Source organism: Furipterus horrens, unplaced genomic scaffold (assembly GCF_987537825.1).
Source record: "Furipterus horrens unplaced genomic scaffold, mFurHor1.1.pri manual_scaffold_5, whole genome shotgun sequence".
NCBI lineage: Eukaryota > Metazoa > Chordata > Mammalia > Chiroptera > Furipteridae > Furipterus > Furipterus horrens.
In genome coordinates, this window is record NW_028327175.1 from 188,308,045 (window position 1) to 188,533,624 (window position 225,580).

General features: G+C 44.4%; 2 protein-coding genes and 1 long non-coding RNA gene across 3 annotated transcripts; all 3 read left to right on the forward strand.

The window, feature by feature from the left end:
• The first annotated feature begins 8,867 nt into the window (after positions 1–8,867).
• RBM20 (RNA binding motif protein 20) lies at positions 8,868–189,122 on the forward strand. The gene is made up of 14 exons (XM_090278575.1): positions 8,868–9,437; positions 135,643–136,729; positions 138,158–138,219; positions 140,071–140,162; positions 141,084–141,181; positions 152,096–152,239; positions 154,310–154,441; positions 165,184–165,263; positions 167,008–167,674; positions 173,874–173,969; positions 175,287–175,947; positions 177,521–177,655; positions 184,789–184,910; positions 188,575–189,122. Exons 1-14 carry the CDS (start codon positions 9,280–9,282, stop codon positions 188,683–188,685), a joined length of 3,645 nt encoding a protein of 1,214 aa, XP_090134701.1. The 5' UTR covers positions 8,868–9,279; the 3' UTR covers positions 188,686–189,122.
• Positions 52,824–60,429, forward strand: LOC150010633 (uncharacterized). Its single transcript, XR_016511411.1, has 3 exons — positions 52,824–52,940; positions 59,277–59,391; positions 59,477–60,429. It is a non-coding gene; the product is annotated as an uncharacterized LOC150010633 (long non-coding RNA).
• LOC150010634 (dnaJ homolog subfamily C member 7) lies at positions 162,294–164,020 on the forward strand. The gene has a single exon (XM_090279552.1). It carries the CDS (start codon positions 162,320–162,322, stop codon positions 163,802–163,804), a length of 1,485 nt encoding a protein of 494 aa, XP_090135678.1. The 5' UTR covers positions 162,294–162,319; the 3' UTR covers positions 163,805–164,020.
• Positions 189,123–225,580: the final 36,458 nt, after the last annotated feature.

Here is a 225,580-nt window from a genome sequence, read left to right on the forward strand (position 1 = left end):
ATATATACATTCTATTGTGGCCAGATCTCCGAGTTTGATGATGAAAGGGCTTCTAAGAAAGCCATGATGTCCCGTCTCTGCAGTCCAGGCATTCCTGACACAGTCAGGAGAAAAAGGCATGACACGTGAAAAATTAAATCACAAGACAGTACAAAGAGATCACGTTATCACATTTAAAAAATGCGTGTGATTTACCAACAAGTACATGATTAGCTGTCAGGTGGGTTGTGCTGACCAGCAGTGTGCTAATGGGATGGAAATGGGCTCAGACAGGTAGGGTATAGAGGAAGAGGGACACTCCACAGAGGGGCATAAGAGAAGACACCGAGGGGCAAATGCAGAAGGCAGTTTTCCAGGGGAAGGATGAGACCAGCCTGGCCAGTTTTAATGTGAAAGGAGGCGCTCCTGGAGGCTGCACTGAGGGAGGCTGTGGAGGTTTATGGATGTCAGAGTCCTTCCTGCTTGAACCATGGATCCTTGTCTCTGGCTCCTCCCGTGCTTCCTCTTCTCACTTGGTCCAAACATTCTATCCCAGCCTTCCTTGGTGGCCCTGGAATTGGAACTGAGCCCAAGCCCTCATGGGTGAGAGGCAGGGTGAGGAGCCCCCGAGCCCCTTCCGGCTGTGCATTCCCGACCTGGCTTCCTGGGTTCTCAGATCCAGGAACAAAATCCCAGCGCTCCATTCCCTTTCCTCTCTGTATTACCATCCTGGGGCTGCCAGTAAGGAAGTATTGTGGACTAGGGAGCTTAAAACAACAGAAAGTTGCCCTGGCCAGTATGGCTCAGTTGGTTGGAGCACAAACCCCTGCCCTGCCCCCGCCCTAGTCAGGGTTGTGGGTTTGGTTGCAGGTTACAGGTTTGGTCCCTGGTCCAGGCACCTATGATTCCCAGTTGGGCTCATATGGGAGACAACCAACTGATGCTTCTCCTGCACATGCATGCCTCTCTTTCTCCCTTCCTCTGTTTCTAAAAGCAATGGGGCCAGAAGTCAGGAACGCAGGTATTGGCAGAGCCCTCTGACCTCGGGGTTTAATCTTCCCTTGGCTCTGCTCCTTGACTGGCACCTACCTCGACCATGCCAATCTCCACCTCTGTGTTATCTGTGTCTAAAACTCCCTTTTCCAGTAAGACACTGATCCTATTGGATTAGGGGCCCACTCCAGTGACTGCATCTTAACTTGATTACATTTGCGAAGACCCTATTTCCTAACGAGGTCTCATTTACAGGTGCCTGGGATTAGGACTTCAACAGATCTTTTTGGGGAACACAGGTCAACCTATAACATTCCCTTAGAAGTTTTAGACTTGCGGATTTACTCTTCCTGGGGAGAGGGGAGGAGAGTGAAGCAGGCATATGTTAAAAACCCTTATCCCTCCCCAATTCTACCAGGCCTTCTTTGGGATTCTTTAAATCTTCAGAAGTCAAGATCCTCAGGGAAACATTCCGAGGAGTGCGGACAACCCCCCAGCAACGCCTGATCCCCAAGGAATGCCCCAGATCCAGAGACCAAACCAAACCACACCTTTCACCTTTCACCTCTCACCCTCTACCCTCTCTTGGGCTTCCTGCTCTCACCAGATTTTCGGAGTGGCCTGGTGTTGTGTGACCCAGGAGATCATCGCTACAGCCACTTGTACTGAGAGGTGACTCGGGGCCAACCCTGTGCTCAGCCTCGCCACCCAGGAAGGAAAGATTTGTTTTCCTCATCTCACAGACAAGGAAACTGAAGGCAGAGAGTTTAAAAAGCAAGTCCAAGGTCACTGGACTGGTAAAGGGCAGAACCGGGGCAGAAACCTAGGTCTGTGAGTCTCTTATCCACAGTGTGTTCTTCTGCCGATACTCCTTTTTCCCTGTTTACCTTACAGATGGTTTTTACAATTATTTGCTTCCACCCTGGGACCTTTATTATACATGCAGAAGGGGGCTGACATCCTGCCTCAGACTGCCCATCTGATTCTCCTGTGGGAAGTCCAGTATTCATAATATTAAGGCAGCTTATGACAGCTTGCTGAGCCCCAGTCATATGCCAGGTGACACTGGTCTGAGTGGTTTACATAAAAAAAAAAGTCAGCTTATTGACATATAATTGACATATAAAATTATAAGATATTTAAAGTGTAAATGGTAGTGATTCCATATCATATATATTGGGAAAGGATTCCTCCCAGCTAGTTAATGAACACATTCATCACCACACCTACTTATGTTTTTTTTTTTGTGTGTGTGTGTGTGAGATAAAGGAACCAGATGATTTCCCTTTTGGGATATTGTTTTTAAGCTGTTTATTAAGAAACAAAGGACTCAGAAAGAACCTTTGATTCTCCCTCCTTTCCTGTCCAAGAGACTCAGAAAAAACTGGTTCAGGAAGATGTTAGGATGCTGTTTAACTTAATCTGAATGGAGTATGATAAATACAGGGCTTCAGTCCTGGCTGGCATAGCTCAGTGGACTGAATGCTGGCCTGGGAATCAAAAGGTCACCGGTTCGATTTTCAGTCAGGGTACAGGTCTGGGTGGTGGGCCAGGTCCCCATTTGGGGGCATGCAAGAGGCAACCGATCAATGTTTCTCTTTCTTCCTGCCTTACCCTCTCTCTAAAAATAAATAAATAAAAAATAGAGGGCTTCAGGCAGAGGCCTGCTAGCTAGGTATCCCCTGTGTCCCCCCTCCTCTGAGTTGCCTGGCAAGAATTTTCCTACCATGTGTGCTCCCCTCTTCCTGAACTACCTGTAAATCACCCATTCTCACCTCCGAAATCTAACATCCCATTCCCCTCCTTTCTCCTTTGTCCAAAAATGTCTTCTATACCCGATGTTACCTCACTGTCCTTGGAATTTTCATGCCTATGTGAATTCCCCAAGCACATGTATTTGATTTTCCCTGTTAATCTGTCTCTGTTAATTTGATTGTTAGCCCAGCTAAAGGAATTTAGAAGATGGGAGGAAAAGTATTCACGCTTTTTTTTAGCCCTATAGTGAGAACATTTAAGTTCTACTTTCTTAGCAAATTTCAGTGACACAATACAGTATCATCAACTCTAATCTTTGCATTAGATCCCCAGTCCTGTTTATCTTACAGCTGAAAGTTTGCACCTTGACCAACCTCCTCAGTGCTTTATATGTAACCTGCATAATAACCTCATGATGTGGTCACTAATATTCCCATTTCCTCAGATGGGAACACTGAGGCTCAGAGAGGTCAAGTAACGTGCCTAAAGTCATGCAGCTCAAAAATCATAGGGCTGGGTTTTCTAAAGCAGCTCCTTGGACTCCAATGACTATGCTGAAAGGGGACTAGGCAGGGTGTCCTGCTTGGGGTGGCCCTGGGTCTCTGAAGGTGCTGCCTCAGGAAGTGGAACCAGTCTATCCGCTCCAGGTCCGGGCCAGCTGCATGGGTGCCCACGCAGTGAGGTCAGCACACCACAGGCTGACTGTCCCTGGTGTCACATTGGCATGCAAAAGCCTCCGGTGTTGCCTTCCATAATGGTCACCTGATCCCCAAGCTGGTGGGCAAATAGCCTGAGATGTTTATTCCCTGACAACCAACTAGCCTGACAGACAGGCAGCCCCAGTGATAAAAGAACAGGGGAGATGACTGGGGGAGGGGCTGGATAAAGGAATCCTCTGCCTAGGAGAAGTGCTGTTTTGCTTGGCTGGGTCCCGGAGTCACGCTACCAGCCTCTGAATGACGGTGACATTCCCCAGGGATTAAGCCTGCAGTGTAGAAACTGGGTCTCCACGGGGGTGCCGAGCCCCTTGGAACTTAAATCATGCCATTAGCCACCAGCTAATGTTTCTCCCTCATTCATTTCATGCCCCCATGACTTCCCATCCCCCCCCCCAAAATTCCGCTGCAACTTATTTTATAAAAAACCCCTCTCTTACCCTGCTCCTTTGCTTTCTCAAGGAAATACCAAAGGAGATAAAGCCATTCTCTGAATCCTTCAAGACACAGCTCAAAAGTCTTCTTTTCGAGGTGGCCATGGCAGGTAAGCCTGCCTGTCACTGCTCTGAGACCCTGGGATTCTGAATCTATTCTGAACTCAATCCACAGTTGGTTTGTCGCCATGTACTGAACAAACGGTGGAAGGACAGAACTGAAGTCACCTGCGCTTGGGGCAGCGGTGTTTTTAAGGCAGGCAAAGATGCTGATGTCAGTTCTGGTTTGGGATAGCAGCTTTCATGTTCAGGGATATTAGATACACGTAGTGATCCAGAGCCCACACTTTCTTACTCCCAGTCAGCTGCTACTTTGATTATAACACAGTACCTGTGCTGCTGAGTAGAGGACAGGGGGCCTGGCTGATAAATGTGCTACCAGAGAGATGGAGGCTAAGCCTGTCCCTGCAGCCAATGAGGGACGAGTTGTTAGGCAGAAAAGAGCCTCCTGGGTCATGTCCTCAGTTTTCCTCAGCTAAAGTTCCCTGACTGTCTCCTTCAAATTCAAATGTGTATCCAGTGCCATGAGTAACCACATTATTTTTAAACAGCATCCTTCAGCCACTCTCTCTCCTGGGTTTTCAGAGAGGCGATCTTTTGTGAATCCAACACAGGACTTTATTTTGTGATTGTTTTAAAACATCTACAGGGGTTTCATGGTGTTTAAGGAAAAGATAGCGCTGCAGCTCAGAGAGAGCGGAGGGAAGAGAGAAGCCAGGTCGTGTGGAGACATGGGACACCAAGGGCTGAGAGACTGGAAACAGCAGAGAGAGGAGTAAGCGGAGAAGCTTCTGATCTCCACACCCCATGACAGCAAGAAACACCATGTCCAGTAGTTATAAAACTCCACCCTAATTTTAATCAAGACTGGGGTCATATCTGCAGCTCTTCACTTAGTAGCTGTTTGGGTGGCTGTACTTCTTTGAGCCTTAGTTTTTTAATCTGTAAAATGGGTATAAAATAACCACCTAATTAGGTGGTTGTGAGGATTAAATAAGAAACATTGTGACCCTGGCTGATGTGGCTCAGCAGATTGAGCACCTGCCTGCAAACCAAAAGGCTGCTAGTTTGATTCCCAGTCAGGGCACATGCCCGGGTTGTGGGCCAGTTCCCCAGTTGGGAACATGTGAAAGGCAACCGCACACTGATGTTTATCTCCTTCTCTTTCTCTCCCCCTTACTCTCGCTCTTAAAATAGATAAATAAAATCTTAAAGAAAAAGAAATATTATGTACTCAAATAATATAAAAGGTCATAAAAGGAAATGGTTCCTCCTGCCCCATCCTAATTTCCAGAGGTAATTAATGTTAATAATTACTTGTATAATTTTCCAGTAATGTTTTATGCTGTTTGATTTAATCATACTGCAATACTGTTGGCAAACATGCATTTTCTCCTTAAGAATACATCTTGGAAATCTATTCCTAGCAGTGTACATAGATAGCCCCCTTCTTTTTAAGAGCTGCGTGCATTCCTTTGTAGGTAGGGACCTCTTTTTCTGTAAGCATTTGTTCCTAGTATTTGCTACCAATTAACCCATAGTATACATTTCTAGAAGGATAACTGCTGAGTCAGTTTTATTTGTTGTAGTTCTAATAGACAGTGCCAACTCACTTCCCAAGAGGCTGCAGCAACTGACATGTTCACCCACAGTGCATGAGAATGTCTGTGTCCCACAGCTTCACCAGCTCTGGGTGTATCAAACTTTACAATTTATTCAGTGAACTATTATCTAAAAGAACAATAGTAATAACATACATATGTGAAATAGCAATATGCAGTGAGTTGCAGGGAGTCAGACCAGGGTCTGAACCTGGGCACCAGTTTGTTATCCTTGTGACCTTGGACAGGTTCCTCAAGCTTCTGTCGGCAGAATGGTGGTATTAAATGAAATAAGGCATGACAAAACTTCTAGAACCCGTGCCTCAAGCCCATTAACATTTATTAATCTTACAAAACTCATCAGGGTGCTGGAGACTTAAAAGTTTGAGCGACCCTAGTAGTAATGGAGACCTGGGTTCCATTTCCTGTTCCTTCCTACCACCTTCTGCAAGGCTGCTTAATTTCTTTTGAATTTTCTTGTTTGTAGGATATCAATTTGGATCCTTCTTGCAAAGGTACTATCAAGATAGAAATGAGTGGCAGAGTCACAATGCAGGTGGCATTTTACATCCACTGGAAGGTTCAGGCAGCATCACAGGAAAAGAAGACAGATGGGGTCAGCTCCATGTCTGTCACTAAGGCAGTGAATGAAACTAATTGAGGTCCTGCTTCTGTTCCTTAAGGGGGGGTGACCTGGGCCAATTTCTGATAGCTATCTGAGCTTCGGATTCTACCTCATGGGGTTATTGTCAGCATGAAGTAAGTAATAATTGATGCAAACACTTAACAGCTGACTCCCATTAAACATTCAATATATTCATAGACAGCAAAGACAGCAAAGCCTCACTGCCTGACCATAGTTTTATTGGTGGGTCAGAAAGGATGAGATTTGTCTGCAGACTGAAACAAAGAGAGTTGTTACCAGCTTTCACCACCTCGTCCCGCTCCATGTTTGTCAAGGCCAGTGACTCACACAGCTTTCCTCTCACTTCAGTAACTGTGAAGTCACCCTGGGGTGATGGGGGTGGTGAGGCCCAGGGCAGACAAAAGCAAGACAGTTTTTTACATGGCTGCAACGTCAGCTAGGCATGTTTTGCATTCTTCCTGGAAGGAAGTAAGGAAACAGAAATTAAAAATTTCTTTTCTATTGGACTGTTTAATGTACCTAATGTTTGACTTGCAGAGTGGAAGTGCTTATTCAATATTTTCATTTTGTAGGGACATGAGGTATGGCGTGAACTAGCTGGTTTTTGCTACAGCTACCCTCACCTTTTGTATCTGCTTCAATGCAAATTTGAGTTATTACATACACATCAATTGTGACGATTAAGCTATACTCATGAAAATGGGATTTCTGAAAAACACCTTGTGAATGATAAATTTTTCCATTATTTTACTTTGAAAAATTCAAATTTACAGAAAGAATGCAAGAAAATCCCAGGGAATACCTAGATTTACCCATTGTTAACTATTTTGTCACATAGGCTAATCCACTATTTTTGAGATGGAGAGAGCCGCATTTATATAACATGGGCTGAGTTTTTTGTTTTTGTTTTTGGTCAGTAAAAATGTTATGGGGATAGATTTAATTATATCGACATTGTGACTTTCAGGCACTCAGCTTCCTGGAGTTTTAGATTTGTTGCTCTATTTGGCTACAAGGTTGGAATATAAGGAATCATGTTTGCAGTAATTGTCAGATTGAATACCTCCTGCACCAAATATACAAGATACATTGTCTCTGACTTCAACAGCAACCGTGTAAACCACTACTCCCCATTTACCTATCTGTGGTCACTGGTACTTGAAGAAGTTGAGTCACTCAGCTGGTAAAAACAGATCTGTCTTCTTGAAAACAAAGCTCTTTCACAAAGGTCTTGGAGGATTCTCAGAGAGAGATTTTAATGCCAGCACAAGGAAGGTTTTAGTTTTAGTATCTAGGAGAGTTGCAATGTTAATTTCAGGTCATTTCTCTCAACCAAGGAGGTGCCCGTGGTAGAAGGTAGACTTTTATTGAAACCATAGCCAGGAGTTTAGTGACAGAAACTAAAGATGCTGAACTAAACATTCAGAGAGCCTGAGAAGACTCATTCTGGGGCAGCCTCCTAAGAGCTGTGTTTGGTGGGATAAATCACCCTGATACCCTCTCGTCTGTGAAATGGGGACAACAATATCTCTTTACCTGGGTTTTTGGTGAAACTCAGTTTTGCCAGTTGTGATGATCCTCATGAATTCAAGGAACTGATGCATCATTTTACCTGTAGGAAGGGGGTGTGGGGAGAAATGGAAGGAGGGACTGAGCGGAAAGACCAAGGTAAGATGATACAAATCAAGGGAGGCTTAGTTTCCTAAGGCTGGCAGGGAAGTTGACAGGGAACTCAGTCTAGAAAGAGAAGAAATCATCTTTAATCAGGTCCCAGAGAAGCCATATCCAGAACTTTCCTCCATGTGGCTGCAGGAGAAGGACGGTGGGTTTGAGACCCTCAGCAAACTTTTTTCCAGGCTGCGGAGCACCCTGGCACGGGCTCTGGTTTCCAAAGCACTCAAGGACACGTTTCCTTGCCCCTTGAGGCTGCAGGGGGTCAGGATTTAGACAACTCATGAGCGCGAAGGAGACTAAGGACCTCCTGGGTGACTTCCGTGGTTTTAGAAGTTTCTTCGGCACCAGGTGCCTCCCCAACCACGCCAGGACATTAAGCTGCTCCTTGCCGGGATGTCTCCTCAGGGCAGAATGCCCGAGTCCATGACTGTGAACCGGTGTGTCTAGGTGAACTGGCGCACACGGGTGCCTGGGCAACCAACAGAGCTTCACAGAGGCGGGGATGGTGGTGGCGCGAAGTCGAAGAACTCTATCCTTTTCTTTCTTCACATTTCCACTGAGATTTCGCCGGCAAATGACAAGAATTTAAAAAGTATGCTTGGTTTTTTCTCTGCGCTCGCGGGATTGTGGCAGGTCTTTTAGAGAGGGGATGGGGGTGGGGAGACAAACCACTGCGATCCCACCAGCTGCTTCTGGGGACCCCTGAAATCAGCAGCTGGAACTGACAGTTTGGAGAGCTTTCGGGCCTGGTCATTTAAGAATCGGGGATACAAGTCCCACCAACCTGGGGCAGGGGATGTCCGGGCTTTCTTCTAGCGGAGTGGGACCCCTCAGCCAGGACTGGCGCTGGCTGGGCGCCAGCCGCTGAAAGGTGCCAAGCCGGGCGCACTTTGCACTGCCGTTGCATGCGGACGCCCCGGGCGCGCTCTGTCCGCTTCGGTTGGCAGGATCGCGCGAGGCGGCGCGCGCCGTCTCCGGGACAGCCCGGAGCAGCGGGCTCCAGGGAGAAGCGAGAGCTCAGCGGCCAGGCGCAGGCTGGCGTGTGTCCGGTCGCATCACGCGGTTGTGCTGCGCTGTGCTGCGGAGCGCGCGCACTGGGACCCTGCGGGCAGAGCTTCCCAGACCACCTGGACTCCAAGCAACCCCGGGCCCTAGCGGTTCCTGCCGGCTGGGAGACGCCCCTGGCCCCCACCCCAGCGTGGCCCTGTCGGACAAGCAGAGGCTGGAGGAAGAGGAGGCGGCGCCGCCGGGACTGCCTCTTCCCCGCCCCTCGCGTCTCCTCCCCGCGCCACCGGGAAGGACAAGGGGACTGGGCACTCGGACCCCGGCCAGTGAGCGCCCGTGCCCCGGGGCCGCCCCTCGCACGCGCTCTCTCGCCACAAGCCGGGAAGCTCTCGCTTCACCCGGTGCTGGCCGTAGCCATGAGCCAGGACGCGGACCCCAGCGGCTCTGAGCAACCAGACAGAGATGCCCGCAGCGTGCCTGGTGCCCCGGCGCCCACAGCCCCAGGCCCGCGAGGGATGCAGCCACCTCCACCTCCGCCCCCGCCCCCCGCTGGCTTACCCCAGATCATCCAAAAGTAAGTGGAGGCAGCGGGGTGCGGGGGTGCTCAGGGGGGACACGCCCCGGACTCCCCCTGCTGTGGCTTCATCTCTCCAGTCCTTGCTAAACTGCACCCGGCCGCCTTGCGTTTGAAGTTTTCCTGCCCACTCTCCCGGCAGAGTTAGCGTCATTCCGGCTGTTTGTGAGGTTGCGGACAGGGGAGCCAAGTTGTTCGGGGAAAGTAATTTTGGTTTTCCTTATCCCATTTTTCTCTTCTTCAGGGACGGACCTGGATATTTTGGACTAAAATGGTTCAAGTTAGGGGACGTGGACCAGAGACTGTATTTCATCTTTCTGGTCCTAAGTGGCCACTGGAATGTATGGAGAGCCGTGCGTGAGTGTGTGTGCGTGCGTGAGTGAGGGTGTGTAAGTGAAATGCCGCCACCAAGAAATCGCTCTTAAGGTACCCCTGAAGTCAACCAATAACACAGGGTGAAGGGGGTGGTGAGTGTTTGTAAACACCATGTTTTGCTTCGCCCTGTAAGACGTGTTTATACTTTTCAAGGAGGCCCTTGGGAGGAGTTCGCCGCTGCGCCACCGTTTTCCATTAAAGTTAGCATCTCGCCATTCCAGTGCGACTTGCGTGATGAGTTTTCCGGCCGGCCTTCCCAACGCCTGAGTAGGTTAGGGGTGGTCCCCTGCCCCTCGAAACTCTTCCAGCGCACCCGAGGACGCAAAAGTAAATCCGTGGCGTTGTGTTCCTTCTTCCGAGATTTTGGTTGACAGCGTGAGGCCTAGAATATGTTGGTTTGTTTCAAGGATATTTGCTCTCCTAAGGGTTTCCCTCAGCTCGTAGTGAAGTTCTCAAAACTAGTTTCAGAAGTAGAGCCACGTCTGAATGGTGAGTGCTTCGGCAAAACTGAGGAAACTAGAGAAATAGACGCAAGTACAGCAAAATCAGCCTTATGGAACAGAGCAGACGTTTCTTTCAGCGCTGCTGCGTGGATGCTTTGAGTTATATAAACTTATGAAAATATAGTAAGAGAAATAACCAGTAATGGGATATAAATGGTATTTAAATAAATATTGTTATTAAGACTGATTTATGTAATAGAAAGAATAGTGAAAATTCAAGTTTGACATCAAAGAACGCTGGTATATTTCAGAACAAAATGGTTCCCTTTTTTTGACTGGCAGAGTGCAAAGCTCCGTTTATGACAACTTTTTGCTTTAATTTATTTTTATGTAGCTTTCAACTGCTAGCAACTTTCCAACTATATGAAAATTAAAGTATTTTATATTGTCATTCTGTTCCTAATTTTTTGCAGATTATTTCAGCTAAGACTTACTAAATATGATTGACAGTTTATGTACATTATTTTACAATTCTCTTTAGTTTTTAATATAAATATGAACCAATAGAGAAAAAAAATGTTTAACACCTGAAGTTCATTTACTAAAAAATATACCTAATTGACCAATTACTAATTGGGAAACATCTAATGTGCTTCTTGCTCGGCCAGTGTTTTGTGATTTAAGATTAAGCCGCACATTGTTTACTGAATTTGCTTTAGTGTTGTAAAATCGCCCTGCATTTTTCTATCGTTTACTTTTAATTAGGAAAAAACTAGGAGTTTTATGGTCACAGAAAAATCTTTGTAGATGGGTGTCTGATTATGAAATGTTGCCATGCTGAAAATAAATGCTATTTTATAGAAAACTGATAATTTAAAGTGTATGTCCCATTACCTCATATAATACATAATTTACCCTGTAAATTCATCCTCATTCTGAAAATTCAATATCAGGAATATCTTACTTTTAAAGGATGAGACTGAGCTTTTCAAAGATGGTCCCTTCTGCCAGTAGTACAGGATGGAGACCTCAAGAAGCACCTGATAGCTCTGCCTTGTTTTGCATTAGTGACAGATTAGTGTAGGAGCCAGATCCAAAGCCAATGAATATGCCCATGGGATTTGATATTTGTGCGCGTATCTTTCAAGGTATTTCTATATAAGGATGACTTGGGGGTTGTGCTCCCCCGTAGTCAGTGCCCACTGGAATTCTACTGGGACCAGGGATAACATGGCAAATGCTTTGCAGGTCCACCTTTAATGCGCTGAAACTTGAGCATGTTATTTTGAAACTGTGTTTGCATAATTTAATCTGAGCAACCATTTTTCTGTAGTTGTGAGGTGCTGTTTGCATCAGCCATCTTTGAGAAAATGTAGTGTGGAGATCGCCTTCAGCCGCAAAATGAGCTGTCGGCCTCTTGATTTGGAATTTTGTGAACTAGACCTTGGATGAAATTCCCCGCCAGTGGATTGAATAGGAAATAAATTTTATTGTGGAACCTGTATTTTTTTCTAGTGAGGTTATTATGTAATTTATAAGAGGAGAAGCTTTGATTTCCTTCACAATGGTTAAGATATTGGTCTTCATATTGCATAGCGTTTAAGAATTACAAGAATTTTTTCACGTCTTAATGTCTAGGTTTACTGATTTTCATTAATAACGGCTTTCATTTGGGGTAAAGTCAATGACTTGGTAAAATAATTGTCACGATCATAATAAAAACTATTTCCTATTCACATATATTTGGTCTTAAGAAAACTGCTGTATATTATATTTATGTCGATAAACACATGAGGTCTGATGATGAATAACGAAGCTGATTTTGGTGTTTGTTTTATGGAAGCCAGTCTCGGCACTTACGAAGATTGCATCGAAAGTTAATTTCTGTGGAGAGCTTTTGTTCTACTTAGGGATATTTAGTTTTTGTTTTTTTTTTTTAAATTGTGTTCTTGGCTTTAGTCAAGAATTGTTCATGACCTTTCCGCTCTTGTTAACTCCTGACTCCTGGCCAGTATTGGCATTATCTATAACGACTATCAGCAATGTTCAGACACACATAACTCATACCTTGTAAGATATTTGTTTTAAATGTACGTTCTCTAATTTGGCTGCTGTGGAAGTATTATCGGATTAAATGTAAAGTATCATGTAAGCCATTTGCGCAACACTTCTAGAGGAGATTTGGGATGAATTTAGGAAATCAAAATAATTTCAGGACTTAAAATGTATTCTCCATATTAGTAGAAATAAGACAACATCGACTGGTGTGTTTTGGTGAATTTTTTTTTTTAAGGTGTTATCTTCATAAACACTCACAATATTTTGTTTCCATGTTTTAATTTTGTTCTTTGAAATAAACCTAATTCTTAATTTATAAGAAGTTATTAACCCTAATGAACATTAGAAATTGAAATTTTAGGTTGTAGGTTTTAAAACTCTCTCTAGAATGAAAACAGAGCCACTCAGTTGTGTGTGAAATGTTGAAGACAGTTGTCAAACGCAACTATTAAGTGTACCACTAATCATAGTGAAAATTAACCAAATAAGCACACACACCATCTATGAGGTGAACAAACACATAGGTGATTTTCCAAGATTATGTGATTTGCAGCAAAATATTCCTGGCTAATGCATGATATTAGGTTGCATATTTAATTTGAGAATAGATGACTTAGTTATTTCTTTCCAGATTATTTTGATAAGCAATGAATAAAAATGAATAATAAAAATTGAAAAAATTGTGGGTTAGTATGTGATAGCTACTGTTACCTGCATGTGTTTGTGACTTGTGGGATATAAATCCAACTTTAAATTCTCAAGTTTATAATCTGCATGGCGTTAGTTACCCTCGCTGACTGTGTTCTCGCTGAGTGTGTTTTCAGAGCAAAGTACTCCCCTTGATTCAGAATAGAAAATATTACAAGTAGTCACTCTGATTGCAGATAATTTTTACAGACATTCTGCATTTGGGAAGATCTCCACTCAACTCTCAGGGAGGGATATGCAGGCAAGTTGTATGATGTCCATTCACTTTGATGGACATGCTGAAAATTACACCCACAATTGGGGGTGAAATAAGAATTTGCCAGAAGGGACATTATCTAACTCACACTCGGTCCCTTTCTGAAAAAAGGATGGAATTTCTAACATCTGTGCCAGTTTCTAACATCAGTTTGAGCCCATTTTTAGGGGAAACAGGGATACAATTGTAGAAAGAATTTTGACAATTTTAAATACCATCTTAAACTGCACGTAAGACAAGCATTCAGCAGGAGAAAACATCTGAGAGGATTAAGTGGTTACCCAAAACAGGGAAGGAGAAAGGGCGGGCTCTTTTTTTTTTTTTTTTTAGCATTCTGCAAAGTTTCTTTGCTTCTCTAGAAAGTCTCTTAAAAATTTTTTTAAAGAATATTTTGTTTGATGGTTTGTTGTGATAAGTACTTTTAGATAGTAAGTGTAGCTATCAAGTTATGAGTTTTTCTGATATGTCCAAAGAGATCAGTATTATGAAATGTAGTACATTATTCCCATTAGTCATGCTAAATGACTATACATATGGTGCACACAGGGCTGTTCTAATGCCAGGGGCGTAGGGAAAGAAAAGAAGAAAAATTTTATCACCCATTTTATTCTTCTGTACACTTATTCTTTTGCTACCTCCTGAGCAGTTAATCAAATTAATAATTTTAAAAGTCCAGATCTGTCAGTTGGAATGTTTTAGGATCTCTTTGTCTTTCTTTATAGTTACCAGGGGGAAAAGAAACCCCACCAGGATTGACTCACAGTGAAATGATCCCACATTATCCAGTTTCTTTCTCTCTCTCTCTCTGATTTATTTTTCTTGCGACTGTAGGATTTTTTTTTTTAACTCCAGTTAAAGTTATGTTTCTTTCCTGCCCACAGCAGCTAATCCTCAAGTAGACAAATCAATATAGCTCAATTCACATCTTTGATAAATAACAATCCACAGAATGTTGGAAACCAGGGTCTTATCAAGGGATAGGATTAAAATGGACTGAACTAAACGTGGAAAGCAAGAATGGAAGAAGCTTGAGATAGAGGAATTAGAACTCTAAAGAGAAATCCAGAGGCAGGGCTCCCTTCTCCTTTCATCACCTGGTGCCCCCTGTCAGACAAAAAACCGAGAGGATTCTCCTGTGCCTCAAAATCCCACTTAATCTGACTTTTATTTCCTGCCACAGTAATTATCTTGTTTCGGATGGCCTAACTGATAAGATTTTGTGTATTTTAACAGGGAAAGTTGCTGTGGAGCCGCAGCTGGTGTGAGTGACTGGTAGCTGTGTTTAGAATACCGTGCTGAAAAGTTTTGCAGAAAGTAAAGTGATCCGTATTCCGGAGTCAGAGCAAAGACCGTAATTAGTGGGTTGTAGAAAGGAGTTCATGGCATTTCACTCTCTGGTTAATGAACCTGGTTGGATCTTGGTGATATGTGTGTTATCCTGGAAACCTGATACTGCTTGTTCCCACCAGTGAGAAGACTGGGAAATCCTGACTTTAATTAAATAGGCACATTTTTGAATCAGGAATGTGAATTTGGTTTCCAACACCGCCAAGGGGGTGTTAGCGGTGGGGCTGATATTTTGCCTGGCTTGGTGGGTGGTCACTGTTTAAATTCCACCCAACTAAGGTTTCAGTCTTTGACATTTACAGACAGCAAGTTTGGGGACAAGTCATCACTGCCAGCTGTTTGAGAAAGAGGTGGAAGGGAAGGACTCCCCCCACCCCAATATTTTGTTTGTGTGTTTTGGTTATGATGCATATTTCTACAAATATGATGCATATTCTAGTATGATACAGTCTTTACAGAAGCAGAAGCTACAGCCAAGTTAATCAATCTTTTCTATATTCCTGCTGGCTTTTATAAGATAAATAAGTCCCTTTGATGGCAACTTTTCTAACTCACTGACAGCACATCCATCAGGGAGATGGTACATATTGCTTTGAATGCATTTTATGAACAAAAAGGGAGCCATTGAGCAACTTGCATGAGGAGGTGTTAATAACTTGTAGCTCAGTTTGCTGAATAAATCTTTCCATGTGTTCAGAAACAAAAGGCTGAGGCTCATGCATGGACAGGGGAGTGGTTGTCACTCCATAAAGATAGTTTTCACGCCACTTTGCCCTTCTTTTAATGTGGGTATTTGCTTTAAGGATGCACACATGAGGCCATTTGCTGCTGCCCTTTCTGTGCACCTGCTTTTTCTCGATCACAGTAAAGACCCATCAGTTATCAGTTGCCACTTCCCACATCTAGCCCAAACATGGAAACCACCTCTCACTGCTGTCTGGACACCTTAAATACTTTTCACTTTTGCAACTTATCTGAAGACTCTCTCCCAAATTTGTTTTTGGCTCTTATTCATTAGATCTGCCCTTAAACTTGACCCCCAGTGTCATGACACTGAAGGAGTAGACAGGGTAGTATGTATTTTAAAGTTACTTCATTTGATTTATTTAAAATGCATTATTGACTAGAGTGATTTAGGATCTGTCTGGTGTTGTCAAGTGTAAAATGAGCATCTTTTTTTCTAAATTAATTATTGGGTTTCTGACAAAAAGGGTCAGAGAGGAAAAGAAAACCCTGGATTGGGAGTGCGTGACCTGGACAAGCCAATTAACCTTCCTAATCCAGCCTCTCCAGGGATTGGAAATGATCGATGGCACTCCGGGAATATTGCTGAGTGATCATTCGTGTATTGTAGAATGCGTCCCCTCTCCTGCTATACACCTGATGAAATGTATTCCATCGCAGTTACATTTTAGTCGTGGGTACAGGTACATGTCTGTGAGATTGAGCACTCATGAAAACAGCAATAACCACAAAAAGTGAATTGAATGCTTTCTCCAGTAAGGTATGTTTGAATCAGTGACATAATTTTAAGTCAGAAGAGTAGATACCACTGTTGGTGAGAAAGAGGATGTTTTACATTGTTTCCTAGTCACTAGAAAATTTTAAAAGTGAAAATAATTATTTTTGGAATGTTAATTATTTTTGAATGTTAAAATGAATACTTGAGTTTGCAGAAAGAGCTCTGTTTTCAATTCAGGAGACCCAATAATTTTCATGTGTCTAAACTGGATTGTGTTAAACACAAGCAGATGGGAGTGTGTTTGGTGATGTCATTGCTTTTAAAGGCAAAAAACCTAAATACAAGACTTAGAGGCTCTTCTAGGAGCCTGGCTGCCACGCAGTCTGGACTCTGTAAACCGTGACGCGCAGTCAGACTGCCGCGTGGGCTGCAGAGACAGCCGCCCAGGGCTCGTGGCCTGAAAAACACTTTGTGAAGAGGTCGTGGTTGTCCAAAAGCTGGCCCTCAGGTTTCTCTGTGGGATCCTTGAGTGGAAGAGGCCGAGTGTTTCCAGAGCCTCCAAAGGACAGGTCTCCTTGCGCCCTGCGTCCTTCTGGGCTAACACGGTCACTGATTGTCTGGGTTATGGAGTGCCTTTATTTGAGTTTTTAAAGATTTTTTTTAACCTTCTGCATAAAAAGGGGAGATGAGCTGTGTGATCAAATTTTGACTTATAGGCTTTATGTTATATACATAGGAATATTTATTGCAGCATTGTCTAAAAGAACAAAAATTAGAAACCACCTAAGTGTTTCTTAGTTGAGAAAATAAAATCATTTGAATGTATTACAGTGTGTACCATTCAGCCATTTGAACAATACTGTTATATTTATTAATATGGAATATAAACCATATAATAATGTTAACTAAAAATAAGTCACATACAGCATGTCCACAGGGGTCTCATGTTTTCTAAAAAATGAGTATGGCTCTGGCTGGTGTGGCTCAGTTGGTTGGAACATGGTCCGCATACACTGAAAGGTCACCAATTTGATCCCTGTCTGGGCACATGCCTGGGCTGCAGGTTCGCTCCCCTGTTGGAGCCTCTCCTGGTGACAGCCAATTGATGTTTCTCTTTCTCTCTTCTTCTCTCTCTGAAATCAATAAAGATCAAAAAAATTATGACTTATACAGGTGCCTGCAAACCTGGAAAAACATCTAAACAACAAGTATAAAGATGTTAACAGTGGTTCTGACACGAGGTGATGCATTTATAGTGGTTTGTGCGTGTGTGCGGGAGCGCGCGTGCGCGCGTTTTATATACTATTTGTTTTCGTTAGCATATATTACTTTTATAATCAAAGAAAACTTTCCATTTTTTAGAACAAAGCTAGGAATAGACATTTCATATTGGTATTGGACTGTCTTTAAGACTCAGCTCCCATGAACGTTTTAGATGTTAGACCTGGAAGGCATCTGAGACCTGCTTTAGTACCAGCCCTCCTGTTTTTCTTGGAAAGGCAGATGAGCATTATAGAAGCCAAGTGAATTGTTCAAGGTCACACAGCAAGGTAGTAGTCAGGCCTGGATGGGAATCCTCATCTTTCTGTCTATTGCATTTTCTGCTAGGCTCCCCTTTTATCTGCCTGGAAATAGAGGAAAGTGAAATGGAGAACATTCTTAAACTGACTCTTTATCCACTGGCTCTAGTCTGTTCACATCCCCCAGGAGGATTACAAAAAGCATCCTCGGGTAAGCTGTGTCCTCCCATCCCCTCAGCCCCCATAGGTTACTGTGCAGGTGGCAGCAGACTGGGTCTCCCCACGGCATCTCAGGCGCTGCTCCATCCTGTCAAACAAGCTGAGCATCACATTGTCACCCCTCCCTCAACTATTTGATATTAACTTGCATAACCGTAATTCTGTTATCATATCTAAGGAAATTAATCTTACTCAAATAATTATTTCGAATAAATATCAGATTTCTCACTTTTTCAAATTGTCATAAAACGTCTCATATAGCTATTTAAAAAAATACAAGACTCCTCTGGTTTTGTATTTGTTTATGATGTCTCTTGTAATTTAGCAAGTATACCCGCCTTTTTCTGTCCTTCATGACTGAAGAGTCTAGGCCAGTTGCCTTGTAGAAGAAACCATGGTCTGGATGCGTGTGTTGTTTCTTCATGACCAGATTCAGGTTAAGCATTTTGGCAAGGGCAAGCAACAGGTGATGTGTGGTCCACTAAGTTTGATGCTTTGGTTAATGTGGTCACTGCCAGCTCTCTCCATTATAACAGGACATTTTGTGTGTGTGTGATTAGTAAGTTGTCTGTGGGAGAGTTACTGTGAGACCCTCTGAATATCCTGTTTTCCAACAAACTTTCATCTAGTGGTTTTGTATTTTAATTTGACCACATTTTATAAAAGCCCCTTGGGTGAAATATGTGGAACTGAAATGATAACTAAATATCCCTTTAGAATGGAAATATAGTTTAAATCTGAACGTCCTGAACATATGTTTGTATTGTACCAGCCGTACATATATCTGAAGCCTCTGGATTTTTGTAGTTCTGACTTGAAAGGAACTTACCTGATGGGCCAGCCACTTCCTACTTAACCTCTACAGCAGGTATTTAATGTCCATACAAAGTGAATATAAATCCTTTTTAATGCTAGTGGCAGTGAGTGGATGCTAACGTCATTTTTGCTAGCTTACACGATTTTTTTGGCATCCTCTTGAAGCTATGTTGACTCTTTGCAAAAACCTTTTGCCTTCCTTTTCAAAATCACTATATGAAGCTGACTTTAAAAATGACTGATGACTTGCCCTGGGTGAGCCTGAACTGGGTGAGTCCTGGAGCCAGTCTGTGACTACCAGTTTGTTCATGCTTTTTAGATTTAAGTTACACAGCTATTTTTGCCTCTTCCAGATTGGTACTTTTATTTTCATGCAGAAAATATGTGTGGGTGGGGAAGGTGGCGTGGAGTTGTGTGAAGAATCAGGAGCAGCCATGCTCTGTGTTCTAGATTCAGCTTTGCCACCACTATGCCGAGCCTCAGTGTTCTCATCTGTAAAAGGGAACGATAATAGCTCTAGCTGGTGTGGCTCAGTTGGTTGGGCATCATCCCGCAAAGCAAAGGGTCACTCGTTCGATTTCCGGTTGGGGCATGTGCTTGGGTTGTGGGTTACGTCCATGGCTGGGATGCATGAGAGAGGCAACCGATGGGTTTCTTTCTCCCTTCCCCTCTCTCTAAAAATAAATAAAGTTAAAAAAAGGGAACAATAATATAAAGTGAATAACAATTGGCATTCATTGAGTGCTTTCTATGCCTTCTACTATTCTAAGCACTTTGTGTGTTTAATTCATTTAATCCAACAATAATTCTGAGGCAAGTGCTGTTATTTCTCCCATTTTACAGATGAGTAAGTCATGTCACAAACTTATAAAGAACCAGCAAAGCTAAGAAACAGTGTTTATGAAAGAAGTGGTGGGGGGGAGCTGGGATGGGAGAATGTTAGGTAAATTCAGGTGATTATATCATCTCTATGTAAATATCTGTGTCCTCAAATTAATTTCTAGAAAGCCCATTGTTTACAAAAAATTGTAGAAAAAATTGCTGAAGTAAATTTGAAAGTAGGTAAAATTTATTTTGAGGCAAACTAAGCCATCCAAGTAAAACCATTTTTTGTCTCCCACCTTTTTTTCTTGTAATTTAAGTATGCCTTTTGGTTTAAAGTGAAATCCATATCTCAATTTAAATTCCATGAGCAAATCTGACTCTGGCATTGATTCACTGTCTTACTCTGCTTGTTATGCATGTTAGGCAAGATCTGAATTTGATGCTCACTGAGAGTATATAAACACTTATAATCCTCTCAGCATGTGCTAAAATAATAACAGATATGATAGTTTGATTTGCAAAGTGAGTGTCTGCCAAGTTCTACCAGATCATTTCTGAACCAATTCAGAAAACCAGGAATCAACAATGATTTAAAGTGTCCTAGGTTCCTATTAATAGCAAAAGAATTCCTGACTTGAAACAGGGCCACATCAAGCTTGTTCAGTCTCCACCAGACGTACTTCTTGAACAGCCTTACGAGACATTGTTTCAGGTGTTCTTTTGCTTTAAGAAACCACAGTATTTAAAAACCAGACTTAATAGAATCAATACATCAGAAAAAGGTTGTTTGCTTTTGACCTGTGGAAGGGTTTACAGTAAAGTTTCTCAGTTATTTCAAATAGAACTTTTAAAAAATCTAAGAATTTAGAGGTTCCGTAATAATTTTTTAGATTTTTTGTCTTTTTACAGAGGCATAGTTGAAATATACTAAGCTGCACATGTTTAAAGCATCCATCGAACAATCAAGCTAATAAATATTTTTATCACCCCTGCAAGTTTCTTAATGCCTTTTATAATTTATCCTTCTCTCTTTTCCTTAACCGCCAATCCCCACCCACCCCCGACCCCCCGGGGAATCCACTGATCTTCTTTCTATCACTATAGATGTGTTAGCATTTTTCTGGAACTTTTTACAAATGAAATCACAGTGTGTCCTTCCCCACCCCCAACCCACCGGCTTCTGTCAGCATAGTGATTTTTGGGGAAGTAATGTTTTTAAAAATTGTGATAAAATACACATAACATAACATTTACCATTTTAAATATTTTAAAGTAGAATTCAGCAGTATTAAGTACACTCACAATGTTGTACAACCATTACCACTATCTAGTTCCAGAACATTTGCATCACCCCAAAAGGAAACCCTATCCCCATTAAGCAGTGTTCCCCATCCCCTCCTCCCTCCAGGCTCCTGGCAACCACTAATCTGGTTTCTGTCTCTAAGGATTTGCTTGGACATTTCATATGCATGGACTCATACAATACATGGTCTTTTGTAGCAGGCTTTCTATCACTTAGCATAATGTTTTCAAGATTCATTCATGTCCTAGCATATGTCAGTACTTCCTTCCTTTTTAATGCTGAGTAATATTCCATTGTACGCATAAACCACATTTTGTTTGTCCACTCCTCAGGAGATGGATTTGGGTTATTTCTACCTTTTGACTACTGTGAATAGTGCTGCTCTGACCATTTGTGTACAAGTTTTTGCTTGCACATCTGTTTTCTATTCTTTTGAGTATAGATTATCTTAAAGTAAAATTGCTGAGTCATGTGGTAACTCTGTTTAATTTATTGAGGAAACTCCAAACTGTTTTCCGAAGTGGCTGCACCATTTTACGTTGCTACTAGCAATGAATGAGGATTCCGATTGCTCCATAGCTTGCCAACACTTGTTATTTTCCTTTGTTTTTAATTATGGCCATCCTAGCTGATATAAAGTGGTATCTCATTGTGGTTTTGATTTGTATATTGCTAATGGCTTAATGCTGTTGAGCATCTTTTTGTGTATTTGTTGGCTCTTCGTAATCTTCTTTGGAAAATATCTATTCAGATTCTTTGTCCATTTTTTAACTGAATTGTTTGTCTTTTTTGTTTTTTTTGAAATAGTAAGAATTCTTTATAAATTCTGAATACTAGACCCATTTCAGATATATGATTTCCAAATATTTTCTCCCATTCTCTGGGGTTTCTTTCAGCATAATGATTTTAAAGTTCATTTATTTTTTGTTTTTTGCTTTTGTTTTGTATATATCAAATGTTTGGTCCTTTTTACTGTAAAGTGGTATTCCATCTTATGGATATATCATAAATTATTTATCCATTTACCTATTGTTTTAGGTTGTTTCCATTTTTTGGCTATTACAAATAAAGCTGACATAAACCACCCATCATATGTTTTTATATGGGCAATATCTTTTAGTTTTCATGGATAAATGTCTAGGCCTATGATAATTTAAACTTTTAGGAGCACAGATGTTACATACTTGAGAATCATTTTTTGGGTGAAAATACCTTTGAATTTGTATTATTGTGTCTTTGAATGGAGACTGTTAATATGACTCTTCAAGGCATTTAAGGACCACACACTTTTTTTTTTTTTATGTTACGTTTTAGGGTTAGCCACTGATTAGCTTTAGTTTGTTTTTTCTTCTATGGATGAATCTTCAAGTTTCCATGTGACAGGTAATATTTATGGTGAAAGCTGGACATAAGGCAAATAAGACGACATAACTGCAGAACCTGAAGCTGGAAGAAACCCTAGAGATCATCTAATTCAATTCTCTTGTTTTATAGAAAAGAAAGCCAGGTCTGGAAGGAAGAGCAGATATCCCCAAAGCCACTCAGCTTTAGCAAAGTTAAGTGAGCAGAGAAAACTTACGTGCCTGTGGGTGTCATTTTAAGTCTCCTCGTGATGAGGCATCCACAGAGGCAACAGCGCAGGGATGAGTGTACAGCGCTGTAGCCCTGCTGTTCAGGCAGTGCTGTGGAGTTCATAGGGCACTTCTCCCCTCCCGGGTTATCCCATTTAATCCTCCAACAACCCTGTGAAGTAGGTAGGGATTAAGTAACTACTAGTAGGTCAGGATCCCCTAGCCAATGACTGAAGAGCCCAGGCTCAGAACCAGGCCCTGTGACCCGTTCCAGCTCCTGCTCCTCCCTTCAGTACCCACTGCCACTGCCTTCGTTCAGGCCTCCTGGCTTCTCCCCCTGCCTCCGGCAGGGCCTGTCCTCACATCTCTCTTTTCTCCACACCGGCACAGCCTTAATCTTGTCATCGCTTGCTTAAAGGCTTGCTGTAGCTTCTTGTGGCCTGTAGGTTGAGATTGAGACTGTTTCGAAGCCTTCTGGATCTGCCCCATGTAGCTGTCCAGCCCTGCCTCCTGCTCTCGCTACTGCACCACGGTCTCTCTCCCCAGGTAGAATACTTCTTTCATCTTTATGGAGCCCGCTTAGACTTCACTCCACGCAGAAAGGGGGGTTGGGTGCTCCTTTCCTCTAATGCCTTATGGCCCCCACGTAGCATTTATCCCATATTTATCTCTTATTGGTCTCCCCCAAAGACCCCACGACGTCCTAACGGGCAGGGCCAGTGTCTTTCATCTTGGCGTTCTCAGCATCTGGCAGGGTCCCTGGTGCGTAGTTTGTTGAACATGTGAGAGAATGAGCGCTTTAACTGCAACATGACTTGACCTGACTTTGTGATGACATAACCACTCAGGATGGTCTCGTGGAGGAGAATTGATGTGAGACCAGAGGTTGGCTTTCTCCAACTTAGGTTCTATTCTGCCTGCCTGTCTGAAAGGGTGAGAGAGACGCAGATACCCTGCCTTGATGTTTGGGGAGGTAGTACGAGTGGGGCCACAGACACAGGAAGGAAGGAACCCGAGCTCTGGTCTGGGTTGCACCTAGAGACTACTGTGGGAACAGAGGTCAGGCACTTTGTTTTTTCAGGTCCCACGTTTGTTAAACTGAGTCAAGGTATGGGCTTGTTATAGAATGTGGGGTTTGTTATAACAGTCAATGAGAACACACGTGCACAAACATTGATAGGAATCAAGTGCTGCATACTTATGTGTCATAATGTAACCTGACTTTCGTCTCAGTCATCTCCAGCCAGGAACCTGAGTGTGCAAATTCTGGGCAAATTCAGCCAACTCTCCTGTGAGATTCACTCCAAGTAGGAAAAAGGGGTGGAAATGACTACTCGGAGCACCCCTTAAGTCTCGTTGCTTCAAAACACTCAACAACAGAAATTTCTGGATCACAAAAAACATTTTTTAAGTTCTAACTAAGCAAACACTCTGCTTGTTTCAAACAATTTCTAAAAGAACACAACTCAAGGCAACTGGGATATGTTATTATTACCTTGACATTTGCAACAATGACAGCTTCATTGTGGCAATGATAATGAGAGTTGCAAGAAGAGGTTTCCTAGAAAATAAGATAATGGCCATGATTTCTCAATGAGACCTACTCTGACCACCTTATTTATTTTAAAATTTATTTATTTATTTATTTATTTTTAGAGTGAGGAGAAGGAAGAGAGAAAAAGAGGGAGAGAAACATTAATGCGTGGTTACCTCTCACACGCTCCCAACTGGGGACCTGGCCCACAACCCAGGCATGTGCCCTGACTGGGAATCAAACCAGTGACCCCTTGGTTCGTAGGCCAGCGCTCAATCCACTGAGCCACACCATCCAGGGCTAACTACTTTATTTAAATTGTATCCTGTGCCTTCCTGTCCAATCTTCCTTACCTTGTTTTGTTTTTCCCATAGCGCTTGTCATCTTCTAACAGTTTATATAATTTTCTTATTTTATTACTGTATTTTTATTGTTTGTTCTAGCTTCTCCCACCCTGTCTATGCTGTGTAAACTCGCCAGGAGCAGGGAGTTTTATTCAGCTGTTTACCCCCAGTGCCTAAGAATAATACCTGGTACCTAGAAGCAGCTCACTAAATATTTGTGGAAAGACTAGATGAACAGTTAATAAAAATGCCTATTAATAAAGAGCTTAGGCATTGTTACATGGTGGCATTTATTTCTTCTCTGAGCCCACCTAGGTTGTGAACTCTATGTGATCTGACCTTTGTGTGATTGAGGAAACTGGCATGACTGTGCAAGATGTTAGCTCATAGCCCTTGTCCCTGTGTGATTCTTACAAGGAAAAGAAGGTGCAGGCCTGGACTCCTCCCACCGGCCTCAGGCATCGATGACTATGTGCTCTTATTGTGGCCTAGTTCTGGCAGTGGTGGCCAATCTGGTTGGACTCTATTTGGAAGACATCAGAGCTGTGCATTTGGTGGGGTCTTGATGTTGGATGAAGAGCAGGAAGGGCTAGGTCTCATGCAGTCCCTTGAAATTGAGACCCAAAAGACTGGAACAACCATATGTCCAGCAACAGGAGATTAGTGAATAAATTCAGCTATATCCTCCCATGCTATGACTACCTCTGTGTGCTGTTATGGAGAAATCCCAAGGATATGGAGGAAAAAGCAGGGTGCAACAAGAATGCATATACTGGGTTAGCCAAAAAATTTGTTGGTTTTTTTCCATAAGATGGCTTTAGTAGCACTTAGTTGTCCTTGACTTCATTTGAAACAATTTTGTTAGATTGTATTGTGACAGCTGTCATATCAGTGTGCATTTAAAAAAACAAAATTGGTGAATTTTTGTGTAGCCATTTACAATTGAAGATGGAAGAAAATAAGCAACATGTTTGGTGTAGTATGCTTTATTATTTCAGGAAAGGTAAAAATGCAACGGAAACACAAAAAAGTTTTGTGCAGTGTGTGGAGAAGGTGCTGTGACTGATCAAATGTGTCAAAAGTGGTTTGTGAAGTTTTGTCCTGGAGATTTCTTGCTGGATGATGCCCATGGTCGGGTAGACCAGTTGAAGTAGATAGCAATCGAATGGAGACATTAATAGAGAATAATCAATGTTATACCATGTGAGAGAGAGCCAATATACTCAATATATCCAAATCAATAAAGTAATTGGTGAAAATGAGAAATGTATCTTTTATTTTATGGAAATAAGTAAATGAATTTTTTGGCCAACCCAATAGTTGCTACCCTTTCTGTAAGAAAGGGGGAATTATAGGAATATATATTTGCCTTAGTTGCATAAAAATGCTGGAAGAATAAACTAAAAGAAAACCTAATAAAATGATTACCTTTGAGTGAGGCGGAGAATAGGGCTGAGCAGTAGAGGGGTGCAGGTGAAGACCCATGCTATAGGAGGTGATGGAGGGGTGGTGGAGGGTGGAGGAGGAGGCTCCAGGAAGGCAGGGTCCAGCTGTCTGAGGAGGTCATTCTGAGTTGCTTAGCAATCTATGCCCAGGACCTTGTCAGACGGACGTGGGAGAAGAGAATAGCACTCTAGGTAGAAATGCATTTTCAGAGATGAGAGGGACCATAGTGAACTGGGACCCTCCAAGTAATTCTTGACTGGAGGCCAGAGTGTTTTGTTTTGTTTTTTCAGAGTGTGTTTTTGTTAGAAAGGCGCTGCCATGGGATGGGGTAGCTGGGGAATGGCGAGAGCTGAGGATGTAAAATAAGGCAAGATGCTGGCGACATAGAACCATGTCTCTGAAGGTTAGGGGTTTGGATGTTATCTTTTGAGTAGCTGTTTGTAAGTAGGGTCTGATGTAATGAGATTAGTGTTTTGCAAGATTACATGGGTGTTGAAGAAGAGAGGATAATGGGCAGAAGTGCGTGTGTGTGTGTGTAGTTGTACATCTAGAGGTGGCGATGTCAGTTTGGAGGCCCCTGAATGCAAGTGATGAGCATCAGTGAGGAGGCACCATAGCCTGACAGTTAAAGGTTGGAATGCCTGCATTTTGCATTCCAGTGTCCTACTTGCTCACTAGCTGTGTAGCCTTGGACAAGTCACTCAACTTCAGTGTGTATCCTTTTCTTTGGGTGTAAAATAGGGCATCCACCTTTATAGTGTAATTGTGAGGAGTAAATGAGATCATGTATGTACAATCCCTTAAATGTTAGCTACTTGTATTAAGGCGGTGGCAGTGGTGCTGGAAGAGAGGTGCCAGGTCTGAGAGATGTTAGAAGTAGGGATGCCCAGGAAGTCTACATGCCACCTAAGCTCAGATGCTGGGACCATACCACGGGGGACGGGAAGCTCAGGTGATGCTCTTCAGTGGTATGGGTGTGGGTAGGAGCCAGCACTCCATCCACATCAGATCTGTGATTTGTTAAAAGGATGAAAAGGGGATTAGGAGAGGAGAAAGCACAAAGAAGCCTCCCCCTCTTTGATTTCCAAACCAGGAAACCACTTGTAGTTCACAAAGACCCGGAGGAACCTATGATATTTTTCATCTGAATAGTTAATACTGTGCCTAACTTTCTGACATAGTGGGGTAGGTTGGGTATAAAGGCATTTTCTGGTGCACATCACTGCTCATTCTGCCTGCACCCCAATTTCCTTTGTCAAAATGTAGAGATTTGAATTAGTTTTAATTAAAATCCCTTTCATGGATTTTTAATGAAGGGATTAAAAAAAATGAAGTCAACATGTAAAACATATCACCTCATGGTAGGAATGTAAAAATGGTACCATGTCTATGGAGGAGAATTTGGAAATATCTAGCAAAATTACATGTGCATTAATTTTTGACCAAACAATCTTTTTTTATGAGCTCTACCTCAAAGATAAACAAGGCAAAAGGGAAAAGACATGTACAAGGCTTCCTGTGGTGGTGTTATTTGTAATAACAAATGACTGGAAACAACCAAAATGTCCTTCAGTAGTTGGGACATTCATACAATGCGACTCTATGTAGCTATAAAAATGAAGGCGATGATATCCACAGTATATTGTTATGTGAAAAAAGCAGGATACAAAAAAAAAATAAATAACATGTTTTTTTTTTTTTTTATCTGAGAAATACATGTGCATTTGCTTATAGCTAAAAGAAATGGAAGAGCAAACCAATAAAAATGTTTACCTGTACAGGGAAATGGATGGTTGCGTTGGGATAGAAGCTAGATTTTTCTGAATGTATTTTGTTGTGTAGACTTGACTTTGGAACCCTGTGGATGTTTTTCTTACCTATAAATAACATTTAATTAAAATAGAAAAAAATCCCTCCAAATCAAGAACAAAATGAAGTAAATTTATGTATCAAGTTGGTAGTTTAACCGCACAGAAAATTATTTCAGATAACTTTAAAACACAATAATTTGATTATACATCTATAGTGGAATTTATCTTAAGGTCAAAACTAATTCCAAATAAGTCTTAAGCTGTTTTCAGCAATATTGTTAGTAATAATATTGGTATTACTATTCTGAATTGATTAGATATAAGTATACATAAATAAGTAATTATGTTTAAACCGTCAGAAACCAATATTTTTAGTACATAAAAAAGCAATTTTATAACCAAAGATGTTAAGTAAAAATCCTGTAATCCTAAATTTGAATTAGAAATGTCAGCATAAACTCCTGATGTATTTTCTCTGAGAAAGTATTTCCTAACTTTGTCCCCTAATGATGACTAGCAGTAGCTGTAAGTGCCTGCAATGTCCAGATTGTGGCATCTAAATACAATTTCTCACTAAAAGGAAGTAAGATTCCTCTGGGAAATGGCTGATTCCAGGTCTGGAACAGAAAATGTACAAAACAAGTTGGAATATTTTGTATAGAAAGTAAAGAAGCTATCAAGGCTACTTGTCAAAAGGACTCAGGAGCCAAGTTGAAGCCCCGTCCCCCATGTCCAAATATGGAAAAATTTGAGCTTTTAAAAGGATAACTATAGTAGATTGACATACATTCCAATGTATAAAAACCACGAGTTAAAAATTCAGTGGTTCCTTCCTCATAGATACTGGGGAACCAACTCATTCTGAAAACTGGTCAAGAGAAGGAAAGGTTTATGAGACATTTAGTTTGTCTTTTCTTAGTGGTTATTTTAGAGTAATTGTTGATGAGGGAAAGTTCTTTTTTATAGAAGAATTCCATCTAATAAATACAGAGGGAATTATAGAATTGCAATATCACCATTTAGCATTCCCTAGTGTAATAATGAATTTAGACAACATGGTTATTAAATGGCTGCTAAAGCATTAGCTGGAGCTGATGGGAGACTTTATAACGAGTGGATCAGACTGATGACTTTCAAAGTCACTAATCAATCTTAATGTCACAGAAAAGAAAGGCTCTAGGCATCATGTGCCTATTGAGGTGATGTAGTGAGAAGTACATAGCACTATCAGAAATAGAACCGGAATCTTTGCCAGGCTCACTCAAGTACTAACTACCAGTTTATAGAAAATACAGGGGAAAGAGGAACATGTCAAAACAGCACCATGGAGATAAAAGTCAACCAGCTGGAGGACCAGAAGACCTGGTTTCTTCAACAAATAAATTGTAAGAATAAGAACAGCAAGAGGAATAATCTGTAGATTAAAAGAGACTAAAAATACTTAACAGCATGCAGTCCATAATCCTTGTTTGGATCTTAGCTCAAACAAACAAAATAATAAAAAAAAATGAGGTTAGTTAAAACACATGAACACAATGGATATTGAGGCTAAAGAATTATAGAATTAGCTCTGATTGATGTGGCTGAGTGGGTTGGGCGTCACCAGCAAACTGAAGGGCCACTTATTCGATTCCCGGTCAGGCCACATGCCTGGATTGTGGGCCAGGTTCCCAGTTAGGGGCGTGAGGGAGGCAACTGATCGATATATCTTTTGCACATTGATGTTTCTCTCCCTCTCTTTCTCCCTCCCTTTCCCTCTCTCTAAAAATAAGTAAATAAAATCTTAAAGAGAAATTATAGAATTAGCCCTGATTGATGTGGCTCAGTTGGTTGAGCATCATCCTGCAAAGGAAAAGGTCACTGGTTGGGTTCCTGGTCAGGGCACATGTCTAGGTTGTGGCTCTGTCCCCATTTGGGGCACCTATGAGAGGCAGCTGATCGATGTTTCTCTCTCACATTGATGTTTCTTTTCCTCTCTTTTTCCCTCCCATCCCCTCTCTCTAAAAATAAGTAAGTAAAACCTTTGAAAAAGAATTACAGAATTATTTATTTGTGTATTTATTTTTGTGACAATGATATTATGATTATATTAAAATTTAAAATGTTATTCTATTTTAGAGATATATACTGAAGTATAGATAAAATGATATATCTGGAATTAGGCTTGAAAATAATAGTGTGGAAGATGAGAACAGGCATCGGGTACGGAGTAAATAAGACTGACCAAAAGTTAGTAGTTGTTGAAGTTGGGTGATGGGTACAGGGGCTTCATTATATCGTTCTCTCTACTTCTGTATAGTTAGAAAATGTCCATAATGAAAGTAAAATAAGTAAAACCCACCAGCTCAGTCAGTGGCCAGTCCTGATTTTGTCTGTCCCTGAATTTAATTTTGGGCTATAGAGTATACTCTTAAAATCACTTGGGTAGCAATTAGAAAGGCTAGGATGCTAACTCACATGTGTCTGGCTCCAAAGCTCATGGTCTTTCCACCTTACTCTGTAGACTTTATGTCCCTCAGTGACTCAGACTATTGTGGGGTTGTCTAGATTGAAGGTTTATAGGGTTTCACAAGCAGCCGTCATATAAACATGGGAAAATGGGGACAAAAGCAAAACAAGAACCCCAAATCAGAACCAAACATCAGAGGTTGTGTTCCTTTGAGGGAGGGAAATTTGCCCAAGTGAAAGGCAAGAAGGTGGAAAGGCTGTCCACCTCCCACCTTGACCTGGTTGGGCCTTGCGTGTTGCACCACCTTGGGCTTTGGATTGAGAGAGATCTGGGTTAAAGCAGTACGACCTGCCGCTTACTAATTACATGACCTTATGTTCTGTACCTTGGTTTCTTCAATCAACCTCATCTGGTTGTTGGGAGGATTTCATGAGCTTGTAAGGCCTCAGATGTGTATTTAGAAGAGAAAGTAGAATCACAGTCCACCAAGTTCCTGAGAACGCAGAGCTGGGCTGGGGATTGTGTGTTTGGAAGTGCTTTTAGGACCTGGGCACCCCGTTCTCCTGCCAGCCTTAGCACATTCTCCAGCACTTTCTCTAGGACGTGGAGCGAAGTCTTGCCTAAGTTTGGAATTACTATTGCCTGGGCGACAAGGCTCAGCACTCTGAGGGCAATCATTTTTCTACCTGGCCACATTTTATTTTGTTATGTGGCTTGATAACTAAGGGCAGCCAGAGAAGATCCTTAGATGGACCCATAGGAAAGCCCAGCTGGAGAGCTGGAGGCCAGCTTGGACTTCACCATCTCTGAAACTGGGAGGAAAGGTGAAATTACTTGTCCTTTCTGAAGGAAGCAACACATTTTCTCTCCCTTCTACCCTGTTTACCCCTTATGGCCATAATCTGCCTCCTTTTCCTCGCTAAACATCACAACACGCAGAATTCCACCCTGCAATATGGATCTTTCTTTTCATGAGCCCTTTAAGAGTTCCTAGTCAATGTCCTTGGTTGAGTCACTTGGTCACCTGGGAAGTGTCCAGGAGCCATACCTTGGGGCCTTTGATCTCTGGGTGTCTGGCTCACTTTCCCCCAGTTGGCATGTGACCTGCCCACTTGCTAGGGCTTGGGTGTGAGGAAGCCTCTGGCCTGGGGCAGCTCAGCCAGAGGAGTCCTGATTTACAGACTGTCCATAATTAACTGAGGCTACAGCACTTTTATTAATAGAACATGCTGCATTTCCTTTTTATAAAAATATGAAGATCACTGCACTCAGGAAAATGCCTGGTGACTTTCTGTCTTTAGTGCCTGTTCATCACCAGGCTAAAATTAAAAGTGAAGTCAGACCCTTCTTGAGTCTATTTTTAACCGAGTTTAGCATATGAATGTGAACGTGAAGTCTTTCTTTAGATCTCCCTTAACTCAATTACTTACTTATGCCAATCATCCCGCCTGGAATTCTGAGCTGTGGCTGAGTCTACCTAGAGTAGGTGGCCCACAAAAAAAAGTTAGGGACAACTAGCCACATCCCCTGCTATATGCGTTTGTGTGTCTCTACTCATCCCAGCTTCCCTTTTTCTGGAAGGTTAAGGTGGAGCTAGTCTTTAAACTCAGTAAACAAAATGAGAAAAACCAACCAACCAACCAACCAACCAACCAACTAACCAACCCACCAGGAAACCTGTGGCCATTCTGTGACACTTAGGTATCAAGTAGCCTCTAATTGGTACATAGTTTTCCAGGGGCTCCAATTTAGAAGCAGCCACTTGGGTGGAAGGGGAGAGCTGGGGAGACTTTGTCATTCCAGCAGAAAGTGCAAATGGCCCTGGCATACCACTGAGGCCTGGGCAACAGGTGGACGGAGGGAGAGGGAAAACACATAGTGAGTGTCATTCCCGTCCAGAGAGTTCATGATGAGTGATGAGAGTGTTAGGGAAAACTTTCAGAAACCCTCTTAAATTCCCTCTTTGAAATCTTTTTAATGTCTCTGCTCTTTGAGGCCTGTGAAGGGAGAGGAGGGCAGAGGGCAGAGTTGATCCTAAATCTTAAGATTCTTGGGCCTAAAGTTTCACTTGACAGCAGGGACTGACAAAGGTTCTTTTTCGAACAACTTCTAAAGGCGTGTTCCCTGTGGATACTTTTACAGTAAAACAGTTTTTTCTTAAAGCCTGTTTATCACAGTAAGTCCTGGCCCTTGTTTTTATGTTTTTGAAAAGTGATTTTCAAAAATGTCATTTTATGTGATTGTATATTCAGCTCATGTTGTCATTTTTAAGCAGAGGAAAACCCTCTTTCCTTTTTCTCTTTGCTTCTTTCTTTCTTTTTTTGGTATGGCAGCAAAGCCATCATTGAGGATAATGCAAGATTAATTTAAAGTGCCAATTACTTTTCCTAATCCGCTGATGGTGAAGTTGTTTATGGCTGGAGAACTTTGAAAATGTTTCTAGATGGAGTCTGAGAGGGGAGCATGGGGAACGTGTGTGTGTGTGTGTGTGTGTGTGTGTCAAGGCGGTCATTTGATTTTTGGGGACTAGCAATGATATTTAAACAAGCTCCTTCCATATACATATTATTTGCAGGGTTTTTTTTTTTAAATGTCTTGTAGGTTTTTGCCTGCAGTTCAACAAACCACTTACGTGCTTTAATGATTTTTTTCAATAAAAGTTTGGATTTGATTACTTTGCTTTTCAGTTCAGAGCATTGTTTTCAATTCTGAAAACATTGCACCCTCACTTGATTGCAGAAATTTTAAGGAACTGCCTCTTCCAGCCAGACTGATATTTTTGGCTGTGTCTAATTAGTTAAACAAGGTAGAGGACAGTGCCACTGTCCTTAAGCACTGTTACTGAAATATGCTTAGGGCTTTGTGAATGGACAAACCCCTGATAATCAGAGTTGTGAATTCAAAATAGTATGCCATTTCATCCTATGTAATTGTTCAGATATTTTGTCTTGTTTTTACCTTGACTCAACTTTATTCCTTAGTGAGTCTAAGGATTCATCACTTTGAAACCTTTTAGTTTCACCTTGTTGGGTGGTTCCTGCTAAAGAACATTTTTGTCTTGTTTTTTTTTTCTTACCTCAACTTGACCCCTTATGGGAGTCTTAAGGATTTCACATCTTGGAGGTTCAGGGCGAATCCGAGAAACAGATGTCTCTTTCTCAGGGACTGTGGGGTGGCACCTGGCACAGACAGACAGGTAAGGGAGCGAAGAATAAGGCACATCCTTAAATTGTCTTTTCAGGTGAGATCTGAGCCCAAATTTCTCATGACTGGACTGTGTGAAAAGCTCCACGCGTTTGTCTTTGCTTCTTTCATTACAACTTGATTTGTAGGATTGAGGTTAGGCCTGGAATCCCCAGTGTTACTCTCAGGTGGAGTTCCCGGCTGCTGGTGCTAATTCCAGCTGCCAGCAGGATCCTCCTCCTTCCCTGGCAAGTGGGAGCCTGGCTCAGAAAACATTTAGCTACACAAGAACCATTCCTGTTTTAGGTTTTCTTCTCCTGAAAATACGGCTTATTCTCCTAAATCCTTTAAGACATACTTTCCTTTCTCCAGGTTTTATTTATAACAGCTCCACTGTAAAACATAAAGGGACATTTTTGAAAGAAAAAGATAATTACTAATATTCTCTTTAAACTTTTTTTTTTAATCCTCACCCGAGGATATGTTTATTGATTTTAGAGAGAGAGGAAGGGAGAGAGAGAGAAACATCAATCAGCCACTTCCTGCACATGCCTAGACCTGGGATCGAGCCCGCAAAGTAGGTATGTGCCCTGATTAGGGATCGAACTCACAACTTTTTGGTGTATGGGATGGTCACCTGGCCAGGGCCAATAATCTCTGTCAGACTCAATAATTTGCCTATTTCTTCTTCATTCCTTTTATGTTTGGTCATGCACATACATTTTGAAATAGCACATGCAACTTTATATTGTTTTTTTTTCTACTTAATATAGTGTAATTTTTTCAGCTGCATTATTTTTATAAGTTAATCTACCATGACTGCTTAATATTTCACTGAGCTGATCTACCAAAATTTATCTAATTATCTATCAACTGATGAACAATTATGATTTCAGTTTTTCCTCTTATCAATGCTAAAATAATGTAGCTTTGGAATTTCTTCCAGGAATGGGATTACTAGGTTAAAGGGTATGACTATTTTTTATTGTTCTTGATATATTTGCCATATTGCTTTACAATAAAGTTGTATCAATTTTCAGAGTCAGCAGGAATTTATGAGGAAAGGAGTTTCACTATGAAAATTATGAGAGTTTCATGAGATGATGTGAAAACCGCTTTCCCCGAGTGAATCCCCGCTTTGCCACTTTCCACTTATCTGCTGTGTAACCGTGGGGAAGTTATTTAGCCTCTCTGTGCCTCAGTTACTCTCGGCAGCCGTCCGTCTCGAGAGACGATGGTGTAGCTTCTTAAGAGTCTATCTGCACCGCCGAGAATGGCTGTGCAGTCCGACTCGGGAGTGACACGGTATCTGTCTCCTCCCGTGTTGAATCGACATCTTGCGATGACGCTGGAGTGTCCTCTCCAGTGAAGCTGAAGCTACAGAGCCTGGGCAGGGTGATATGGAGGGTCTGCTGTTGCCCATGCAGCAGACCCCCCCCTCTCTTCGCGGCTGAAGGGTCCAAGGGAAAGACGGAGTCAATACAGCTTGGGTTCAGGTGCGCCGCAGGAGTTGCCGGTGTTGACTACAACGTCAAACCGCCTTAGGGACTCCGGCTCCGGATTTTCTGTCGGGGTTTACTCCCTTAGCCTTTCCTCTGAAGAGGTATGCCGCAAGGCAGCGGAGGTTTTTTGGAGTCAGAGTTTTCCTTCTCTGATGTGCCCTGACTGGAAGATCGAACCAGCGACACTTAGCTCGCAGGCCGACGCTCAATCCACTGAGCCAAACCAGCCAGGGTGGCCTCAGTTACTACCTCTGTGAAATGGGGGTAGCCATAGTACCTACCTTAGGAATGAGTTAGTTCATACTTATATAGTGCCTAGGACAATGTCTAAGCAAACGTATTTCTCTAGGTCATGATTTTAAAAAGTAATAGATATAGCGGCTTTCAAAAATCTTCTTACGTGTTTATTGACAGTTATTTCTAAGACACTCCTTTTAAATCTTTTCTAAAGAGATGAATTCTAAATATTAATTTACAGAATATCCATTTTGGTGGACTTATTCATATTATTTAGGACCACTTCCTTAAACTATTAAAACAGAGATCCTTATTCCTTTAGGGTCTGGTATGAGGGTCAGTGTCAGCTGACACTGTGCAGAGGCTGTCAGCTATTCATCTCTGCTTCCCCCTCTGGCTGAGGCGTGGCAAACATATGGTATTTTAGGGCCTATTTCAAGTGCTCTTTTTCCTCTCTGGTTAGATGTCTGTTATTGTAGAATCCCAGTTGGATGTCTGAGATTGCTCTTACCTGGGGGATTCCAGGGGACCTCCTTGGCTGCTTCTCCGTGCACGTGAAGCAGATTCTCCCGTGCGCGCGCAAGCGCGCGCGTACGTTCGGTGGCGATGCCCTGGACCCTGCGGGTGGGGGCAGTGGTGAGGCTTCAGTGGGACCTAGCGGCCGGCCGGAGGGTGGGGGAGTGGCATCCCTTGTCCCGTTATGGCTCCATCAGCTTACCTCTCCTTAATCTTGGTTGTTTCTGCTGAGCTCTCCCAATAACTCAATCCTTGTGTGAGTTTAAAACTCTAGAAATCTGAGACATCTCTGCGAGCATGTCGCAGGGGAGCCTCCCCTCCCCTGGCGCTGTGGGTCACCGGCGCCAGGACCCTGCGCCTCCGCCCCTGAGACTGCCTCTCCTGTCCTGGCTGTCGCCCTCTCGGACCCTCCAAACTCTCGGGGTCATCGGCCGAAAGCACCCAGGCCAGTGCGCTGAGCCTGGGCGATCTTTCCGGAGGGCGCTGGAAGGTGTACGCGCCCGCCCGCTGGGCACTCCCGCGCCCCCAGTGCTCTGTTGGCAGCTTCTGTCCCCTAAGTAGAGACTTTTTCAGGCCTGGACGGTCACAGCGGTCCCCAGAGAGATGTTCGTTTCTCCTGCAATGGGAAAGCGGGCTACTTTCTCTCGGAGAGACAATGACTCCAACATGCTGCGATGTGCCATGGACCTGAACTTTCTGGGTTTTTCAAATAACGCTTAGTACGTGTCTCTTATAGGAAGCAGAAAAGTAGGAAAAACCCCTCATGGGTCCACTGTAGAGAGTTAGCTGCTGTTTGGGATAGCCCCTTTGCCTTCTTTTTCTAAACATACATTAGTCCCCCACCCCCCAAGTTTTAATTGTACCATAATGTTCAATTTTTATGTCACTTAACATTATTTTATAAACATGCATACTGACTGCATAATATTTTATTAAGTATATACAGCTATTCCCCTGTTGTATATTTAGATGGTTGGGTTTTTCTTCTTTTAAAAAAGATAATTGTGTGGTAAACACCTTTTTGCATAAAGCTTTTTCCACATAAGGTTATAGTCTCGTTATTATAATTATTTGGGACAACATGTGGGGATATTTTAAATTGCTCTCTCTCTCAGGTCAAGATCACAGGTGAGGAGAATAACCCATTTATTTTCAACTCTCAGCTTTTTGAGGAAGATGGCCTATATTGAAACTGGAACAATGAGATTTAGTTATGTTTCAGGGACCAAGGTGGTTTTAGAGGTTTTCTTGGGTCAATGTGTTTAAAGTAGAGCGCTATCTGAAATTGTCATGGCATCGTAACTCATGAGTTTGTGTCACGCATAAAGGAATACCATTTTCTATGTGTGTCACACGTTTTGGGGGTTGGCTTCATTTTTAAGGAGAAGGAGTCTACATGGAGAGGAGTTCCATTGGCAGTTTGAGGATGTATCCTTCTGGGCAGGGACTGGACCTCACTTTGTTTTTTAGACAATCCAGCCCCTGTTATTTTTATACTGCAGTTATATGTTAGGGTTGTTGCCTGGAGAGACAATCTTTCTTTATGGGTACATTTTAGTCCCTTTGTGTGTAAGGTAGAAGGGAAGGCATACAAAAGTCACTTATTAGTTATTATTATTATTAGTCTGCAGATGTATTGGAAAGACTGGGTTTTAATAACAAGTGAACTGTGTAGGATAGTGTTCATGTTTGAGGTGTTCATGGTCAGTTCTTATGTTCCATAAAATCCATTCGAGAACCTGTAACTGTCACCAGATCATTATTCTGTGCCTATCTCTTTTTCCTGGGGCTTTGTTTCCAACAGTGAGCTCTTCAGTCCAAGGCTGCTGCTGTCTTTGTTCTTCAGCTTTTGAGTAAGAGCAGGATTTCAATGTCCTGCAGTATCAACAAGTTCTAAATTTATCCTTAGAATTATTCTCAATTCCCAGCCCATTTCCAAATTATGGGCAGACTTGGATTATGTAACCTGTAGCTGGACATTTGTGTCAAGACCCCACTAGTTCTATAATGTCTTCCTAGTCTTTGAGGATCACATAGAAGCTTACTGGATTAATAGTGCTGAAACTTTTTAATCCAAATAATTTTAATTGCATTAGTAACCCTGCATTTTAACAAGCTGGTAGTAGGTGCAGACATTCAGATTGATACTGCTTAAGTCTTTGAGATAAAATACATGGTCTGTTATTTTCAACTTTTTCTTGAGTTTATTCTCTCCTCTTGGAGGTAATTTAACTACCTCAAGTAATTATTTTAAGTATCTTAAAATAATAGAAGTGATAAATTTAGGATTCTCCCACCGGAGGATATGCCCTTTTTTACATGGCTCTGTGTGTGTGTGTGTGTGTGTGTGTGTGTGTGTGTGTGCATGTGCATGCTACCTCTGTGTCATTGCCTGTAGAGGATATAGAAATATCTCACATACTGCCCTCAAGGAATTGCAACCAAGTTGTTTGTGGGGATAAGACAAAGTTGAAATATCTAACAAATGTTTCAAGTCAGGGTATAATTCTATATCACAGTGTATTGCTGAATGATGATAATGTTCTAAGTGCCAACTTTAGGCAAATGATCTGGAAGGAGAAGACCAATGGGGCCTCAGTGTTTGGGGAAGACTTCATGGAGAGGGTGGGACCTTGGAGGGGCCTTGGAGGGGCCTTGAAGGAATGAGTAAGTTTTGGACCAACAGAAGTGAAGTTATTGAAGTTATTGAAGTTATACCCAGAGAAGGTTGGTGGAATAAAAAAGAGAGCCTGGTTGGTTAGCAGAATAAAGTTTTTGTTGAAGAACTGTGATGGGTTAGAGGTTACGTAGGATCATGGGTCTAGGTTTGGGAGGAGCCCAAAGTCAAGGAGAGAGGCTGATCTTTGAAACCTGCACCGTAACCGTCATCATCATCACAGCCTATTATTAGCAGCTAACCTTTATTGTGGGCTTACAACATGGTTGTAAGGGTTTCTTTTCACCCTCCAACAACCTTATGAAACAGTTAGCAATTATTATGTCCTCTCTATAGCAAAGGAACTGAGACATGAAGAAGTTAAGTGACTTCCAGCTGGTATGTGGCAAAGTTGGGCATTCAGATGGACTGAATCAGGTTGTATATTACTAGCTCTTAGTATTAATTGAGAGCTTCTTATGAGATTTACATGATCCCCATTGGGTTCTGGAAGAACCAGACAAATCTGGGCTCATATTCTGGCTCTTCCACTTATTAACTATGACCTTGGAAGTTATTTCTCAGAACCCTGATTTCATCATTTGTGAAAATGGATAATAATAATACTTCAGGGTGTTGGAGGGGGGTTAAATGAAATAATATGCATAAGTCACTTAGTGGAATGCCCAGCAGGCAGGAAAGTGGGGCTTTTATTTCTCGAATATACTCAGGGCTATAAAGGGGTCCCTGAGAAAAAGATGGAATGAGGGTAAGATATAATTCAGGTAGCATTTATTTGGTGTCACTTGCAATAATAATTAGCCAACACAGATAGATATCAGATGCTGGATTCCCCCTTGTGGAGCACTCCAGGAATGGACTACAAACCCCAGATGTGATTCCTCGCTGCTCCAAGAACTGACTGCATTTCTCCTTGTTCTCCAAAGCGCGGAGGGTAAAACCAGGACATTGCCATTGCTATGAACTTCGGCGCAGGGTCGGGTGCCAATTGTGCATTCCAGGGGCTGAAATTGGGATTGCTGAAGTGTTCAGGGTCCTTGCTCTGCTGCTTCCTGCTTCCCACTGGTGCTGACCACAGACAATTTCCCTGCATCTCAGAGAGAAAAATGGATATTGGAAAGGAGCTTATTTAGTTGTGTATAAAGTTAAACAATGCATGGAGTAATTATAACCAAGACAGAGATGTTTAAACAAATGAAAAAATCAATGGAAGAAAAACTGCTCTAAGATGAAATGCTAATTAGAAATATCACTATCAGAATTTATGGCGATAGACCACTTAGTGTGCGTCTCATACTTGAGTTCCTGCACATTTCAAGCTGTTGCCATGGTCATTTTTCTCTGCGTGACATTCTGTAGTTGTAAAGTTTCTAGTCCTTTTCTGATTTTCAACCTGCTTGGTTATGATAGACCTATTTGTTCTTGTCCCTGTATCTGTGGTATAATTTAATTTGGCTTCCTTGTAACCCCAAGTAAGCATTCTCCAATGCTCTTAATCCAATAGTGTTTCTAGGTCCCAATTTTATTTCAGAAGGAATGGGCAGTCGGAGAATGTTTGGGGTAGGATCACTTCATACAATACTTACTAACGAACAAAATAAACTAACAAACAAAATGGAGACTCATAGACATACGGATCAGAGTGACAGCTGTCAGAGGGGAGGGGGTTGGGGGCTGGGTGAAAAGGGTGAAGGGATTAAGCAAAACAACAACAACAACAAAATGGTGCTTACCAGGGGGAAAGGGGAGTGGGGGGAGGTAGGAGAGAATAAAGGGGGAATAAATGGTGATGGTGACTTGGGGCGGCCAACACACAATACAATATACTGATCATTATTATAGAGTTGTACAGCTGAAGCCTACATAATTTTATTAACGAATGTCACCCCAATAGATTCAATAATAAATAAATAAACAACAACAAAGACGTGACGTTTTCATAGTACAGTAGAGGGCACACTGGACTTGGTCTGAAGGTTGCAGGCTCAGCAGCGCCACTGACTCCTGGGATCACTCGATTTTGCTCATCAAGGCCCAGAGCACAGATGAGTTCCTGCTTGGCTGCCACCGTGGGTCACAGATAAGGAGCTTTCATAATGGGTAAGCATGCGGGTCTGGGTTCAACCCCAGAACACTCCACCAAGTAGCTATGGGCCCTTAGGCAGGAAACTTGGCCTTCTTGAGTCTCAGTTTTCTCATCTGCAAAATGGTGCCTCTGTTTCTCATCTATAAATACTCCTCTCTTCTTCCCAGGGCTGGAGCAAGGATGGAAGCTGTGTAAGGCGGTTAGCACAGTACCTGGCACATAGTACATGCCCATTAAGTGTTCAGTGTCACTGTCCTTGTTAACTTATTATGGCTTCTGATATTGTAGTTATTCAGCTGGGCACACCATGTGTAACCAACCCCCTATGGCTTGGTGCCCTACCTGTGGTTTAGAAAGTCAAATGTGATTACAGGTGTCCTCCACATAACACAGCACTTCTGTAACACGGTTTCGTTCTAACACAGTTTGCGAATTGGGGAACCCCCCCCATATAACACGGCACTTCTATAACATGGTTTTGCTTGAACACGGTTAGAGAATTGGGGAAAGCCCTCGTACAACACGATATTTCTATAACACGGTTTCGCTCTAACACGACATGACTGTAGAAGACATCCAAGAATTGCTGGTAGAAGAAACTGATGAAGCAGTTTTGGTGGAAATGACATCTGGAATGTGCCAAGATAACTTAGGGGACTATAGCATTGATGAAACCGAAGAAGTTAAACAATTTACTCTAGAAAGCGTAAAGAAAGGCCTAGACTTAGCCGAACAGTTAGAGTCCTATTTCTTAAATGCAGATCCCTGCCCTGAAAGGAGCACACAGTTTAAGAGAGAACTTCAGAAGTACTAGCACCGTATAATGAAATTTATAACGATCCCTCAGCTAAAAGCAAGCAATCTAAAACAACAGGTTTTTTTGCAAAAAAACAGAGCATAGAAATCAAGATAATGCTGAAGACAGTTCAGAGGATGAGGATATCTTGTCAAAAAGGAAATGCATTTGGTTAATGGAGCTTAGTAGTGATGATGAGAAAACATTACCTAATTCATATTAATATGTAATACGTTGATGAAAATTGCTTTAATAAAGATATTTCTCTTAATTATAAAAATATAATAGTATGTTTTTTTTAATTTTTGGAACCTAACCCCCCTTTTTGTACTAGTTCTTTGTTTCCTATAACACGGATTCGCATAACACGGCATTTTTAGGAACCTAACAACCACGTTATATGGGGGTTACCTGTACTTAAAAGGGTGTTGTGACTCTGAGGGTGTGGTGGTGCTACTGAGGAGGTGAAAGCAGAGGCTGGAGATCTGTCTGTCTTGGCTGGTACATAGGTCTGTCTTCCTACAGCTCTGACAGACTGAGGTGCGTGCACGACACTTCCCATCCAGGCAGACAGGAGCAGCCCGCAGATGGCCGCAGAGTCAGTCATTTGCTGTCATTCACAGCTCATGCCATCTCGTGCCAGAGGCAGCTGAAGGGCGCCTCCATCTCCATTTCATCTCTATACCCGTCCTGCCCCCTTTTAGCCTCCTCAGCCGAAGTTTGCCAAAAGTAGGACAGCACTGTTCTCAATGTCTTTAAAAACAATTAAAATCCAGAAATTGTGAGTGGTGGCTTTAGAGGCGGGCACCTGTTGTCATTCAGGCTTTGCCGAGGGAGAGCATTTAGTTTGGCAAAACCACTGGAATGTTCTCAGTGGGGGCAGAAGCCTGGGAGTAGGTGGTGGGTTTGCTCACTGGGTGTTGCCGCCTTCCCAGCAGATGGGGCTGAAAGAATTTCTAGAGGGAGGAGGGACGGCTCAGCCTGGGGAAGGCCCAGGGGCTGTTTCCTGTCCAGATGGCCCATTCATAAAATGCCTCCTCCTCCTCTTCCACATGGCACTGGCCTCGGCCTGGTGCCCGCCCCCCCCGCCCCCAGGGGTACATTTCTCACAGAGGGAGGAGGTGAGCAATGTCAGCTAAAAAGGTGGTAGGAGCCTCCTTGTCCTTCTTGGAGCTCCGTCCGTTTTACTGCTCACCTGGCTCCTGTGATGGATGGCCTCGGCCTCGCTGGGTCGCGTGTTCAGCTGTGAGCCAGGACCTGCCAAGGCGGTTTGGCCAGCTCTGGGACTCACGGACAGGGTGAACTAGCCCGGGCTCTGGTTCACAGCAACAGCTCACCTGGGGACCGGCAGCAGTGGGTGCTTGGGGGAGGCTGACCCACCTTCTGTGGCTCAGCTTAGTGGGATCTTCCTCTTCTCCCCAGCTTGGTCCACTTAGGCTAAGGTGCTCAGGAAGGCTGGGGGGAGGGGAGACCGGTGCTTCTTGAGGGTCAGTCTGCTCAGCAGCTCCTTGCAGGGGAGCACTGCCCTCACTCTTCAACTCCCTGCTCCTTCTGTGTGCTCCTCATGCCTGGTCCAGTCCCCTTGCTCCTCTTCTTTCTACTTCTTTCTCGCAGCCTCTTTCTCTGGTCCTCTTTCTCTCTGTTCTGGCATAATCGTAGGTGTGATTTGCTAAAATTCATGGAAACTCTTGACTCTGTGTGGTATGCTTCTGTCTAGGACAGTTGCTGATGGGAGGGAGGCAAGGGTAGCTGCTCTCACGGTCAGCTCTGTGACCGTGCAGGGACAGCCGCGAGTTAATGAAGAAGGGGCACCTCTGCAGAAGGCATGTCTCTGCTTTATCAGGGCTGCTCTAGGAACCGATGACAGAGCTGGTCCTGCCTCCTAGGAACGCACTATCTCCCTCTGCTGTCAGACCTGTCTCCTGTGCTGTGGGTTCGGCACCAAAGCTCCCCACACGTACTTCCAAGAAAGTCCTCCCTCCACCTATCTCCCAGGAGCTGATTTAGGTTTTGAGAGACCACAGGGGAGAGATTTAGATGTCCAAGTTCATCCTTCTATGTAGTACTGTAAGTACAGGGATCTTCAAGCTGTAATACAGTTGTTGTGTTTTTTTAATCCTCACCTGAGGACATTTTTTCATTGCTTTTTTAGAGAGAGGAAAAGGGAGAGGGGAAGGGAGAGAGACAAATATCGATGAGAGAGAGAAGCATCAATTGGTTGCTTCCAGTATGCACCGGACTGGGGATCGAACCTGCAACCCAGGTATGTGCCCTGACCAGGAATCGAACCCGGCAACCTTTCGGTTACAGGACGACACTCCAACCAACTGAGCCACGCCTACCAGGGCTATAATATAGTTTTAACGGCAGTGTTGGTTAAAGCAAGGAATCCTGTCTGCTAATCCTGCCTGCCAATCCTGTCTGCCTTAAGGTCCCTGGCATGGAGTGTCAGCGACGTTGGAATTCTTTTCACAGTTGCCTGTAAGCCCCATAAAGACAAACTTTGAAAGGTGATGCTGCCCTAGATGTGCCTGCTGCCACTCCTTCTGCCTCAGACCGCACTGGGGAGTTCCATCATAGTTCTTTTTTACTTTTTATTTTGAAATAATTTTAGAATTACAGAAAAATTGCAGAAATAGCACAGAGAGCTCCTGTGTATGTACTTCTCACTCAGCCTCCCCTAGTGTTAACATCTGGCATAACCTCAATATGTGTATCAAAACCAAGAAAGAAGTATTGGTATAAGCTAGTACCCAAATACAGACTTAAAAAAATTTAGCAGTTGTCCATAAATGCTTTTTGTCTATTCCAGGATGCAATCCAGGATCCCACATGGCATTTAGTTGTCATGTTTCCACGGTCTTCTCCAGTGTATGGCAGTTTTTCAGTCTTTACTTATCTTTCATGACCTTGACGCTTCTGAAGAGTACTGGCCAATTATTTTTTAAAACAGGGATCACTCCACTTTTTTTCTGTCAAGGGCCAGATAATAAATATTTTCGGCTTTGCAGGCCATTTGGTCTCTGTTGCAGTCACTCAGCTTTATGCTGAAGCATGAAAGTAGCCTTGGCCAATATGTGAATGATGGGCGTGGCTGTGTTCCAGTGTAACTTCATTTAGGAAAGTAGGCAGAGGTCCAGTTTTGGCCCTTGAGCTGTAGTTTTCCAGCCCCTGTTGTAAAAAGACCCCAGGTTTAGTGCGTTTGATGTGTTCTCCTACCCAGATTGAGTTATACATTTTAAAATAAGAATCCCACAGAAAGGACCTGTTCGTGTCAGTGCGTTACTTAATCACTTGGTTGAGTGGTATTAACTGTAATGTTAAAGGTTGGTGTTCTCCCCCTGTGTAAGTAAGCACATCTTTTAAGATTATGCAAATATCTTTTTTCTCCTGAAACTTCCACCTGCTAATTTTAACACCCATTGGTGGAGCCTGCCTGCCACAGTTCTGATGCTGAATTTCTATTTCACTGATTTCTTCTACATTTATTAATTGGAATTCTCTTGTAAGGAAGAGCTATTCTTTCTTCCCCCAAAATGTATTTATATTAATAAATACTCATAGGTATTTCTTCCAGTTTTTGGATTAGGGTGTCCACCACTGTAGAAGTGGCTGCCAAGTATCACCTCTTTTGGACTTCTTTGGTCTCATGTAATACTTGACCACCTTCTTGATTTCATCGTTGGCTTTAGACTACTTTGTGGGCATCCGGTGGCCTCAGACCTGATAGGTCTGCACTTCATTAACTTATTAATGGCAGAGGCAGTGCTATTTTTCAGCCTAAGAACCGGCCAAGTTTAAATGTGCAGTCTACCACACAGGTGGTTGAGTTGCGGTGGGAGGTCAGCCTTCGGGCAATAGGAGACGGTTGGATGCTGGGTAATTGGTTTTCATTAATCATGTTTGGTGGAGGAGGAGTTTGTAACATTTTCTGGTATATGCTAGGTCAGGTCTGAATTGTGAGTGTGGTCCAAATTGCTACTTTGCTACTTCTTCTTTCCTCCCTCTTGCTCTTTAAGAGTTTTTTTTTTCTTTTAATTCTATTTGTTGGGAAGCATTATGGGCAAACACCTGGCTTAGGAGCAGCATTTAAAGTAAATAGAATTTCATTGCTTTTGTATGCACATTTCCAGATTAAACTAAAATGTCACTAAATGGCTGAATTAGAAAGCCAAACAGGCTTCCGAAATAAAAGCCATCTGATCTGCTTTTGAACACAAAATGAATATATTGAGTCAGCTTTAAAAAACAAGAAACTTCCATTCCTCCCCATAAGTAAAATGATTCCTTTAGTAACCACATGAAATATTAGAGGAACAGCCAATGGGTGTGACTCTTACATTTCCGTTAGCCCTTTAAATGGTTTCAGAAAATGTTCTTTCCATAGGGTGTTTTGATGATGCTGGAGGAGAAAAATCAAGGCATGTTCTGTGAGTAAGAACAGGGCTGTATCCCTCGCTTTGAAAGATTTTTATTTTTTTAATGAATTCATTTTTGAGGAAAGGGTGAGTAAATTTACTCAGTTTTAAAAGAAAGCCGTAGAAAGAATTCTCCCAGAGTATCAGTTAAGCAAAAAAAATAGAAAGAGTAGAATTCTCATTTGCCCAAGATGTTGTAAAAGTCTGAAAAAAAAGGGGAGTTCTGATCTTGTTCTGGTTACAGAAGTCACTGACAGAGCCTCCTAAATGGCAGCTTAATTTCTACCTGCTTGAGGGTACAGATGTGTATGCTACAGAGTCCTGTGACAGTTCAGGCAGGTTCCCACGAGTAACTGAGAAATTGCATCCAAAACTCTGCCATTCTTTTTCTACATAACTTGTTCATCTCTCCTGAGGTTAGAATTGGATAAAAAGCCGAGCTACTAATACTTAAAAAAAAAAAATCTATAAAAAGGTACCATAGACTTTCACCATGTGTTGATTTCACTTATCTGTGAGGCAGCCTAATAAAGTCACATGTTGAGGCGCTGGTTGGGTAGCTTGCTTGGTTAGAGCATTGTTCAGATACACCACAGTTATGGGTTCAGTCCCTGGTCAGGGCACATACAGGAAGCAACCAATGAATGCATAAATAAGTGGAACAACAAATCGATGTTTCTCTCCCCCTCTCTCCCTTCACTCTCTCTCCCTTCCTCTCTCTCTAAAGTCTATAAATTAAAAAAAAAATTCACATGCTTGAGCCAGCCATAGGTCCCTTGAAGCTGTAGGTCTCTTGAAGCTTAGGGCCACCAAAACCATGACTCCGCCCAAATAATGTGAAGGACCCAGGTAAAGAGAACGGTTAGTATCGTATCTGGATGATTGTGGCAGACCCTGACATCTTGAGACGTGAATTTGTTCCCAAAGATCTAGTTTTAACACAGGTTCCTGGATCTGCCTTTCAGAGAGAGCCACATGCTGGAAATGAGGCCGTTGGACTAGCTGTTGGCTTGGGGAAAAAACATTGTGTGGGCCCTTCCTGTCCTTTCCAGGGTTTGTGATCACTGTGGAAGCTCAGCACTTTTTCATGTAACCTTACAGAGTCATTGTCATCATGTCCTTGGCGAGCATTTCATTCCATCAAGTGCTCAGCGCATTCCGCATTTCATGCAACCACTCAAGACCTCTGAGATAAGAGTGGAAAAGAGCTCTGTGCCCTTCGGAGAGGTGGGTGATCTATTTTCGACTTGGAGACTGGTGACAATTTGTCTTCTGTCAGGTCAAACACGCAGGGACTTTCTTGTTTTCTGTTCTTCTGCTGACAGCTGTGTCCGTGTTCAGAATGGTCATAGGGTAGCTGGAAGATAGCTCTGGCATTTACCTAGATAGGAGGGGTGATGGAATGTTTTTTTTTTTTTCTTCGCTATTTTGGGTAGCAAGTCCCTAGTAGTCCATAGCGAGAGGTGAAGAAGTGAGAGATCTCTGGGAGTGTGAGCAGGAAAAAATGCCCAACTTCTGGTTTGGAAGGCACAGAGGGAGAGATTTTTACCACTGGTGCGTTTTAGTTCCCAAAAAGGGAATGGCTGGAGGGAAGATGGAAAATAAAGGCTGGATGTGAGGTAGCCATGGGTGGAGGAAGGGCATGGAGGTGGAGTGGAGAAGGGGAGGGTGGAGTTTTAAAAATCTGTTTGTTTGTTTGTTTATGCTGTATAAAACAAATTAAAACCCATGCACTGAAAATTGCATTTCTATCATACTTTTGCATAATGTAAGTCTTTGTTTTAAAAACACAATAGTGCAGGCTGACCTGATGGGAGAACTTTCATGAGACCTCGGTTTTTAAAAAAAAATTTTATTTACTTATTTTAGTGAGAGGGGAAGGGAGGGAGAAAGAGAGGGAGAGAAAATCTATCGGTCGCCTGTTACACATCCCCAACAGGGGATTTGACCCACCGCCCAGGCATGTACCCTGACTGGGAATTGAACTGGCAACCCTTTCAATTTGCAGGATGACACCCAACCCACTGAGCCACACCAGTCAGGGCAAGGGACCCTGTTAATCCTCAGCAGTACTTGACATAAATGTGTATGTAGCTTGGTTTAAATGTCAGTTCCTAGCGTCTTGCTTCCATATTTATTAGCCATTGAACTTTGACAAGTTGCTTATTGTCCTCACCTGCAAAATGAAGGCAGGGTTACCTGTGTGCCTCACAGGGCTGTTCCGAGTGTCCAAGATGCAGTTCTGTGCAATGTTGTCAGGGTTGCTTAGATGTTTTGTAAAACCTGTAATGGGAACTAGAGATGTCACTTCCTTCTGTTTATTTCTAGTGGCCGGTGATTCTTCCCCTCATCCCTCCTTTATTCAAGGTCATGGCTCCCTCTGAGATTCTGATGAAACTAAGGGCCTCCTTTACACACACACACACATGCACAATTTAGGGGTTCACAGTCTCAAACCCAGTTGAGAACTTCTGATTTCTTTTGTGGACATTACAATTTGATCTGGCATTTGGAACTTTCTGCTTGTATGCTTCCTTCTCCATCATTTATGTTTCCAGTGGAGGAAACCATTAAATTGTGTTCTTAGTATAAACTCAGTGCTTTTCTAGTGCTTTCTGCCCCACTTCAGCTATAAACAGCAAGATTATAAACTGACAAAAGCAAGATTGTAAATTCAATAAAAGGAAAAGCTGCATCATATATCTGAACAACTGGGGAAGTGGTAAGATATTAAAAGTGGAGAAATCAAAAGCACCCAAATCATATTTCCCTTCCCATTCTTAAAATGTCACAGCTAACCAGAAAGTTAACATTTTTTTTTTTTTAGCAGTGAACCCAATCAATATGATTTAAATCATTCATGATATATTCATAGCTGAATGATTAAGCTGGATGACATGACAGGATTCTCAGATTGTATTTATGGTCATTGATGGTTTTATGCATTATTAGAGAGAAGCATAGTTACACCAAATTAAATGGAGACATCTGATCCAGACATCAGTTCAGTAATTTCATGGGAAAAATAAATCTATATTAGCAAAAAATGTTGTGGTATTAACTCCAATGTGATGGTATTACAAGTTTCCCCAGTTAATTAGTAACACATTGTAGAACAAATGTTTGAAACAGAAATCTCATGTTTTAGCATAACAAAAAGAACTCTGCATCAGAAGTCAGTAGGAGTCTCAGCTCTCCCACCACAGTGCTGTGTGACCTTGGGCAAATCACTCCACCACTCTGGATCTGGAACACAGGAAATGGGACTGTGTATCTTAAATGACAGAAGATTTCTTGCAGTGTCAACGTGTTGTGACTTTAAATTTTAATTTAATTCTGTTATTGCTACTTTTGAAAAAAAAGTCCTGTCTACATTTATAATAAAGAATAATGGCCAAATTGCATGTATATAGCTCATCGTATTTTCACCCTTCTAACCAGCCCTGGATTCAGAAATGAAATGTTATCAATATTTTAGAAGCCCCTCCTTGTTGTCTCTGGATCGAGTGCTATTCCTAAATGTATCACTCTGTGTGTGTGTGTGTGTGTGTGTGTGTGTGAGAGAGAGAGAGAGAGAGAGAGAGAGAGAGAGAAATTGAGATGATAATAATTTTTAAAAACTTGGAAGTCTAACATTAAAAATAACAAATTTTATTCATTTGTAATCCTGTTAATCCAGCCCACAATCCCCTATCCACAGTTTTTGAAATCTGAATAATTCTGAAAACAGAAAGATTTTAGCAAAATTATTTGGTTACAAAGTCTTACCTATAAGGGTAAGGCTATTTGTAGTCTTAATTTATCCTACATGGTATGACTGTTCATATTCTCGTTAAAGAAATGTTCACATGTTTGATGATCAAGTGCTGCCTCTGGACCCCGACTGGAGTTTAATGCATAGCACGTGTCATGTTTCTTCTTTGAAATCAAAGAGACTCTAAATTCCAAAACAAATCTGGCCCCAAGGATTTGGGCTGAGGGATTGTGGATTCAAACCACAGAAAATTGTTTAGATGGGATACCCCAACTTTTTTATTGCTTAGATTTACATGATCTTTATCTGAAAAGATAAGCAGGTATTGTTCTAGTTAACTACCTGGTGCATTACTACATGCTTCTCTTCCAACCATTCATTTTTTCAAAAAATAAACTTTAATTTTTGACTAGTTTCAGACTTAATACAAAGTTTCAAAGAGTTTACAGAGAGTTACCCAGCTTTGCATAACCAAGGTTCATTTGTCAAAACTGAGAAATTGTCATCGGGTGCAATACTATCAACTAAATTATAGATATTATTCAGATTTCCTCAGTTTTTTGACTGATGCCCTTTTTCTGTTCCAGGATCCCATCCAGGATCCTACATGGCATTTAGTCATCCTGTCTCTTTGGTCTCCTCCAGTCTGTGACAATGTCTCAGTCTTTCCTTATTTTTCAGGTTGTGACAACATGGATGGACCTTTAAAGACATTATGCTAAGTGAAATGAGTCAGACCGAGAAAGACAAATACTGTATCTTCTCACTTAGATGTGAAGCAGGGGGAATGGGAGGAAGGTGATCAAAAGGTACAAACTTCCAGTAATTAGACCAACAAGTGCAAGGGGTGCCATGTCTATGGTTAACTCTGCTGTATGATACGTAGGAAAGTTGTTAAGAGAGTAGATCCTAAGAGTTCTCATCACTAAGTGAAACTATTTTTGTCTTTTCTTTGTATTGTATATATATGAAATGACGAACGTTAAGTAAACCTATTGTGGTAATCATGTCACAATATATGAGGTCTTTCCAGAAGGTATCCAGCCATGTACTATGAAAAATAGAGACATTTATTGAAGAAGATACAAGATAAAAGAAACCTTGAACATAGGGCAATGACACCTCAGTCCCTTTCAAAGTAGGCACCCTGGGACCTCGCACAGTTCTCCCAGTCGCCATCAGCTGTCCTGTCGTATTTTCCTGAATCTCTTTGATGGTCTGAAATCTCTTCTCTTTCAAAGGGGATTTTAGTTTGGAGAAAAGTTGAAGTTGCAGGGTGCCAAATCTGGGCTGTGGGGGGCTGAGTCACCTGGGTCATTTACTGTTTCTCCAACAAGCTCTGCACGGGACATGATTCATGAGCGGGTGCACTGTTATGATGAAGCCAGTCACCAATTGTTCATAGCTGCAGCCTTCTGAATAATTTGAATAGATTCTATGGAGGAATGTTCAAGCTTAACACAAAATTTGATGCAGATTCATTGCTTTACTTGCTCAGTCATTTTGAATACAATGTCCACACAGTACACATGCTCACTCAATGGCATCTACTACCCCAACTGACTAGTACAGTGAAGTCATTACTGTTCATGCATGTGCATTCCAGTCCACTCTCCTTGGCTGCCAGATTACATTAATGCCATGCAAACTGTTCTCGTTATATTAACAAAGTCTGGACTTTTCCTGGACAGACCTCGTATATAAATCAAACCATCATGCTATGTACCTTAAACTTATACATTGATATATGTCAATTTTTTTCTCAATAAAAGTGGAAATAAAAAGAATACTGGCCAGGTATTTTGTAGAATATCTCTTAGACATTTATTTGCTTGCTTAAATTTTTGTCCGTAAGGTTTTTAAAATTAAACTTTTAATTTTGAAATCATTATTGGTTAACATGCAGTTGTATAAAATAATAGAGATACTGTGTATCCTTTACCCAATTTTCCCCAAGAGTAACATCTTGAAATCTATAGTTCATTATCACAACCAGGATATCACCATTGATACAGCAAGATGCAGAACATTCCCATCTCCACAAGGGTCTGTCATCCAGCCCGACCCTCTTGGTTCAGCACATGTTGATTGAAGTCTGCTCAAGCCCTGGGGAGACAGAGATGAACATGGAGCCCTCATGGAGCTTAGCTTCTGGGAGACAGACATGAACAGAAAGGCACATGCACAGATAATAGAATGTCAGCTAGTAAGTGCTACTGAGGACTCAGGGAGAAGGAAATCCAGAATTCTAGCTCCTCTTGAAAATCAAGAACCTGGTCATGTTAGGCCAGACTTCCCTCTCATCGTAGTGTTTTTTCCCCTCTGTATTCTGTTATTGCAGTGTATTACATTGATTGACTTGTATGGGGAATCATTCTTGCATTCTAGGAATAAATGCCACTTGGTCACGGTGTATAATTATTTAAATATACTACTGAATTCAGTGTGCCAGTACTTCTTGATGATTTTGTATCAGTATTCATAGGGTATATTGACCTGTAGTTTTCTTGTTGCGTTTTTGGTGTCAGAGTTATGCTGGCCTCATGGAATGAGTTAGGGAGGGTTCCCTCCTCATTAACTTTTTTGGGAGAGTTTGAGAATGATGGGTGTTAATTCCTTAAGTCTTTGGTAGAATTCACCAATGAAGTCATCTGAATTTTCTTTGTTGGGAGATTTTTTATTAGTGGTTCAATCTCCTTATTTGTTGTAGGTTTTCTCAGCTTTTCTGTTTCTTCATGGATCAGTTTTGGCAAAATGTGTGTCAGAGGCATTTGACCATGTCAACCATGGCCATCTTAAAACTCATCTGTTGGCAAAATACTTCTGTCTGTTTAACTTTATTACTTTCTTGTCTAAGAGTGAAACTCATTTTAAATGGCATGGTATTTCTTTACAAGTAAAGTATCAAACAGGGTTTTATTTGTATATATTATGTTGATATGTATTCTATTTTGTCAAACATTTAGTAAAATATTTTACTGTGTGTCTTCTGACCCATTAAAAGTGGGAAAGTATATATAAGATTATCAGGCTGTGGTTGCCAAATGGGAGGGGGATTGGGGGGACAGGTGAGAAAAAGGAAGGGATTAAGAGTACAAATTGCTACTTATAAAAACAGTCACGGGGATATAGAGTATAGCATAGGAAATATAGGCAATAACATTATAATAACCATGTATGTGTCAGGTGGGTACTAGACTTTTCAGGGTGATCCCTTCCTAAATTATATAAATGTCTAGTCACTGTGTTGTACACCTGAAACTAATATATTGTATGTCAACTGGAATTAAAATATTAGAAGATCGTGAGGCTATATAGAAAAAGTTTTTAACATACTAGTTACTTATAGTTTAGATACAGGGCTTCTATGAAATTTTATCAACTGACAATTATTCTTACTCTTGTAAACTGACTTTGTTTTTATATGGTCTTTAGCCCATTTAATTACTACAACAGAATGAACCAGTGATATATTTGGCTCAAGTTTAAATTTCTCAGGTTTCTTTTCAGCAACTGGTTCAGAGTCAACAGAAGCAACCCCCATCTGTGTACACGAGCTTTGTGACTTTCCCCTGATCCGCAGGGTGGGTGTTTTCTGGTAGAGAGTCATTCATTCAACAGTTATTTATTGAGCACCCGCCTTGTGCCGGACACTGTTGTAACAATAGATACCCAATGACGCAAAATGCAGAAGCGCACAAAGCAGACAACTTCCTGTGCGTTGGGAGAACCTAGGCATGGCATCCAAACCAGAAGGCAGCTGGTCTGCAAAAAGAAGATGATTCTACTACTCAAAATGTCGGACCTTTTCGTCTTGTCCCTATTAATGGAGTGACTCCGGTCCCAGGTACTGTCATCTTCTTTGGGGCTGGGTTGGCCCTTATATCGGCAGCTTGAGCAGCTCTCTTTTAGGGGAAGGGGGCTGTGATGAAGCAGTAGGTACACTGGTGCCGGGCCTTGGAAGCCTTCCAGAATTGTATGTGGAAGGTGATACTCTCTCTACAGAGGAAATTGTGACAAAATGGAATCTGATCATTTCATTGCAGCAGGAGATTGGACTCAAGCTCCTAATGCCGGGGGAGACGGACAAGAGAAGAGTTGAAGTTTGAATTCTAAGTAGCTCTGCTTGAAACAAAGAGCTGGTGATGGTTTGGGTTAAAATAGTAACTTCCAAGCCATAGGATTTTCAACAACAGCAAACTGGCTCTTAACACAGACGGGGAACTCGTTCTTGTTAGAATGTACCTTAGCATTGCATTTTAATCAGGCACCACGACAAGCTGACTGGTGTTTAATGTGAATGTTCCTACAATGTTGAAAAACACTACCCAAGGAATTGGAGTAAGGCTGGCCGGTGGCCTCCTAACAAGTCAGACATGTGTTGGGGGAGTTATTCTAACAGAGCATCATGTCCATGGTTCAAAGGTTGTGCCTTTACCTCTTGAGTTACATTTTCATTGAGAGAACAGAATTGAATTGTGCAGGTGTTGTCGCTTCAAAGGGTTTCCACTGCTCTCCACACATGATTGAATTTCTTAGGACATCCTTAGTAGAGAGTGAGATAATATCCCAGGGCACTGAAATTGCTCACTTTTCCGGCCCCTGCTGAGTTGTGACCGAAAGTCCCTCGCAGTTTAACTGAGGTGCTTTATTCATCTGCAGACTGGAAGCCCAGGATTGGAAATTTAACACGATATAAATAATTAAACCTCAGCTTCCACAGGTGCAGAGGGCATAAATAATCCGACTGCATGCCTCCTGAGCATTCCATATCGTGGGCCATTTAGATTTAATGCCCAGGCACTCACTCGTAACTGAATATGTCAGAAGGCAGTTCCTGCCTGGGACAGGGACAGGGTGCTATTTCAGAGCCATGTGCTTGCCTGTCTGCTGGAAAGCTGCCTCTGCTTTCTGACTTTTCTGAAGACCCTTTTTGCTGGCTTGATCTCCAGGGAAATTCATCCGTCTTCTTGCCCAGCCCCGAGAACAGAAATCTACAACCCACCCTTGTTGTGGTTAAATGAAGGAGGTGATATGTTGAAGGGCAACTCAAGAAAACCACTCTTTCAGTTGGAGACATTTGGGGAAACAGACAAGTTTGCTGATGGGAGTGGACCTTGAAAACTTTATTCTCTGAGTCAGGAATTTGAACCTGAGCCCATTTGAGCACTTGGGAGTGGCTGAAAGGTGGTGTCCTTTTCTGCTTCAACAGCAAATCCTGTGAAGGACACTGCGGAGTAGCAATCCATTTTCTGGTGACCAAAGGAGAAAGAACACAGCTCCTCATTCTCATTATGTCTGCATCACCGACCTGGCTTTGCACATGGTAGAGATTTCATAAAACGTTGTTAAATGAGCCACTGAAAGAACACTGATGCATCATGATGCTTTGTCCAGCTTCCTAGCTGTGGGCTTGTCTGGTCTGGTCCCATTCATGAGGAGGTCCCTGGACCAGCAGCATCCGCTGGGAGTTGGTTAGGAATGAAGATTCTCAGGCCCTGCTCCTGACCTGCTGGTCCGTATATCTGGGGCGGGCCCAGGAATCTGTTTTTAACAAACCCTCCGGTGATTCTGATGCCCACTAAAGTCTGGCACCACTGGCTTCAAGCAGGGTTGGGATTTAAGAATCCTACACCCACTTCCTGTCTCTCAGGAAAAAGTCACCAGAGCTGGTTGTAAAGGGAACCAGATTTCAAATCCTTCATGCGCGTTTATTTCTCCACCGCTCTCTGCCCCTGGCCCCAAGCTTCTCACTCAGGATGCAGCTAGTGCCCTAGCGTTTTCCTTCAGATCTCATGTTTCCAGACTTTCTGCCCAGTCTCTTCTAGGAAAATAGAGTTGGGGTGGGGCAGAAGGCTGATTGCCAGGAGGGGGATGAGCCGTGGGGTCAGACACTTACTGGATGCCCACCGTGTGCTACAATCTCTGTCCCCAGGACCCCGGGCACTCTGAGGGAGGCAGACAAGGAAGTGATGAGTGCTAGGCCAGCTGAAAGTCTCACTCACTGGGCTGTGGGCCCAGCTCAGACGTGCATTGGGGTGGGTAGAAGGGGCTTCCTGGAGGAGGTGCTGCCCAGGTCACCTCTCATAGGGTAATCAGGGTGGCAGCAGGGTGCGAAGAGGAAGGTGCAGAAGAGACTTTCAGGCAGAAGGGGTGGTGTTACTGAAAGGACACTCTAGAGAGTCCTTTATTCAGCTTTTGGGGACGCCAAACTTGTCATTTTACTTTTTAAATTGAGTTACTGCCTGCATATAGTAAAGTGGATAACTTTTAGGTTTGCAGCTGAGTGAAGTTGTAGATTTGCCCTCATTCTTATAACCATCACCCAAATCAAAATATGGGACGTTTCCGACTTCTTGAAAGGCTCCCTGTATGTATCCCTTCTAGTCCACAGGCCCCTGCCAGCAAAGGAAACCCCGTTCTTACCTCTGTCATCATAGTTTAGTTCTTCTTGGGGACTTTTTTTTAGACTATAAACCTCTTGAACAAAAATTTTATTCTGGTAGCTAAAGGTCACTAGCAGGCTGAGTATGGCTCCAAATGATGTGTTTTGGTTTGAATTTATTGCTATTATTTAAAAATTGGGGGATTTCACATAAAAATCAAAAGGTCTGGCAACACTGGGTGCATGTACCTTGCTTGGTGAGCTGCAGTTGGGTAGGACTGTCCCCTCCTGAAGACGGGGCATCTGCCCTTTAGGAGTCCCCTCTGCTCATCGCTGACTCCTGGCCAGCTGTACTTCTGTTAACCTGCTTGTCTCTGTGGGCATTCAAGTGTGCAATCCCTGCTTTTAAGTGTTGTTTTGTGTTTCAGTTTGTGGCCCATAGCATGGCTGAGGGTGCTGAATCATTGTATTTGTTCACGCATCGGTGTTTAATGAGTGTTGACCATGAACAAGGCACTCACCAGATGTTGGGAACACAGGTGTTCAGGAGCAGAGAGACAGCGAGTTGTTAGCTTGCCATGCATTAACCCCACCCACATGTGGCCCTGCCTGTCTGTGGATTCACTTCTCACTACCCCTCGGATGCCACCGAGCTGGCTGCTTCCTGGTCTCTGATCCCCCCTTGTTTCTTATAACAGTCACACTTCTGCCCTCACCTTCCCCCTCTCTCTTTCCCCACATCTGTCTGGTCCTCAGCCCTCCCTTCAACTTTCGTTCAAGTCTCACCTCTTCTGAAAAGTCTTCACTGAGCATGACTTTCCCTGGTGACCTCCCTCCTCTGCGCACCTAGCGGTGGAGTCCCCACACCACCAGCAATCCACTCTGTCCTTGGTTCCCCAACACGGCACGTCCTAAGGGCTGAGGCTTTGCCTGTTCTCTCCTGACATCACTCCGTTACTGCCCTGCCTGGTGCTGAGCATACAGCAGGCGCCTAGTACATACCGAAGAGGCTGCAGATGGCTGTGCCCGGGGGCGGGGGGTGGAGAGGGAAGTGCTTGACAGAAGTGCCAGCCTCCTTACCGGGAGCTGCCCTCACTGGCAGTTGTCTAGCAGGGATCCTGCCTGTCTGCGAGGACCTAGCGTCCTTGTGAAAACGTTGACACCCTTCAAGGAGGGCACAGACACTCCAGCCACCCGGTCACAGGCATTCTGGGCAGTGTCATGTGAGGTGGCGTTTGAGGTTCTCCGCTTACAGCCTGACAGATGTCCCTTGGGGTGGCAGGAGAAGGCTCACTGAAGATGGCATGTGGCTGGAACAGGAAAGTGTCATTTTGATGGCCATTCTCTCAGCCTCTGCCATGGTCCAGCCAGCCTGTGCTGCCTGCTCTGTCTCACTTTTCTTCCTGACTCAGTGATGCACACAGCTAAAGGTAGCCCAACTGCAAACAGCCCCACACCTTGTAACATTCCTCTTTGAAAAGTACCTCAGATGTTGGCAAAGGACGGTGACCTTTCCTTAGTGGACTTCTGCCCCTAGCCCAGCTGACCAGAGCATTGCAGTGGAGGTGGGAGAGGTAAGAAGAGTCTTTAACTTAAGGGTATTTGGCAAAGAGCTCTCCTCTTTGCTAGGGTTCTGTTATATGCCACTTGGTGTGCAGGGTTCCAGCAACTACTTGGCCTCTTGACAGGGAACATGATAGAATGTCAGGACCTAAGCTAATATAAAATATGTTTTGCTTCGCCAAGTCATGCATAGCCAGTGCAAGAAGCCCATCGGTCATCCACATGTCTACACCATGTGGCCAAAGGACTCCGCTGATGGGACTTAGCCTTTCCAGAGCCACGTGATGACGGCATCAGGCACAAAGTGGCTTCTTACTCAGAGCGTGCTGATTTTGAAAAGCATGAGGACGTCTCTTAAAAAAAATAACTCATTCTTAAAGGGCAGGTGTTTTCTATTTCTTTTGTTCCCTTTTATACATCCCCTTCTCCCGACCCTGCTCCCCCCACACTCTTTCTGTGTCTTTGTGTTCATCTATTGCACCTTTGGCACTGACCTCAGATTTCCAGGTGACAAGGCAGGCTGGGTTTGTAGGTGTTATATTCTGTTATTTTGGGGGCTTCGGATTTGGATACCAGGACAAAGAGACCTTCATGTTTCATCCAAGCTTCAGCCTTGGGTCAGATAGGAAAGGCAACACTGGCAACTATCATACAACTGTAGAGCAAAATCATTATGGGGATTATGGGGATGGGGTTGTACCAACAAAGAAATGTTTGGCTGCCAACAGAAAACCGAACAAACATGGCTGAAACCAGCAGGACGCTTATCATCTACTCAACGAGAGGTCTGGAGGCAGGTGGCCCAGGGCTGGTTCAATGGGTCAGCGGGGTCCTAAGGCACCAGGGTCTTTCCATGCCTCCGCCTCGCCACGCCCGGTGATGCTCTCCTCTGCACAGCGTGGCTCACACAGGCGCCAGGTCTCATGCGTTTTCACGCCGGCCGCCAGAATGAGAAGTGCAGGTGGAGGGCAGGCAATGTCAGTCTCTTTGTTTACCTCTCATCTGGGATCAGAATTTTTCAGGTCCTTTTTGCAAAGGAAATCCTGTTTCAGTGTGAAAACTGACGCACAGACCTGAGTCATTTGGGGTTATCTGTGACAGAGTGAGCTGGGACTCCCATTTTCCTTTTGACCATTCCCAACGGCATTCCCTCACCATGGTTCTTTCTTAAAATTACAGAATGTGAAGAAGTTTATTGATACCGAGTTTCTTCCAGTCCAGAGTCCATGATTGGGCTTAATTTTTATCAACTGATGTGCCAAGGCTTGACAGAGAGTCTCTACGAGCTCCTGCCTTGAAACTACAGACATATCTCATGTTGTTGTACTCCACAGATGTTGCGCTGTTTTGTTTTGTTTTACAAATTGAAGGTGAGACCCTCCACCATCATAAAGATTATGACTCGCTTTAATGCGGTAGCCTGGAACCAAACCTGCAATATCTCTGGGGTCTGCGTGTCATAAAGTCTGGCCCCTACTCCCTGGTACCCATTTCCTTTTTCCCCCGAATGGTGCAGCGTATCAGCCTGGACCATGCGTAACATGCTGTTCCCATCAGTTAGCCAGTGGAAATGGAGCCCGAGCTCTGATGATTAGTATTAAGTTGCAGCGCCCTCTGGTTGGGAGTTTGTCTTGTGAAAGCTTTGGGTCTAGCACTCTTTTGGACCTTTCTAGCATTAAGCCTTGGGAAATTATTTCTCTGCTAAAATAACTTTGGTCTGTACACATGCAGATGCACATACATGCAAGCATCCCAGCTCTACCCCACTCCAATGGGAAAGGCAGACTGTGGCTTCATGGTACTTGTCTTTTTGATGAATGTCCCATGTCCACCCACAGGGCCGTGACATTCCTGCCTCCCCACTTGATTATCTGAAAATCTTCTAAGCCAGATTGCCTTGCTATAGGCCTACAACTCTGGAATGCCACATAGGTTCTGGGTTTCAATCCCCAGGGCCAGCATTGGCCAGCATTTGTAAGAGGCTGTGGGGATAAGAGGCAGATAAGACGAGAAGCTAATGGGAGCCATTCCGAGAGTGCCAGAGAAGATACGGTGCTCCGGCGGTAGAGCAGCCGAGCTGGGGCAGGGGCGTGTGAAGCGTGACGCAATTACACGGTCTGGTCTCAGTTTTCCCCTTTCATCTGCTCCCAGATGCATTGTGCTTTTTAGGGCTCCACACCCTTCCTCTCTGAAATGTGCTCCCAAATGTGCCCAACTCTTTTCTCCGTTTTCCAGCCTCTGCTAGCAATGGTGACAAAAGGGAGGGCCCACTTTACTCCGTGGCAAGTTGCTCTTAAGTGTTGGAAGTGTTCGCCGTCCCATCCAGGGGGAGGGTTTTCGTCAGAATCCAGTAAGTCTGTTTGCTTCCTTTAAAGTTGACGGCATGTGAAGTTTATGATTGGCTTTATGATCTGAAGCGTGTGTTGTACCTTCAGCTGGCTCTCTGGCAATCTTCGAGAAGATCCACTGTGTGGATTCAGGATCCGGTCTGCTTGAACAGCCCTCAGCCATCAAGAGTGAAATGCAGAGATTTCAAAGGGGAGACTTCTGGATCTAGATGGCCTTTCTTAGAATCAGACTCCATCTGTTAATTTACTTGCTGTGTGTCTCTTGGACAAGTTATTTGAAATCTGTACTTCAGTTTCTTCTTCTGTAAAATGGGAATAATAGTACTACATGCCACATATTGTTATTCAGAGGATTCAGTGAGTTAACATTTAATTGCTTAAAATGTGACCTGGCAATTGGTAAGCACTATATAAGAGTTTGTTAAGTAAATAAATCTTACTGGTTGGAGATATTTTTGTTGGCGTACTACTCTTCTAACTGAAATTTTTGTTGACATCATTATAGATTCAAATGCAGTTGTAAGAAATAATACAGAGTTCCCACGTCATCTTCCATTTATCTAGTTTCCCCCATTGATAACATTTTGCAAAAGTGTAGTACAATATGGCAGCCAGGGTATTAACATTGATACAATCCACCCAGTGTTAGGTGTACTCGTTTGTCTGTGTGTATGCAGTTTAATTACAGGTGTAGGTTCATGTTTCCACCACTACAGTCAAGACAGTAAACAGTTTCAGCCTCCCAAGGGTCCCTCCTGTTGCCCTTTTATAACTATATCCATACCCCTCCTTTCTGGGCAACCCCTGGCGATGACTAATCTGTTCTCCATTTCTAAAATTTTATCATTTAAAAGTGTCATATAAATGGAATCATACAGTTTGCAACCTTTTTGGGATTGGTCTTACTCACTCAGCATAACTTCCTGGAGACCTACCCAAGTTGTTGAGTGTATTAGTAGTTCATTCCTTTTTCTTGCCGAATAGTATTCCATGGTATGTATGCACCATTGTTTGTTTAACCATTTACCTGATGGAGGACATGCAGGCTTTTCCCAGTTTTTGGTATTACAAATAAAGCTGCTATGAACATTGGTGTACAGGTACCTGAGTGAACATAAGTTTTCTTTCTCTGAGATAAATGCCCAAGAGTGCGATTGTTGGGTTGTGTGGTAATTGCATGTTTAGGTTTACTACTGTAACAGGTATTACACTTTGTTATTTAAATTTGTACCTCTCAACAATAAGCTTATATTCAATTCTTTGACTTATAGTAAGTATTGTTTTAGTACTTGTTAAATAAATTTAAGGGGGCCACTGGCTTTCATGATGTATCCAGGACTATGTTAAGAGGTTAGTGAAGAAAGGAGATTCAGATGGTGTGGTGATGGTTCATGTCTTAGAGAAATGTTGCATCCTGGGTCTGGAAATTGAGTAGTTGCCAATAAGATCTGACATAGATGGTGTGCTGCCAGATTATAGAAGGCCTGAAAAAGCCCAGAGACAGTTGGGTGGGAGGGGTGGCAGGGGGAGAGAGTGGAGGTTTGAGAAAGGGTCATCAATATTGGTGCCACCAGTGCCTGAGATTGGGAATTTGATCGTCTTTTGTATTGGAGAAGAATTTGGAATTATTTGAATTTGAAGAAAAGCATCAATTTTGCATGGAGTATGTGCCTTGGGTCAAAGGTAAGGACCATTGTAGAACCCTAAATTCCTTCGTAAGGGTGTTCTTAACTTGCAAGAAAAGAACTGAAGCATGGCTTGGCTGGGAAGCCAGATGGATTGAACGTTTCACTCTTGTGGATGAAGAGCTGGTCTGCTGGCCTGGTCACATGCTGGTTTTCCCAGGTCCTCATAGGGTGCTGGTTCTTTCTGCGCATTGGGGTCAGTTTACTGGGGTGCAGTGAAAACTCACGTAGTATGTTTGACACCTGGAGCAGATAATTTTTCACATTCCTATCCTCTGAATGACAAAACTATTTTTGGTAAAAACCGTGTAATGAAGCAGTCATTATTTTCTTGATTTTTCTTTTTAGTTTGTAAACAATGAAGAATTGAAAAAGAATACACTTGTTTTAAAGATACTTATTAAATTTAGTAAAATATCTCACCTCTGAATTAAAAGTCATGCTTACCAAGCAAAATTATATCTTGCAGCTTGTTGTTTGCTGTTTTACTGTTTTAAATTTGACACACAAATAAAATGTCCAAGTAGTCACAGGGTGACTGAATAGAAGTAACTTGAGTTCTGTGGTTTTGGTTTTACAATCACTGCTATCACTGTTTATTTTAAATCTGTTTAAACAGTGGAGTATATAGTACTGCAGGGACTGGAGACAGGAACTGTGTCTGAAGTGGAATGAAAATATTCTGAGCTGTTATGAATTTCTTTTTGAAATCAGTAGAAGTCTGAGGTTGCATGTGTCAAAGCCAGGAGTGCTTCAAATTACCTTTCATGTAAATATAATATTTATCAAAGGATAGGTAATGCAAAATGCTAATTTGAAGCTTACATATATATTATTATTCAACCACAACAGTAACCACAGGAATTCTTTAGGACTTAAGCCAACAAAATAGTTGTTTTTGAGGAGGAATTACTTCTCACTGACATTGTTTAGAAATTGCTGATGCTTGGTGATAAGGAAAAGCAGATAACTTTGAGTGGATTTAATTAATTAATTAATTGATTTTATTTTATTGAAGTTATTGGGGTGATATTGGTTAATAAAAATAGATAGGTTTCTGGTGTACAGTTCTATAACACATCATCTATAGACTGTGTGTTCACCACCCCACGTCTCCTTCCATCACCTTTTATCCCCCCTTCACCCTCTCCTGCCTGACCCCCTACTCCCCTTTCCCTCTGGTAATCACCATTCTGTTGTCTGTTTCTATGAGTTTTTTGCTTGTTTGTTTGTTTGTTTTTTGCTTAGTCCCTTCACCTTTTCCACCCAGCCCTGAGATTCTTGGGAGACAAAGCCCTGCCTTCTGGCCTGCCCTGAGTGTTGCCACTGATGAAAAGCAGGGGGTTGGGGAGGTCGGTTGACTTGAATTTGAAGCCCAGCCTTGCCTGTTGGTGGTCCTGTGACTGAGCAAGTGACCTCCCTAGCGTAGTGGGCTTCCTTATCTGCAAAATGGTAAGCTTTTGTTAGTTCATAACACAATCTGCACAGAGGGCCTGGAGGAAATGCGAGTAGTGTTCCTCTCTCCATCAGAAGGAGCCACCAGCCCTGGGCCCTGAGAAATGCTCAGCCCGACCAGTTAAAGTTGCCACCCTTGGCATCCTCTCTGACCTCAGGCAAAGCAGCAGTTCTGTTTAAGCAGCATGCATTGAGGGACGACCCTGAACCCCCAAAGGAAGCTTGAACAAATTCCCCAGGTTCTGAGATGCGTCCATTGGAATGCCGGCTGAGGTAAGGAGAGCTATCCTGGCCTCTCCTGAATTCGAATTTCTTAAACAAGCAGGAATTATTTTTGTAATTGGCTGGCTGAGAGGGTGGGGAATTTCAGGCCAGTGTGGTCAGCTTGTCTATCAGAAGGACAACCCTCAAGAACAAAATGATTGTCCTTTGCTTCGGACAGAAGAGGTTCTGCAGCTGTTTCTCCTAATGGAAGAGGCTTGGTTATCGTCTCAGCCTTTTGCAAAACAATTTTCCCTCTTTTTTTACCTCCTCCTCATACTGATAATTGCCCAGGAATGTGGTTCAGACCTTTTGCTGGCTTTTGCTGGCCTTTTATAGTAGCTTAGTAGGAATCCTTGGTATTCTTCTCATGTATTAAAGATCAGACTATTCTTATACATTAACCAGCTCATGTTAAACATAGAAACATGTTTAAATGACCCAGGGAGGCACTAGGAAGACTACTTTATGTTGCAGGGTTTTTTTTTTTTTGTTGTTGTTGTAAAATGAGCCTTTTGTACTTTAAAGGCGCTAAAGAGAATTCTTAATTTTATACAGTTTGATCTGCCAAGTGATAGGTTTTCTTTGCCTTTACTTTTAAGGGAAGTCTATTTAGTGATGGCTTATTGGAGGACAGGAAAGAAAGCACATAGTTTGTTATTAAAAAAAAAAAAGAAATAAACTGTATTACAAAATTTATCCTAGGAAACTATCTTACGTTGTAAATAATCTCAGATGTAGATTTTTGGATGTGAAATGGAGCTTAAGTTTTTATTCTTGAATGTTCTGTATTCCTACAACACTATCTGCATAGCTAATTCATTTCAACTGGAAAGTACATCAGAAAACATACAACTTAATCAAGATGAAGTAAAAAATATACTGTTTTTAACATTTCTCCTGGCCTTCTTATCATCCTGCCAATGTATTGCTTAGAGAAAGCTATACATTTTTAGAAAATGTAATGCATGGTCTCAAGGCAAACATGGTAGATTTGAAGCCTTAAAAATGCACAGCAAACACTTGGTAATCATACGGTTAAATGGATGTATACAGGCAGGGCCAGCTTCCGGGGCGTGTGACCTGTGCAGTCACACAGGGCCCCGTGCCTAGAAGGACCCATGTTAGTTTAATGCTCTGTTGTCACCATTTTGAAATTCTTAAAACTTTCTGAACAAAGGGCTTCACGTTTTCATTTTGCACTGAGCTCCCCAAGTTATGTAGTTGGTTCTGCATATTGGCGACCTGGTAATTCAGTTCCAACTGGTTTAGGGCTTTTGAATTTCCAGATTAACAAACTAGACATTTGTTGGCCTTTTTTTCTCTCTACCTGAATTTGTGAGGACTGTCATATGACCTTTTATTTAGGCAAGCACTATATTGAGTAAGTCAGTGTTTTAATTTTGTTAGAAACGATATAAAACTAAAATCCCGTTTATTCAGTGATATCTATTCAAATACATAGGTCTCATAGATTTTTGCTAGATAATAACTCATTAATAGTGGCTACTGCAAGAGACTGAGTTTCAGAAGATTTTCACTTTTTCAGTTTTATAGCTCTGAATTCGAGTTTCTGCAGCAAGCAAGAATTATTTTTGTAATTGGCAGGAGGTGGGCAGGGGGCAGGGAACAATGCAGGTTTAAGATAAGCTCCCTTTATTTGTTGTTAACAAGAATAGATAGGGGAAAGTTAAAAATAATATAGGCAAGGGTGAAGCTAAAGAACTTATATGCACGACCCATGGACATGAACTAAGGGGGGAGGGATTGCTGGGCAGAGGGGAGCAAAGTGGAAAAATTGGGACAACTGTAACAGCATAATCAATAAAATATACTATAAAAAAAAGAAAATGAGGATCAGCTTCCCTGGCTGGTGTGGGCCTGTGAACCAAAAGGTCACTGGTTAGATTCCCAGTCAGGGCACGTGCCTGCGTTGTGGGCCAGGTCCCCAGCTGGGGGCATGCAAGTGGCAACACACATTGATGTTTCTCTCCCTCCCGTCCCCTCCCTCTAAAAAATATAAATAAATAAAATCTTTAAAATTAATAAAATAAAAGAGGAGCAGCTCATTCTGATTCTGACAAGGTATTCTGATTTGGACAGGTAGCTTTGAGGAGTTTGGGCTCTGGGGTTCCCATTCCTGGGGTCGGTCAGAGAATGGTTAGCTCAGATCGAGAAATGGCCAGGAATGAGTGTGGCTGAGAGTAGGTGGTACTATTTGTGGCAAAAAACATTCAGTGTTTGTAAAGTTGGGGGTTATCCAGGTTATCCGGGCCTGGCATCCAGTTTTACATGAGGCATTAATGGAGTCTGATGTCATTTTAAATATTTGGCTATCAATTGTTGTGTTTCTTGTTTTAAATGCTCCTCTCACTCTTCCACAGTAGGTCAGACATGTGTTGCTTTTGGGCAAAGCTGCAGCTTGCCTTCGAACCAGGACAGGGCTGTCCTTCTGATGCGGGGTCAAGTTCAGTGTGAGATAAACAGCTTCAGCCTCTAAACCCTTGTTGACATCTCACCCTGCTGTGCACTGTGGCACCACTAAGCCCTCCTGCTACTCGTGAAATGGCCAGGGTGTAAATGCTGGGTCCAGAGTGAAAGAACCAGGGGGTAACCCTGGCAATCTGCTGGACACCTGCCTCTGAAAGGGCAACCCCACTGGGTTGAGGACTGGACAACCTGGGACTAGCCCTGATCCAGCCAGCTTTTGCCAGTGCCCCTGCTAAGGGAGCATCAAAATTTTCCAAGGTTCCTCCAGAGGAGTGGCTTGGGAGGGAGTCTCTTATCAGTGTCATGGAGCACAAAGACCACAGATGAGGATGCGCGCACATGTGTGTATGTGTAGTATAGTAGTAGTAAGTAGTAGTAGTAAGTAGTAGTAGTAGTAGTAGTAGTAGGGGTAGTAGTAGTAGGGGTAGTAGTAGTAGGTGTAGTAATCATGTACAGAGATGAGTCCTTTTAAATGAAAGGCCACAGCAGTTTAATAGCTACTATAATAGTCTAAGCATGGCATGAGAAGACTTTCTAGAATTTTCCAGTCTTTATTGATTGAGGCTAATAAAAATTGTTCTAGAGACCCTGATAATTACTCTTCTCTTATATCATAAGACTCAAATATATGTTTTTGTTTGGCAGGAACATTTTTTTTTCTGTAAGTCCCCAGCACATCTATTAGTACACCTACTATACTCTCTAAATGGCTGTCAGTCATTTCAAGTCATCCTCACGTTGGCCTCTGTATTCTGAATGTTTTTCTTCCTTTGCTGTTCCTCTGTGCCTCAGTTCCCCCAGGCTGCCTCCTGTGATGTTCTTTTGTTCTGCCCACTATCTCAATTTTTTGTTCCTCTTTTCTCACTGCTCTTTAGGACTCTCAATGTGAGAATCAAAAAAGATAAGTGGTTAACATAGACGCTGGACTAACAGGGCAGATGCAGAGAAATGGATTTAAATATACAGCAGTCCCTCTCTATATCGCGGTTCACTTATCGCGGCCTCACTGTATCGCGGGATTTTAAAAAATATTATATTTAATTACTTATCGTGGATTTTTCGCTATATCGTGGGATTTTGCAGTACCGTACAGTAAATACTAAAATAAATGTAAGTTTCCTACTTCGCGGATTTTCACCTATCGCGGGGGGGTCTAGAACGTAATACCCGTGATAAGTGAGGGATCACTGTACGCCCCTGGGAAGATGTCTGCACTCTCAGATCCCAGGCCTGGCTGGGCCCCAGTCCTGCTGTGTGGTCCTCAGCCAGTCTCCGAAAGAGGAACACACCACAAATGTTAGCTAGCAGGATAACTGTTGTTGGTTATTAGTTACCTTTCTGGACCTCAGTTTCCCTCCTTATTCGTGTGCGACATGACTTGGATGACATCCTAAGTCCTATCCCTCTCACGTTAGGTAGAGCAAAATTAAATTGGATAATAAACCTGATTAGGGTAAATCACTAGGGAACAAGGACTAGGCTTTAAATCACTCTGTGTCCCTGCGGCAGTTTGCACACTAAAGGGGCAGAGTAGGTATTTAAAATTTAGTACTGCCATCTGATCATCTATGACATCAATAAGGAATTTTTTATTAATTAAACATTTGTGTTTCTTGCAACTTTAGGAATACATGAACACCACTACTCAGCATTCTATTGTGGTTTGAAAGAGACTTTACATTCATTAATTTAATGTCAGTCTCACAATCATTCCCTAAAGCAGGTAGAGCAGATCTAACACCAGTTCACAGGTGGAGAAACCAAGGCTTCATTAGGGAGGAGGTTATTTTTTCGGGTTTCCCAGCTACTGAGTGGCAAGTCAGGAAGCAGAACTCGGGGTTCCTTCTTCCTGTGCCAGGGTATTTTCCAGCCCACTGAAAGCTGTCTCATTAGGCAGGGTAGGAACAGTAAGAAATACTTGCTTGTGAAGACTGGTGATATTTAGGTGAATGAATCCCTAGAAGATGCCTGTCCCACAGGATCGTAACCCAGGAATATATGGAAGCCAAAGTGAGAACGAAGCATTCTACCTACTGTGAGGACCTGGCTTAGGCAGATCTGTGTCTGAGGTTAGAGGCATTGAAGTGCTTCTGATCCTGCAGGTGGGATGCGGAAAGAGGAGTATGAGATTTCTGCCAAGTCCTCTGAGTAGGCACTTGGGCCTTGGCACACTTAAGATTGAAGAATAGTAGGAGACCCTCTTAAGGGAGATAGAATGTTCTCTGATTCAAGAGGCTCGTGACCTTGGGTCTTGTCCATGCCAGGCAGCTAGAAATGTAACTATATCTGCAGTCCTTGGAGGGCAATGGAAAAGATTTGTAAAGGAGGAGTTCATTGGCAGATGTCTCCAGTACCAAGGCCACAACCAAGAAGGCTGGCCTAGCACGGTCCCTCTGGAGTGGTACTTAACAGTGCTTGTAGGCCTGCTGGCTTAGCCATCTGGCCATCCTGGCTCCTAGGAGCAAGACACAAAGGACCCAATAGCTGCCAACCTGAGGTACCCATGGATGATCACATTACTTGATTAGTTTACCCAGTTTTGTTGAGTGACTTGCTGATAAGAACAGCTTCTGGCCACTGTCAGAAGGAATTGATGCTCCCAAAGAGCAGGAGGAGCCCCTGGGAGCTGTGGTTGGCCTGTGGCCAATGGGGGCCACCAGTGGGAAGAGCAGAGAGAGTCCCAGGCTGGGGAGTCCCTCCAGTGGTCCACAACCCCATGGAATTCAATAAGAGGGACAACATGGCCCATCTGCCAAAATACTTCTTAGTGAGGAGAAGAACCATTTTCTACTAGGTGACCTGGTGAAGACTCAGCAGTTCAGGGTGGGAGTTCCATCTGGGTTGACTTGTCACCTGGTCTTCAGATTCTTGGAGGAAGAATGGCTCAGGGAAAAAGGGTTATCTTTGTTGTAGTGACCTTCCCAGATGAACTTGAAAAAAATATCAGTAATCCAGCAGTTTTTAAAATATTTATGTTATTAATATTCATACTTTTTTTGTTCCATCACCTTTTATGGATTAACTCCTAAATGGAAGTAATGTTTCCTAGTCTTAGCCTCCCATTAGCATACTGTCTACACCACTTATGTTATTCATCCACTCCTTCACCAGACATGGTCAAGTACCTTTGACAGGCCAGGCCAGGCCAGGGTCAGCCTTGCTTTATTGTATTTTATTTATTTGTGTATGTATCTTAGGTTTCACTTGACTAAAAGCTTTTTTATTAAGTCACAAAATCCCATTGGCTTAATACAGTGACAATTTATTTCTCGCTTCTTCACTTGCCCTACATGGATTGGTGGAGCTGCTTCATGAAGTCCCTTAGGGACCCAGGATGACAGAGGTTCTGTCACCTTATTGCCACACTAACTGGAACACATGCTTCTTGTCACTGAGATAGGAAGAGTTCTGAAGGGTCTCACACCCGCAATTAAGTGCTTCAGCTTGGGGAGTGGCATCACAGCTACTGGCAGCCCCTGGGCCGAAAATAATCACATAGGTGCACCCAACTGCAAGAGGGCTCAGAAGTGTCATTCTCCTGTGCACCAGAAGAAAAAGAACTGGATAAGGGTGAGCACTAGAAGGCTCTACACAAGCTCTTTATTATGTCCTTGGTTCTCTCATTGATTTGAAGCAAAGCTGTCTCTGGAAGGCTCACAGTCTTTATTTTTAAAAAGGATGGGATATAAGTGATGAAGAATGGAGTATATATTGCTAATTTCCCAGCTTGGAAAAGACTAGTAGTGAGTAGTTTAGGCATCCTCGTGCGAAGGTGTCTGTCTTTTCCCTTTCCTAGTAATGGAGAGGTGGGTGGTTAGGAATGGAAACAGCCTTCTGACCAGGCCTCAGATTCCTTGACCCAAGGCAAAACTCATCCTCATTTCCTACTGTGACAAAGCTAGGACTGATTGTCCCACCTTGGCTACCACTCCATGCCTGAGCACCAGAGGGCCTGGCTTCTCTTGCACTATGGGGCTTCCGTGAAGACAATGGTAACTGAGCTGCAATCAACATAATTAAAGAATGCATTGTTTATCTTGATGCATTGAACCACCATTAAAAGAAAGGGTTTGAGCCATGGCCAGGTAGCTAAGTTGCTTAGAGCATCACCCCCATATGCCAAGATTGTGGGTTTGATCCAAGTTCAGGGCAGATACATGAGGCAACCAATGAATGCATAAATAATTGGAACAACGAATGGATGTTTCTCTCTCTCTTTCTTTTCCTCTCTAAAATCAATCAATTAGTAAATAAATAAAGAAGGGGTTTGGGATGGGGCAATCTTATTGATTCAATAATCCTAGATGTAGATTATGTCTTAACTTAGAGCACAAGAGCGGTCAAGATTTCAGAAGGCAAGGGTCTTTTGAGTATCCAAGTATTTGTTGAAAAAAATGGCTGAAGTATGGAGAAAAAGAATGAAATAATATGGGAAATTTGAATTTACAACTGTGCCTATTATCCTTCTTACAATTGTGTTTTTAAACATACGTTGACTGAGTTTTCTTCCTTATGGGCTTGGATTCAGTAGAAAGAAAAGTTGGTTGACTACTGATGTCATGTTTATCATGTCTGTATATCTTGTGATGGTCACTTGCCCCAGTGTGTCCATCTTTAATTGCATACTTCTGAGGTCAGAGCTGTGGGATGCCTGCTCCCTTCCCTTTACACAGCTCCCTGCACAATGCAAAACAGGGCTATTATTAGTGATGAAGTCACTGAGGTAGGCTACAGGAACATTCTTCATATTTAGTTCATGACACCTTTATACTTTCCTATTCTTTTAAAGTACTCTTGGGCCCTGGCTGGTGTAGCTCAGTGGATTGAGTGCTGGCCTGTGAACCAAAAGGCCTCTGGTTTGATTCCAAGTCAGGACATGTGCCTGGGTTGTGGGCCAAGGGGCCAAAAGATGTTTCATCAGTGTTTCTCTCCCTCTCTTTCTCCCTCCCTTCCCCTCTCTATAAAAATAAATAAGTAAAATCTTAAAAAAAGAGTTTGAATACCAGTATCACCATCATATTCTAGTTTTAAAACACTTTCAATTTTATAAGCAGTGTATGAATTCATAATTGTAAACATCAAACACCTTAGTGTTTCCTTAGAAATACTGAATGATAAGCGGAGGGCTTCATTCCTCCTGCCTCCCCACTCAATTTGAATTCTGCCTCCAAAAGTCTAACTGCTAACAGTTTGGGGTATATGCTTCCAGCCCTTTTTCTTTGCATTTACATCCATATATATGCATACACACGTATTATAATTTGTGTTTTATTTTTTAACATATAGAGTAATGTATTATGCATGTGTATGGTTCTCTAACTTTTTAATCAGTGTGTTTTTGGAGATTTTTGATGCTAGTACCTATAGTTAACTTCAGTCTTACTAAGGACCTCAGAGAATTTGACAGCATGGATAATGTGTTTAAATCACCTCACACCAACAGACATTTAGTTGTCATTGTCATGTCTTTTTCTTTCTGTTCCAACACTGCTGCAGTGACTAAGCTCAATGTGTTTTCTTGCATACGTGTGGAGACATAGCCATATGTGGAAGCTTCTAGTAGAATGACAGAGTCAAGGACATACACATGAAACATTTTCATAGGTTCTGCCAAATAGTGCACCCAAAAGGCCGGACTGACTTACACTCCCGCCCCTAGAATAGAGTTCTCCCACCCTCCCACCAACACCAAAGGTGAGTGCCCTTCAGGTGTCCTAATCCCCCGTGTGGAGAACAGGAGGTTCTCATTCAAGTGCATTCCTCTGCACACTGGTGAGGTGAGCCATCCTTCCACAGGGGTCTTGGATTTTTCCTTTTGTTAGTTGATACTCATAGTCCTTCCTTTTTAAAAATGTGGTTGTTTGTCTTTTTCTGATCGACGTGAATAAGTTCTTTGCGTGGTATAGATCTCAATCACATGTTACTGATGTAAGTGTTTTCTCCTGGGCATCAACTTTAGTTTTGTTTATGAATGGATTTGTTTTTGTTTTTATTTTTTGGGCATGTGTGTGTAGTTTTAAGTTTAGTCTTTGTTCATCTTTGATCAAGCAGATGTTTTACATTTTTTATGAATTCAAATTTGTCAAGTCTTTTTCTTTATGGCTTCTGACTTCCTTCCTTCCTTCCTTCCTTCCTTCCTTCCTTCCTTCCTTCCTTCCTTCTTTTTTTTCTTGTAATCCTCACTCAACGACATTTTTTTCACTGCTTTAGAGAGAGAGAGAGAGAGAGGAGGACAAAGAGGAAGGGAGAAAGAGAAGCATCAATGTGAGACAGAAACATCGACCGGTTGCCTCCCGTATACACCCAGACCAGGGATCATACCCACCTGGACTGGGGATCAAACCTGCCACCTAGGTCTGTTCCCTGACTGGTAATTGAACCCACAACCCTTTGGTTATGGGATGATTCTCCAACCAACTGAACCATGCCAGCCAGGGCAGCTGCTGAGTTTTGTGTCTTGTTTGGGAAGGCTTTTCCCATCCCAGGGTATGAAGAGTTTCTCCTATGTGTAGTTTCTTTCAGAGTTAGAGATGTCATCCGGTATTGTCATCTTTATCTCAGTTTCGTTACCTGCAAACGAAGAGGCTCTGTACCTCCTCAGGACTCAATGAGATAATGTGTTAAGGTTCCTGCCTCCATTTCCAACCTCCCCCTTTCCAATCACTGCATTGGCAAGCCTATATTTTTATAGTGGAGGCATCAGGTCTGTTTCTTTGATGCCAAAGAGTTTGGACACAATATTTGGGAACCCTGTGTTCACCCTACTATATGCAGGGGACAAGCTGCTTCCAGGAAGATCCCAGGACGTCACACTACTGCCTCTCTTTTGGAAAAGTGAAACTTTTTTCATATTGACCGTCGTAGTCCACAGTTTGCAGTACCACCTTTAGACTCAAGCATATTCTGAGACCCAAAACCTTAGAGTTGCCCTAGACTCTCACCTTTCTCTCTCCCCGCATCAGGTCCATCACAGATCCTACCAGCCTTACCTGGAAACACATTCAGAACCTACCACTTCTCACCACCTCCTCTGCCACCCCTGGGGCCAGACCACCATGGCCTCCCACCCAGACACTGTGGCATCCTACCCACCCTCACCTGCTGTGGTCTGTTCTCCCACAGCAGCCAGAGTGAGCTTTTAAAATGCAAGTCCTGTAATTTTCCTCCTCTGCTTGAAACCCTGAGCCCTCTGCATCAGATGCCTGCAGCGTTCACTCCTTGGCTTCCTGTAGGCACCTGCTCAGTTGCCACCTTGTCCAGAGGATTTTCCTGGCCCCTGGCTCCAGCAGCAGCCCTCAGCCCCCCATCACTCTCCATCTCTTTCTCCTTTGTCAGTTTTTCTCTTAGCGCTTGTCATTGCCTGACACCTTATACATTTATCTGTCTGCATTGCTGTCTTCCTGTCCTGGAATGTTATTTCCCTGAAAAGAGAGACTTGGCTTTGTTCCCTGCTGAATGAATCTCTGGCACCCAGACCAGTGTCCAGCGTATATAGGTCCCTCACCTGTTGGTTGAGGGAATGTAGAAATGTCCAACCTGGACTCTTTCTGATGAGGGATGAGCCTGCTGTTAGAACTGTGGGTGCCTTCCACGGTCAGCGTGGCGTGGGCAGTGGGAGTGCTTGCTCTTATGAAGGCCATTTGTTGTGGGCTCCCGTGAACTCCCCCAGGATAGTCAGGAGAGGTGGGTGTGTGCATGTCTCCACGGTTGGATCCATCCAAGTGGAGTCCTTCCAGCAGTAAATCATGGCTGCGCAGACCGTGCCTTTTCGCCTGACCAAGGAGCAAATCAGTGAGCTCTGTCGCAGCCTCTCTGATTTGGTGTCATCTTTAAAAGCAACCCGTGGCTTCCAGCTCTGGTTTTGCTTGAGTAAGCGTCTTCCTGCTTCTCACGAAACGTCTTAATGTAGCCGAGTATTTGGATCTCCCTGCACCTGCTCATTTCACCAAGCTATAAAACGAAGGCCTAAAAATAGGTGTGATATGCAGATTAAGGCAATTTATTGCAGAGTTCCCTGCCCCACTTCATCTGCAGCCCAAGTGCGAGACAAGACTCAGGAGCTCAGAGCAGTCTCGGGGTCTCAGCCTTGGAGAAATGCATCCCTGCGACCTCAGACGCTGGAATGAGACATATGTCAGGGGGCAGTTCTGTCTCTTCTTTCATTGTGGCGGGGATGCTACCTGCTGGGCATCTGTCCCCGCACCAACTCTGACTGCTGCCTTTTCTCTGCCTTTGGTTAGTTGTTTTTGGGGTGGGGGACGGGTACTGTAGTTTGGCTACAAATTTAATTGCATTAGAAATGACTGGTCCTTGCTGGTGTGGCTCAGTGGATTGAGTGCTGGCCTTCGAACAAGTTCGCCATTTTGATTTCCTATCAGGGCACATGCCTGGGTTGTGGACCAGGTCCCCAGCTTGGGGGCGTGTGAGAGGCAACTGATCAATGTTTCTCCTGCACATCGATGTTTCTCTCCCTCTCTTTCTTCCTCTCTTCCCCTCTATAATAAATAAATAAGCAAGTAAATAAATAAAATAAACGACTGTTTCTTTTGATGACTGACATCCTGGCTTTTAGCTGCTATCAGTGCTTTGTTACAGTCATTAAGCCAGAAGATTTGAAATGATGACTAGAAAGATGTATTTCCAACATAATAGCAGGCATTTTAAAAGTTAAATTTTTGAGAGGGAGGTGTGACTACAGAAGAATGATCAAAGAGATGCAGCATTGCTGGCTTTAAAGGTGGATGCAGGATGCCAGTTTCCTCGGATGCATGCAGCGCGTTCATTTTTACACAAACAATATGTCGGTGGCAAACGCAAGTGGAAACGTGACCTCTAAACACCGCAGGTGCGGGACAGGAGCTGCAAATGGACTTGCCGTGAAAAGGGGGAATGAGAAAATAGGTCCTCAGGACGTCCCACTCTAAGATGAAATGAACTTTCAAAATATAAAGAGGCCACAAGAGGGAAAGGTAAAATCCCAATACCTGTTTTGGGACGGGAAGAACAGCAAGTGTTCTTGCTTCAACACAAACATGGCCGGCTGACTCCAACGTCTGGCTGACCCTAACGTAGCTGGCTGACCCAGGTTTTGCCCATCCCATGAACCAACCTTGAACTTCATGTAAAATTTAAGTCATTTGGAGATCATTTGAAAATATTTTCCTCTCTTTGTCTTCTCATTTGGACTGAGGGTGGTCTGTGAAGAGCCATGTGGAATCATGGGGGAGAGAGCTCATTTTTTCTTTTGTTTGGGTTTTTATGACCACTGACCTTAATTTGTGCAGGGTGGTGTGAGCTAATGCGGTTTCCCACTGAGGCCATATGGTAGGAGAGGAAGCATTGGAATCACATTTAGAAGCCAGAGGTCTAGTGTCCTGCTCTAAGAAGCCATTCAAAACATGCTGTGGAATAAGTGATGGCGTGGACAGGTGAAGGAATGCCAGCTAGGCCTGATGAAGACATTTCAGCAAACCTGAGTCTGAACTATAGCAACCACAGAAACCAAAGATCGGGAGGTGACCACTTCCCAGAAGCAGGGCAGGAAGTGGAGACTTAAGATGTAGCCCCTGCTGCTGGGTGTTCACAATCTGAGAACCACTGTGCAATAAACACGGGACTCCCCAGGCGAGTCACAGAAGGGGAGGTCTCATGTTGGATCCCACACAAAGGAGGCGTCAGGACTCTGACTGAGCCTTTAAGGGTGAGGAGGGTTTGGCCAGACAGAAGAGAGGGAAACAATGCATCTTAAGTAACGGGATGAAAAAGCACAGAAGTGGTTTAAATCATGATGAGAACATCTGTGAGACACTAAGGTGACTGAGGGGACTGAGGGAGGTCCTGGAGACTGCTAGAGAGCACTCTGAAGTGGGCAAGGGAACAGGGCCTGGCAGTAGGAGCACGAGGAGGAACATGGCTCTATTGCTCTTGAGTCGAAGAGAGATGTCCTGGGTGACTGATCTGGCGGGGCGGGCCCCTCCTCACCTACCTCCTGGCTGACTCTTGCTTCCTGCACAGCAGCTGAGGTTGAATGGAAATCCAGCAAACATTTCTTTTGTACTACTCCCAGGTGATCAGATTGTCAGGCGTGTGGGGCAAGCTCCCTTGCACACCTGCTTGTCCAAAAATTAACCAACATGACCAAGACGAGATCACATACCTTCCAAACAAACGGAGTGCCTCTTCCCTCTCATGTGATTTACCAGATGACAGATGATCCCAATCCCTGTAGCTGCTTAGAGACTTGAATTGAGTTTCAGTGGCAGTAATAAGTGACTGGAGTTCAGGCTTGTAGAATTTCCTTCCTAACTGTCGCCGTCAAACTACTCATGATAGGGACAAATAGCACACCACCTTATTTAAACCGTCTCCTCCATCCATGGAGCCTGTGCAAGGTCCAGGGGAAGGGCCCCAGCACGTGCGGGTTCCCAGGAGAGCTGCTGGGGGAGGGGCGCGGGGCTGTACCATTAAAAGAGCTTCTCAAAAAAAAAAAAAAATCATGCAAGTACTATATAATAAGTACATTCTGCTTTAAAATATTAAAACATCATATATAAAGTTAAAATCTCTTTTTTCCCATCACTGTCAATCTCAGAGTCTGTCCCGGAATCGACCACTGTTATCGGTTTGTATTCTTTCCTTGTGTTGAGTAATATTGACAAAGGAGCTGTAGGGCCAGCCGTGTACCAGGGGCTACGCAGCAACCCTGTGAGGTTAGGAGGTGGTACCCTGTGGCTGGTAACAACTTTATTGAGAGCTATGTCACATACCATAAAGTTCACCTTTTAAAGTGCACAGTTCGGTGGTTTCCTGTACCTCCACAGAGCTGAGCGCTTGTCACCACTTTCTGATCCCAGAACAGTTTCATACCCTGCTAAGTAAACTGCGGGTGCATTAGCAGTCACTCCCCATTTCTGTGTGTACAACACCTGCTCCCACAGGTTGCCAGCTGCTCAGGTGAAAACTGCTCAAAGCTGGAACTGGCGCCACAGCCAACTGTCACTTCTTTGTGGAAGGACAGAGTCTAAACGTGTCCCACGAGGCCCCATCTTTTTTAAGTGCTGCTGTGAAAAGGGATGAATCATGATTTTCTTAGTTCTGTTTCAGGGGTGGGGGTGAGCACTGAGACACATCCTTTCTTGAATCTTGGCCTCTCCGCCCACATAGTGCCTTATAACTTGCAATGCCCAATAGTTTCCCTGCCGCCACCGGTGTGCTGGGTCATATTGTTGCCTGTGGGCACTTCATTCAGCAGGGTACATACACAGAGGGGGTACATTCTTTCTTTGTAGCCAAGGCAGGTATTTTTGCTGCATGCGCATCATCCGAGGAGTGAGAACAGTGGGCAAGGAAGACATGCTCATCATTTCACCGAAAAACAATTTATCAAGCACCTACTGTGTGTGTGCCCAGTTTACTATGGCGGTGCCCTGCGCCCCCGCCCCCACCAGGAACCTGAGCTCTTAGTGCCCAATTACACACCTAGAGTGAACCCAGTCTCTGTCTTCAAGAAATGTTAAGTCTTTGGGTTGGAGAAACGCCTGTGAACCATCAAGGGGGACTGTGATGAGCAATGACTGAGCTGCTAATAAAGTGACAGGCACACCCTGTAAACTTGGGCAGTCCCTGCCCTTTGCCTTCCGCCCAGCGGGGGACCATTCCTCCCCTGTTTAATTCACAAGGATAGCTTGAGAATAAATGAGACCGAGAATGTGCCAGCTCTGAATGTGCTAGCAGCTCTAACATTTTGGGGTCAGAGAGCCCTTTAAGGAGCTGATGAAAGCTTCGGACTTTCACCTCAGAAAAATTACTCCGGAGTGCATACCACATGATTTTGCAAACAATTTCAATTTCATGGTTTTTATGGACATCCTGAAACTCATCCGTGAACCCCTGTGGGGCTGTAGGTTAGTAACACCTATTTCAGAGTTTATCCCCTGAAGGGTGTTTTAAAGTTTCCAGATGGTAATTCACATTACTGTTGTTAAGAATACTGTTTTTCAGTTATTTCTGTGTTAAAAACCTTTCTTTATTAAAAGAAGTTATTTGCTAAGAGACCCTTGTGAGAAGGTATTATTTGGATCCTTGAATGACAAGCAGAAAACAAAAGCAAGGTACTCTGATTGGCCAGATCTTTCTTCTGTTCCTGTATATATGTATAAAATAAAATAGAAAACAACGGAATAGGAGCAGACTTAAAAAAAAATACAAACAAAGCTCATAAGTCTGGATTTTAAGTGTGACATTTTGCTAGGCTGTGTATTTTGGGGACAGCAGAGCCCACAGAGCTGTTTGGGGGGCAGTGTTAAATCTATTGCTCTTGTAAAAATAATTTTATGGCACAGAGCTGGGGCGGCGTGTGCGTAGGAGGCCGAGGACATTGCCACCCCAGGTTTCCCGAGATGTGGGACGCAGGGACAGGATTGACAGGCACAGCTTGGTCTCCACACTGGGTGGGGCGGGGAGGGGGAATCTGCTGCGTGTGCAGCCTCCTTCCTGCCCCTCCCCATTCTGGCAGGCAGTGGGGTGTGGCTGACACCATCCCTGATGGGGGGCAGATGTGCCATTGGCCGCCCCAGCTGTCCCTGCTCCCTGCACTCCCCCCTTCTGCTCGCCTGACGCAGCCCTTCGGCTGGCCTCTCGGTGGAATGTCCTGTCCTAGGAGGCATTACATCACTGCTCTCCAGGCTTCTGCCCCTGAAGGCTGGTGTGACTGACCATGAAAGGGCCGAGGTTTGGGTTTCAGGGCTGCTGGGGTGTCTGTGTCGTAGGTGGCCCGTCTCAGAGTGGAATGGTAAGGTCACAATACCACCCAGCATCTAGACAGCACAGTATTTTTTTTCTCCTGCTAAAGTACTCCCCGAGATCTCCCCTCATCCCAATAGCATAGGCTGCTGTTCGATGCACAGCATTGAGCAGGGCCCTCTCGTCCCCTGTCTGCAGCTCTCGGGGTGGCCTGAGATGTGGTCTAGCCGCTGGTGGCACGGCCACCGTGTGCCCAGGTGAGAATGTCACTGATGCTGCAGCCTGGTGATTAACTGCAGGCCCGCATCCGCTGGATATGGGACCACCGGCAAGCAGTGCGCTCCGTGAGCTACTCAGTCTCCTTGTCTGTAAGTGTGAAGATTAAATGACAATGCAGAGGGACTGCAAAGTTTGGGGCTCCCTGAGACCACACTTGTGATACAATGTTAGAAAGGCTTACAGACCTTACTGGAAACTGTCATAATCACAGTTACTTTGAAAGTTTAAGATTAAAATAAGCCAAGTGAAGAGGTGCACAGGGCAGAGTTCGAGAGAGTTCTGTGCATGGAGCTTCCCATGGTCCTCTCCCAGTGGCACCAGGCAAAGCATGCACTTTTCTTGGCAACAACAGATGATGGTACACATGGAGTATCACCAGCCAGGGAAGCTCACCAGATCCTTGGTGTCCAGAGTTTTTACTGGGGCTCAGGCATGTAGATGTGATTGACCACCCATGTGGCCGGCCTCAGACTCAAGTCTCTCAGGAGGTCAAGTCGATACATGTGGCCCAGAGACCCCACTAAGAGCCACATTGCTAGGCTGTCTGGTGTCACCCAAGGCCTCCAGGCAAACAGACACTGACCAGGCAGGACAATCCAAGGGCTTGGAGGTCGCCTTCCAGAGCCAAGGGCAAGGCAAAAGCCAGACCTCTGCCTATGTGAATTCCATTCTTTTTGACATAGGGATAGTGTCTGGATGTGGCAGACAGATTTCAGGGATTTGCTGTGAGCTCATGTTTATGCCCCAGAGTCAAGGTGAGGGGAGTGGTTTTGATTTTTTTCTTTCTTTCTTTTTTATGTCTATTGTCTTGGGAGGGTGTCACTCACCTGGCCTATTTGAAGTTAATATCAGGGTTTGTTTTGCCAAATAATAACGCTTCTTGTTCATGCGGTGCTCTAAACCCGTCAGACTCACCTGTGCTTGTCTGGACCTTACAACAACCTGATGAGGTATGTAGACAGGTGTCATTATCCCAGTTTTACAGGCGTGACAGTGACGTCATAGGAGGCTCACTGAGTTGCTGGGTCTGAGGACTGACCAAGGCAGCAGCCCCTGGGTATCTTATACCTCCTTTGGCGGAGCCCCTGAGACCTGCTGCTCTGGTTTATATGCACGGCTTTGAACCAGATGGGCCTGGGTTCAGATGTGGCCTCCACCCTCCCCAGGCTGCGCTATCTCAGGCAGATCCCATCTCTGCTCCCCTGTCCGACAGGATTGTTCTCCGAATCACAGGAGGTCGACCATGCGAAGCAGAGGCTCGTAAAGCTGGTGGCTGATGTGGAATATTAGCGCTGACGGTGACCCTTGATCATTTCACTATTTTACTACGGCAGCAATAACTTTTTAAGCATTTTGCTAGGTGTGTAAGGAATTTCAAATAAGATACCTTGAACACGGAGAAGGCAATCTGTGGCGTAATCATTCCTTCTTTTTAGATAATTGCCAGACAATTATCTATACAGTCTACAAAACAATATTCTTCCCTCCCAAACCTCCCTCCAGCTACAGGGTGTTTCTACCGTCAGTTCCCAGCACCTGGCCTTTCTCCCCTGCCCATTCTGTCTCTCTTGCCTAGGAAAGCCCTGCACCTTTTTCACGGCCCGTCTCCTCCCTGACCCCAGTGGAGGCTCATGCCCCCCTTGCGCTCCTACCTTTGAAGCAATTTCACTTTTCTTTGAGAATTTGATTGCTGTCTCTCTCGTCTGCTGGGCCCTGAGCTCCATGAGGGCAAAATCGAGTTGTCATCTCTCAGATGCAGCACAACTGCCAGGTGGGATCTGTCCAGGCTCCAGGTGTTGGTTCTCACTTTGGAGAATACTGGCCCTTGTGCCCTGGCTGTAAGGCCCACAGCCCGAGTGAGAGGACTGCTCCGGAGATGCCGGGGTGACCGCCCCTCTCTGGGGAATGTTAACAATGCAATTTCCTTGCCTTTTCAAGCCTAGTCCCAGATCTGTGCTGGCCCTCAGCTCTGCATGCTGCCCTCCCTGCCTGGGAGGAGCAGATTCCCGGGTGGAAGACAGCAGCTTTGTCTCCCTTCCTTCCTATCTCCATCTTAAAAACACAGCAACACCTTCGCCATTGAGAGTGCCCTTTTGGGACATAGAATTCTTGCTTACTTGCTCGCTTTCCACCCTTCTAGCCCCAAAGCTGGTTTACGGTGTCTTAATTCTGTTCATATCTGCCCCAACCAGACATTTTTTTTTTAGGGCTGAATCAGTGACACCCTCCCATCCTTCAGCCCTAGCTGGGGAAGCTTCTTGTGTAGGGAGGGGCAGAAGTATGAGGTGAAACTAGGAAGCACAGAGGCAGGTATATGACTGAGACAATTGTCGATGGGCCTTTCCCAGGGGGGTGACTCTTGGAGGAGGCTCCTTCTGGATAAATGATCCTGATACACAGAGGAGGCAAACAACATGATTTATGGTTACTATGAAGAGAGTTGCCCAGGCAGGGCTAGCTCCTTGGTGTGTGTGTCTTGATTAAGGTCCTGGCCAATCAAGGGTGCAACCTCTTTTATCATCCCCAGGGATATTGTCTGTGGTTTCTATTTAGCCTGAGAAACACTGGCTTTGCTCTGGCCACCCATTTCCCACACTTGCATGACTCAGCACTTTCTGGCTGCCTTTGGCAGGCCTGTGACTTTGCAGAATGCCCAAGAACTGCTCTCTTGGCTACTTTTCACCCGCACTTTAAAGATTATCGCCTCTAAAGCAAGGTAATGGACATACTATATCCGCAGCTCTCTGGTTTGCTCTTGGGGAGCACTTTCTCAAAAGAATAGTCTCACATATTGGTGACCTCAGCTAATCAGCTTGTGTAGGTGTTTATCCATGCTTGTCTGTTTCTTGACTTTTTCAGTTTCCCTGGGAATGTCTGTTAAGCCACATTCGCTAGATTCATTCCTTCCCTTTTTTCTTAAAAATAATATCAATCCCTCCCTCCATTAATTGAGGAAATAATTTTCATCATTCACTGAAGATCTCCATTTTGTATTGAATCATTGATCGTTGGGCAAAAACTTGAAAGAAGCATGCTAATGCAAAAGTATTTTCTTGATTGATTTGATTCTTATAATATCATAGATTGTGATAAGAGAGTCTCGTTTGTGCCCTCTGTGAATGACTCCAACAGGAAGTCAGGGAAATTGATTTGTACATCCTTTAATGTGGATCCACTCTTGGAATGTTGAGTGAAAGGGTGTTAACATTGTGGGAGAGAAGGAGGAATGGAGAAGACCTGGACGAGGAAAACTGGGTTCAGAGTTTTGGATTGTCAGCATAGAAATGAACTCATGAGTTGGCAACAGGCCATGCTTATTTGTAACTTTTAAATCTTTTAGTTTTAGATATTATTTTGAGTATTCTTTCAACTACAGATATTATTGGAAATGAATTCCTCTGGATTTGCATCTGCTTCTAATTTCATGTATTGGCTTACCTTATTAATTCCTGAGGGTGAACTCATTGTATCCTATAAGCCAAGATGGTAACATTTTGGCATAGATCATAGATAAAAATTCCCTCATAGTCTCATTTCAAGAGGGTCCTTAATATACCTAGACCACACTCCAATCCACTGAGAGAGATGAGTAATATTAATGATAATGGTGGATATTTTCTTATTTGTAAAATGGGGTTGCTGAGAGGTTGGGGTAAATTTATGTATATACCTGGCACACCTCTCAGGTAGCTCTATCATCATCATCATCACCGCAGTGACACTGGGCTGAGCAAGTTTACATACAGGACCCCATTTAATCTTCACAGTGGATCCCACAAGGAAGTGTTTCTCACTGCACTTGGCTGATGAGGAAACAGAGAGGGCCATTTGCCCAGCGACACATGGTGAGTAAATGGCTGAGCTAGGATTTTAACCTCAGCCCATCTGTTTTAAAAGGTGTGATTTTAACTAGTCCCTAGAGAAATGTATATTTAATGAATGTAGTAATAATATAAAGATACCCGAGGCCAGCAGGGAAAGTGGCTGGGTTGTTTCACAGGCTGACCAAACATATAAAACATTTCATTGATTAATTGTATTTCTTTAGGGTGGGGGTGGGAGTGGTCTCATTGTGTCCTATCCTTCTAGCCCCAGCTTGTAGCTGACACGCCCTTGGAGTTACTCCCAAACAACCCAGACAGGGGCACTAGGCTGAAGCCTTCGTTTTGATGCCTTTGCACAAGCTATATACTACGCTTATTTGACTCATATTGATTTTGGCAAAAATTATTGTATGTTTCTGTTTTCTATATGTATATTTTTCTAGTGTATATAACTACACTAAATTTATTATTTGAAAAAAAATTGCATGCATTTGATAAAAATGCAAATGATACAAAGGTGTATATAATAAATAAATATTTTTTCTTCCTGAGACATTCCTCTCTTTACTTACTTCCTCTCATCAGTTTCTTGGGTCTCTTTCCAGAGATATTCTCTACTTATATAAACATATGTCTGTACATATATCTTTTTATGCAAAGGAATACACACACACACACACACACAATTGAGCCACACTTAATATTTTTAACAATGTATCTCAGGAAAGATTGTTGCCAGGCACACAAAACCACTGTGTGCTTTTGGTTTGGTTGAATAGAATTCCACTGTATGAATTACTATAATTTATTTGCCCAGTCCTGATTGATCAAGATTGAATCTAATAATTGGCTGTTACTGACAATGCTACAGTGACCATTCTTTCACGTGCAGATTTGCATGCATGTGAGAGTCCGTCGGAAAGATACATTTCTGTAAGTAGGAGCGCTGGGTCGAAGGTGTGTATGTCTTTTTTCTCCTTTTTAATACAGATACCATCCAGTGTATGAGGAGTGCCTGTCTGCCCCACCAGTTGCCCATCAACTCTAGGTTTTATGCCTTCTAGTTAAACACCTGCTACCCCTTAGAATTCAGGACACTGTCCTACATACAAAAGGCATATTTGCAAAGTTGCTAATAAACACATGTCTTAGTAGGAGTTTGGGCTTTGGCCCAGGATTGCTGGCTTCATGGCTTGAGCACTCAGCCCAAGGAGTGAAAGGCTGAGGAATTTAACCACAGTTTAGGCTGTGAAGAAATACTGTTCCCCACCCTTTGTCCTGACAGCATGTTAACTGGGCAAAGCTGACCCGTCCCTGTGCCAGCCGGTCTTCCCCAGAGAGCACAAATACATCTGCACAAAACATTCACACTTTCAGAACCAGAGAGGGTGAAACTCAATCTTTTGGCAGTAAATCCGAAATAACATGCACTTGGGATTGTAAAGTCACAACATCTTTGCAACCAGAGAGCTTGGGAAGAAGTTGCCTAAAGCAAGAAAAAGCATAAGGCAGTATTTACAAAAATTAAAGAGATTGATGTCCACCTCCCCAAATTATGTTCTCTGTTATATGCTTATTTCTCTACAATGCTATTTGCATGAAATAGACCCAGTTTGCACTGAAGTCCATTATTTGCTCCCTTGCCCCAACCACACACTATCTATGTTTGTCAACACATTTACAACTCTACCCAACAAGATGTTCTGTTTTATTTTTTGCTTTAAATTTCATATTTTTTTATTGGGTCATGCAACAATAATCCCATTTATATTGGGTATTTCTTTGGAGAGCAAGTTTAAACATTTACCTCCATCTAAAAAAAAAAGAAGGAAGGAAGGAAAGAAGGAAGGGCAGGCCACCCAGATGACAGAATCAGAGACGGAAGGGACATGGCGGCTGTACGCGCCCATGTATGCTAGGAGCACAGAAATGCACCAGCAGCATTGAAACTGTGCTCTGAAATTGCTAAAACACCCTCTTGGCCTGCTGAGGTCCAGCACCATTTAGTGGGGGAATTCTTTCCCTTTTGCAGTAAGGTTTTTACTAAAGTATGACACACAGAAACAATAAATGAACAGCTCAATGAATTTTCATGCTGTGAGTACATCTCTAAAAACTTGTGCCCAGATCAAGAAACAGAATATTCCCAACATCCCAGTAGCCCCTTTGCCCCTTTGATTCGCTCAAATCACTACCTTCCACCTCCAAAGGTCGTTAGAAGTTTTACCATTTTGACCATGGCTTCGTTTGCTTGATTTTGAATTTCACATAAATGGAATTACACAGTATGTTCTCTTTTGTGACTTTCTTTTGCTCAATGTTATGTTTGTGCAATTCATCCATGTTATAGCAAACATTGGTACTGTGTTAATCTTCACTGCTATGCAGTATTCCATTAAATGAAAAACATATCACAACCTACTTACCTATTTTACTGTTCATGGATATTTAAGTTATTTGAATTTCTGGCTATTACAAATAATGCTCTCATGAACATTTTTGTGCATACACATTTCTGCCAGGTATACACCTTGGGATAGAATTGCTGGGTCATTGGATTGTCTTGCCAGTGGCCATATCCCACTTACCATTAAGTCTCTGTGATCATTCATTCATTCATGTGCCAGCACTGTGCAAGACATAGGCATATGGTATGAGTAGAAACAGATGTCATATCTGCTCTTGTGCAGACATTAATCAAGCAAACAGCAAGAGGAGGTGGTGCTTTTGCAGCCGAGCTAAGTGTTTAAAAGGAACAAAGCAAGGTCTCAGGAGAACATGTGACATGGAAAATGGATCTGGACTTGAGAAGGAGTGGTGTAAGGGAACACCTTCCTGAAGAAGAGACACAAGCTGAGGTCTGAAGGATGAAGAGGAGTAAGCCAGGGGATGGAGAGGGAAAGGCAGTTAGAAGAGCCTGTGGGACACATTCCTAGGACCGAGGGAAGGGGACCGTCATGAGGCTGAGATTGGGGATGGGTTGCAGGTCTCTACATTTTCCCTGAAGCATGGAGAAGCCACTGAGGTGTTTGAGAATGTGATCACATGATCCTGTAGGAATCTGAGGACATCTCCCTTTATTTGTCTGTTTGTTTATTCTCCTTTGAAACAAAGGCGAGGACGGGCTGGCAACACAAGTGGAAGAGTGGAAGCTCTCAGGAGGGATGGCCAGTCAGCTGGACAACCCCTCTTGGGCCCGTCTCATCTGGACTGGGCTTTGGTTAGTGGCCCTTTGAGGTCTGTGCTGGTTTTGTGTGTAACCCGGTGGATGAAATCAAGACACCCTTTGTTGTTCTCACCTGTCCCACTAGCTTTTGTTTATTTTTGTGTGTTGTTTTGCCAACTCTCCCATAAAAAAGGCAACTGACTCCCCACCGGAAACTCTCACTGCACCTGTGACATGAAAAGCTATTTATAGGTCTCCCATTAGTAAATTTCTTCAACCTTACTGGGTCCACAACCAGCACCGACAGCACTCCTGCCGAAGGTGGGACTCTTCTTGTCCCCAGTGTTCTTGGAGTTGACCTTTTGCCAGCCTTCATGATGTTCCTCCTGTGTAGAAGAAACCCCCATTTATCCATTTAACCCATTCTTCAAGTCCCAGGTTAGCACACCTCCACAGGAAGCCTTCCCTGATTATCCCCACTTATGTTTATTTGCCTCTTTCCTATCTGTTAACAACTACTAATATTCCTGGAGACAGAAACAGTATGGGAACATTTCTTTGTATGGGTGGGTCACTGAATTTCCTAGAGGAGGTTTTGAAAAAAAAAACTACTTAATATTTTCACATACATTGATTTTTGATTAATGAAACAAACTTTTGTAATAGAGTCTGTAGGAATTAAAGCCAGGCACATGTTCTTGTCTGGTGATTCTCAGCGGGGTGGATGGGTTCCATGTGTGGGGGACATCAGGAGATGGAGGTGGAGCGTGTAAGATATGAAAAGGTGCTCACAGGAAAATGCAAATTACAACCATATATGAGATGCTACTACCTACCCACCATAATTACTAAAAATTTTAAAGACTGAAAATACCAAGCGTTGGTGAGGATGTGGAGAAAATGGAACCATCATTCATCGCCAGTGGGAATGTAAAATGGTGCAGCCACTTGGGAACACAGTTTGGAAGTTCCTCAAAAAATTTCACACAGAGTTACCATATGGCCCAGCCATTCCACTCCTAGGTATATCCCAAGAGGCATGAAAACGTGTCTCTGCACAAAGACTCGTACATGAATGTTCATAGCAGCATTATTCATACTAGCCCCACAGTGGGAACAGCTGATGACTACATAAATGCAACGCAGTCTATCTATGCAGTGGGCTAGTACTTGGCTGTAAAAAGGAATGACTAGAACCTTCATACCCCGCTCGTGGGAAGCTAAAATTGTAGAAGTGTTTTGGGACACAGGTAGTGTCTACTAAAGTTAAGTATGTGCCTGCCCTACAACCATAGCCATCTACTGCTAGTTTATATCAAGATCAGTGAGTGCATGCATGCTCAAAAGGACATGTGTGAAAATGTTCATAGCAGCTTTATTCATATTGTTATAACCTGGAAGCAACTCAATTGTTTTCATCAACTGGCAAATGGATAAAGAAGTTGTCACATATTTATACAATGGAATGCCACTCAGAAACTTAATAGAGGTGCTGGTACATACTTGATATGAGTGAATGTCACAGATTTGTAGAGTGAAAGAAGCCAGACATCAAAGAATATGTATGATATAATTCCATAATATAAAGTTCAATATCAGGCAGAGGTAATACTGGATAGTAGACAGATGGTTACCTTTTGAAGGTGCCAGGTCTATGAGAGAGCCTTTTGAGGTACTGGAAATATTCTATATATCCTGACTGGGGTGGTGGTAAGATGTGTGTGTGTGTGTATTAACAAGACTACTGCCCTTTATTGTACATTTCTTATTTCACAATAAAAAACGAACTTAAATTTTTAAAAAAATATGTATTTGTAAAATTTAAGTAAATTGAAAACATTTTAAAACCATTCTTAAACTTGTCTTGGTTCTCAAACGAGTTGCAGACAACTTGAGTGAGAGACCTTGGTTTATTCCTCTCTGGGGCTAACTTCCAAGCCGATGGAAGGCCCAGTTCCTTAGCTGGGCTTTTCCTTTGGTCAGCAGGAATAATATGGGGGCCAGGGAGCTTGCCCAGTTTCAGCAGGACCACAGGAATCAGTCTCTTCTTCTCCTAAAGGAAATTCAGTAAATGGTGCCACAGGTTCTTCAGACACAGCGTCCCCTAAAGGGAATCTGGCTGAGGAGTTTTGTGAGGTGTGGGGAGCCTCATGTGTCTGTCATTCCTCAGTGGAACACAAGGGACCTGTGATGGGAGCCCAGACCAGGAGCCCATAATGGGAAGGGCCCATTATGCTGCAGAATTAGTAGGAAGTGCTTGAGATGTTCCATAATATCCCATAAGCCCTCAGGGAGCTGAATAAGGTGTGGGAGGTGTCAGTGTCTTCTCAGGAGGTAACCGCCACAGGTGGCATTTCTGGCTGGGCAACGGGATCAGGTAGATGTCTTTCTGGTTGTTGAGTGTAGCCTGGTCTTGTGAAGACAGAGAGGAGCCTGCATGTTTGCATTCTGCTGTGTCTACCTGGCTGTTTTAGCCCAGCTGAGGGCTCCTGGCATCTTGCCTTGTTTGTAGAAAGAGTTTTGACCATGAAAATAGCAAGAATCTGCACTCTGGGAGGGTGTTTATTCAACAAACATTTATTGGGTGCCTTCTCTGTGTTGGCACATGCCAGGCACTGCCCTGGACATGGACATTCCTCAGTGAACAGAGCTGACAAAATCCCTGTCTTCATGATGCTGCGTTCATCGTAGCCTCCTCTCAAAGCAGGATTGTTTTGTTGAGCTGCCTGATCTGTTGACATCTCAGACAGTTTTACAGGAGGGAGAAGTGCTTATGTGTAGGTACAAGGAATAAAGAAAGTAGGGAAGAAAGGACGCCTTCTAGATAGAACTGGATTTGCGGGCTCGTCCAGTGGGCGACTTGGGGTATAGCTTTGGGCAACTTGATCTCTAAAACTTTGATCTGTAAAACGTAAAATAATTGCCACCAGCAGGGTTGGTGCAAAGATGAACTGAGGTGGGCAGGTCCAGTCCCCGGCCTGAGTAAAGCGAATGTCTTGGCCGTGGGGTTACGAGGCTCCCCAAACACAGCCCGTGCGGCAGTGAGAAAGCCTTACCCAGCAGCCCCGCCCGCCTGTATTCCCAGCCCCAGCTGTGCCGTCCCCCTCTTGCTCCCTGCCCCAGAGCCCAGACCTGCTTCAGCCTCCCTGATCCTCAGCAATGCAGACTTGTCTGGGAACTCAGGCGCTCAGGCAGCTTGGCATTTCAGACCAACTGCTGAGCTGAGACAGGTTCCCTGTCAAGGCCAGGGCCAAGGAAGGAAGTTTGGTCAGAGGCCCCGGGCTGCTCACCCCAGAGCTCTAGAAAGAAGGCTGTTTAGGATCTTGTGAACATCTGTGGCTTGGGTGTGTGTTTGGTGGCCTTGACTGTGGGCTGGGATGGAGAGATGTTGAGTTTGGAAAGTAAAGATGTTATTTCTGATGGGATCATGTGGGTTGCTAGGCTTGTGTGGTAGAGAGAAAGCTAACTTTTTTTTTTTTTTTTTTTGACGTTGGGTGTTTTTGATCCAGCTAAACCTGAATGGGCTGGGCAGACCCGGGCCCCTGAGGTAGTAGCAGCTGGATGTGAGTGTTTGTTTTATGGGTGAGGGTGGGGTCTGGAAAGAGAAGGTTGACCAAGGTCCAGATAGAAAGGGAGACTGTAGGGGAGCTAATGGGGCCCAGTGTGGGGAGCTGCCTCTCTGCAGAGCTGGGTTAAGGATCTGCCCTGCCATGGCTTTCTCCTCGACGGGGCTCCATGGGGAATGTGCATGTGGGACAGTTTGTGGCCACCTTGACCTACACTGGGCATGAACTGGGGACTCCTCACCTTCATCACTCTCCTTCCTCAGGAGGACAGCAGCAGATGTAACATGTGTGTGAAAACCAATAAACACACTCGCTGCAGGGGCCAGTGCGCAGATGCAGAGGACAGCCCCGTTAGCTCTACTGAGTTCAGGGACAGGGTGCAGAAGCCAGCTGGCTCCAGCTTGGGAGAAGCATCCTCAGTGCCCCCGGTGTCGGGAGCATCTGTCCAGGGTGATGTGGCTTTCATCTTCCGGGGCTCAGGTCCTTCTCTACATTTGTCTTTTCCTTCTGATTCTGTGGTATTCAGCTGGGCTTCCCTTACCTTCCAGGCCAAGATGGCAGCCCTCACCACTGCTTCCATCGGCAGCTGGCAACGCATCCTCCGGCTTGCCTTGCTTCCCCAGTCTCCCATCCCCATCAGCACATTCTCTACCCTTGCCTCTTATATCAGTTTTTATCTGAGACCTCTTCTAGCCCTCCTCAGAGTCCTGTGAATAAGCTGAAAAGCACATATTTTAAAAAATATTCTTAAATTAAAAATATTTCACATATGACATTGTGGAAATTTAAGGTGTGCATGTTAATTTGATGTATTTATATATTGTAATATGGTTGCCATTGTGGTGATAATTAGCACCTCTAACACGTCACATAAGTATCTTCTCTTTTTAGCGGTTGGAATCATGTAGTTCTGGTCTCAGCGCATTTGATGACTGTAGTACATTAGTGTTGTCTGTATTCACTGTACTGTGCATTGCGTTTTTAGAGCTTATTTACTACGTATTGTAAGTTCGTACTGTTAAGCAACATCTGTCCTGTTCCCCCAGGCCCATTCCCCGGTAACCGCCATTTTACTCTCTGTTTTTACAAGTTTGGCTGTTTTAGATCCCACATATAAGCGATAGCATGCGGTACTTGTCTTTCTCTGTCTGACTTATGTGACTTAGCATAATGTGCTCAAGGTCCACCCCTGTTGTCACAAGTGGCAAGATGCCCCTCTTTCTCATGGCTAAATAGTATTCCATTGTGTATACGTTTCACATCTTCCTTATCCACTCATCTTTTGACAGGCCCGTTGGCTGTTTCCGTACCTTGGCTATTGTGAATAATGCTGCAGTAAACATGAACTTGTGTATATCTTTTTGCTATTCTGTTTTCATTTCCTCTGAGTATATATCCAGAATTGGGATTGTTGGATCACACAGCGCACATATTTAAGATACAGTACCTTAGGGTAGGTGCAGATAAGAGAAACTGTCTACAGAGCTACCACAGAAAACACAAATAACAAGGAAATAGCAGTCTCTGGCTCTGTCATCTTCCCAAGCTTCAGATGTGGGAATCCGGGGGCCTGTAGTTGTTTCTACTTTATGTTCCCTGGCACCAACAACTTCAGGTGTCTGAATTTGAACTCATCATCTTCTACTTTCTTCTTCTGTTCCACATGACTCTGCTATCAACTTAGAAAGCCAGAGACCCACCAGTCATCCTAGATCCCCTCCTTTCCCTCACCTCTACCTCTACCTGCTCTACGTCCAGTTACCACCAAGTTCTGCCAGCTTTCAGCATCTACCTCCCCAACAGGATGGCCCTGTCCAGCTTTCTGTTGTTCACTAACTCTATGGCAAGCTGAAATTGTTTTCAGTCCCCTATAGCTTTATAGGTGCTGTTCTCTATGCCTCCAGCCCCCTCACCCTCAAACTCCACTTCTTGCCTAGCTTTGTCCTGCTCTTTTACCAAGCCTCAGCTCAGACTGCACCTACTCCAAGGAGCCCTCCTGGACTTAAGGTGCGTGTTCCTCCTTCCGTCTCCAGGATCGTCTGGCAGTGCCTTCTTCCAGGTTCCTGTTCCTCTAGAATGAATGCCTACGTCCCACCTGCCGTGGAAATCGTCAGTTTACATACCTGCCTCCCTAGGTCCAGCTGTACAGACCTGCTCAGGGTTGTTGCTCATCCTGCCTGCTCAAGATGAGGTGTTCTTTCCACATCCCAGTGGAATCTAGGAATATCTCCAATGGGGTGAGGGGAAGAGACAGAGAGATCTTCTGAGAGAGGGAGAAGGTACAAAAGAAAGGAAGAAATAAATGTTTAATCCTAAAAAAGTAGAAGCAAAAATCTGAGTAGAGAAAAATCTTTGCCAAGAGATTTGGGGTTAAGAACATTGAGAAGAAGAAGAAGAAAACAAGAATGGGTAGCCTAAGGGATTCATGATGCTCCAAGGAAACACAGAAGGGGGCAGAAGCAGAAACAACATACCAGGAGTGAAAGTAAATATCGTTCCATTCTTCCATTGCCCCTTTCTGGCTGCTGTGGTGTTAGGAGGGTCTTAATCTTCTGTGAGAGGCTTGAGATATTTGTCACAGCTCTGAGGTTATCTAGATAGTCATCTGTGGAGTGTCTGGACCAATCGCCAAATCACTCATAACTGTTGTGGGGCTTAAAGCCTTGGGTACCTTCAAATTCAGCTCATTCCAAATCAGTCTAGAAGCTGGTTATAAGTGAAAATTTCCCTTTTCCAAATTCATTCCTTCAAGCTGTAAAAAGAGCAGTAACAGCTACTGTTTATTGAAGGTCTGTTATGGTCTCGCTAGGTCATTGGTTCTCAGACTTCAGCAGGCATCAGAATCTCTAGAGGGCGTATTTGAACACAGACTGCTGGGCTCACCCTAGAGTTTCTGAATCAGTAAGACTGGATGAAACCCCAGAAGTTTCAGTTCTAGCAAGTTCCCAGATGACGCTGATGCTCCTGTCCAGGGGCCTGCTCAGAAGGCCACTGCCAACAGGTGCTTAGGGATGAACTTCCTCCCCATCACAACCCCGTGATTTAGGGATTATTCTCCCACTTTACAGACAAGGCAACAGAGGCATGAGAGACAGCAACTTGCTTTAGGTCACATATAGCAAAAGCAGAACTAGGATTGGAACCCAAAGCCCTTGTAACCACTATCTACCACCCAGCCACAGTGTCTGTATCTCCCAGATCTCAGAGGTGGAGGGGCTGAGTGGGTGCTCTGGGTTCTCTTACAGGCTTGTCTAAGAATGTGAGAGCTGGAAGAGCCCTGAGCCCCACTTCTCACTGTTCAGGGGAGGGCCCCCTGGTTTTGCCCCCAGCTGAGAGCTTGACGCCCAGTCAAGTGCTTTGCGTCCTTTCCCCATAGTTTAATGTTTCTCATTCATATGTTTGTGGAGATTCTCCTTTGAGAAGGGCCCATGTTGGCCCCAAAAGGAATGGTATCTTCTCTGTTGAGATGGTCTTGACCATCTTTCATGGCAGAGCTAGAATTGCACCAGGGGGAAAGATCTTCAGAGACCTTGGGGAGGGGGTGGTGCTGTGCGAGAGAAATGTTTCTGTGGCATAAAGTAATCTATTCATCTTCTCAGTGGTAAAGCCCTTCTAGCCCACAACACCCCACGGCAAACCCTAAACCTGTTTGCTGTCGTTCCTTCCTTGCTCTTCCCATGCTATGCTCCGAGGCCCAGGGTGCTGGTCCCTGCAGGCTGCATCTCCTCGGCTTCTGCTCAGTTTGTCCAGTGCAAGGCATGGCTGGGAGACTGGAGGGTCGGGGAAGGGGGATGCCAGGGTATTCTGCCCCTCCTCTGTGGCTGATGGCATGTTTGTGACTATGGCTGACTATCTTCCTGGGCTCTACCCGCCCCCCATCCTGTCCCCACCACATTTTGTTGGCCTTCTTGCCTATATAACAAATTCCCTGGGTTTAAATTATCTTTATTCTAAATACTTGGAGTGGTTTCTCTTTTCTTAATTGTGTCCTGATTAATATAGCTACCTCCCCCTCCCCCCTCTAGGTAGTCACTCCTCTGTTCTAACCTAACCTACCACTCTGTTGTTATAATACATTGGCATGTGTCTTATCCAATAGCCATGGCCTTCTCAGGGGTAGGCATCATACCTAATTCAATGTCAAGTCCTTAGTGCGTCCTGTAACTCATACTTGTGACATGCTCAGTTAATATTTCCTGAATTAATAAAGAATACCATGTGGCAGGGTCTGAAAATGCATAAGAAAATCAGAGTATGCAACATTCACAATGTGTCAAGATTCACCATGTGAAAATATTCGTGCTCCTCCCCCATTACACATAGTAGCAATACACTAAGCTCATAGTCCAGAATACAGATTTTTAAAACAGCTTTGAAGATGTGTCAGTTATTTACTGCTATAGTGCAAGGCACCTCAGAATTTAGTGCCATAAAACGTGATTCTGTGGGTCAGTACTTGAGTTAGCTTCAGCCAGTTTTGCCTGGGCTCCATCAGCACTATGTTTGGTAGTAATTTACCCCGACGGCCTGGTTTTGCATGACCTCACTCTCATGTCTGGGGCCTCAGAAGAAATGGCTAAGACATCCAGTGTGTTCTCTCTCTCCACCTGGAGTCCCAGCCTCATGCAGGCGAATCTGAGCTTGTTCAAGGGGTGGCAGTGTTTCCAGAGGGTGAGGTGCGATGATGAACCACTCCCAGATTCAAGGGATGGAGAAATTAGACTCCCCCTCTTAATCCGAGGGGCTTCAAAGAATCTGTGGCCATATTTAACTTACCATGCAGTAGTTATTCTCATTACAAAACGTTCTTTCTTGGCATATTCAGTACTGTCGTGCCTGAAGTAGAGCTTTCTGGAGCAGATTTAAAAAGTGGCTCAGCTCAAGGTCCCCAAACAAGTTACCCATTATCACTGATTTTCTCAGTTCTTTGTCTAACCACCAGAGGGCGGCATTGGTCAGTCGACCTGGAGTATTTCAAGGGCAGCGCCAAATTCCACCTGAAGATGTCCTTAAAGCTGAAGGACTTCTGTTATTTTGCCTGGGTGGATCTGAGCTGGCAGTGCTGACTACAGAGTGGGGCTGGGATAAAGACTGTCACTCCTCCTGAAAAGGAAGCACAACTCTTTTTGCCTGATTCTTAGAGTACTTTTGTGGGAACAAGGATCATCCATCTCCCAGAATGGGAGATTGTGCAAATATCTCCAAATAAGGTGCTGCAAATATCATCTAATTACAATAGACACAATCACAAAAAATTATTTTTTGTAATAAAGTAATGTTTGCAAACTCACTCATGAGCTGCCTATCAAAATTGCATTGTATTGATTTTATTACAGTATTGTAAATAATTCTGTATTGGTGTTTTCTCTACTCTCTGCACCATTATAGTTGTTCATAAACTTAAAAACAACGGTGTACGCAAAACTGATATCATCTGTAGTCTATCTATTTCATCATATTGTGACAATGTCAGGTCCTGGTTTTGATGACATAGTGTGGTGTTATATAAGATATTACCATTGGGGGAAGCTGAGTAATAGGGACAGAGACCTCCCTGTACTATTTTTGCAACTTCCTGTGAGTCTATAATTATTTCAGAACAGAAAGTTTAAAAAAAAAAAAAGCTCTTTATAAATAACCCCCACCTGGTTGTGTGTTACTGGTATGTGCATTGTTGTTTGGGAGAAGAAGGTGGAGCATAGACTAAAAAATATTTTTGTTTTGGTGTTCTGCCAGAGTGGCACCCTCTCCTCCCATCTCAGATCTGCTGGCCACTTCCGCAGAGCCCATGCAGACTCTCGGAGCACCTGCTAGACCAGCTGATCATCTGTGCAGAGAGGACTTGGAGCCGAGGACGTGGAGATGCATTCACCTCCTTTCCTCCCCTCTGCCCTTAACGCACTTTCCCATGTGATGTCTTAACAGTGTCTTACAACACTCCTCTCAGGCTCCTAGGAAGGCACTTTTATTTCCATTTTGTGGAAAGGAAAACTCACTCTGAGGGTCTGAGGGACTTGCCTGAGGTCATAAGGAAGTGGTGGATGCAAGGCGAGCATACAGTCCTGTTAACCATAGGTTTCCCTTGCTAATTCCTCAATAGACTAAAAAGAGGAAAAGCTTTTTAAAACGAAGTAATAAAACTTCTTTTGAAGTGTACATGTTGAAACCCTAAGCTGCTATTTCATGTGTTTTTATTTATTGGCTTGCTCTATTAAATGCAACCTAGAATGTTCATGCAGTGTTTCAAGCAGAGCAATGAAACGTCCTCTTATAAATAAGTGAAGAAAGTGGTGTTACCCCCCACCCCCACCCCACCCCGATCAATGAGAAAACATAGGTAACAGTTGGTTAGTTCTGCTAGGTCTGGTGAAAAGGCATTTCCTGTGATTGAATCAAGGGCAAAAGGAAACTGTTGCTATGTTTTTCTGACCAAAAGAACAGTGGGAACTTTTCAGATAAAAAAACAAATTAAAACTGTGTAAAATGCTTTTCAGTTTCCACCTCTCTAGAGAAGTCGGTAAGCCCTGTGGGCAGACTCTGTCCCAGGTCCTGTCCACAGTCTAGCTGTGGGGACCGAGACCAGCACACGTGGACACAGAATGACACAGGGCGCTGATGCTTTTGTGCCAGGCTGTTTCTGGAAGCGTGGGCCACTGAGGCCCGGATCATGCAGAAGAGGCATCGGTTAGGGAGGATGCACTGGGCTTGCACTTGGTGTCGAGACGTCAGGAGAGAGAGAGCTCTCTGCTGACTCAAAATTGCAATAAAATAACAAGCTTTTAAAATCAACTCATAATCACACTTGCTAGCTGTGTGCTCCTGAATAATTATTTCCCTCTTCTCAGCCTCACTTCCCACCCCCAGCCCCTTTTTGGTGGTATAATACCCATGACATAATATTTACTATTTAAACCATGATAAGGTATATAATTCAGTGTCATTAAGTGCGTTTATAATGGTGTGCAGCCATCAATCTTATCTACTTCCAGAACTTTTTCATCGCCCCCCAAAGGAGACCCTGCACTCATTGAACAGTCAGTCACTCCCCGCGTCCCTGGCCCTTGGTAACCACTAATTTGTTTTCTGTCCCTGTGGATTTGCCTGTTGTGCATATTTCATATAAATGGACTCACACAGTGTGTGGCCTTTTGTACCTGGTTTCTGTTACTCTGCAGTGTTTTTAAGGGGTCATCATGTCATTTATTTCAGCCTCAGTTTTACATTCTGAAGAATTATTATGTAAAAGACACCATGAGTATGACTAGAAGAAGAAAGCAGATCGTGCCCTTAATGGTGCTTGTGTGTTGGAGAAGAGAGGCATGTATCTGGTTCATTCGGATACAAGGTGATGACACTAGTCATACAAGAAAGCGCACCAATGTGACCCCAAGTTCAGGGGTAAAAAGGTGCCTGGTGTGTTTGAACTGATGCAGGTGGTCTGGGGTGACTGACCTATAAGGCCTAGAGGGAGACGGGGTGGGAGGTGGACCCAGCTCAGAGCTCAGTGCCTTTCCGGGAAGTCTGGACTTCCTCGGTAACAAGTAGGAGCCGCTGAAGGTATTGAGCAGAGGAGAGAAGTGTTCCACCCTGCTCTTCAGGAAGCCGGCTTCTGTGGCATCATTTGGGGCTGGGAGTGATGGGAAGGGGTATTAGCATAATCCAGGCAAGAATGTTGACCAGGGCATTGGCAGTGGGAATAGCCAGGAGCACATGAATTTGCTATTCATAGTGCAGACTGACTCAAAAGAATTTGGCCTCTGAGTGGATGTGGGGGCTGGGGAGATGAGGAGCTGAAGATGGCTCTTAAAGGATCCGGCAGGAGGCCCTCCAGGCCAGCGTCCTGCTCAGCCTCTCCTTTCAGCATTGTCCTGCATTGGGCTGACTGAGACAGAGTGCTAAGTAATAAAGGAGTTATAATTTGATACCATAAGGGAAGGCTTTATAGGTCTTCCTGGCAAAGTTCAGCTGTCAGCTTATCCTGTCTTCTCAGCTTGCCTGGTCCTTCAAGCCAACCATTCAGGGATTTTCATTCTCTGGCTTTCGTACAAACTTCCTTTAGGGGCTTTGGACTTTTCAGGGACTAAGCAGACTATCCCTTATCCCTGGCCTATGCTGCAATAGTACTTGGGACCATAGTATTTGTCCCCATTTAACAGATGACGTACTTAGAGGTTGAAAGGTTGCCTATGGTGACATGGCAAGTAAGTGGTGGGGCTGAGACTTGAACCCAGGACTTATGCTTCAAGAGGAGCATGGCCTTCTCTCCACCCACTGTGTCTACTTCCACGTTTGCACTCCCTGCTGCTGAGGAGTGGGTCAGTGCCTTCAGTCCCTCTGGTTTTACCCCAGATGTGAAGCTTTACTTATTTTCCCTCTTTACAGCTGTTTGCTTGAACAAGGTTGGGAATAGTTTGGGGGCAGGGGAACAACAGTGATCTCCTCTCTTGCCATTCATGTTCCTCCATGTACCTTAGGCAATGAGTGAGCTAAGAGCTGGGGACAGTGACTTGAGGGGAGTAGCCAATGGCTTAGACAGTGGCAAAGGGAGCAGGGGCCTGTGCATAAGACGGAAACACATTTTTTCCTCAAACTGGTTGGAGGTCCTACTGGTTTTTTGTGTACGACCTCAGGGGCACTGGGCTGGCCCCGTGCCCGGGAATTGCATTTTTTCGAGAAGCCAGGAGGTGTGTGGCATGACTCCAACTGAACCATGTGAGCAGCCCCTCCTGCCTCTGGAGTTGCTGTTCCGCACAAAAAATAGGTCCTTGTGCATCCAAAAAAAATCAGCAATCCATGCAGGGTCCAGTTAAATCTCTTCAATTCATTCTTATTCATGTGGGATGAACAAGGAGAGGATAAATAGTCTCCAGATGGTAGTCAAATCCCAAATTATTGAAATAAATCACTTAAAAAAACTCTGAAATCCTTCTTTTTTCTTCATGAACACCCCGAGCCTCACTTCATGAGCTACCATAAAGTTAAGTGTGTGGGGACTTCCGGCCAAGATGGAGGCGTAGACAGATAAGCTGCCTCTCCCTCCACAACTAAGAAGGAATACAACTACCTCAAAACTAGAAACAACCAGAAGTTCCAGAAAATCAAACTGCATGGAAGTCTAGCAAACAAAGATATAAAGAAGAAACACTCATCCGGACAGGTAGGAGGGGCAGAGCCAGGGCAGAGAGGACACGGTGTGGTGGTAGCAGCAGTGGTGGCAGCAATGGCAGCTGCGGCAGGCCAGCAGAAAGCGCAGTCACACGTTTTAAAAAGTCAGGAGGGACACCTGGGGAGCGTTCCCAGCTCCTCACCGGACCTCGCAGCTCATTGTCCTGACTGTGCAGACCAATGAGGGTTGGGGTGGAGGCAGAAACTGCCGGTCTCAGCAGAGTCCGCTTGTTTAAAAGGCCCTCATGGTCCTAGAATGTCCACAGACCCACCCACTCTGGGAACAAAGGCCAGAGCAGCAGCTAGAGGGGTGCCAGTCCGGTGCAGAAGTGGGAGAGGTGCCTAGAAAAGGGGCGAGTGCTGGGGAGGTGGCATTGTTCCCTCTCGGACCCCTCCCCCACCTACAGCGCCACAGCGTGGTGGGACAGGTCGCCCTGTACTGACGAATCCCTAAGGCTCCACCCCTTACAACATAACAGGGGTGACAGCTCTACCTGGGACTCAGAGGCAAACAAACACAGGAGCCTGTCAGAATGAGGAGATAGAGAAGTATGGCCCAAAAGGGGAAATGGATCAAGGTTCCAGTGGGAGAACTAAGCGATGAGGAGATAGCCAATCTAACAGATGAAGAATTCAAAACACTGGTGTTAAAGATGCTCACAGGCTTGACAGATATGCTTGAGATTGGCAAACGCATAAGAGAAGAAGTGAAGGCCATGCTAAATGAAACGAAGGAAAATCCACACTAAACCAATGGTGAAGGGAAGGAAACCGGAGTTCAAGTCAATGATTTGAAACATAAGGAAGAAAAAAATAGTCAACCAGTGCAGAATGAGGAAGCAAGAATTGAAAAAAATGAGGAAAACTTCCCAAATTTTGCAAAGGAGATGGACATACAGGTCTGGGAAGCACGGAGGGTCCCAGGTGAGCTGGACTCAGAGGGACCATACCAGGATGCATCATGACTGAGATGCCAAAGTTGAAAGATAAAGACACAGTCCTGGGGGCAGCAAGAGAGAGGCAGAGAGTTGCTTACAGGGGTGTGCCTATAGGACTATCAGGTGATTTCTCAGAGGACACTTTGCAGGCAGGAAGGGACTGGCAAGCAGTATTCAATGTGATGAAAGGCAACCTGCAACCAGGATTACTCTATCCAGCAAAACTATCATTTGGAATGCAAGGGCAGATGAAGTGCTTCCCAGACAAGGTGAGGCTAAAGGAGTTCATCATCACCAAGCCATTATTATATGAAATGTCACAGGGATTTACTTAAGAGAAAGATCAAAACTATGAACACTAAAATGACAACAAACTCACAACTATCAACAACTGAATCTAAAACATAAAAACAAAATCCAACTAAGCAAACTGAAATAGGAACAGAATCAGAGGTATGGGGATCATTTGGAGGGCTATCAGCTAGGAGGGGGGAGGGGGAGAAATGGGGAAATGGTGCAGGGACTAAGAAACATAATTGGTTGGTACAAAATAGATAGGGGGATGTTAAGAATAATATAGGAAAGGGTGAAGCCAAAGAACTTATATGCACGACCCATGGACATGAACTAAGGGGGGTGGGATTACTGGAGGGAAGGGATTACTGGGCAGAGAGGAGCAAAGGGGAAAAAAAACTGAAACTACTGTAACAACATAATCAATAAAATATACTTAAAAAGTTAAGTGTGTGTACACACTTAAAGAACATTTGTCTTAAAACCATCTGGCCCAATGTTGCCCTGGCATTCACTGCATTTGCTAAAGTCAGAGAAGCAGGAAGTGTCAAAATAAATACCCAGCAGTAAAGTTTAGAAGTATATAAGTAATCAGCAGACATTTACTGTGTACAAGCACTGTAATATAGTGGATGGAAAGATGTTGGGCCTTGTTCTGAAGGAGCTTTCTATTTGGGAACATACCATCTGAGAATATAAAAAAGGCAACTGCTATCCTATCATCAACATTATGCTTGGTAGGGAAACCTTGGAAGCATTCCCAATTATAGTTAGAAATAAGATAATGACACTAAATACTACAACTGCTGTTTAACATTATGCTGGAGGACTTAGACAATGCAACAAGACAAGAAAAATAAAAAGTTATAAAGATGGAAAATAAGAGACAAAGTTCTTGTTACGTGAAGATTATATGATTGTATACCTTCAAAATCCAAGAATTTTCTGAAGTATTATATATAATAAAAGAGGTGAGCAGAGTTGTAGTATGGTATCAACATACAAAGGCAATAACATTTCTGAACAACAATAACCTATTAGAAATGCTATAGGAAAAAAATGTTGCTCATCATAACAACTAAACTATGTGCTACCTAGGAATGAATGAAATAAAACATGTATAGCATAAATCATTAGCAGAGTATAAAATAAATGGACAATGATATATTCACAGATGAGACAACTTATTAGCATAAAAGCATCTCATTTAGGACAATTCTAATAAAAATCCCAACAGGAATTTTAATAAAAATTTCAACAGGATTTTTCTTCAAACTATCCAAACCAATTCTAAAATTCATTTGGAAGAGTAAAGTAAATAAATATATTTGATGCTTCTGAAAAAAAAAAAGAAGAACAAAGACATCAATAAAAATCTAAGAATCCCTGTGACCTTGGCATGGGGTAGCCATAGGTTAAGAACCATTGGGAAAGGCTAAGCTCTGTCGTGACTCATGCTGAGACAATGTTCTAGAAAAAAATGTTAGATCTGATCTCACAGCATACAGAAAGATTAATTTCAACTAGCCCTAAACATTAAAATAAAAATTTTAACACTGTTAGAAAATAACTCCTGGAGAGTATATTTGCGACTTCAGAGGTTTAAAAGAGTTTCTTAGAAAAGGCTGAAAAAACACAACACAGAAGTGAAAAAGTTGGTAAACTTGACTATGTTAGAATATTATTATTTATGGGTGTATATTATTGTATAGGAATATGTCTTAGAAGTATACACATAGATGTTGCCTCTGGACAGAGGGAAGGGAGAGGATGAGACAGGGAACTCAACTTTATTCATAATGTTAAAAGCAAGGAAATGTCAACACTGGTTAATTCTGGATTGTCAGAGTATGAGAGCTTGCTATATTTATAAATATTTTTGTATTAAATTTTTTTTTCAAGAAAACAGAGTACTCACTTCATCAGCATATATCCCCCAAAAAGAAAATGCAAGGCAACTGCTAACCCAGATCAGCACGTAGTGTGGAAACTACAGTTGTATTAAGGACCTTGTCGGCCCCCCGAAAGTCTGATTCTGGTCCTGGCGCTGCCATCAGCACACTGTGCCCGTGGGTGAGAATTTTCGCTCTGGAAAACAAAGGGATTAGATAGGACTGACTGCCTGCTTAGAGCCTCTACCTAGCCAGCTCCCACATTTTCTCTTTTCTTCATGGGAGAGGTGACAATTGCTAGAGGACCAGAGAAGGAAGGATATGCAGGGAAGAGCGCTGTCACAGCATAAGCTCTGTATGAGTGCTCAGAAGTGATCATCACTGTGTTCAGTTCTGCCTGGCTCGACCACTCCATTCATGGGCCCTGCCTGATTACTGTTAAGCCCTAGACCTTGCTGTTCCTTTGATAGGATGGGTCTGGGTTCCCTGTAGTGAGTGATGTATGCTGCCTACCAGGTGGCAGGGATTCTTAATTAGCTGGGGCTGAGTAGGAGCAGCGGCTTGTTGCTGACATTGATGTACCAGCTTAATTGGTCTCCATTACTGCTTTGGAGTCATAGCCTGAAAAGGAGCCAAGAAATACATCTGGGTATGGTGAGGTGGAGGGAGGAAGGATGTCAGGGATCTTTAATGAGGCAGCAGTATTTTGATCAAGGTGGTCTTCTGTGGGCTGGTAATCTAGAAACAGGAGTGTTGGAATCTGGCCTCAGCTATGGACCTGTTGGCCTGTCCCGCCTCAGTTTTCTCATTGTGAAATGGGGCTGACTGGACGAGACCAGAGTGATCTATGAGATCATTTCCTCTTTGCCAAGAGGAGGCTTTGAAAACAAAAAGGGGGGAGCGGTAGAGTCTTCCACTGGGTCGCGGGGTGTTTGTAACTACAGTTATTACTGCTCTCAGTCCAAATAGGGAGTGTAATCAGATCTCAGTCATTTGAAGTAATTTGTGTGTGTGGACAGATTCTTCGAACTTTACATGATGTCTCTGTAAAACCAGTTTGGGTGCTGGGTGATAAGCAAATCAGAGTTGAAAGGCAGGGTGTCCTCTCATAGGGTGTAGACACCACCCCACCCCACCCCCCTTCATCTTGGTCTTTCCATTGCAGGCACTAAAGAAGTTCATGTTCTTTCTCTTACAGCCTAATTTGCCTTTTCCCCTCTCTCCCCAGTTTCTCCCACTTCTCACTTCACTTAGCCATCTCCTCTTCGCATCTTCTGGGTTCTTTCCCTGCGAAGTGGTTTGAGAAATAAGGAGCCTCAGAAGCTCCATTCAGTTGTCACAGTGGTGTTTTGTCTAGACTTGCCCTAAAGTGAACCCACTGTGGCTGCTGTGACCTGAACAATTTGAATCAAAGCGGCCACACTTTTTGAAACCCATGGTTCCCAAAGTTCTGGCTGTGGCTGAACTTAGCCAATGTTTAAAGTTTATCCCTTGCTTGTTGACATGCGCGAAGAGAGTGTTCTCATTTAAGAGGGAAAAATTAAGAGTGACACATGAGATACCCTGTTTTTCAGTGACCAGTGTTAGAAATTATGTGGTTTATGCTGGTTGTTTTAATCTGTTAGGAGACTATATAGAAAATTAGCAATAAATAAAGTCTCTCTTTAAATGTTTATTTGTATTAAGCTAAAAGTGGTTTCTTAAAAACTCTGTGCAGATTTATTTCTAAAGCCACTGCCACTGTGTGTGCTTCTCCATCCCTGCTCCCCTACCCCCACATCCCCACCCAACCCTCCAAACTGTGCGATTGTTCCTCCTTATCCCTGAGGAGTTCCCGGGTCTAGGGCAATGACTGCCCCCCGCCCCCACCACCATATGGTGCTGTTTCCCTATAGTATGATGCATGGCTCTTTGAGGTTTTAGCAGCATTATTTTTGGCAAGCATCTCATGGAGAAGCCACTCTCAAGCCCAGGCTTGATTGTGTGTCCTGTTTTTTTAATCCCTCCTCTTGCACCATTTGAATGGCATCTTTGCATCAGTACTAAAGAATAGTCTTGCAAAAGCACTGTTAATTATAGGCATTTACACACTCCTGGCCACTAGTATGTCTTTCTTAAATATGCAGAATAATTAGAGACACGGGGAGGCAGACTCAGGTCTGTGACCATCTACTCAGTGCAACAGATTGAACACTGGGAAGTCTTTCTGATGAGTTCGTGACACGTGGAATGTGTATACAGAAAGGCAAAAAAATATATATCTTGCCTTTTTGGAAAAGAAAAACAGACATAAAAGTTATTCTCAGTTAACTGTTTAGACGAAGTCACTATGGCCTTGGATAAATCATTCTACTTCATCAGACTTTGGCTGCCTCATCTATACACTGAATATAATAAGAATTTGCTTGGCTGTAGACAGAGGGCTGGATGAGGTGATTTCTGGAGAACTCACCTACGGGTTTTTGATTTGCTAAACACTGAGCGGAGACTGGACATGGAGCTGAGATTGAAGAATCTGGACGTACCAGTTGAAAGGGATAAGTATGGGATGTTTTTCCCAATCATTTTCCATTGTAGAATATTGCATTCGCACCAGAAGTCCTTAAAGCATATCTGCAGAGTTCAAAAAATTAAGGCAAACACCTGTGTAATAATGATCACCAGGTCAAGGAATGGGATGCTGCAGGCTCCCAGAAGCCTCTGGGTACCCCTGATCCATCCCAGCTTCCTTCCTCACTTCCACTTCTCTGGTAACTTCCTTGCTCTTCTCTATAGTTTTACCACCTAAATGCATGCCCTCTACTACTTCGAAAATCATACATTCCTTCTGTTTTGAAAATTATGATATTTGTACTTATGAAGTTTATCTAAACTTTCATTTCCCATTAGGTAATACCGGGTTTTGGAAACACTAAAAACATTTAACTGTCTCCTTGATTGTTTTCTCTCATCATTGTGTGTTTTAATCCAATATATTTAAAAAGAACACCACAAAATGTATTATTCTACACAACCGGTGTACATTTAGATCTAGTCAGCATTTGCCACTGTCTTTGCTCTTTATTCTTTTGTGTTTCCAGTCTTCCATCTGGGATCATTTCCCTCTGCCTGACACAACCTTCAGAATTTCCTTTGCGGTAATGAACTCTCTCTGGTTCTATGTGCCTGAAAACTCCTGGATTCAACCTTCATTGTGGAAGGATAGTTTGAGCAGTTGTATTAGTTTCCAATAGCTGCTGTGACAAAGTTGGTGACTTAAAACAACAGAGACTTATTTTTTTAACAGTTCTGGAGGCCAGAAGCCCACTGTCAGTTTCACTGGGCCAATGTCAGGGTGTCAGCAGAGCTATGCTTGCTCCCTCTAGAGCACTGTGGGAGAATCTCAGCCGTTGGTTCCTGGCTTCCAGAGCTGCATTCCTTGCATACCTTGGTTCATGGCTTCTTCCTCCATTTACACAGCCAGCATCGCAACATCTTCAAATCTCTTGTCTCCTTTTGTCACATCAGATCTCTTCTGTGTCACATCTCCCTCTGGCTCTCTCTTGTTACAACACTTGTGGTTGCATTTAGGGCCCACCCAGGAAATCCAGGATAGTATACCCATCTGGAGACCCTTAACTTAATCACACCAGCAGAGTCTTTTGCCATATAAGGCAATATTCGCAGGTTCCAGGGACTCTGACTTGAACATCTTTGGGGGTCATTATTCCTTGCACCGGAGAATTATAGGTTGGTCATTATTCTTTTTGAGCGTACAGTGGACTCTTGAGTATCATGGGTTTGAATTGCATGGATCCACTTATATGAAGAATTTTTTTTCAATAAATATGTAGTTGGCCCTCTATATCCTGGGTTTCACATCCACAGATTCAACCAACTTCCAATTGAAAACTATTTTCCATCTGTGGCTGAGAATCTGCAGATGCAAAGGGCTGACTATGTGCCACTTTATATAAGGGATTGAACATCCATGGACTTTGGTATTTGTGGGGTGGGGTCCTGAAACCAGTCCTCTGTGGATATTGAGGGACAACTGATGTTTTGGGGGAGTCAGAAGTTTTACATGGATTTTGAACTTCATGGGGTGGTTCAGTGCCTCTAACCCATGAATTGTTCAAGGGTCAGCTGTGTTAAAGACATTATACAACTGTCTCCTGGCTTCCATTTTTGAGGTTGAGACATTATTTCTCAGTGTAATCATCATTTCCCTTAAGGTAATTATATATTTTTTAAAGAGTTTACTCTTGGTTTTGATTGTTATGCTATGTCTAGATGCATTTCTTTATATTTATTTTGCTTGAGATTCTGTGGGTCTTTTGAATCCATGGTGTCCTTCAGCAGTTCTTAAAAATCCTCAGCTGTTATCTCCTCAATATTATCTCTACCCTCATTCTCCTCCTCTCTGGGACTCCAGTGAAATGTATGTTGGACCTTTTTACTGTATTCTCCATGTTGTAAATACACTCTTCTGTGTTTTCTACATTTTTGCTTTTCTATGTCATATTATGGACAGTTTCTCTGATCTAACCTCTGGTTTCTAATTCTGTCTTCTATTGTTTTTAATCTGCTGTGAAACATTTCTGTTGAGATTTTAATGTTGCTGAGTTTTCCCTTTCTAGAGGTTCTGATTGATTCTCTTCCAGATCTGTTAGTTCATTTTTTTAAGTTTTTTCTTCCCTGCAGATGTTGAAAACTTGTTGTTTACCTTTTTTCATGTGGTAAGCATATATAAACTTAAAAAGCCTCTCTAAAGTCTGTCCAGGTCTGTTATTGCTCTCAGTTGTCTATACTGGTTTTCACTCGTTTTGCCTCATTTCCCTATGTGTATGATTATCTTTAACTATTTTGCTGGTTGTTGCCCTTAAAAAAATAATTTGTGGAGATGACCCAAGTTTAGAATAAGTGTATTTTTCTTGTCTGGCTGTTTTAGGGGCATGACAAGTTGGGGACTACTTTAAACCAAGTTCATTGCACATCTGTGCTGCACACTTCTGAGGTGAAACATATATGATGAGAAATAGCTATTACATTTTTATTGTCTAAAATTATGCATTTGTGTTTAGCCACCATTGCCTTTAGGAACTTTACAAGCAAAGAGACCAAGGGAATGTAGGCCCACAAATTTTTATTGGTTTTCACAGAGTAGTAGTAACAATATGGAAAACTGATCTGGTGTAGACTTTTGGGGGGAAAAAAGATATGAGAGTTTTGATGGATTGTCCCATTAACATGAACTTGAAGAGTCTGTCTTGCTTGATGCCACTTGTTCTTTCCTCAAAAGGTAACTTCAATTGGTTAGCTAATAAGTATCATCATTGCCTTGAAAAAATAACCACCAAAGGAAAGGCTCTCTTGGCTGTTTCCCAGTGACCTTGGTCTGGTCCTGAGCTGCCTGAAGCAGCCAAGGTCCAGCCTTTTCAAGTTAGGGGCAGCTGTTGAGGGCAGTCGGTCTTGATTTAGATTGTAGAGACAGCATTAGTTAGCAGCCTCCTCTCATGCCCTGATGCCTTAGCACTCCGACGTGTGTCTGTGACAGTGAAGGCAGATTCCTGACTCCAGCCATGGATAAGTAGATACACTTGGGCCAGGTTTCCGAGTCCAGTCTTTGGATCACCTTCAGCATCACGCTTTGACCAGTTGGTCTTGGATCAAGGCTTCAAATCTTTAAAATCCCAAATGTCAAGAATGAATTTTTGATCCCTTGGTCCTCCTATCCCAAATTTGGATGGAGATCTCTGAAATTATAATCAACACGAGGAAAAGCCTGTAAATCATTTGTTGATTCAGAGAACATTTAATGGACTTCCACTGTCTGGAAAGCACCCAGTCCTTGCCCCCAGAGTGCTTATACTCTGATTTCATGCAGAGAACTCAAGGATAGTCACCTAAGAAGAAAACAGAGTTATAGGAGCACCTGAGGCTGGTTGTGAGCGTGGTCTGTGATCGTTACCCCGTTACTTATAAAGTCTGATTTGGCTGGGCTGGCTGACTGCTGTTCTCTTCCTTCTCCATACCTCAGTGACTGTCCCTTTCAAATCTGAGCTCACATCAGGGAGTATGATTGTCCCACCTGGAGGAGGACCATCCTTTAGCCAAGGTGTAAAGGTGGCTGTGCTTCCCTGTTTAAGACTCAGCAACAGACAAAGTGGATAGAAAGCCTGAAGGTGAGGCGGGAACCAATTTTGTGGCCTATCACTAGGCTTCATACAATCATGGCCAAAGGAACGAAAATTAATTTGTGACTTATGCAGCACAATAGACTTAATTTCCTGGAAGTCATTTCAGAATGGCTGTTGGAATTTGATGACTAAGATGTGGCCGGAGTGATAGATGTGTTCTCCCTTCCAATTCTCTCAAAATTCCTTGCTCTGTAATGCTCCTACAAAAGTGAGATTGGTGCATTTATTAATTAATGCCATCAAGAGAGCAGTCAGAGCTTCAGCAGACAATTACCAAGTACTTCTTTAAGAGGAGACCGGCTTAAAATCTGATTTGTTTCCTCAGCAAGAATCCGAGGCCATGCTGCAGAGGCTTCTCCAAGCTGCCTCTCTCTTTCCCAGCAAGCTGTCGGGCCATTTAGCTTCCAGCCCCACGACTTCAGTGACTACGGGGATTCCTTCCCAGTTTGATTCCGAGCACTGATTCTGCGTGTTCTTATTGTTGCTTTCTGTTTGTTTATTATTCTCCAGTCATTCTGTGTGCTGTTTTTCCAGGTCCTGCCCCCCCTGATTGTATTGCTGAGTTGTTTGATCCCAAACAAGGGTGACTTTTGTATTCAGTTTGCTATGAAAGTTCAGTAAAATGTGACACATGGTATGTTTTCCTGTTGTTAAATCTTTCTACTTCTCTGGTGATTGGCCAGGGGGATCATGTTTTCCTGAATATAATACTCTTGTCATTCAAATTTTAATTGAAGTAAATAATAAAACCAAGTTGTATGCCCTGACTAGTTGGTTCAGTTGGTTAGAGCATCATTCTCATACACCAAATTTGTGGGTTCCATCCCTAGTCAGGGCACATGCAAGAATCAGCCAATGAATGCATAAATAAGTAGCAGTGGAACAATAAACTGATGTTTCTCTCTCCCCCCCCACCCCAAAATCAATAAATAAAAATTAAAAAAATAATAAAATCAAGTTGTAGTAGATTGATTCCTCCTCCACCACTTCCTCCTCCTCCTCTTACAGATGGGGCATCAGAAAGCACTCATAGAGTATACAGAGTATTAAAATACCAACTTCTTAAACTTTGGTTAGATCCCATCTTATTACTTGCTTTTGTATATGCAGGTGGAGGAAAAGCGATTCCATGGTGGAGGGGGTCTAATACTATATGAGAGGGTATTTTGACCTTTTGCAAAAGAAGAGAAAGAGGACAGTGTAAGTGCTGGGCAAAGCACTGTTGGCTGACTGTTAAAGGCAGCTGGAGTTCTTAGAGGAGAAAGAGGACAGAATTGAGTGTCGGCCACTCCGCTCCTATCTGGGCACTCCCACAACACTCAGTCTCCCTCTGTGCTCTTGATGGGGCCCGTGCTTTGACGTTATCTTGGTCCATGGGAAGATAAGCTGCAGCTGTGTTGGGTGGCTCCTGAGCTTTGATCTCAGAGTGACGGGGTAGACCCTGTGAGGCACTTATTCAACAATATTTACTGAGGTTTGCCTTATGCCTGCTACTGTTCTAGGCACTGGGCATGCAGCGAGAGAGGAAGCAGACAAGACCTTGTTCTCACAGAGTTTATGTTCCAGGGGAGGGACAGGCAATAGAGCACGAAATAAACAAGGTAATTCCAGACAGCAGTAAAGTCAGGCCAAGGGAACCAAGAGGGTGACTTTTGTCCTGCTTTAGATTCCTGGTCTGAGGTGGCCTCTCAGAGAAGGAGCCAGTCACGTGAAGATCTGAAGCAATGCTGTCTGGTAGACCTTTCCGAATGCTGGAGGCATCACCCGCAGTGCTGTCCCGCATGGAAACCATTAGTCACAGGTGGTGACTGAATACTTGAAATATGACTAGTACACTTGAAGGAGTGAGTTTCAAACTTTATTTAATATTAACTTCAACTTAAATAGTTACATGTGGTTAATCGCTACCCTATTTATTGGGCAGTGCAGTGCTAAAGGAAAGACTTTTAGGCAGAGGAAACAGATTAACAAAGGTCTTGAGAACATGGTCACCCTGAGAACCTAGTGTGAGATCTGTGTCTGGAAGCTCTGTTCAGTCTTTAAAGAGCAAATCTGAAAATCTTAAAAATGCTTCCTGCCTCTGTTTTGTGAGCCCCTGGAGAACCCGCAGAGGAACAACAGTTAAGCAGATGGGAATTAAAAACCCCTGCCCAACAAAGAACCCGTTTCCTTTCCTGGGAAGGGCTCATTCTCACATCGTGTGACTCACAACTCTTGACTGGCTTCCTCTGCTCATGGGCCGTGCCTGGCCCTTCTGCAGGACGTAGCCGTTACATGGGCTAAGCGCGTTCATTCTGGGCACGAATCCTGTCTTTGTTCTTCCTGTAACAAGATGCCAGAACCTTTGCCATTGCTTTTACAAGGGTCTCAAGGCAAATAGTCCTTATTGCCTTCTGTTTATCCCAGGGGTTAACTTTTCCTTCTCCCCCCATGCTAATGATGGCATAGCCCGCGCTAGTTATAAAGAAAAACTGGGGTTTAGAGATAGTTTCATCGTGAGTTGCCACTTACGTTGGAAGAGTTAGGAAAGAAAAGAGAAGCGAGGAGAGGGGAGAAGAAAGTTTCCAGGGATGTTTCCAGTGGTTTTCTCACATGCCACACATGCACGGGGATCACTGAGGCTGTGGAAGGCTTTGTACCTCTTGGCAAGAAGTGGGCTATTCCAAGCAGCCAGTGGTTTATCCCAGCACAGCAGGGGAGGGAGTGGCCATGGCAGGGACCAGCTCTGTCCTTCCAGCAAGATTCCCAGCCGAAAACAGACATGAAGTGGCCTCTCCTGGCTCAGTGTGCTGAAGACTAGATAGAGGAGACCCAGCCACACAGCCTAATCCCGGGCTAGCCCGGATTAGTCATTGGTTGCCGATCTCTTGGCACTTGCACACTCAGAAGAAACAATTACCCAGCGCCACCCTGAAAAATACATAAAACTGAGCCAAGGGGATCACGCTGCTAAAATTGGAGACCACAGGCCCGAGTCCACTCCGGGGGGCTGAGCCCCTTGGTCCCGCCTGTCTGTCTGCAGTGAACTTGGAACTCCTCCTCCCCTCCCCCAGAGCAGCAGTGGTTTGGGGCGGGGCAGGCAAGGGGAAAGCGTAGAGGCTGCCGATTTTGAACTGTGCCATGTACAAAGAAGCTGTCTTGATGTGGATGATTTGATCTTTCTGGTGAGAAGGCTGAGGTCATAAAATGAACTTTTGTTCACTCCTGATCAATATGCTGGCGTGTTTCGCCTGCTTTGAGCCAGATGCCTTCCTAGAATACAAGTAGAAAACTCCTGAATCGTGAGAAGACGACCTTGCCCACGCCTGCTGTAGGTGCCTAAGTTCTCAGTGGGCCTCGTGCTTAGTTTTTGGCGTGTGAGTCTTCACGAGAGAAGTGCCTGCTGTGGGCAAGGGGCTCTGTTAGGCAGCTTCACTGAAAGGTCCTTTATAAATTAGATGGGGTAGTATTAGCCCAATTGAATTCATTTGTCTCTAAAAAAATATTATTTTGTCACTGAAAAATAAGCATGTTTCTTAAAGGAAAGTTGGAACATTTACAAAAGGAGAAAGGAGGGGAAAAAATGACCTAAGATTCTAGTATCTAACATCCCTGTTAACATTTTGATGTGTTCTCTGATAGTATTCTTTTTTTTCTACTTACAGGTTATTTTGCCTTTTACATGTCTATAAGTATATATATGATATATGATTTTTGTGTACTGGTTAATTATTTAACATTAAGTAGTAAGTGGATGGTAACCATCGCTTTTGGTGGCCATGTGGTAATGCCCTTGAGTTCCTGTGTACTTGGCACTTGGGTATTTTGAGCCACAAGGACTTGGTAACTGGCTGGAGGTCACACAGGGAGTTGGTGATAAAGCCAGGCACAGCTGGGTATTCCTAACACTCCCCAGTTCCCAACTTTTCACTGCCTTCATCCCTCACACACGGGCTGTATACTCCCGGCCAGTATGATTGCTGTTACGTTATTGTGTATTACCCCCTCCCCCACCTTCTCCTGAGGATCACTGCCTCACCAGCTTTGAGATGTCCCCCAGGAATCGAGGCCATATTATCCCCTTCTGTCGAGTGCCCTCAAGATACTCAGTATCATAGTAAATCGGCATATTCGTTTGGGCCAGATTTGCCTCCCGCTTCTCCCAAATCAAGTTGCACCCCAGAGTTCCCATCGCCTTGTGTGCATGCACAGGAGAAAGGATTAGCCAGAGGAAACAGGGGCAGGCTGGGATGTCCAGCAGGTGGCCTTGGGCTGTGGTGCTCTGGGAACTGCTAGCTCTCAGGGTGGATGAATGACGCACCTCCCACTCCTTCCCCTCTCCCCCGAGGGTTCTTCCCTCCCATTTGGGACTGGCTCCATAGGCATGTGTTCACACAGGGCCTTTGCTTAGAAGGGTTCTGTGCTTGGTTTAATGCTCTGCTATTGCCATCTTGAATTTCCTAATAATTTTTGAAATATAACCCTGCCCTTTCCTTTTGCACTGTGCCCCACAAATTATGTAGCCTGATCACACTTGGAACATACCTTACATGCAGCACTCCTCTTGTCACGCTGTTACTTATACTTAGGGCTCACCTTGCACACTGGGAGGGGTTTTAGTAGAAGGACAAGGTCGTCGGAATCAGACTCTTTCAAATGATCACGTATTGACTTTAGGACTTTGGGTGAATTGTCCAGTCACTTAGAGCCTCAGCGTTCTCATCTGTGAAGTTGGGATAGTAATTTTAATTTTTTGAGACTTGTGAAGATCTAGAGAATGTACAAAGGGGTAGCATAATGCCTTGTGTATCCACACTCAATATTACCTTGTGTTCCTCCTTCCCTCCTTGTCTGGCACCATATAGAGTAGGTGCCCAACGTGTGCTTGTTATGGTTCAGTTTGTGACGGTCAGTGTGTGCTTCTTCATTTCTGAATGGGGCCAGTGTGTGTGTCCTAATCACTGGGTAAAGAGCTAGGACCTCACAAGCGAGGGTCTCATCCTAGTGCTGACTTTTCTTCTCCTGGAACTCACACTCCAGGCCATGGATTAGGGCACTTATTTTCTTAAGAACTAAGTTTCCTATCCATGTATCATGCTACGGAGTTCACAACAGCAGATCCCCAGCCAGGGCTGACTGCACCAGGCACTAGGCTGTTGGACACATGCCTTCTACCGTAATTCTAAAGGTAGGCATGGCCTTTACCCCATTTCCCGTGGCTGATTGCAGCTGTCTGGCTCCACAGCCTGTGCTCTTAACCACTACATACCACTGCCTCTCCTTTGGGGGCAAGCGAGGGCGGAGCCTTAGATATGAGTTTGGGAAGATGAATGCGGGGGAGCGCTTTTTAGTAAACTATTATTTTTAAAATTAAAACAATTTTATTTTCCCCCTTTCTTTTCACCCCCTTCCTTTTGACAAACATCAGCTTTTTCTGTGTTACCTATGGGTCTGTTTCTGTTTTATTTTATTTTATTTTTTTAGGTACCACATATAAGTTAAATCATACAGTATTTGTCTTTTTCTTTCTGACTTATTTCACTTAACAGAATACCCTCTTGGTCCATCCATGTTGTTGGAAATGGCAATATTTCGTTTATTTTATGGCTGTAAAAATATACCACATCTTCATTATTCGTTCATCCTATCAATAAACACCTAAATTGCTTCCATATCTTGGCTATTGTAACGAATGCTGCAATGAACATAGGGGAACATATGGTTTTTTGAATTAGTGTTTTTGTTTTCTTCAGATAAATACCCAGAAGTGGTATTGCTGGGTCATATGGCAGCTCTATTTTTAATTATTTGAGGAATCTCCATACTGTTTTCCATAGTGACTGCACCAATTTACAATCCCACCAACAGTGTACAGGGGTTCCTTTTTCTCCACAGACTCTCCAGTACTTTTTATTTGTTTATTTTTTTGATGGTAGCCATTCTGACAGGTGTGAGGTAGTAGTTCATTGTGGTTTTGATTTGCATTTCCCCAATAATTAGTGATGCTGAGCATCTTTTTATGTCTGTTGGTTGTCTGTATGTCCTCTTTGGAGAAATGCCTATTCAGGTTCTCTGCCCATTTTAAAATTGGATTATTATTATTATTTATTGTTTTTCAATTACAGTTATCCCATTTTCCCCCCATTGCTCCACCCCCACCCAGCTGGACTATTATTTTTTTGGTGTTAAGTTATATGAGTTTCTTATATATTTTGGATATTAACCCCTTATTAGATATTTAATTTGTGAATACCTTCTCCCATTCAGTAGATTGTCTTTTCATTTTGTTGATGGTACCCTTTGCTGTGCAAAAACTTTTTATAATAGTTTGATGTAGTCCCATTTATTTATTTTTTATTTTGTACCCTTGCCCGAGGAGACATATTTTAAAAAGATATTGTTAAGGTTGATATCAAAGAGTTTACTGCCTATGTTTTCTTCCAGAAGTTTTTATTTTTTTATTTTTTTTTATTTTGGTTTTTCAATTACAGTTGTCCCCTTTTCCCCTAATTTCTCTCCCCCACCCAACCCACCCCCTCTCCCGCAATCATATCCCTCCCCGTTGTCCATGTCCATGAGTCATTTATACAGGTTCTTTAATTAAACCCTTCCCTTATCTTCCAGAAGTTTTATGGCTTCAAGTCTTACATTTAAGTCTTTACTTTATTTTGAGTTTATTTTTGTATATGGTGTAAGAAAGTGATCTCATTTTATTTTTATTTTTTGTATGTATCTGTCCAGTTTTCCCAACACCACTTATTAAAGAAATTGTCTTTACCCCATTGTATATTCTTGCCTCCTTTGTCATGGATTAATTAACCATATACGTGAGGATGTATTTCTGGGCTCTCTATTTTATTCCATTGATCTGTATTTCTGTTTTTATGCCAATATCATACTGTTTTGATTATTTGTAATTTTGTAATATAGCTTGAAATCAGGGAGTGTGATACCTCCCCCTTTGTTCTTTCTTAAGATTTCTTTGGCTATTAGGGGTCTTTTGTGGTTCCTTAAACACTTTAGGATTAAATCTAGTTCTGAGAAGTATGCCATTGATATTTTAGTAGGGATTGCACTGAATGTGTATATTGCTTTATATAGTGAAGACATTTTAACCTTATTAATCCTTCTAATTCATGAATACATTATAGCCTTACATTTATTTGTATCTTCTTCAGTTTCTTTTTTCAATGCCTCAAGAGTTTTCAGAGTATAGGTCTAGTACCTCTTTACTTAAATTTATTCCTAGGTATTTTACATTGAATTTTTTAAATTGTATTTTTCCCTTAACGTTTAGTCCTCTTATACCCCCTGCCCCCACAGTCACCACACTGTTGTCCATGTTCATGAGTCCTTTTTCCTTTTTGCTCATTCAGCTCTCTCTGAGTCTGTTTCTATTTTGCTTGTTAGTTCAGTTTGCTCATTAGATTCCCCATATATATGAAATCATATGATATCTGTCTTTCTCTGACTGGCTTATTTTGTACTTTTTAATGCAATTGTAAATGAGATTGTTTTCTTGATTTCTCTATTTTATTGTTCCTTACTGGTATGTATATATGCTACAGATTTCTGGATACAGTAGTCCCTCTCTATATTGCGGTTCACTTATTGTGGCCTCACTGTATCGTGGGATTTTAAAAAATATTGTATTTAATTATTTATCATGAATTTTTTGCTATATTGCTGGATTTTGCGGTACCATATCCGTATGTTGTTAAAGTTACATAGGTTTAAGAGTGTAGAATATGTTTAAGAACATAAGAAGTGTTTAAAAAAGTGTGGAAAAGGTTAATAAGGGACTGGGAACAATTTATAAGTATGTGGGAAGGGTTTATAAAGCCTTAAAATATATAAATACTAAAATAAATGTAAGGTTCCTACTTTGCGGATTTTCACATATCGCGGGGGAGTCTAGAACGTATTACCCATGATAAGTGAGGGAATACTGTATTGCCTTTGTATCCTGCAACTTTACTAAATTCATTTATTAGTTCTAATAGTTTTTTATGGCATTTTTAATATTTTCTATATGTAGTATCATGTCATCTGCAAATAGTGAGAATTTTACCTTTTCCCTTCCCAATTTGAATGCATTTTACTTTTTTTTTTTTTTTTTTTTTGTCTTGTCTGATTGCTGTAGCTAGGACTTCCAATATTATGTTGAATAGAAGTGTGATAGTGGGCATCCTTGTCTTGTTCTTGATGTTAGAGGAAAAAGATTTTAGCTTTTCAACAATGAGTATGATATAGATGTGGGTTTGTCATATGTAGTTTTATTTTGTTGAGGTATGTTCCCTCTATGCCCACTTTGTTGAGAGTTTTTATCATAAAGGGACATTGAATTTTGTCAAATGCTTTTTTTTTGCATTTATTGATATGATGATAGGATTTTTATCCTTCATTTTATTGGTGTAATGTATCACATTACTTAATTTGCGGAGGTTGTATCATCATTGCATAGCTGGAGTAAATCCCACTTGGTCATGGTATATAATCCCTTTAATGTCTTTTTAAATCTGGTTTGACAATATTTTGTTGAGCATTTTTGCATCTCTGATCACCAAGGATATTGGCTTGTAATTTTCTTTTTTTGTAATGTCTGTCTTGTTTTGGTATCAGGGTAATGCTGGCTTCATAGAATGAGTTTGGAAGCATTCCTTCCTCTTCAGTTTTTTTTTTTTTTTTTTAAATAGTTTAAGAAGGATAGGTGTTCTTCTTCTTAAAATGTTTGCTAGAATCCACCTGTGAAGCTGTCTGATCCCGGACTTTTTGTTTTATGAAGAATTTTTTTTTTAAATTACTGCTTCAATATCATTGCTAGTAATCAGTCCATTTGGATTTTCTTTTTCTTCTTGATTGAGTTTGGAAGGTTGTATGCTTTTAGAAATTTACTTATTTTTTCTAGGTTTTCCAGTTTGTTAGAATATAATTGTTCATGGTATTTTAAAATAATTCTTTGTATTTCTGTGGTATTGGTTGTAACTTCTCTTTCATTTATGATTTTATTTATTAGGTTCTCTCTTTTTTTCTTAATGAGTCTGGCTAAAGGTTTATCAATTTTGTTTATCTTTTTAAAGAACCAGCTCTTAGTTTCATTGATCTTTTCTATTTTTAAATTTCTATTTTGTCTATTTCTGTTCTGGTCTTTATTATTTCCTTCCTTTTGTTTACTTTGGGTACTGTCATTTTTGTAGTTTATTTAGGGGTAAAGTTAGATTACTTATTTGAAATTTTTCTTGTTTGTTGAGGGTAGGCCTGTATAACTATGAACTTCCCTCTTGGGATGCTTTTGCTGCATTCTATATATTTTAGAAAACTGTCTTTTTATTTTCATTTGTCTCAAGGCAGTTTTTTTACTTCCTGTTTGAGTTCCTCTTTGATCCATTAGTTGTTATGTAGCATGTTGTTTAGTTTCCATGTATTTGTGTTTTTTTCCCAGTTCTTTTTCCTATAATTGAGCTCTGGGTTCACACCACTGTAATTCTAAAAGATGCTTAATGCCCTGGTTGGGTGGCTCAGTTGGTTGGAGGATTGTCCTGTACACCAAAGGCTGCAAGTTCGATCCCCAGTCAGGGCACTTACCTCAGTTGCGGGTTTGATCCCTGGTTGGTGTGTGTACAAGAGGCAACCGATTGATGTTCCTCTCTCACACTGATGTTTCTCTCTCTCTCTCTTTCTCTCTCTCTCTCTCTCTCCCTCTTCCTCTCCCTTGCCCCTCTCCCTCTCCCTCTCTCTAAAAATCAGTAAACATATCCTTGGATTAGGAGTAAAAATAAAATTTTAAAAAAGTAAAATAAAATAAAATAAGCTTAATATATTTCAACATTTCTTGAATTTATTTAGTCTTGTTTTTCGGCCTCATATGTAATCTATCCTGGAGAATGTTCCATGTACATGTGAGAGTGAGGAAGGGCAAAATGTACCATCCATGACTGGAGCTCCATCTTGTACCTTGGGGAAACCTAGTAGATCACGGGAAGGACCCAAGGCCTGAATAGAAATGCAGCTGTGGCCAGGTTGGCTGGTTCCCATAGGTCAGGATCTGGGACTGGCGCCTTTAGGTGTCTGTGACTGCGTCAGGGGCAGAGAGCCAGGTGAGCCTGGGGCAGCCTGTGGGCTGTGACTAAATTAGGAAGAAAGAGTCCTTGGGCTCTCTGGGGAGCTAACTGGGCAAGTGGGCCTCTGGTGGAAAGCTGGAAGCAGGCTATTTAGACGGACATGATTGGCTCACACTTGGACTTTGCAGCGGTCTGCAGGAACATCACACACTGAGCCCTAGCAGGAGCGAAGCCTCCCTGATACCAGCAACCGTACCCTGCCCCACCTCCAAGGGTGTATGTAAAATAGGAGAACCCAGTGAGCTTTAATTGTTAGTCCTTTATAAACTATTTTGGGGAGGGTGTACCTTGTAAAAAATGTAACCTCTTGGATAATTTTGAGAGGGGATTGTATTGGCCACTGGGCATCACAGATGAGCATCAGACCTTCCAGACAGGACAAACTGAATAATGGCTGCTTTACATAACCTGGCAATGAGGTGCCTTTGGACAACAGATTTTGATATAGAAAACCGCATGAAGATTTAGTTTGGTTTGATTGTATTGTAAGTATTGTAGTGAGAGATTTAGGAAGAAGAATAGGGACACAAAGTGGCAAGAGAATGGTGGCTCCTTGGGAGAAGAGTAATCAGGTTTCTAAGTAATTGAACCACAAGTAAGGCCAAGCTCACCCCTGGATCCCAGGGATTTAGTAATTCCTCATAGAGACGGCCGCTTGGCTTCCTTTTCTTTTCTTCTTTTTTTGTGGGGTATCATGTTTTCTGTGAGACTTGTGGAAGGGCTTAGCTTTAGAGCAGTTTCTCAACTGTGGTACTCTTAGTACTTTGGGCTGGGTAATCTTTGTTTGTGGATTCTGTCCTGGGTATCGTAGGATTTTAGCAGCACCCCTGACCTCTGCCCAGTAAATGCCAGTAGCAACCTCCAGTTCTGACAAACAAAACATCTCCAGCATTCCCTGAGGGGAAATCTCTGCCAGTTAAGAGCCACTGCTTAGAGCAGAAGACAGTCTGTTTTTCCTGCCAAAAACTATTGTAGTTACCACTGGGCAGGTGACATTTTGTGTTACCTAACTTCACCTCCTGCTTCATACACACAGAACAAAGAAAAGGTCACCTGTTCAGGAGGTCTGCTGGTGGTGAGTCAGTTTATTGGTGCTGTGTGATGTGACTGCATCACTCTAGGTCCTCTGGGGACCTTCAGGATCAGATTATCACCCAGACTAAAAAATCCAGAGTAAAAACAAGCAAGTAAACAAACAAACAAGCCACCATCACTGTCACCACCAACAACAAAAAGTAATAAAATAAACCAGAATAGGAGGCTTTGGAATTTTATTAAAAATGTCCACATAAGACCCTGACCAGATAGCTCAATTGGTTGGAGCGTCATTCCTATATTCCAAGGTTGTGGGTTCAATTCCTGGTCAGGGCATATACAAGAATCAGCCAATGAATGCATAACTAAGTGGAACAACAAACTGATTTTTTTTCTCTCTCTACCCTTTTTCTCTCTAAAATCAATAAATGAAAAAGAATGGCCACATGATTAGCCCAAGTTCCCCCCTTTCAGAAGCGCACTCAAAGCTGGCCCGAGTGTTGATATGTGAAGAGGCTGAGAACATGTGGCGTAAACATCGACTGATATTGTTTGCCACTTACACTCAGCCTGTGTAATGCGGCAGGAATGGCTCCCGGTGGCATGTGACTCCCCTTCCAGATGGGTATGCAGGGCACTGGGGCCGCTCTCTTCTTTCACTCTCTCCCTCGCTTCATTCCCCCTCCTGTGCCCCTTTCCAGACTCCTGAGAGTTTAAGCGGAAGCCTGTCATGATTGGCATGCAGAAAGCTGGTAGAATGTCATTGGAATTTACTAGGGAGGCACATGCCCGACACCCAAAATGACTCCCGGCTTCGGTGGCCTCAGGTCCACGCTCAGTGCCAGGCTTTCTGGTCTTTTTCAGAAAGGTAAGGTTGCATGATGTCATCCTACCTTTCCCTAGCACAGGGGGAAACCAAGGGTTTGTTTGTTTTTTTAAATTTAAATTCGCTAGTCCAGGCAGCACTTCTGACCATATCCTTGGCGTTACAGCATTTGTGCATGAGTGTGCGATTTGTCTGTATCCCCACCCCCTCTCGCGTGAAAAAAAAAAAAAAAGAGGGTAATAAATGATTCACAGGGTAACATGTGACCTAAAACAGCTCCCCATGACCCCAGGGAAATCAGCGATCCCAATTCCGGGATGTCTAGATGTTCTTTTTACGCCAGTTATTAAACTCTTTGATAAAGAAAAAGTCGGTGGCCGCGGGAAAACAGATTGCATTATCCCCAGATCTGAGGGAACAGAAGAGGACATTTTCGGAATCCTGAAGCCTTATGAACGATGGGGGTCTCTCAAGATTGAGACGTTTTGTGTTAATTGCTGAAATTTACCAATGACGAAAAATGAATGTAAAGTCATTTGCAATGTTTCCCGTCTCGAGTGAGAGTCAGACTCATGAACGGGGCAGGGAGTGCCGTGTTAGAATTCACAAGCCGGGGGTATTTTGCTAAGAAAGAATGCTTGAAAGTTGCTTCTAAGCACCTCTGAAAGAGCCATGGCACGCATTTCAGCAACTATTAAGTGTCTTTAAATAAAGTTACATTTCAAAGCAAAACTATTTTAAAGTCCCCACGCATGCAAGAAAGTATGTGTACGAACTTCTGTCGCGAGGTTCAGGGGACGTATTTGGACGTGGATGTGATCATCCGTTAGCGGGCTCAAGCGCACCCGAACGTGACGCACCTCGCTGCTTTATCTGGGGCAATTACAAGTAGCTTCGGCACCTTTGGGAGAGGAGCTAGTGTATAAAAGCAAACCCACGCTCTTACAGTTGTAAAATGACGGGGATGATGTATTTTACATCCTGTAGATTTTTTTTAACTTTTAAAAAATCCATTACGTAGTCGTGCCATTGTTTTCTGCCTTATATGCATTAAAATCTTTTTTCTTTTTTTCAGTCTCAGAAAACTGAAAGGGAGAGGGTTAATATTTTCACACACTCGTTCCCTGCCCCACATGCATACCCTAACAGCTGCCACATATGATTTTGTGGAATTTGATATTTCGAATGAAATGACTTCCTTATTTTTCATAGTAATATAATAATCAATTTTACCATAGAGAACTGTGTACATGTCAGGTCTTGGCTGCTGTTAATTAGCAATGGATGGCATAGCCAAGGAGAGTGCTGGGGAGCAGGTTTGAGTGAAAAGCCAGCCATTGAGTTTTAATCATTCTTTCTGGCCTCTGCCTGCTTGGGTCTTAACCGCAAGCTTAGTTTATGGTTGATATGACAGAAATATCAAGAAAGGCACATGCATGCAACTGTAACCGATGGGCCTGCTCCTCTTTCTGTTGCTGCTTTGTCTTTTATCTTCTCTCTGCAGTAACTTTCATACAGCCATGGCTTTGTAAAATTGAGGCAAAAGCCAGAAATAACCTGCATATAATATTTTCTCCCTTGTGGGGCACCTGTGTTCTGTTGGCTGTAGTCAGAAAGGTACATTTCTTTAGGCACCAGAAACTTCCACTTTGGGAAAATGGAAGCTTTCTGAAATAAATAATTATATGGTCTATTTATGAAGTTCCAACCTCAAGGTTCTTATTTACTCTAAGGAATTTGAAAGAATTAAACAGTGCCCATCCCCAACACAAACACAGAAACATAATATACCTCATATTTCCACAATGAAACACTTAGCGTATCCTGCTAAGGTTTGCATTTCATGTGCTTAGAGACAGTCATAAATTCAAGTGAGTTGAACGAGTATTTGTTCAGTGCGTCTAATTTGCCTGGCCCTGAGCCAGATGGACACTCAGGAATTTGAAAGTTTTTAGGATCTGGATGATATCTTCAAGGTGCTTATAATTTAGCCCCCAGCAAACCTCAGTTGGCTCTCTGCAGTAGAAATAAGCTCTCTGCAGTATGCATACTCTAGGAGAAGTCTTGCCACAAAAAGTATGTATTGAAATGTGTGAAAGATGCTTCAGCATCGCTAAGCTATACTGGTTGATCATCCAGTGCGTTTCTGACCCTTTGTGGGCTGATATGGTTTTATTCTTTTATATAGATTGGTGAGTCTCAGACTTCACAACAGTCCTGGGAACTATTAAAAATCCCAGTGCCTCAGGTCAATCAGACTCTCTAGAAATGGGGCCCAAGCATCACTATTAAAAAAAACAAACAAACAAACAAAAAAAACCCAAGTAGTTGCAGCACCATCAAGTTGGAAATCTAGTGATGTAGATGATTTTATTAAAAAATTTTTTTCATCTACAGTGAATTTGGAAGGTGGATTTTTTCATAGTCATGATGTTGCTTGACTAAAGAATTTTTGGCGTTCCAGAATCTGACCCTTTTGTTCTCTGTATTAGTGAATTCAATGTGAATGGTATTATGCTTTCTTCCTGCTCAACAAACCTGATAACATGATGCTGAGCTAATCAGTCAACTAACTTAAATGAGGTTTTGTGAACTTGATTGTTTTAGTTTCAGGAAGCCAAATGTTGAACATGGTGATTAAATCTTTTAAAGAGAGGCAGGTATAAGAGCGATTACGTGTGCCCCCTGGAATTACTTTTGTAGTGTTTAAAACCCCCGTAGAAAAGGAGGCCCCTTCTTGGTGTACTGGGAAGCTTATTAAAGGCAGGGGTGCTCATTAATTATATAGTAGTTAATACATTTCCTCTAGATTTTTAGAGTTGGAAGGTAGGGTCAGTGGTTCTCAAAGGGCAGTATCATACTAGACATGAAAATTCTGAGGCCTCAACCCAGACCTCCTGAGGAAGAAACTGGGGTGGGGGAGGAGCCCAGCATCTGTGTTTTTAGATGCTCTCCTGGTGTCCACCAAAGTTTAAAGGTCACAGCTCTGGTTTCACCCTGTCCTTTTACACACAGGTCTATTAATTGGAAGTTAAGTGCCTCTCTCCGATGTCAGCCGGGACTCGAAGAGCAGTATAGACTAGAACTCGGATCTCTCAGTGTAAACTCTATCTCTGCACCATGGGCAGATCATGCTAACCTTCCATGTGTCATAAATAACAGCTTTAGGAAAACACCCAGCAACCTAAAATCATAAGACATAAAGGAACCTTCAGTGTTATCTCATCTGACCCTCGCATTTTACAGATGAGAAAACTAAGTTTTGCAGAGTGAAGAGAGTGCAATAAGATGTATAGTTACTGATGGCAGAGCCTGTCTAAGAAGCGGGTCTACTCAGAACCCAAACAGTGGCATCCCTGCCTCCCACTTCCCCCACTGCCTCTTTACTTTCATATGGGCTCCATTTGCCTTAAAGCATCTTGGTTAAAATGTCCAGGTTAACAATCAGGCAACTCTAGGAAGAAACCAGCTATTTTGATTGAGAATTTTAATTCTTTAAATTAATCTGAAACTTTATTTTGGTTTAAATTGGCTTGAATTTTATAACATTTACCAGACAAATCTTAGTGATATAAACTACTAAAAAGAACGTTTAGAGAACATAGGGACCATTCATTCCTTGAGCATATGTTTCATCTCAGAATCATGCAGATTAGACACTTATATCTCCTCAGATCGCACACTGAAATTACATTGTCTTCAGATTTAGTTGAAAGGAAAAATGTAGCAACAAGTCTGTTTGTTGAATATTTTAAGATTTTATCCTTGATGTGATTGGTGGTATTTACATAATTTCAACAGTGTTCAAAGACTGAATCTAATCCACATTCTCTACAGAACTTCATCTTCAAAGCCTTGAGACACGCACATGGAACATTTGCCCTGGAAAACAAATTGAGAATGGGATATACAACTATTGTCTCACACATTAAACACACAGATCATGTGTGTACATGTATAGAAATGCTTGTTGGTTCCCCACACCTGCATATTCCAGGCACTGTGACATGAAACAGGACACACAATTCCTGCCTTCAGAATGACAAGGGGGCGGTGAGGAAGTCAGTTGAGTAACTGGGTAGACAATTATGAGAGATGGTCTAGGAGTTAGAAGAAAGCATTATGGGGAATCATAGAAGGGACACCAGCACATACTGGGTGGGGGCAGGAGTCAGAGAAGTCTGCCTGGAGGACGTGACTCTAGCTGCATGTTGAAGGATGGTAGTTACCTAGGTGAGGGGGAGTAGGGGGGAGATTGTCCAAGAAGAAGGAACAGTATGTGCAAAGGTGTTCATGTTTGCATATACTGTCCTTCACATGGGAAGTATTGACCTATAAACTCATAAATATTTTATTTGTGTGAGTAAACATGAACATTTGGCTTCGTGGAAGACTTTGTGCAGCAGTTTTAAAATATATATTTCAGATAGCTTGCTTTTCCCTCTCAGAAGACTCCCATGTTCCCTGGAAAAGTGTGTTGGTTGAGAGGCCACCATATCTTATGTGACTGAGACACAGAAAACATCTTTTCCCAACCTCAGAAGTCAACCCAACTCCCTGTATAAAACCAGTGAAATTCTGCCCAACATGAATTTCCTGAAGAATTGTGTGTCAGACAAACCAACTCCACCCCCGAATGGATTTGAGCTGGTTTTTATTGTGAAAGCCTGGGTCTGTCTGTGGAATGTCTTTGTAGAGGAGAGATTCCTATAATGAGGCACTTTTGGTATTTCCTTCCCTAAATCTTCATGGATAGAGTTAAGAGAGCCTCTCCTTGTGCTGAACGGCCTGCCCAAGAATCATGGGTAGAAGAAATTAAATTAGTTCATGCTGGCTGTCCAGCAACACATACATCTGAATCAAAACACACACACACACACACCAATGGTTTCTTTAGAAGCATTCCTGGGAGCTTAAAAATAGCTTATTGTGTGAGTAATAATAATAATTATTCAATATTACTCAATAATAATAATTATTATTATCAACTATCAGCATGCTTTGCGGAGCATCTGCACACCATATTAGATCTTTACAACAGCTAACAGGGCAGGTGTTATTATCTCCATTTGACAGATGAGGAAATTAAATCTCTAAGTCATCAGATTTCAAAGGTGGATGAGACCTTGGAGATCCTTTCATATCCAGCTTTCTCATTTTACAAAAAGAAAGGGAAGCTGGCTGACCTACAGCCTCACAGGGAGTAAATAGTGGCTGTAAGACCAGCAGGGTCTTCTGATTTCTAGCTTGCTCACTTTTTGCTCCATCACTGCCTTCAATATGCAGTGTAGTAAAAGAAACTTGGGAGAATATGCATTTGTTTCTTTAGAAGAAATATTGTTGAAACAAGTCCTACATGCTATTATGAACATATGCATGTATAAAAAAGTCTGTTATTTGTACACTTTTTCTGTATATAGGTATAAATAGATATATAGATAAATAGACAAACATGCCACATGTAGATGTCACTGGGAGATGCAGATGGAATTGGACCAGACAGGCACTCAAAGGGGACTTCAACTTTATCAGTATAATTTCATTTTATCTTTTTGATAAAAAAATATATGAGGCAAACATGACCCTAAGTGTAGCATTTGTTAATTTAGGGTGATGGGCAATGAATTCATAGTAATTCTTATAGTCTTCATATTTTTGTGGTTTTAAAATGCAGTTTTAACAATTACCATTTATAATACCATTGTCTTGTAAAATAAAGGATATTTTAAAGAAAGAACAATGGTACAGAAGAAAAGAAGAGAAAAAAACTAATTTATGGTTCTTGGTGGTAGGTTGACATTCATTCTGTCTTTGCTTTAAGTTTTTCCTATATGACACTGGCAGAATGTATATTATTTTCTTTGCATTTTTTGCATTACCCATTCTGTTTTGCACATTTTGAGCCCTTCTAATATCTTCATCAGGAAAAACAAGCCCTCTCTTGTCAGTAATAAAACTGCTAGTGGCCCCTTTGTGCCTGCATGTCCCCTGGTTCCGAGACTCTTACTCTTTATGCTGAAAGTGGTACAGAGTATAATGGACTAAAAGGCTGGTGATTTTATACCAAGTGTGTTATTTAAAGTCATGCCCTGAATGTGCTAACTAAACTTACTGTGGTAATCGTTTCACAATATGTACATAAATCATTATGTTGTACATCTTAATTGTTATACAATATTATATGTCAATTATATCTCAATAAACTGGAAAAAATTTAAAAACCACTATGACAAGTTGGGAGGAAAAAAAACACAGAATAAAGGAAAAAAGTTTATAATTTAGTACCTTTCAACAAACCAAAAAAGAGAAAAAAATCACATCCAAGGAAGTAGGGCCATGAATGTGGTTTTAGAAGCTCTTTTAATAAACCTGTAACAGAGGAAAGAATATTGGCCTTAGAGTAAAAAGACCATCCTTCAGGGTTATTCACTGAATGCCCTCAGGGGGTTCATCTGACCTTTCTCGGTCTTATTCTTCTTAAGATAAACAGGAAATGGTCATATTTGACTTACCTGCCCATAAGGTTGTCCTGGAGATCAGATAGCTAATGAGGTGAAAACACTTATTAATACTCCAGAAAAACATGAAACAGAAGAGAGATGATAGGATTATCATTGCTGTTAGGAACCACTCCAAGAGGTGTCATGGTGATGTGAATCATCATATGGTAATCATGGCTGAAGCCCCAACGTAGGATAACGACAACATTGACCCAGTAATCTTGAAATTAGTCATAGGGGCCTAGCTAGTGATAATCCATTGCGCTGTTGTTACCAAGAAGACGGCAGTAACAAAAAAGTGTGTGATCTTACTCTGCTCCTCGAAAAGGGGACAACTTGCTGGTGAACATCGATGGGGCCGTGTCCCATTGTAGTGGCTCCATTAGCTCTGAGGGATGAGGAAAACGGGTTCCTGGTTGCCCTTTCCTCTGTTTAGAGGTGTGACTTGGGTTGATTCACACAGTATGTCAACTTCATTGGGGTTCACATTTTTCTCTGTAAACTGAGTGGGTTAAACTAAATGGTCTCTGAGGCCTCTTCTTGCTCTTAATATTTTTGATAATTAGCTAGAGTTTGAACCTGAGTCCCAATATTAATGTAGTATCATCATTGTCATCTTGTAACCTGGCATTTAGGGACTGTTCCCTGTGGTTCGCATCCTGACCTAGCTTCTAAGAGCATTAGAGTTGAGAATTTATAATTTGAAGTTCAGCTCATAGGGTGCCACGGAAGGGCAGGACCCAGCAAAGACTTGACCCAGATTGTACTTTATTTAATTTGGCCACGTTATAAAGATGTGACCAAACCTGGAAAACATTCTCTTGCCTGGTCATGAGCCTTCTCACCTGGATTATATTCTATACCTTAACACATAAGAAAAAAAAGGCATGTCCATTGCTTGTCCTGGACAGGGAAATGAACTGAACTGGAAGGGCATTTAAATTCCTGATTGGTTATCTTGGAAGGTCTTGTGCTTACTGAGAATGTGACCAGTTGGGTCTGTTTAAGCACTACTGCGCTGGGCTGTGGTTCTTGGCTTCTGCTTCTGGCTGGCTGAACATCACCAGCAAAAGCTTGCTATGAGTCCACTCATTCGCCCCACTGAGCTTCAGCCACATCCTCGTTATTCCACAGCCCTTTAAGTCTATGGCTGACTGCTTATCCGGTTCACTGAGCAACTGTTATAATTCTGTCCGTTCCCCCCAAGTCCCAGCCCCCACCCTGCTCCCTCCTCTCTCAGCAGATGGTCATCCTTACTTTATACTTCCCTTCTCTCCATATTTACATCTTGTGTTTTCTGTCATCATTCCCATGTTCACGTCACTTGAGAGCCCACTGCACGTCCTGGGCTTCACCATGTCCTGGCCCATTCGGATCTCATGACAGCCCTGGGAGATACAAACAACCCCCTCCCCACCTTTAACAATAAGAAAAGTGTCCCAGAATGCACTTTGGTGGGGGTTGCATATATATTTGGGGGAATGTGGGGAGAGTTAGGGTGAGCTTGGTAGGGTGGGATGAATATGGTGGTATAGTAGCCTACCACCCCTGGCTGGTTTGGCTCAGTGGATTGAGCGTCGGCCTGCGAGCTAAGTGTCGCTGGTTCGATCTTCCAGTCAGGGCACATCAGAGAAGGAAAACTCTGACTCCAAAAAACCTCCGCTGCCTTGCGGCATACCTCTTCAGGGGAAAGGCTAAGGGAGTAAACCCCGACAGAAAATCCGGAGCCGGAGTCCCTAAGGCGGTTTGACGTTGTAGTCAACACCGGCAACTCCTGCGGCGCACCTGAAGCCAAGCTGTATTGACTCCGTCTTTCCCTTGGACCCTTCAACTGCGAAGAGAGGGGGGGGGTCTGCTGCATGGGCAACAGCAGACCCTCCATATCACCCTGCCCATGCTCTGTAGCTTCAGCTTCACTGGAGAGGACACTCCAGCGTCATCACAAGATGTCGATTCAACACGGGAGGAGACAGATACCGTGTCACTCCCGAGTCGGACTGCACAGCCATTCTTGGCGGTGCAGATAGAGTCTTAAGAAGCTACACCATTATCTCTCGAGACGGACGGCTGCTGACGAGTAGCCTACCATCCATCCTTCTGTCATCTATCTCTGTCTCTAAGGAAGATTTGTCGCTGCCTTGGCAGAGCTTACTTGCCATCTGCACTGATGATGACAATGACGATGACAATGATGATAGTGATAGTGATAACAATGGTAATGATAATGATAAGGCTAGTTGTAGTAATGGTTGCTGCTGTGTTTGTTTAGTCAATGTTTATGTTTGTTTATGTTTGCTAGGAGCTCTGCAGAACAATTTATGTACACCCTATCATTTAACTCAGAACAGTCTGTACCTTAGATAGATCCACCCTGGCTTTAAAGCTGAAGCCCCCAGGGCTCAGAGAGGATACATATTTGCCCACAGATCCCAGCTTATAAGTGGCAAACTGGAATTCATACCCAGGTGGATACTAAGTCTGAAACCTGAGTTCCTTCCTATCCCCTCCCCCCATCTGCATGCAGAGCACAGTCATGTTGGTTTGGCTGCTACTTCATAAATGTGGCTGATTTTAACCCGTTCTGCCCTGTATCCTTATCTCCAAGGACGTGAGTGACAAATATCACTTCCTCTGTAGAGGGCTGTTTTCTGAAAGGGAAGGGTGTGTTGTGATCACACAGAAAATGTCCTCTTTCCAATACACTTCCGGACAATGCCACACCCTGACCTCTGTAGAGCACCTAACAATTTAGACAATTTGCAGAGCATTCTGACAACTCTTTACTTACCTGACCCACATAAAGTAGAAGATAAAAGGTTGTGACTTCTCTTGTTATAAACGAGGACACTGAGGCTGTTTCCCATTGTGACACAGATGTCAAACATTGAGTTAGGACTAGAACCCAGAGTGCCTCACTCCAACCCTTGTTCATATGGGGAACCTTGCATCCCAATAGTCACTCACTGTATATTCTTGTCTCCTCTAAGTGAAAGACGCTAAAGAGCCCCTGTATCTTTAATAAAGACCCTTTCTCCTGGGGGTGGGGGTGGTCACTGATACCTTGCATAAAGCCAGTTCTTAGTGCCACAAAAATAGGTTGCTGTTAAAAAATGAAAGGTGTCTCAGTAGGTGAGAAACTGCCCCCTTGTGAAGGTCAAGGCATTATGTTCCCAGCTCACAAGAGCACCTGCGTGGCCAGGGCTGGACCTCTGAACCTGCCCACACTTCATCCATACCCTGGTCTCATGGCCACCATGTGGGGATCTCACTCTACCCAGGATTGAGGAGCACTCTGCTCCCCAAACCTCCAGGAAATAGATCTCTTTGGTTAATAGACACTCACACCAAAGTGAGAGCCAGAGTTTCCCCTGCGGTTACCACTTAGCTGCTAGGTCCTTACAGTTGGTCTCCCCACAGAGGAAGCTGGGGAATGATAGACGACTCTTTGAGTCAGTGTGGGGCCCTAAAGGGAAAATGTTTGAATTAAATGCTGATAGTTCAAGTAGGTTGGCTTTCTTTTTACATTATTATTTTTTATTAAGCAAATAACGGAAATGCATTAGTTTGTATATAAAAAGCCCTAGCAGATCCAGGGGAAGTTGGCTCAAGGTTTCCCTGGACAGTCACCTAGGAGCTGCCTGTGCCCATCTTCAGGCCAGTGTCCTTGGGTTGGCTTTATTTTCAAGCAGGTTCTCCTTATGGAGTAGCTCAAATTCAACCAGTTTAGCAACCAAGGCACAACAAAAGGGTGTCTACTGATAATGCCAATAAAATGTCAGGGAGTGTCCGTCCCTGAGTCAGTCACTGTGGCCAAGGGGCTGTGTCAGGTCTGTGTCACATTGGGTGGGGATTACTATTCCCATTTTACAGATGAGAAAAATTAAGCAACTTTCTCCCATCACGTAAGCAGTAACTGGCAGGTGGAAGCCCAGGTCTCAGACCACAGTTCACCCTACAGCTGCCTTTTATTAATGGTTGAATCATCTTTGCATCTGCAGATGGATTAATAAGCCCAGAAGGTTTGCATATCTTTGTTCAGAGTTCTCTCCTGAGAACTCTGTCCTTTTGTTTCCTTTGTTACATTTCTCTAAAACGTCTGAGGCTTGAACCACTTCCTCCCGTGCCTTGCTGTTTTGTGCTTACTCCTGAGAGTAGTCTTCGCTCTCTGTGGTATCTGTCTCCTTTCGGGAAGGTATCTCTGTTTCCATGTCTGTGTCCCCACCACCCAGCAACTTTGCCTGGCACTTAAAAGATGCTCAGTCCATGGGGGGCTGAATGGAAAAATTCATGAACACCCATTGGCCCCCTGATGGAGACTTCTCAGGGCAGAGGCCCTATGGCCCCTGCCTGTGTCTTGGGCACTCTTACTTCCTTTCAGAACAGGATGGAGCACATCACAAAATTCTTGCTGAATTCCCAGCACCTCGACTCAAACTGAGGAAGGACATTGCCTCATTCCTTAGGCCCTATATTAATCCATCCTTGCATCCTGCTTGGGACTCTGAATAAAATGTGAAAAAGCTTCGGGACAAGTAATAAACATTGTCAGGTGGGAACAGCTGTTGCATTCTCCTGGTGGATACAATATGTTGCACATCCTTTTGGCACTATGGAATTAAGCCATTAGAAACAGTTTTCATCTGGATCGCCTAAGTCTCCTGGCATCATAAAGGCAACTATTTCTTTACATTATATTTTATTTTTAAAACTATTGAGAGAAATGCTGTTTTAATTTTGGGGGGGTGGGGAAGGGAGAGAGAAAGAAAGGGAGAGAAATATCGATCTGAGAAACATCAATTGGTTGCCTCTTGTACACATCCAGACCATGGACTGAACCTGCATCCTGACTGGGAATCGAACTGGTGACCCCTCGTTTTGCAGGACAATGCCCAACCAACTGAGCCACACCGGTTGGGGCTGTTTCAATTAAAAAAAAAAAAAAAAAACCTTTCCAAGTGAGCAGGGAACCAAATTTTTAATGTAATTATTCACCGTGAGTTCTTTGTAAGGAAACATCAGCCTTGGGGGCAGTGAGCCTTGTGTAGGCCTGGATGGATCCGAATGGCTGTGCTGTGTTTTCTTCTGTGAGTGTGGACCAGCCCTCCCCGTGGCTGTGTGGCAGCTTTTCTAGCTCTGTCCCCGTTACCCAGCTGAAGTAACTCACTGTGCTGCTCCTCCTCCTTGGAGGTTTGACTATACGACAGCACCCTGAGCCACTGTGCAGATTTAGAAGAGAGGACATAGCAGGTGCATAGAACTTGGTCCCACACCTGCTCCTCAGACACGGGGATATCCTTACTGTCACCTCTGGAGCTGACAGAGATCCACAGGGGCTGAATCTTTGCATCTCCCCTGTGCTTAGTGAGTGCTTTGCAGATTGAAGGTAGTTGCTATTTCTCTGAACAGAGGGGAGGACCGCAGATTGGTGGAGACGATAAGTCGATGATGAAACAGATAGTTCTGGGGCTTAGTTAGGGCTGCTCTGTCAGATACTAAAAGCTGGTTTGAATGATCTGAGTTCTCATTAAGGTTTTACTGCCCCCCCCCCGCCCCCCGCACCAGCTATATGGTTTTGGGAAAGTCACTTACTCTCTTTGTTAATGAGAGGGCTGGATGAGTTGATCTCTAAGGATTTACAATTCCAAGCTTTCCCAGGTTGCCATTGCTCCAGCTGGATGAGAAAAATGGACTGTGAAAAGGAAGAGACCTCTGGGTTTTTCTGGCTTCTGGCTGAGTTCCCAGAGGGTCTCAGACACCTGGTCTGAAGACCTGTACTCTCTAGGACCTCTGGGAGCTCAAGTTCATACCAGCAAGATCCAGCCAGTGTCTCCCCTCTGAGTGGATGCCTCTTTTACATGTAATTTTCTTGGTGGATTGTATTAGTTCCCTCTTTGCTTCTGTAACATATTACCACAAATGGAGTCTCTTACAACAATACGAATTTCTTATCTTACAGTTCTGGAGCTCAGAAGTACAAAATCCATTTCACTGGGCCAAAGTCAAGGTGTTACTGGGGCTGGTTTCTTCTGGAGACCCTAGAGGGAAATTTATTTCCTTACCTTTTTCAATTTCTAAAGGTTTCCTGCATTTCATTGGCTCATGGCTCCTTCCTCCATCTTCAAAGCCAACATAACTAATCTCTCCTCTCTGACCTCTGCTTCCATCCTAATATCTCTCTCTGACTCTGATCCTCCTGCCCGCACTTTATAAGGACTCTTGTGATTCCATCAGGCCCACCCAGATAATCCAGGATAATCTCGTGCACCTTAACTTAATCATATCTGCGAAGTCCCCTCTACCATGTAAAGTGACATTTTACAGGTTCTGGGGATTAGGGTGTGAATATCTTTGGGGGCCAATATTCAGCCTACCACAGGGATTATCCATCAATTTCAAAACCTAGACTTGGGCAGGGAGAAGAGTGTATTGGAACTCCTGCTTTGGAATGCAGAATTGTAGATAGCCCCCTGGGTGGGTGACTGTAGCTGATTGCAGTTTAAGCTGTTATACAACAGCAGAACCTATTTGCACTCTGGGTATATTTAGATTCTCCTTTTTGAATTGTATCAGGGCCTTTATCTGCAGAAATGTATGTATACTCTCAAAAGAGGTGTCCATATCTCCTTAAAACCACCAGGTTCTGATGAGCCACATCCATTATCTTCTTTCTTCATTCTGTTCATGGTAGGTACGGAGCCAGGAAAATCAGCAATCTCTCCAGGACATGCTCCTTTCCTTCCTGGAGCTCATGCCTAGTGGAGGGAGGAAGGCACATAAACAATTATTTTTAATGCCAGGCAGGATATGCTAAGTGATGTAACAGTGAGGAGCCAAGGTAGTGGGAGGACAGGAGGGCTACGTCACTTCTAGTCCCCAGAGTGTCAGCTCATATGCCCTAATTTTGGGTTCAAAAAGATGATTGCAATACCACCTGAATTTTAGGTTTTTAACTGTTGTGGGCTAAAAATTTTTAGGACTTTTAAAAGATAGAATGATGGGTCTTTCCCTTGATCTAAGGGTCTTCATTTCAAAAGAGGTTTCTAGCTGTGATGATGCATGTGAAATCACTTCTACTCAAGGTCGATTCAAGTTGGGGACAAGAACTTGCTAGACAAAGCAGAAGCTGAGAAGACAAGGGTCTTCTATCATGCTGGATCTGAATGGGTAACCTTCTGGAACTGGGGCCGTGCTCAGACCAACACTTGCTTGCTGTGGCCGACCTTACAGACACCCAGCGAGGCTGGCTTTCCTTGTTGGAAAGGCAGTTCTTTCTCACATGTCTTTGCAGAGGTGAAGGAGAATCTCCAGCAAGAGCACCCTCCAGCCCAGGACACAATTTTAGAAAATACAGCTGACTTCTCCATGAGAAACAAAACCGACCTCTTCTTACTCTGGTCATGGAAACCAAGTTGGCACCTCATTATCGCCTCGTTAGCAAGGGACAGGCTGCGTGGAGGACAAACCTGGTAGGAAGGGCTGGCTCTGTGTGGGCAGGGTTTTGCGGTGAGCTTAATTGCTTTTCTAAAGCTCAGCTACTTAATACTACACAGGCAGAAATCTATCATCAGACTCTTGACCATCCTCCTCTTCCTTTCCTACTCTCGCCTACGTAGACAATTAGCGCCTCCCCAACTCTGCTGACGCCACCACGTTGGGCTGTGCCTGGACCCCCTGGGGCCCCACACAACTAAGAGGAGAAAAGGTCTGTAACCGCCTTCAACCTAGAACCCCCAGGCCCCCAATACCTTAAAATGCAGCCAGCTTGTTCTGCCTTTGGAGCCTAGCAGGGCTGCTGACTGAGTGAAGGTAGTATGTCTTTTATGACTCAGAACAAATTCTTATTTCTCACAGAATGGGAAATAGTAACCCGGAGTTATTTTTCTCTGGCTCTGAAATGTGTTTTGTACTTGCATTTGGACGTGGGTGTGCCTGATGTTCTGAGAACTCACTTCAAACACAACAGCGAGGCAGCGCATGAGCCTTCCTCAAAGGCGGTGGGAAAGCTGCAGACTTGCCCACGTTTCTCTTCTTTTCAAAGCCTTCCTGGCGTTTGAACCCCACGTCTGTTTTCACTCACTGTGTTTTTGCAAGTAGGTTACTGGATTTCTCTGAGCTTTAGGTTCTTGCCCTGCAAAATTGGGGTGAAGGTTTTCTACCCCATAGGATTAATGGAGAGATCAAATGAAATCGTGTATGCTAGCTGAGCACTGGGCACACAGCGGCATCACAGTCTGTGTGATATTCTCCCATTCACCTTCTTCCCCACGACCTCCACACTTCCCCCGAGCCTTCCACCATTTTCTTAGACCAATGCAAACGCCACCCCAAACAGAAGCTTGCTTTCCTCAAAGCGACTGTCTCTAGTGTGGCAGAGATGTGACATGCCACGCACACTTCCCATGTCTCCCCTTTTTTTCTGAACCTTGTCCACTGCCCAGACTCTCTCCTTTGTTTCATCATCATAAGACTTTTATTGTGAAGAGCCTGTGACAGAACCTTGTCTGAAGTACCCCAGCCTTGTAGTTTCTACTTCACGCTTCCATAGGCACATTACATATACAGTCTGGGTTGTCCTTGCTAATCCCAATTTCAAATGCACACTCCCATTCTCCCTATTTGAATGTCCTGAAATTCCAGTTCATCAACATCCCAAATAACATTTCCTGATTACACCCACTCCCCAAAAGGGTTGGGTAAGACCCAAGAAATACAGACTTACAGAAGAGCCCTGGCTATGATAACCACATATCCCAGGCTTTCTGAGAAAGTCTGTTGTCTTCTGGGTCCTGGTTCTTAGTTGAGAAAACACCATAACCAACCAGCAGAGGTCACATGGAAGGCACAAGTTCAGACAGACCACCCCTGTAGTAAGATTCTGTGTGTGCCCATGATGGTCTTCGACCTCAGATTCAGATTCTTCTCTTGTGAATTTTTGGTTATTCTTTATGCTTCTTGGGTTTGAGAATGGACAGAACAGAGCATGATTCTTGTCACTTGTGGATGTGAAATAAGGACGGGATGAAAATGTCTTTGGCACAAACACACACAATTTATTCTGTGTGTAATTTTGAAGCCTGCTTTTTCATTTAACATTAGAGTATATGGATTTTCTCGTGTCACGGATTTTTGGAGGGGGAGGTAAATAATGACCTTACCAATTCAAGGTAGTATCTATTATTGGCATTGATGGGGGTCAGGGGCGGGGCGGATGGGGAGAGTGCATACCCAAGGAACATTTCGTGTGTGGAATGTTTTCTGCCTTAAGGTTGGTGCCAGGTACACTTTTCTGAATGTCTTAAAGATTACATAGTGAAGTAGAAATTTAAACACCAGTAGTAAATGCCTGCTTAATGTTTCATTCTGTAGCTATATATCACAATTTACTCAGTTTAAAACTCCCTTCTCAGGTATTAGATATTTGTAATTTTCAACTCTGGGCTCTTAAATATTGAAGTACTATTAAACGTCTTTGGGCGTCATGTTTTGTCTGAATTTTAGCTCACTTTCTTAGGACAGATGCAAAGAGCTGAGTTACTAGGTTAAAGTACGTGGTTATAGGGAGTGCCTGTCGTGTGGCTACCTTTCAACGAGTTGTGTGTTTGTTTCTAGTGGTTTTAGTTTCTATCTCTTTGATTACCAGTGAGATTGAACATTCTTTGTATAATAATTTCTGTTGGAGTTTTATTTTTAATTGACATGTGTGTGTGAGCACAGGTTTTTGTAGACTCATGTATATGTAGGGCCCTGTGGGAGGGTCCTGCTTACATGGGAGGGGGGACCACAGGTAAGCACAGAAAGGGCCCCCTGGCCTCCTCAGGGAAAGCCAGCTTTGCGTCTCGACCTCTGTCTTCCTGCAGTGCCGCCAAGCTCCTGGACAAGAACCCATTCTCGGTCAGTAACACGACCCCTCTGCTTCCTTCGCCTGCCAGTCTCCAACTGGCTCAACTGCAAGCCCAGCTCACCCTCCACCGGCTGAAGTTGGCACAGACAGCTGTCACCAACAACACTGCAGCCGCCACGGTCCTGAACCAAGTCCTCTCCAAAGTGGCCATGTCCCAACCACTCTTCAACCAGCTGAGGCATCCGTCTGTGATCAGTGCCCCCCACAGCCATGCCGGGGTGCCCCAGCATGCTGCGAGTGTGCCCAGTGCCCGGTTTCCCTCTAATACAATTGCCTTCTCACCCCCTGGCCAGACTCGAGGTCCAGGGCCCTCTGTGAGCCTTCCCAGTCAGCCTCCCAATGCCATGGTGATGCATCCCTTCAGCGGTGTCATGCCTCAGACCTCTGCCCAGCCTGCAGTCCTCTTGGGCATTGGCAAGACCGGGACAGGTCCCTCTGCAGCAGGATTCTACGAGTATGGCAAAGCCACCTCTGGCCAGGCATATGGCTCTGAAACAGATGGTCAGCCCATTTTCCTGCCAGCCTCAGCCTCTACCTCGGGCAGTGTGACCTATGAAGGGCATTATAGCCAATCAGGACAAGATGCCCAGGCTGCCTTTCCCAAAGACTTCTACGGAGCCAACTCCCAAGGGTCACACGTGGCAAGCGGGTTTTCAGCTGAGCCAGCTGGGGGCCTGAAAGGTGAGGTAGGTCCACTGCTGCAGGGTCCAAACAGCCAATGGGAGAGCCCCCACGGATTCTCTGGCCAGAGCAAGCCTGATCTCGCAGCTGGCCCCAACCTGTGGCCTCCACCCCCCAGCCAGCCCTACGAGCTGTATGATCCTGAGGAGCCCACCTCAGACAGGACCCCTCCTTCCTTTGGGGGTCGGCTGAACAACAGCAAACAGGGTTTCGGCGGCGCACGGCGGCGGGCCAAGGAGGAGCAGGCAATGCTGTCTGTGCGGCCCCTGCAGGCCCATGAGCTGAACGACTTCCATGGGGTGGCCCCCCTCCACCTGCCACACATCTGTAGCATCTGTGACAAGAAGGTATTTGATTTAAAGGTGAGTTATTCAAGACCATGTAAGAGCCACTCCAGGAGCCTGGATGGGCTCACCACCTCCACCCAACTCTCACTGATCATGGGCGAGAAACTGGTACATTTGGGGACTAGGTCACAAAACGCTGCCCTCTCTGCCCTTGATTAAAATCATAGGTATTAGAACCAAATGGCATTTCAGAAATGGACTAAGGCCAGTCCCTTGCTTTAGGGCAAGTAAGAAATTCTTAGCCACGTCTATAGCTGAGAAAGCTGTGGCTGAGTTGGGGGGGGTGGGGGGGGGATCAAGTGACCTTGCCTGGGTTACAGAGAAGGGACTTGGGAACTCGAATCTCCCGCCTCCTTGATGAAGGCTTTTCCTCTGTGGTACACTTAGAAGTTACTGTTCCTGGAGCACGTATATTTTACTGAGTTTGAAAGGGGAAAAAATGTGAGCAGAATTTTAGATCAGAGGCGAGAGAGAAATTTTCAGGTAGGATCTAGATAAATTACCATAGAGGGTCTCAGCGTACCCATCTGCGAAATGGAGAGAGAACCTCATGACACATCCTAGTGGTTGTAAAATGCTTCAGCCCCAGCAAACAAAAGTCTATGATAGTATAACTTCCGCCCCCAAAATGTGTGGGTGATACAGTGAAATATTTCAAAAGCAATTAGAACAGCTAACATATATTAAAACCTTTTCTGGATGTCAGCAGTAACTCTCCAAAGCTGATATTATGACTGTTATTCTCACTACACAGATGGGAAAACTGAGGCCTAGAGAGATGAAATGGTTTGTCTGGGACCCCATAGCTAGAAAGTGGCAGAGTGGGGATTTGAATGTGGGTCTGGCCCTCCTGGAGTCTGTGCCTCTTAAGCTATACATACTGCCTTCTGTCTCTTCTCATCTGCATTTCATAACGATCCCTACTTAGTGGGAGTCACACTACACTGTCATTCCCCTCTGCTTGGGTCCTATAGTACAAGTGCATCTTGTTGCTCAGGTGGGACACACCTTCTTACCTCCTGTCTTGAAGGGGCTGGCTGACATGAGAGGTGATAGAGGACTTTGTCTCTCCTAAGCCTTTTCTAAGGCTTTGCAACTCCCTGTGAATGCACCTGCCAGATTCTCCCACCTGGGTATGGGAATAGTTTGGAGGTGCCGGGGGACTGAGGGTCCACTGGGAGGGGAAGAAGGAATTAGGGCTCCTGTCCAAGATGGGCATGGGCTGTGCAGTTAAAGCCAATGGCACGAGGGCTGTATGGAGAGCAGGAGTGGGTCAGGAACCTGGAAGGGAGAGGAGTTGGGGAGGAGATGCTTCTGCAGGGTTGGTCCAGCCTCTGGGAGCGCTGAGCTCCCAGCCTGGCCAGGAAGCCTGCACTCATCCCCTGCTTCCTGTGGATGTGGACTCAGTTCTGCTTCTGTTATTTTTCTTTCCTTCTGGCTTAGGACTGGGAGCTACATGTGAAAGGGAAACTCCATGCTCAGAAGTGCCTGCTCTTCTCTGAAAAGTAAGTGCTGTCCAGGAGAACAGGTTCATGCATACACCCAACAACTATTCATTGAGCACCTACTGTAAGCCACGCTTTGTTGTCGGTGCTGGGGAAACAACAGAGAACAACACAGGCAAAGTCCCTGTCCTCAAGGAGCTTACACTTAATGGGGGGATCAGATATTAACAAAATAAGCAATAAATTATATAGTGTCCCAGGTGGTAAATACTAAGCAGAAAACAATGGCAGGGCAGGGACAGGACGTGGGTGTGTGTGTGTGTGTGTGTGTGTGTGTGTGTGTGTGCGCGCCTTGCCTTTTAAATGGGGAGGGGGCCTTTCTGAGGACAGACATGTCCCTCAGGAGAGGATGGAAGGAGCTTAGCCCTGTCTGGGGAACACGCACTTTCAACAGAGGGAACATTAAGTCCCAAGGTCCTGGTGTGGCCCTGGGATGCTCCTGCAGCATTGGTGTGGCCAGAGCAGAGTGCCAGGTAGGAAGCCAGGGAAGTGCCAGAGCCCGGATCCTGAGCCCCTGGGCCTGGTGTAAGGACTTCCACTTTGGCTCTTTGTGTGACTAGACTGTTGGTGGACTAAGCAAAGGAGTGATGCATGTGCCCTGGCTCTACTTAACACGCCTCTGGCTGCTGCACGGAGGATAGATAGTGGGGGCAAAGGCAGACACCCGAAGACCAGTGAGGAGGGGCTATAGGTTTCTACAGAGAAGAGGATGCCTGGCCCAAGGATGCAGGGCAGAGGCTGGGGTTAAGTGTTTTGAATTGAGCACACTCAAAAGGCCTCTCTTTCTTATTTATAATAGCCCCCCAAAGTAGAAGTAACCCATATGACCCCACCAAATGACTAGGCAAACCAAATGTGGCACATAATTGCAGAGGAATATTATTCAGCATTAAAAAGGAAAGAATTTCTGACACCTGCTTCAGCATGGGCGGACCTTGAGGACGTTATGCTCAATGGAATAAGCCAGACACCAAAGGACAAAAACTGGATGATTCCACTTGCAGGAAGTCCCTGGGGTAGTCAGATGCAGAGACAGAAAGTAGAATGGTGGTAGCCAGGGATGGGGGAGAGGGACTGGGGAGTTTTGTTCAATGGGTTGAGTGTTTCAGTTTTGCAAGATGAAAGAGTTCTGGAGCTGGGTGGTGGTTATGGTTGCCCGATAACGTAAATATGTTCAATGCCACTGAATTGTACACTTTAAAATGGTTAAGCGGGTACATTTAATGTTATATGTATTTTAACACAATGATTTTATAAAGGTCTTCTCTGGCCCCTCCCCCCTTTTTTACTGTGATAAAATTCATGTAAAGTATACAGTTCAGTGGTATTTAGTACATTTCATAGGTTGTGCAAATATTACCATCTAGTTCCAGAACCTTCTCATTGCCCTCACACCCATGAAGCAATCATTCTTCATTTGCCTTCCCCCCCAAACCTCTGACAAGCACTCATCTGCTTTCTATCTCTGCAGGTTTGCTTCTCCTGGACGTGCCACATACATGGAATTATATACTATGTGGCCTTTTGTGACTGGCTTTTTTCAGTTAGCATAATATTTCAGGTTCCACATTACAGCATATACCACTTTCTATGGCTGAATAATATTCGTGTGTGTGTGTGTGTGTATCACATTTTATTTATCCAAAATAAATTTTGGATCTATATTTGGAGTCTTTCTACCTTTGGGTTATTGTGAATAGTGCTGCTGTGAACATCCATGTACGAGTTTTTGTTTGAATTCCTATTTTAAATTATTTTGAGTCTCTTCCTTGGAGTGGAATTTCTGGGTAACATGGTAATTCTTTTTTGAATTTATTGAGTAACTGGATCCCCCTTTTCACCCCTCTCCAGCGCGGGTATTCGGTGTATACTCAGTTCTGCAGAGAGTACTCTGTGCGCCTCTCCCAACAGCCCAGCCGTTTATAACCCTGCTGGGAGCGAAGGTGAGTAAGGGCCCACAGGCCAATGGCTAGAACCATAAATCAGCTTTTCAAAGGCTTATTATGTCATATCTTTAATAACCAAACTTCCCTTCTAGACCCTTCTTATGCATCTATAAATCAAACAGATCCCAGGATACTGAAATGCATTGGAACTGCTGTCTGGGCTCTTGGACATTTTCTGATATAGTTTAGACATAAAGCTTTGCTAGTTATCAACATGCCTAGAGGAATGTGAGGGGGGAACCCCAAAACCCCAGAATTTATTTATAAAAATTTGTGTATTTTATTCATGCATGTTTAAACTTCAGTCACCTTCAAAGCACTTTCCATATGATGCACTACACCCATCGAGACACCTTTCTCCACTGCTCAGAACAGTTTTTGAACTTGTCGATTTTGATGCCTTTGAGTGCTTCTGACATTTTTGTTTCACCTCTGCTATTTCAGCAAAATGTTTCCTCTGGGGAAATAAACAAAAGTTTCTCAGGGCAAGATCAGGTGAATAGGGAGGGTGAGGCATGCAGGGGTCATGCTATTTTGGGTCAAAAACTGAATATTCAGTGTGGTGTAGACAGATGTGCTTGTAAATTACCTATCATAAAATGGGCAAACACATTGAAAGTCTTAAAAAAAAAAATTCACTGAAGCCAGATGCAGCCTGTCACACAACGCCAGCTGGTATACTGATACAGATGGGTTCCTAGAACCCACCTAGAGGGGCAGCCTGTCCTACAAGGGCCCTGCACTCCAGAAGTCAATTTTGGTTTTTCTGAGGTCCTGTCTCACAATCATGACAATTACAAATCAATATATTAAGAGGGAATTTTCATTTTTCTCTTCCCATTTATGTCCTAATCATGACTTCTGCCAGTAAAGTAAATAACTAGGTTTTCATCCAGTGTTGTGTGATTTATCATTTAGATTATGCCTCAAATCTTGGAACATCTTATGCAGCCATTCCAGCAAGGTCATTTACTCAGTCAAATCCTGCCTTTCCGTCAGCTTCCCCAGGGACAAACGTAAGTACAGAAGCATTTTTCTCCATGTCATCATCATCAAGGCATTTGTATCACCTGCCCTGCCTGGGTGGGGGTTACAGAGGAGCTGGGGACAAGCTGGTGTTGCTGTGGCTTGTGCAGTGCAGGCAACCATGTCCTTGGACAGAGGTCAAGACTTTCGTACTTTAGTCCAGCAAGTACTGAAACACACAGATAAAAATGCTGACATACATTTCTAAAATTGAAGGCATTCCTAGATTTTCTAGCATTCAGCGCTGGTTTAGAAAAAAGTAAGTTTGAGTTTGTACGTGAGTGTTTTTTAAGATGTTGATACTTTACTGAAGTGGACCATCTCCTGTGAGCATGAGCAGGTAATTCTGAAACTTGAAACAGTAATGTGTCTGAAAGTAATGACCTTGCATTAATGGTATTTGTTGGCCTCTTGGGGCAATGACTGCTTCTGTATAATACTTTGTTTTCAGTTGTGTTTGTAGTCCTCTCTCTACAACATGCTCTTCAGTCCCCCAAAGCTCTAAAGTTCATCCTTCCTTTTCCACCGATTATGACAACCCTTTTTCCTCCCTTTGTTTTCCTGCTGCGTGTAGCCCTGTCCCCACCAGGAGCTATCTGACTTTCTGTTCCCTGAGAACCCGGGGGAAACAGGTGGGAGAGGCAGAACTGACTGTAAAACAGAAAGCATTTGCTAGAGGGCGTGTGTCTGTGTGTTTTGTCTGTGCCTCTATTTTTTTTTTTTGCAATTCAGGGTAAGAGCAGATGGCAGCCTCTTTTCTTCATCTCAGGCAATGAGTGAGCACAGGCAGGCCCATGACAGCAGGTCTCCACGTGCTGTCCCCTGCATGTGTCCTCCCCTCCAGCGCCTCCCCAGGTATTCCTGCAAACCTTTCAAAAGGCAAGCTGAGCAGTGTAGGTTTTAGGGCCTGGGGGATGAATGAGGGGGGAGGTAAGGAAATTCATGACAAGAAGTGAGGCCTGCCTGGGCGAGATTCCTATTTGTCTGTTTGCTTGTGAAGTTTAATGGGAGAAGTGCTTCAAGAGAGAGTCCCTGGCTGTAAGCCCAGGCTTTTGGAGAAAGAGAAATTTTGGGTTTCCTGCTTTGCACTCTGCATGCTCGGAGCCACGCCTGGTCAGTGACAACCTTGGGTTAGTCCCAGGAGAGTATGATGGCTGGGTTCCGTGAGCCCTGTCATTTGTCTTTCATGACATGACCTTGTGTCCCAGTGGGGGTGCTGGCAGCTGTTTGGACCATGGAGGCATCTGGGTGCCCACAACCTGCTCTGGCCCCAGCACTGAGGGGAAGGGGGCTGTGACCCAGATGAAGGAGGTCAGATTGAGAGGCAGGTGAGCCAGACATCTGGGCACAGGAAAGAGCTGGTGTCAACGGAGCCTCTTATGAAGGGGAAGGGCTGAGGAGCAGCAAGGGCAGGACAACTCTTTGTGTGTCCCGTGCCTCGGTGCCATGACTGACCAGTGAACCAGAGGCCCTTTCCTGTGGATATGGAGCTAGGAGCCCAAGTTCAAGTTCCAGGTCTGGAGCCCACTGCTGTGTGGCCTCAGGCAAATCTCTTTACTTTCCTGAGGCTCTGTTTCCTTAAACAGGGATAATACTCCCGTAGTAATGACTTCTGAAGGTAAAATAAAGGGCTGGTCTATATTTGATTGTTTTGACTATGCCTTTGAGCACAGTCTCCTGATTCAGTGGTCAGAGCTGGAAGTGGGAGCAAGGCTCAGGGTAGACCAGAGTTGTCCTGCCCTTGTGAAGATCAAATGAGACCACATATGTGACAATGAGTTGTAAACCATGCAGTGAGTAAGAAGTCACAGTGGCCATGGTAATGAGTTCTTTTAACCTGCCGTGGGGAAACCTGTCCTCAGACTGGCTCTGTCCGCTTGCTGCGTGACTTTGGGCACGTCTCAGTGTTCCTTGTGCTCCAATCTGTCCAGTAATCTCTGTAGCCACATCTGCTCCCCTGAGAGATGTTGGGAGGCTCCCTTTACTTACGTGCAGGGCAGGCACGAGCGATCTGCTGACCCATGATAATTCATGAGTACAATTTCCTCCAAATGCCTGGAGACTGGGAGGTCATGTGGCGTGAGCCTGAGAAGAAGCAGCACACAAGAAACATTTTGCTTTCCCCACTGGAGGCCAGCAGGAAGGACATGGAGAGCCACCTGACACTGTAGGGTGATGATGATTACAATAGCAGACATTCATGTAGTGCTTAATGCATTCTTAGCATTTTTGTATGTATTAACTCACTTAATCCTCCAGACAACCATGTGAGGTGGGGAAATGTGAGGTGGGGAAATGGAGGTGTGAAGATACTAGGTGCCTCACCTCTGGTCACACAGCTGGTAAATGGAGACATTGGGATTTGAACCCAGGCAGCCTGGCTCTAGATGCCTCATTTGTAACCACTAAACCCTGCTGCTGCTCTCTGAAAGTTTCTGCGTTCTCTTCCTTGCTGTGATTATCTCTTTAGTAAGCTCCCTCCGCTCCCCTGCTCCCACCCCACAAGCTGCTTCGCAGGATCTGGGCCTCGCAGCCATCCGCCATGGAGCCATGTGCAGAGGCCCATCTGACCCAGCACCTCCCAGGATGAACTCAGATGTTTGAAGGCATTTTTCGCAGACCCAGTAGAGGGAGAGAGGCGTTCTTTGACTGGTTTTATTGTTATATGTTTTTGTGAGGTCTTCTTGGTCACATGAACCTTCCCAAGGATATCTGAGGGACAAGGACCAAGCTTGCCCAGCCACGTGTCATCAGTGTCTGGACAGCCACATCCTTCTGTAGGCTTCTGGTGCTGTTGTTTGCCATTTCTGGCAAATGGAATTGAATGTAGATGTGTCTCTCCTTAGGAAAACCTGGAATACAAAAATATTGGCATTTGAAGATAGCCTGAGCGATGAAGGGCCAATGAATCTGCTACAGAAAGATAATTTACAAAGCTCCTTTAAGTAGCAGGGGCCTCTCTCCGAGAAATTGTTAATTTTTTTAACTAAAAAAAAATTCTTTTTTGCCTACAAATACTGACCTCCAAAGATAAGCAGATACATCAGGGGCAATTACTCTGCTAGCAAAGGGTACTTTGCCGAGTGAGCTCCTTGTGCACATTTGTTTCTGCTGCTTTCTTCTGCTTTTACAAAATGTATGCTTTTTGTGAAAATTCAGTCAGAAAGGACATATTTAATGAGCAATTGAAATTCCCTCATCATCCTCCTGCCGCCCCTGTGAGAGCCCATGAAAACTTTCTTGGGCTTTCCTCCAGAAATGTTTCCCGGTCCTGCGCCAGGGCTTTCTCTGTCTGATTCCACTTACGTGCATCTTTTCAGAAACACATTGTATTGAAGACCAGCCAGGACTCTACTGTTGCAGAATCACTGTTGTTTGTGGAGCAAAGAGAGGTCCCTGCTTCTAAAGCTTCCTGTTTTTAAGCAGAACACAGTGACATGGGCCCTGGGAATGAGCCCTCAGAAGGTCTCTGAAGTGCCACACAGTGTAAAATGATCGCAAATCCCATTGACTACCTCCACCAAGCCCAGGCTTGGCTGCTAAATTTACACTTGTCTGACCTCTGCGAGAGTGCCAGCCTTTCGTGTCCATGTATATTGTTGATGGAGATGGGGAGGCAGTGATTTGTGTCTGTCCCCAGCCCCTACCGCCCACCCCCAACTCCAGGGTCCCAGAGGAGTGTGTTGACTTTCACTGAAGCTCCTGCCACTTGACAGAGCAGTGGCACTTTGTCTTTGGCTGACAGTTGTCATAAATAGTAATCAGGTTTCTTGAACAGGCCTTCAGGGCCTTCTCAGGCTGTAAATAGTTTTCTTGCACCTGCCCAAGATGGACTTGGCCTGCTGGCTGTCCCCATAAAACCGCCTGGAAGTTTTCACAGCCACCTTGGGGATTATTTAGTGCCAACACTACAGATGGGCCTCCCTGGCCTGGAATGATACGCATTGTTTTTATGGTTTCTTTCTCACCAGGACCCCACACACCAGAAAACATGTATAAATAAGGAAATTGAGGCAAAGGGAAACATAATGCTTGTGGAAGGCCAGAGGTTTAAATCATAAGTGGCTGTTTTCTAGAACGTCTGTTTGTCCACTCTGGCTTTCTGGGTCCGTGGTTTCAAGCACTGTGGTTCCTAACTTTCAGAGAGGTTGAAGAGTAGTAATTGATGTGATAAATGACACCCACCCTCTCTCACCAGTCAGCTCTGTCATTGGTGGGGGCCACCTTGTGCATTTTCAAAGAATGCAAAGAGCCAGGAAACAGGAGACCTAGGTTGGTTTTGTTTTCTGGATTTTTTTTGTTTTTCTTTCTACAAATCTTAATTATGTTTTCATGTTGCAAAAGTAGTACAAAGATAGTGCAAAAAATCCAAAGAGTAATAGAAATGTAAAAAATAAGAAATCCAACCCTGCAGATAAAACTGAAGGTAGATGTCTTTTACTCTAATGACGTGTTTCTAGCTGGTGGACATGCACGTATAATTACTCAAAGTATATATTTTTGTAAAAATCAGATAACACCATATAATCTATGGTACAACTTACAACTTGGGGTTTCTTCTTTTTCCACTTAAGCTCACAATACATATTTAATTGATTTCTAGACATCTTTGTGCGTCTGAACATAAATCCCTGTCTTACATATGCCATTGTCTATTGTATGCACCTACCATAATTTATCAAGTCTGCGACTGAGTTTTTCACTGAGACCTGAGTTGTAATCATAAACCTACCACTACTTCATTGTCCACGGATTAAGCCCCTTAACTCCTTCCAGGCATCAGTGTCCATGTACACAGTGATGGGTGTGGACCAGATGACCTCCTGGCTTTAAGATTCTGTGACTTAAGTTTATATGTTGAACCACCCCAAGACCCGTAGGCAAGTCTGGCACCAGTGAAAGATTTTCTCTAAGTCAAAGCTAATATGCTTAATAAAATATTTGAAAGTGTCAATAAAGACATCTGTGTCTATCCTACAAGAGCCATAGCTATGGAACCCATGCCTATTTGCTCTCTGTACAATAGGTTCAAAATAAATACCATGAGGAATAAACATTTATGTTGTGTCTGTCCTCAGCTGTCTTTAGCACAAAACCAACAGAGGCCCGCAGACCAAGTGCCAGGTGAAATTAGGCCACACCTAAAGGAGATCAGTCTGGATCGCGGGCATTGTTTATTGAAGATCAAACTCATATTTATAGCTCTAGCAAGTACTTGGAGAGACTTCTCTCGTCCCAGTCCTATTGCCTTAGCCACAGGTTTATTACAAGTTTGTGAGTTATTTGAACTGGGCCTGTTCTATGAACTCATCTACAAAGGCTGTTCTCACCTATATTGAAAGGCATTGGAAGGTCTCAGAAACTTCCTATACAAGTCTGTTTGCTCTTTTTATCGTTCCACCCACCTGTAAAGAATTGTGGGTTAGTTGAGTGGTCTGGGAACTAGTCACATGAATCACTGGAAGCAGCATCTGTTTAAACGAGGGACCCCAGCGTGTGAAAATAGACAACCCAGACCCCTGATCGCATGCAAGGGGGGGCATTCCAGGTCAGTGCTGACCTGCAGGCCTACTGAAGCAAGCTGGGAAAGGATGACTGTCCCTTTAGGTTAGTAATTAGGCTCTTGGATACAACCCTCGACACCTTAGCTCTCTTAGAGATTTGACCTTGGATGAGAACGTTTCAGATGCACCTGTCACATGTGTACCTCCTGGAAGCTCAGCAGGCAGAGCTGCAGGTGGGAGGTTAATGGAGCCCATCAACACCTCACACCAAAAATTCCAGTTGGCTAGGTCTTACGATTCTCTCTAAGCCCATCTACTCTTGCCCCAGAGCACAGTTTTTTAAAATGTATTTTTGGTAACTTTTAATTTAACATTATTTAGAATTACAGAAAAGTTGCAAGAAAGGTTTAAGGACCATAAGTATACCTTTTACGCAGATTCACTGCTCATTCACCTTTGGCTCTTATCATTCTCTCTCTCTGTCTTTCTGTCTCTCTGTGTGCCTCTATCCTCAGTCTGTCTATACATAATCACAATACAGTTACTTTTGTCCCCCAAGTTGAGATTCACCACAGCACATCCCTTAAATGTTGGAGAAAAGGAGACCAATATTTATTTACAGAAGCCTGCTGCATGCCAGGCATTGCACCAATGCGCTTTACATACATTGTGGCATTTTTGTCTTCTATACAGTCATGCGGAATCAATTTTTATTCTCCCTGTTTTATAGACAAGCAAACTTAGGCTCGGAGAAATTCAGTAATTTGCCCAAGGTTAGACATTGGGGAGCGAATTCAGATCCAAGTCTATCTTCCCCTTCTATTGTCTTGGTACTGGTGCCTGGAGACTATAAGGCACACACTTGTTGTGTGCCTGTCCTTGAAGAGGTACCAGGCCCGTGTTCCCTTAGATCAGTGGTTCTCAACCTTCCTAATGCTGCGACCCTTTAATACAGTTCCTCATGTTGTGGTGACCCCCAACCATATAATTATTTTCATTGCTACTTCATAACTGTAATTTTGCTACTGTTATGAATCGTAATGTAAATATCTGATATGCAGGATGTATTTTCATTGTTACAAATTGAACATAATTAAAGCATAGTGATTAATCACAAAAACAATATGTAATTATATATGTGTTTTCTGATGGTCTTAGGCGACCCCTGTGAAAGGGTTATTCGACCCCCAAGGGGGTTGCGACCCACAGGTTGAGAACCGCTGCCTTAGATCATCTCAGTGTATCACTGCAGCTGTTCTAGGCACTATGGCCGCAGAGTCATTCAGTGAATGGCAGAGCTCATCGGCATGGTGCTCGCTGCTTAGAGCTTATCTTCCGCCCTCTAGAGATGAGACAGCCATCAATACATACAGGCATGTCTGAAAGATGAATATGCTTGTGAATGTATTTATGCTGAAACAGATGATCACACATGAAGGGAGGACAGACATTACACTTATTGGGACAGAGAGTGGGAAAGCCACAGGTTTCCTGTTTATGCCCAGCACAGTTGGGGAAAGTTATCATTATCCTGGATCTTAGGGTTTAGCTTGGCAAGGCTTCTAGGAGGAGTGGAATTTTAGAACTTAGAGCCACATAAACATGGATATTTTACATCTGGAAAGGACTTTAGACATATAAGCTACCTCCCTCATTCCAGACACTGGAAAACTAAGGTCCAGAAAGGAAAATGAGTTTGCCCTGTCATGTACCTACCTAATCAGTGGCACAGCTGGGACTTGGATCCAGGTCCTCTGTCTTCCGGGATTAGGTTCTTTCCATTACATCAACAAGCCCAAACTTTTCCCAGCAAAACCCCTTTTAATCACTGGCTCCTACCTCAGGCAGCCGCTGTCCTTCATTTCCTGTTTGGAAAAGTACTGTCGCTGCCAAAGGACTTATATTATTAAGTAATTAACTAGTTATCCACTTTTATTAATCACACAGACACACCAATCATACTCTCTAATTAGCCTAAGATATCATCAGGGTTACCATATTGATAGAGTCAAAAAACTCGAAGTATGACCTCAACTCAGGTTTTTTTACATGTCAGAAATAAGGATCCTCCCTTGAGAGATTATTACCTAAAGACCCCGAAGGACTTATTAGAGACCCGGGCTGGGGATCCGTGTGCAGCTCAATGCTGCCTGCTCAAAGGCACTGCAGGTTGTCTGTGACCCGAGTGAACAAACTGTACTCTAGGTGTACTCCCTGAAGATGGCTTTCTTCCGTCCTCTTACCTGTCCACTTTCCTCCCTCCTCATTTTCTCACTCATCATTCAGATCTGCCATAGGGCCTCCGGCAGATAATGGCCACGTTTATATAGAGTGTTCAAGATTAAAGTGACTATATATACTTATGACTACAGCTATTACAAATCAAATGTGATTTTGAACCTAATCAAGTTTAAAACAAAAAGGTATTTTTGATTGATGACAGAAAAGAATGCAGACTGAACTATCCTAAATCAAATATTTGCCCAAGAATGTACAGGCATACCTTGGAGATTTTGTGCATTCAGTTCCAGAACACCACAATAAAGTGAGTCACTGGATTTTTTTGTTTCCCAGGCATATGTTTACTCTATCCTGTATTCTATGAAGTGAGCAATAGCATTTTATCTAAAATCACAATGTACATATCTTAATTTAAAAATACTTTATTGCTAAAAAATGCTAACAACTCTTATCTGAGCCTTCAAAGAGTCATGATCTTTTTGTTGGTGAAGGGTCTTGCCTTCAACTTGTGGAAAAAATGTAGAACCTGCAGAATGCAATGAATCAAGGTATGCCTGTAACGTGAAAAACATTTTTTTTCTAATTGGATGGGGTTTTTCGCATGCTCTGAAACCAGACACAATACAAAACAAACCCTTCATACAGAGATTCTGAAGATTTTCATTTCATGGCTTGCTTAAAAACGATGAATTGAAGTACACCAATTACACTAAAGAAGCTGCTCATGGTCACTGGAGGTACTTGGCCGCCACCCTGAGGGGTCAATATCTTGGCATACCTAGAACCCCTTTGCAGGTCACCAGTTGGCTGAATATTGGAAGAATACTAAAGAGATTGTGATTACCTTAAATGGCAACAACAGACTCAATAAAATCCAACTTCTATTTCTGATTTAAAATCTTGGGAGGAAATCGTGCTCATGGACTGCATTTTTAAAATTTGAATGAAAACCGTAATTGAGACCCATTCCTTTGAGGGCCTCTCTGACAAGGTCTGCAGCATCAATTCATCTTGGTCTTTGGTGGCTGGCAGCCTCGAGTGTGTTTATTCTTCTGAGGCCTGTTCCACCGCCCCGCAGCGGCTTTTGTTGCTCTCATGCTTGAATGAAAAGTCCCTTACGTTGCTTTTTCAGTCTGGAGGAGACAATGAGAGGCACCGGCCCTGGTGCCCGGGTCACTAGGCAACCGGAGAGGGGATCGGGCCCAGAACCACCCTGCGTGTCTGCTCTGCTGTCCAAGCACACATTAGCCCAGGCCAGCCACAGTGAAGTCACACGGGGCAGGAACATGTCCTGCTAGGAGACGGAGGGTCGGATTGCCCAGCCTCGGCCCTCCTGTTGAGCAACTCAGAGGACCAGCCACTTTGCCTTGCCTGAGAGCTCAGCTGGTCCTCGTCTTTATGTGGACCGCCCCGATCCTGCCTCTTGACTTCCCTGCTCCCGTCATCCCTGGAGAGCCCCAGGAGCCACCTGGGCCACACACTGAGTCCTGGTCCCCTTTGGGAGAGTGTTTGACTTCTGGGTATTGCAGATGGGGAGATCTAAAAGGGGCAGTTCAGTTTCTCCACTTCAGGGCTGAACCATAAAAGGAAGTTATTACAGATTCTAATTGTGTTCAGCCCAGATGGGACAAGTAAGGGCTTTTTGTGGTAGAATTACCCAAGTATTAGCCCCTGTTAGGGATGGGACCTCAGACTTGCCCGCTGTTACCTTAGCTAGCCAGCCCTGCATTAATGTAATTAGATGCTGAAGTTCGCTTTATCATAACACATGGGGCTTATATAAATATAGGCTGTGCTATGAGAACGTGACTTGGGTTTGGAAGAACCGCCTGCTTCTCATCCACGTTGGGTTGGCTTATGGTTACTAATTCTCGAACCTCCCGGAGACTCAGGCCGGTTAAGGTTTGCACAGACCAAGCAGACACACCTCCTTCCTCCAGGAGCTTTGATTAGGCCTAGATCTTGGCTTCCAAACTGTGTTCCTTCGAAGTGCCTTTGTGACCGCCGGCTAGAGTGTGGCAGCAAGGTACCGGACCCCAAAGTCTGTCTAGAGCAGCTCCCCTTATGTGTCACATATATTGGACTGGTGAGCAAGCTTTTGTTTGGAGAAAGGATTTCAAAGGCCAATGAAGTTTTGAAAGCCACTCCCCTAAACTGCTGTTGCTGTGCATGTCTATGCCTCTGTATGAGGGTCCCACAGTTCCTTTCTAGGCTCTTTGTTTCTTCATTGGAATTTTAAAAATGTATAAGTGAGACAATATGAGGCATATAAGAAAAAGGTTAAATATCTCTTCCCTTCTTCCCTTCCCGTTCTGCTCTTTAAAGATAATCAGTGTTGACAAGTTGATATGCGTCATCCCATCCCTTTTGCTTCTGCTGGTATCCTTTAACATTTTTGTCACTGGGGAAAAATTCAGACAGAAAGAATACCCAACACTAGTATAAGTAACTCCATATCCCCACCCCCGATTTCAATAATTATCAAAATTTTATAACACTTGCTTCATCTATCTCTTTCTCATACACTTTTGATTTTTTTGTTTTGTTTTACAAAAATGGCTTGCTACTCAGCAATCTTTTTTTTACATAAATTACCTTAACCATTATTTCCTGCCAGCTCATCTACCTCCTCCTTTTAATGATTATGTAGTTTTCCATTGTATGCTTGAGCTACCATTTACTCAACTATTCCCCTATTTTGGACATCCAGGCTGTTTCCCATTTTTTTTGTCACCTTATAAATTACTGCAACAAATTATCCGTGTACCTAAGTATTTACATATTGATGCATTTATTCTGTAGGATGAATTTCCAAAAGTGGGATGGCAGGATCATGAGCTATGAATATTTTAAGTTTTATGAACTATAGCTCATGTATATTCTCAAAAGGTTGTAGATAAACTCCCACCAGCAACGTCTTCCCATTTCCTCAAAGCCCTGAATGTGATTGTTCATTAAAAATGTTGAGAATCATTTGTGTAAAAAGATGACATAAATTGATATGTTATATGTGTGAATGAATTTTTTTCTGCATTAATTTTGTATATTATAGTTTTGCAATTATAATTTGGGAGGAAGAGAGCCATTAGGAACACATAGAATAGAGGGCAAGAAGGAAATGTCTTTTGAAGACCAGCCACTGCTCTTTGTTTGTACTAGTTTGTACAGCGGAAAACAGGTGCTGGCCGCGTGGTGCATATCTGCAATCTTCCTGAAGGAAGCTGCACTGAGAATGACGTCATTAACTTGGGGCTGCCCTTTGGAAAGGTCACCAATTACATCCTCATGAAGTCTACTAATCAGGTATGTCTGGGCGCTTTCGCACTGGTGTGTACTAGCTAGCTCATACATTGATGGTGATGTATCCAGTACAAAAATATATGTGTAATTTTTTTTAAAGAAGCTATTCTTAACATAAAGAGGTAATACACAGGTGGACTCCTGTTGGTAAGCACAGAGGATTTTGTTGATGGTGGTGCTTTGTTTCCCCTCGTTTCACCTTGCCCTTCCTGTGGCAGTTACAAGCCTCTGTGAGTTGCCTAGAGGTGAGGATGTGCTTTGGAATGAGGTGCTCAGTAACATGGAAGAGCTAACTGGCCCCCAAAATAGATATCCATAGACTTGAGTACTGGCCCCCAAAATAGGTATCCATGGACTAGGGTCTTTTTACTGTGTTATCAATCCCCTGAGCTAATGATACAGTCTTAGGTTCTAAGCTTCTCATAGCTTAGGGCCTGGATTTGGAGACAGTCAGCAACTGGGAACAGGTATTTTCACTGATTGTTGGTGTTGGCATCTGAGGCCCTTGGGCTGCACAGCAGGAGAATAGGTGCAAACTGATGGATGCCTGGTAAGTCTAAGGAGCCAAGAACCCTTAACCCTTAGGGGTTGACGGAGGCCTTGGGAGTTAATATGTTTGTCTTCATTTCTCAAGTCAAAGGGAGAGTTTATACAGAGAATAACCAGAAATAAGAATATTTTGTGTTTATTAATAAATATTTTTATTTTATGAATAAGAGTAACAGGCATAGGAGAAATTCTTTTCTTAATTAAAGCATGAACTTTGGATACAAAGCCACATCAGATCATCTGTGTTCTTCCTCCATCAACCTGGGCTTAGGTTGCTCACTTTGTCTCTTTGTTCCTACTTCTCAAAATTCTATTTTGGGTAAATGTCCAAAATTCAGCTCGCAACATGAATGCAGTGAAACTCACTGGATTAGTATTATTTGCATTTGACAGGTGAGAACTGGAGGTGCTAAAATGTTTCCATGAACAAAGAGGCACTTAGAAAGCGAGGTGGCAGAATTTGAATAAAACAGAATAATCTCGCCTGCTAGTCTCCCACACCCAGCCATAGACTGTGACAGTGTGGAGAAAAGCGGATCTGAAATTCAAAAACAAATGTGAGGGAAGGGGGGTGGGGTGCGTGTGTTCAAGGAAATGGGACAGTAGACACTCCCAGTGAGGGCCCCTTGTCACAGATCACTTTTCCTTCTCAACATCGAGGGACAAATCAGTGCAAACCAAACAAATTTAAGAAACAATAACAACAATGAATCCACCAGGACAGCTACTGGGGTAAACGAACAGATCAGTTAAAACAGTCTATTTAGAAAGTCTCAGTAGACACCGATTGAATGGAGAAGACCATTTCTTTGTAAGTTTTAGTTTATATATATATTTTTTATTGTAAAGAAAGTGAGAGCTCAAATACCCAGGTCTTGTGCCTCTGTGTTCTGCCATTGCCATCACTAAATAGCAGATTTTTCAGGGATGAGCCCAAGGTTGCTTGTGCAACAAATTCACTCTCCCCTGTTCTATGCCTTCCCCTGGGAAACTGTTGGTTAATGGATCCTCCCATTCCAGAGGGGCTGCTGTGGCATGATGTAGCCCAGGATGGACATACATAATTAAGAAGAGTGTTTGGTAACCATGGGGATCAGGAAAGAGGCCATGTTATAATGAGCTCTTTTGGTGGAGTTAATAAATAGGTCTCTTTGAACAGATGGGATCAAAGAGAACTCTTCCTTGGACTGTTTTTTTTTCTTCTTTTTATTGAGGTTTGAAATACATACTCTAAAGTGCACTAGTCTTAAGTGCACAACTCCATTAATTTTTTACATGTGTACACCCATGTAATTACCACATAGGTCAAGAAATGGAACATTTCCAAAACCTCAGAAGGTTTCTCATGCCTGCTTCCCAGTCAAAACCCCACCCCACCCCAGGGGGACACTGAACTCTGACTTCTGTCACCATTGATTTCTTTTGCCTATTCTTGAACTTCGTGTACATGGGGTCATACCTTGTACTGAATTTCGTTTGACTGTTCATGTCAAGTCCAATATATGGTCTCTCATTCTTCCCTAGGCCTTTTTGGAGATGGCTTACACAGAAGCTGCTCAGGCCATGGTCCAGTATTACCAAGAAAAATCTGCTATGATCAACGGTGAGAAGTTGCTCATTCGGATGTCTAAGAGATACAAGGAGTTGCAGCTGAAGGTAAAGCATTCCCTTGTTCACTCAGTCATTCAACAAGCGCCAGCTGAGTGTCTCCTCCTGGTCAGGTACTGTCCTAAGTGCTGGCAGGAAGGAGAGGACAGGAATGATGCAAAAATTACCCACTGCCTTTGAAGGCAAACCATTATAGTATGGCAAGAAATGAGCTCATTGATTTAAGTACAAAATACAAAGGGATGCTTGAGATAGGATGGCTGATTACCTGGGACCCATAGGGGATTTACAGGGGAAGCCTTGAAGGATGAAGGAAGAAGCAAAGGTGCTTTTCAGAGGTGCAAGTTCCAGGCATAAACCCTGAATGTAACCTCCTTCTTTACCCATGCAGGTGTTCAGTAACTTTCTTCCTCTGTCACCCTCCTTGATCTCTCATTCTCTCTTCCATCCTCTATGTTTTATATCTTTAGCCTCATTGAAATTCTTCTAATTCTTTGTTTTATTGTGAAGTACAACATGCATACAGAAAAGTGACTAATTATGCATTATACGGTTTAAAAAGCACTAATGGACAAAATCCCACAATTCCCATAAAACTACCACCAAAGTCAAGAAGTAGGACACCCAGGGCACAGAAGGCCCCCTGAGTCCCTCCTCACACTCAACCCTTCCCACTCCACTCTTGAGACTTTGAGGATAACCATTCCCTTCGATGTATGGTTCTACCACCTTTAGTTTAGTTTGGTCTATTGTTGAACTTTAGAGGAAAGGAATCATACTGTCTATGTCCTTTAAATCAGCATTATGCCATTCATGTTGGTGTGTCTGTTTTCATTTGTTGTATAAATTTCCATCATATGACTACAGATTTATTTATCCATTTCTATGCTGATGGACATTTGAATGTTTCGTTTTAGTATTAGGGACAATGCTACTGTGAACATTATCAAACATGTTATCCTGTACATGTGTACACCAATGTATAACTCAAGGAGTAGAATTGCTGAATTACAGGCATGCATGACCTCGAATTTACTAGATAACAGAAAGCTCTTTTCAAAATTAGTTGTGCCAAGTTTACATTCCTGCTAGTAGTATCTGAGAGTGTTCAATGGTCCCCATTCTTGCTGATATTTTGTCTTGTCTGACTTTTTAATTTTTGCCTGTTTGGGAAGAGTGTAATGGTTTATCATGGTTTTATTTTTTATTTTCCTGATTATTGATTGAGGTTGAGGACTCTTTTATATGCTTATTGGCTATTCTATTTTTATCTGCTCTGGTAGAAAGATTTTTTCCAAGGCATTTGCCCCTGCTTTTCTTTTAGATGTTTCTTCTTAATGGTCTATAGGAGTCCACTTAACTAGAGCACTTAACCCGTTTGGGTTTATTGTAATTAATGCTAGATTTGTGTTTAAATCTACCTTCTTATTTTGTGCCTTCTACTGTCCCATGTAATAGGGATTTTCCAGGTCACTTCAGCTCATTCCACATTTACTTGAGGTCCATTTTATTTAAGACCCAGAGCCCTCAATCTGTCTTCAAGGTTGAAGTCAGAAGACAAGGCTGAGTGGCTGTTGCTGGCTGGGACTAGCATTCTGACAAGTCTGCATATGTAGATCAGGTGTATGTCAACCAGTTGCCAAAGCCATGATCCTGCTTTGCTTGCAGTCTTGCTCAAGTTCCTTTGCCAACAGTTCTGGCAGAACCTGGCTTTTTTTTTTTTTTTCTGACTAATGAAAGCATGTGACTTTTCTCAGACAAGTGAAGGAGCCCACCCCATCTCCACCCAGCCAGAGTTCCTACTCTCCTGGATTCTCCCCGGGGGCTGACATTGAATTTGTGTACTAAATTCCCAGTGGAGTTTTGGTCTCCAAATAGAGTGTTGCTGTAATTTCTAATTAAGATTAATAGCTGTACTCAGCCTCCTAAATTAAGGTACTGAGGCACTGCAGTACCTTACCAGGGGAGGTCGTTTAGGGTGGGACATAAACCACGGGTTAAAGAGGTCATATGGTCCAGACTTGCATTCAGCAAATGTTGTGCCCACTGTGGATAACAAGTGGGCCAGCACCGTGGATATGGAGGCGGGAAGCCTGTGGAGCTCACAGTCTGGTAGGAGGGAGAACAGGCAAACACAACACTACCCACACCCTGTGAACCATGCTGGATTGGAGAGTTGAGGTGCCATCCGAGGCTCTAACCCTTTCTGCTTTGATGAGCTTAGACAAGTTGCTTCACCTCTGTGAGCCTCCGTTTCCCGATCAGTAAAGGACTGTACCCTGAGTTCTTTGGTTATAAGCTATTTTTTCATACATTGTCTCTTTGAGTCTCACAGTATCCCCCTCCTGTGAGGTGGGTAGGGTGGATAATAACAGTAATTGGAACAGTACAACAATAATAGCAAGTGTATGTAGCTTTGATTGAGTCCTGGCACTCTGGATCAAGCAATGTGCCAAGCACTTTACATAAGTACATTATCTCCTGTAATCCTGACGTCGGTTTTGTCAGACAGGTATTGTTAACCTTGGTTTTACAGGTGAGGAAACCGAGGCTCATAGAATTTCGGTAACTGGTCCAAGATCATAGTTACTGGAAGAGCCATGATGAAAACCTAGGACTGTTTTGATTTTGCAACTATATCTGCATCTCTCTATTGTGTTATTACGATCGCCATTGTCCACATGAAAAATCAGAGAGAACTCAGGTAATTTGCTGAAGTCACCCAGCCAGTAAGCAGCAGAGGTAGTATTCTAACAGAGCTTCTCCACCTTTAATACGGATCTTGTTAAAATTTCTGTTCGGTAGGTCTGAGGCAGGGCTATGATTCTGCATTTCTAACAAGCTCCCGGATGCCGATGCAGCTGGTCTTCAGAGGATGCTTGGAGCCGCAAGGGTCTAGAACATGTTGCCTTCTGACCGTTTGTAAGGGTTTTTCACTCCCCAAAGCTGTCACACTGCATCTATGGGAAAGCATCTCCAAGCATGTTTCAGCTACATAGCAATGTATGCATTACAGTCCCGAAGTTGACATCAGCTAGGATTTTCTCTGTAAGGAACACAAATTTGTCTCAATGAACCAAGCATATTGACTAAAGTAAAAATAAATAAATAAATTTTTTAAAAGAGGAATTTACTGGCTCACGTGAATGAGAAGTGCAGGAGTAGCCCTGGCTGCGGGTATGGCTGGAGTCAGGGCCCACGTGATAGTGTTAGGACTTGGCCTCTCTCCACTCTGCTCTCTCTCCCTTGGCTTCGTTTTGGGGTCTCCTCTGGATGGCCCATGGCAGCCCCAGGCTCTCTCCTCTAGGTGGCGTGATGGCTTCATTGACTCTAGCAGCTCTGGCTTCTCATCCTCCCATTTCCTTCAACAAGAGCGAGCTGGAGTTTTTCCTAGTAGCTCCCACAGAAGTCCTGAGAGTTACTGTGATCCTCGGGCTTGCTTAGGATACATGTCCTTTCCTGATCCAATCTCTATGGCCAGGGGATGGCTGTGCAATGATTGGCGAGGTCTGTGTCACCTGCTGCATCCTTGAAGCAGGGGTAGAGAAAGGGAAAAGGGTACTGGGGAGGTAGACAGCAAAACACTATATCCTTATGTGTGTCTGGGTGAAAGGAGCCACCACATGAGGTTACACCAGGGCTTGCAGAGGTGGGGGACATTCTGATTGGTCTTTTTCCTCTAACTTAACCTTTTGCTCACCAGGCAAAGTAGAGGGGGACAAAGTAGAGATCTTAAGGTCCTTTTCATCTCTTGTCTTGAATATTTCCTCACACCATAACCCTGTCTCCCAAAACACTTTTTATGGTGGAGGTTCTAGTCCTCAGGGCATTTGGGGGCAGAACCTGTCACGTGACAGGTATCCCACAAGTGCATGGAATAAATGAAACAGAGAAAATCTTTAGGAACAACAAAAAGGGAATATTTTTCTTCCTACAGACATGGACAAGAAGATTGAATTATTCTTTGGTTTGTTCTGTAGACTTTCCCAGAATGAGAAGACATTACATGTGGAAGGGAACTTGGAATAATTAAAACCAGTGTCTCCTAGTCACTGAATCAGAGAATTGTCAGAGCAGTTTTTAGGTCCTCTTGCCCAGAGAGTCCCCTTATGTAGGTTTGTGGTGGGATTGAGGCTCTTAGGTGGTTTGGGGGCCATTGGCCTTGCCAGCCTCCTAGCCACAGAGAAGGTCTCTGGCCCTGGGCCACAGTCTTGTGACTGGTGCATGATACTCTCAGGAAGATAAAATCAGCAAATGATGACCGAGGGTCTCCTTCATGTAAGACGCAGTGCTGACAGCTATGATGAATATGAGACATGGTCTTCACACAGGGAGAATTTGTTCTCTTACTGGAGAGACAAGCGATTCTTGTACAAAATTATACAAGATTTAAGCATGAGTCCATAAGTACAGAAGCTTCTAGAAGTGCAGTGGCAAAAGGCAGTGTGTCTTGGTTGTGTCAACAAGGGAGAGATTACTGAGTAGGGCCTTGAAGAGTAAAACAAATGACCCCAACAGAGAGGTGGCTCCCAGGCGGAAGGAATCAGGTGGGAAAAGAGTGATGCTGAAAACAAATGGGGCTGCTGTGACAGGGTGGCTCTGACAAGCTCAGGGCTCATCTGGAAGGTTTCAGCATCTTCCCAGGACACTTGAGGCATGTGAAACAGCCAGGAAGGGGTCAGAGGGCACAAGACCCTCTAGAAGCTCCTTTTATGTTGGTCCAGCACTAGTGGCTTTTGTCAGCACTGCCTGCCATGCCCTGAGACTCTGGGTGGCTGCCAGATGGGCCTCATTATCTCACCTTTACAGATGAGGTAAGTGCGTCTCTCACTTACCTCAAGACAGCAAGCCTTGACCCCTGATGACCCAGCCAGCTGGAGGCAGAGCTGGGGCTGCTCTTCCTGGGTGGAGATTCTCAAGGCTTGGTGCCTCCCTCTGAGTGTGCCAACACTTACCCTACGACCACATGGGGCTTGGCATCTCACCCTTGTCTTAAATGCAGCAAAATGTGTTGACTGTGAGCACTGTGGATAGTCCCCTGTGGAGTTGTTGAGCCACATCCATGTCATCACAGAATGGACGAAAAAGATAATAGGTCTGCAATTTGCTTCAAAATACTTTGGTGGTGGGCGGGGGGAAGGGGGAGTATAGATGAAACAAGATTGGCCATAATTGTTGATGATGGAAATGGATTCATGGGGGTTCAGTATACCATTCTCTCTACTTTTTTGTATATTTGAAATGTTCTGCAATAAAAAGGAATCCAGAACATCAAGGTAGACCTGCTTCATTCTCTCCCATTTTCACTTTTCTGCAGTGATTACAGCTTGATTTACTTGCCCCCTTTACACCTTTAACCACAGGAGGATGAGGCCAGGTCGGAAGAGGAAGATTGAGGATTTCCTTAGGGCTGTGAGAAATTGATTCTGTCATTCGAAAGTCTTTGGCCACTTCTGTCCCTTTCTCAGATATTTGGGCCAAAGAATGCCAACAATGTGAAATCATCACTGAAAACAGAGCTACTGACCTCCGATCCGTGGGGAGCGTCACAATGCCAGTGACCAGCAGCCCTGGAATATAGTCTTTGCAGATCGTCCTGTTCTTTCTCTGCAGCCCCCCCCCCCCCCCCATCTCTCCAACCACTCATCTCGGAATAGTTATTGTGGAGCACCTGCTGCATGTGAGGCTCTGTGCTCGTGCTAGCTGTGTGGAGACCAATGACCCAGTGCCCTGCCTCGCTGGGAACGTGGGACCTGACTAGAAGTAACCTCTGAGGGCACTGGGGTGAAACTTGCCTCAGGAGGATGTCCTGTAGTTGGGAAAACAAGGGCAGGGAAATATTTAAGCCAAGAGGAGGCTCTTCCAGTCCCCAAAGAACTCTAGGTGCATCTCTTTGATTGCTGGGGGACTCCATGGGCCACTAGAAGATGTTTTCATCTTGGTGCCTGTTTGGCTGGCTCTGCCCCTCATCAGGTGGCACCCCAGAGGTGAAGGGCACAACCCTTCTCTCATCCCAGGCTTTCCTGCGTCTGGGCTGGAAGGAACAATGCCTAGGATTTGAGGTTGCAGGAGATCAGAAGAAAAGTGTTGGGGACCTTGGAGACTCTTTTTGCTACAGAATGCCCCACATCCAACCCCCTCAGGGAATGCAAGATGTATAGGTTCTGAAAAGTGGCCATGGTTCCTTACCCAGTTTGAGGGGCGTGCTCTTTAGCCTTTGCCCTTCCAGCTTGGGAGTGTGAGCCATGGATTTGGGACCCAGGATGTGGCCTCCCCGGTGACAGCTGATCCGTTACATCCCCTGCACTTGGTCATGATGACTCCTGCTAGCTTCCCCAAGCTCCATTCACTCAAGTGTTGGCTTCTGCGGAGGCAGGGTTGCCACCGGTCTTCTGGGGACCAGCCACCCCAGCTGGCCCCTCCTGTGATGATGCAGTGGGCCGATTCCATTTTGTGTCCTCAGGTGGGCAGGCAACAAGAAGACCCAGTTAGGAGGATTACCTCCAGATGAACCTTCTCATTCAGGTGGTGACAGATGAGCCTGGTAGAAGGACAGGTGATCTTAGTTGTGAGGGAGAAGGAGGCATGCTTGGCACTGACCCACAGCTTCAGTTTCTGCTCTTGCTGGACCTTGGGTCTCTGCTTGTGGTCCAGGTTAAGCCGATGAGGTGGTAGCTGACAGTGCAAGCCCTGGGCGGTTTGGTGACCTATAGGTGACACTTTCCTATGCTCATTGAGGGTCAAACTTTATAGCAATGATCACACAAAAGTGACCATTTGCCAAAACTTTGAGGCTTTTTTTTTTTCCAGGTGGATATCCTGTTCAGTGCTAAGTGCCTGGTCCTTTTCTTGAGCAGGGGTGTACGGGCTTCCTGCCTTCCTCCTTCACAACCTCAGGGGAAGGGATCACTGCCTTCTCTTTGTCATTCTCTCCTTTTGTATTTCCAGCACGCCAGAGATCCCTCACTGTTTTGCATATTTTGTATCCCTTTCCTATGTCCCAGCTCGGACCTCTCTCTGTGAAACCACAGGCAATTTCTTTTTTATTCTCTCCTTGACTTGTGTTTTCTCAGCCCAATCCTCCATCTCAGCGATAACACTGACACGCAGCCGTGCACTCAGAGGGTAGAGAATTCTAGTCCTGCTGATCACAGAGTTCACTGCATGAATCTGGCCCTGATTTTCCCATCTGTAAAATGAGATAAGTGATGGTACCTAACATTCGGATAGCTCTAAGATTTCACAATTCTCTGTAAAAAAAAAAAAGTATATATATATAATATATATATATATATATATATATTATATATATATATATATATAATCCAGATGCCCTGGCTGGTTTAGCTCAGTGGATTGAGCGTCGGCCTGCGAGCTAAGTGTCGCTGGTTCGATCTTCCAGTCAGGGTACATCAGAGAAGGAAAACTCTGACTCCAAAAAACCTCCGCTGCCTTGCGGCATACCTCTTCAGGGGAAAGGCTAAGGGAGTAAACCCCGACAGAAAATCCGGAGCCGGAGTCCCTAAGGCGGTTTGACGTTGTAGTCAACACCGGCAACTCCTGCGGCGCACCTGAAGCCAAGCTGTATTGACTCCGTCTTTCCCTTGGGCCCTTCAGCTGCGAAGAGAGGGGGGGTCTGCTGCATGGGCAACAGCAGACCCTCCATATCACCCTGCCCAGGCTCTGTAGCTTCAGCTTCACTGGAGAGGACACTCCAGCGTCATCGCAAGATGTCGATTCGACACTGGAGGAGACAGATACCGTGTCACTCCCGAGTCGGACTGCACAGCCATTCTCAGCGGTGCAGATAGACTCTTAAGAAGCTACACCATCGTCTCTCGAGACGGACGGCTGCCGACGACGATATATAATCCAGGATAAAAACAGTCATTGACTCCCACCCGGCTCTCTGGTCTCGGCGGTAAGATGGCGGCTACCGCGGAGTGCGATGTGGTAATGGCGGCGACCGAGCCAGAGCTGCTCGACGATGAAGGAGCGAAGAGGAAAGCAGAATCTTTCAAAGAACAAGGAAATGCATACTATGCCAAGAAAGATTACAATGAAGCTTATAACTATTACACAAAAGCCATAGATATGTGTCCTAAAAATGCTAGCTACTATGGGAATCGAGCAGCCACGTTGATGATGCTCGGAAGGTTCCGAGAAGCTCTTGCAGATGCACAGCAGTCTGTGAGATTGGATGACACTTTTGTCCGGGGACATCTACGAGAGGGCAAATGCCACCTGTCTTTAGGGAATGCCATGGCAGCATGTCGCAGTTTCCAGAGAGCGCTAGAATTGGATCACAAAAATGCTCAGGCACAACAGGAGTTCAAGAATGCTAATGCAGTCATAGAATATGAGAAAATAGCAGAAACGGATTTTGAGAAGCGGGATTTTCGGAAGGTGGTTTTCTGCATGGATCGTGCCCTAGAATTTGCCCCTGCTTGCCATCGCTTCAAAATCCTCAAAGCAGAATGTTTAGCAATGCTGGGTCGTTATCCAGAAGCACAATCTGTGGCCAGTGACATTTTACGAATGGATTCCACCAATGCGGATGCTCTGTACGTACGAGGTCTTTGCCTTTATTATGAAGATTGTATTGAGAAGGCGGTTCAGTTTTTTGTTCAGGCTCTCAGGATGGCTCCTGATCATGAGAAGGCCTGTGTTGCTTGCAGAAATGCCAAAGCACTGAAAGCAAAGAAAGAAGACGGGAATAAAGCCTTTAAAGAAGGAAATTACAAGCTAGCATATGAACTGTACACAGAAGCCCTGGGAATAGACCCCAACAATATAAAAACAAATGCTAAACTCTACTGTAATAGGGGTACGGTTAATTCCAAGCTTAGGAAACTAGATGATGCAATAGAAGACTGCACAAATGCAGTGAAGCTCGATGACACTTATATAAAAGCCTACTTGAGAAGAGCTCAGTGTTACATGGACACAGAACAGTATGAAGAAGCAGTGCGGGACTATGAAAAAGTGTATCAGACGGAGAAAACAAAAGAACACAAACAACTCCTTAAAAATGCACAGCTGGAGCTGAAAAAGAGTAAGAGGAAAGATTACTACAAGATTTTGGGAGTGGACAAGAATGCCTCTGAGGACGAGATCAAGAAAGCTTATCGGAAACGGGCCTTGATGCACCATCCAGATCGGCACAGTGGAGCCAGTGCTGAAGTTCAGAAGGAGGAGGAGAAAAAGTTCAAGGAAGTCGGAGAAGCTTTTACCATCCTGTCTGATCCCAAGAAAAAGACTCGCTATGATAGTGGACAGGACCTGGATGAGGAGGGCATGAATATGGGTGACTTTGATGCAAACAATATCTTCAAGGCATTCTTCGGTGGTCCTGGGGGCTTCAGCTTTGAAGCATCTGGTCCAGGGAATTTCTTTTTTCAATTTGGCTAATGAAATCATCCAGAACCCAGAAAATGCAGAGTTGCTCAATTTAATCTTGAATGTGGACACAATCACCTCCTCTATCATGTCTCCATGTACTTAGAGCAGTTTCGTTTTCTCAGTTGGATGCCCTGTGTCTGTGAGTGGGGTGAAGGAAAGGGAGCCAGCGCGGAAGACTGCGGGTAGGGGAGGGAGGCGGGGGGTGGCCAGGGAAGCAGCTTGTGAATTTTTGTTTTACCGTTTAACTTTATTAAAAAAAAAAAAAAAACTTAAGAGAAAAAAAAAAAAAAAAACAGTCATTGAAGAAATTTCTTAATAAAATTCTTTGTCAAAGGTTGATGTTACAGACCAAGGGTTTTTTGGGTTTGTTGAGATGTACTTACACAGTATAAAATTCACTCTGCTCTGTACATTTTAATGGAATGGATGGATTCTGTGTTCTGTTTTGGAAGATGCTCTTGCCTTTCATTTGTGCCCATTAGTTTCATTTTTTAGTTGTGTATTTCTTATTGTTTTGTTAACATTTCCCATTCTGGGTTCGGCAACGGGCTTTGGTTGGGATTTGAGAACTGGGATTAATTCTGATCTGGCACACTTACCAAATTGTGACTTCTAGGGTGGGTGGGGCCTTCGGGTGCCTGGTAGGCTCCACTGTGAACCATGACTCACAGCCTGCGCTGCCCACCCACCCCTCAGATTCACCTTGAGTGACAGATGAACCCTGTGGGGAACACACTGGAGTAAGGTGTTGCGTGCATCGGGGAAAGGATCTGGCCATTGAAATGCCTATTGTCCTGATTCTCTGACTACCTCTATGAATTTAGTGTGTTCCTTAACCTAGCACAACTCCAGAAGTCACCGTCTACATGGGACAGAGTGTGGCTGGGGACCCCAGAGTGGTGCATGGCAGAACTCTGCCTAATCCCTCCGGGTCTCAGGTTTCACATGTGTAAAATGTAGAGGCTGCATTCAATGATCTTCAGGTCTCTCCATGTTATAATGCCTACCTGCCCTCCTTCTTTCCTTGCTATCTCTCTCTCTCTCCTTTTCCCCTTTCTTCCTTTTACATCTCAGATATTCTCTTTTATTCAGGAAAAGGTGAGAGGCAGGTGTTAGCAAATGCTATTTTTTCCCAGCACGTGCATGGTGAATGCCAGGCTCCTTCCTTCCCCAGCTAAATGGATGTCACGTCCCCTGGACGACTCAGCGCACTTCTGCCCAGCATTATGCTTGTACTCCTCATCCCCTGGGTTACACTTTCTTCTTCCCCTAAAAAGGCACTGTTTCTCCATTGGTGGACTGGACGATGAAACCAAGTCCTAGCTGCTTCCCTCTGGTGTTTGCAAGGCTGTCTCTGGTCTGATGGTGACCTCTCTCACTTTGTCTAGAAACCTGGGAAAAACGTGGCGGCCATCATCCAGGACATTCATTCCCAGAGGGAGAGGGACATGTTCCGGGAAGCAGACAGGTGAGGCCCCCATTCCAGATCTCAGGGCATATACCGGGCAGTTGAAACATTCTCCTGTTCCTCATTCTGAAGGGTATTTGAGTGATGCCATGCCCTGCCCTTGCCCCTGCCCTGTCCATCAACCTTCCTGGGTCCTACCTTTCCATGTGCTGATGAAACAGTAGTCCAGTCAGAAGTGCAACTGCTTAGGTTAAACCTCAGGAAAATGCATGATGCTAAGCTACCTCTCAGCTGCTCCTCCTTTATTAGAAAGGAATATAGGAGGGAATCTGTTAATAATTGGCTCTTAGGGACAAGTCTAAAACAGCCTGAAAGTGTGTGTGTGTGTGTGTGTGTGTGTGTGTGTTCTATTTAGAGCCAGCTCTTGGTTTTTCATCGCCAAAATGCAGGTGTAGGAACAGGAATGGAAATGCTCCCCCAAAAGTAGTTACTTGATCAGTTGCTGCGAACATTGAATGCATTTAGTTTTCCAACTGAAGTTGTGCCCACGCCAGCTGTGGCTAGAGGTTTGCCACTGTCACTACCCTACAAAGACAGTCCCTGTGGAGAGCCAAGGTGGAGGACAGCAGGAGCGGGCCCCTGGCCTGTATGTCTGGTGACTCTTACCCAGGGTTGCCACAGTTGGCACTCTGACATCACTGGAAGAGGCTGAGCCTGGCTGCTTCCTGGTGATGGTCAAGGCCACCTGGTCCCAGGGAGTCACATCTTCATGTCCCCTGGTCAGTGAGGGCTGCATGGTTTTCCTGGACTTGGAAACCAAATGAAAATTGCCCATCCTTTTAGCATATCGAGGATGTAACTCAGTTTACCTGCTAAATAACCAAACAACCGTCATTGCATGTATGTGCACGTGTGTGTATTTTTGTATGTAGCTGTTTAAATTTAAGATTTTTGTTTCTTTGCTTGTTTTTTTTTAAACCATGATTATTTTGTTTTCTTACAAAAACATGTGTAAGACCATACTGTGCCTCCTGCAGTTCTGTGGTGGGAGGTTGGGGTGGGGGTGGGGGTGACCTAGTAGATCTTGCTCAGAACTTTAAGCAGGTCTTTGGGGTTCTTTTCTGGGTTTTAGTTTCTTCACCTGAAAAACTGCCAGACCAGTTCTCTAAGGTCTCTTCAACCCAAAATGCCTTTCTAGTTCTTTGTTTTTGGAGTCTCTGAACAGGCCTTCCCTTCCTCCTTCTACCCCCTCCCCGGAGCAATTAGCATCCCTCTTCCATGCTCAGGATCTGAACAAATTAAGAGAAAAAGAAATAAGGACACTGGAGGCCAAGGGTTGCCTTTATGCTGATAGAGGCAGAGGTGGGGGAGTGGCTCTAGTCTTATAGCCAAGAGGCTGGCTCACCGAACCTGAGGGCTTAGGCGGCCTTGCCCACCAGGCTGGAGCAGGGCCACCTTGCCCACACCCCCAGCTGCACACCCCCAGGAGAGCTGAGCTCACTTCCGAGAGGAGGAAAGGCAGGGCTGAGCCAGAGCAGCCCAGTCCTTCATTCCAGTTCCAGGAGCTGGGTGAGGAAAGGGGCAGAGCAACCAGGGCTATGCTTAGGGAAAACCCCTGCTCCTAGAAGCCAGGAGGTAGGAAAGCTTTCTCCTGGGCTGCTTGCTGTGCGGCCCACACAGCTGCGGGGAAGAGTGTCTGGCCGGATGGGGTTACGTGCACTGCTTCTACGGAGAGACTGGGGATATCTGGGCGTGGGGCTGGGGAGGTGCAGATTCTAAAGCCCGCTCCTTTGCTTCTTCACAGATATGGCCCCGAAAGGCCCCGGTCTCGCAGTCCCGTGAGTCGGTCACTGTCCCCGAGGTCCCACACTCCGAGCTTCACCTCCTGCAGCTCTTCCCACAGCCCTCTGGGCCCCTCAAGGGTTGACTGGGGCAATGGCCGGGACTCCTGGGAGCACTCTCCCTACACCAGGAGGGAGGAAGATAGAGACCCGGCCTCCTGGAGGGAGAATGGGGAGGACAAGAGGGACAGGACAGATGCGTGGGCACATGATCGCAAACACTACCCTAGGCAACTTGACAAAGCCGAGTTAGAGGAGCGACTGGAAGGAGGGAGGGGCCACCGAGAAAAGCACCCGAGGTCTGGGTCCCCCAACCCTCTCCACTCTGCATCAGGCTACAAAAGTCGAGAAGATGGCTACTACCGGAAAGAGCCCAAAGGCAAATTGGACAAGTATCTAAAGCCGCAGCAGGATGCCACCGGGAGGTCCAAGAGGAAAGACGAGGCCAGGCTGCGGGAAAGCAGATACCCCTACCATGACAATGTGGGCAAGGAAGATGGGTTGGAGCCAAAGGTCACCAGGGCCCCTGAGAACACCAAGTCTAAGCAGAGTGAGAAAAACAGAACCAAGAGACCTGACAAAGACCAAGAAGGAGCCGATGATAGAAAAGAAAGAATGGCAGAGAATGAGGTAATGACTTAGTCTCCTCCCCAGGGAAGGAGAGGCAGGTCGCAAAGCGTAATTATGTTAATAGGATGATGATGAACATTTATCGAATGAATGAAACTGTTATTGAATGTTTACTCTGTGCCAGGCACTGTGTCAAATACTTTTTCTCAATCAAGTCATTTAATGCTCACCGCAACCCTATGAGGTATGATAATAATATCACTAATGTTATTATTAGTATAGATGAGGAAACAGAGACACAGAGAACTTCAGTTAGTTACCCAAGGACATATAGCCAGGAAATGGCAGAGCTGGAACTACGTCTAGGTGAGCTGGTTCCAAATGTCATAGCACCCTGCTGTCTTTGCTAGAAGTTAGGGACGCACATGATACAAAGGTCTCCTGTGTTCCTGTTTGTCTAGGGTGGAGTGCTTTGAGGTGTTTGCACCTCCGGACTCAGCCAAGGGAGATTAGATCTTTGGTCTGCTCTGTCTTCTGTTCTGCCAAAAGCATCTACCAATCCTGGGACTTCGATGGGAGGTGGTAAAGGAGAAGCAGCTACCACCCACTAAATTACACTGAGTGCCCAGGGCTTGGTGTGTTTCTCTAGACATTATCCACGGTGTTTTACCTGCACTGTAATAAAAATGCTCAGCGGTTGGCTGACATTTGTCCTTGAAGCATCTGGAAGGGCTTATAACCTGCTATGTGACTTCAGTTCACACAGTGGGTCACCAGGAAAACTCTGGGTATGTACAAGGTTTATATTCTAACTTGGCTTACATAGTCCTTCTTGCCAGAACCACCTGTGTTTAAGCTGGAGTGAAACAGTGGCGGTTAGGGCATCTACACAGAGAACACAGTTTTTAAAATCCTACAGGTCTATCTCCTAGTCTGACTCAGGAGTTGGTGACAATATCAAGTCAAAATAAGGAGCCCAATTCTCTGCTCCATGAACACTGAAGAGTCACACTTTTGGCCAGTATTTTAGCAGGCCACTTTGCCAGGCAGTGTGCTCAGCACAGGGAGGTCTAGAGGGGAATAGGGCACAGTCTGTGTTATGGCAGAGACCAAGGTGTAAGGGTGGAAGCAGACTAACAGAAACAATTCACATCCAGGGGAGCCCGTACTGGAGTGGGGGCATGGATGGACTGCTCTGTGCGCAGGTGACTCTGCACAGCGGAGGAGACATTGCGCCGAGCATTGAAAGTGGGGAAAAACCAGGTTGGGAAGCAGCAAGGGCAAAGGTGAGAAAGAAAGACTGGCTTGAAGAACCTGGAGATACTCCGTATATCTGCATCTTTATTAAGGGATTGTGTTTTTCAGAAGTAAAATCTTGCCTTTCGTGCAAACATAAAATGGATGCATGTCAAAAATGCTATTGAACTCATTAATGAATGAGGGAACCATGAGATGTAAAAGCCAGTTCAAAGGAAAATCTAAAAATCAGGCAACATGTAGAGGCAATCAGGAACATGGGCACGAATTTGCCAACAGAAGCAAAACTGACCTCTTTCATAGGGAACCTGGGACCAGATAAAATTGCAGCTTCTCCAGATAAAATTCCTTCGCATCTCTAGGGACAAGAATTATTTGCACGACTATCAGTTATCTGCAATTTACAGCATTGTAAAACAGCTCAGTTCAAGTTAGGTACAGACTCCTGTAGAACCAGATACCCTGAAGGGTATGCTGGTAGACTGCCCAGTGTTCCATTGAAAGGACACCCATGGATCTTTTTGCCCATCTCAAAGCATGCCAGTCTTTTTCTGACTGGCCTAGCAAGAGGAACGTCAGGAGATGAGAATAGGGAATGGGTAAGGGGAGGCGTGAAAGACCCCGGTACCTCGCTGAGGACTTGGACTGGATCCTGAGGACTTATGAATGAGTGGATGTTTTGAAGATGAGCGTACAATCCTCCCTCAATATCCCTGGGGATTGGTTCTGGGAACCCCTGCGGATACTAAAATCTGAGAATGCTCAAATCCCTTATATGAGAGGGTGCACTATTTTCATATGACCTATACACACATTCTTCCGTATACTTTAAATCATCTCTATATTACTTATATAATACCTAATACGATGTAAATGCTATGTAAATAGTTGTTATGCTGTATTCTTTAGGGAGTAATGACAAGAAAAGGAAGTCTGTACATGTTCAGTAAAGATGCAACTATGTAGTGCGGGTCAGTAACAATGTGACGTTAGTTTTTGAGATTTTCTATCTGAGGTTGGTTAAATCTGCACAGGAGGAACTTGCAAGTACAGAGGCCAACTATTTATTCTTAGAGGTGTCCAAGGTGCTAGTGACAGGTCAGTGACTCAAGAGGGACAGAGAGCAAGGGCTCATACTGCCAGTTGGGAGGCATCTGTCCCCACAGCAGATGGGGAGCTGCCCTTCCACACTCCTGCCCATGCTTCTGAGAATCTTTGGTAACCGTGTCTCTCCTGCTGTTTACCCGCCCTTCATCATGATGCTTGCACAACCCTTGCCCGTTTAAGGTGACACATGTCGTCAGTCACCCTGAGGGCCCCTGATGCAAAATGATTCCCAGAAAGCCCCATGGGTTTTCCCACCATTCCATCCTGCTCATTGGTTCTGTCTCTAATAGCCTTAGAGTGAGGTCAGTAGGGACTAGTTGGGGTCCCTAGTATATTGGTTCTGTGGGTTTGAAGCCAGGGAGCCCACCACTCTTGGGTGGTATAACAGCTGAACAAAGAGCTTTCCTCACTGATCTCAAACTCTGTATTGTGATCTTAGAACAACCCAGATTCCCGCAGCACTGCCCAGGCTCAGCTAACAGACAGGAGGGACTAGACTTGGGGAATGAAGGCAACAGGGCTGAGGACAGTGTCCTTGCCTTTCTTCCAATATGCCAGGCACCTCCCACCATCAGGCCCTGCCTAGGAACCCCACCCCCAAGCCCACATGGGTCCCTTCTCACCTCCTCGTCTCACTCATTGTCATATTCTCCCCACATTTATCCTGGCCACTACATACAATCACAACGACACACTTCTCTCTTCCCAGCTTTTCTCTCCTTGGTGGCATGTATCTCCTTCTAACCTATTCCCTAATGTCTTTATTTATTTTATTAACGTCCATCCCTCCGCCCGGTGTAACCTCCACGAGGGCAGGGATTTTTGTCTGCTGTGCTCACTGCTGCGTCCCTAGTCCCTAGATTAGCATGGGCATTCAGTACGTACTTGTTGAAGAAATGAATGACTGAATTTGACTCCGGAGGCAAAGGCCTGGCTTCTGAGAACCAGGTCACACCCTGTTCTTCTCTCCCTCGATTTTCTTGGTTGTGAAATTGGTGTGATCACAATGCTGTCGTAGGACTTTAATGATCTGTGCTTGTTAGAAACCTCCTGGGAACTCTGGAGAAAGGGCCCGTGCTGGAGAAGCTGGTGTCAGGGCTGCTCAGCGTTTGTGGGTGGCCAGGCCCACGCCTAAGAGCCAACCTGACCACAAGACTGTAGGAGGGAGGGAAGAAATGAAGTCACTGACTTGGGAAATGTGGGAAAGAAGCACTCCACCACCTTCCTGGAAGGGGGATCAAGGGTTCCAAACCCAGATGCCAGAGAAGAGAAGCCAGGCAGGTGACACAGACCAGGTCAAAGGAAAGCCAGGTGGAGAGGAGGGACCATGGCAGACCAAGGAGCAGGTGCCTGTCTGTTGGGAACAGCCAGCCACTGCCCTACTCCATTCTGTGCCTGCCATTCAGGAATGCATGCCTGGCTGTCAGGCTTCCCATTTCTTAGAGCAAGACCAAGTCCAGATAGCTGTTAAAATTTCCCACATCTTAGAAACTGTATAGACCAAAACATGTCATGGGACAGATGGAGCCCAGAGAGCTCCAGAGGGCAGCTGCCAGTATAAACAGTTGATAGGAGGGAGAAGTAGAAAACCACTTATTCTCAGTTCAGAGCCCACACAGGGACCCAAGCACACTGGGAGGCAGGTGCAAACTTGGTATTCACTCCACCCTCTCCTACCAGTTTCCATTCTTGTATTGACTAATATCCATGGGGCACCCAGCACTAGGGCTCAGTTGTGAGTGAAGCTGAAATAACCCCAGACCTCCTGGAACTCATGGTCTCATGGAAAGACTTACTAATTCAATCATTCCTCAAGGGAGTATGAGAGTGTGTTAAGTGCTAAGGAGGGGATGGAGGCATACATGATGTCAGTGCCTGTAACAAAACAGAAGCTTCCCTAGCTTAGGATATGACTGTTGAGATTTAGAGGAATGGTGGGTATTTACTGGGTGAAAAGGAAGACGAGCAGACAGAGGGAACAGCATGTGCAAAGGCCCAGCGGCTGGAGGCCAGTGCTGCTGGAACAACACTGGGTTAGAATGGTGGGAGGCAAGGTTGATTTTTCAACAGGGGTCACATCATGCTGGGCCCTCGAGGAAGGTTAAGGGTTTTTTTTTATCCTATGCAACAGGAGGGTAATGAAATTTTTAAGCAAGAAGGCACCGTGAGGATATAATGGCTTTTGCATTTTGGAGTAATCATTTTGATTCCCTTGGGGAGAACAGACTTGAGAGGAGGCTACAGAGCAGAAGGGGGAGACCAGTTAGGAAGTGGCTTATGGTGGCCATAGCCCTGGGGTGATAGGGCCTGCTTGCAACAATTATGACCTAGTATCTTGGCCCATGATCTGGTGCAGGCAGTGGGGTGCATTGGTAGCATTTGTCTGTTTCCCCTAAACTGCTGCTGTCACCTGCAAGTGGTCCCAGGGCCACAGGTGCACTGAAAGGCACTGACCTGTTATCTGTGCCAGCAGGAGGAATAGCAGGGGTCTGCCTGGTGGGGGACCTCTGGCCTGGCCAGGCTGTGCCTCTGTCTCCCAGCTTGAACTGGAGAGGCTCTTTACTGTGATGACTTAGGAGTGTGGCTATAGTAACTGCCTGGTAAGGATAAGTGTTATTTATTTTGACAAGGAGAGGTCATAGATAATTTATTTAGGGAGATAAAAATAAAGGGAAGTGGTCCCCCATTGGTAGCAGCTGTGGGTTCTCATGGCTAAAAAGGCACTTGGAGCTGCTGTGCCCTTAGGTTAGCTGGGAAGACCTGAGCAGGGATTTTGGTGGAATACTGTGCTCCAAACACTAAAAAGAAGAAAGACTTGAGGATTTCTACTGTCTTCCCCTGTCCAGTAATAACTGGTTAAACCAGTCAGCCCTGAGTGCCTGCCCCAGTTGGCTCCTCTCAGCTCAGGAGGGGTGTGTCTGCTCTTAAGAAATCAGAAGGACACTTACTTTAAGCCAACCTCAGCCAAAAATGTTGAGAGAAAATGCACCTTGCCCCTGGGAACTCCAGAAATAGTCATTGATTTGGTGGCCAAAATTTAAATCACGGGAGAAGATCCTCCCAAAACTGAAACACGGGTTGCAAAACTTTTTCTATAGAACACCAGATAGTAAATATTTTAGGCTATGTGGGCCGAGGAGCAAAATTGAGGATATTATGTAGGTGCTTACATAATCATTTTAAATGCAACTATTTAAAAACGTGAAAAGCATTGTTTGTTCACAGACTACAAAAAGAGACATCGGGTCAGATTTGGCTCAAGAACTTTAGTTTGCTGACCCCTGTTTTAAAGGCTGGCGAGAGACCCTAATTCTCAAACCAGACATTTGCTTTCCACTGTTCAGTTTCCCTGACATGAGCATTAGTGTGAGGGTCTTAATTTGAGGGAAAGGATGGCCAGTTGCTCTAGGACAGAGATGGGGCACAAGAGAGGCGAGAGGGGCACTGATGTGTGACAACCCTTTTGTACCCCTAAGGGGCCTGGATGTGTTCTGCAGGGGAGATGTCACCATGATGATTGTTAACCCCGGGGTCAGTTCACCCTGGGTCCCTCTAGTCACTCTCACTGTCTACAGGTCTCACAGCTGCAAAAAGTACCCAGTTTACCGGGGGTTTCTGACCTCCTAGGTAGATCAGTCCAACTGTTAAGACATTTCTGGGCCTGCATTTGCCTGTGTGACCTCGAATGAGCTACTTAACCTCTCTGAGCCTCAGTTTCCTCATCTGTAAAAGGAAGGGGGCAATGACACCTGCCTCTGAGAGGTTCTGTGAGGATAAAAGAAATGTATGTGCAACACACCTCACAACTGTTAGCTATGCTCAGAATCTTGGCGTTCTTTTCCTCTCTGCCATTGCTGACTGCTGATTTAGTTTGTTCTGTTCTTTCTCTGGCAAGGCTGGAAAAGAGGGCATGGAAGGAAACACCCCATCAGTGGACAGGCAGGAGAAAGAAACAGAGTCCTCTGATCCAGAAAACACAAGAACAAAGAAGGTAAAATTTGTCCCAGATGCCAACAATGTAGCCACGTCTGTACAACAAGCCTTTGGGGACCAAGTTACAGGAGTCCCTGTCCTGTCCAGTGATGCTTGGATGCTTGCTGTGTGGAATGTGTTTGAGACCCCACCCTTGGCTCTGTGAATAGAGCTGCCTCCCCAGCACTTCCTGGAGGAACGGCCCTGCCTGGGTTCTTTGTGTGGTCCTTACGGGGAGATCCTGACGACATGCCCGGGCTCTGCCGTACTCTCCAGCAAGTTGGCTGTGCTCACAAGAGAAAACATGTGCCCAAAAAAGACTTGGGCTTCATAGCCAGGCTCCCAAAATAGGCAGGTTGCTTGGGAGGGGCTGGGGCAGGAAGGGGGGGGGTGCTTTGGGTACTCGATCTGGGGCCCTGACCTCAGTAGGCCCAGACGCTGGGATTAACAAGACATCTCTTGTGCTCATAAAGATTATTTTACATAATTAAAATGAAAAACCCAGTGACAGTGCTGGGGCTGCCACAGCCCAAAGAAATGTCCTTGGAATGTGGCCAGCTTCATGCCTTATGGGTCAGGACAGGCCGAGAGATGGGTATCACTGGCTGGGAAGCTGATCTCCTAAATCTGGCTGCTGGGTGTGTAGGTTGCTGGGGACACCAGGGGAAAATTTCAGGAGGGGCCCACCACGAACCAGGCTGTGGAAGTTGCACCCTTGCTGGGAGAGGGTGCTTGGAGGATTTTTATGGGGGACTTTGCTGCAGTTCCATCTAGTGATGCTTTACATGCAAGGGAATAGCTCCAGCCATTTGATCTACTTAGAGTTTATAACTTAATCATTTATTTGTTCAGTCAAAAACGATTTACTGAGCTCCTGTGTCCCAGGGTTTGAAATTCTTTGTGCCACTTTAAACATGGTAGATTAAGCATTAAGGGCTTATTCCCAATCCTGTGCTGTTTTCAGCCTCATCCTCAGGGTGAATATGTGATGTGGGCCTTGAGTGGTTTACAGCTGCTAATTACCCAGTAAACATTCCCAGGTAGAAGTAAAAATGCTCAGGATCTCTGGTTCAATTCTTAGTCAGGGCCCAGGCCTGGGTTGCAGGCCAGGTCCCCAGTTAGGGGCTTGCAAGAGGCAACCACATATTGCTGCTTCTCTCCCTCTCTTTCTCCATCCCTCCCCCTCTTTCTAAAAGTAAATAAATAAAGAATTTTAAAAATTGCTCAGGATCATTCTGATTTGAGGGGCCCTGGGGTCAAGGCATGGGCCCTCTGCTTAGAGATGAAGGCCTGCTCCTCAGCCACCCTCTGACTTCCATCCTGTATTTTTATTCAGGATCAAGCTTGGGAGAGTGAAAGTGAGGCAGAGGATGAGAGCTGGTACCCCGCGAACATGGAGGAGCTGGTTACGGTGGACGAGGTAGGGGAGGAAGAAGATTTTATCATGGAACCAGACATCCCAGAGCTGGAAGAGATCATGCCCATTGACCAGAAGGACAAAATGTGCCCAGAAATATGTCCCTGTGGGACAACCGCCTTACACCTGGATTTGGCCAAGGATTTCACCAAGCAGGGAGTCAAGACTATAGGGAACGGGGCTACGCAAATCAGCCACAGAACTCCCAAAGAAGTGCCTTCTGCTTCCGTGAGCTGTCCCAGTGACATGGACGTGGAAACGCCTGGCCTAAATCTGGAGGCTGAGCAGAAGCCAGCTGAATGCGAGACAGGCCTCTCACTGGAGGGTTCAGATTGCTACGAGAAGCAGGCAAAGGGAGCAGAGAGCTCAGATGTTCGTCTGTCCCCTGCACTCCAGCAAATGTCTTCCCCCAAGCCAGCGGAGGAGAGGGCCCGGCAGCCTAGCCCGCTTCCTGATGACAGCAAGGCCAAGGGGACTCCTGAAGATGGGGCTTGTGAAGGCAGCCCCCTGGAAGAGAAAGCCAGCCCCCCCACTGAAACCGACTTCCAAAGCCAGGCTTGTCAAGGAGTGTCGACCCAGGGTAACTACCTCCCTTTTCTCCTGTGTGGTTGGGCTGATGGCACTACTGCTCACCCAGAGAAGTGAGCAGGCACGTACGGGCCAGAACAAACATAAGAAAGCTTTCAGCCAGCATTCAAGCTGGTGCAGAAAGCGAGCTTTTAAAAGCCTAGTTAAACTGTTAGAGCTTTTAGGCAAATGGTGCAAAGGAAATCAGATAGGAGATCACATGTTTTCTGAGAAACAAACTCAGATAGGACAGACTTCTCTGAATTTATGGGAGCCTGGATAGACTCTGACAACTAAAATTAGCAAAAGTTTTGAGTTATCAGCCTAAGTTCCTGGGGGCAGCAAGCCATCCCTATGCCTGCACGGCAGAGGACCACCCAGGCTGTTATTTCTGTGAGGCCAGATCGAGGGAGCAGGAGGATGGGAGGCCCAGAAAGGAGCAGGCAGAGGGAAGAATGGGGGGCTCACTAAGGGGTGTGGCCTGTCTCCCTTCTTGCCACCTCAGACCCCACTTTCTCCAGGGTCCAATGGTGAAACAAGACTTGCCCCAGGACCTCCTCTGCCTCCATTGGAGGGGATGCTGTGTCTGTGCCTGGCACTATGACATCATGAAAAACAGAGTCTAAAATAGGTTAAGCCCTGTCTTCTCTGCCAAGTGGAAACTAAGATCCATCAAGGGCTCTGGGGGCAGGAAGGAGGAGTAACCCTCCATGTTCTCCCAGTGGAAATAAGCAGATATTCCTTTCACAGAAAGCCTGTAGCATTCCAGAGGTTGAAGTCAGAGGGATGGGGGGGCGGGAGGGCAGGAGCCAGGGGCAGAAACTGTAGAGGAAGACTTAAAAATAAGCCTTTTGACCCAGTGCTCTGTTGCTGGCACAAGCTGGGAGGGGAGCCGGAAGCTTGGGCTCTCCTCCATGTGAAGCTGACCTGAGCTGTTTTTCACCTGCCTGGATCTGAGTCTCCATGGAAACTCTGTCACGAGCTGCCTTCTTGTTGCTAGAGAAACGCTGAGGCCTGGGCTGCGTCCAGAGCAGGCAAGAATAAAGGAGGAGTGAAATGTTCACCTTACTCTGATTGAACCCCTTTTCTGTCATGGTATAAGTCTCAACATGCACTGGCATTCATGGCTTATTAGCTTACCCAGTATTTGGAGTTCATATTTAATAACACGGCTCTACAAACTTGGGGTGACAGAATGGCATGGCTTTTTCTGCCGGCCTCTGTGTTCCTGTGGACGTCAGCACAATTTTTGTCCTTCAGTAATTCTTCCTCCTGCAGAGATGGAGTGATATGGAGTTGGGGGGAGTGGGCGTGGATCGTCCCCACCCAAGGCATCAGCAGCCCACCCCCCACAGACCCAATGCAGAGATTTGCCAAGTTTCTTTGTGTGTGGCATTCTTTTGGCAATGGAAAAAGCTCTTAAATTATAGCGCTTGGGTTCTAATGAGCAGCCCTTGCCCTGGCCCCATGTAATTAAGCAGTCCAAGGGACCGGTCCTGATCACACAGCACAAGGAACAGAATTTCAGAGATTCTTGGGAGCATGTTGTATTTCATTAGCTCTTTGCTTTGGCTTGTGTTTTGCAGAAAATTCCAGGTACATGGAAGTAAAATCTCTGGATGTGAAGTCACCAGAATACACTGAAGTGGAGCTGAAACAGCCCCTTTCTTTGCCCTGCTGGGAACCAGAGGATGTGTTTAGTGAACTTAGCATTCCTCTAGGTAGGTGAAATGCACAGTCCTTCCTGAGAACTCAGCCCCCGGGAATGATAGTTTCCTAGTAACATCTACGAGCTTGACAGGGCTGTTAGTCACTTTGTTGATGTTTTTCGTGTCTGATGCAATAACCTACATTTGCAAGGTGCTACTTTAGAGCCTCTTGCAATTTCAGTCTCCCGTTGGAGAGCTGATACATCACGGGCCAGGCCTTGGACAGCACTGTCCTGGGAGCCAGAGCTCAGAGGGACTGTTCTCCCTGGCAGGGAGTGCTCTGTTCCTGACCACACAGCCCTTGTGCAGGCAGGGAAGCAGCGGCCCCATGGCCGCCACAAAGTCAATCAACATGAACCACTTCTGCTTCTGTCTTCCCTGATTTCTAGCCCCATCCCTCCCCGCTGTCTTTTTCTCTTTTGATCGATTAGCTTCCCTGAGGCAATGAGGCTGAGTAGACTGCATTGGGAGCAGACTCTGTATAGCTGACACCGGGAGCACTGAACAGAGAGGGGCCTCGGCCCCATCCTTTCTCTACTTACCCAGTGACTGTTTGTCCTCAGGCAAGTCAGACCCAGGAATGATTTTTGGTTTTGGGCTTTTTTTTCCTAGTCACTTCAAGTTTTTTAGTAACAAGTTGACTAAAAGAAGAGAAAAAAAAAGATATAAAGATACTTTTCTTAGAGGCCTTAGGAGTGGGATATTAGGGTTAGGGTCAGAGTTCACGGGACCAGGGAAGGCAACCCAGTTAGAGGCAGAATGGAGACCGGGGCTCTGTCCAGGGGAGTAGCTGGCCGGATGCAGGGGTTGGGGAGGAGGCTGAGAGGGGGGTTGGCTCAGGCCCCAGGCAAAGGAATAGCAGGCGCTCACACACAGCAATGGGGTGGGGGTTCCCGGGCCTTAGTTTTCTCACTGGAATGTGGTACTGGACCAGACTGGTGGGTTTTCAATGGTGGAAGTGTTGGAATGGGTCAGGGAGAGAGGCTAATAATAGAATCACCTGGGATACAGTTTCAGTAAGGAGAGTTAACTAGAGTTTTAGGGTGGGGAGTGAAGGTTCTTTAAGAAAGTTCCCCGGAAGCTTCCGCAGCTAACCCAGTGACTCCCACTGCAGCCAAAGTCATCTCTGAGTCTCTGCATTGACTCTGAGAGGTTGGAAAGCAGTGAGAAAGGAGTAGCAGCCGCTGCTCAGAGCGTGAGCTTGGGAAGGTACTGCAGGAAGTATGACCATGGCCAACGACCACGAGTCTGCTCAGCCACAGAACAGCCCGTCAGTATGGAGGCTCACCCACTACATCGAGTTTCTCTTTCTTTTTTCACATCCTTCTAAAAATTTCTTTCTTGTTTCTGTCCGCCAAGTTTACCGTTTTCATAGCATCAAATTGACAAGCAAATATCTTTTTTTTAAGGGATAAATTTGCTGCATAGCCTCCAGCATGCCTCAGGACAAACACTGAAAAAAGGAAATACTGACCTTAGAATGAACTAGGGTGACTGCGTGAAGGCCCCGAGTATTTTAACCCTAGAAAAGCATTGCAAAGGCTGCCTTTCAGGAGAAAGGGGCTAGACAGTTCATCCGTGCATTCTTCCTGCGTTCAGGCCATCAGCAACGCTGATGGAGGCGTGGCTCTGTGCCTGGCACTCTGGGGAAACCGAGAAATGCAACACAAGTCTCTTGTCACTCAAGAACTTGAAATCTAATTGACATACACACAAGAAAAAATTCAGAATAAATTCTGCTACCTTATAATTTTTTTAAAGATTTTATTTATTTATTTTTAGAGACAGGGTTGGGGAGGGAGGAAGAGGGGGAGAGGAAACATTGATGAGAGAGTGAAACATCTGTCGGTTGCCTCCCACACACACCCCCGACTGGGGATCGTATCCACAACCCAGGCATGTGTCCTGACTAGGAATCCAGCTATCGACCTTTCACCTTGCAGGATGACGCCCAACCAACTGAGCCAGACAGGTCAGGTCAAGGCTCTGCTACCTTATAACTTGTGTCTTATTATTGTTTTGCTTTACAAAAAGTGTGAAAGATTACTGTAACAACTAAAAAATAAGAACCATATAAAGTAAACATTCAATGTTGTATCTCTTCCCCCAAGGCTCTCCCCAACTCCAGAGGTAGCCAATGTCATATCCGCAAATAGTTTTCCTCCCACAGAAATGGGATCACACTATATACATAATGTTCAGCAATTTTCTTTTTAAACTTAACAGTGAGTCTTACAGATCTCTTCATGTCAGTACATAGAAAACTCCTTTTTAACCACTGCAAATATTCCATCTTATAAGATGTACCATAACTTACCAAACCATTCCACTGGTGAACATTTAGGATGTTTTAAATCTTTTTTCCCATTATTAAAATGCTATAATAGCTAAGTTTTCATTTTTATCATTTGCCATGCAAGCACCATTCCTGGTGTTTTGCATATATTGATATTATTGCATTTAACTCTCTGAAAACTCTTCTATGAGGATGGTAATGTTTTTATTGCTGTTTTACAGATCAGAAATCTGAGACGCAGTGTGGCAAAACTAAAGATCGGCCCCTGGCCGGTGTGGCTCAGCTGGTTGGGTGTTGTCCTGCAAACCAAAATATCATTGTTTGATTTCCATTCAGGTCCCATGCCTGGGTTGCAGGTTCAGTCCCTTCGGTATAGAAGGCAACCAATCGATGTTTCTCTCTCACACTGATGTTTCTCACCCTCTCTTTTTCCCTCCCTTCCCTTCTCTATAAAATAAAAAATAAAATAATATAAAATATGTTTTAAAACCCCCCCAAAGCTAAAGAGCAGCCAGGACTGGAACCAGGATTTCCACCCCAGTAGTTTGACCCTGGAACCAGGCTTTCTTTGTGCTCTGCTGCTTTCCCGAACACGCTGTTACCTTTGTCTGTGTGCCAGTGCTTCTGTCGGACAGCGTCCTTGCCTGGGGGTTGTGGGGTCATATGTATTTGCATTTCAGATTTTCATAATTGCTACTAAATTGCACTCCAGGAAGATTATACAAGTTTTAACTGCTACCTTGAGTGAGAGTTCTCATTCTCCACATCCTGGCGAACGTTGGCTATAACCAGTTTTTAATCTTGACCAATCTGTTAGGAGGAAAATGGTGTCTCATATGTTTTTTAAAGCAGCTCTATTGCGGTGTAATTGATGTACAATTAAGCACACATATTCAAAGAGTACTGTCTGACCAGTTTTGACAAATATATACACCTGGGAGATCGTCACTACAATCGAGATAGGGAACATAGTCATCATCCCCCAAGTTTCCTGGTACTCCTTTCTAATCCCTCCCTCTTCATACCTCAGTCCCGAGGTAACCACTGATCTGCCTTTGGTCACTAAGTACTGGTTTGCATTCTAGAAATATATACAAGGAACAGACAGTACAAATGTTTTTGCCTGGCTTCTTTCACTTGGCATACTTATTTTGAAATTCACCTGTATTGTTGGGTTTGGCCACGGTTGGTTTCTTTGTATTGTGGAAGAGTATTTTATTGTGGGTATGGAAATACCACATTAGGTGTATTCGTTTACCCATTGATGGGCATGTGGGTTGTTTCTGGTTTGGCTCTATTATAAATTAATTTGGTTATTGTCTTCCATTAACTTTGAGATCCATTATCTCATTCATCTCTGGGGGTTGGGGGGAGGTGTATGGTACTATTTTCCACATTTGACTGGTGAGGAAACTGAGGCCCAGAGACGTACCTAAGCTCACATGGTGCGTTCAGGTCAGAACTGAGGATTTCTAATCTGAGCCCCCTCTGCCCTGCTGTTCCTCCAGTCCAGGCAGCTCCATGTAGGGAAGGCAATGTTCAGAGCACAGACGGTGGAATCCAACTCCCTGGTTCAGACCCAGCTGGCTGGGGGACAAAGCGCTGCTTATTTAACCTCTCTGCTTGGCTTTTTCGTCTGTAAGTCAGGGATAGTAAGAGAAGCCTACCATGTCGGGTTATTGTGAGGATTAAATGAATGAATACTTGTAAGGTTTTATTGTCTTCCGGGAGGAGGCACTTAAAGAGGGTCATCTCTTGTTATTACTTGTTCTTGAAGTAGTTATGGAGACCTACCATGCTTCCTCTCAGTGGGGCTGCATAACCCTTCACCCTCCAGGGTTGGTCACTACTGCAGAGACTTTTAGGAAGGTAGAGGACAACTTTCTGGCTTTGTGCCCATAGAGAGCAGGGAGGTAAAATGAGGAATGCCAAGGTCAGGGCACACCAAGGAAAGGGAGGTGAAGGCCCCTTGCTCAGGACCTGGGGTGGGCATGGGGGGCGGTTCCGGATAACCCCAGGCAGTGTGAGCCTGCCAAGGCCTGCTCTTAACCAAAGAGCATTGCCTGCAAAATGCAAGCTCTCCCTCCACCCATCCCGGGATTTGCTGGGATGACGGAGTTATAATTACCCATGCCAGGAGCTATTATTAGAAGGCAAATACAGCTTTAATTATTGTACTTACTAGAGGCTGAAAAATGGGACGACCAAGTGGCTGCAGAAACAAGCCGGGGCTGTGACAGTTTTTCTTAATGCTGCCGCTTGCCGTGGCCCTCGCATTCTGGAGGCACCCTGAGGTGGTGCTGACCACTCCCAGTTGCACAGGGGAGTCACCACCAGGCACTTGGGGAGCCTCCACGGTCAAACTTCCCCAGTGCTCTCTTTTGACGGCCTGGTACTTGGGACCAGCCACCGGGCGGGGGCAGGAAAGGGGGCTGCTGCCCAACCATGGAGTCCGGGTTCCCCCACAGCTGTGGTGAAAGGTCTGAGGGCAGGAAGGCAAATTAGCAGGCAGTTGGCCTCTGTGGAGAAATGTTTAATGCAAGTGTTGAAACTCGTATACTTGAGCACCAGGGAAAATGAGAGGTGCTTCCCCATAGCACCATTCGTGGTACGATCATTCCTATTTTACAGATGAGGAAACTCATCGTGGAGAGGTGGAAGTTCGCCCTTCATAAGTAAAAGAGCTAGGTCCATCTGACTCTAAATTTCATTTTCCTTGCTCTATACTATGGCTTCCAAGCCTTTTTTTTTTTTTGGCAGTGGAAGCTTTTGTTGAAGTGAAATCTCAGGCCCTGCTTTGTGCTCTTTGGTGGTTTCTGAGCCAGGGGCCGGAAGGATTCTTGGGAAACCTGGAGACTCCTGGAGGCCTCCGCTGGGGTCCGCAGTAAAATCCCCAGGGCTGCCTTCCTGGTACCAGCCAGCTGGCCGATCGTGCAGGGTCCAGAGCAGGGCAGAGGAGGTGGCCCTGATCACAGGCCTGTGTCTGCTCCCTGTGACCTCGGGGTGGTGCCTCTCCTTTCTTAGTGGCCTTTGTCTTGTCTTGTGTGAGCCTCTGCTCCCTGTAGAGCAGCTGAAAGGGGCAGAACTATTTTGTAGGAATGGAGGAGACAACGGCCTTGCTTTAATGCTCCTTTGGCAGCTATAGCCAGGAGCCAGGGTACATGTGTGAGGTGGAGGGGCAGACTGCCCACTCACAGGCAAGGCTGGAGCCGTGTGCCACCCTTTGCAGTGGAGGATGAGGAGGGGAAGGACACTCAGCCTCCCTCTGGGCAGCTGGGCTTGAGTGAGGTCGCCTCACTTCTGGGGACGGCTGAGGGCACAGCTGCGTGCTGTGTGGCAGTCAGAGAACACTGGCTGAAGGGGTGGCTCAGGACCTGAACCGCAGGGGAGCAATCTGGCACTGCAGGGCGGTGGGCAGGCCTCCGGGGTTCCCTCCTCCCGCAGGCCTGCCCTCCACGCTGAGAAGTGACTTTTTCGAAATGGATAAAAAGAAAGTTGTAATTACAGTCTTTGCTTCCTTCTCTGCGACGGGGTCTCCTGTGCACTCAGCTCTGTCCCACAGGAGGCAGGAGGAGGAACGTGAAGGAAGCCCCAGACTCCGGGTCACACGCAGCGCCTCGGTAGCGGCCTGGCCTGTCCCCTCTCTGCAGGAAGCTGCTGCTTTCCTGGCATGCTGCTCCCAGGTGCCCTTCTCCCTGCACCCAGTGTGGCCAGCTCTGCAACCACACCCAGGAGAGCATGGGGAGCTAACCAGATGATGAAGCTCAGTTGAAGAGTAAGCACACGCAGGGTGCGGCCCAGCCTGAAAGCGGGTCTGAAGTCTGCCAGCCCCTTTCCTTTAGTTCTGTGATGGCTCCTGCTTTTCACAGCCCTCACCTCCTGCCCCGCTGCTGGCACTGTATGATCAGGTGCCTGGGAAACTGAGGCCCGGGAGACGTTCTGCTGACTCTCCCCACGTCACCTGGGTTCTTAGCGTCCGGTCTGTGCCCTCTCAGACTTGGACTCTTTCTACTCTGCCGACAGTGTCTTCAAGAAGAAAACTGTAGCCCCTAAAGCACCTTGGTGGAGTCTGGAACAGCCACCATCCCTTCAAAGATGGATTGTCTGAGCTGTGACACTGTCACGTCTCTGGCTGTCGGGCCACTGTTATCTTTCCTTAAAATCAAAAGGCCTCCCGGAATCCTGGGACTTACATGCACAAATGACAGATAAGATTCTGTCAGCTGGTGGTTCAGATGTAAAGACTGGAGGAAGATGGGGAAATGTTTATGATATACTGTCCCATGAAAAAGGGAGGAGACACATGGCACTTAGGGTGTAATTCAATCTGCACCCCCCGCCCCAAGAAAAAGGCTTTACCTACAGATAGTATGAAAGAAAATGTTTAATTGGAATGACTCTGGGTTATTTTTCCTCACTTTTTGTTTATTTAAAAATTTTTCTTTCATGAGCTTAATTCTAAAATAAACAAAAATGAGAGCATTCCTCCAGAGTCTTGGCCATGCTGCAAAGAAATGACATCCAACAAGTGAAATGTAAGAAAACTCCTTCCTCCTCATTTCCCCAGAAAGAGGCTAGTCCTAGGAGAGCCAGGACCTCGTTCCCGGAGGCAGGTGCAGAGCATATACTTGCTAAGCACAGCACCTGTGAATAACGTGGGTGCTCGTCTCTTTCGTGCCTATTTTGCAAAGGAGGAAACTGAGGCTTGGAGAAGCTAGGTCACCAGCCAAAGTCAATAGCCAGTGAGGGGTGGAGCTCATTGTCCCCATTTCCACGGAAGGCTGCAGGCCCACAGGGGCCTCTCATCATCTTCCTAACTGCCTACCTGTCCACCCCCATCCTTCTGCAGGGGTGGAGTTCGTGGTACCCAGAACTGGGTTTTACTGCAAGCTCTGCGGGCTGTTCTATACGAGTGAGGAGATGGCGAAGATAAGTCACTGTCGCAGTGCTGTCCATTACAGGAACTTACAGGTAACCAGTGGCCTTCCCTGCCTAGCTCTAGGGGGCGGGGGGCTCTCCGGTCTCTGTTTCTTCTCTCTGCCCTTCCACCACATGGAGATCTGACTCCATCAAGCTGTTCCACATCGTGGCCACCTCCCATGTGCTACTCCTGGAGAGTCTGTCTCCCTTGTGGTACTTAAAACATTCTATTGGGTTGGGTTTTTGTATCTGCCTCTCCCTCTGTATCAAGTAACTTGAGTTCGTGTTCACTTGGCTCATGGTTGGGGCTCACCCCTTTCACAAAACCTGGATGTTCCAGATGCAGATCTTCCTCTGTGTTTCTGTTCCCCTGTGCAGTGTCCCTGTTTGCTAGAATAAAAGCCACTGTTATACTCTATTTAAATGTTTATCCATCGTGAAACTATTAATCACAGGCATACTATGTACCAGACAAAAGGCTGCGATAAGCAATAATAAGGTAAATTTTATAGGATATTAACAGGTGATGTATAAAAAATGCTCTGTATAACCATATTTCATGCAATCTAAGGTGCCATCAGTTGTGTAAGACACTCTATTTTTTGATATCAACAAGAAAAAAAATGTTGAAAATTAAGTAGTGAGACTCCATCAACTGTAAAATGCCTCTCAATTTCAGAGATGTTAATATGTGAAAAAAGATCTTAAGAACAATGAAATATAGTAATATGCTCTATAATATATACCTAACTGATATGTAATATATTAGAAAGTGTTTTTCATAATTAACTTCTGGTATAGGCTGGTTTAGTAACTTAATAGAAAGCATGGCATATCAGATGCCCAGAGCAAGTCTCAAGCACCTTCTGTTTTTACTACAGGAATCAGACTAATTTCTTGACACACAAGACCTCAAGTCAGAAAGACCCTCAGGAGGGCAGCATGCCCTAATTTCAGAGCTGGCCTTACTGTTACCGCTAAGTTCTTAAAGAGTGGTTGATCTGGTTCTTAACCAGAATCACCCAGACAGTTTTTCAAAAGTATACATACTAGCTCAGATAGTCAGTAGAATTTGGGGAATATATAACTCGAGAAAGTTCCACAAATTATTTGAAGTGTACCCCTACCTAAGAAACTTAGAGGCGGGCCAATTCTCTCATTTTATAATTAGGCCCAGGGAAGCTATGTGATTTGTCCACCATCATGCAGATGGTGAGTTACCAGGCCTGGAAACAGATCACCTGATTCTTAATCACTTTTCTCTTTTTACTCTATTAAGCTCGTCGTGCAAACTGAGACCCATAATGTCATGGCCTGATTCACCATCTGCAAGGGACTGTCATTGGCTATACCTGAACTCAGTTCATTTAAGCCTCTTGGTTTCCCTCCAGAGAGCAGCTGCTCTGTGACCGGGGAGGCCTGTGGTCTGAGGCCCAGGTCCCAGCTTCTTCTTGGGGAGGACAGTGATGGCCTGACTTGGCCAGACCAAGAGTTTAGACTGGGCTCCGCAGAGCCAGTGGAGGGCAGCCATCTACCCAGAAGACATCATTGGCCCCCTACCCGAACAAGATGAAACCTATAGAATGGTATCGCTGGATAAGGTCTTGGAGGTCACCTGCTCCTGATTTTCCCGACCTTGGTCCTCATACTAGCTGGCATCTTTTATAAATACAGCTTCCTGTACCCACTTTATTCATTCTCTCTAGGGCTAGGCCTGAGATTATGAATTTAAAAAATCTTTCCAGCAGGTTCTGATACCTCAATGTGAGAGAAACTTTGATCTTAACCAACAATATCCACTAGACCACACAGCTCAAGGTCACCCAGCCCAGGAAGTTAGGAAGAGTGCCAGGGCCTCTAATTCTAAATCCTGTGTTTTTTTCTAGGGCAGTGGACTACATTGTGGTCTGGGCCTTTGGGCCAGACCCCCAGGCAGACTCCCCTCCCACAACAGGGCAGAGCCATTCCTCTGGTCCCTAGGCGTGCCCCAGTGCAGACGGTGGCTAAGCCCCTTACACCTGCCAGCCACAGTTCAGGCTTCCCTGCGCACCGGCCAGGGAGCTGGGAGCCTCCACTGCAGGCTTCCCAGATAAGGTTTCTGTCAGTGGCCTTGACAGAATGTTTTGGTCTACATAGCCTCGCCCACCCCACCCTACCCCAAGTTATACGTGTGAAAAGTAAAGAACTCAGACCCAAGTAGCAGGTGCTGGCTGATACCTAAGTCAGGCAGCTTGTAAACTTAACGCCCCCAGGAGGCCTTGAAGTGGGGGTATGGGATTACTCTTTGAGGCAGGGAGCAGGGGGAAGGAGTACTCTCTGTGCATTTCCGCCTGTGCCCCACTGCTGGCCATGCCCTGAAAGAACCCACCAGAGAGATCCAGAACAACAGGTGGAGTCGGTACCAGAATGGAAAACTAGACACCCGCTTGCCTCCAGGTCCAGAGAGGAATGTGCTCATATGCAGTACACTCACCCACTTGCCTTTCTAGAGATACCTTTCCCTTCCTTGGTCTGCTTCTCTCCCATCAGGCTCATCTACCTCTCAAAGCCAGCCATAACCACCTCGAGAGAGGGCAAGCAGGCCCAGTCATCATCTCATCTGTCCCTCGAAGTCACCCTGGGAGGAGGAAGACACTGTTGTTCCCATTGAACAGATTAGGGTCTGAGACTGGGAGAGGAGGATAACTTCCCTGAAGTCAGGTGACTGGTGCCACTCATGATGAAGGGCAGCATCGCCGAGTGCTTATTCCGTGCCAGCGCTGTGCTAAATGTTTTATGATACCTCTCTTGGATGTTACAGCAACCTTATGTGGTAGTTCTGTTATGGCCCGCACTTGACAGATGTCAGAGATACTGGGTGACTTGCCTGTTGAGGTCTAGGACTGGAATGAAACCAGGTCATTTGACAGAAGAGCTCACACACTCGACCACTATGCCGGACCTAACCCTGCGGACTCCTAATCCAGTGCTCTTCACACTGCCCTGGCTGCCCAGCACTCAGAGGGCCCAGATGGGGCCCCAGACATGTCCTAGTTCTGTCTCACTGCAGTGGATCCAGAATCCCAGGAGTGGCCCAATGTTTGGCTGCGGGCGGGTCCTAGCAGTGAGTGTCCTGTGTGCTGTGAGGCAGCCCCGACAATGGATCAGAAATACACAGAAGGGCCTGCAGGACACTCCACCTGCCAGCCTGCCTGACGGAAAACAGGATGTCAGGAGTCTCAAGTGTCAGGCTGTGGTGTTATCTGTCCCAATCGCTATAGGACAGCGTTTCTCTCCTCCTGCCCTTCCAGCTTCCCTCTCCTCCCTCTTCCTTTACACGTGGACGTGCTGCCTGGATACGGGGCTGTTTCTGGAAAACAAGTGGAGTTGTAGTGAGGATTAAATGAGCTCAGATAGGAAAAGCAGTTAGGACAGCGTTTGCACAGGATAAGGGCTATGGAAGTGTTCGCTACGGTTAGGAGCTGTACTTTCTAGATCTGCTACAGGAGATGTGTGTTCCTTGTAATGGAACATAAAGAGGAAGAAAATGCATTGCTTATCGGGGGTCTTGTAGCCCCAGAAGGATCCGGGGAGGCAGGCAAGAGGGTCTCACCCACTAGAGGCAAGCTGATAGGAGAGGAGACCCAGGCACACACCTTCCGCTCCTCTCCTCTCCTGTCCTGCTAGGTCACCACTGATCCTCCTTCTTCCTCCTTTGCCCCTCTCTTCACTACAGAAGTACTTGTCCCAGCTGGCTGAGGAAGGCCTGAAGGAGACGGAGGGGGCAGGCAGCCCAAGGCCTGAGGACAGCGGAATCGTGCCCCACTTTGAAAAGAAAAAGCTCTGACTGCGCTGTTGGAAGCTGGGAGGTGGGGCCTTCCTGACCACCAGGATGGCAACTAAACCCAGAGAGGAAAGAAAACCAGGCAGGCCACGTTGCCTGGGTTTGTTTTCAGAGACTCATGAAAACGCCCCTGAAGTGCTTCCCAGAGCCGTCACCCCGGAGTGTCCAGCCCAGCGAGGGTCACCCATTCTGTCCTTGTGACTCCTATTTCCTTCAGACAATCTTTTAACTTGCTTCTCTCTCTTTTTCCCTCTCCCTCTCTCTCTCTCTTCCTTCTTCTATGCCAAGGGTCATTTCTTTTTTATAAAATCCAACTTCTCAGGGATTTTCACAGTGCTCAAATTCTTGATGGGCTAGGACAGGTCAGGCCCGGGTGAGTCATCCAAGGAAAAAACTTCACAGAAACTCCTGCGTCAAGAACTGCTTCAGTGAACCTGGAATAGTTTACTTCTCTGCCTGACGTCTTGTGGGGGGGTGTGATCTGGGTGCGGTCCTGTAGTCCCTGAGAGGGGCACTTTCAACAATCAGTTGTCAGAAGCTGGGAGTTCCTCTAGCTGGACCACCTTTTTGAAAAGCCCCTAATTTTATTAATAACTCGTTTACCCTCTCGGTTATTCTACATGTCTACCAGAGAATTCTATGGAGGAGGAAATGAGCCCTTCGTTTTGGAAGCTCTGACAACTTCCCCCAAAACTTATTTTCCTCCACTTGATTTCGGGAGATGCCAGGGTTTGTTCTACTTCGAGCTATGAATTTGGTGTAGATTCACTTTAACTAAAAACAAAAATGGAAGCATCCTCTCCCTCCAGCCAAAATAGCAGTGGGCGAGGGCTTAGGTTGAATGTTGGCCTCCCTGCTGTGGGAGACACCAAAACAAGGAAATGGCATCTGTCCTTGGCTCACCCTCAGTGCCTGCATTCTGGCTCCAGCTCCTCCCTGCGGACTGGTTTTAAGTGATATCTCAGGGCAGGCAGAAGCCAAGCAAAGAAGGCTGTGGGGAGCGAGAGCATTTGAGGATGGCTGATGTTTGTAGGTAGACCGTTTCTGATTCGGCAGGAGGTCAAGGGTGTCTCAGAGTTGACCCCATGTGCAGACGTTGATTCAGTGCCCTTACTCCCGTCTGGCCATCTGATACCAGAGGGCAGGGCCTTCAGGCCCCAGACAGGCTGCAGGACTCCAGTCTGATGTCCCATTGGAGGGCCATGGGACAAAGGGGTAGGAGGACATGAGGCTCAGCTACCACCCTAGAGAAGACCTCAAGAAGGTCAGAGGGGAGCCTGGTGCTGTTTCCACAGCTGAGATACTTGACTTGGAGAAGCTTCCCTGGCTCAGGCTTTGGATGTTAGTCCCTATTGTTTCTATTCCTGACCGCCAGCAGGTAAACTTGGAAGAGATTGATTTATTTTTCTTTTTTAAGATAGACGAAGTATACTGCATATTCTGTCCTCCATACTAAGGCAGAAGGGTAGAGAGATTATCTGTGGGGCACAGGAAAGAAAGAAATGTAGAACACAAATAAAATGATTATGTGTGAACCTTGTGGCAAATAATCACCGACAAGGAGACACCTGTTGGGAACCTGTAACAGAAGAGTTAAGACACCAGAGAAAACAGATCCGCTTGGACAAGTGTGGTGAGAGGAGGCTGCAGGAGGCAGGAAACTTGAACTTGGCACCAGGCCACATGGGGCCCTCAAAAGGCTGGTGTCTCAGAGTAGGGTTTGAAGGTGGTGGCTCAGCCCAGACCTGGTCCCCTGGCTGCCTTCACAGGATTTTTTTTTTTTAACTCTGGCATTCTGGAAACTAGCCTTCTCCATTTCTTGGAAAACCTTTGGCCCTGTGTGTCTCCACTGGAGGGAAGTCCAGGGCCCGCTCTCTGGCCTCCTTGCCGAACCTTGCTGGGAAAAGCCTACCCCCTGGTCAGAGGTTGGAACTGTGCATTTTCAAAGAGGCTGGCAGACTTCTTCCAGCAAAGTGGAAGCTGACCCCATCAGCTCATCCCCCCAGCAGTGTTTCCATGGAAATTTGGATGGCTGTTCAAACAGCCTCATTCCTGAGTAACGTAATGGCTCCCTTGCTGACAGACTGACCTTCTCCATATTGGAAAGCTGGAGAGAGCCCTTGGGAGGGCAGAGAGGCACGCTCTGTACCCGATCAGAATCCTCAGTTAAAAAAATCATCCGAGAATCTATATTTGTGTGTGTATATATATTTATTTTTATTTATTTTTATACAATTCCATTGGCATGGTCCTTCGCCCACTCTATAATTTACCCTTTTTATTCCTACGTGTGTCATACACACAGTACTATTAAAGGCAACCAGGAAAATATTGATTTATTTTTTAAAGCTTTTCTTCCATGTTTGTCAACCATTTCAAAGTTTCTCCTTGAAAAGATTGTTCAAGAGCAGCTGCTACCTTGAGCAACATTCATTTGCACCCTGGGTTAATTAAACCAAAGGTCTATGTAATTTTCTTTTCATTGTAAACACTTGAAATAAAGTAGATCCAAACAGTATTTTCATATAATTTGGTAAATTTGAAGTTGATGTGAGTATACAGTTTTCCTTTTCTTGGACAGTCCAAGGCTGTGATCTGTTAGATTATACTTGAACTGGACCAGAGTTTGTTTTCTGAGCTTATGAGAAAAAGAAAAACACTAGTTAATTTAAGTTGGAACTTGTAAAGTATTAGAATTTGTTAAACGTCCTATAAATTGTCACCACTTTTCCTGATCTTATAACTAACTGCAAAGTGTTTGTTTTTACAAAAGGGGAAAAAAAGATTTTTAATAAAGAGAATTTGAAAGCTTGTGAGTGAGTAGCTATCTGTCATACAGGGATCTCTTGATGTTTAGCTGGGGGAAGCTCACTGAGCACAGAGGTTGGTATCTGGTCCCTCTCTGAATCTAGAATGTTTCTAAAGGGTTGAAAAGAGAGGATGTAACAGCTTCCACCTGGGGTTCTAGGGGAATCAGAGGTTCTCAGGGGTGAACCCTGGGAAGGGCTGGATCCGGTATGTGAGGAGCTGCTCTCCCTTTTGGAGAATGAGATAGAAACATCTCTTGGCCTCCGACCCACCCCTATTCCTGCTACCTACTGCTCCCCAGTTTTGGGGTGGCTGAACCCTGTGGTACTGCATCAGAGTCAGGCCACTTCTGGTAATTTCATCCCTTGTGGCAGTGGGGGCCTTGCCCAGGCTCTTGTTAGCCCTATGACTCCCTAAGTCTCAATTCCTTGAGTGTGAAGGAGGCTAATGGTGGTACAGTATTCCCTCATTTATCTTGGGTATTACGTTCCAGACCCCCCAACGAAGTAGGAACCTTACATTTATTCTACACTCTTAAACCTACGGAACTTTAACAAAATACATATACAGTACCGCAAAGTTCCACGATACAGGGAAAAATCCGCGATAAATAATTAAATATACTATTTTTAAAAATCCCACTATACAGTGAGGCCACAATAAGTAAACCATGATATAGCGAGGGACTACTATAATCCCTTCTGGGTTGTTTCAGGGTTAAGTTAATCACTGATAAAAACACTGCTCTGCTGCCCAGCATAAATGCTAGTTTTCTTTGGGAATCTGTGCTCTGGACAACAACCCTCCAAATTTCAATGATTCTTAAAGTTCTTTTTCAACCCAATGCCAGTCTCCTAGGCCCAGTTGGCCAGTCCTTTGAATAGCCTGGAACCTTCTCTGGGCCCTGCCCTCCTCTTGGCAGTGCTCCTGAGTCCACGAGGAAGGGGCTGAGTAGTCTGGCCCCAGAGGGCAAAGTGACTGTGGCCACCTGTAATTAGTGGGAGCAGACTGTGGATCTGAGGGAAGTTCCGGTCGAGCCTGTTGCTGCTCCCCCTGCCCCACCCCAGCCTATTGTAGCATCCTCAGGTTGAGCTCAGGCCTCCCGTTCCCAACCAGGAGGGGTGGAGAAACTTTCCCACAACTGCTGGCCGCTCTTCAGCTGGACAAAGTAGTGAATGGGCCTAGAGTCTGTCCTGCTTCCCGAAATTCAGGAGCCAGGATGCCTGAGGGTGCTTCGTCCTGGCATGTTGCTTTACATGATAGGGGCACCATGTACATTGTATTCTGTAAGTTAGCACCCCCTGAAGCTGTGCAATAGAGATATTCTGCTGGGGACCCCTCAAGTTGCAGGTGTTCCCATTTGCTCTCCAATGTTTCTGTGGGCCCTGGAACCTAGTTCTGAGACAGTCAACTGGGGTGGGGTGCTAACATTCAGACCCACTCTTTGTGCTCACTTCTCTCTCTGTGGATCAGCACCAGATGCCCCTGGCCTGACTGCCATGACCTAGACACTGGTGTTGGCTCCTCACAGTCCTCTATAAGGCCGGGCCACTTGGATACTGAGCTTGGTCCCCATCTGGCCTGAGACCTCTGAGCCTCTCTGAATGTCAGTGGCAACTATCGGCTGTCTACCTAGGCATTGATGGGACATTGGGCTCACCCCCAACAGCTCTTCATCCTCCTGTCCCACCATGGTGGCCCTACAAAGGAGCCTGTCTCAAGTGGATTTCCAAGCATGTTAGAATATGATGGCCCCAAAGGCTCCCAAGTCCTGGCCCTTCCATTTGCAGGTGAGAAATAGAGGTCCAGAGAGGGAAAGTGACTTGCCTAAGGCAACACAGCTTATTAGTATAAAGTCGTCGTCATCGTCGGCAGCCGTCCGTCTCGAGAGACGATGGTGTAGCTTCTTAGGAGTCTATCTGCACCGCCGAGAATGGTTGTGCAGTCCGACTCGGGAGTGACACGGTATCTGTCTCCTCCCGTGTTGAATCGACATCTTGCGATGACGCTGGAGTGTCCTCTCCAGTGAAGCTGAAGCTACAGAGCCTGGGCAGGGTGATATGGAGGGTCTGCTGTTGCCCATGCAGCAGACCCCCCCTCTCTTCGCAGCTGAAGGATCCAAGGGAAAGACGGAGTCAATACAGCTTGGCTTCAGGTGCGCCGCAGGAGTTGCCGGTGTTGACTACAACGTCAAACCGCCTTAGGGACTCCGGTTCCGGATTTTCTGTCGGGGTTTACTCCCTTAGCCTTTCCCTGAAGAGGTATGCCGCAAGTCAGCGGAGGTTTTTTGGAATCAGAGTTTTCCTTCTCTGATGTGCCCTGGCTGGAAGATCGAACCAGCGACACTTAGCTCGCAGGCCGACGCTCAATCCACTGAGCCAAACCAGCCAGGCCTTAGTATAAAGTAAAGACTAGAATTCAGATCTCCTGGGTACTCCTCCTGGAGACACACTGAAATTTAGGTTCTTTCAGTTGGATTATTACATAAGTTCTCAGGTCTAGCCTTAGTTAGACTTTGACACTCAGCAAGGACTCAAGACAAAATCGCTGGTTTTTGTGCTTTATGTGTGTTTCAGAAGCACCTGGGGCTCTTGTTAGAAAGAGATTCTGGGATCCCTCCATGGAGTGTCTGTCCTAGTAGGTCACAGGGAAGGCATTTCCATTTTAGCAAGCTTCACAGTAATTCAGTGCAGGTGGTGTTCACTGCGCACACTTTGCAAAACACTGCCCTCGACTGGGGACTTCCCCAGTAGCTCCTAGAGTAGAAGGGGGTTATTTATTTTACTGGAGGAAGGGCAGGAGAGATGTGAATGAGACCATTCAAGGTAGGAGAAGCTCCAGCATGAAAAAGGCTTAAAGATGGAGACAGAGAGGAGGAGACTAGTCTGGCAGAGGGAGATGGTGGGACCTGGTGGTGTTAGGGGTTGGTCATCAGACTGGGTTTGGGGCACGTGTCAGAATTTTTTTAGTTGGCTTCACACTTACTGTGCTTGGCCAATGTTCAGTTTTCCAAGATTCTCTTTATCCTTGTTGATGGCTGAATGCATTGTTTATTAAGAAGATTCCTTGAGGCCTTCGCATAGCCCTGCCCCTCAGGGCAGAGAGCTGAGCTGCAATCAGGGGGCCTTTTGGGATGACTGGAGTCACAGGAACAGGGACATCCCCCAGGGTCGTTGTCCTCGGCCAGCAAGGAACCCTGGAGTTCACACACTTTCTTTCCATCCCTGCCTGCGCCAGCACTAACACCAATATCAGCCCTGAGGATTATTGAGCTTGTCTACACGCCACACTCAGTGTGTATTCCGTAGGGACATTGTCTCTTGCCAGCCGAGGCGGATTAAACGGAGGGGTGCACCGGGCACGCGCCCTGGGCCCCGACTTCTGAGGGGCCCCACAAAACCCCAACTTGACAATTTTTTCTAATGACACCAAGTTTGGTTTCCTATGTGCAATTTTAATGACGTATAAGTTGTAAACTTGCGGAGCCCTTCAGAAGTCGGGGTGCAGGGCCTGCGCCCGGTGCGCCCGCCGTTAAATCTGCCTCTGCTTGGCTTCTTCACAGCGCTAAGAGGCAGGTACTGTATTGTTAGTCTCTCATTTCACAGATGGGGAAAATGAGGCTCAGAGGCCTGAAGTGGCTGTCCGGGGGCAGAGAGCCAGTAAGCAGCCAAGTAAGGATTCACACCCAGGTTTGCGTGACTCATACTATGCTTTTTACAGCTGTTCTCCACCGCCCGTCTCAAGGGTGGGGGCATCTTTTGTTCCTGCAACTCCCTAAAACCTTCAGACCCTGGGTCCTCCAGGAACAGCGGGCTCAGGAGATTGGAGAGCCTCATTTAGCTATACTCAGGTGCTCATGATTGACATTTGATTGTTAAATTCCTGAAATGAACCTCCTCAACCCCCTTCCCATCCTTAGAAAGTAGTTAAAGGAGGTCCCCCCCCACCACCCTGCCAGGAAAACAGGCAGGAAGGCTGAAGTGCCAAAGAAGCAGTTTCTCCCTTCTCACTGAGGACAGTTTGCCAGGGGAGCTGGGTCTAGGAGGTGAGAGGGCGGAGGACCCGGGCGTGGGGGCTGCTCCACCTCCTCCTGCTTTAGAGAAGGGAGGAATGAACCCTGGTTTGATCAAAAGGGGACTTCCCATGGAACTAGAATGCAAGCCAGAGTTTGCTCTTAACCCTTCCTTTCTGAGTGAAATTTCATTGTTTATTTACCTGCCATCTCTTTCCAACAAGGAGTTGTGATGATATACAACACGGGCCATGTGTGACCAGATTAAGCCAAGAGAAAAATTCTAAGTGAGGATTGAGGCAAGTTTAAGGGTGGCAAGTATCTGAGCGGTAAGGTTTGGTGGAGTAGTGGTGAATAAGCATGAGATGTGACTGGGAGCCTCCTGGGAGCCAAAGCAAAAAGAGGAAGCATGCTCCCTTATTTGACTCCTTGTTAGAATAGCAGAAGCATTCCAGTTTATCTGGGGAAATTGTTCTACTTGACTCTGTATTCCAGAAGAATTCTGTGGTGTAGGCAGAGGCATTGAGAGGCTTGGAGAAAATCCTTAGGTAACTGGCAGACTAACGTTGGAGAGGAGAACAGTGGAGGCCCCTCTGGAGAAGACACTAGGAGGGTCCTGGTCTGCGTGAAGTGGTTCCTGATGTCAGGGTGACACTGCCCAGGTGTCCAATGCCCTGACCTTTGCTCATGCCTGCCTAGCCCACCTGAGCCAGTGTGTTGGCTTGAGTTTGTTTTTCCCTCAAACTGTTTTCAAATTTCTCCTGTTACTTGGCTGAGCTTCCAGGGGCCATGTCCATAGACAAGGAGGAGGCCATCATCATCACTGACATCTGACTGTCCCACACACCTGCCTGACAGCAGAGTGCTGTGGGAGGGGCCCCTGTCTGTCAGGCTCTGGGGAAAAACCTCATGGGTATTTGTTCTTTGGGGTTTCCCCATGGGCCAACTGCACAGGGAGGAATCCAGCCTGACTGTGAAGTTCTTGACTCCTTCAGGATGAGCCTGGGAACTACCTCAAATCGGTCTGATAAGGCCTGGTCCCAGGGAGGCGGGGTACCACTGCCCATTTGCCCATGAGATCTCTCACCCTCACTCTCTGCAAGGCCAGAAGGGAGAGAACTTTCTGGTTCAGAGGCAGGTCCCTGTGCTGGAACCCAGGACCCTTGAGGCCCTATGTCAAATCCACCTCAGTCTTCCCATCTGCACATTTGATGTTTGCCATGTGCTTGCCTAAGGCTGGAGGAAAAGTGAGACATGAGCAGGGACTTGCTATCAGTCACAAGGGGTGGGGGTGGGGGTCACTTCTGTCCCTGCACTTTTCACAGCTCCAGTGCTACATGCCACAGGCCTGGTGGGGGCATGATCCTGTGACCATCCTCCCGCCCCCTGCTAGCACAGTCTACCATCTGCAGAAGACAACTCCCACTCAGGAGCAAAAAAAGGTGTGTCTGTAAGACAGGCTTACTCAGGTGCCATCCTGGTCTGTGTGGTCCTGCTCCTCGTATGCCTTGGTTTGGCATCAGCCAAGCCTACTTAATGCCTGCCTCATCTCCACTCCCCTCCCCTCCTCAGCCTTCTTCTGTGGTTTGGCCATGCTCAATGCCTCACGGGTCCCCAAGCAGGCTCCTTGGTTTTGTATTCGGTCTTCCCACAGCCTGGAATATCCTTCCCCTTACTCTCTATGTGGAAACATGACTTTCTTTCAGATTCTAGGTAAGTGTTACCTTCTTTCTGAAGCTTTCCTTGACCCTCTTTGACCTCCCACAGATGTTACTGTCGTAGCACTGTGTCCCAGGGCACAGACCTGCACCCCATACACATACATAGAGGCCTGTCTTTTATAGCCATAATCAGGTTGCCTTGTGATCTATTTGTAGGTTTGTCTCTGCATTAGGCACTGAGTCTGCTGCCCCTGTATCTGCCACAGAACAAGTATCAATGACTGTTAGCTGAACAGTCACTAAACAGCTTCTCTGCCCATCCCTGGGACTGGCTGGAGGAGCAGGGTGTGTCCTTAGAGCAGTGCCAGGGAGCACCTGCCCTCCACCCCCCATCCTTGGCCCTGTTTATCCTCCCCCACTCCCCTGGGTTCCTACCCTCCCAGGATTGGGAGGTGGCTCAGATAGTTGGTGATATAAGCCCTGCTTTCTGTTGCCCAAAGCTCGGCCCTTTTTTTTTTTTTTTTTTTAATCCTCACCTGAGGACATTTTTTCATTGCTTTTAGAGCGAGAGAAAAACATCGATGCAAGAGAGAAGCATCAATTAGTTGCCTTCCCATATGCACCAGGACTGGGAATCGAACTTGCAATCTAGGTATGCTCTCTTACCAGGATTGGAACCTGCAACCCTTTGGCTAAGTGAGGACACTCCAACCAATTGCATCCCACCAGCCAGGGCAAAGCTTGGCTTCTTAACAGTCAGATTCTTCTATAACCTCAGGGCTGGGCTTCCTCTGCCAGCCTCATCTCTCTGTGTCCCCAGGGGCATCCCCTCTCAAAACCTATCTGTCCTCACTCTGCATCCCCACCTAGCCAGGCCCACCCAGTTCTCAGGGACCTTTCCAGGCAGAGCTGGGAACAAAGGACTATTTATGACAGTTGTGTAAACACTGGGTGGATGGCCTCGATTCACCTTGGAAACCACCCCTGCCCGATGCCTACACCTACTCAATGCCTCCCAAAGCCCCAGGAGCTGCAGGAAGCCCTCTTTCTCTCCTAGCCTCTAGAAAGCACTGGGGGCTCGGGCCAGTGAGTCGACATTTCACAGCCCTGGAAGAGAGAGACCTTGGTCTAGGTTGATTAAACCAGCCAGATGATTAATAATTAACCTGACTGTTCCCTGCCACACATACACCCTGCAGCCAGGAATCACCAGAGAGCAGTTCTGCATGGGCCCAATGCCCAAAGGCCCGAGGAAATAGCTTTCAATAAATTCAATAAAATAAAATAGATAAAAAGAGTCTCAGGGCTTCTCCTTTCCACCTACACAAGGTCTTTTAAGTCTACCTCCTAAATAAAGCCTTCCTGACTTTTCCCACTGTGGAGGCTTGGTCAATTTCTAGGGTGCAGCCGCCCTTGGGGGCTCTGCCCTGGGGTGGGATTTACAGATCAGATTAAAATTTTCTTCCACCTGTGTTGACACTAATTTCCTCAACTCCATGGTGAGTTCCTTTGAGCATAGCCTCTTGCTTTTCTTACTTATACTCCCACTGCCCAGTGCTCCGTGAAGTGCAGGGCACACTCAGCAGGCTTGGCTTCTTGTCTGATTCTGGCCCAGGAGCAGCATTCAGCTCAAAGAGGTGGGAGCTGGTTAGCCAGGTTGCATTCCACCCTCATCACCATGGCCCTCCTAAATTCTTCCAATAGTTCTTTTCCAGCCACAAGGACCTGAGATTCCACGTGGTTGTCGAACAACTTGGAAGCTGAACACCCAAACATCAGAGCTCAGCTAGGCAGCTAAAGTGGGGTTCCCTCATTCCCTCCCCACCCCTACCCTGCTGACTCATCCTTCTAGATTTTCTCTCATTTTTTCCAAGGTCCATCTTCCCACCTACCCTTCCTCCTTCTTCTCCACGTCTCCCCAGAGCTAAGAGGCCTCTCCCTCCCAATGGAGATCACTCTTGTAGCAGGTTGTCCAGTGTTGGGTGGTTAGTTTTGATTCGGTCAGGGTGGAGAGGGTGAGGTTTCTAGCTCCTGTGGTGCCCTGGCCTCAAGCCAGCCAGTACAACTCCCTCTGGGCCTCTGCATCCCAGGAAAAGATGCAGTTGCCCGGATCCGCCTGCCTCCTGCCCTGCTGGTGCTATGTGAGGTAGGACAGAAAGGTCTTGCCCTGTTGTTGAAGTGCGTGCTTGTGTGCATGTGTTTGTGCCTGTGGGTGCATGCCTGTGTCTGTGTACGTGCATGTGAAGCTTCTGGAGAGCAGTGGCCACAGTTGATGGTTTTAAAATATGAGCCTTCCCAGGATGCCCCACCACAGGTTGCACCCAGTTTTGCCCTTTGCTGCAGCACAGGGCACCCCGCTTCATTTTAACCCACATGGCGATCTGCCTCTTCTCTCATCTCTGGCCCAATAATTATTCCTGTAGGATTATTCAAAGCCTCTTTCCCTTTCCCCTTCCTTGCTAAATAAAATCCTACCTGCCAAGCCTGTGCCCCTCCCTCTCTTTGTTATTGGGTAAAATGGGTCAACCTGCAGGGATGGGAAAGAAGCAGAGGAGTGAAGCTGGGGAGTTGCCCTTTGAAGATGACTGAGAACTCACCCCCAGAGAAATGAAGGAGCAAGGGAGAAGGAGCAGGAGGGAGAGGAAGAAAATGCACTCTTTCTGGCAAAGAGGTCAAGGAGGTTTTGTCGTGTTTCAGTGGAGAGTAGAGAGTTCCAGGTGGAGAGAGAGTTTCTGGGCTCTAGGGTATTAGAGAGTTGGAAACCCATGAAATGGAAGCCAAGATGTAAGGTTACATTGCTGTGGATTACAAACTTGATGTCAATGTTTTTTGAGAGACCCAAATGATATTTTTCATCTAATCTATGACAGCATTGATTGTAAGTTTCATCTTCATTTTTTTTTACAAGTAGGAAAGAAAAAGCACTGCCAATTAAATCCTAACACAATGTATTCTTAGCAGATCATTTGTTAGATGCAGCCTGACTTCAGGGGCTGCAGTCAGGTCCTCTCCAAATGTCTTAATACATTGTTTTTTTTCACTCAAATGACTTCCTGAAAGATGGAGAGACAGATAGGCGTGTGTGCGCACACACAGCCCAGTCTGGACATCTGAGTAATCAAATGACCCTATTTCAGTCCTGTGGCGGGGGGTGGGGGTGGGGGTTACAATGGCCTTGGTGCGGGTAGTGTACCAACTGCTCTAATTATCCCAGGCTCTTGAGGAAAGTATAGCTGGAGACCTCACACACAAAGAACGTGTTTGTGCATGCCAATGGAGGGAGGATGGGGAGGGAGGTTTTACAGTGGTTTTAAGAAAGAAACATGGCAGTAATTGAGAGCGTGGGGACAGAGAAGAAAGGAGGTTTTATGGCAGAGCCCCCAAAGACTACCATCATTTATTAGATGTAACAAAGGAATCTGAGGAAAGCAGCTGGAGAGTGAGGAGGAAACCTGAGAGACATCGAGGGGACCCAAGAAAGAGTATTTCAAGAGGGAAGAGCTGGTCACCAGAGTTGTAATCCTGATAGATTTTATTAAGTGCCCAGTAATTCTGAGGGTAAACAAGAAGAGGATGCTGAATGTTAAACAGTACATGTGGAAAAGTCTAGGCAAGCAGAATAGCGTCTGAGAGAGTGTCATTTTAAACCTGCAGTTCCTATGGGACATAATTTCGATTGGCTTATAGATAGTCTAGACAGTCATTCTCAGTGTCCAGCTTCTAACATATAAACTATCCCCTCTGCTTTGCTGCACGCCTCACCCCAGAGGCCCACTGGGTTCCAATTCCTAAGTCAAGTCTGACCAAGATAGGAAGCATATACGCAGTCACTGCCCCACCACTGTTGAAGGGATCCGTGGAATGAAACACTTGCCCCTGGAAACACACACTTTGATCAAACCTGGGACCTGGTTGCCTGGCCCTGCAGCTGGGCTAAATCAAGGTGCTGCCAAACTGGTTGCAGGACCTGGTGCCCTCAGAGGCAGAGCTCCTGCCTGGGAACCTTCTCCTTGGCTTTGATCCACTTTCCTGCCTGATGCTGGCCTCAGCCTCCCTCAGGGACTGGCCTGGCCCTGTAGCCCGCATATTATTGCCAGCTTCCCTTGCTCTAGCAAACAGTACAATGGGTTGTTTGGCCTGTGCAGGGTCCCTTTCCTCATCTTCCTGCAGGAGAACCACACCTTACAGGAGCCCATTTTCTGTGATTTGGATGGACTGATCTGTCCCAACCTTTTCAGGGAGGTGCTCGCGTGATCCATCATCTGCTTCATAGTGATTGATTTGGGGAGAGGACTATGACCCAGATAGGATCATCATAATCTTCCCCTTCACTTTTGACAGAACCATCCAAAAAACAAACAAACAAACAAACAACAAACCCCCCTCAAAAAACCACATACTCTAATTCTGGGGTTGTTAGCGGTAAGTCAGTGTGTTTTTAAGTGTGGTCTGCAGATCCCTGGGGGTCCCCAAGAGCTTTTCAGGGGATCCATGAGGCCAAGACTATTTTCATAATAATATTGAGATTTCACGTGCCTTTTTTACTATGTTGACATTTTCACTGATAGCAATGCTGGGTAAGATACTGGCACCTTGGCATGAGTCAAGGCTGTGGCACCAAATTAAACTTGTAGTCTTTGTATTCTTCACTGTCACACACTCAAAGGGAGAAAAAAAACTAGTTTCACTTAAGAAATTTCTTAAGCATTAAAAATTATTATTGGACCTCAACTTTTGTGTAAACATCTTTATAATATTGTCATGTGATGAAATGGTACCTATAAAGCATGTGGTGGCCATGAAAATGCGCCCCTCAGACCAGACCACCTGCTAGGGGAGCAGCTGCCATCCTCTGGCTCTGACACCACATTTGTGCCAAGGCCATGCTTCCCTGGTCTGCTCCCAGCCAATGCCCAAGCACAGTGGGTGCACTAGTGAGTTCATTCTTGGGAGACAAGGGGCTCCTATGCCAGGTGACTTTAGCTTGAGGGCTTCTCATTGGCCTGGCTGAAACTTTACTGAACTACACTGCAGTTTGAGACTTTTCTTACCTGATCCCCTTTCCTTTCCTCTCCCTCTTCCAGGTTAGGCCAGCATCATGGTCTAAAGAATACCCTTACCTTCCCTGGCTCCCATCCCTTTTTCCTACTTGGATGTTTTCTCCACCATTCACATCTCATCTCCTCTTCGTATCTATTTCTGGGAGGTTCTATATGTAATTCTGCATCACAAAATATCACAACTGTCTCAAGAAAAACACTCATGTGATTGTTTGAGCCATGAACTAACCACTTTTTCTTCATGGACTATCATTTTGGCTAAAAAGAATGACTGACTAGCAAACTGTGGTTATTCATTTGGACTTGGTGTTTGGCAGATATTTCCTCAAAAATGAATGAAGTGAGCTTGCCTTTTCAAGGAAAACAAATGACAATTTTGTTATCAGTGATGAAATTTGAGCTTTGAAGCAAAAATTAGAATTTTGAAACCTTGTACCCTCTACCATGAAGTTACAAGTTATTCTGATGAGGTTGGTGGTGATACTAAAGCATGTGATTTGGGAAATTGTGTAATGAAATGCATCAACATAGAAAATGAACCAATGTTTTTTAAATGACTAATCCATGCTGTTTTAAAATCATGCATGGGTAAAAGATCTGTCCAAAGTGCAGGAAAGATCAATGAATTTTAATGTAACAGAGTATGGAAATGTCATTGATATGGTTTCATATTTCACATTGCGACTACCCTTTAAGAAAGTACCATTTTTGAATTTTGGTGGCATATCAAACAGCATAACCACAATTATCTAAAAAAGTTATTAAAATATTCCTCTCTTTTCTATTACATACTTTTGTGAGGCCAACATATTGCAACAAATTGAATTCAGAAGTAGATATGCAAATCCAGCTATATTCTTTTAAGCTTAAGATTAAAGAGGTTTGGGACTTCCGGCCAAGATGGAGGCATTAATACACGCGCTACTTCTCACAACTAAGAAGAAATTTACAACCACTTCAAAACTATAAAAACAAACAAACAGGAAATCCAAAAAATAAAAACTACAGGGAAATTCAGCAAGAAATAAAGAAGAAATAATCAACCAGAAAGACAGGCGGGGCGGAGCTGGGACGGAGAGGAAGAGGAGTGGAGCGGTGGCTACAGGGGACGGTGCTTCTCTGCAGCGCCACTAGAGGCAGCCCGGCTGGCGGGAGGGCGGTGGGTGGGTGCGGCTAGCAGCAGCCCTGACAAAACACACAGTCATACTGATTAAACCTGAGAAATGATTCAAGCTCCAAACTAGACCACACAGCTTGCAGTTTCAGAGCCTGGGAAAATAGAGCCTCCTAACTTCTGACTGTGAAAGCAAGTGGGGGTGGGGCGCAGGAAGAAGCTGCCAGTCTCGAAAAGGAGGCAGCTTGCTTAGTACGGAAAGGGGAAGAAGTGCCTGGAAAAGTGGTGGCAACCAGCACTTCTCCCTCTCAGACCCTTCCCCCACATACAGCGCCAAAATGCAGTTAACCGGTCTCCAGCGCTAACAAATACCTAAGGCTCTGCCCCCTATAACAGAAGAGGTGTGACAGCGCTTGCCCAAGTCACAGAGGCAAACACAGAAAGATGAGGAGACAGAGAAGTACGACCCAGAAGCGGGGGCAGACCAAGGTCCCAGTGGCACAACTAAGCAATGAGCAGATGGCATGCCTAATGGATGAGGAGATAGACAACTTAACGGATGCATAGTTTAAGGCATTGGTGATTAGGATGCTCACAGATATGACAGCAAAGATTAAACAGGACGGGGAAAGAATGAAGGCTATCCTGGCTGAAATGAAGGAAAATTCATATGAAACAAGTGGTGAAGGAAAGGAAGGCAGGGTTCAGATAAACAAATTGGAACATAATGAAGAAACAGACAGTCAACCAGTACAGAAGGAGGAAACGAGAATTTTAAGAAATAAAGAGAGGCTTAGAAACCTCTGGGACAGCTATAGACAGTCCAACATCCGAATCATAAGGTTGCCAGAAGGTTAAGAGGGAGAGCAAGAAATTAAAAAATTATGAGAAAAAATAATGAAGGAAAATGTCCCTAATTTGGGGAAGGAAATAGACATACAAGTCCAGGAAGCACAGAGAATCCCAAAGAAGCTAGACCCAAAGAGGACCACACCAAGACACATCATAATCAAAATGCCAGAGGTTAAGAATAATAAGAGAATCTTAAAAGAAATAAGAGAGAAGAGGAGAATTACTTACAAAGGAGTACCTAAAAGACTGTCAGCTGACTTCTCAAAAGAAACTTTGCCGGCAAGAAGGGACTGGCAGGAAATATTCAAAGTGATGAAAAGCAAGGCAAGGCCCTACAACCAAGATTACTCTAGCCAGCAAAGATATCATTCAGAATGGAAGGGCAGATAAAGTGCTTCCCAGACACAGTAAAGCTGAAGGAGTTCATCATCACCAAGCCATTATTATATGAAATGTTAAAGGGACTTATTTAAGAAAAAGGAGATCAAAACTATGAATGTTAAAATGAAAACAGCATCACAACTATCAACAACAGAAGCTAGGGAATGGAACAAAGGTAAACTAAGCAGACTAGAGTGGGAATAGAATCATAGGTATGGGGAGCATGTGGGGGGAGTGTAGTGGGGAGGGGGAAGGGGGAGAGGGAGGGAAGTGGTGCAGGAATTAAGAAGCAAGGTAGGAGGGTGGGGAATGGACAGGGGGATGTTGAGAAGAGCTTTATGCACAATCCATGGACATAGACTAAGGGTAGGGGACTGCTGGAGGGAGGGGTGTTGCTGGGTGGAGGGGAGCAAAGGGAAAAGAAATTGGGACAACTGTAACAGCATAATCAATAAAACATACAATAAAAAAGATTAAAGAGGTTTGCAAAAATGTAAGAACAGTGAGACTCTTCTTAGTAAATACATTTTTGGAAAAGATAATTTTCTCATAGAAATATGTTATTTATGTTAACATGTAATAAGTTGATTATTATTTTAAGTGAATTGTTTTTTATAATTTCTCAGTTTTATGGTCTGCTACAGTTAAATATTGCTAGCTATAATGCACATAAACAACGTTCTTTGAGGTCCTCAATTATTTTTAAGATCTGTTGGAGAACTACTGTTTATAAGCTTAGGCAGCTAGCTGTCCTTTTGTCATTATGTTGCAAGAACCTCTTTGAAAAGGAAGCCAAGCAGAACTGAAAAATAGTCAGAGTACAGTTATATACAAATATTTGGAATAAATGCCTAAATGCGCATGCAGGTAACCCTGAAAAAGACTTCCCAGCTATTTTCTTTGTTTCAGCTGTGTTGAGTTGGGCTACCACTTGCATCCAAGGATACTGACCAATAGCCTCATCTGCCTGATGGGCTGGGCCCAGGCTCTCTGTCCTTGGCTCACACCTAGACTAAACATGCTCTGGACATTGTACTGTTTGTTGATTTTAATTGATAAATGTTTAATTTTTAAATGTCTACAAAATGTGGCATGTCAACTAGTCTCCTATAATTGAACTCGTATGTATACATTTTATTTCAATGCGGGGTTATTATTCATGTAAATTAGGACCTCTAAACCCTGTGGACTCTTAAAACATCCCCCGAATTTTCCTCTTGATTCATCACCATTGACTTTATCATGGGCCTGTATACTATATCATCTGTAACAGGACCCCCCCCACCCCATTTACCCTGCTACCTTGCATCATCCCAGTACAAACTTTAATATGCCTGTGATTCACCTAGGGATGTTTTAAAATGCAGCAGGTCTGGGGTGGTACCTGAGATTGTTCATTTTTAAGTTCCCCAGGTGATGCCTGTACTTCTGGCCCATGGATAACATCTGGAGTAGTGAGGCTATAAGCCCTTATTATTCTAGTTTTGACATTTGCAGTTTGTATGCTTCCTTAGGAGTCGCCTAAGTCCAGAACATATAATGAATTGTCTTTTTTTTTTTTTTATTAATCAATGAACTTTTTAATTGTGCAAGTTTTGAAACTGATGAATGGCATAAGCCACTTATCCAGCAACAACTGGTTGACAGCCTACCATTCTCATTTAAAAAATTAAAGTAATGGATATACTTAACATAAAAAGTCAAATAGTGCTAAAAGGTTTATAACAAAAATGGCAGTTCCCTGTACTCCCCTGCTCCCCCCTCCCCCCACCACCTCCCCCCAGCTCCCGAAGACCTCCCTCTATTTCAGCTTTCCTGCTGATATTTGCCTCCGTGTTTCTAAGTAATGTGCATACAGTGCATTCATTTTTGACAAATAAACTTTAGAACACTATCCATTGACTTCCTGGAATGATAGATGAGAGTCTTAGCTTGCTTACACTATACCTTCCCAACCTCCCTTCTTCTCATTCTAAGTCAATATTTGTGTTTTTGTGATTATAACTAAACATATAAACCACTCCTGAGAAAAGTAGCAAACTCCGATTCCATTGTCTTTCTTATACTTTTTTTGTAGTTAATAACTACCTCTTTTTGTTCTTGTTGTTAGTTTCCTTTGACTCCACAGATAGGTCTTCCCAGTTTTACAAATAGATTTTTCCACAGAGTCAGATGTATCTTGTGGGGTTTTTTGTTTGTTTGTTTTTGTTTTTGCTTGGTGCTTCCCTCCAGGAATCTTCCCCCACTTTAGCCACTTCATCCAGTTTCAGTTGGAATGAGTTGCCCTGTGGACTTACCACACAGCTGTTGTCCTCAGCGTGTCACCATCATCATCCCGGATGCCCTTTGAATCTCTCCTGTGTTGCATCTCCTATTTCCTGGAGCCCGTACCTTTCTCTTTGTTTATTTACTTTTGTTCTCAGTAGAACATATATTCAAATAATTCCTGAGTAGCAAGGGAGATAATATTTTGGGGACTTTGCCACTCTTGAAACAGCTTCATTCTATTCTCTAAAATGATCAGGTATTTGGCCAGGTAGAGAATTCTGGGTTGAAAAGCATTTTCATTTGGAACATTGAAAGCATTGCTACATTGTCTTCTAGTTTCTAATATTGCTTTTGAAAACTCCCATGCCATTCTTGTAACTGCTCCTGTGTGATCTGATTTTTTCCCCTCCTCTGAAATCTTTTAGGATCCCTTTTATATCCTGAGAGTTTTGATGTCACTGTATTGTACTTTGTGTGTGTGTTAAATTAAATTCATTCTGCTGGTTTCTTTGTGCCTGGAGATTCACGTGAATGTTGTGCTTTGACCTCCTGGCTACCTTCCTTAAGGCTACACCTCTGCAGCTAGGTCAGTTTTCCTAGCCGCTGAGTGCTGTCTCTGGCCTGCTGTATGAGAAGGAGCCAAGTGACAGGTTAAATGATAGCCATGAACCCTGTGCAGCCCATGGTTTTCCCTGTAGTTACAGAGATCAGGTCCACCAGCCATAAGACTCCAGGGCATCATGGATATGATGGTCTGAGTCCCACTGAAGCAGTGTACAACCTTCATCGCTGTACCCAGTGGTCCTAGGAGCTGTGCTCCCCACACTATGTTCCATGTGACCCTTCTGCCATGAGATTCAACTCCCAAAAAGATGTCATAGTTACATAAACGTAGGAAGGCTGCATGCTCTAGAGCTCTCTCTTGGAGATTCTCAATGGAATCTGCCTACCAAAGGTTCTGAGGTCTTATAATAAAGTAACCTAATTAACTTAACCCACTCTTTTCCCCAACTGTTTTACCATGTAATCATTTTTAAGTCAAGGAATACTTAGTAATATGCCATGAAATACTGGACTTTAGCAAATGCCATTAAACAGTGCTATAAACTCCAAGAGAGCAGAAGCTGTGTCAGCCTTGTTTTGTGTAGTATGCCCGGGGCCAGATACAGTGTCTGACACATAATAGACCTTTGAAAATTATTTGTTGAATAAATAAGTCAGTGAATGATTGATGCTTTTGCTAGTCCCTGACGTCCTTAGTACTTTCTATATTTGTAAAATGTGAGGACCTTTTAGTGCATTACTTATGTCTTCTTGCCAGCATTGAATTCTGTGCTATGATCTGTTGCCTTTTCCAAATATGTTTTTGAGGATGCAGTGAGATTTCGGTCTTTTAAATTTATTCCCTCTGTGCTCGGGGCTGGGCAAGCACAACTGTTTCCCATTAACCCAGCCACGATGAGGCCCCCCTTCCCACTGTGGTTTGGGCTGGAGAAGAAGCATAAGCGAGCCCTTCCCAGCGGTTTTCACGTGGTTGGCAAAGAGCTAACGCCAACCTTGGAAAAGGAAGGGCGTACAGCCGCTCTGACTCCACTCTGTGATTCTGGGCCAGTTGGGCAATAACGATGCTCCCGGACCTCCTTCTTGGGCAGTTGCCAGGCTCAGCCTACGTGTCCTGTTTTGAGAAGAAAAAGGCACCAAGAAAGGGAGTGGAAGTGTTTTGGAAATCTGAAGGTTTAGAAAGTGTAGGATCTGGAGGGCGGTGGTAAGAAAGAGAACATGAATATCTATCTTCTTCTGTGTTATTTTCAAGTGCAGGAGTAATAAATTACAGCCTGAAGCCAAAGCCAGCCCCCTGCTTATTTTTATACTGCCTGTGGGAAAAAACATTAAAAGAATAATATTTTATGATATGTGAGAATTATATGAAATTCAACTTTCATTTTCAAAGAGGAATACATAAAATCTCATTATAGATCAGCATTAACAGATGATCATTTGCAATAGCTTTTGATGAATAGAGGGCAGTAACACCGAACCCCATTAAGCAAAATGTCATCCTTCAAAAAAGAACTTTATTCTTCTCATTAGAACTGTATTTTTTAAAAAACTGTACTCTATTGTAGTTATGTTTTGAATTTCATTAATAATAATTCATAGAAATCATTTTCTCTTTTGCTTTTTAAGTGCCTATGTAATAATAGCCTCTATTTTGCCTCTTGCCTGCAAAGCCTAACCTATTTACAGAAAAAGTTTGCAGACCTCTGCTCAAGTAGATTATTTGTTGTGTTGGAATACCTTAAGTTGTCATATGTGGCAGGGGAGAAGGGAGTTTAAGTAGATGCATCCAGTATTCATTCAGCTGACAGGTTTGAATGGGAGCCTCCTAGGTATTAGGCTCTGAGTGTATAATAGGTGGACAGATTTGCCATGGTTCCTGCTGCAGGGAGTTTATAATCCAGAGTCAGGCCATTGCAAGTTCACCAGCCTCTGTGAGCACCGTCAATAGGATGATGAGTCAAACCGACGCCTAACAACTTCAGAGTTTTAAATGTGTCAGTTTGTCAGTGGGTTACCTTGGCCAGGGCACAGCTGCCCAGAGCACTCTGAGAAGTTCCGGGAGGGTGTGTACAGAAAGTAGGATCAGGTGAGCACCATGAGACCCGCAGGGGAGAAGCCAAGCACAGGAAACTCAACCAAGACAGGGTTGCTGTGTATATTGGTTCAGGCAAAAGGCCAGAGAGTGGGCCAAAAGCAGCACCTGGAGATGAAAAACAAGGTGAGCTAGGCTGCCTGTGCTAGGAACTTTTCACATTCTCTGCGAGTGCACAGGAGTCATCCTCTTCGGAGGCTGAGCAATTCACAGAAGCAGTCCTTCCTTTAGATCCGGAATTTCTTTTCTTTTTTATGGCTGCAGCCTCCAAAGGAGTTCCAAGGGTGAAAACTGAAGTGTCCCAGGATCCTGAAGCCATGGCCTTTGGCCCCAGGCAGCATCAGTTGATTATCTGGTCCACTTTCTGGGTTCAGTTTGGCAGGTAGCAAAACCTACTCCTGTAACATATTCTCAAAGAGAAAAGAATCCCAGAGAAGCCATCTAGGTGCCTCAGTGACACCCCCCCCCCCACCCCCCCGCCACCAGAACCTCCCATGGCATTCTGAGGCTCTAGGAACTGGGGCAAAGGTCAGAAGTAGGGAGCCTCCCCAAGATACCTCCAAAGCTTACCTCTTGCCCCTGTGCTTCCAGAAACCACCCAAGAAATTGCTCCAAGGCTAGTCATGAAGCAGCCTGGGAACATGGAAAGAACATGGGCCTTCAGGCCATGCAAACCTATCTGGAGTCTTGGTGCTGCCACTCAGTAGCATTTCTGTGTTTTGAGCTTGGCAAGTGACAACTTCTATATATACAGAGAAGATAATAATTGCACCTGTTTACAAGATAGGTAAAAAGAAAAGTAAAAATCCTTCTCTTGACCAACCAAGTCTTCCTCCCAGACATACATTATTAATGCTTTGGTTCAAATACTTTCACACTTTTTCCTAGGTTTATACTGACACAGATAGCCCTGGCTGGTTTAGCTCAGTGGATTGAGCGTCGGCCTGCGAGCTAAGTGTCGCTGGTTCGATCTTCCAGTCAGGGCACATCAGAGAAGGAAAACTCTGACTCCAAAAAACCTCCGCTGCCTTGCGGCATACCTCTTCAGGGGAAAGGCTAAGGGAGTAAACCCCGACAGAAAATCCGGAGCCGGAGTCCCTAAGGCGGTTTGACGTTGTAGTCAACACCGGCAACTCCTGCGGCGCACCTGAAGCCAAGCTGTATTGACTCCGTCTTTCCCTTGGACCCTTCAGCTGCGAAGAGAGGGGGGGTCTGCTGCATGGGCAACAGCAGACCCTCCATATTACCCTGCCCAGGCTCTGTAGCTTCAGCGTCATCGCAAGATGTCGATTCAACACGGGAGGAGACAGATACCATGTCACTCCCGAGTCGGACTGCACAGCCATTCTCGGCGGTGCAGATGGACTCTTAAGAAGCTACACCATCGTCTCTCGAGACGGACGGCTGCCGACGACGACTGACACAGATAGGTATGTATGTATACATATGCATATTCTTAAAACCAAATTTTATTGTATATATTGGTCTACACTTTGACATTTCTATTCAACAACCTATCATATATATTATTTCAAGTCCACACATGTAAAATATTGCCCTTTTTATCCAACTGTGTCGTTTTTCCTAATATGGGTACAAGGTAACTAATGCAACCTACGGATGGATATTCAGCTTAGTACAAATGTTTTTCTATTACAAGCTTTGCTGCAGTGGACACACATGTTTATAAATCTATGTTATTATTCCTGTAGGAGAAAATCCTGAGAGTGAAATTGCTGGATTCAAAATACACATTAGATTCTACCAAATAACCTTCCTCCCAAAGTTGTGTTAATCAACATTTACACTCGCGGTGTATGGGAGCACTCATTTCTACACATCCTTGTAAGCATTGGCTTCTATTAATTTTTAAATTTTTGCTTTTCCCTGACAACAGTGAAGTTGGACATCTTTTTATACTTATTGGCCATCTGCCTTTCTTGCATGAATTCTTTGTTTATATTCCTTGCCTATTTTTCTGTTTGGCTATTTGAGCTGTTCTTGCTTACAGGCATTTTTTTTTTTTTTTTTTTTTTTTTTTGTACATTAAGCATGGACATCTGTTGGCAGAAAGAAAGGACACTGTGTTTTGAAGCACCTTGGACATCTGGAGCAGGTACTGGGTGCCAGAGGTCTGTTTTTGACATTAGGATATTAATCCTCTGTCGGCAAATGCTTTCCCAAGCCTATTTGCTTTTAAACTTTATGCTGTCTTTTATCATGTAGGAATTTTAAATGTTTCCATATTCAAATATGGTTTTTTTTCTTTCTGGCTTCTGGGTCTCCTGTCTTCCTTAAGAAGTCTTCCCCATCCTGATGTTATATAATTACCTAACCCTGTTTTTTTAAATAATACTTTTATGGCTTCGTTTATTTACATTCATATCTTTAGTATTTCAAGAATTTATGTTTGGAGTAGATGAGGAATTTATGTTCTCAGAATAGATGATGTGTTTCTGAGGTTTTCTTCTCTCATCATTCTGACCCATAATTTTTTGGGTAAAGAAAGGCCCGTGTGCACTGTGATCCTATCAATGTACTAATTTATATGAACAATTGTACAAGTTGTTAATACTGGTTATTAATATAAATGTTAACATTGGTTATTCCTGTGTAATGGGGTTACAAATGCTTTCAGTTTCTCTTCTCATCAGTATTTTGTTTTTCTGCATAAATAAGTCTATCTGTGCACTGCAATGTATTTAAAAATAATAGTATTGGGAAGAACACTATTTACCCAATATCTCATGTGTGACATAGGCCCTGTCCTTGAACAGCAACTAGTCTGTAAACTTGAGGACAGCCCCACGCTTTTGGGGGCCCCACCCTCCCTTGTACCTAGCATGAGGCCTGACCGGCAGCAGAAGTGTATAGTTCAGCTGGTTAAATTTCTCTACAAGCCCACGGTGTTCACGTAGACACAAAGACTACAGCTCCACTCACTGAAAAGGACCTTTCTTTCCATCAGAGGTTATACTTCCTGGTTCCTCCCCTCCCCCCTCCCACAGTGGATATGCCACACTGTTGGGAAAAGGTAATGTCAACATGACTAAAGGCAAAACAAGTTTATGTTCCAAGCCAACTCATCAATACCAGTATCTGTCAAGATAATTCTAAACAGTCTTCGAAAATAATTTGAGACCAAGGGATTACCCCTCGTTATCCCAATGGTTAATTTGGATAGTGTCTTATGCCTTTTTAGTAGCTTCTGCATTCCTATTATTTGATTAGATACTTGGGTCAAACACTGATATGCAGAGCACTCATGGGCTATATGTGTCTTTTTTGATCTGTATGTTTAAGATATCAGAGACCTTCCCCTTTAAGCACCAAGGCTTTATTTATCTGAACATTTGGAAGGAAATTTTTCTAAAGTAATATTCTGTAAAGCCCTGCCTAACTACACAGTATATATAGAGTGCGGTCATCTGAAATTTCCCTGGAAAGTCCTTGTAAGTATCACTTATCACACTAGACTGCTAGGCATGATGGCCATTGGAGCTGTTGACATATGTAAACATATTTGCTCTGTACCAAATGTCTTGTTTTGCTTTTAAAGATCTTGTTTCTACCCTAGTCTCTCTCTCTCTCTCTCTCTCTCTCTCTCTCTTTTATCTTCACCTGAGGACATTTTTTTTCATTGCTTTTAAAGAGAGAGAAAGGAAGAGAGAGAAAAATTGATGCCAAAGAGAAGCATTGATCGATTGCCTCCCCTATGTGCCTGAAGTGGGGATTGTACATGCTGTCGCTCAGACTGCGGATTGAACCTGCAATCCAGGCATGTGCTCTGAGAAGGAATTAAACCCTCAGCTTTTCCGTTATGAGACGATTTTCGAACCAACTGAGCCACACTAGTCAGGGCTTTCTTTCTCTTTCCTTGCTCTCTTTGTTGCCTTTTATGCTTCTGTAAGTCAATAGTGTGCATATCTCTAGCAGACCAACTCCCTGCTAATCATTGTTTGTCGTCTGTGGTAGGCCGTGAAGTCAGAAAACCAAGCATATTCTCATATGCAAACTAAGAAAGCACAGGTTGCAAGAGAAAATCTAAGGGGCTTTTCTCTGAGTGAAGAATGAGATAGCTTGACGGGTGAAGTAATTTCTTCTGATTACTCAGACATCTCTGAGGATTCTCTTTGTGATTTTCACACCGATGAAAGTGTTAGTCCCTCTTTACAGGTAGAAAGTGGATGCCAGTGAGACAAGGTAACTTGGTCAAGGTCACATGATAACTGAGCTGCAGAACAAGCACTAAAACCTAGGTGTCTTCCTCAGCTGCATGACACTGTCAGGTGTAGCCCTATACATGCTTTCTTTGATGAAGCAAGTGGTGGAAGCTTGGCTGGGGCAGAACACACTATTGCTTCTTTTGTGTTTCTCACCAGGAGAGTGGGCCAGCTGCAGAGCCTTGCCTCTCTGAGGGGTTAACCCAAGCCCACAATCTACCTGGATCTCTTTTGCTAAGGAAGCAGGCCTCTTCATCATTAGAAATCAGAGCATGGGAAACAGCTGTGTTTACTTCCAGAGGGCTAGTTGATTGCTGCTGGGTCCTGGAGGGGATTGTTCAAGCTTATCCTGTCTAGATAGCAATGTGCTGAGGGCTGCACAGTTCTGACCCAGATTGAAATCAGCTGCAAAACACATAGTCCTGAGCGAGTGTGCGCGCACACGCATGCGCACGTGCACACACACACACACACACACACACACACACTTTTCAGACAACTTAAGCCAATTGCAACTTACTGACATCCTTTCTTCAACAGGCCGACTTCTTCCCAGAAGGCTGTGAGCTGAGCCAAGGCAAGCTGGCAGGTGAGCAAAGGTTCCCAGGCACTCTGTTGAGCCAGGCCCATTTCCCTGAGCTGGATACCTGCCTCCTGCCCATACGGCTCATTCTCATGTCTTTCATGCAGGGAGATGGCTGGGGAAGGGGGCACATAGGAAAGAGTTGGTGAGTGTCGGGCTAGGGAACCCCTGGGACCGGAAACAAAGGGCAGCTCTTGACCACTGCACATTTTATGCAGACCCTGAACTATTTTATCCAGGAAACCACTTGTAAAAATGGTTGAACCTCAGTCTTTCCCTTTTAGAAATTCCAGTCTGTTTGCTTCAGGTGGTAGAGGACTAACAAAAGGTTCTAGTCCTCATGGCTCTGATCTGGCCACGGTCCTTTCGTGAGCCTTTGATGGCTTCCAACAATCTGGCCCCATAAAGTCCGAACTATCGTTCAAGCCCTTCATGGACTGGTCACAGTTTTACCTCTCTCCCAACCCAGAATCACCCTCTATCTTCTCTCAACGTTCATAGTGTTTTTCTCTAACCCTTCTGGTACACATTATCACTTTTCATTGCATACTCTACTTATTTTTATGGGTCTTATCATCCCTGCCTGTCTAGTCTATGAGCTCCTTAAGGGCAGGGTCTATGCTTATCTTTGTACTCTGAGTCTTTAAAATGGTACAGGCTGTTCTGGGGTGCTCATAACATTTGTCTAATTAAACCAGAAACAGGGCTGAGTTCACTCTGACAGAGACAACAAGACATCCAATTCCCCACTGTCCACAGCAGGAAGGACACTTTCACTCCAGCCTGCAGAGAGAGCATTTTAGTTAGAAACCTCAAAGCCATTTATTTTCTGTTGTATAGGAGCCCCCCCGGCTCAACTTCTGAAAATCCAGCTGTCCTGCTAGTTTCCCAGAAATGGGCTCTGGCTGAGGCCAGGGAGGGTTTAGGCGCTGAGGCAGGTGGTACATGGCTCCAGTCCCATCTGAGCTGTATGACTGGAGAAGCTGTTGATCAACTCTGCCTGTCCGAGACCTGGCAGCCCCGCTACCCCAGCTGGGTCTTTTCACAGAAGACCTGTTAGGCAGGCACTAGAACATCACACAGGGCCTTTGTCCAGAGGGCTCAATGTTTTCCAGTGAGAAGTTTGCATTGGTCACGCTGGTGGCGGTAAAGGAAGTAGAATCTTTCAGCCTCCTGCCCACAGGGCCCTGCTCCAAGAGGGCAAAGCCCGCAGCTCCCAAAAGGGAAGAGGGCAGAGGGGAGGAGAAGGAGGTTGGGCCAAGAGGAATCCAAGCAGAAACTTGGGAGAGAAACGGCGTGGGTGGTATTCAGGACAGTGGATTAGGAACTCCACAAGAGCCTGAATCAGATTTTGTGTTGCTAGGCTGCCCTGGGCAGTGGAAACAGCTCAGGCTGATAGGTTAGTTGGGTTCAGATCCTGCCCCTTACTACTTGTGGGGCCTTGGGCAAGTTTTTGATCTTTCTGAGCCTCAGTTTCCTCATCTGTTGTGCGAGGGGATAATAGGAGTGACTATCTTGCTCGGTGTGGTGAGGATCAGAAACCCTGAAGTATGCTGGGCACACAGTAGCCACCCAATAACTGGTGGTCTTTATGGATGTTTGTAAACCTGCCCTCAGTTTCCAAATTTATGACTAAAAGGACAGAGCTTCAGAGAACACCAGGTAATGGTGTTGAATGACTGCTGATTGAGAAAAGGAAAGGAAATCATTATGGGTAGACCCACGTTTAGAGGAACTCTGCCTCAGAAACAGCTGGGGGCAAGACAATCTGTTTCCACTTAGGGAGCAGCCAATGGAAGGAACTGTGACACTGTTGATTTATAAATGTTTTAAATTTAGCATGTGTATGTGTGTGATATGTGTATGTGTGTGGTATATGTATGTGGTATGTGATATATATGTGGTGCTTGTGTGTGTGGCGTGTATGTGTGTGTACAGTGTGTATATATTGTGTGTAGTGTGATTTCAGTGAGATTTCACCTTATAACTTGAGACCTTGTCTTTCGCCTTCCATACTGCTGTTAAAAAACAAAATTCAACCGAGTAAATCTGAAAGTTAAATTGGTTTTATTAAGCAATTCATAACAGGGCAGCATTCCATTCAGCAATGAGAAGGGCTGCTCAGAGAGGCTGTATAAAATGGAGGGTGTTTATTGGAAGAAGAGTGGGGCAAAGGAGCTATGAGCAAAACAAGAAAGAGTTATTTTCAGATTAAGATGTGTTCTTTTGGGGGTAAGGGCAAGGCAAGAGATTGCCTCTTCTTTTCCTGGGGGTGATTGGGAGGTTCTTGACCAGAAAATTCCAGACTGATTAAGTCTGTATTTCTAGGAAAGGTTGAAATAACAGGTTAGGTATTAAACATAGGTTTGGGCCTGTAGTTTTCTCTTTAACAGTGTTGAATAATGAAGGAAGGAAAGAAATATATTTATTATGTAAATACTTGAGTTTTTTTTTTTTTTTTTTGCTTAAGTCTCCCAAACAAGGAAAAATAGGGTTCAGAGAAGTCCCTTATCTAAACTCAATCACCTGGTTAATTTCAGAGGCCAACACTAGACCCCCATCTGCCTGACAACAGTAGGTATGTTGACTTGATTCCTGAAAGAAGAAACCCCAAATGCAAATAGCCAGTGTTCTGTTCTGCATTCTGTTATTCAGGCAGCTTTTTTTGTGGTGTGTCACCCAAATACCTATGCTCTGTTCTGGCTCCCAGACCTGCCACTTCCTGTGCAGCACCTACCCCTCCGGTTTTATTTTTGTCAGCTCTTCCTCTGAACCAGTCCTCACCCCCAGGGGAGCAGGCTCAGTGAGAGTACAAACTGCTCAGAGGCTGTTGCGTCTGGCCCCTGAACTGAGGCAGAAATATCAGTCCTGCCTCAGCGTACTGGGCCAGAGTGTTCCTGAGACAGCTGGAATGTTATTCTGCACGTTCTGCCTGGGATCTGGCTTGGCTGGGGTCCCTGGAGAGCTCAAGCCTTCTGCCTGCCACTCCTGAGGCCCCTACGAATTGCCACAGTCCCCTTTTGGGCACGTTCTCTGTGAAGTCAAGCTTCAACCACAAGCACTGAAGCCTGATTGTTGCCATTTATTCTCTGAGTGACTGGCGGCAGACCCAGTGAATGACAGGCAGGCAACTGCTGGGCTAAACCAGGAAGTGAAATCCCACTGACGCTTCAAACAAACTCCTGTACAGAAAATCAAAATTGTGTCTGTTCCTTTTTCCTTGCTCTAAATGTAATTAACAAGCACTTACTATGTGCCTGATACAGGGATTGAGTTTTCCTTCCTTCCTTCCTTCCTTCCTGGAACTTATCATCTAATGGGGAGCCAAGGCGAATACAAAGAGCTGAACCTGGAAGACCAGGATGAGACCAGACAGGCATATCATACTCTACCCTTGACCAGGAAAAACTTCTCATAGGAGGTGTTGTTTTATCCAAATCTGAAGGATCATAGAATTCAATAAAGAAAAGTAATATCAATAGCAACCAAGGTATTTTTTATTAATTAGGTACTTATAATATGTCAGACATCCTGCTGAGTACTTTACAACCATTATTTATGAACAACAGCCCTAATACAATAGGTGCTGTAATGATCCAGGTGATGTTACAGGTGAGGAAACTGAGGGTCAGAGAAGATTAAGTACATTTGCTCAAAACTAGGAAACAGAAGAGCCAGTGTTCAAACCCAGTTTTACTGATTCTAGAACCCAGGCTGTTATATTTTCCTGGTAAGTTCAAAAGTTACAATAATATAAACAGGTATATGCTAATAAATCTGGCCCCCTCCTGGTCCCTGTATACCCCATGTGCCCACTCCCCTTATAAAAGTTACATTAGTTTCTTGTATAACCTTTCAGTGTTTCTTTATGCAAATATAAACAAGTCTGAATAAATATTCTTATATCTCCCTATTTGTTATAACATAAGATGGTACGTATTAACACTGACTTGTACTTAATGTAGTCTTCGAGAATTTGCCATTGAAGTACCTAGAGAGTCTCTGATCTTCTATATAGCTGTGTCATTCTCCATTTGTTGATCATGGCCTGTTAGCCACAAGGCAGTTTGTCCTATCTGGGGAAATATGCTTTACTAAACTCTTTAAATTTCACGGGGCAAAGGGGTAATAGGATAGGTGCTTTTTTTTTTTTTTTTTTATTATTGATTGATTTTAGAGAGGAAAGGAGAGAGAGAGAGAGAGATTTGTTGTTTCACTTATTTATGCATTCATTGATTGATTCTTGTATATGCCTTGACAAGGGATTGAACCCACAACCTTTGTGCATCAGGACGATGCTCTAACCAACTGAGCTACCCGCTAGGATGGGATCGATTTGTTTTTGAAAGATTTCTTATGTGAGCTAAGAAGTTGCACTCAGCACAGCCTGCCTGGACATGTGGCCCCACCAGGATATCAGGACACAAAAGTTGTGGCTGGGGAAAGCCCTTCCATGGAACAAGTTCCAACATATCTCTGGCCTTGCTGCCTGCAGCTCTGGGCCCCTGCTTTTTACGACATCTTCCATATGTTATGCCTGCAAAATTTTTATAGAGCTTCTTGTGCCTTAGATGCAGAAAGCAAATGTAATCTTCATGTGTCACCTTGTGCTACTTCCCCACTGATTGTGCAAGAGTTAAAAGCTTCACAGGTGGTATTTAAAGGGTTCCCAGGCCTCTAGTATGCCCTGGGAAAGCTTGTTGCCAGGGCTGTTGCTGACCCAAATGCCTTTGAAAGTGAGCTAGAGTCAGTACTCCTTTTCTCTGATACAGGGGATTCTCCCAGAGGATAATAATGCCTGTGGGAATAAATTTGGTCCTTCAAAAAAAAGGGCATTTTCTCTTAAGATCATGTGATTATGCTTGGTAAAACCTTGCTGGCTTCAAAGAGGTAGTATTGTTTCCAAAAAAAAAATAGCCCCATTAAACGTGCATGGTCACCAGTCAGCTGCCTCTGTATTGATAAGGCCTATGGCTTTGGGACTACCACAGTGAATAAAGGCAACCCATCTCGGTAGTGTTGATTTCATCCTGCTCTAGTACCTCAACATTTACCTTATCCTTCCAAAGGATTCTTAAGAGACTGTCACTTATTAAGGGTGGCAGGTACCATACTATCTCCTGGATGAAAATATGCACAACCATTTAAAATGGCTAAAAGCAGAGTCTTAGGCTATTATCCAAACCAGTGATCCTATTGGATGAATCACAGCTCCAGAAAGCATCGGGGAGACCTTTTAATTTCTACACTATGAGAGCATTCAAATGGCCAAAGGTCACACATCCAATTAGTTCAGAGCTAGGACTGGGATCCGAGCCTCTTGTCTTCTAGCCTAGGTCTTATTCTGCTATATCAGTGCTTCCCAGTGTGTATTTCATACATGTTCAGAGATATTATATAAAAAATATAAAAGGTGCCATGATCAAGTAAATTTAGCAAATATTGACTTAAAGGAAATTAAATGGGTTTATTTATGATAGAATTTCTCAGAACCTTTGAAACACCATTGTTTATTGTGATTCTATAAAAGGGAAAATGATATTTTCCCCAATTACCTAATCCTAGAACCCTTTTGTGGTGGAACATCTGTGTTGCACATAGTAAGTCCTCATTTAACATTGCCAATAGGGTCTGTAACTTTAAGCTAAATGATGTTGAAGAAAACTAATTTACTATAAGCTAACTGATATAAACAAGAGTTATGTTCCTACAGCACATTTCTGGTCACAGAAACATCAGAATTTGAAATACACCCAAAACACTTCTAATATTAAATGTTAAAATAAATGTGAGCTATACAAATGTAAGATTAATAGAAACAAGTAAGATAATTCTTCTACCTGCTAACCCAGGTTCAGGGTTGCTGGGGACTGGAGGTTATCTGGGCATCTCTGGGGGGTAAGGTGGGGATCCACCATGGGCAGAATGCCCTTACCTTGCAGGGCATACTCACACAACCCACACTCACTCACGCTGGGACAATTTAGACACACCGATTCAAATCATGTGCACATATTTGGGACATGGGAGGAAACCGAAGTCCCCAGAGAAAGCCCACGTAGACAGGGACAGAATGTGCCAACTCCACACAAACAGAGGCCCTGGCCAGGAATTGATATTTTTTTTTTCTCATTAGAGTTATAACAAAAGGACACTGAACAAAATGATGTTATTTGAGGACCTGCTACATTTTGACAGACACCATATACTGTTTTCTTCTCTTAAATATGTTCAAGAGTTTTTAATAGATAAATTCATGGTTGATAGAGCTATGACCTTTGGGAAATATTGGGAGGTTCAGCTTGTATTTCTGGCCCATCGAGGACCACATAATGGAAGGTAGCTGCCATACCTGACTGGAATGACTATTGTGATGTCTTAAGATGGCATCCTATTTCTTTTTAGGGCCACTGTTATCTTTAAAACCCATTTTGTTTTGTTTTGTTTCCCTCTTGGGGTTACTTTGAAGGCACTTTGATTCTGTACCTGGTTTGACACACACAGGAAGATCTAGTGGTATTTCCTGGTAGAACACACACTCTCAAGATGATGCTGTATTCCAGAAGTTCTTGATCTTTTTAGACACGTGATTTTCTTGGGTGTCTGATGAAAAAAAGTTATAGATCCTTTGCCAGAAAAAATGCATATTCATAATGAAATTTGCAAAAAAAATTTTAGGATGTTCTTGTACCCTTTGAAGCTTATCAGTGAATAACTGACCTAGATTCATTGCCCTGAAAGAGAACTTTCTAAAAACAAACACACACATGCATCACACATATACAACACAAGAAATGGTTGTAAGACTTTTAAATTGCGCTCTCAGGAGTTATTTTTCTTCTTTCTTTTGAACTGTTGGTTCTTGGAGGGTGCCTTGTTGCCTGCTAGTTCCTGTTTCAATGCTGGCTTTCTCAATGTATTAAAGGGCTGCCAGTCATGTTGCTTTAAATGCAGAATTTGGAGATTTCCTGGAGTTGCTTTAAAATGTCAGTCCTTGTGTGTCTTTTTCTGGAAGCTTCCGAGTTGAAGAGAGGAGAGGAGGAGAGGAGAGGAGAGAGAGAGAGAGAGGAGAGAGAGAGAGAGAGAGAGAGAGAGAGAGAGAGAGAGAGAGAGAGAGAGAGAGAGAGAGGGAGAGAGAGAGAGAGAGAGAGAGAGAGAGAGAGAGAGAGAGAGAGAGAGAGAGAGAGAGGAGAGAGAGAGAGAGAGAGAGAGAGAGGAGAGAGAGAGAGAGAGAGAGAGGAAGGAAGGAAGGAAGGAAGGAAGGAAGGAAGGAAGGAAGGAAGGAAGGAAGGAAGGGAAGGAAGGAAGAAAAAGTGGGGAGAAAAGAAGAGGAACAGAAAATTTAAAAAAAGGGAGGGAAGAAGAAGGAAAAAAAGGAGGAGAGGAAGAGAGACAGGGAGGGAGGGAGGGAGGTGGCTGAAGGAGACGTGTTCAGAGACCCATGTGGAGAAAGGAAGGCAGCTGAGTGGGAAGAGGTACCATTGCTGGCTGTAATTTGGATGGAGCCAGACCTCTTTCCCTCTCTGGGCCTTAGTTTTCATCTATATTCTGAGCCAGTTGGCCTCACAAGGCCATCTCCCAGGACCTTCTTCTGTCCCTGACCTTTCCATGGGGCTAACTTCATTTTTAGTATAAACATTTAATAATAAAAAAACAATAACTCTCTTGGCTTGCTTACCCCTGTTCTCTTATTTTCCACTACTTTTCTTTCTTTTGACCAATATAAATAAAGGTTTGATTACTTTCCTTCATTAACTTCCTTTTCTTCCCACTGCCCAGCTTTGACCTCTTGAACTTGCCCTCCTCCCTTTCCAGCCTTCCTTCCCTAGTTGAGTTTCTCTGCAGATCAGGCTCTCAATCACAACCTGTGATATTTCTTTCTTATTTTCCAGCACAAAGTGTCCCTCAAGTCCACACCAGGTTTCTCAGGCTCTACTACCTCATTTGGGAGGCAAGCAGAAATTGTGTCACAGACAGGAGGAAGTTATAATGGCAGCTTACGGTTCGTTTGGGGCTCATTGGAGAAAAGAGGTTCAATTCTGAGAAGTGTGATGCCTAGCTGAGAGACCCAGTGTTCCAGAAGAATGCAAATAAACCCCCAGAGCCACCATTGGAAGAGTTCTTTACCCTGGCTCAACACAATTAAATAGATGCTGGGTGTGACAATTCTAGTCACACTGGAAAGCATCGGAGCAGTGGCGAAATTTAGAGCAACTGGAGTTTTCATAGGCTTAAAATTCAGGCCAGGTGCAGGAGATGTATTAAAATTCTCTGGGCTTTGTGGGAAAAGATGATCTGTTGGAGCTCCTCAACCTTAATTGAGCTTTTTCTAAGTCCTAAGGTAGCAGGAGTGACTTGGTAGGGGAAAAACAGAAAGACAGGCACCAAGGAAAACTCTCAAAACTTGAATTGGGGAAGTAAAACTAATCTTTCTTGGTACATACTATTTTAAAACATTGCATCTTCTTTGTGCTGTGCTTCACATTACTCTGTGCTCTTTTACTCTAGAAAAGAGATTCTTGAAAATGCCCCCATCAACAGTTTCTAAACATCATGCAAAGCCTCTCTACCCACCACTCCCCCTCCTTCCTCACACCCAGGACCCTTCAAATGGACTTACCTGATAGCTGAGGCTCTGGAGACCAGAAAAGGGCTCAGGTATATAACTTTTTTTTTAATCAGTCAACCCAGCCCAGGCCCGGGTGTCTGGAGGTCTGGACTTCCTTGTCAACATGTTCCCTAGCCTGTACAATGCTGGGGACACTGAGACCTCATTGACATTCTGCTTCTGCTTCCCTAGCTAGCTGTTGTAGCTTAGGGCAATTCACTTAACTTCTCTGGATCTCTGTTTTCTCCATTTGTTAAAATGAAGGATTTGGAACTAGGGATCCCCACATTTCCTTTTAGCATAAAAAGGCCCATGATTACCAATGACCTGCTCAAGCCTCATTTCCTCATATTTTCAGCAAAGCCATATCTGCTTCTCTACTTCATAGGGAGGAAATGAAAGTGCTCAGGAAGCCTTAGAAACATAACACAAATGTCAGCTATCAGAATTCTTTATGCAGCTCTTTCCTCAGAGCATGTTTTTCATGTCTTTTACCATTTGTAAGTGCAATCCCGTGCCTTACAGGAATTCCTAAAATTCAGTCCTGGGTTTGGTGAAATGGGAGGCAGGATGTCAGAACAGGTAGATGAAGTTTCTGCAAATGAGAGTAGCCTCTGAAAGGTCTTTTGAAGGAAGTGGGCTAAGGCCCCCCTCAGTCTCCAGAGATGGCATCTTCTTGACCTTTCAAAGGTGATGAACAGTGCTTCCTCAGGAACTTACATTCTCAAATATGGCTTTGCCTTAAGAATTGAAAAGACCGTGCAGGGTTCCAAGGACAATAATGGTAAACGGAGGTGTTTATCTTTTGCCTAGCACCTGTGATTTTCAAGTAATTTACCCACATGAATCATTAGCATTCCCAACCCAAGTCAACCTTTGTTCTTGCCTTTGGAATAGAGGGAGGTGATATTGTCTGAAGCTTTGCATTCAGAGAAAGCACCTGGATTGAGAGTGACAGTCCCTCTGTCCACAGCTGGTGGAATTCTTCCTTGCCACCAGTGACAAACCTTTTCATCTCTTGTCCCACCACTACAAGGACTCCAGTGGTGCTATCTCAGTGCCTTAGCATCACTGGGTATCAGAACACGAATGGCTCCTTAACTTCCTGCAGGGCCAACCCTGCTTAATCCTGCTCTGACTGTTGTGGCTCAGTTGGTTGCGCATCACCCCACAAAGTGAAATGTCCCCGGTTCAATTCCAGGTCAGGGCATATGCCTGGGTTGTGGGTTCATCCCTGGGTGGGGCAGGTACGAGAGGCAACTGGTCGATGTTTCTCTCTCTCACAGCAGTGTTTCTCTCCTCTCTTTCTCCATTCCCCTCTCTCTAAATATAAATAAAATATGTTTAAAATAGTGCTTAATCTTGAGGGGTACAGGGAAGACATGTATTTCTATCTGAACGCACAGCACAGAGTTTCCATTGCCACCTCTGAACAGCTGTCTCATCCGAGACAACATTGTGGCCCTCCTCTTCTAAATTGGAATGGGTCATTCTTAAGGAAATGAAAATTGTAATTCCCTCATCTTGGATAGAATGAGTTAAAGGGACAGACTCTCTCCTTTTCTCTCATCCAACAGCTAAATTAACATAAGTCCCTAAGCAAAGGGCTTTAGGAAACGGAATGTTAGTTAGTAAGCAATTATAATGTGAAATGGAAATGTACATTGAAGACCAGAAGCCTGGGCAGCTCTACACTTCAGACGTTACCTACCCTAAAATAGAATACAGTGCCTTTGCCAAGAATACAGCTGTTTCAGCTCCATCTTTTCCCAGGTCAGGCACACAATAAATATTTGTGGATTGATTTGGTGGGTAAACATTCTTTGCACTTGGATACTTGTCCGTTTTCCAGCTTATTCCTCTTATTTGTTATTCTTTTTGAATGTTTAGCAAAGATGCGGCTGGCCAGTGTTACCAGTGTTCGATACAACTGGAAGGAATGTTGACCATAGTGACTGTCATCTGGATTTTCCAAACTGTTTCACCAGTTCTGGGTATCTTGGGCAAAAAAAAGTTTCTGTGTTTAAATAAGTTGGGAAAATGTTTTTCAGCTTCCTACTCTGGTCCCGCAAGAGTCTTAGGTACATTTAGCTTATTAAATAAACTGAGAAGAGTTGAGGGGAAAAATAAACAGTTTTAACTTTGTTAAAATGATGTCTTTCCAAGTCACTTTGATTAGGGAACAGTCCCTACCATATATTGTGTGATATCTGTTAAAGTTCCACAAATGTATTCTCTTTGGAAAATATCTTGGGAGCTACTAATTGAACCCAATTTCTAAATTTTACTGGTGAAAAAACCAGAGGTTCTCAGAGGGACTGAACTTCTTGTAGGTAGTTAGTAGGGGAGCTAGGACTAGAACCCCACTTCTTGAATTCCTTGCTCAGGTACTGACATTCTGGGCAAGCAATAGATAGCTAGTGAAGGTTTTTATTTTTGTTTGTTGTTTGTTTTTTGTGTGTAGAGGAATAACAACAGAGATGATTCCCAGGTAGAGTGACTGGACAGAAAGGATAAAGCAGGGAAGGGGCTCACCTAGTGAGGGAGGAAGCACTTAGGATCTGGACATACCAACTGGTCAATCAGAAAATCCTGCCTGAAATAGTGCCTGAGTACTCTCCTGAGAAAAACAGAGCCAGCAGAAGGTTCTGGCATTACCTCAGGGGTTAGGGAAA

Coding starts and splice junctions, on each gene's coding strand:
- RBM20 (XM_090278575.1), top strand. CDS start 9,280: ATGAGCCAGGACGCGGACCCCAGCGGCTCTGAGCAACCAGACAGAGAT. Junction 138,220..140,070: donor TGCCTGCTCTTCTCTGAAAA/GTAAGTGCTGTC, acceptor ACCCCTCTCCAG/CGCGGGTATTCGGTGTATAC. Junction 177,656..184,788: donor TGAACTTAGCATTCCTCTAG/GTAGGTGAAATG, acceptor ATCCTTCTGCAG/GGGTGGAGTTCGTGGTACCC.
- LOC150010634 (XM_090279552.1), top strand. CDS start 162,320: ATGGCGGCTACCGCGGAGTGCGATGTGGTAATGGCGGCGACCGAGCCA.